The sequence below is a fragment of the Leptopilina boulardi genome, unplaced genomic scaffold (genome assembly GCF_019393585.1).
Source record: "Leptopilina boulardi isolate dan_hultmark-lab unplaced genomic scaffold, ZJU_Lbou_2.1 LbouV2_386, whole genome shotgun sequence".
Lineage (NCBI taxonomy): Eukaryota > Metazoa > Arthropoda > Insecta > Hymenoptera > Figitidae > Leptopilina > Leptopilina boulardi.
Window position 1 is genome coordinate 8,281 of NW_026137958.1, and position 288,358 is coordinate 296,638.

General features: G+C 25.5%; 10 protein-coding genes across 22 annotated transcripts in view; 6 read left to right on the top strand and 4 right to left on the bottom strand.

The window, feature by feature from the left end:
• Positions 1 to 6,671: 6,671 nt before the first annotated feature.
• LOC127288425 (AP-2 complex subunit mu) lies at positions 6,672 to 9,651 on the bottom strand. The gene is made up of 5 exons (XM_051315854.1): positions 9,494 to 9,651; positions 8,618 to 9,004; positions 8,270 to 8,520; positions 7,915 to 8,171; positions 6,672 to 7,841 (listed from the first exon to the last, which is right to left on the bottom strand). The coding sequence occupies exons 2-5, from the start codon at positions 8,955 to 8,957 to the stop codon at positions 7,361 to 7,363; spliced, it is 1,329 nt and encodes a 442-aa protein (XP_051171811.1). The 5' UTR covers positions 8,958 to 9,004; positions 9,494 to 9,651; the 3' UTR covers positions 6,672 to 7,360.
• Positions 9,652 to 11,072: 1,421 nt separating this feature from the next.
• On the bottom strand, positions 11,073 to 17,065 carry LOC127288426 (dnaJ homolog subfamily C member 16). Its single transcript, XM_051315856.1, has 11 exons — positions 15,829 to 17,065; positions 15,698 to 15,764; positions 15,425 to 15,615; positions 15,060 to 15,340; positions 14,461 to 14,983; positions 14,083 to 14,386; positions 13,855 to 14,003; positions 13,548 to 13,772; positions 13,267 to 13,480; positions 13,086 to 13,193; positions 11,073 to 12,981 (listed from the first exon to the last, which is right to left on the bottom strand). The coding sequence occupies exons 1-11, from the start codon at positions 16,710 to 16,712 to the stop codon at positions 12,856 to 12,858; spliced, it is 3,072 nt and encodes a 1,023-aa protein (XP_051171813.1). The 5' UTR covers positions 16,713 to 17,065; the 3' UTR covers positions 11,073 to 12,855.
• A 419-nt stretch (positions 17,066 to 17,484) lies between these two features.
• Positions 17,485 to 19,138, top strand: LOC127288427 (DNA repair protein complementing XP-A cells homolog). Its single transcript, XM_051315857.1, has 5 exons — positions 17,485 to 17,827; positions 18,019 to 18,130; positions 18,216 to 18,340; positions 18,413 to 18,689; positions 18,806 to 19,138. The coding sequence occupies exons 1-5, from the start codon at positions 17,682 to 17,684 to the stop codon at positions 18,965 to 18,967; spliced, it is 822 nt and encodes a 273-aa protein (XP_051171814.1). The 5' UTR covers positions 17,485 to 17,681; the 3' UTR covers positions 18,968 to 19,138.
• A 76-nt stretch (positions 19,139 to 19,214) lies between these two features.
• On the bottom strand, positions 19,215 to 39,696 carry LOC127288428 (3-hydroxy-3-methylglutaryl-coenzyme A reductase). 4 transcript variants are annotated; one of them, XM_051315860.1, is made up of 10 exons: positions 39,322 to 39,694; positions 32,313 to 32,351; positions 28,478 to 28,690; positions 27,938 to 28,049; positions 26,769 to 26,856; positions 25,998 to 26,295; positions 25,568 to 25,710; positions 23,562 to 24,135; positions 21,271 to 22,511; positions 19,215 to 21,155 (listed from the first exon to the last, which is right to left on the bottom strand). In XM_051315860.1, the coding sequence occupies exons 3-10, from the start codon at positions 28,652 to 28,654 to the stop codon at positions 21,035 to 21,037; spliced, it is 2,754 nt and encodes a 917-aa protein (XP_051171817.1). In that variant the 5' UTR covers positions 28,655 to 28,690; positions 32,313 to 32,351; positions 39,322 to 39,694; the 3' UTR covers positions 19,215 to 21,034. The 4 variants fall into 4 exon arrangements, with proteins under 4 accessions (XP_051171817.1, XP_051171815.1, XP_051171816.1 ...); XM_051315858.1 differs by having other exon boundaries at positions 32,131 to 32,351; XM_051315859.1 differs by lacking the exons at positions 32,313 to 32,351; positions 39,322 to 39,694 and adding an exon at positions 31,747 to 32,119.
• Positions 39,697 to 41,893: 2,197 nt separating this feature from the next.
• On the top strand, positions 41,894 to 43,369 carry LOC127288430 (general odorant-binding protein 69a-like). The gene is made up of 6 exons (XM_051315864.1): positions 41,894 to 41,936; positions 42,157 to 42,244; positions 42,322 to 42,379; positions 42,511 to 42,705; positions 42,803 to 42,867; positions 43,198 to 43,369. The coding sequence occupies exons 2-6, from the start codon at positions 42,179 to 42,181 to the stop codon at positions 43,228 to 43,230; spliced, it is 417 nt and encodes a 138-aa protein (XP_051171821.1). The 5' UTR covers positions 41,894 to 41,936; positions 42,157 to 42,178; the 3' UTR covers positions 43,231 to 43,369.
• Positions 43,370 to 43,497: 128 nt separating this feature from the next.
• On the top strand, positions 43,498 to 45,727 carry LOC127288429 (facilitated trehalose transporter Tret1-like). The gene is made up of 5 exons (XM_051315862.1): positions 43,498 to 43,859; positions 43,947 to 44,194; positions 44,297 to 44,695; positions 44,765 to 45,056; positions 45,333 to 45,727. The coding sequence occupies exons 1-5, from the start codon at positions 43,814 to 43,816 to the stop codon at positions 45,707 to 45,709; spliced, it is 1,362 nt and encodes a 453-aa protein (XP_051171819.1). The 5' UTR covers positions 43,498 to 43,813; the 3' UTR covers positions 45,710 to 45,727.
• Positions 45,728 to 54,552: 8,825 nt separating this feature from the next.
• Positions 54,553 to 88,789, top strand: LOC127288411 (uncharacterized). Its single transcript, XM_051315827.1, has 2 exons — positions 54,553 to 54,691; positions 88,468 to 88,789. The coding sequence occupies exons 1-2, from the start codon at positions 54,553 to 54,555 to the stop codon at positions 88,674 to 88,676; spliced, it is 348 nt and encodes a 115-aa protein (XP_051171784.1). The 3' UTR covers positions 88,677 to 88,789.
• Positions 88,790 to 89,570: 781 nt separating this feature from the next.
• On the top strand, positions 89,571 to 182,147 carry LOC127288431 (dopamine receptor 2-like). 2 transcript variants are annotated; one of them, XR_007844041.1, is made up of 4 exons: positions 89,571 to 91,214; positions 166,561 to 166,645; positions 169,237 to 169,770; positions 180,706 to 180,843. XR_007844041.1 is itself a non-coding variant. In XM_051315865.1 (3 exons), exons 1-3 carry the CDS (start codon positions 89,953 to 89,955, stop codon positions 180,823 to 180,825), a joined length of 1,467 nt encoding a protein of 488 aa, XP_051171822.1. In that variant the 5' UTR covers positions 89,571 to 89,952; the 3' UTR covers positions 180,826 to 182,147. The 2 variants fall into 2 exon arrangements, 1 of the variants encoding a protein (XP_051171822.1); XM_051315865.1 differs by lacking the exon at positions 169,237 to 169,770 and having other exon boundaries at positions 180,706 to 182,147.
• Positions 182,148 to 184,543: 2,396 nt separating this feature from the next.
• On the bottom strand, positions 184,544 to 190,306 carry LOC127288437 (solute carrier family 25 member 44). Of its 3 annotated transcripts, none has more exons than XM_051315884.1 (6): positions 190,290 to 190,306; positions 189,970 to 190,055; positions 189,111 to 189,442; positions 187,063 to 187,367; positions 185,729 to 185,915; positions 184,544 to 185,558 (listed from the first exon to the last, which is right to left on the bottom strand). In XM_051315884.1, the coding sequence occupies exons 3-6, from the start codon at positions 189,283 to 189,285 to the stop codon at positions 185,239 to 185,241; spliced, it is 987 nt and encodes a 328-aa protein (XP_051171841.1). In that variant the 5' UTR covers positions 189,286 to 189,442; positions 189,970 to 190,055; positions 190,290 to 190,306; the 3' UTR covers positions 184,544 to 185,238. The 3 variants fall into 3 exon arrangements, with proteins under 3 accessions (XP_051171841.1, XP_051171840.1, XP_051171839.1); XM_051315883.1 differs by lacking the exon at positions 190,290 to 190,306 and adding an exon at positions 190,162 to 190,289; XM_051315882.1 differs by lacking the exon at positions 190,290 to 190,306 and adding an exon at positions 190,126 to 190,283.
• Positions 190,307 to 198,046: 7,740 nt separating this feature from the next.
• LOC127288432 (cell adhesion molecule Dscam2-like) overlaps positions 198,047 to 288,358 on the top strand; it is a 155,297-nt gene continuing 64,985 nt past the window's right edge. For 5 of the 7 annotated variants that reach the window (XM_051315871.1, XM_051315866.1, XM_051315872.1 and 2 more), the window contains exons 1-2: positions 198,047 to 198,354; positions 247,531 to 247,623. In XM_051315871.1, coding sequence (XP_051171828.1) covers positions 247,566 to 247,623 — 58 coding nt within the window. In that variant the 5' untranslated portion in view covers positions 198,047 to 198,354; positions 247,531 to 247,565. Of the gene's footprint in view, positions 198,355 to 238,818; positions 238,838 to 247,530; positions 247,624 to 288,358 lie in introns of those variants that run through there. The other 2 variants (XM_051315870.1, XM_051315867.1) reach the window with 2 other exon arrangements.

Consider the following 288,358-nt stretch of genomic DNA (forward strand, 5'->3'; position numbering starts at 1 on the left):
AAATAAAAAATGTTCGTCAGTTTTAAAAATAGTATTTACTGACGTATTTTATGAAAAACTATATTGCCAATGGAAAGATTTCAAAAGAGATTCAAAAAAGAAAAAAAAATTTGAACGTGTGTGTGTGTGTGCACTGATTAACAAATTCTGCAGTCTCAATAAAAAGCTAATAAATTACTATTTTATTGCAGTAAACGTTGAGTTTGAATCGTATTCGTTAAAGCACATAAAGGTGAAATATAAAATGAAAATTACGACTTCTTTTCGTTTCCACATTGTCTCTATCGTTCGGCACATGCAGAAAGGGGAAAAGAGAAAGAGAGAAAGAGCGTTAAAAATGAATGATGAACGTTATAACAAATCTTATAAAAGTACAAAAAAAAAAAAAAACGTGGTTTATCCGATATGAAAAATACGTATCAAAAGAAAATTAAATTACCTTCTCGGTGAAAGCTCAAAGTAAATTCAAATCAAACTATAATGAAAAAGAAAAACCAAGAGACAAATTTTTATATAAATATTATTTTAAAAATTTTTATTTTCGTCATATTTTTTTTTTTTTACTCATCAATGCCTTGAGGCAATTGAAAAATTGAAATAAAAAAGAAAATAATTGTAATAACAAAAATCAATTATGAAACATTTCTGGCAAATACAGACTTTATTTTTCGATAATATATATATTATAATTACGAGAATTGAAAAAAATAATTTAGAAAATTTAACGTTTTTGTGTGATAATAAAAACCAACTGAATTATTATATAGTCAAGGAAAAAAATTGTAAATTACTGTGAAATTGTAGATGAAATACTTAAGAAGGATTTAAGAAGTTAACGCTTTCTCGAGGATACTTTATAAAACTCTCAAGTGTCACACACAAGTTTTCAACCTTGCATTTAGAAATATAAAACTTTTTCTTAATACCAAGAGAGAGAGAGATCGCAAAAATCTCCTTTTAAAAATATTTGCAAAAAAAAGGTTGACTTAATTTCAAAAATTAACTAATTATTTTGTTTCGATCCATGTTAATTTTTTCCTTTTTTTTTTTAAATATTTTACAGAATGAAAAAATTAAATTGTGGAAATTTTAACTCATAATTAATAAATATATTTAAATTCATTTTTTATTATTATTTAAAGTATTCACAAACTTGAAATAATAATAAAAAATAATTGTATTAAATAATTGTATTAAATAATTGTAATAAATAATTATAATAATTAATTTTAATTCAAAAATTGCAATTGAAAATTCGTAATAAGAAAATTCCAATCTATGACCTAGAAAATATCTCTTTTTTTTCTTGAATGTGAGAATCAATTAATAATAAAAAAAAAGCAGTGACCAGTGATTTCTCGATTTTCTGCAAAGCACGAGGATCTCGGAACGAGACAAGAAAAACTGAAAAATTGATCAAGCGGTGCTAGGTGCTTGGCACGAAGTAGCACGTAACGAGAAACTAGAAATTTCTTACACACACATATATATGTGTTTCATAACTAACACAGATTTCAACAATTCAAAATATCGACTGGTGTCAGTGAACAAAAAAAAAAAATAATAATAATAATAAAAAAAATATTACTGAAATGAAAGAAATTCGAAAATTAAAAAATTTCACCGTACATTGCAAAAATAAAAGCAGTGAGTAGTTCAACAGCCTAAGATGATAATTGTTTGTCATTTTATATAGCTCAATCAATAAATTTTTTTTTTCTCTCTCTCTCTCCTCTCTCAAGCTCTTGTCAAAGTACTCATGGAAAGTGACTTTACCATTAGATAGAGAAAGAGAGAGAGAGAGATCTGTTTGACGTCAAACGTGACCCACGATCTAATAACGAGGTAATTGATTAATTAATCTCACAGTCGAGTTAACCAGTGTAGTCATCTAATTGGTCCTGTCAGTAAAGTTTACTCAGGTCCCCGTTTAAACTAATTTCAAATTTTTTTTATTTCACAGAGAGATTCCTCTCTTGTTTATATAAAAAATTCTTTTTGTAATTATTATCAATATAGATGATTAAGATTGTCAATTATATTTCCTTAAAAAATTTATTTCATTAACGCTCGACCAATACAGTTTTTAAAAAAAATTATTACTCCAAAAAATTACTATATAAAAATAAAATTGAAAGAAATTAGTTTATAAAATTTATTAATAAATAAGTTAATTAATAAATTAATTAATAAATTAATTAATAAATTAATTAATAAATTAATAATTTTGTATATTATCGAGAGAAGATTTTAAATTCAAAGAAATCGAGAAAACAGAATTAATTTTGACTCTAGAAAAAATTTTCAAGCTTTATAAATTATTTCAAATATTTGTATAATAATATCGAAAAAAAAATGGAAATTATATTTATATGAAAATATATATTTATATTCAAATTATAATGTTAGTTTCAAGCAAACATAGTTGACTTCAAACATCATTAATCTTTCTAATCGTCATCACCTCATTCATTTAATGCATTATGTTGACAATTTCATGTAACAAACTTCAAATATTGTCAAAGTAAATAATAGAATAACTCGCTATCTTGAATTCAATGAACCCATTTGCACGTGAGTCAATATCAAATGGATTCTTGAAATAATTGATAACATTTTTCGGATGTAAATTATATTTTCGCGATAATAAAATATGTAATTAATAATACAAATATTTAAAATCGTGATTTAATAAAGAAAAAATTGTTCCTACAAATTATTTACTAAAAAATTTTTTGTACATTTTTTAAAATAAATCTCTGTCTAAAAAATTATGATTGAAAATATTTTTTGTTTGTTTTCCAATGAATAATTTTCTATTGTAACAATGTGAAATTTTTTTTTTTTAACTCTTTCGTTTCTTTTTTTAAAACTACTGGGTTATATATACAGATTTCATTCATTACTTAATGGGTCAGAAATCGAAATATCGATTTATTTTGAAAATGAATTCTCATTTGTAGTTAATAAGATTAGGTAAAGACATACCCTCGACCTGGTCTTCCTAACACCTGCTGCTATTATTAAACCCGTTTTACAGAGAAGTTTTATTACAGTACAATTACACATGCTCTCCATACGAAAATACTCTTCGATATTTTGGTACAAATATTCTGACTTGCGACTTCACTATATGTGACTGTGTGTATATTATAATCTCTTTAAATTTTCAAATTTCAATACTATTTTCTGCAAAATATTTTCAACTTCATTACTTTTGGCTCTCAAATATATTTGAGAAAAAAAAAATTCGAAATTTTTTTATGTTTCTTCAAAAAATATTCATTTTGGTTTTTTAATTTTCTTTTTGGAAAAAATAAAAATGAGCTATAATTTTTTTTTTTTTTAATATGATGACGTAAAAATGAAATTACAGGGAAAATAAAAATCCTTTATATTAAATACTTAATATTTTTATCGCCGCCCTAAATTTATTATGAAAAAATCTTTTTCTTTTGATATATATTATTACATTTAAATTAAATTTCTTTTTATCTATACATAATCTATTTCTATATGGACAATCGCGTGACGAAAAAAAAAACACGTGTAAAAATGACTTATTTTTTCTCGTTTCTTAATTTCGTTATCACAAAGCTATGAATGTCTCGGGCCTAACCTGGGAAAGAGTTTCTTTAGGCTTCTCAGTACATATTAGATCAAACAGCTTACGCTTAAGACTCTTATAGCTGACTTTTTCGCGTTTCATGAAACTTTATATTTATATCTATATATATATGACATTCAAAAGAGAAACTTTACCAAAAAAAATTTTATACTAATTCCCATGAAAAAAAAAACACATAATCGTATTCGTAAATAAATTTCTAATATCTCAAATAAAGTATATAATTAAAAAAAAATTATACTTAGGTAATAATATTATTTTTATTCATTTTCAAAACAAATCGATATATATTTTTTTTTTTTTATTAAAAACTGAATTTAAATAAAGAAAAAAAAATTGCATAATTTTTCTTCTGAATGTTACTTGTATATATGACAAAATTTTTTTTACAAATGTGTCGTGCATTTTTATGAGATTATTAATCTTTACCTTGAAATTAACATCTTTTATATACACATATAATTTAAGGCATTTCACTTTTTATCGCTATCAATTCAACTAAAATAAAAAAAAAACGCAATATATTTTTTTTCAAATTTTTCATTTTTATATTCTAGTAAAAAGTAAATGATTCAGAATTCGAATGAAAGATAAAAACTCCTTTAAGACTAGATATTAATGACTTATCAGTGGTTAAAGCTGTGTTATTAATGTTTGTGCGAAAGTGATAAAAGAATTTTTTTTTTTACTTCAGAAAAATTATGGCAAAACGATAATGGAAAATCGTATGTGTAACATGATAATTAAAACAAATAATATTTTCAAATACAAAATTATTAAAGTATATATATATATATATTGTGATCAATTTATTATGATTAAAAATTTATTAGTCATTAAATGTAAATACATTTGTATATCAAGTATCAGAGGTCCATGAGAATATGAAATATTCATTTCATTTGCAAATAACGTCAGAGATGCTTTTAGCCCCTGAATATTAAATGGGACACAATCTAATAAAAAATTCTTATATGAACATTCGATAAAGTATTTATTTTGACGGTACATTATCAGTGTATATAAATTTTAAATGTTTTTCAATCTTCTTTTTTTAATACTTTCTTTTCAAAAAAAAAAAATTGAATTATTTTATAACTTTTTATTGTATATACGTGAAATATTTTTATCACTTATCAGACATTCTTCATTTAACCTATTTTTTTACTTATTGTCATAAATAGATAAAAAATTCACTAAAGTATTATTTTTTAAATTATATAAAAAATTTATCGAATATTCATACAAAGAAACAAAATTATTTTTACTGATTAATTTTATTTTTTTTTTTTGTTAATGTAATTTGAAAATTGAAATAATAAATTAATAAATTTATATATATATATATAGTCTAATATCTAGAATAAAAGGATTCAAAAAGAATTCATGAGGACTAAATTTTTTTGGGAATAAAAAAAGAATCTTTAGGATTATATTCAGTCACGCTTAAAAAAGTAAACAAACAGAAAAGAAAATCGTATACCAAAAAACAGAAGGTCGTTCACATACACGTCATTCGTTTACTCTCACGTTCTACTTGAAAAGTAATCCATTTTTTTTTTCCCAAACCCTCTGTCGAAGATTTTTTTTTCCCCTAAATTTATCAGCCCCTAAAAACGCCCTTACAACCCCTCATCTATCCATGTCACTATAATACTTTATCACACGAACAAAAATTGTTCATCCCTAAATTAGAAAATGCTTCAAAGCCCAGCTAAAAATATATATATATACATATATATGCATTTACACACCCATAAGAAATTATTTTTAATTAGCTAATATTAAAAAAATTCAACGAATATTCTCTCAGCTCAATTTAAATTATTTTCCACAAAAGTGGAAATCCCCCCAAAAAAAATTGAATAAGAGGGGTGGGGAATGTTTTGTCAATTAATTTACTAACATAAATATACAAATTGATTTACATGAATTATTTAGAACCACTCCCAAATATAAATGAGGTTAGAAAATTGAAAATCAAATAAAATGAACTAAAGAATTTATCTTAAAATATATGTGTGTACTCACGGAATTTCTCCCTCGATTGACAGAAGGCCTGGGTCTCGTGCTGACAATGGTCGGGCTCATTTTGAGATGAAGATTCCAAAAAATTGAACACTTGAAATGCCTGTTTGTCATCACTTCACTATGACATGGACGCACATTACTTTCATATAGAAACTTGTTGAATGACTTATACCGTTTTTCACATAGAAAATATTAAGATTCCGTGTACGTTCGCCCGATCCATGACAGACGAGATCCACCAGAAAACACGACCAAGACACTCGACATATACACAGGTTTTGTAGTGCCAGCCGCATGCGCATAATAGCAGAATATATCGTTCGGAATCATAGAAAACTACGATATTATAGACACAGCACTCACTCACTCGCAGTAGATGAAATTAATTTATTAATTAAATAATAGAAATCAATTACAATTGATTTTTCAAAATCAAACGAACACTTAACCTCTTTATATATACTTATAGAACCGGCATCGCAGCTAATTTAAATAATCTTCGTCACTTTTCACTTATTTAAAACTGTAAATAACCACTTTTAATCGTTTACTCTTTCTTGAACAAGTAGAATAATTAATAATTAACTACATTTGTTTCTTTTGAACAAAATAAACTGATAATCTAATCCCCACAGCACGTCAGTTACAATAAATTTAAATTTTCACATTAAGTTGCCTATCGTTAGGCGCTACCCCTCTGTCGGTAAGTCCTATGTTTTCATTATCGACACAAAATTCAAAAAGTTAAATATTTAAATTATTTTTAATAACAAATAAAAAAAATAATAAAGTGATTTATTGTTTGTTTTGTTTAATCTCATTTTGAAAAATTTCTTTATAATTAAATAATAAACTATTAATTTAATTTATTGAAAATTTAAATTTACTGTAGATTAATAATAAAAATAATTAGTAAAATATTTTATATATTAAAAAAAAATATTTTATGTAATAATTAATATTATTTATAATTATAACAAAATTTCAATAAAATTATTAATTTAATGAACAATTTAAGATCAACTCCAGCCATTTTATTTGTTTCACTGAACACATGAAATCGTTTATACTTACAATTTTCTTTTTTTTCATACATGAGAATAAAATTGCTATTTAAAAAATAAAATACAATTTTTTCTTCCAATTAATTTCACTGAGAAGCTATACAAAATTCGTAAAATGAATAATATTGGAGCATATTGGACTCTTAATTAAAAATATTGTCATGGTCAAGCATACACTAATTTCTTTGAAACATCATAAATAATAATTATTAAAAAAAAAAAAAAGATTTGAAATATTTAATTTCATTTTGAAGGTATAATTTTAATATACATAGGTCCTTCTAAATATATAATATATAATATATATATTTTTTATTATAATCATGATTTGTAAATTCTGTCTACTTGATATTCTGTTTTTCGAACAAGGAACATATATGTACGCACCAAGTTCAAAACCAACTTCATTTATACACTTATTTTCATTCACTAATTTTTTTCCTCCTTTTTTGGAATCAATGGTTGTAAAAGTTCATAATAATAATAATAATTAAAGTATGCTTGTCTTGAACCGATTAAGACAGAAAAAAATTGTCTCGAACCCATTATATATGTATATACCATTAATGATCATATGTGCAATTCAGAGTAGTTTCATTTTTTTTTATATATATTCAATTAACAATCTGGAGTATTATTAGCATCGAGTTTCATAAAGACCACTTCGTCCAATATATCGAACCCATTTAATTACATCGTGATCGGAATAATTTAGTTTCGATTCAAATACTTTTAAATATCGTACTTTGAATCCTGATGGTGCAAATGGTACCTCGAAATTCATTGAAATAGGCGGACGTGTCCATTTTCGTTTTGTGTCCGTCTCAAGTAAATCAATTTCAGCTGACAATTGAGTTTCCTTCATTCCGGCAATTCTCTTAATTTTCCAAACAATTGCATTCTCTGATGCTTTATATTTAGCCTTTCCCTTCATGCAAATCAATTGCACACCGGCTGTATTTAATGGCGTTGGAATTCGTACCTCAATTTTTTGTCCTAATAATGAGGGTTTAAAATTTGATTTTAATACTGCCTTTACTTCCATTTTGGTGCGTCCCACCTCACGTACCAATGGAATAACACGGAATGGCAGTGAAATATCTTTCGTTGTGCGATATCTGCAAAATATTATTATTATTATTTAATTAATAGTTAAAGAAATAAATAAAAAATTTAATTACGAAATCTTACCTCATCAATTCAAATTCTCCATCAGGAGGTATAAAGCTAATGGAATGTTCGGTCTCAAATTTCGAGAGCTTGACGCATTGATGGAACTGGCAATCGTCTATTACGACCACAGGTTTACCAGAGCGAGAACTAGATGCTTCTTCATTACCACAGCAAATTCCACCCACTCCCTTCATTCCCTTAGTGTCCATCACTATTTTATCATTAATTCCAAATTTACACTCGGGCATACCAGAAAGATATGATTTCATGACAACCTATCGAAAGTGAAAAATATTAATTATTTAATAAAATTTTAAAAAAATTACCAAATAATATAACTAAAAGTTAAAATGAAAATGAAAAAAAAATATACCTTTCCAGCAACATGAGCACTCAAAACTTGGCCTTGAGGACTCATCAAGAGATTCACATATTCCAATACATCTAAGAACAGTTCGTTTCGACGATATTTAATTCCTTCTCTTCTCCATCCAATTTGTCCTGTGACTTGCGACGTTATTTGCGCTTGTTCTTCCTTTGTCGCTGACTTTACTCCCTGTTGTGTTATAAATGTTTTTAACACACCAGTATCGCAATTCTGCGGATAGCCAAAGTCCAAGATTTCTGTCGAATTGAAAATTTAACAAATTAATATTATTATTGTCCAAAATTTATAATTTTTAAATGTTTTCACAGATTATAAAAAAAAATGATACATTACCATCGAGTAATTCATAAATCAGCACAAAATTATTCTTAATATTCTCCTCGGATATTTTGCCAAAATAAGATTGCATGACTTCAATAATTTTAAGTAAAAATTCAAAAACCATTGCAGCGTTAACATTTTGCTTTGTGACTGCGGCTAACCAAATATTTGCACGTTTTATATGAAAGAATGATGTTCTAGCAATATTTGTCACCGGCGAACGAACTTGTTGACGTGCATGAATGACATTTACACGAAAAGCATCAACGGCATTACGTCCAATGTCATCGCGATACACACGGGAGATGAGAACTTCTCCCTTGTGATTATAGACAAATAAACCCCCTATCATTTTTGATAGAAGATTATCTAAATAAAATTTTCTTTACTATTCCACTTCTGAAAATAATTAAAATTCAATTAAAATCTAAATATTAAAAATTGAAATTTTTTTCAAATATTCAATTAATGTATATTAAAAAATTTGTAAATAATTATTAAAAGTGTTATAGAATTTTTTTTTTTGTCATTGAAACATCTTAAATCTATTTTTATTTCACCGACATATATACAACACACAGTGGTCGAAAATCAATAAAACAGAGAAAAATGTTAGAACACGAAATTTTTGCATAAGGAATGAATTAATCAATTTTTGAAATAATAATTATCACTTGATTGTTGATTTATTTCGTAATTAGGCAATTGAAGCGTCAATCTGAAACGCCCCTTTTTAATGACATTTCTGAGAGTAATACGTCTCCAACTGGTTAAAATCGATCTTCAGAGAATATGTGCCGAAAAATTAGGACAGAAAAACTTCACTATTAATATGTTACTTTAGAAAATATAAAACCTCTTATTTATTCTCAATAATAAAATACTTACTCATGATTTTTTTTTATAAAATAAAGTTTGAAAATTCCATAAAGAAAAGCCTAAAATCACTGTGAGTAAAATAACCAAGAAGTAAGAACTTGTAAAGAACACTATCGACCGGTGCCGATTGTTGCCGAAGAGGCGCGAAGCGACGACACCCATTTCTTTTAATACGTGAGTCAAAAAATTACTTTTTAATTAATTATAATTTTATAAGTAATTATCTAAAAACAATAAAATTTATTTATTATTTACAAAATATTAACTAAAAATTGCTGGATGTGATTATTATATTGTTTAAAAATTTACATTTTATATAAACAATCAATAAATTTATAAATCAGTTACGAGCTTGAGTGATTGCCAAGACGCGCTCTTTTTGAATTAAAAAAAAATCAATTTTTTCAAATTTAAAATTATATTAATAAATATAGTGTAGTAATATACTTTAAATAAAGTATAATAATAATAATAATAATTTATATAAAATAAATTATATTAATAAAATATTAATATTTTTAAAACATTTATAATTTTTGTTTAGAAAAATAAAACAATTTTTATTTCACTTATATATTACTTGATTTGTCAATAATCAGTAATAATTTATTTAATATTCATATTACAATATTTATTACATAATAAATATTATATAATATACAAACAATATTTATTATATAAAGTCAGTGTGACTTATAGTGTACAGCCATCGCTACCAGGATTCCTATAATTTTTTTCTTCGACCAAAAAAAAAAAAAAACAAAAAAAAATCAAAATACGCACAATGAATCAGCATAGCAGAAACATAGTTTTTTTTCAACGACTTATTAATTATATTCTAATCAAAGGAAGATTTATTTATCAAGCGAGCTTTCAAGCTAAACTGTTTATACATATGGAAACACTCAGACTTAAAAAAGTAATCACGTGATTTCTCTTTTGTGTGCACAGACATTGTCGATGATAATTTATATTAAAATAAATTATCAGATTGTAAAAACTATTCACAAAATTTTAATTATACATTTTCTTTTTTAAAAAAAACAACAATTAAAAAGTGTTGAAAATAATTATTACTAATAATAAAAATTGAAATTTTTGCATCTTTCATTAAAAATGTTCCTTTTATCCCACAAAATTTTTGTTTAAAATTAATTTCATTTAATTTAAAATCAAATTATTTAAATAATTCAGTAATTAATTGAATTAATCGCCAATTAAGTGAATAATTAAATTAATTACAAAATAATTTAATGTAATATTATAATCAACAATTTTTTTTACAAATTGATTTACAATAATATAAAACGAGAAAGAAAACAATTGATAATAAAATGTTAAAAATCGTTATTGTAAGCGATATTACATATTATATAGTAAAAATTGCACCAAATTCATTGGTCGTATAAATATCGTGTTCCCAATTTTTTTTCTTCATTTTTTTTTAGTAAATAACATTTAACGGTACAATATTTTTTTTTTTTTTAATAACTTTCTTTACTATTTCGCATTTTTGAGTAGATAATTATTTATAACAGTATATAACGAGTGGAATGGGGGATTCGCGAGAGAAAAATTAGACAATCTGTTAATGCGAGAGATGTGAACAATATTTTTTCCCAATTAATAACATTACATAGCAAAGATTGTCAAAAAAAAGTCTTTTTTTTTGGAGATTTTGGAAAAATTCTGCTTTTTGTTTCGAAGATATTTATAATAAATTTTCGCTTTTCAACTATAATTATTATTATACTATTCTCCTTTTAATGAATAATTGCTTTTGATTAATTATTATAGAGGAGTTATCACACTAAAGCGGGATTTATTTTCTTTTCTTTTTCTATTCAGAAATATATTAAAAAGTATGAATTTTAAGTTCTGGCTCCTCTTGTCATGTAAATAAAATTTAATTTTTATTTTGATTAAATTTTAATTATCATTATTTTCTTTTCATTTAATTATTAAATTTTGAATTAATTTTTTTATTTAAAATTAAATTCACATTTCAAGATAGGCAAAAACTTGTAGATTATTTAATTTTTAGCAAAAAACTATTTTAATTTTTTTTTTTTTTTATTAAAAGGAAGAGTTTGAAATTGTATTTTCAAATGAAGTAAAAAAAAAGTAGTTGTTAAAATTTTCGATAAAGTTGTATAATATGATTTTTTTTAAGACGCCTTATGCTAAATAGCTCGTAATATTTTGTTCCTGTATCAAAAGCAATTTTTGATAAAAGCTGAGATATGATTTTTTAGATTATTGAAATATAAATTGTCAATAGTAAGTTGACTTCAAGTAGAAGAAAATATTTAACTCTAAAAATTAAATGAAAAATAATTGTAACCTTATATTGTTGTTCGTCTACTTGAAATGTACTTTTACAAATAATAAGAAAAGCAAACATTTTTCATCTATGTCAAATTTGAGCCGACGAATAATTTTACAAGACACGGAAGGAAAAATTAAAAAATTAATTAAAAGTTAATAAACTTAACAATTTCAACAACACAATTGTTCAATGAAATTTACTGCAGTCTGCTTAATAGTAATATTACTATAATTATATATATTAGAATTAAAAAAAAAAAGTGCGTCTGTAAAATTGTGTCAATAAATACTTTCCCTCGTTTCCAAATGTTTACACTAATTAATCTTTGATAAAGAGAAAGAAAGTAGATATTTTTCTCATTTCTTTAGAAAAATTACCATAATTTCTCTTAATTAAATTAATTAATTTTAAAAACTACTGTAATTTTCGTTAATAGTAGAAAAAAAAATTACCGTCATGTAATTTCTCAACTATTCAATGTGTATTGTAATATTTACAAATATTTGTAACATGCAGTGTATATAAATTGCGTTAATTATCAATGGAAATTCATTAAAAGAAGGAGAATTAATTATAATGACTAGCAGCACTGAATATATATATACTTTTTTTTTCCTTTGTTTTGTAGCAAGAAGAACACATAATAAGGGAAGTTTTCTTCACTATATATAGCAGTAGTAATATACTTTTTTTTCGACGTTCAAATGTCAAAGAATTGGAAACGTTTTTCATTTTCATCTTTTTTTTTTTAATCTATAGTGATTGTTTAAATATTATTATCTTTGGTACGTCGGCTCGTTAATAGTAGTGAAAATCAGCCAAACATGAAGAAACGGGAGACTTTAATTACATTTATGAACACTAAATAACATATGACAAATATAATCACTGTAATCGTGTCTTTATGCGAGGCTCAATCCGTCTTTTCAACAAATTATATATATATATATATCCTAGCACGTAATATAACTCGCAGACTAGAATTAATTAAAATGGATTATTTCCGTTTAAAAGGCATTAAAAATATTGGCGAGCCTCTTCATTACTTGGCAGTGAAGTCTGGCCAATAATTTATGTAGTAGCGGTGTGTCGATCCTTCGAATAATCTATCAAGCCAGTTTGGCAGTCCATCCAAAAGTTTCTCTTGATACAGAATACTGTTTTCCGACTACGAATTTTTTGTTTTTTTTCAATTTTTTAATATTTAATATTTAATTTAAAACAATAACTGAATGTTAAATTAATAAGAATTAAGATAAAACATATTCTCACCTCGTCCTGTGATAAATCTGATTCATTGGAACTATCGAATCCAATAAATGCTCCTGCCTCAGCATCCTCAGTTCTTTGAGTTAGCCGTTTGGCCATTCTCTCCATTCGCTGTATTAAAAATTAATTGTTTAAATTTTTGTTTACAAATATAAAAAATAAATAACATTGAAAATTAATTCACCTTGGATCCTTTGCCTTTACTACTCTCAGGATGTTTTGCATGATACATACAAAAGTATCTTCGGTGTCCATTTAATGACAAAACAGTTCCTATACAATTTTTTGGATTTATTTTCAAATCTCTCGGTTCCGGAAGACTCAACAATAATAAATCTTTATACCATTCGAGCCCCCGCTCGAGATTTAAATGACCAAACATCAGTGTTTTATTTTTTCTGAAAATAAATAAAAGAAATATTTAAATAGAATTAATATTTTTTTTTTTATTAAATAAAAACTTACCTATAAGGCCATACAGCTTTATGAAAAGCAGGTAACAATTTTAATCTACTTTGTGTGTCGACTAATAAAATGACAGTTCGACATCCTGGCTTTAAAAGTCTCACGAGACCATTATATTTCTCGGCTCGTAATTCATGTAATCTCAATTGTGGTTGTGACGATAGTACTTTTGTATTTCCTTTGTAATGATTTCGATTTGCCTCAACACTCGCTTCTTCCAATTTACTACAAAAAAAAAAAAAATTTCATATATAATATCAATTTCAGAATATTAAGAATTGCAAAAATTAAAATTAATAAAAATTACATTAAATACGACATTCCATAACCCACGGCTCCAATTAATACAATGGTAAATAGAACCGAGATAACAGGTAAAATTTCCTCCTTTTTAAAACTCTCAGATATAAAATCTACTGCCAATAATGCTCGGCCTATTAATCTATCCACAGTGCCCTAAAAACAAAATTATTCAATAAGAATTTTAAAAAAATTTTCTAATTTTTAATTATTTTTAAATAATACAAAATTTTACCAGCGCATGTTCATCGGCTAATTCCCCAACTTCTGCTGCATAAGGCAATGCTTCCGATGTTCGTAATAATTTTTGTATTGTTTTTTCCAAATTCTGTCGCGATTCATTCCAGCGATCCTCATTTTGATTTCCATCAATCCATCCATTTGGTAACCATTCGTATTTTAAATTATTTGCATCTCGTCGCCAAATAATGACAATATGCAACAAAGGATCCATGGGACTGCCTTCGCCATTTAAAAGAGCCGAAACAAATTCCGGTTGCGCTTCTTTAAAAACATACGTATACCTAACACGTTCCGTGCTATAAAATAAAAATAAAATTTTATTTTAAATGGAAAAAAAGCAACTTAATATAATTAAATGAATAAAAATTACCTGTAAGGCGATTCATGAGCAGCTTGACGAAATTTAAGTCTTGCAAAATCATGAACGGGACTATTTTGTGAAATTAAAACAGCGCAAAGACGTTTTTGTGGACGTAGCCATTCAGGTGGACATACAGAATCCAACATTGCTTGATTCGAGAGTCTTGGTAATGTGAGAAATTTATTACTCGCAATAACATTGTGCATTGTATCACTTGGTATATCCTTCATACTAATCGATGCCATTGGTTTCTCAATATTTTCATTAAACAATAATAATGTATCTAAATCGCCAGTTATTTTATATTTTCCCGTAATATTGTGAGTCTCTGTTTTGCCCACTTGAACAAAACCAAAGGCAACACGATCACGATGATGATAAGCAACCAAAAGATAACGCAAACGTGCCACATCTCTTCTCTCAAATATTAAAGCACGAATTCGATTGTCCATCCATCCCGAGAGAAATTGATTTAAATTGTCTTTATTCACATCGGCAATCAATTTGTACGGGAATATTTTTCTCAAGAATTCTGGAAAAAAAAAAAAATGATTTTCTTTCAACTCTCAGTAGATTATTTAAAACTTATACAAAAAAAAAATACTTGCCAACAATTTTTTGAACACTATATAAAGATTCTTTGTAAATGCTGGTTCGTCCTTCAACAGTAACGGCAAGACATGGCAAGGAATGAACACCAATTTTTCTTGCAAGAGCTGTTTCTCTTTCAGCGTGAACGGTGAATAAACCAACACCAAGTGGTTCTAATTCATCCATTAATCGTCGCCAAGTAGGTTCAACTTGTAGACACGCGAAACACCAATCCGAATAGAAGAGTAGTAAATGCGGAGTTCGATAACTTTTTGGTATTACATTTTTCTCAAATGCTCTAAAAAAAAAAATTGAAAATTTATTATTTCATAAAAATAGAAAAAGAGAAAATTAGCAATGAATTTGATTTAAAAATCTTTACCGATATGTGATGCTCATTTTATGAAACAATGTGATGTCTCTGCTTTGATAATGAAATTTAAAATTTCCAGAAAATAAATCCTCCAAAGGATCTGGCATATTTTGATGACTATCTCTTCTATATCTGGGAACACTTTCTTCCGTTATTCCATGGATATCGAACTTTCTTCTTCTTTCAGGATCGGAGAGAAGCTAAGAATAAATTTTTTTTTTTCAGTTATACTCGTACGATGAAATTCATATTCCCAAAAACTAAATCGAAAAATTCGTTTACCTCATAAGCTTTGGTGATTTCGACAAATTTCGTTTCAGCTTCCGGGTGATCAGTCTTATCAGGATGCCTAAAATACAAAAAACATTAAAAATAGTAAATCATAATAAAACGATTTTTAAAATTAAACTTACCATTCTTTCACAAGATTTTTATAAGCCTTTCTAATATCCTGTAAAGCGGCATGCCTTTTGACTCCTAAAATTTCATAAGGATTTCCAAGTGGTTTATCAGCAGAAGTCAGTGGTAAAATGTGAAAGATAAACATCACAGTGAATAACACTGATAGTCTTGCTAATGGTGCAGCATTTTCAATATTTCTTTTGAGCTTCTCTGATTTCTTATTATTTATTGTTATGACCGCTAAAAAATTGGCTATTAAAGTAACAGCGACATAAACGCTGGATAAAAAACTTTTTGGAATATTATTATTATTATTATTATTTGATGTCTCTTTCATTCTGTCCTCAGTGATAATATTATGAGAACTCTTCCATTTATCACTAATAATAACAGTTGCACAAGTTTCACACAAATTCGGCTCATTTAATAAATTATTTTTTTTCATTAAACAATTTAAATTATTAGATTTGTCAAAATTTATCGTTTTTCGTCTACAAATATCGCAAATATTGTCACCTGTTAAAATCGGAGCACCTGTGCCTACATTAATAATATGTAAATCCATATCTGAAATACGTGAACAATTTTCTTCAATTTTGACAAATGATGAATTAGAATCAAATTTGATATTTTTTGATATTGAAAATTCATCAAATTTTTTATTTAAATTTTGTAAAAAAAGTAATAGATTCTCAATTTTTTTCAAAAAACTCTCACTATCTTCAGGTCGTCGATGAGATACTAAAGATTCTTGATGATGTTTCGAGGACTCTTGTGATCCTTCGATGGAAAATGTTGTTTTTAAAGTCAAATAAGCGTCCGGAGGCACTGGAATATTTGCCCTGGAGAAGGCATGTTGATCTTGCGTTTGACGCTCGATGATGATACATGACATGTCAATTGTGTTTCTAAACGTAGAATGTAATCGATTCAATAGAAATCCCTCTCATCCTGACCTGAATTATCAGTCATTTTTTTTTTCACTGGGAGTTATCGTAAAATTTTGAGCGAAGCAGCGTACAAAAATAGAATCGACACCAAAAAGAACCCGTGGATGAGGATAAAGTTGTTTCAACGTCGCGACACACAAAAAAACCAATAAGGCTTTAAATCCAAATTTTTTAAAATAATTTACAATCACAATTTTACATCACTGTTTTGCTTGCTGCAATTCGAAACAAGAAATCAATTATTTCTACACTTTGGTCATGTTTTTACACGATTCGCTCCGACAGAGGGAGTCAAACGTCAATTAACCCGCAGGTCACTTCAAATGTATTTCTAGAAAAATATTCTTAAACACTTTAATAAAAATCTTGTAAAACATAATTTTCACTTTATAAGAGTCAAGAAAATAGAAAATCATTTAATTCTTGATTATTTCTTTTCTATAAAATGAATATAATTTAAAGAGTTAAGAAACACGTGAAGTCACCTTTTAATGTTATTTTACGTCATTCTGGATTATTTAAACAAATTACTAATGTATTATTTTTACTAATTTATGTAAAATATTTAATATTTTAATTTTATTTATACCAAGTATGATAATTTTATTATATGACACTAAAATATTAAAATTTAAAAAATAATACTGATTAATTTTTAAATTTCTGCGCCACTAGCGTTAAACCAATAATCATCCAATAGTATCATTTGAAAAAAAGCCAACTTCAGAACAGTTGTTTTGATATTTGTTGACAGAACGTCAAATTTTGTATAATTTTTAAGATTTTAAGTATATAAATATAATTAATCGTCATTCTAAATAAATTTTTCATAATGAGGAATTATTGTTATACTTTATACTATATTTGTGTTTGATTATTATAGTTTATAAATTGAATATCTAGTTTATAAATTCATGACAACAATGGAACCTAACCTCGAAAGTAGTGATCTCCAGGAAAACGATCTTCCTGAGGAATATGCCAAAAGAGCAGAGAGAAATCGACAAAAAGCTCTGCTTCTTAAAAAATCCAAAGTTGTCACTCATCCATATGCAAAAGTGTAAGTGTTTTTTTCTGTCATGATTTAATTGTTATTTTCTATTGTTCTTCATCTTTATGATTTAACTTCCTTTGTTCTATTTTTAAGTTGTAGAACACAATAATGTAATTAATTTAAAGTGTAGATAATGCAAAATGATCTATAATTTTTAAATAAAGCAGAATGTTAATTAAATTTTATTAATTTTTCAGTGAGAATTCTGAGGCTTCAGTGGGAAAAGTTGTTAAACTTCAAGGTCAACGTGTTATTGACAGTGGAGCTGGTTTTCTAATTGAAGAAAACGATGAATTAGAAAATGAGCTTGTAATGAAAAATCATTAATTTTATTTTAATTTTTCTGTTTCTTTCTCAGAGTTAGTATATTAACTTTTTTTCCTTTGCTTTATAGATAAAACTTGTAGACATTCCTGCTCCAATTGTCAGTGATTTACCTATTTGCGAGGAATGTAAAAAAGAATTTAAAGATTCATTTATGTTGCAAAAATTTGATTATCCAGTTTGTAATATTTGCCGGTAAGACTTTAAATAGAAATATAAATTAAAAACAAAGGTAATATTTTCAATTTTTTTTTATTTCTTTTTTAGGGACAATGATGGAAAGCATTCATTGATCACAAGAACTGAGGCAAAGGCAGAATATCTCTTGAAAGATTGCGATTTAGATAAAAGAGAACCGACTTTAAAATATATTGTTAGAAAAAATCCACATAATCCACGTTGGGGTGAAATGAAATTATATTTACAACTTCAAATAGAAAAACGTGCACTGGAAGTGTGGGGCTCTGAAGAAAATTTAATGACCGAACGTGAAGTACGAGATGAGAAACGAGAAGGATCGAAAATCAAGAAGTTCAATAAAAAGGTAATAAATTTTTAATAACTATTAATTAAACAGATTAATAACATTAATTAACTAATTTAATTATTATAATAGAAAATTGAAATTCAATGAAATATAAAAACTGTGAAATATTTCAGATTAAACAATTGAGAATGGAAGTGAGAAGTTCATTGTATGATAAAACTCAAAAAGGTTCTCATGTACATAAATTCGGTCCAGAATCTTATGATGAAGATGAAGATACTTATACACGAACTTGCACTACCTGTGGTTATGAAAATACTTACGAAAAAATGTAATTAGGCTCCAATAGTATTGATAAAAAAAAATGAGGATCCTTTAACTCTTTTTACAAGTATTATAATTTATTTAGAATTAAAATAATTAAAAAAAATTTATTATACTCGCTCAATTCTTGTATATTTTTATGCTTCAATAAAGTATATATTTTTTTGCATTAAAAAATTAAATTGTTTAATTTAAAGAAAAAATCTATTCAATTTAAACTAACTTATTTTACAACCAAAAATAAATAGAAGAAAGACATGTTAAATTATTCCATTTATTCATAATTTGATGAATGTTTCAATAATTCCCAAAAATGCATTTTAAAAATTTGTTGTAGAATTGTTATAACATTGATATAATTAAAATCTACGTCGCGAAAAATAACTTATCATAAAATTTATTAACTGAAGAAAACTATTATTAGAATTATGCATTAACATCTTTTTTTTTTTTTTTTAAATAATTTACAAAAAAAATGTTCCTTTGGCAGGTACTCTTCCAAATCTTACTTTATAAAATCTTCACTTCACTCTCTTTATGGCGCTTTAATGTTGTTAAATCCAAGGAACAATGAAAACTCGACAAATATTTTATTGCTTAAAAACTAATTCAAGTATCAATGAAACTCTTAAAATCGGATTTAACAATATTTGCATTTTAAATTGCGCATTTTTATTCATTTCTATATTTGCAATTCAGCTGCATTTTCATTTTATCTCTATTCGCTATTTAATGTCTATAACAAAAAAATTTACAAATAAAATCCTATTCCTAATCTATTATGTACAATGTGATAAAAAGATTTTTTTTTCAAATCTTTGTAACAGTAAATTATACCTATTAAAATAATATTATGCATATAAACGCAAAGAAAAGAAATCGTCAATAAATTTGGAATTTCATTACTAAAAAAATGTAAAAAATAAATTATAATAATTACTTAGAGGAATATGAAATTATTTTTTTCTCATCGATGAAAATCAGACTTTTTTCTTTTACTCATTGTTAACGTCAAAATTGACTATTCTGTTATATGGTCAATGATATTTTTCCAGTTTAATGTTATATTTTTTAAAGAATATTTTCTTTATTCTGAATAAATTGAATTAATTTTGAATATTTCAATAATAAATAAATCCTGAATCATGCAGATAAATTCTACGAATTTTTAATTTGTTTCACGTGATTGCTGATAAAAAAAAAATTTTTCGAATAAAATTTTAATTATTACTTTAAAGTTAATCCGTAACTCATTTTTTTTACATTTTTAAAATTAATGTAATTTTTCTTGCATTAAAAATCGATAAAAAAAAAAATTTTATATTTCAAATCAATATATAAATTGTCTTACATTTTAATATAATGTAAATTTTGTGACTGATTCAACTTACATTTTAAATACACAAACTTTTTTTTACGTATTTAATATTTGTAAAAGTGATATTTCAAATTTATGCAATTTTTCTATTACATTAATGAGAAATTGTAAAGTGTTTATTGTCAATTGCAATTAATGAACCCTTTCCGTCTTTGGCACGATACTTTAGGCAGTATTTTTTTGTCAATAATATAAAAAGAAAGCAAAAAAAAAATCTTTTACATTTTCTAGGTAATAAAAAAAAATTTTTTGTTAAGAATTGTATCCGCAGAAAGGGTTACTTGCATTTATTTCCGATTAAAAGAAACCTAAACCTATTTATGTATTCGAAGAAAAAAAAAGAACTGTTTTTTTTTTCTTCTCGTACGCTAATTACAATTATTTAACTTTAATTATTAAAACTATATTCATTTAAGCAATCCATTTGTACAATATTTATAATGTGTTAAGAAAAAAGAATTCTCTTTCTATTCTCTTCCGTTAGAAATTAAATTACAAAATCTGAAAGTAAATCAGACAAAGCCCAATTTAATTATTTTCTAAGTTATTAATTAAAAAAATCTTTCTCAAGGATTTTGACTTTATTTTCTCCCCTCTTGTTTCTGTTTGATTTTTTTCTCCACTTAAAAAAAAGAGGGGGTTTTTTTTTCTCAATCCTCGAAAAAAATAGTGACGGATTCATTAATGTTTATAACTAATACTACGATCGATTCGAGTCTTTACACATTGCCTGAAGCGATGGAAGGACACTGGCAACTGACAAATTTCCTGAAGCATCGCTTCGTGTTACCGGTACTGGATTTCCTATTGTCGTTGACGACCTGAAGGGAAAATTTTTTTTTTAGCCAAAAGCATTTTTGTTTCTCAACAAAAACTTATGAATTTTTAATTTTGTAATTCTGCAAGTTAAAATAAAAAATAAAATTTATGTCTCACCTATTGTGTCTGAGGTGACTTTTAACTAAATGTCCAGCAGTGAGAGCTGCCATTAGCGAGAGTTCACCTGCCAAAACTGTCGCGCAAACAATTCTCGCCAATTTACTTGAATTTTGTCCAGGATCATCGGAATTTGCACCTTTTACGCCCAACATTGCCAAACAAGCACCTTGAGCCGGAAGTCCCGTTCCACCACCAATAGTACCAACTTCAATACTTGGCATTGTACAAGAAATATAAAGATCCGTACCATCTGGTCCCCATGGTTCCATTAATGTCATACAATTACTACTCGCAACATTTTGCGCTGGATCCTGTCCAGTCGCAATAAATATTGCCGTTACAATATTTGCAGCATGTGCATTAAAACCTCCAATACTACCAGCTACCGCCGAACCAATCATATTTTTACTAATATTCGCGTCCACAATACTTGGCACTGTTGTTTTTAAAACTGTTGTGACAATATTCGCCGGTACAATAGCCTCACAAACAACGCTTTTTCCACGTCCTTCAATCCAATTAACAGCCGCTGGTTTTTTATCAGTACAAAAATTACCACTCAACGATAATACTTCCATATCGGGAAATTGTTCCTGTACTGTGTGAAGTGATTTTTCCGTACCCTTTGACAACATATTCATTCCCATTGCATCGCCAGTTTTTGCCACAAATCTAATAAACAAATGTCTACCGGCAATTCGAATGTGAATTTTTGATAATCTTGCAAATCGACTAGTAGTATCGAAACTCGCTTTCATTGAATTGAAATTCTCTGTTATTTGCATCCAAACCATTGCTTCGCTTGCGCGTACAACATTTGGAAATCTAACAACTGGTCCCCTTGTCATACCATCGGCTACAACACGACTTGTTACACCACAATTTATAAGAGCACGACTACCACGATTTGTCGATGCAACAAGACAACCTTCAGTTGTTGCCATTGGTACGTGAATAAATTCACCATCAACCTTAAGGGGACCGGCAACACCAACCGGAACAGGTACATAGCCAATGACATTCTCACAACATGAGCCAAGGACTTTACTGTAATCATAACTTTTATATGGTAATTCATCGAGATTCTCGGAAAAATTACCAATATCCTCAAGCATATTGCGACGAATTCCAACTCCTCGCTCCATATTGCCAACGGCCTTTTCTAATTGATACGATTGAATATATTTATGTTTCACGAGATCAATTACTTCACTGTCCGTCAGTGCATCGGCTCCCAACTGAAATTCAAAAATAATAATTCAAATTAATCAAATAACTAACAATCTAATTATTTAATTTGTATTTTACATTAAGAAAATTAATCAATTAAGTTACAAACAAAATTAATAAATAAAATAAACTGCCAGTTACATTTAATTATTCACTTTATATGTTTTTTTTTGTTTATAAAAAATCGATGAAATTTTCTATTAATTTAATTAAAATTAAATTTTCCATTATTAAAATCGTTCATTTGGATATTTATAAGCCACGCAAGCTTTAATCTATTTTCTAACAAATTTGGTAGTATAATTATAAAAAAAATTTTTTTTTAAGTTATCAACATACATTATCAACTTTTGTTCATTTTAATTCTGAATAGAGAAATAAGTTAAAATTACATGATTCAAATTTTTTAGTATCATCGAAAATTTATGAAATAATTAAAAAAAAAGAAATATATAAAAAACTTATAAAATTTCAAATACTAAATTCTCTTGTGATAATATCAATTTATTATTATTCAAATTTCTAAGACTATCGAACTTGCGTACGTGACTTTCAAACAGAATTTAAAAATTCACTTTCATTAGATACTAAATCATCGTAATTTTGTTTCGTATTTTTTCTCAGTTTATTTTATGTCATTAATTTTCAATGCCATTGCCACAATTCGCTAGATTTATGTTCAAGATATTCAAATTAGACAGTACATTCTTATTTATTTTTTTTTTATTTCTCTCGAGAAAATCCAAAAAATAGAACAACTCATGTTTCTATACATTCGTTCTATGGTATTGTCAAATCAGCATTCATAATTTCCATTTTTAGATCTAATTTATTCTCAAAGAATTTATTTCTTTTGAAAACTTTTATTTTATTTACGAATTTTCTTCCAATTATTGCTAAATTTGTTGAAAAATTTTTAATCAACAACAAAAAAAAAAAAACTATTGTAACAAATTTTTTGTTTAAAAAATAATTAAGATTTTTTTTAATATTTAAAAATATATAAATTAGAAAAATTGATAAAATACAAAAATATATTTAAACAGAAATGTTCTTACCTCTGATCTATAAATGGTGAGACACTCTCCTAAGGTTCGAGGAATTTTTGGAACAACATCTTTATTGACATCGCTTGATGAACCAACAAGTTGAATATCATCAGTTTGCACTTCTTTGTCGCTGAGTTTCACATATGATTCCTCATCATCAACAACTTCAATCCAATCGCCACCCATTCCAGAAAGAGGAAAAATAGTCGAGTGCATTGTGGGCATTGCGGATTCAAATCGACGCCTCGTTTGTGACTCCAAATTCGCGGCAGTTGCATGCATACTTTTCATCACCGTTCCTTCCTCAGTAACGGTTTTTTGCGCGTCTGCGCTCTCCTCCTTCAATTTCAATTGTTTCGCAATATCACCCCTATCTTCAAAAAAGACAAATTTTATTGCCAACGCCGCCAATAGAATGACAATCACAATATTATCAGGACTAAATGGCATCCAATTTAAAAAATATTTTCCCAAACTCAATTGTGAATCCGTTGAGTTTTCGTTGTTTAAAATTAAATTTTGATTTATCGGTGAGACCGATTCCTTAATCACAACCTGGTCCTGTTCCTTAAATGGCCATCGACTGTAATATAAAAGAGAAAGAAAAAAAAAGCTTTAAATAAAATAAATCCACTTTTTTTTTTAATGATTAAAAATTAATATCATGTGTAGACGGAAGAAATTCTTGTTTGATACTGAAACGCGCGTCTCTCTTTTTTCCTAACAAGAAATATTGAGACTGAGGCATATATATTCCCACCTCTTTTCATCAATCTGTATAAATATATTTTTAGTTTAAAAACTCGACGTTTGAGAAATTTTTCTTCCCAATGGGTATTGTTAAAAAAACGTTCTCATGTAATATTTAAACTCGCATCGCGACATTTATTTTTATCATAGAGGCATATATGGTCCTCAAGTTCCATTCATTCGCGCCAAGAGCCATTTTGAATAAGAAACTTCTCGAAAAAAAAAAAAAAAAAACGAACAAAGATCCACCCGGCCGACTGTCAAAGATCGAAATAATTTCGGAGTCCGACGACGCCCCCAAAACGAATAAGAAGAAGAAGAAAATAAGAAAAAAAAAAACTCAAGCACAAAATAATATACTTCGAAACACGTACCATTACACTCTGCATTCGACTTTTCACCACGTGATTCATTTGCATTTGGAAGAAAACTGCCGAAGATCGGTATGATACGATCGCGCTTCCACGGAACTTGCATAATTCACTGAATATATGCACCGTGCACGCATCTCCTAACGTTTTTTTTAATGTCTTGTCGACGTGACCCTGACTCATGTGACATTTCTACGGGGACAAAAAGACTTTTTTTCGCTACATACACACATAAACATGTATATATAAAACGGTTGAAAAATCTCGTAGAGGTCAGATTGAAATGATAGCTTTTCAGTTGGTGACGCTTTTCTTTTTCCTCGTTTCAATTTGGAAAAAGAAAGTCTTTAAATTACGTCACAAATTTCCCCTCTCTCCCTCTTCATGATTCTCTTTTTTTTTTCCTATTTTTTGAAAAAAGAGATTTTTATCTCTTTCTTATTACATACATATAACGTTTATACTTTTAAAAAAGACTACCCTACTTTGAAAATTCTATGTCTAGGTCGTATTTAACATCCAATAAAGCGGTCGTTTCATCATTCGACATCTTTTACTAAAGGTCGTCGTCAGTTTCATAAGAATGTTGTAATAAAATTAGACCGGTTCCTGACCTTCTTTCACCTGCAGAATTTAAAATCGATCTCATTTCTCTCACGAGTCCTTTCTCTATTTACGAAAATAATTACAACATATTTAAATTATTCTTTTCTTTCTTTTTTTAAAACAATTTTCAATTATTAAATTCTCTTGTGAAATTAATTTCAATATTATTATTATTGTGAAATACAACTGTAATCGGAAATTCTTGTGAAATATGTGTGTGTGTGTGTTTTTTGTGAAAGCTATTTTTCTTTACAAAACCGATTTTTTGAGAGAGTGAAAGAGAGTTACCTGTGAGCGTGAACGATGAAAAGTCCAGCAATCATGATGAGTTTGACTCTTTCGACAACTGGATTTGGTTTCCGGTCTTCTTCATTTAAACCTGGCATCATTAGTATTTTGTCAGCGCCCATTACGTGATTGCCGCGCGACAACTGTAAATCAAATAAAAATTTCACTCTCCTTAGAAAAACAAAAGCAGAGAAAGCAAAAATACATTATTCAATCATGTATAAAAAAAAAAACTTTTCCTCATATTGCAAAATCAAATTCAATTTCTTGCAAACTATTTTTTTTCGTAATTAAAAATTTTGTAATATATTTTATAATTAATTATCAAAATAAAATTCAAGTCTAAATTAATTAAAATAAAATTATAATTAATAGATATATATAAAAGTTAAATAAATGAGAGAAAAAAAAATAGAAAAGAAAATATTACCTCAACAATTAGTGACAAACAGGCAGGATAAAAAGTCATGAACACGAGATAATTAACAACGACACCAAGACAGGCAAATGTGCAAAGTATCTCAAGTCTCTTGACACCCGAAAGTGATCCAATGCCAATTAAAAGAATTTCCACAAGAGTGTCGAGTGTAATTGTTGGACCCAATAGTGTCATTCCACGTGCAATATTTGCACGAACTTCCTCCTGATTTCGTGAACTTGAAGCAATTTGTGCCAGCAAACGTGCCTTATTCAAATCAATGACCAGAAGAAAGAAAAAGAAGGCATCCCTGAAATTGCCGGATAGTATAAAAATAAATTTTTACCATTCATAAACAAGTTTATATTATAAATTCATTTTTATTACAATGTTTCAAATGACCGGGGAATCCCACATTGAATTTCAAATATAAAATTTATTTCACGTTAGAGCTTTAACGTGCAGGAAAGTCTCAATTAAATTTAAATATACATTTCAATTTAATCAGTCAATAAATTTTAAAATGAAATTTAAAACATGCGTTAGAAGCAAAATCGTATAAGAAATTCATGTAAAAACGGAATTTTAAAATTAAATTTCGATAATTTATTCCGTTTTTTTTTTCAAATCTATGACATTAAAAGAAGGTGTATAACTGTAAATTAATGATATCTAAAAATTTAATTCACAAAAAAAGTAAAGAATGTTAAAAAAATTTTGTTTCATAAAAAATATGTTAAAAAAAATGGAAGAAATTTTCTTTTTACTGCTGAAAATACTTACTTTAAATCGGAAATAGCACTTTGGCCAAAATTCACAACACTTGAAGTGAACACTATACTGGAAAATACGGTAAAAAGTCCAGCTCCACCTGTAAATAATAATTTAATTACTTTTTTAATTCTTCATTACGTATATGAAAAATTTATTAAAGAATAAATTATTAAATTTTGCAATAAATAATAATACTTTCTATTAAAAATAAAATCATAAAAATTATCCAAGGGGCAAAAATAGTATCGGGCAATAATAATTGTTTTAATAAATTAAAACAATTTTTTTTAGACAAATTTTTTTAAATTAATTAAATAATAAAATTATAATAGTCAAAATCAATAATTTTTTTTTCAAATAAATACGCAGATTCTGAGGAAATTCGGTAATTCTGATAGACAATGACCTCACATTGGCCTCGAAAGAAACGCTATCACTTTCTATGGAACTTTCACTGGCGCTCAATGCTTTCACACGTCTTTTAAAGCATCTGTCTTATCAATGATCACTTCTTATTACTTAAAATTATGCATCACTCATAAAAAAAAAAATCATGAAAAACTAACATTTTTCTAAGCCGTCATAAAAAAAAAATTCACAAAAATGTCAACGTAATTTATTATTTGCTATTTATTATTTATTTAAATTTATTATTATTCTAACTATTCAGGCACTTGACCTTTTTTTAAAATAGTTCAAATTAATTATTTTTTCTTAAAACGATTGTTTTTTTACAACCCATGATATGATAATTTTAATATTTTAAATAATTCAGAATTGTAAATTTTAGATGTTACATAAATAAAAAAAAAACATATTTTCTGTAGTTTTGAATAATTTCAACTCTAATTGGAATATTCAATAAAATCATTAGTTAATTAATCGATTTAAAAAAAACAAACACAAACATCAATATATAAGTAATCGAAGCATAAATTAATTTATACACATATCAATCCAAATTATTCAAATATGATTTTGTTGACAAAATAAAAATTAGTCATCAATGTTGAAAATCCAAAAATATTATTTGAAAAAAATTTACGAATTATTGATGTCTAGAATCTGATTAGTTTTCAAGAATAAATCCATTTCTAATATTAAATAAAAGCAAATTTTTTTTTTAAAGAAAAATTAGCGAATTTAAAAATTCTAGCATTTTTTTTTTTTAAACATACCAAGAATGTATTTAGATCCTGTATTTTGAAGATTTCGTAATTGATGATAACTGAAGAGTATCGCCAAACAACGAATTATAGTCATCAATATTACATCAGCTGCATTTTGATCCTGGAAGAAGAATGTTGCAATTTTTTTTTTGAAATGACGAAATTCCACACTGATTCAATTTTAGAATTCAGCAAAAATTATACAATCTTGACATTTAGAAAAAAATGTATTCTAGAATATTTTTTTCTCGCAAATATTTCTTGTTAAATAATTCAGAATTGTAAATTTTTGCTGTTGCATAAATAAAAAAAAAAATACACATTTTTCCCTAGTTTTAAATAATAATTTTACACTATTGTCTCTCAATAACTGTGTTACGAAAATTTTATTCTTTTATTTTTATTTGCGGTTGAAGTATTTAAAAAAAAAACTCAAGAGAATAAAAAACGAAGAAATGTAATTAAATTCTAAAAAAGAATGTTTTCTTTTGTTATTGAATATTGAAAAAAAGAAATGAACCGTTAGTGAAATTATCAAGTTCTTTTTACCTCAAATGAACAACGATCATGCCAACAATGCGTGGCTGACAGACTTTCCTCTTTCGTTTGACTATTTCCGATTTCAATGTTAAGAATGCATGCTGTCAGGGTGAATGTGGCAACAATCACCTCAAGAGGATGGCTCGCGCAAAAGCGACCATGTACTTCGAATATTGGTCCCAGCATCTTTTCTTCCAGACAATTGATGCAAGAAACGATTTTCTGCAACAATATAACAGAAAAATCCACATTTCATTATAATAATTATGATTCATCGAAAAATGGCAATTTTTTTTCTACTAATAATTACTATTTTATAATAATTAGTAAATAATAAAATTACTAATTTAATTACTCACTGGAAAATGAAAAGAAATAAAATAAAATACTCTAATTTATTACAAAGATAGAAAAATTGAGATGAGATGGCACACATTGATGAAAATGGAATATTTTAACATTCTATTAGCAATTGATAAATCTATGTCACGAAATTACACGAGACACCTTTAATCGTTCAAGGCAAGCAAGGATTTCATCGGCTATGATCAGAGTGCGATGACTGCGTTTACACATTGCACATTAAGTGTATATTGCATGATAATTATATATAAAAAAAAATTACCATGCCATTGATGGTTTTTTTTTCCCTTATATTCACAGAAAAACCTGTATTCTTTGTACAATAAAATTATGATATATTTCTGTTATTTCTTATATATATATATATATATAGGTATATATATTAAATAAAAACAAAATTTTTTTTAAATATGCGCCTGCAATTTTTTTTTTAAATTAAAAATTTTTTATAACAAAAAGAAGTAAGAATATTTATATTTCCCATTATAATGATATAAATAATTGTAAACTTTTTATATTATCTAAAATTTCTCATTTTTATAATAATTAAAAAAAAATTCTCGAATAATTAATAAAATTTAAATACCAAATAATTTTCGATATCGCTCATAAAGGTTAATTTTTTCATTTTTTTTTTTTTACTTCTTTCTCAGGGAATGATAAAAAAAGGAAAATAAATTTAAATACATACTATAATTTACATATTCTAAAAAAATACATTTTTTTGTAATTGTTTTTTTTAAATGATGAATATTTATGAGAAAATTCTATTTGTCGAACTTATTTTAACGTAATAAATAAAATTGTAATATTTTTGTTTTTAAATAGTATATATAATATATAGTAAAACAGATAAGAAAAAAAAGAATCAACGATTAATGTGACAAGGTGAAGTATGTCAAACGATGATGATCTATTAATCGAGAGGATTTTCCATTATTTTTTTTACCCTTTTTTTCAATTACACGTGTGGTATAGGCATATCAAAGTGATATAGTTAATGTATCAGTTTCAATTTTTTTAAAAATACATTTCAGAAATTTTAATTAATTAATTTAATAATCAACACTTGTTGATAGCCAGAAGAATAAAATGAAAATTTTAAATTAGGCAACTTTTTTTAAATTATCCAAAATATTCGATTTCAATATTTATATATATATTTAAAAATTAAATTTTTTCTAATTATTATAGTTATATATAAAAATAATTATTTCAAAAAATTGACATTAAAAAGTAATTGAAAGTATATTAAATTGCCATTGTTTTATCTTTTATTATCTTTAATAAAAAATTGATACTATTTAAAAATTGTTCATACATATAATTAGAATTTCCACAGTAGAAGCAACTGAGTTTAGTCAGACAATGAATTGAAAAAGGAAATAGAGTGAAACTGGGACTATAAAGAAATGATAAGATGGATTCTTATCGCGGATAAAAAAAAATATTTAAATTTACATAATACAAATTTACACTTCATCCCTACAAAAATACATAATTATAAAAATAATTCAATTAAAAAAAAATATATTTAATATTAATTACTATTTTTAATTTTTAATTCATTTATTTATAAATATAGAAACTCGTTGAATTTTTAAAATAAAGAATTCATTTTCTTTTTATAAATTAAAATTTACTCGATGTATTATTAATTTTTTTTCCCGTAAGTATCCTTTGTAGTAGTCACGTGCAAAATGCCTTCGAAATACGAATAATTTCTTGGCCCTGACTTTGACTGTTTGCACCGCTAATTTTGTCTTCTACATTCATGACAACGTGACATTGTACAACATAAAATTAAAACTATTTTAATATTCTGATTTTTTCATGGGGAAAAAGAATAAATCTTTAATTGAAAAATTTATAAACTAATGAATAAAAACAATAATCTCCTTCCAATAAAAAAGGAAGTTATCTATGAAAACAGTAATAAATAAATTGACATAGAGTCAAATTACTTAAACTTTGGAATTCACTAAGAATATGAAAGTTCAAATAAACTATAAAAAGGAGAAAGGCAGCCACACCAAAGTATATATAGATATACATATATATGTATATAAATGTACAGTTTTTTTTTTTTGACTAGATAATGAAAAAGAAATGACAATAGTCGCTTTTGAAATTAAACAACATTTTCTGAGATGATTTAAAAGTTTCTATTTTTCGAATATGTCATTGAAAATATTGAAATACTGAGCGTTTGTTCGCAGAAGAGTTTTTTTTTTTTTCTTTTTTTCACTGAAAACATTGAAATTCAGATTTCTCATTGCTCTTTAAACGCATCACGCACTCTGATGTTGAATGGACCAGAAATTACAATTAGATCACGTGTTTTGTATGAATAAAAAAAAAAATATCGATTCTAAGGACAAAAAAGAAATAAAGAAAACAACAATGTTATTCTCACGTGAGAACGAAGAAAAAGAGAAATAAAATAAGAACTAAAAATAAAATATCAAAATGACAATTTGATTTTTCAAAAAATTATTCAAATTATTGATAAAAAAAAAGCGATTTCAAAATACAACAATGATAAATCTAAGTTTTCATTAACTTATTCTATTATTTTTTTTCTCTCTCTCTCTCTCATATACTTTCTCAGAAAAATTTCATTTCATTTCCTGCAATCAATTCCAAGTCAACTGCTCCAGAATTGCTGTTTTATTACATAAAATAGAACAAATAAATAAAAAAAAAAAAATAACAACAAGAGACAATTATAATTTCAAAATCAATCGTTTTGTTATGCTTCGTTAAAAAAAGAAGAAAAAAAAAACTCCGCTCCCGGCTAAAATCGAAAGTGAAAATTGCAAAGCGGAATAAAAGAAGATATATTGAGAAGAAAAAACCAGAAACAAATTGCAATTAAATGCAAGTTTGGCAAGTGACTTTCATCCTTTACATACCTATTATATAAACGTTCAACCCAAAATATCCATCGACTAGTGGTCACACGACTTTAAAAAGTGAGGTTGCGCCTCATGACCTAAGTGAGCAGATTTTAATTCCAGAATTTCCCAATAATCTTTCTTTCTCATTCGTCAGGAATGAATAATTACAATTTTTTTCAACAAAACATAATTTAAAAAAAAAATTTATTCAACACTTGATAATAGAGATGAAAAAAAAGAGGCTGAAAAATTAAAAAATTAAAACTTTCCCCTCTTGAAGAAAAAAAAAAAAAAAAAAAAAAAAACATCAACACAAAGTAGGGTGTTAAGAAATCATTCAAGGACGTTTAACTGATAATTGGGCTTATTAATTAGAAAGGTAAATAGGTAGGCACAAACCGCTCGGTTACAAAGTCGCGTCTCAACTGATTTTCCTGTGTCAGAGCACGTTTCAAGTCAGTCTCTTGATCCCGCTGCGAAAGGCCGATCGTCAAGGTCCGGAAGAGTTCGGTCTTTCACGTTTGCCATCAGTTACAATTTATTTTGATGAAAAATCAATTAAAATCATCTATTTCATTCACCTTTAACTTGCTGTTACCATTCCTCTTCTAATTTTTGATCTGAAAAATTAATATCGATAAATTACTAAACAATTGTAGAAGAAAGATAAAATCAAAATAAAAAGAAGAATTTTTGAAGTAATTAAAAATTTCACATTTAAAATTAATTGAAAGTTCTATGAAGATAAGAATTTTTTTTTCTGTTTCAATTAGAACTCTTTTAATTTTAATTATAGATTGTACAATTCAAATTAGAAAAAGTAATTTTATGAATTATTTAAATCCTCAATTTTAAATTTTCTTTTGCACTTGAATTTGAAAATGTTTGAGGAATAACGAGTCTTGTGAATGAAATTCTTCAACACCTGGGACATGGCGGTTTGTATTCGATAAAACTTTCGTATGACATAAGATGTCTCGTCCTTTCGAAATATTATGTAGTTATGTATTCGAGATTTCAAAGTTAGAGAAAACACGTATACATTCTATATTTAAACGCATTCTTTGGAATATTTGCTAAAAAACACGTACAAAGAAATAATGTGTTATGATTCTAATCAAATAGTATAAATATTAGTTTCATCTCCCTTCAAAGAATTCTAGATTCAAATTTTTTCAAGTTTTTTATTTATTTAAATCACCTTTCTGAGTTTAAATTTCAAAATCAGGATTTATCAAAAATATTCCTATGTGATAAAAAAATTAGATTAAATAAGTGATATAAATTAATTTATTTATTAATATTAACTTTTTTAATGATATATAAATGTTATTCTTTAATTTTAATTAAATGTTTAATAAAAGTTTATTTATTTTTTTTTTTATAAATAAACGAATTATTGTTAAGAGCGGAAAGAGCTTATACTTTCTAACAAATTTTTCTAGCAGAAATTCGTTCTTAATAATGTTAGGCAAATTGAAAAGTAGTAAAGTGGGATGAGTGAGAGTGGCAACCTTGACGTTACTGACTTGGTAATTGATTTGATTATGTCAAAACGATTTTTATTCTCCATTAGCCATAATGGCAAATTAATCTTTAACATCTTTCAAGTATCATTTTTAAATAAATGTATAAAGGAAAATTAATTTTACAAGATTATTTTTACATTTTCTAATTATGTATGATAAAAATTTAAATAAAGAAATTTTTTTAAAAATTCTTATCATTAGAGTAGATTTATTTTAATAATTTTATAAAATTGTAATTATTTTTTCAATTTCATTAAAATTTGTTATAATTATTTAGTTATGTTGTTTCTAAATTTTTATTATTATTATTAAAATATAATAATAATGTTAAAAAATAATAATTATCATGATAAGTATGATAAATTTAAGATAATGAAAATTCTTACAACTTGAGAAAAATGAAATTCGTTCGCGTTGAGAGTGAAAGTGAAGTCCGGAACAAGCTATATATACAGTTAGCACAAAAACGATGTTGTGAAAAAGGTCTTCACGTATCATTGTCTTAATTTATTCACGAACATTTTTTTGATATTTGTGTACGAGACTAGAATTAAAATTAAAAAAAAGAATTAATGAAGAAATATTAAAATAGAGAAAAATTTAATTTTAAATCGCTATTTTCGAAGATGTTTAAAACATTGTAATCACCATAATTATTAATATTTCTTTATTAAAAATTCAAAAAAAAAAAAAAAAAACGTTTATGATAAAATCTGTCATGAAAATTCATACCAAAAAATTGAAAAAATAATCGCACATCATAATTGTAAATTATCAATTGTAATGTATAATCATTTAAAATGCATCAATAATTAAAATGAATTTTTAACATTTTACTTTACAAGAATGTAGTATGTTAAAAAGATTAATTTCAATAATTAAATGAGGTCCGTTAACCTGGCTTGTCCACATTGTCCGATTTGGATAAAACCTATTTGAAAATTAAGGGCTAATTTAAGGCTAATTTAATGCCCTAATGCTGAATTTAATGCTCGGCATTTTCTTTAAAAAACTTGTGGACAAGCTAGCTTAACATTAAGGTGGCTTGTCCACACAATGAAGGAGCACTCGTAGGAAGGTCTGCTATAGGTAAAAATTTAGGGCTTTTTTAAGGCTCTTGAATGCTCTATTGCCGAATTTAATGCCGGCATTATTTCACGAATTATTTGCAAAAATTCAATTTTTACTTGATATCAGTTTGTCCACACAATGAAGAAGCACTCATAGGAAGGTCTACTATAGGTCAAAATTAAGGGCTTTTTTAAGGCTCCTTAATGCTCTATTGCCGAATTTAATGCCGGCATTATTTCACGAATTATTTGCAAAAATTCAAGTTTTACATTACAACAGTTTGTCCAAAAACAAAGGATTAGTCGTAGGAAGGTCTGCTATAGGTCAAAATTTAGGGCTTTTTTAAGGCTCTTGAATGCTCTATTGCCGAATTTAATGCCGGCATTATTTCGCGAATTATTTGCAAAAATTCAATTTTTACGTTATCTCAGTTTGTCCACATCATGAAGGAACACTCGTAGGAAGGTCTACTATAAGTCAAAATTTAGGGCTTTTTTAAGGCTCTTGAATGCTCTATTGCCGAATTTAATGCCGGCATTATTTCGCGAAATATTTGCCAAAATTCAATTTTTACGTAATCTTAGTTTGTCCACATCATGAAGGAACACTCGTAGAAAGGTTTACTATGGATCAAAATTTAGGGCTTTTTTAAGGCTCCTCAATGCTCTATTGCCGAATTTAATGCCGGCATTATTTCACGAATTATTTGCAAAAATTCAAGTTTTACATTACAACAGTTTGTACAAAAAAAAGGATTAGACGTAGGAAGGTCTGCTATAGGTCAAAATTTAGGGCTTTTTTAAGGCTCTTGAATGCTGTATTGTGGAATTTAATGCCGGCATTATTTCGCGAAATATTTGCAAAAATTCAATTTTTACGTAATCTCAGTTTGTCCACATCATGAAGGAACACTCGTAGAAAGGTCTACTATGGATCAAAATTTAGGGCTTTTTTAAGGCTCCTCAATGCTCTATTGCCGAATTTAATGCCGGCATTATTTCGCGAATTATTTGCAAAAATTCAAATTTAACGCTATATTAGTTTGTCCACACATTGAAGGAATACTTTTAGGAAGGTCTTCTAGGTGTCAAAATTTAGGTCTTATTTAAAACTCTTTAATGCTTTTATGCCAAATTTAACACTACCTTATCAAGTCTAAACAATTTTTTTAAAAAATAAGCACTTTAGAATTACTTGCTTATTTATTGCTCGTAAATAGCACTGTATTGGCTGTTTAAAAATGATCTACCAATCCTAAAAACTACCCCCGACTAGTTCAAAATTTTATTTTTGAATTTTTTTATAGAAAATAACGATTTTTTTATAAACAAATTTTTTTTTGTAACTTTAGACCCGTTGTTTTACTTTTTTTATATTTACATACATGGAAATACTACTAAAATACTTTGCAAAATGTTTTACTGATAATCTGATTACCCTTTTTGGATGACTACTCGAAATTTTTTTTTGCAAAATATTCTTACTATTTTCAGGTATGTTAAAAATAAAAAAAAGTAAAAATAATAGCTTTCACAGTTTAAAAAAAATAATTTGTTTATTAAAAATCGTTATTTTCGATATAAAAATGTAAAAGAAATTTTTGAACTACTGAGGCGAAGTTTTTGAAGTTGGTGGATCGTTTTTGAACATCTAATTTAGTGCTATTTAAGAACCCTAAATTAGCCCTAAATTTCTAATTACTTGATTTTGAAAAAATTGATTTTGATTTTCTCAGGGGTGGTTTTTGAAGTTGGTGGATCATTTTTGAATATCCAATTCGGTGCTCGTAAAGAGCCATAAATTATCCCTAAATTCCTAAGTACTTTTTCATGAAAAAATTGAGTTTGAAATACTCATGTATAGTTTTTAAAATTAGTGGATCACTTTTGAACATTTATTTAGTTCTATTTAAGAGCCTTATATTAACCTTAATTTCTAAGTACTTGTTTTTTGAAAAAATTGAGTTAGAACTACCCAGGAGTAGTTTTTGAAGTTAGTGGATCATTTTCGAACATTTAATTTAGTTCTATTTAAGAGCCTTAAATTAGCCCTAAATTCATAAGTACTTGTTTTTGGAAAACATTGTGTTTGAACTAATTATGTGTAGTGTTTAAAATTGGTGGATCAATTTTGAACATCCAATTTAGTGCTATTTATGAGCCCCAAATTCTTTAGTACTTTTTTTTGAAAAAATTGAGTTTGAACTACTCAGGGGTAGTTTTTGAAATTGGTGGATCATTTTTGAACATCTAATTAAGTGCTTTTTAAGAACTCTAAATGTGTATGTGTTTGTTTTTTGAAAATATTAAGTTGAATTATTTGAGGGTAGGTTTTGTGTTTGGTTTTCTATCAGTTACATGATTGGGGTGCTTGGGAGTGCAATTTTAAAAAGTCAATTTTGTGCTATTGAAGAACACTAATTTAGCTCCTAAGTCCTATATGATTATTGTTTGGTTAAATCAAGTTTTAATAATTGGGGATGTTTTTTTGAACTTAGGTGTGGTTTTTGAAAAATTTAAATAGTCTTAGTTGAGAACCCTACTCTCTAAATCTGAATTAGTAGTTTTCTACTAATTAAAGAGTGCGTATTCGTTTACCAATTGAATTAGTAACAGTTTTGACTAATTTTTAGTAAAAAAAAACTACTAATTCATGGAGTAAATCGACTTACTAATTTAAAAAAGTAAAAAATACGACTTACTCCATAAATTAGTAGTTTTCTACTTGCAATTAGTAGTTTTTTTTACTACAAATTAGTCAAAACTGTTACTAATTCAATTAGTAAACGAATACGCACTCTTTCATTAGTAGAAAACTACTAATTCGGATCCAGCTTGACGTCAAGCTAAATGTTAGCATATATAACAACTTTTTTCGTGGAAGTGGTACTTCTAGGATTAACGACCTTTTTGGCTAGACTTTTCAGACGAGCGACGCTATTTAGGGTCTGACTAGTGGCTGAGTAGCAGCAGAAATGGGCCAGCTTATCAAGTAAAAGTTGAATTTTTGCAAATATTTCGCGAAATAATGCCGGCATTAAATTCCACAATACAGCATTCAAGAGCCTTAAAAAAGCCCTAAATTTTGACCTATAGCAGACCTTCCTACGACTGATCCTTTGTTTTTGGGCAAACTGTTGTAATGTAAAACTTGAATTTTTGCAAATAATTCGTGAAATAATGCCGGCATTAAATTCGGCAATAGAGCATTGAGGAGCCTTAAAAAAGCCCTTAATTTTGACATATAGTAGACCTTCCTATGAGTGCTTCTTCATTGTGTGGACAAACTGATATCAAGTAAAAATTGAATTTTTGCAAATAATTCGTGAAATAATGCCGGCATTAAATTCGGCAATAGAGCATTGAGGAGCCTTAAAAAAGCCCTTAATTTTGACCTATAGTAGACCTTCCTATGAGTGCTTCTTCATTGTGTGGACAAACTGATATCAAGTAAAATTTGAATTTTTCAATTATTTCGCGAAATAATGCCGGCATTAAATTCGGCAATAAAGCATTCAAGAGCCTTAAAAAAGCCCTAAATTTTGATCCATAGTAGACCTTTCTACGAGTGTTCCTTCATGATGTGGACAAACTGAGATAACGTAAAAATGGAATTTTTGCAAATATTTCGCGAAATAATGCCGGCATTAAATTCCACAATACAGCATTCAAGAGCCTTAAAAAAGCCCTAAATTTTGACCTATAGCAGACCTTCCTACGAGTGCTCCTTCATTGTGTGGACAAGCCACCTTAATGTTAAGCTAGCTTGTCCACAAGTTTTTTAAAGAAAATGCCGAGCATTAAATTCGGCATTAGGGCATTAAATTAGCCTTAAATTAGCCCTTAATTTTCAAATAGGTTTTATCCAGATCGGACAATGTGGACAAGCCAGGTTAACGGACCTAATTAAATGACCTTTTAAATATTTCAGCTATTTGTTTGAGAATATTATTATATTATATATTTTTGTCGACTGCAAATAAGTGGAATTTCAAATGTGGTATAAAATTATTTGTTTGGAATATATTGTGAGGAAATATCATTGAATTAATATTTTATGACCAGGACATTGTTTCTGACAAAACGCAAGCGGCATACTCATTTTATATATTGCTTTGTGATGTTATAAACTTTGAAAATTAAAAAGTTGTATTTTTTATTTTTTGCAAATAAAACACTATAACTATGTGTCCAGGTCAATTTTCAAATTTAATAAGAAAATAATACATTTATTTATATTTTGTTTTAAAACTTTAAATTTCATTTTTGAAATCGAATTTTGATGGAAAATTTTCTTTGTTATTTAATAAATATAATTAAAAAATGAATTTTGTAGATTATTTTATTAATTTAGACGACCCTGGCCTCTTTTTCTTAACTTAAAGCTACATAATTTAGCGGTTGTCACATTCAATTATTAGATTAATAAAACAACAAATCATTATTAGGATAATGGTCCCACAACCTTGAGTTATTACACCCCGTACATCGAGAGACATTGAAAGTGTAAGTTTGCACCATATGGTCAATGTCCCTTCAAGTGGATAGTGTGCTAAAAACTTTAATAGACACGAGCTTTAACTTTATATATTACACAGATAACTGGAGTTAATAAAATGGATTATTCCTGGGTCTTAACCTTGACAAAATACATTTTCACAATATAGATGCTTTTTATGTTAATATTTATATACCAGACGAAATACAAAGGAAAATTACAATTTTTAAATAAACACGTATTTCATAATCAAATAATATCACTTTTTGTAAAATCTACATTATATAAAAGTAATTTTATTTTTAATTGAAAATATATATAGAAATCCAATTCATATTATTATTTAATAAATTCAATTATTATTAATATAATTAATTCAAAATTGAAATAAATTTAACAGAATTTTTATTATTATAAATTACGAATTTAAAATCAATATTACTTTTTCTTTATATCAAAAAGATAACCTCCAAAAGTAAAACATATATCTTACCTTGTTAAATGAAGATATTTTATATTTGATTCCTTTGTATCAATTCAATAAATTGTTCATCTGTTTTCTAGAATATACAGGCTGTTGAAGTTTTAAATTTATTATTACAAAATCACACAATCCAATGGCACTTTAAGTGAACATTGCAGATTGAGTCATCATATGATGGTTACGATCGTTGAAAATGTTTGCATGTCACAAAATTACGTAATAATATCCGAAAATGATGTTACAAAATCACAGCTGGTATTTAATTTTTGTAATTTCTATTATTTTTTTATAAATTTTGTGTCAATTATAACAATTTTTATACTATTTTATATCAAAGTGACTATTTTATAATGCGTATCTTCCTAGCAGACGAAAATATGAAAATTTGTCAATTTGTATAGACATTTCGACAAATGCGCCGCCGGCTTCACGCGGAGAACCTGCAAACTATTGAGATATCGACTGTGGGGAATATGTAGTAGTCGATAATTCAGGGAAATTAGATTATAAGTTCTTTAAATGGATGATAGGTGTCAGGGCTGATTTTGAACTTTTACCGCCATTTTTATATTCAACCAATCATAGCATTTATTTTCTTAGTGTCAATTCTAACGTTGAAAATTTTTTGTGATCTTGTTGTTGGCTCTTAATTTTTACATTAATCTTGTAAAAATGGTAAGTATTATTTATAATTTTTTTTTATTTTGATTGTTTCTTTAGTTGAGGGGTGTAATATTTTCTAATATATCATTATATTCGACTATTTAATTATCGACATAATGTGTAAAAATCGTCAATGTATTGTCACGTGTTGTATCAGAATTTTATTTATCAATTGTTCCAATTTCTCGAAAATTTTCATAGTTGTGCTTTTATAATATAGGAAAAACATTGAAATTTATTGAAAATTATTCCAATGTGGTAAAAAATTTGTAATTCTTTTGCAACAATGACATTTTGCCAAAATGGCGTCGATTGTACATTGTTAAAAATGTTTTGTTTCTCTTCATTTTTTTTTTTCGATTTTGTGCATAAAGTAATGATTTGTTTCTTTTTCAGCTCCCGTTATTTGGAGACATGACGACCTGCAGGCGGTGCAAAGAGGAGAAATTTGAGCCATTAGAACACGGTCTCCTTGTTAATGGTTATTGTCAAAATGAAAATTTTGATTTTAACCTAGAGGAGGGATCTCCGTGGACAAATGGCTTGATAAGTATATCATCTTTTGGTCGTCTTCATTGTGCAAACAAATTATTTGGTGAGTATTTATTAATTTCACAAAATATTTATAATGATAACCTAAAAAAATTAAATTTTTCCGCATCCATTTGAAAATATATTTTTTATATATATATATTATTTCCTAGTTATTGTACATCTAATTTGAAATAATTATTCAACTTTTTAATGCATAATTAATAAAATATATGTTTTTGTTTTACAGAGTCAGGATAAATAAAAGAAAAGGTCCAATATAAAAACAAAAAAAATTTTTTCTTTCAATGAAAATTAAGTTTTTCTAATTCAATTAAAATAATGTCAGTGCGCCTTTTTTTAAATCGCTTTTTAGTTTTCTGTTTGCAATGTTAATAATTAAAATAGTGAGAAAATAATCAATATTGTGAATAAGTGACAATTTATGTGACTAATCATTGATTTTTGTTGAATTTTTGCAAAATTTAATATTTGCTAAAATTGACTATTTAAAATAATGATTACAAATAATTTGTTACTTCACAACATTTTAATAAATTATTAATTTTTTAGAATCAGTGCGCGTTTAAAAATATGCAAATAAAATTTAGTGAAAGTGTTGTGATATTTTTGGCTGCAAAAAAATTGGAGGATCTTTGAGCAATGCAGCTATGGCTCTTCAACATTTTCGACGTGGGATTTGTGAATCGGTGAGTTCTTTTAAAAAATTTTAGTGATATAATTTTTGGAAATTTTTAATTATTGAGAACGAGATATTAACCATTTTCGCGAAATTAAACAACGCGAAGTGTAATAAAGTGTTTTGAGAGTGAAATTTATATATTTCAGGTAAGTATTATTTATTTATTTTTTAAAATATTTTAAAGTTAACTGTAACTTCAATCGTATGTGCAAACAAAAATTATAATTTTCTTTTTATTTAAATATTTAAATAATTTATTTAAATAAAATATAATTAAATATTGGTAAATTTTTCGAAAGTTAAATAAAAAATTTTTAAAGTTAAAAAAAGTATATTGCTAGGGAAAATCGTGGGGTTTTTTTTTAGCGGAATTTAATACATTTTATCCATAAATCATTTTATAGATATTTTATCGAAAAAAATATTTTTCCCTTTTTCCTAAATTGAAAATATTCAATTTTATTTAAGAGTTTTTTTTCTGGCTTATTTTTTGCTATAGTCTAAATTAGCAGTTGGCGATTTAGAAACCCATACTAATTGGATTTTAATCAATAAGAGAAACAGGTTCAATCGATTTCATTTTTATTTAATCGACAACAATCATTCAAAATTAAGATTAAATTTGAAAATAAATTCGTGATATAGGTAAAGTTAATTGATTTTTCATTATTCATCTTTTGGTTCTCTTAACAACATGTTAGTTATTTCTTATTATATTTAAAATTTGGTGAGTTTTTAATTAGATACATTGTTTAAAAATATAATGATTCTTCATAATTACGTATATAAATTGTACAATTTTCTAGACAATTGTAATTATTATTTTTATTATACATTTTTTTTTTGGAATTTGTCTCGAAATTTTCGTTTATCTAAAAATTCTTTCAAAAAAAATTTCTATTAGGATTGTTATGTAAAAAAATTAATTGTTTAATCATTGCTTTTAGCGATAAAATAACATTGGATTTGATGATTTTTAATTTTCTCTTCGATTTTAATATGAAGAATATTATTCTGATTATTTCAATTTGCCTCGTAAGTTTCATATTTTCTTCCAAGGTTATTTTTTGAGATGCATTTTTCCATCGCATATTTTCTTCATGTTTTTACAGATTTCTGTTAATGCCAATACATTAAGAAAGTGTAGAAAAGAAACAGGCGTTTCTTCTGGTGAGCTCAATTATTTATTGTTTAATTTTATTTCAATTTTCTTTCTATTATTATTTATTAAATACATTTTATTTATTTCGTTTTTTATTTAAAAAAAAGTTCTTTGATTAAAAAAAAAAAAATAATTTCAGAATCCTTGAAAAAATTAAGAGCTGGTGACTTTAATGTTGAGGATCGAAATTTAAAGTGTTATTTACGTTGTGTTTTAATTAAACATCGCGTTCTTAACGAAAAGAATGTAATAAATCTTGGCAAAGTTTTGAAATTTTTCCCTCAAAACTCTCAGGCTCGAGTGCGAAGTAATTTTGATAAATGCAAAGTCATTAGTAAGTCATAATTTCAAAAAAATAAAATTATTTCAATTAAATTATTATTATTTAATATAATTATTATGATTAAAATAAAAATTTATTATTTCTATAGCTGGCAAAGATAAATGTGATAAAATCTTTCAAGTAGCAAAATGTTTCTTTAAATTAGAACCGGAAGTGAGTAAACATTTTTGAAAGTAAATAGTATAATATTTGGAATTATTAAAATTTTAATACGAAACTGAAGTACGCAACGTTTATGATAAACGATTTTTAAAGAAATAATTTTTTAAAATGAAAAATTCTATAATTTTTTGCCAAAAAAATAATTTTTTTATAATTTTTTGATTAATGAAAACTACTAGAAATATTTTTTAGGCAAAAAATTATAGAATTTTTCATTTTAAAAAATTATTTCTTTAAAAATCGTTTATCATAAACGTTGCGTACTTCAGCTTCGTAATTTTAATCACGTAATAATTTATTAATTTTCGTTTCTTTTTATAGATCCTGAAAACAGTATCTTCTGTGTTGGTTTAAATTTTCATAAAATTTGAATTTCGTTAATAAAATGAAATAACTAAAATTCATGAGCATAAAAATACTATTGAAATTTTTTTTTTTTCTTTTTTATTGTCATTTGATTTATATTTTGTTGCCAATGAGACAATAAATCCGCGGGAAAATTAAATTTTAATCCCAATTCGATACTTTTGTTTTATTTACGTATTTATACATGAAACAAGAGGATTATATATATATAGGTATATTATAAATTGTCGAGTATGTATTTATTTAACAAAATGATATATTAAAATTATTATTCTCAATTGTATTACGTGTCATCGAATAATCTCTATATATGTGAATTTGAGAAAAAAAAGGAGGTGATGACTGGCTTTGTTTGACAAATGGTAAACATACACGAACCTCTCTCTCCTGGAAGATCGATAAAAAATTTTTTCATAGTGTGATGTTGATTAATTAGTAATTATTCCATTTTTGTTTTCACGTTGGAAAAAAAGTAACGACTTCTAATTAATGACGTTTTAATTTAAAAAAAAAGCGAACTATTTCTGTTTCATTGTGAAGATAAATTGACGGAATTTATTCAAATTGAGAAATGTCAGTTAAAATGAGGTTAAAGCAATATTTTGGTGCATTGTTAGGTATGATTTATTCTTAATTCTCGTTCGATTAATTAATGAATTAATTATCACACAAAAGTGTTAATTGATTTAATTTTTAATTAAAAGCTTCTTTTGGCGGTTTTGCTCTTGGAGTGTCGATAGCTTGGAATTCGAGCGTTAGTTATCAATTAAATGACACAGGTGCTACCATCTTCGAAATAGGATTTATTGGATTCATCTTAAACATTGGAGCTTGCTTTGGATCTATATGTGCTCCATTTATTTTGAAAATATTTGGTTTCACAAATGGAATGTTTCTAATGGTTCCTCTATTTTTAATTGGTTGGTCATTTATTTCCTTTTCGCGTACAAAAGTAAGTTTTGATTTTTTTCATTTTATCATATTGATTAAATATAAATTAAAATAGAATATTTTTTATTTTATTAATTTTATAATTTTTAATTTTATAATTTAGATTATTTATATGTTGATTGGTCGATTAATTTGTGGGATTTGCGGTGGAATTTTGTGTGTTCTTACTCCAATTTATATAGGAGAAATAGCCGATAAGGAAATTCGTAATCGTCTACTAACATTTTTGCATTTATTAATTAATTGTGGTATCATGTATGCTTTTGTGATTGATTATTTCATGGAGGAACATAAAATAATTTGGCAATATAGTCTCATTTGTTCAATTTCATGTGCACCAATTGCGTTTATAATTTTTTTGCCAGAAAGTTCATTTTATTATTTAACAAAAAATGATGAGATAATGGCGAAAAAATCACTACAAAGATATAGAAATAATTTCGATGATTTTAGCGAAGAATTAGAGGAACTTAAAAGTCTTGCTACTATTTATAAATCCAAGGCATGTATTTATATAAATAATTATATTATTTTTTTCTTTTTCTTGATATTTATATATCTTCCATCTTAGGTGTCAAGTTCAATATTTAAAAATATAAAAGTTTGGCGCTCCTTTTCTGCAACTATTGTTTCAATCTTAACTCATCAATTTAGTTTGATTAATGTCATAATTTTCTACGCATTTTCAATATTTGAATTGAAATATCCAAGTGGAGATTTTGATACGAATGAAACGATTCTCATTATCGGCAGTGTTCAAATAGCTGCCAGTGTTTTGGCCATAATTTTGATTGATTTGATTGGCAGGAGAAAATTGTTGATATTTTCATCGATGTTTATGGGAATTTTTCTTGCTTTACTAGGTATTATAAATGCTAGATATTCTATTTTATTATTTTTTTTTATTTTTTAATTTTTTCGATTATTTTGAAATTTTTATTTTTCTTTTTTGTAAAAATTAAAATTTTTTATTTTTGTCGAAATATTGAATACTATTTTCCACTAAAGAAAAAACATTTTTAAATCTTAAATTTAAATTAGAATATTTAAATTTATAATAAAGACTAAGTTCTAATTTTTGTTTATAAAATTAACAAATATATTTCAAAGAATTTTTTATAATATTTATAAAATTGCAGGTTGGTTTATGAAACTTCAAAAAGAAAATATTGAATATAGTGATAAATATTATTGGGTACCATTGACATGTATATGTCTTTATTTTGCATCATTTAATTGTGGAATTGGTCCATTGGCATGGACACTTCATGCAGATTCATTTCCAGTTGAAATGAAATTAATTGGTTCAAGTGTTGTTGTTTTTTTAAGTTGGTCCATGTCCTTGATAGCAATTTTAATATTGTACATGTTAATTGTATTTTATGATGCAGTCACAACTGTTTTCATATTTGCATCATTCTCTTGGATTGGTTCCATATTTTTATTTTTTCTCATTCGTGAAACTAAGGGAAAAAGTCTCGCAAATATTCAACTTGAATTTGGCTTTACAAACTAATTTGCAAATCAAATGTTTATATATCTATAATTAAATCAAAAATTATACTTGATTATTCATAATTAGATACTTTTTCTCATTTGCAAGTGTATCTGATATTTTCAAAAAAAATATTTTTTACATAATTCTTTTTTTTTTATGATGATAATTCGAAATAAATTTATAAATGATTTATGGATAATGTTAATGAAAATAATTAGTAACTTAACAATTAAATAATGATAATAAAAAAAATAATAAAATAAGTATAATAAATAATATTAATAATTTAATAATTAAAATATTAAATGTATATTTTAATATTTAAGAATTAAAATTGAGTAATTGAAATTATAATTAATTTTTTGATTAATTAAAATAAGTAAAAAATTTAAATAGTTAAACAATTTTTAATGAAAAAAAAAAACAAAACAGGGTTAAAAAATTGAAATCAGAAAATTATGAATTCATTTATTGAGTAACTGTCAACTGTAAAAATTTGTTTACAAGTTTCTAATTTTTTGAAAAAATTCTAAGTTTTAAAATTGACATTTAATTGAACTTAATAATTCAATAAATAATATAAATAATAAAAAATATAATATATAAAAAATAAATATAAAAAGAATAAAATAATAATAAATATAAAAAGAATAAAATAATAATAAATAAATAATTCAATAAAGTTTTAGACGTTTATAAATTTTCATCATGTGTGATCATTGCGCGTAAGTTTTTACAATTTACTTTAATTTCACATTTGATTTTTGAATATATTCTAATTAATTTTATTTTTATTTAGAAAAGTAACAAAACAAAAGGATTATTCTGGCCACGTGACATGCAAATGTGAACAGTAAGTTTAATATTTTTTTTTTAAATAAAATTTATAAAAGAAAAAAAAATTTGATATTTATAATTAATTTTAAATAAATGATGTATTTTCATATGCAAAAATAATTTTATTTGTAAAATTAATTTTATAGAATATTTCTATTTTTTTTATTACAGTCCGGAAAAGAAAATAGAGGAAAGAAAGGATGCTGGAGGATGCTGTGGCAGAAAGTAGGACTATGAATTTTCTTCTTTATTACAAATATAGTTTTTAGTGTCTAATGTTTTCTGTAACTATATTTTCTTTATTTTCTATATTTTCTTTACTCATTTTGATTTCGATAATATTTAGTATAAATTTTCTTCACATTTAGCAGAAAAATTATATTTCTCTTGAACAGTAAAAGTAACTAAATTATAGAAAAATAAAACTTCATACTTTATTTTTGCATATTTAAATATTTCATTATAATAAATTATTATTACAATAAATATTTATCAATAATAAATATTATAATAATAATAAATAATAATAATAATAATAAATATAATAATAATAAAAAATAAATAATATATTAATATATATTTATTGTATTTATTATTATATTATAAATAAATGTAATATAAAATATAGCTTATATAATGATTTAAATTAGTTTCAAAAATTGTATATATTCGTAAAGAAAATGAAATCTAAGAGTTATTGTCAATGAATTATTACGAGCGATAAATTTCTGATTTTCAGGAAACATCGTCGCGTTTCTTCGGGAAATGAGAATCGGTTAGCGGTCATATATATGAGATACAATATATATATATAGTCAATTTCATCATTTCAATCCATATGAATACAATATTCTTATGAGCCACATTTTTCACAAATTTTTTTTCTTGATAACTTCTTTGTGTGACTTTCAAAATTCTATTCTTTTTGAATTTTCAAAAATTTGGAAAATTAATTTTATTTCCTATTTCATCAAAATTTAATTAATTTCTATTTTTTAACATCAAAACCCAAAATTTTGTTATACAAATTTAATTTATTTTCGTTTGATTAGATCCATTTTTGCACTGAAAAAAAAAAAATTTATTTGGTTCAAATACTCGATTATTTGACTATTATCAAATAAATATTTATTTGTATCAAATAATTATTATTTGAGTCAATTAAATGATATTTGTTTCAAATACAAAAGTTATTGGTTCAAATACAATTTATTTAATTCAAATAAAAATTATTTGGTTCAAATAAATATTTATTTAATAATTCTCATTTGAATCAAATAAATTTTTTTTCAGTGTGTCAATTTGGATTGTTTTTCAATTATCAAATTTTTCATACGTTGTTTTTTTTTTTGGAGTAGAAAATTGTGAATTTATGTGAGGATTTTTAGAAAATATTTTTCTAAGGAAAATATAAAGTGATTTTATATAGGTCTTTTGGAAAATGAAGTGAATTCATTGGCATATGTAATCCGAGGCGCGCATTATTATGCATATGAGCATGTATCAATGACATGCTTGATGGATGGCACCTATCTTCCATATTTAGGTAGAGTGTATATGCATTTGGTAATTTCTCTTGCCTATTACCTTGTCCTGAATTGCTATGACAATACTCCCCGTTTCCGGAAAGAGGTTGCCTCATTGTGGCTTCTATCCTTGTTATCTCTCTCTCTCTCTCCCTCTCTATTTCTCTCTCTCTCTCTCTCGTCTCTCTTCTTTATGAACTGTTTAAATACTCGTTAAAATATTTGAATCAAGTGCAAAAAAATATCGAGAAACGATCTTCTAATTGAATTATAGTAGGTAATTAAATTAATTAGTCGATATAACTGCCTCGTTTTTATATAATTTTAGGAGATAAGAGTTATTGGAAACATTAAAAGAAAGGTAGAAATATAAAGAAAGAACTCGAGAATATTTTAATAAGTTAAAAAGCTTTTTCTTTAACTTCAACTTTGGGTGCAATTTATTGTGCAATGTTGTCTCAGTGAATCTCGAGTGGATTAAAAAATTCATTATTTTTTGTAAAAAATGGATTTTTTTTGTTGAAAATAATTAATAGGGAAGAGTAGATTAATATTTCAATAATATGTATGATTATATACTTGATAAAACCCTTCTGGCAAAATTATCACCTAACCATGTATAATATAATTTTGTCCTTGTAACCACCGCAGGGTCATTTTGAGTGTCGTGTAAAATCATATCATGATACGCGAAATATATATATTATACACAAAGTTAGAATTGAAAGCTTTCCTATAAATTTACAATTATAGAGAAAAAATATATTTAGCTCAAAATTTTTTTTAAGACAAATATATTTTTTATTTAATTTATATCTTTTTTAATTAATAAATATAATTTTTCTATTTAGATTTTTTTACATATTAAAATATTTATAAATATTTTTTTTTAGAGTTAAGGAGTCATTAGGTGGAGGTGCTTGTCCACCGACGTGTTGTAAGAATGGAAGATCTAATTCTTCTCAGTCGAAGAAAGAATCAAGAGGTGGATGCTGTAGAGATAGGAAATGAAATCGGAAAATATAAACCTCATTTATTGTCGCTGTGAATTTTTTTTTTTTAACTCTGGCTGACGATAACAACTGCTCTGATAAAATAAAATTTGACCGATCATATTTTTACGACTTTTTTTTTATGCTATTTTTATATTTAAAATGATACATATATATATTTTTTTTCTTCAAAATAAAAAAAATCTTTATAAATTGCATACGATTTGCATAACAATTTTATGTTGTTTTTTTTAAAGGCATATTCTTGAAAATTCACAATCGAAAATATTTTTTTTTTTTCAAAGTTCTTTGTATACATAATTTTTTTACGTTTCATGAAAATTTTTTGCATTTCATTTTTATTGAAATGAAATACAAAAAGAAGTTATTTTTTATATTACATAGAAACTACTATTTTTTTTTATATTTTATAAAGCAAAGAATAATTGAGGGAAAACAAATTGATGTTAATTGTTGTTATTATTGTTGCTGCAATTTTGTGCTTTAAAGTGGCTGTATTTTTTTTTATTAATGTGACATAGTTATTGTTGGCATTATTGTTGATTTCGTTTTTGCTACTTTATGTTCCATTTTATTTTAGTTCTTCTTATTTTTTATTTTATTTTTCATTTTTTATTTCTTTGTTAACAAATTAAAATATTTGTTAATTGTAATAGATAAATGTTTTTTAAATTTTCTTACAATATTTGTAGAAAAGTATTTTTATACCTTTGGTTATGAAAAGTTATATATATCCATTATGGAAAGTTTCATGAAATACGTATATAAAGATTAAAATTATTAGTTTCTTGACTGCAGTCATAAACTCAGCAATGGAGTTATTCTTCTTATATTCTCAGTTTCTTTAGCTTAAAAGTCTTTATTGCTATACTTACGCATGGTTGAGAGAATCCAAAATGAAAAAAAAAAAAATTTTTGATATTTCAAAGTAAACTAATCGAATATTTATTTTTTTTATATTTAATTATTATAATTATTTTAGAATTTTACGATTTAAATAATAAAAATATTTGTTTGCGTGAATTTTTCTATTTTCAGTTAGTTAAAATAATTTACAGACACAAAAATTATATTTGAAGATTATTATACTGCCGTACGAAATAAAAACTTACTTAACTCATATTTTCGTGAAACCGAGAAAATGATGAAAGACTGTTTGTCTTAAAAAACCTAATATAATATAAATAATTCTTTAATCTAACTTCACTTTCTAGGTAAATAAATAGAGTTCTTTCTAAATCCGTTGTCAAAAATTGATTATTTAAACAAATTATATTAAATAATTGAGATAAGTGTTTTTTTACACAAGCAAAACTTAGTTAACTCGAGTTAAGGAGTGCTTTCCGAAAAGGTAGGCGAGTTCGAGCCGCCGCTCAGAAGTAAAAACTCACCTAACTCAAGCTAGCACGCGAGGTGGGGGAATAAATACACATTATAAAAAATTTGTTTTTGAGTTAAATTTTATTCTGATTGTGATTAACAAAGATTATTTTTATTATTTTTAATTTATATATTTTTTTATTATTTTATTATTTATTAATATTTTTTTAAAAATTAAATTTTAATCAACATGTTTCAGTATAAAATTTATTACAATTAAAAATGTGTAGAAGGATTGTATGAAAAAACGGCGTTATTAGTGGAAAAACATTGATTATATTTGCTTATAATATTCAAATAACTTACAACAGCTGTTTATAATTACTACAACAGTCTTTATATAATAATCAACAGTAAAAAACTATTAATTAAACTTTTTAAAAGTAAAAAAAATCAAAGAAAATTTTGTATTTTTTTCGTTTTTTTTTTCACTTATTCACTTATTTATTTTTTTCTAAAGTAAACTTTTTCTAAAAAGCCGGTGCATTATTTGCAAGAATAACAAACCGGCATGATCATAGCACGCGAGATTCCGAACCAACCCGACGAGAAACCGAAGTTAAACGATGTTGAGTTGAGGAGTTTGCTTTCGAAACACAGGGTCTAGCTCACGCCACTTTTCGAAATAAATACTCACTTAACTCGAGTTAAGGTTTTCGTTTCGAAACTATGCATGAAATTCGACTACGTTTTTGACAGCAAAAATACTCAACTCGAGTTGACTGAGTTTTTGTTTCTTATATCATGCTCGAGCTACGACTTTCGGACTCCTTAACTCGAGTTAGCATACTTTTTATGTAGTATTTCTTCATTTTCTGGGTTTTCGACAATTTTTTATAATTATTTTTTTGCAATAAATAATTAAATAAAAATTTTTTAATAATACCATCAGACGCGTTTTTTTATTACGAATCCATTGATACCAAAAACTCATTTTTCGCCAAAATATGAGTTAACTAAGTTTTTACTTCGTACGGCAGTATAATGTTATCTACTTTTCTCAATAATTTCGAAAATCCCTAAATACTAAATTTTCTCTGTGGGCTGCAGTTGACATTATTACAAGTACCAGAAAAGCTTTCCCGAATACAATTGATTTATCGACAAATGAAATTGAATGTAGACATTCTAAATTTTCGATTTAGTGTCCGATTTTCCGCTTGACACACTTCTTTTGCAGAGTAGAAAAAATATTTAATAGAAATCATGTATCTTTCCATGGATACTTAGATTATTTATCGTTGACAAAGTTTTAAAATTTAGTATTTTTTCATTTTTTAAATAAAATTAATTTCTTTCGAAACAATTTAATTCTGGCTCCTTAAGAATAAAACAATTCTTTTTGTAAAAAAGAAAAAATTTAAAAATAGGAAGGAAATTTAGAGTGTGTGTGTGTGTTTTTTTTCATTCTTTGCACCTTGTTATACGTAGGTAGTTTCCTGCGGTAACTGTAAGTAAAATTGAACAATTTATCCCTGACTTCTCTCTTGAAACTTATTAAAGTACCTAAAGTGATGTGGAACTCAGGTGCCAATTAAACGAGCAACGAAGTATAGTCGTTGGTAGAAGGTATAATGGCTTATGTCACTGAGAAACATTGCTTTAACTAGAACATGCATAGTTAGTCGAAAATAAGAGAAATTGAACTTAGAGGAGCTTGTCTCAAGTTGAATCCCTTGATGTCTGCCAAAACAAGTTTCTGCGGCAAATCAATTGACATCAAATACACGTAAATGTTTCCGTATCCCTTTGCCATTATTCTACTAAGCCGCATATGTTCATATCAAATTGCAAATATTTTTTAATTGAAAAAAAAAAAATTCTATTACAATCCTTTTATGACAAAAAAATTTATTTAATTCGAAAATTCGGTTATTGACTATTTTCAAATAAATATTTACAAAATAATTTTTATTTGAATTAAATTTTATTGGCGCCTAAAGTTTCTGTATTTAAAACCAAGTCAAAAAAGTTCTATAGAATTTCACTAGAATGATTCTATAGAAACATTCTACATAAATTCTAGTGAATATTCTATAGAATTTCTACATGAATTCAGTAAACTCTAATTTTTAAACAAAAAAGGGACATAAATTCTATAGCTGATTGCTATAAATTATGTTAAACAATTTTATTTTTCTTAAAGGTTAATGTTTTTTTCCTAAGATTCTGAAACTTTTTTTTGGTTATTACAGATTTTATATTTCTAATCAAAATCCATTGAAAATGGTTTTAAAAATATTAAATTGCAACCACAAATTTTGCTGTTTCTGTAAAATTAACCATTTCCAACTTACAGCCACTTGAAAATGACGATGGGTGGCACCTACCCAGTATGAGACCTCCGCTTTCGAAAAAAAAGTTGTGACATTGAGGGGTAATTAAAAAAGTTCCTTGGAAAAATTGTTTAAAAAGACAATTGGATATATGTATGATTATACGCATTGATCTTTAAGAAAAATAAAATTGTTCAACATAATCACTGCGATATTAGCCAGAAAATAGCCAGAAAATTCATGTTATTATTTAAGAATTTTTATTTAAGAATTAGATTTTAATAGAATTTATATAGAAATTCTATAGAACCGTTCTAGTGAAACTCTATAGAATATTCACTAGAATTTATGTAGAGTGATTCTATAGAATCATTCTAGTGAAATTCTATAGAACTTTTTTGACTAACAAATAGAATTTTATTAATATAATAATTTAATATAAACAGATATTTATATGCTAATGTAATCAATATTATTTGAATCAAATTTATTTTTCACTGTATAATAATATGACGTTTATTAAAACTTTTGTGGTAAATTTAAAAAATCCGAAATTTTTTTTAGTCTCTCAAAATTTGTTTAGAATCTCCATTGGTAAAAGATCTGATTTTGTAGAAATTAATAAAACTTTAACCGAACTGATTTTTGTCCTTGATTGATAATTAATTAAAAAATACTAATTTATAAGCGACAATTATTGTAGAGAAAATAAATGAAATGGGTATAGACAAAAAAAAAAAAATGCGATTAAGATTGGCGCGATTTCATTGAGTGGAGTTAATTAAATTGGAATATACAAAGAATTTTTTAATTGGTTCGATAATTTTGTTTAATTGAAAAAATTCAATTTGCATGTTTAAATTAATTATACATAGATAGAAATATCTAAATAAAAATAACAAAAAACTTAGTTTTTATTTTTTAAAATCATATTTTTGGTAATTGAAAATTACTGTTTAATAAAAACATTTATTTTATTAAAGAACAAAATAAAAATCGAAAATAATTTTTTTAAACAAAGAAAATTATAATTTTAAAACAGTTTTTTTAAAAAAAAAAAAGTTTTTTTTTCCATAATTATTTTTTCACGATTGCCCCTTTACTTTCAATTAATGAACTTGAAAAAAAAAAAAAAAATTCGCTGTGTAATACACTTGTAGTGATTTTTTTCAAATATGCTCCAATGGAATTTATTGAAGCACTGTGTTTTATTCAAAGTAAAATCCAATAATTCACAATCACTTTTTTTTCCCCATCACACATGTACTCTTGTGTCAGCCTTGTTACATAAAAAAAAAAAAAAAAAAAAAAACCCAGAGTGTTAGTTTGAGTGAAAGCAGTGAAGCCGGCTTTTGTATATAACATCAGGGATTTTTATAATGCACGATGAACGATAAACTTTGACCTTGAAAAACGATTGATGCTATTATTAATTCTTTCCGATGGCCTACGGAAGAAGAAATTAGTCAGGTGATATTAATTTAATTGAAAGCAAAAGTGTAAAATAATATAAAAGAAACAAAACAATAAATAATAAACGTAAATGAATAGAAGGTAGGGGGGAGGGAGATGAGTAACAAATTTTGCGTAACGTTTGTTACATATTTGTTGTTGCGCGGGAAAAGTCAAGATTTACGTCAATTAAAACTTGCACGTGAAATATTATGAAGGATGCGAACACAAAACGCAGTGATTCATTTTATTATTATTATTATTTTTAATAAGTGGGGATGAAAAATACAACGTGAAACTTGTGGCTAGCGAAGAGGGAGAAGGAGGAAAGTTTTGAGGGTTGGAAGAAAAAAAAGGGGAGGGAGAGAGGGAAAGATATGAAAAGCACCTCTTGCTGCCGTGAGAAAAGGAGCTTTACGCGCAAGCGCCTCGAAATTCCGAGCTTTTCGGGCCACGCGGTGGCGACAGTTCTCTCTCAAACCGCGAAACTCCCGCCGGCGCCGTTCTCGATCCGAGGTGTGATTACAATATTTCTTCTTCTTCTTCTTCTTGTTCTTCTTTTGTTTAGAAAAAAAGATTTTATTTTTCTTAAATTTCTCCCTCTGTTTGCATTTTTTATTGTTTTTTTTTTATTCTAAATTTTCTAATTTGAAAATTTTGCAATAATGCGCAAGTTTTTTTTTAGTGTTCTCAGGCAAATTTTTCTTTTTCAAAATTAAAAATTTTTTTTTATTTATCAATAGAGGATTGGCAGTTATTGTCAAAAAATTGTAGTGAATGTTTCTTTCAATAATATGAGAGGAAATTGAATTTGTTTTAAAGTTAGGAATAATAATAAAATTAAAAAATAATTTTAAAGCAGAAATTATAGTTCTAAACTATGAGTCATAATAATAATAATAATAACAGAAGTAATAATAAGTAATAAAATAATATTTATAATAATAATAATAATAGTAATAATAATAGTAATAATAATAGTAATAATAATAATAATAGTAATATAGATAAAAATAATAATTTTTTAAAAGCAGCAAAAGTTATAACTATTTTATAGTAAGTATTTTTATGAATTAAATCCTTTTTTTTTTTTGCTACTGTTTGAAAAAATAGTTTTAAATTGTAAAGAAAAAAAAAATTTAACTTGAATTAAAAACAAATTTTTTTGAAAATTTTTTGTTTGAATGGAAAAATACCTCTTGTTATTAATAGAGAAGATATAAAAATAAATTTATATGGGAAAAATCTTTCTTTTTTTATATAAATTCCATACAATAGCAATTTTATAAATAGAGTTATCAGTGAAAAGATAAAAATCAAATTTTTCTCCCTTCTGCAAAACATTGATTTCATAACAATGTTTTTCTCTGTGTTTGCACAAATTTAGTTTTTTCAATTTTTTTCACGTTAAGGGTTTTAATTGTTCATTGAAGAGAAAATTAAATAAAAACTTTTAATAAATTGTCGAAACCATTAAGAAAAAATAAATACTAAAAAAAAAAATAAAAATAAAAATTATTAAAATATAGAGAAAATTAAATAACAAAAAAATTTTAAGGAAAATTAAATAATATTTTTTTAAAAAAAAGTAAAATACAAAAAAAAATTGAGTGAAATATTTTTTAAAATGGAAGAAAAAATAATTTTAATCGAATGGATTAGAAAATAAATGGTAGAATCTATTTTCGAAAATCGGTAATTACAATGTGTTTTCTAAATTATTGCTATATTATTTCGTGTGTTCTAAGTTAATGACTTTGAACATTAATTAATAAAGCATTGCTCACTAATGAAAGTGGGGCAATTATTGGGATCAAAACGAAATATTCGATGATGTCACGTACAGATTTTACGTAGGCAAACTAAATTTATTTCTAACATTGTATATGACAATAAATATAAAATATTCTTTCAAATATAATCTATTAGAATTAATAGAATTTTTTTTAGATATCAATTTTATAAAATAGTTAATAAAATTAATTTCTCTAAATGATAATTAAAACATTAATAAAAAAAAAAAAACAATTAAAAGTATATCAAAAAAAAAAAAATTTTTTAAACAAAAAAGAAAACGGTAAAAATAAATTAAATAGACTATTTGGATTTTGTTTTAAAAACAGAATTCATTTAAATAATGAGATTAATTAATTAATAAAAATTAGAAATATTTTCTTTTGATTTTAAATAATGAAAATAATAATTTTTATATACAAGAAAGTTATATTAATTTTAAATATATTGTTTTTAAGAATATTTTTATAAGAGGATTATAACATCGATATATAATAATTAATTAAAGTTATCAGTAATGATGCTAAATATTGTTGGTACAGTGATGATCAATGACGATAATTCAAGATCATCGGTTAATTATCGGCATAATAATGAGCGTTAACTCGAGAAGGCCATCTAAACATGATGCTTTATTTCCTGACCAATTTGGATACAAGAGTTAATTATTATAAGATTTTTTTTATACTACCATTATAGGGCTTTTTTTAATTGTAAATAATTTTTTTTTACACTTATTTTATAAAATTTGTTTATAATATTTAATTGAAATTAATAATTGAAAATGTGGATTGCAAGTTTGTTTAAACAATAGCATTATTATTATTATTATTATTATTATTATTATTATTATTTTACTTTATAAAAAAAAATCGAAAAATAAAAAAATATTTTGTATAAAAAATAGAATTGATATAAAGGATAAAAGGTGAAATATAAAATTAATTTTTTTTTTGTGCTACGCAAAGATGCAGGGAAGAATACCATATGGTAAAAAGTGGAGTTTGTGGATCGAGAAAAGGGTCATAAAGGACTACTATTTATATGACGTTAGGAGAGGTAGTTTAGGGTCGTTTTACAATCAGTCGTTACATGAAATGAGTAAAGTGAACTTATAAAACAGATTTTCCGACTTCCATTAGTCTTCTTCCGTACATTTAATACAAGATATGCAAATTGCCTTATATACCATATATGGGGACAAATGCTTTTATATACGCAGTAAAAATCCATAATCTACCCGTGAAGGATTTATTTCCATTGTTAACTATATGTATATATATATATAAAATCTAGTCTCATTTTTTAACAGTATCTTTTAATATTTTAATCTTTAAAAAAAAATTCTACTTTCCTGATTGAATTCTTTTTTGATTAGAACTTGGGAAAGTGAAAAACGTGTGATTTACGGGCAATACTTGATCTCTTATATATCGTGATTGACTTTATGTGAAATGACCCTTTTTAGATGAGACGTATATATATATATATATATATATATATATATATATATATATATATATGGAATCGAGCAATTCCCAAGGGAATATAGGCTTCACCGTTAAAGAGTCGTGCAACAAAAAAATAATTCCCCAATTCGTTAATTAATGAAAATTTAATTTTATCTTCTTTATTTTTAAATGATTTTTTTTTGTCATTTTAATTTAATATTGAAAATTGATTTTTGACTATTAAATATTTGTATATATATATAAAAGGTGTAATAACGTTATATTAAAAGGCGGAAAATTCCCCTTTTTTTAGTAATGGATTGAAGTATTTTTTTTTTCTTTTATTCTTTCGTTTCTTCATTATATATATATATAAAAGAAGTGTATAATTTGAAATTTAATTATAGAAATGGAGTGGCGAATATTATTTTTTCATTTTTAAATTCCGTTAAAACATAGTGCAATTTCCGCTCGAAATAAACTATCGATCACCGAAAAATAATAGGTAAAGTGATTCAGCAGTTTGACTATGGTTTGAGTTGCCCTGCTTTTTCCCTAGTTTCCAATCGTGGCTCACTCCATTAAACAGACTTACCTCTCTTCGTATCTTGCTACTTAGTAACTATAAAAATAAGAAGAAAATAAAGATCTATATATATAGATCTTTATTTTTCTATATATATATATATACTTCGTTTGCTACAAAGATACCAATCAGGTTAAGAAGTAAAAAGAATGAAATTCATGGTTTCACTTTTGTTTAAAGTTTCTTAAAATGTCCAACAATAATATAAAACTATCACTTTTTTAAAATTAAATTAATTTTTGAACTAAATAAATTATTAAAAATTTTTTTAATTACAAATTTATTATTTTCCAACTTGGAAAGATTCCCCGAAAAGTGCCCCCTGGTGGTTCTATCAAAATTCCGCCGGAACTTCCAACGTAATTCCGTCGGAATTCCATCGGAGTTCCAAAGAATTTCCAATGGGATTACAACGGAATTACGTTGGAAGTTCCGGCGGAATTCCGACGGAATTAGAACTCTAAAAATTTTGAAAAAAATTAATCCGAATTCCGTCAGAATTGCGTCGGAATCCCATCGGAGTTCCAAAGAATTTCCGATGGGATTCCAACGGAATTACGTTGGAAGTTCCGGCGGAATTCTGACGGAATTAGAACTCTAAAAATGTTGAAAAAAATTAATCGGAATTCCGTTAGAAATGCGTCGGAATCACATCGGAAATTCTTTGGAACTCCGATGGAATTCCGACGGAATTACGTTGGAAGTTCCGGCGGAATTTTGATAGAACCTCCAGGGGGCACTTTCCGGGGAATCTTTCCAAGTGGGCTATTAATTAAAAGTTTAATTTCTAAAAGTTCAGGGTGTCTACTAGTCCTGGAAATGTCCTGGAATTTGAAAAAATGTCCTGGAATGTCCTTGAAAGTCCTGGAATTTTAATTTTTGTCCTTGAATTTTTTATATTTTGCTTTTAAAATTTCAAAAATTTCTAATTTTGTCAATCAAGTTAAAAAAAATTCATTAAATAAGTAAAAAATGAAAATTTACTTAAGTAATTAATTAATTTTTTAATAATTTCTGAAAACAATAGTTAAACTAAAATTATTTTATTCCTTAAAGTCATCCAATTTAATGTCCTGGAAAAATAAGAAATTTGTCCTGGAAAAGTCCTGGAATTGTAATTCAGATTTTTAGTACACACCCTGAAAGTTGAATTAAATAAAATTTTTAATTAAAAAAAAAAAATACTAGAAAATATGTATTCTTGGATTAATTTACTTTTTTTGGGGGTAATTTGTGTAAAGATTCAAAATGGATTAAGCGCATTGTATAATTTGTGGGGATAATAATAACTTGAAGATTAGTGAATGATTTTCCTTGATTAGTTTGATGGCATACACACGCGGGGATAGGAAAATATAGGAATAAAGGAAATTAGTAGGAATCAGAAGAGGGTGGATCTTAAAAGGACTATATAGAGAGTGCGTAAAGTCCTACTCGAAGAATGACTAAAAGCTCAAAGTTATATGTTCCTGTGGTAATATATTGCCTAGACGATTCCGTGGCGCCAACTTTCGTTTTGTTGTAATCTGACTTAAGAGAAAGAGACCAAAATTAGAAAAGATTCTAGAGAGAAAACAAAAAAAAAAGAAAGATAAATTTATTGAATAGAAAAATTTTATACAATTGTTGGAAAAAGCATTAAAATAATTATGAAAAGTAATTGTCAAAATTATAAATATAAAAGTAAAAAAATTTTATGTTTAAAAATAATTACAATTAAAATATCTTAAAAAACTGTTTTTAAATTAATTTAAAATTCTCCAATTTCCTTATAATTTTTATTTAACCAAATTTTCTTTTATAAAATTTCTATTCAATGAATTATTGAAATATTTGACATAAACATTTTTTGATGTGATTTTTAAAAGTAATCAAAAATTTTCTCTTGATAATTTCTGATCAAAAAAAAATTTTTTTTCTGATTTTAAAATTCGTGTTAAAAAAAAAATCTACTATGAAATTATTAGTTGAATAAAAAAATTCTATGAAAAGAAAATATTCGGTTTAATAAAAATTCTATATTAAAAATTTATCTAAAGAGGAATTCGACATTACAAAATTTCGATGAATTGCAAATATTGACCAATGATTTTTAGGGCATATTCATGCGTCTCTAATTACAAATTCATTCTCTTCAAAGAGATTTTATTGAATGTAAAATATCAATAATTCCATTGAAGGCGGATACGTCAGCTAGTAATTATAATAATAAAAATAATAATAGTAATAATAATAGTGATAATAATAAAAATAAGAATAATTAAAAAAATAATAAAGTATAAAAAATAATATGTATAAATGATATAATCAATATTTGAGAATTAAAAATAAATTAAATATTTAAAAATTATATCCTTTCATGATTGATATGTGTGAAATATAAAAGATAAATTAAATAAAAATTCATGTTTCTCGTCGCAATACCGATTTCATCAGGTTTTAAATTTTTAAAAAATAAATTGTGACGAGAAACTTTTGAATTTTTATTCCCAAGATAATTTATATTTTACTGATATTAAAAATAAATTTCCAATTTTTTTTTTTTCTAGAGAAATTTTACACGTATTGTTTAATTCAAAAAAAAGAAAGAAAAATTTGTCTGGAATACTTTAAAGAGATGGGATTAAAAAATTCCTTTATAACATTTTTTTTTTTTTTTTTTCTATTTTCGATAGAAATTTAAGAAGTAGAAATTATTCAAAGAAAGCTAAGTTCACGAGATAAAGTGAAAAGACCTGTTCGTATTTAATTGTGAATCGTTAATTACTCTCTGTAGATTACTAAAAAGTCCGCCTGTGTCGTGTACGTTTGAAAAACTTTTTGACGTTTATAAATAGTGAAACGTTTTGCCTGGACATCATTTTAAAAGAACTATCATTCAAAATAAATATATATGGTAATTATTAACATACATCATGTTCTTAAAAAAAAGATAAAAAAATTTAATTCAAATAATTATCAAATAAATATTTCCTTGGACCAAATAAATTTTAAGTGAAATGAATTTTTATTTCTTTCAAATAAAAGTAATTTACTTCAAATAAAAATTATTTTTTTTTTTTACAAATAAATATTTATTTGATAATAAAGTAATCAATTATTTGCATCAAATAATTTTTTTGTCTATGCAATTAATTCGATAAAACAAAAATTAAATTAAAAAAATTTGATTAGGTAATTGTAGTGTTTTTTTTTTTTTAGAAAATTTGATCCATTTCGCTTTCTAATGGCATTTTTCTTTTTAGTATAAAAATTTGATATATATATTTTAAATATTCAACAGTTTTTCGCTAGAGCAATTTCAGTATTGAATACCAAATCAAGAGGGTTATCTGTAAATAAAATTGAAGAGCATTCGTGTATTTTTCGATATTCAAGCGAGTGGTTCACTAAACTCTATATGAGGTTCCAGTGATAGCAAATTTTTATAGACGCGATAAATTTAGTTTAAAAAAAAAATAAATTTTTTAATACAAATTCATTTTAATTCTCCATGGGCTAAAATAAATATTTATTTAACTATGAAACAAAATATATTTTTTTTCTGGATGCATTTTTATTTTTATTTTACTAAATAAATAATAATAATTATTATTATTATAAATAATAGTAATATTATATTATTATTATTATTATAAATAATAGAAATATTATATTATTATTTTTTTGTCGTCTGTATAAAAATGTTTTGAAGGAACAATTTGTCAGAGATCAGGAAAAGTTGTCTAAATTTCATATATATATATCCCAAGAACTTGAAAAATCTCAAGAATTTGGAGAGAACTGTTAAGAAATATAATATGTCAGAATTTTATCGATCTTCAAAAGACATGGACGGGAAACTGAACCCTGTCACTGATCTATTAGAGCAAACGAGTGAATCAGTTGTAAGTTTCCTCTTTCGTACATTCCACTTTATATATATAGAAAATTGTAGCAATCGAGGGAAAAGTGTCTTTTACACCCTTTAGCTGGAATTTCATTCTTTTTTTCCCAATTTTCACAAGCAAACAAAAAAAAAAAAAAAACAAACGTTCTTGACACAAAAAGAAAAATATTTCTACAAAAATCTGTATACTTTTCGTGTTTTAAAAAGGGAATGTGTAATAATCCGCGGTAACAATTATGTACTTGCCCTAACGAGCAATCAGGTTTAATTACACAGAGTGGAGAAACGAGAGCGAATTAAAATTCTTTTTTACATGAACACAATTAATAGCGTTTAAACTGCTGGGCGAATTAATTGCCAGGAAGCACGTCAAAGATTCATTCACAATTTTCCACATACAAAAGTCGTGTAAAACTTTTTTTTTTTTTCAAAGAATCATAAGTGGTTTGTTTTTTTTTCTTTGTTATATTAAAAAGAAGAATTTTTTTTCGTTTCTTTTTTTTTAATTAAATTTTTTTGCTATGACTACGAAAAAGTTTGCTGTGATAAACAATTTCATTCTTAATTTTCAAAAATGTACTGTCACAGGAAATTTTTTTGCCGTAGTAAACATTTTTTACACGTGCAAGCGCATCTATCAAAATATTAGTAATCACAGCTAAATTTTTTTGCTATGACAACGAGAAAGTTTGCTGTGATAAATAATTTTTTTAATGTTTAATAATTTATTGTTACGGAAAACTTTTTTGCCACAGCAAACTTTTTCTATGCGCGTGGGCGCATCTATTAAAATATTAGTAACCACAGCTAAATTTTTTGTTATGACAACGAAAAAGTTTTCTGTGATAAACAATTTCATTCTTAATTTTCAAAAATTATTAGCAAACATTTTCTACACGTGCAAGCGCATCTATCAAAATATTAGTAATCACAGCTAAATTTTTTTGCTATGACAACGAGAAAGTTTGCTGTGATAAATAATTTTTTTAATGTTTAATAATTTATTGTTACAGAAAACTTTTTTGCCACAGCAAACTTTTTCTATGCGCGTGGGCGCATCTATTTAAATATTAGTAACCACAGCTAAATTTTTTGTTATGACAACGAAAAAGTTTGCTGCGATAAACAATTTCATTCTTAATTTTTATTAATTTACTGTCACAGGAAATTTTTTTGCCGTAGCAAACATTTTCTACACGTGCAAGCGCATTTATCAAAATATTAGTAACCACAGCTAAATTTTTTGTTATGACAACGAAAAAGTTTGCTGTGATAAACAATTTCATTCTTAATTTTCAAAAATTATTAGCAAACATTTTCTACACGTGCAAGCGCATCTATCAAAATATTAGTAATCACAGCTAAATTTTTTTGCTATGACAAGGAGAAAGTTTGCTGTGATAAATAATTTTTTTAATGTTTAATAATTTATTGTTACAGAAAACTTTTTTGCCACAGCAAACTTTTTCTATGCGCGTGGGCGCATCTATTAAAATATTAGTAACCACAGCTAAATTTTTTGTTATGACAACGAAAAAGTTTGCTGCGATAAACAATTTCATTCTTAATTTTTATTAATTTACTGTCACAGGAAATTTTTTTGCCCTAGCAAACATTTTCTACACGTGCAAGCGCATTTATCAAAATATTAGTAATCACAGCTAAATTTTTTTGCTATGACAAGGAAAAAGTTTGCTGTGATAAATAATTTTTTTAATGTTTAATAATTTATTGTTACAGAAAACTTTTTTGCCACAGCAAACTTTTTCTATGCGCGTGGGCGCATCTATTTAAATATTAGTAACCACAGCTAAATTTTTTGTTATGACAACGAAAAAGTTTGCTGCGATAAACAATTTTATTCTTAATTTTCAAAAATTTACTGTCACAGGAAATTTTTTTGCCGTAGCAAACATTTTCTACACGTGCAAGCGCATCTATCAAAATATTAGTAAGCACAGCTAAATTTTTTTGCTATGACAACGAGAAAATTTGCTGTGATTGCGTTTAAACTGCTGGGCGAATTAATTGCCAGTAAGCACGTCAAAGATTCATTCACAATTTTCCACTTACAAAAATCGTGTAAAACTTTTTTTTTTTTTTTTTTTCAAAGAATCATAAGTGGTTTGTTTTTTTTTGTTATATTAAAAAGAAGAATTTTATTTCGTTTCTTTTTTTTTTAATTAAAAAGAAAAATAATATAATTTGGAGTATAATTAAAAATTATTTTTTTATTTATGATTGAAAAAGTGAATTTTTTTTTAAATGACGAAATTGGAATTTTGAATATTATTAAATTGATACAGTAGTGATAAAGATTAAGGTTAGTCAAACACCTCATGGAACACACCACCTAAATTTAGGTGGTGTTTCCTCTCTCGGCTCCATTTAGATTTTAGAAGCTTTCAGCTGTGCTTTGTAGAAACTTAGATATTAGTATGTGCTTCGAGACTTGCGAGTACACATAGGCGTACAGAAATATATAGTGAGAGAGAGAGAGAGAGGAAGTAGTTACATTCAAGCATTTACCTGGAAGACTGTATTTGATGTTCCATCAAACTGAAACAGCACACTATTTGATGAAATCATAGGTTCATATAGGGCTACATCCTGAGGAAGCAATCCTTCCCGGAGCTGCTTTAAATTTTCTACTTCGGATGCGAATGTCTAAAACTTTATTCAATTCATATTTGATCAAACTTTATAATCCCTTTGCTAACATTTTTTTTTTTTTTTTTTTCAAAATTTCTGATTCTCCTCTTCTTATTTTTTTCTCCCAGAAATTTGTTTTCTTATTTATGATTTATTTGGATTTTTTATTTTATTTATGATACATTAAAGTCTCATAAAATGCTTCGTATAATAATAAATATTCATTTTTTTTATTATAATTTATAGGGAAAATAATTTTCTGTAAAAAAATTACATTGCACTGAAAAAAAAATTTGACTCAATTGGTTACTTTATTATTAAATAAATGTTTCCTTGAACTAAATAATTATTATTTGAGATGGTATTTGTTTCAAATACAGTTTATTCGATTCAAATAAAAAATTGATTGGTTCAATATAAATATTTATTTGATAATAGTTAAGTAATCAAATAAATTTTTTTTCCAGTGTGAATGTAATTGTTAGTAGAATTTCGTCAGAAGGGATTTGATGATTGATCAATTTGGAGATAATTGAAAAAAAAAACGCTAAACAAAAATCTTGTGATTTGATCTATATTGTTACATGCGAATCGTAAATTTTTTTTTATCCTAACGAAAATAGTTGGAGACAAACGATTACCACCACTTACTTTTTGAGAGAGAGAGAGGGAGTATAAAATGCTACATACGAATTTACGAGGCTCGAGAGTTTTATTAGGGGTGCCAATTGAAAGATTGCACAAGATTGCTTTGATACGCGAATCAAATAAAGCGGATGTCGTTTGTCGAGTCTCCTTATCGCGCGCACAAGACCTGAATCGTGAATTGTATAAATATATTCAAGTTTCATCAACTTGAATAAATTTTTTTCGCTCTTTATTTTTTCTTATGTCGCTAATAATCACAAATGTTTACACTTCGTTTAGTGAAATTTATTATATATATATATAGAAATTTGTTTTAATTTGTTGAAATTTTAATAATTTTATTTCTATTTTTTTTTAGTTTTGGATTTCGAATTACATAGTTTCTTATTAAACAAATTCTTACTTAACAAAATTTTTAGATAATGAATTTTTATTTAGTAGAATTTTTATTTTACAAAATTTCTTTTTACCTAACGTTTTATTTAAAAGAATTTTAATTTAGCTGCATTTTCATTTAATTATTATTTTTCTCATTAAACAGAATTTTAAGTGATACGGATTTTTGAATGTCAAAATTTCTAATTTACCGAGTCCTCAGAATTTTTATTTACATAAATTCTTAAAACAACGAATCTTTATTTGTCCCAAATTTTAAATACAATCAACAGAAAGATTTCGGCGTGATTTTTAAAAATTTACCAATCAAAAAATTATCAAAAAAAAATCGTGATTGGTAAATTTTAAAATAGTGCCAAAATTTTTCTGTCTATTTATTTGGCTATTTATAATTTTGGATATATGAAAAATTGGCGTTTTAAGAATTTTATCAAATAACAATTTGTACCAATTAGGAATTGGGGAAATTAGAAATTTTAGCATTTAAAAATTCAAAGCACTTAAAATTTTATTAAATGAAAATTCTGTCAAATTAAAATTCGTTTAAATTAGAATTTTAAATAAAAATTTGTGTAAAAAGAAATTCTGTAAAATAAAAAATACCAAATAAAATTTGTTACCAAATTTGGTACCAATTTGGTACCAGTGAAAACTTCTACTGATTTTTTTAAAGTCATTTTTCACTAAAATTAGTGAAAATTTGTACTAATTATTTTATTATTTTATTATTTTTTTTTTAGTTTTGGATTTCGAATTACATAGTTTCTTTTTAAACAAATTCTTACTTAACAAAATTTTTAGATATTGAATTTTTATTTAGTAGAATTTTTATTTCACAAAATTTCTTTTTACCTAAATTTTTATTTAAAAGAATTCTAATTTAGCTGCATTTTCATTTAATTATTATTTTTCTCATTAAACAGAATTTTAAGTGATACAGATTTTTGAATGTCAAAATTTCTAATTTACCGAGTCCTCAGAATTTTTATTCACATAAATTCTTAAAACAACGAATCTTTATTTGTCCCCAATTTTAAATACAATCAGCAGAAAGATTCCGGCGCGATTTTTAAAATTTACCAAAATTTTGGTAAATTTTAAAATAGTGCCAAAATTTTTCTGTCTATTTATTTGGCTATTTGTAATTTTGGATATATGAAAAATTGGCGTTTTAAGAATTTTATCAAATAACAATTTGTACAAATTAGGAATTGGGGAAATTAGAAATTTTAACATTTAAAAATTTAAAGCACTTAAAATTTTATTAAATGAAAATTCTGTCAAATTAAAATTCGTTTAAATTAGAATTTTAAATAAAAAGTTGTGTAAAAAGAAATTCTGTAAAATAAAAAATAGCAAATAAAATTTGTTACCAATTTGGTACCAGTGAAAACTTCTACTAATTTTTTTAAAGTAATTTTTCACTAAAACTTTAGTAAAAATATATTACTAAAATAATATTTTACTAAAAAATTAGTGAAAATTTGTACTAATTTAAATTAGTGAACGAATGCTTACTAATTCAAAAGTGGATTTAAATTTTCAAAAAATTGACAAATTTCTATAAAATTTAACATACAGTACTTTTAGGGATCGATGATTATGAATTTAAAATCAGCTTCTAGAAATTCAAAAATGATCGTATTTTTAAAAATTATTACATATTTTATTATACTTTGAACAAGTTTTTATTAGTGAAAGTTTTTTAATGCCAGGGAAATGTCGCAGGATTTTTATTTTAGATATATATTAATAAATAAATAAGAAAAAAATACATTGAATTTAAATTTAGAAATGCTTTCAGTGTGATGCGCATATTTTTGCGTTCTAAAATTAATTTGTTTTCGTGTGGCTTTTAATATATATTTTATTATTGAAATTGTATGTATATATATATATATATATATATATATATATATACATGTATGACTGTAGTGGATTATGCATACTACTTGGCAAGAGAAAGGATATCCTATCTTTGATGAGGTTTATGGTTTCTCTGCATTGGACACGTAAGTGGGTTTAAGGCTGCCTTTAACAGCGAGATCCTAGTGCTTATTTTATAAGCCAGAGATTGTGGGAATCTAGTCAATAAAGCTTACGCACCAATATTATCAACAACTATATAATATATGTATATATATATATATATATATACGGATTTAGGAAAAAAATTAAAAAAAATTTCCCCATTAAAAATTTATTGTTCTTTAAAAATTAATTAAAAATTTTATTTATTAAAAATAATAAATAATAGAGTATATTATTAGCTCTAGGAACATTATTTTTTTGTAAAGCACAACTGAAATCATAAAACATTGAGAGCATTTTTTTTTTAATTACTGATACAATTATTCATTAATGGAAAATTAACTAAAGGAATTTTTTATTTTTTCGAAAATTGTTTGGGGAATGCTGTGAATTTCCGATATTAATTTATCCATGTAAAACTAAATGTCATTTATTTTTGCATAAATAACACGTAAATCGGGAAAGAGTTAACTTTTTTTTTTTTGTCTATCTGGGAGTAGTAGCCTTGAATTTCTCACATTTCTGTCATCCAGGGGGAAAATGAACAAATTCCATTTTCGCAACCGCTAATTCAATTACTAAAAGAGATATATGAATGTGCGCAGTCATGCAGAATCATATTAGAGTAAAGTGAAGCAGAACGAGCTTTAAGTGAGCGTTACGATTTTTATTTTCCTTGACGTTTAGTTAATTATGATATTTTTCATTTTCACGCTTTTTTCACAGCCCATATATAAAATTAAATTTTTGAAAAATCGTTATCTAAATGATTTTTGTTTATGAAAAAAAACAATTTTTCTAATTGATAATTATTTAATTATTTTATTTTATTATTTAATTATTTTATTTTATTATTTAATTATTTTATTTTATTAATAAATTTTTTATTTATTTAATTTATAAATATACCTATTTATAAATATTTTTTTTTATTAATTTTTTTTTTTAAATCTAATAACAATTTTTTTTCAATTCGATTATTATTTTATTGTACGTTTCACTGTTAATTAAATGAATAATTTTGCAAACTATTCCATACATTTGTGCATAAAGTTATAGATAATGTATACAGTTTAAAGTTAGTTAAAACGTTACCTTAATTAGGTTAATTAAATTTTTATCTTGCAAAATTAAAAAAAATATATATATATATTGTTTTAAACAAAGCAAATTTTTTTGTTATTTAGTTTTTTTTCGAAACTTTATTAAAAGTTGAATCCATTTTTCAGTTCATTACATAACGTAATGAAAGAAGAATTTGATTTACATTAAAAACATTGTTATACAATTACACCTGTTGCGTTCGAGCTACTGACGCGACTATCGAAACTGGTCGCGAGCTTTTTATACATTATTAAAAAAAAGAGAAATTTGAACATTTAAGTAATTATTTTATTACAATTTTTTTTTTTAACTCATAAAATGACAAATATTTAGAATGGAAATTTATTAAAATTGCATTAATAATATCTTTTGGGGTTTTTGATGTAACTTTTGAGTAATTTTAATTAAAACACACAGGTAACTATCTGTTGCAATCTTAACTAGAAGGTGTGTTTGTAACACAGTCCAGGAACAGTATAGGAGCTGAATAACACAACTATTTGCATTTGCTAGGATATCTCGCAACGTTCTTAATGAATTGGCCGTACCGAATTGAGCGAGATTGCATACCATCTAGAATTCTCATGACCACGTAGAGGGACAAATTAGCACATGTGACAGTCGCATAGATTCATATAATATTACTCCATATACCCTGAGAGTATTATATTTCTATCGAAAAAATAAATTTGCTTATTTTTTTTTAATAATTTATAAACTAAAAAAAAATTTTGTTTTTATTAATTTTTATTAATTTCGATATCATATTTTATAATTATAATTTTATATACACAATTCGAAGCAGATGTTTTGAGAATCATCAATTTTCAATTCGAAATCGCAACATTATAGGTCAATCGATTTATTTTAATACGAGAAAACTTTTGTCTTTATGCAATAACGGTAAATTATGATAACAGAGAAAGTTATAGTTTAGAAGTTTCTTCTCTGAAAAATCGTGAATTATTAACTTTCCATTCAAGAGAATAATAGGAACTCAATAAAGAAGAGAGAAAAAAATCGAGGGATTCCTTTTCTTTATATGTATTTATAAAAATTGTGTAGGTTCTTTAGATTATTTAAAATAAATTTCTATTTTATTGCTTTTTTTTCAAATTGTATATTTTCAATTTTCTCTTATTTTGTATTTTGTTATTTTCTATTTTTTGTTATTTTTTATTTTTTTATTTTTTAGTATTATTTGTGTGTTTTCGTTATGCAAAAGCGTGCTTCGAGTTTTCTGACTTAAAATCACGTTTGCTCTTTAATGTACATATATACATTGTTACAATGCGTTACAAAGTAGCTCGAACGTAAAGCCGAATTCCATTGGAATAAAGTTCCAACTAAATTTCGGCTAAGCATTGTTTGGAATAGTTTGGCTCATTGATATGACTTTATCTCTCAATGTGTTAGTGTGTTCTTCAGTTGAATATTAAATTAAAACTTCAAAACTTTAGTTGAAAAGAAAAAATTATATTTAATAATTTATTTTTCAAATCGCATTTATTTTCTTCATAATTTTTTTGAATATTTCACGGGAAAAAAGGAATTGCTTTTACATTTGCTATTGGATTTATCAAATTATTAGTAACCACAGCTAAATTTTTTTCCTATCACAACGAAACAGTTTGTTGTGATAAACAATTTTTAAAATTTTTAAAAATTTACTGCCACCGTAAACTTTTTCTATGCGCGTGGGCGCATCTATAAAAATATTAGTAACAGCAGTTAAATTTTTTTTGCTATGACAACGAGAAAGGTTGCTGTGATAAACAATTTCATTCTTAATTTTCAAAAATTTACTGTCACAGGAAATTTTTTTACCGCAGCAAACATTTTCTACGCGTGTGGGCGCATCTATCAAAATATTAGTAATCACAGCTAACTTCTTTTGCTATGACAACGAGAAAGTTTGCTGTGATAAATAATTTTTTTAAGGTTTAATAATTTATTGTTACAGAAAACTTTTTGGCACAGCAAACTTTTTCTATGCGCGTGGGCGCATCTATTAAAATATTAGTAACCACAGCTAAATTTTTTGCTTTGACAACGAAAAAGTTTGCTGTGATAAACAATTTCATTCTTAATTTTCAAAAATTTACTGTCACAGGAAATTTTTTTGCCGTAGCAAAACATTTTCTACACGTGCAAGCGCATCTATCAAAATATTAGTAATCACAGCTAAATTTTTTTGCTATGACAACGAAAAAGTTTGCTGTGATAAACAATTTCATTCTTAATTTTCAAAAATTTACTTTCACAGGAAATTTGTTTGCCGTAGCAAAACATTTTCTACACGTGCAAGCGCATCTATCAAAATATTAGTAATCACAGCTAAATTTTTTTGCTATGACAACGAAAAAGTTTGCTGTGATAAACAATTTCATTCTTAATTTTCAAAAATTTACTTTCACAGAAAATTTGTTTGCCGTAGCAAACATTTTCTATACGTGCAAGCGCATCTATCAAAATATTAGTAATCACAGCTAAATATTTTTGCTATGACAACGAAAAAGTTTGCTGTGATAAACAATTTTTTTAATTTTTAAAAATTTACTGTTTAATTAAATTTACTGTCACAGCAAACTTTTTTGCCATAGCAAACATTTTCTATGCGTGTGGGCTTTTTTAAAATTTTTTTTTGTCTATTTTACCATTGCTTGTAGATTTTTAGTTATTTAGTAAATTTTCAAATTATTAATATTAGAAAAAATTTAACGGTTATAAAAAAAGGGAAAAAAAACAATTCCAGAGAAATGACATTATTTTTACAAATTGTCGCTTAAATCTCATCATAAGTTTTGTTACTGACAGTGTTGGATACTTGTACCCGCACTTGAGGTTACCTTTCCCATCGTAAACATCGCGAGGATGGCATTAGTTTAATAGTTTTCTGCGAGTTTCATTGTGATATATATTATACAAAGAGCGCGCGTTCCGACAACAAAAGAGTAACTTTCTTCAAGTGCTTTTTCGTCTACCAATGCGATGAAAAGGGTTACAAGAAAAAAAATCTTTTTTATTTTTTTTTTTTCTTTAAAAAACATTTTTCCCGGATCACGCGACTAATCGTTATCTTGAGAGAGTTGTTTTATACAATAAGTAAAAGTTGAATTTCCGTGAGAGAGTTGGCGACAATATAAATCATGAGAAAAACGCCGAGAAAGCCAAATCGTGTGATATGTGGAAAAAGGCGCTGAAGCGAATATTTTGGACAACCTGTATATATAGAGATATAAATATATGCAACTAAACAGGACACTATGCATTTTATTTCTTCCCTGGACCCAACATTCAAGATGTTATGCACATATTTGAAACGATTCAATAAACTATGCCAACGTAAAATATGCGGAGAGTTATAAATTTTATTCTTGTACATAAATCGCCCTCTTTTCTGCTTACGATCAATACAAAACCAAGAAAATATATAGAGATCTAAAAGCGTGCACAAGTTTTTAGATTAAGTTTCATATGCGTTATCCACACATTGTGTTTGCATATATATATATATATATATATATATATATATATATATATATATGTAGTGTACGTGTTCGCTCTCTTGAATCTGATTTTTCTTCAATTTCATTTTCAAATAATTCCGTTCTTAATCTGAAAATGGAATTTTTTTTTAATTGGAAAAAATGGGTTTTATTTTTAAAAAGAGTTTTGTAAAACGCTTTATTGGGTGTTTTTTACAATCGTTTACAAACGCTTTTTTTCCTATAAATCTTTTTGTATTATTTTTTAACAATTTTTTTCGTTAATTATTATTTTTTAAGTAGAAAAGACAGCTAATGGTGGGACAGAATGGACATTTCAATTTTTTTAAAGTATTCGTTGTCAATTTAATTACACTGAAAAAAATTTAATTCAAATAATATCGGTCAAAGAAATATTTAATTGATATTAAGTAATTATTATTTGAGTCTATTAAATTTGGGTTTGAAAAACAGAAATTATTGGTTCAAATATAATTTATTTAATTTAAATATTAATTTATTTAATTTAAATATAATTTACTTAATTTAATTATTAACTTATTTAATTCAAATAAAAATTATATGGTTTAAGTAAATATTTATTTGATTTAAATAAATTTTTATTTGATTTAAATAAAAATTTTATTTACTCCAAATAAATAGGCTAGTAGGCTGTGAGACAAATATACGTTTATTTAACTCAAATATATTATATTTGGTTCAAATAAAAACATTTCTCTGGATGTACACTATTTTCGTAAATTATTTTTCAAGTAGAAAAATCTTGCAATAGTCAGACATATCAAAAACTGCAAAACTTTAAAATAAACGCAATTTTTTTGTTTTCTTTGTAAATTATTGTTTTTAAGTGGAAAAATTCGTCAATAGTTAGACACGTATTAAATTATTTATTTAAATAATTAAATTATTATATTTAGTTTTTTATTTCCATTAATTTGGGGTGAAAAAATCTTTTCTCCAAAAGTTTTAAAATTAATTTATTTTCCAATGCACTCGAAAAAAAAATCTTTTTACATTTTTTGAGTACTAATCGTTCAATAGTAATCTGTGGAGGGGAAAAAATGAAAAAAAAAAAAAAAAAAAAAAAAACGTTAAATTAATCTGTCTCATAAGAGCACGTGGCAATTGTAAGTACTAAGGAGGGTCAACTTTAGACAGGAGGATTAGATTATAGATAGACGAATGATATATATGTATCTGGGCTTTAAGGATTATCTAAAAAAGTAACTAATAGTCCATGAAATTGATATGGCATTTTTATTTTTTATCTAAAATGGTATTTAAAGAATTATATAAATTTAAGAGGGGTGGCTGTATTACTAGAAAAGAACCATTTAAAAATATAAGATCATTAAGTTCATATTATTACTATTATTTATTATATTGTTATCATTATTATCAGATGATATTCATAATATCCAAATATTTTTTTTTTTTTGAGATCATAATTTTTTTTTTTTCAAAAATAATGTAGAATAAAAATTTATTTACGATAATAATGATAACAAAAATAGAAATAATAATTATTAAAAAATACAATCCCAGGTAGAAAAATTAACATTACTAACGTTATTAATATTACTAACGTTACTAATGTTACTAACGTTAGTATCTATAAAAAAATTAAGAAAATGTTTCTAAATTGTATTTTTGCAGAAACTTGTCAAAAATCGACCACCAGGAAGTATTTAATGTTCTTACCCGCACTTTTTCTAATTTTCATTTCTATTATCACTTCCACTTTTTTATTTTCATTACCGTTTCCACTTTCACTTTTTCTAATTCTCATTCGCACTTCCATTCCCACTTCCACACTTTCTAATTCTCATTTCCACTTTCACTTTTTTATTTTCATTATCACTTCCACTTCCACTTTTTCTAATTTTTATTCCCACTTCTACTCCCATTTTTTTCACTTCTAATTTTCATTAGCTGTTGCCATTTCGACTAAAACTCTTTCTAGTTTCCATTTACACAACCATTTCCACTTTTTTTAATTACAATGGATGGAAATTAGAAAAAGTAAAAGTGGTAATGGAAATTTAAAAAATAGGAATGGAAGTGGGAGTGAAAATATAAAAAAGTTGTAATGAAAATAAAAAAGTGGAAGATGAAATGGGAGTGAAAATTGGAACAAGTGGAAGTGGAAGTGGAAGTGAAAGTGTGAATGAGAATTAGAAAAAGTGGTAGTGGCAATGAATATAAAAAACTGGAAGTGGAAATAGGAATGGGAATGAAAATTAGAAAAAGTGGAAGTGGCAATGAATATAAAAAAGTGGAAGTGGAAATGGGAATGAAAATTAGAAAAGTGGAAGTGGAAATGGGAATGAAAATTAGAAAAGTGGAAGTGAAGTGGGAATGAGAATTAGAAAGAGTAGAAGTGAGAATGGAATGACGAATGAGAATTAGAAAAAGTAGAAGTAGAAATGGGAATGAAAATTATAAAAAGTTTAAGTGGAAGTGAAAGTGGTAATGGGAAAGTAGTGGCAAAGTTTCCATGAAAATATATTTTAGAAACTCTTAATTTTTTTATAGGTACTAACGTTAGTAACATTAGTAACGTTAGTAACGTTAATTTTTTCACCTGGGATATTTCTTAATAGAATTTTATTTTGTTAATTTTTTAATATTATATTTACTATTTATGGTTTTTACAATAATTTTTGAAATTTTCATGAGTATAGAGAATTTTTGCAATAAAATTTGTAAATTTTATGATAGAAAAATATGATAATTTTTATCGATAAAAGCGGATTGTCATAAAATAATGCATTTAACAATATACATAAGTCAGGTCGAGTGAAATCTATGTAAATTGTAATATTATCATACTTTTTCACAGAACGAATAATAATAGGAAAAAAAAAACAATTTCACAATGACATTTTTAAAGAAAAAATTACATTTTAAATCAAATTTTGTTAACGAGAACATTGAAAGCTTTACTGAGTAATCGCTTTTTTTTAATATGCAGACAAGCAATAATTATTATAGACATAAATTTATTTCACCCGAATAACATTAAATATTTCGAGAACTGAATTTATAGTTAATATTTGTCAATGAATTGTGTATTGCGAATGAATAATATATTTTATTGAGTATATTCCTTTATATTTATGTCTGGTTTGAATAAATTTTTTTTTGTTCCTTCAAAAAGAATTTTTTTTTTCTATATAGAGTTTTAAAAAAATGTAGAAAAATTTTTTTTTAAATAAATGTTAAAATCGGGTCATGACATATAATTTTCAGTGGGCGGCCTAAAAGGTCTTGGAATATTTTTATTTAACCTTGTATATGTAGAGTTACCTTATTTATTTTACCCCCTTCAGGGTGATTAAAGTGCGTGGGCAATAATTCATATATGCATATTGTTTGTGAGAATAAAATTAATGGTAAACATACTCTTCAAATAAAATTGAGTAAATAGAAAATATGATAAATTTTCGTTCAATATGTATTTTTTTTTTTTGTTGAAAAATTGAATATCAAATTTTTATTTATAGAAATTAAATAAAAAATTCTCCTTCGATTGAATTTTTGGAAAATGATTGAAATTATTCTATATGAAAAAAATTTAATATATTAAAATTGTTTTACAGAACATTCTTTACGCAAATGCATTAAAGGGGATGGAAACTGATAAATTTTATCAGTGCGCAAAATGCAAGTTTTAAATCCTTCTCTATTTAATCCTTTTCTAATTAATTTAGTCGATTTATGACTTCAATGAACGAAAATGCTTTATTTACACTCATTTATTTGAACTAAATTATATAATATATTTGAATTAAATAAACCGAGCCAACTAAATTTATTTGAAGTAAAATAAATTTTTTTTTTATTTAAATTAAATATTTGAGACAAATATATCATTTTTTTGTATGTAGAAAATTTATAAAATATGAATTTTTTAGTGTTAATTTATTTCATGTTATTTCTGAAATAAAAATTAAATTTGTACTTTTTGGAATTTGTTTTTGAATCTATATTAATAAAATCAGACTTTTGTCTGTACATTGCTTCAAATTAATTTTTTCTTGCATAGTTTATCATTTTAAGTAGTAAAGATAACAAATATGCCATAAATAAAAATTCTGTCTGTCTGTCTGTCTGTCGTCAATATTTTGTACCGGCACAACTTTAAAACGGCTCAACCGATTGAGGTGAAACTTGGCAGTGTATTCAGTCTTAACGTAACTTAAAATCTTAGCCATATTTGATTAAAAAATATTAACATGAACGAAAGTTATGACATTTTTTCAAAATATTTAAAAAAATCAAAAAAATGCAAATTTTTTATTTTTTGTCAGATTGATTTGAAACTATTTGTACCTAATTTTTTCACATAAATACAATCAATTTTTTTTATTAAATTAAGTAAATAGTCTGAATTTAAAAGTCTAAATCAAATTTTTGAATTTCCAATTTTTTTAATAACATTGTAATCTAAGAATTCGTTATGTTCAACTTTTTATAAGTAAAACAATAATGTTTTTAGTCTGTTGGGTATTAAACGCAATCTTAGCTGCACACCAATGAAAAATATTAATTTAAACAAAAATATGACACTTTCAAAAAATTTAAAAAGTTTAACATTTTTTATTTTTTGATAATTCTTTACTAAACGTTCTTTATTTAAAATTTTGTGACCAATTAAGTATGCTTTTAACAAGAAATTTTAAGAATTTTAATTTAAGAATTTTATCAGAATTTTAAAATTAATAATTGCAAATCTGAATATGAAATCAGATATTGTAAAAATAAAAAATCGAAAATTACTTTTTTACTCTTTGAAATTAACAATTATTATATTTAAATTATTATTATTATTATTGAATATTATTATTATTATTATTATTATTATTATTATTATTACAAATTATTTTTAAATATAATAAAACTAAATAAACTAAATAAACTTAAATATAATATAATAAATATAATAAAATTAAATTATTTTCATAATTACATCCAACTATACGTGTTCTCCTGTATTAAAATATCTTTTTATAAATTTTTAATTATTATTTATTCAATTCAATTTAATATTTCCACTGCTTTTAATAAAATTAAAATAATTTAAAATTGTATTTAATTTTATAGTATTGAAAATAAAAATTATTTTAATCAATACAATTTAAATTAAAATTTTAAAAAACTTTAAAAATTTTAATTTAAATTGTATTGATTAAAATAATTTTTATTTTCAATACTATAAAATTAAATACAATTTTAAATTATTTTAATTTTATTAAAAGCAGTGGAAATATTAAATTGAATTGAATAAATAATAATTAAAAATTTATAAAAAGATATTTTAATACAGGAGAACACGTATAGTTGGATGTAATTATAAATTTCAAAATTTATTAAATCTAAATATTATAACCGTCGAAGACGGGTGCGACAGCTAGTTTGAAATAAAATTAAAATTTGTATTATAATGCAATTTTAAAGAAGGAATACAAATTATTATTCCTATTGTTTTTTTTTTCAATTGGAATGAAATTATCTTTTTTTTTGAAACTATAAATTTTACTCGGGTTTATTCGCTTGGCAAAGTAAAATGAAATATTAATTGAAATCCTTGGGGGCTTTCTCTCGGTCAATTAAGTAAGTTTGTATAGTGCCATCAGTTACTTAAGGTGTCCATTATCCATCATTTTTAATAAAAATTCATTGAAGGATCTATGTCCGCGAGTTTGTAATATGCACTAAGTGTGCATCCCAGAGAGTCACTTAAAAATCAGAATAATGAAAAAGACTCTCGCAGGTCTTGGGTAATGAGAAAGTTTTCTCAAGTTCTTCTTGTGTGTAATTAACTTTATTATTCATAGCTTGACGTTAACGTAGCGGCTTTGGCCCGAGAAAGAAGATACTGAGAGTGTAAAGACTAACGATATAGATGGGGAAAGCTTTGGAGACAGGGGGTCGAATGAAGGGAAAGAAGAACTCTCGGCAAAGAGCAAGAGATAGAAAGTTTTACCGAGCCAACATCAAAATTCATTGTTTCCGAGATCCTGATAGTCATGAACAGGAAAAATATACATGTCTCCGTCTGTGTCTCCATTAATTTTGAAACATTGTTTTAGACACGTTTCAAAGTCAATGAATTATATCTTTATATATATTTTTTTTTTTTTTGCTCTCTATAAAATATATTATTCTCGTGAAAAGAATTTCAACACAATCATATATATTTTTTTACGGCAGAAGAAAAAAATTTAGAAAATTTTTGTTTTTTACACTGAGAAAAATGTTTAGTCAGAGCAACTAAAATTTGGTTGGGCGAACAAAAAAATTTTGTTGGTATTTAAGCAACCAAACTATTTGAGGCAACCAAAAAATTTGGTTGAGTTTTTTTTGTTGGCATAACAAAAATGTTTGGTTAGCTCAACCAAATTTTTTTTGTTAGGTCAACAAACGATCATTTGGTTTTTTAGACCAAACTATTTTGTTGTGTTAACCAAATTATTTTGTTGTCGAAACCAAATTTTGGTTGGAATTTAAAAATGTTCAACCAATTAATTTTGTTGGCCTAACCAAATGTTTTGGTTGAGATAACTCTGCGACTTTGTTTCAGCCAATCAAAATTTGGTTACACTAACCAAAATTGCCTAATCAAACAATTTTCTTTGCAAACATTAAATTTTTTTTTCTCAGTGCACCCAGAGAAAATTTTGATTATTATAGAATTTCTGGTGTAAAATTTTTGAAATTTCAATTTTGACTTATCAGACAATGGGGAAATAAAATATTAACTGTTTTTGATAATGTAATCATCAGCTGGCTACTTGTTAAATATATTAAAAGCGTATTAAGGCTAATGGACTCTTTATGATTATAACCACTCGGATCACAACACGTTAAAATTCCAAGCGTCAAAGCTGAAATTGACGCTCGGATAGAATGACATATCTAGTAAAATCGATTTTAAGGAAATGTATTTTATCAATTTTGTTTCGTATTCTTCAAATAATAATTTATTTCTTTGATTTTTGTTTATTTTCGTTTTATAATTTTTATTTTTAGAAATATTTTAAGTTTCAAGTCCTATCAGATTTATATTGCTGATAATATTTTTTTTTATTTATTTGATATTCTAATGAATGGAGCTGTATGGTTTTTAGATACTTTTTTTTTCTTCTTGTTAGAAACAAGACAATTTTTCTTCTCATCTCCCTATTACTGATATAATGCCTTAGTTTCTTGTTCATCCATTTACATTTTCATGCAAGCTTTTCCTGTTTCTTTAGTTTTCTTATATCTTTCCATTTTCAAATCTCATTCGCATATTCTTAACATTATTCTTCAGTCTGCCTTTAGGCAGTCAACCGTTTATTTTACAGACATGCCGGTTACTTAGACGTTTTTCTACTTTATAAACATATCAAAAACTATCTCAATCTTGTTTGTTGTTTTTAAATTTTTCTATAAAAATTGTATTTTAATAGAAGATGTTTTTTTTTCTATTTTATAATTTATATTTTTAATTATTGAATTTTTTTTTATATCTAAAATTATATTTAATTTACATTTTTTTCTTTTTTTTATTTGGAAAATAAAATGTGTAAAAGAGAAAATATTATATTGCTTTATTAACTCTCTAAATATGGATTACAGATAAAATTTTTATTACTTGTTGAAAGCATAAGAAAGCTTTTTCCATGTTATTTAATTAGAATTGGAATTATTGTGAAGTTTTAAATAGAAAATGTTGTTTATTTTAAAAATATATTACCTTGAATGATGCATAAAAATAAATTCTAAATTTTTAAGTAAATTTAAAAATTGAATTTATATATATTGAAGTTCCGTTTCAAGAGTTAATGATTTTAATTACTTTAATTAAGTCTAAAAATATAGAATTTTTAATGTAGATTTTATTTTTAAGTATAGCGAAACCTGGTGACAGTCACTGAAATGTTAAGAAACTATTTTAAAAAATTTTAAATTCAATGAATCTTTAAATTTTATCTGTAAATTAATTTTAAGTAGAAAATTTTTACTTTAGTCAGACATTACATTGCAATATAATACAATACAAGAAATGAAAATCACGTTTTCAAATTGTAATATTATATTTTTTGTTGTAATTGATTATTTATAATTAGAACAGCTAATTTTTTTTGTTTCGTTTGTTTTTTTCTAAAGTAGAAAAACACAGAAAATTAAAAGGCATTAAAATAAGCAAAATTAGATTAAAATAATAAGCGTTGCAGTTTATTTTAATACCTTATAATTTTCTGTGAACCTAGTAACACCGTCCGACAAAATTCAACTTTTTTTTTGACCCACAAAAATATCCAACATTTTTGGAAACTAGGACCCAAAAAAAAATACCCGTGTCTGACCGTTTTGCTAGATCAAATTATTTGTGGTTTTTAGTGGTGAAAACAGCCCCTAAATAAAAAGTGACAAGATATCTTTTAGAAATTATTAATATTTTATAAAACTTGGTATCTGGGGGTTTTCGGGGTCGCTGATTATTAATCTGATATCAGATTTTCAAAATTCAAAATGGCGGTCAAAATTTTAAAAAGTTATTAAATTTTTTTTAAACCTTGTTATCTAGGGGTTTTTTGAGTCGCTAATGACGAATCTGATGTTAAATTGTCAAAATTCAAAATGGCGGATATAAAATAAAAAATTAATAACTTTTTAAAAATTTGATCGCCATATTGGATTTGCCATTTTGAATTTTGAAAATCTGACATAAGATTAATAATCAGTGACCCCGATAACCCCTAGATACCAAGTTTTATAAAATATTAATAATTTTTAAAAGATATTTTGTCACTTTTCATTTAGGGGTTGTTTTCACCCCTAAAAACCACAAACGACTTGATCTAGCAAAAACGGCCAGATACGGGTATTTTTTTTTGGGTCCTAGTTTCCGAAAATGTTAAATTTTTTTGTGGGTCAAAAATTGGGTCGGACGGTGTAATAGTCGGACACAACAAAATATCTCGTTTTTTGTAGTATATTTATTTATTGTACTATTTTAAAAAAATGTACTATTTAAAAAGAGTATTTTTTCATATTTTAATATTTCTAAGTAGAAAAGTCTGTCAATGGGCAGACATGATAAATGTCTCCTTCTTTAGAGTATTCATTAGGTATTTATACTTATTGTTAATTTAATACAAGTTATAATTTTTCTCGTAATTTTTTTTTTTTTTTTGACAGAAAAATTTACTATTTAAAAAGTGTATTTTTTCATATTTTAATATTTCTAAGTAGAAAAGACTGTCAATGGTCAGACATGACAAATGTCTCCTTCTTTAGAGTATTTATTACGTATTTATACTTATTGTTAATTTAATACAAGTTATAATTTTTCTTGTAATTTTTTTTTTACAGAAAAATTTGCCATTAGTCAGACCTGTTAAGTACTAGTATTTGAAGTACAAACATTTTTAAAAAGTATTTTAAAAAAGTATTTAAAAAAATTTTTTTACATCATTTTTGTAAATTATAATTTTTAAGTAGAATAATCTAGTATAAGTAGAAAAGCTTACTTATAGTCAGACAGAAATTTTTTGCGTGTTTTATAATATCGGTTATAATAAATACAAGATTAAATTTATATAATAGCCAGCCTCCCAGCCTTGGGCCAATATTGGCAACGAAAATTGATCCAATATATTAAGCCAATCGTGAGCCTTATTGACAATTTGGTGGTTCGCATCTATTTTTACAAAATAGATAAAATTATTTAATAATATAAATTTTTTATTAAAAAAAAAAACAAATTTGTTTACCACATTGTTTATCCAAAAGAAAAACAATTTATTTGTGTAAAATAAAAGAGTGTGTAAAAATAAAAAAAAAAATGAGAAGGAGTTGTAGTATGAAAATAGATGGTAATTGTAAACAAATACGAGAGAAAGTTGAAGGAAAAGTTGGATTTTACAAGGGGGGGGGGGGAGGAACACCACACATGCGATAAAAGTGTGATGCGCTGTTTGCATCAGGGAGAGATGCATTGAGTGTGAATTGTGTTAGAGAGAGAGAGAGAGTATAGCGAAACCTGGTTGAGACGTGGTATTTCGTCAAATTGACCTTGTATGTAGTGGATGTTGATGTATATAGGAGAGATGTACGTTGAATGTAAAGGCAAAAAGGGGATTGGTGGGGAAAGTGAGAGGGGGGGGGGGTAGAGGGAAGCCTAGTGGTGTTAGTGAAAGAGAATCAATCCCACTTCGGAAGCTAGTGTGCCACAGGCTGACTCGATCGAATCTGCTTTGATCAAGGAACGGTAAACATTCGCCCGGAACATGGATGAAAAGCTTGATCGCCCGTTCAATTCTCTTGCTTCGACGCCTAACCTTTTGGTAAACGTCCTCTCAACCGCGTGGCTTACTCTTTTCCTCTGCCTCATCTCCTTTTTCTCTCTCCTCCCTTTTCGTATATATAATGACTTTTAAGTGAACACTTTCACCCGGTAGGCGTGTAGGTCATCGGCATTTACATTTTTATATTATCATTATTTTTAATTCTTTTACAACAATACTTTATTATTTAATAATAAAATAATATTTTTATAATATTATTAATAATTGTTGTACAATATTTTTGTTTTAGAAATTTTCTCTTTTTTTTCAATTTGGAATTTTTTTTTTTTGAAAAAAATTGTTTATTGTTTGGTTCTTTATTGAAAGAAAATAATTGCTAAGGAAAATAATCTTTAGCAACTGTTGCTACAATGAGAAAAAAAATTTAATGTTTGCAACAAAATTGTTTGATTAGGCAATTTTGGTTAGTGTAACCAAATTTTGGTTGGCTGAAACAAAGTCGCAGAGTTATCTCAACCAAACATTTGGTTAGGCCAACAAAATTATTTGCTCTCTAAATCTGAATTAGTAAAAATGTTTACTAATTTGAATTAGTTACTCATTTTTTGCTTCTGAATTAGTTAAATTTTACTAATTGTTAGTAAAAGTTACTAGTAATTAGTAAAATTTTACTAATTCAGAAGCAAAAAGTGAGTCACTAATTCAAATTAGTAAACATTTTTACTAATTCAGATTTAGAGAGTGGTTGAACATTTTTAAATTCCAACCAAAATTCGGTTACGACAACAAAATAATTTGGTTAACACAACAAAATAGTTTGTTCTAAAAAACCAAATGATCGTTTGTTGTCCTAAACAAAATTTGGTTGCGACAACTAAATAATTTGATTCGCTCTCAGCACATTGCTTTAAGAGAACAGTTAGTTTAAATCTCTCACAAGGATGCGGGTAGTCCAGTGGTCAGAGCTCCCGATCTTCAGTTTTAAAACAGAGGTTCGATCCCAGAGAGATTTTTCAAAGTCCATAAATATTTCAATTGGATAAATATAAATTCAATGTTAAATTTATAATAAATAAATAATGAAATAAATAAAAAATAAATAAATAAAAAGAAAAGAAATAAGGTGGAATAAAATTTTTAATTTTACAAAAAAAATTGTTTGTTTGATCAACCAAACATTTTTGTTGACACAGAAAATTAAAAGGCATTAAAATAAGCTGCAACGGTTATTATTTTAATCCAATTTTGCTTATTTTAATCGATTTTGGTATTAAAATAAGCAAAATTGGATTAAAATAATAAGCGTTGCAGCTTATTTTAATACCTTATAATTTTCTGTGGACCTAACAAAAAAAATTTGGTTGAGCTAACCAAACATTTTTGTTATGCTAACAAAAAACACTCAACCAAATTTTTTGGTTGACTCAAACAAATAGTTTGGTTGCTTAAATACCAACAAAATTTTTTTGTTCGCCCAATCAAATTTTGGTTGCTCTGACTAAACATTTTTCACAGTGTAAGAAAAAAAAATCCTTAGCAACGGTTGGCATGATAACGGTTGTTATGGTAACAGTTGTCATGGTAACAGTTGTCATGGTAACAGTTGTCATGGTAACAGTTGTTATAGAAACGGTTGCTATGATAACAGTTACCTTGGCAACTGTACGAGTGTAAGACGGACGGACGGACAGACGCCAAAGCATGAAAAAAAATGTAATTGATCGTTAGAATTAATTAAACAAATTGATAAAATGAATAAAAATCACTTTTGATTCAATCGATAAAAGTGAATGTAATTGAAGTTCCATATATACAAAACGGGTTAAAACTTGAAAAACCACAAGGGAATTTAAAGCCATTTGCCATTGCATCAATCAAGATAGTAAAGTTCATTTCAAAGTTTTAGACAGCGCGGCATTTCGGTTTCTCAAGTTGGAGGAAGCAATCATCACTGTATGTGATTGCCCTTGAGGGCTGTTTTCCTCGAATGATATTTATCATCAGGTGGAAAGAAGGGGGGTAAGCGCGCGAGAGAACTATAGAAAGGTTTATACATCACTCAGAGTGCCGAGAGAGAGAGAGAGAGAGAGAGAACTTGGCGCCAGTATAGTCGACGAGTCGATACAATATGAGTAACCACTTTTCTCTCTGCAACTCATCTCTATACTCTCTTCATCACTGAAATTTAACACTTCACTTCTATCCTCATAACTTCTCATACTGGTTGTACTATATTATAAACACGTAATTGGGAGAAAATTTATTAGAAATTTTCTCTTGGATAAATAATAATAATTTAATGTATTTTTAAAAAAAACATAATGCAGCAATAATAACAATAATGATAATAATATATAATAATAATAATAATAATAAATAATAATTCGGCAGAGTTGTAACTCTTTCGTTGCCTCGTGTTCCGCAAACGTCATGTGATGGCCCGTGTGATCACAATGGTATAATAATCATATGAATCAATTTATTGGCACATATAATGTTTGCGAATGAGAACAATAATAGTAATAGGTTTTCGATTGAAAAGTCCATTGATTTTACGTTAATCTCATCGTTGTTTCGTTGGTTTTCGACAGGTATTATTTTTAATTAACATGCGGAAATTAAAACTGTTGTCGGGGGAGAAATATGTGTTTTAGAAAAAAAAGAAAATTAATTAGTTATTTTTATTAAGAAAAATTGTTTTTTATTCACAATTTTTTTTATTTTATATCAAATTTTTGTAATTTGTTAACAAAATTTTTATACTTTATATAACAGTAATTACTATTTAGAAATTCCTATTTTTTAGTAATTATTATTTAGAAATTACTATTTTTTAGTAATTACTATTTAGCAATTACTATTTAGCAATTACTATTTAGCAATTACTATTTAGCAATTACTATTTAGTAGTTAATACTATTTAGTATTTACTATTTAGTAATTACTATTTAGTAATTACTATTAATTAGTAACTACTTTTTAGTAATTACTATTTATTAGTAAATACTTTTTAGTAATTACTATTTAGTAATTACTATTTAGAAATTACTATTTTTTAGTAATTACTATTTATTAGTAAATACTTTTTAGTAATTACTATTTAGTAGTAAATACTATTTAGTAATTACTATTTATTAGTAACTACTTTTTAGTAATTACTATTTAGTAGTAAATACTATTTAGTAATTACTATTTATTAGTAACTACTTTTTAGTAATTACTATTTAGTAGTGAATACTATTTAGTAATTACCATTTATGAGTAAATACTATTTAGTAATTACTATTTATTAGTAACTACTTTTTAGTAATTACTATTTATTAGTAACTACTTTTTAGTAATTACTATTTAGTAGTGAATACTATTTAGTAATTACCATTTATGAGTAAATACTATTTAGTAATTACTATTTATTAGTAACTACTTTTTAGTAATTACTATTTAGTAGTAAATACTATTTAGTATTGAATACTATTTAGTAATTACCATTTATGAGTAAATACTATTTAGTAATTACTATTTATTAGTAACTACTTTTTAGTAATTACTATTTAGTAGTAAATACTATTTAGTATTGAATACTATTTAGTAATTACCATTTATGAGTAAATACTATTTAGTAATTACTATTTATTAGTAACTACTTTTTAGTAATTACTATTTAGTAGTAAATACTATTTAGTATTGAATACTATTTAGTAATTACCATTTATGAGTAAATACTATTTAGAAATTACTATTTAATAATTACCATTCAGTAGCAAATACTATTTAGTAATTTCTATTAAGTAGAAAAGACCGACAATGGTCAGACAATTTTCTTGCAAAGTATATTTTTAAGTAGAAAATTTTTTCAATAGTCAGACATTCCAGTTTTTAATACGATGGAAAGATAATGTTAATATTTTTTTGCAATTTATTTTTTATGTAGAAAAGTATAATAATAGTCAGACGGATCAAAAATCTTATTTCTTAGTATAAACAAATTACAAAAATTGTAAATTTTTATACAAAAAGAAATTATTTTTATCTATTTATAAATAAGAAAATATAAAAAATTTATTGTGATTGATTGGAGTGTTTGTTTTAATGAATCCAAAATCAATAAAAGAAATTGTCTTTGATCGATGATTAATTTAAATTGAGATTTATCACCTGATTGTATAATAACATTAATTATATATATATGGATATTAATGAATTTATCAAAATTAAAGTCTGAAAATTATTTGTCGATGGAAATACAAAATTTCGTGTATTTAAATTTTGTTTCAGAATATTCATTATTATAATAATTTTCTTTTTCATACGAAAAATGAGTTTGAAAAATGACTGCAATATTGGAGGTCAATATAGGTTAATGGACAATCGAACGTGTGTGTGTGTATTGTAAATATGAAAACGTTTATGCTTAATGTCGTTACAAATAATGTCATGCAGATTTTATGCTTCTTGTATTGACTATTTTTTTTTTTTTTTTTTGGTGTTAAAAAAACACACGCGCGATAAAATAAAAATAATACAATTTCGTTTATGTGTTAAAATTTACAATTTTTTTTTCTGGTAAAAATTAATTTATGAATAAAAAATTTGTTTAAAACAAAATAATTGAATTTATTGCACTTTTTTTTTAATTGCAAAATCATTTATTTGATTTATTGTACTCTTTGAAATACATTTATTCCAAGAGATACAAGAAATTCTTGAAATGAATAAAATACTAATAAATTTGCATAGCCTTGGGGGTAATTTGCATACAAAGCAATGTCAGTTAAACATCAAAATGAATGTAAACAAAGCACATAATTTTCGATGTTTAAGTGTATTTATTTGCACATGTGACATTTTCAATCTGTTAATATTATTTTATTCTCAATTATTACGAAATTGTTTAAATATAATAATTGTGTAATAATACAAAGTTTATACAATAATTTTATTATTCATGCAATGGAATTAATTTTCACAAATAAATCACAAAATTTTATAAAGTCGTATACATATATATATTTAATATTTAACGTCAATATTAGTACAAACATAATTATTTGTTAGATACACAAATATATGAAAAGTATCCATATTAATGATCTACTTTAATCTAGGATGTTTGTTCGCGTATTGAAATGTAAACTCTCGAAAATATCGATGTGATATTGTGATAAAAATAAATCAAGAATAGAATAATCTTTTTAAAACTGCCCCCTATATTGAGTTATCTAATTAACAAAAAGATAAAAATAAATAAATTTTTATTATTATTTGATTTATTAAATTTTTATTATTTTCAATTTTTAAATATTTAAATTTTTTTATTGCCGTATTAAATTTTTTTTGAAATACATAATTTTTGAATAACAATATAATTATTGTTTAAAAAGGTTTGATGAGAAAAAAAAAAATTTATTTTATGAGAAGCATAAAGTGCACTTAAACAAGTGGTATCCTTGAAATAAGAGAATTGTCTTTAAACTTTTTCAGTCAAAAAGATATCTTCTTAAGGCAAAGTGATGAGAAAAGTATTCTCTTTGCCATATAAAAGGAGAGCTTTTGATGCAAAAAATTTTCTGGACCTCTATATATATATATATACATAATATGCAATGAAAGTATGAGAACTTCTTTTTTGCGGTAAAAATTGCTTTTATAATAAAAATATTATTTTATTTGTATTATTTAATGAACGATAATTATAATAACATTTTTGAAAATAATTGAATATTTTTTATTAAATTTTTAATATTTTTTTTTATTTTATATTAAATTTTTAATATTTTTTTTTATTTTATAAAAATTATTTTTGAAAACAATTTTTTTAAAAATATTTTACAAAAAAAAAAAATTTTGTGGTTAAGCAAACATAAATTTTGTTGTCCTAGCGAAATCTTTTTCTCTCTGCATTAAATTAAATAAGCACTTTCTGTGTTTCAGGTTATAGCGGAATTTTATACCCTCGTCATGCCCTTACGAAGCCGGAAGTGTGTGATATAAAGCTATGTCGCCACCACCTCTACCACCATCTACACAACCATTGTGTAAAAATGCGAGTGAGTTTAGTTCATTCAGTGAATATCAAAATCGTGCATCAAGAAGTTGTATATGGCAAAAATAGAGTGAATTTTTGTCATCACATTACTTAAATCCCACAACTACTGTTGAATTTTCTATTTAAAAAAAAAAATATTTAAATATAAAAAAAAAATAATCAACTGCTAAAAATACAGTTTAATAGTTGGAAAAAAAATGTTCTAAACACAAGAAAATGTCATAAAAATTTTTAAAAATCATTAAATTATAGAAAATATTATCGATTAAAAAGAGATTATTTAATTTTCTATGAAATGTTAATTATATTTATAAAAAAAATATTTAATTTTTTTTTGCTACAATTTAATTAAAGTTTTGATGAATTAAATTTTGAAAAAAGCGATAAATTTTTTTTCTTTAACATTTATGGTTAATTTTTCGCCATAAAATTGGTGATATGTTAATTATTTTATATCTTTTACCATAGATTTACAAGATTGATATTTTATTTTTTGCTAGAGAAATAATATTTATTATTTTTTACTAAATTATTTATATTTAGAGAATTAATTTTATACTAGAAAAGGAAAAAAAATATAATAATCAGAAAAAAAAATGATTAATATTTTATTATTTTTAACAAAAAATATAATATATCCAAAATATTTATTATTTTTTTACTAAAGATTATTTAAATATAATGCAAAAATATTGGACTAATTTTATAATAGAAAGACTAATTGAAAAAAAATTTAATTTATCAAAATTTAAAAATTAAGTTTTACAAAAGAGAAAAAATCTGTTATTGAACTGTTTAACAAAAAAAAACTGTCACTATTTAAATCATAGACTTGAACTGTCAAAAAAAAACTTCTTTTTAAACTAAAAACAAAATTAAAAAACTAATTTTAAACGACAAAATGCTTTTAAATTAAAAAAAAATTGAACTGTTGGGAAAAATTATTTTTAAACTAAAAACAAAATTTAAAAAATTAATTTTAAATGAAAAAATTATAAACAAATACTTTTTAACATATTTAAATCGGAAAAATAAATTTTAATTCTTTAAATCGAAAAAAGTATCAAATTTTGTACGAGGGGTATTTTAATTTTAAAAAGTGGTGCAAGAGTAATCGAGAAACAATGCGAAAACAGAAGAGAGCACGAAAACGAATGGAGAGAAAATCAGTGATCGAATCACTGATTGAAAAATCGATAAGTGCAGTGAAAGAAGGTCGAGGAAGAATAAAAAAAAATTGTGGAGAATAGAAAGAAAAAAAGAAGAAAAAAAAAAAAAAGGAATTGGCGTGACGTAAAGGGAGTGGTGCGGTGAAAGAAGCAGCTCGATCAGCAGATCGACTGGCCTCTCGTGGAAGATTCACAACTAAGATGAATGAGAGTGAGGTCTATTTACTTGGAGGATTCGACCAAGAGGCACCAATATTAAATGAACTCGATTTAAATCGAAGTTATTACAATAGCACAAGCATCAGTGATAGTAGTGTTAGTGGTAGTAATTTTAATAGAAATAATACACCATGGAGTGTTGATAATGTTAATAATAATAATTTATGGGATTTAGCAACAGATCGCGCTGGTTTAGCTGTGGTATTACTTTTATTTTCTGTTGCAACTGTTTTTGGTAATATGCTCGTAATATTGGCGGTAATACGTGAACGTTATTTGCATACGGCGACAAATTATTTTGTCACATCATTGGCATTTGCCGATTGTCTTGTTGGTTTAGTGGTGATGCCATTTAGTGCAATTTATGAGGTACTTGAAAATCGATGGCTATTTACAATTGATTGGTGTGATGTTTGGCGTTCGCTTGATGTATTATTTTCGACAGCATCAATTCTTAATTTATGTGTAATTAGTTTGGATCGTTATTGGGCAATAACTGATCCATTTACTTATCCAACGCGTATGAGTCGTAGAAGGGCGGCTATTTTAATTGGAATTGTATGGATATGCTCGAGTGCAATTTCATTTCCTGCAATTGCATGGTGGCGCGCTGTTAGAACTGAGGAAGTGCCAAAGGATAAATGTCCATTTACTGAACATTTGGGTTATTTGATATTTTCGTCGACAATTAGTTTTTATTTGCCATTATTTGTTATGGTATTTACATATTATAGGATATATAGAGCGGCGGTGATACAAACGAGAAGTCTTAAATTGGGTACAAAACAAGTGATGATGGCATCGGGTGAATTGGAATTGACATTGAGAATACATAGAGGTGGTGGTACAAATGCTGATGCAAGACATTTATTTCGTACTGCATCGAGTACACCTGAGGATTTACAAGATTTAGAAGAGCCATTAACTGCATTACATAATAATGGATTGACGAGGTTACCATCGGCAAGATTAAATAATAAACAAAATATGGGCAAAAATTTTTCACTATCGAGAAAATTGGCAAAATTTGCTAAGGAAAAGAAAGCAGCAAAAACACTTGGCATTGTTATGGGTGTGTTTATTGTTTGTTGGCTGCCATTTTTTGTTGTGAATTTGTGGTCAGGATTTTGCAGCAAGTGCATTTGGCAGGAGGAAATTGTATCGGCGGCTGTCACGTGGCTTGGTTGGATCAACAGTGGAATGAATCCCGTGATCTATGCGTGCTGGAGTCGTGATTTTAGAAGGTAGGAATTTTTAATTAATTCCAAAAAAAATCTGTATTTAAAAAAAAACACAATTTTATAAATATTTACTCTGATATTGATCTCAAATGTTTATCCACTGGATATAGAATTTAAATTTATGAGCGCCATGAGAAACATGGATCAATGGATTTTTGTATAATCCCAAAAGCAGTGAATCAACATTTATGATATACCTTTTAATAGCTCTCTTTTTTTCAGCGAGTTATAACTTTGTGTATATAAAAATTTTTTTTTTTTTCGAAAAAATATTTCCAAAAAAATGTTAATAAAAATTTAATTTTTATTTCCAAACGTCGAAAATAGATGCAATTTTGTTATATGTTGAAAATTTGATTTGAAATTGATTTGCACTCGAAAATTTTCGACCCTAATTTATAACTGGCATTTGACCAGATTTATATTGAAATCACTCAATGAATTTCCTATATACTATATATATATATATATGTACGTCCCCCGCGTGAGTGCTCGAGGGAATTTCAGCAAACCGAAAATCTGACCAGAATCCAGTTTGATTCTAATGATATTTTAAGCAGAGTTTCTCTAGAGGAAACAGGTCAAAGTTTATTTGATATTAAAGCGGAAATGCCCCACTCAATTAGCATTATTAAATGAAATCTTAAAATAAATTCATGAATTCGGGTATATATTCTTAGCAAGTATAAATAAATTATTTTGAATCTTTGTTTGCAGAAAAAAAAACATTTAATTGATTCAAATATTTTTATTTGTAATAAATAATTTTTTTTTATTAAAATTATTGAAAAAAGAAGAAATTTTTAAGTATTCGTAAAAGTTTAATAATAATAATAATAATAATAATAATAATAATAATTTATCAGATTGAACCGAAATTATACTTATTATCTTATACATATTTATGAGAAGATAATAAAGAAATCTCTCTCGATTGTTTCAAATCATTCATATTAGATATACGATTGTGTTTTCTATTTTCATTCGGACAATGTCACCTGACTGGGTTATAACTTTGTGAAAATATTTTTCATTCTTTTCCTTTCATCTCAATAGGGTCCATTATTACTTACTTTGAAATTTTTTTTTGATTTTATTTCAATCTGCTCTAATAAAATTGATGATATTAATTTTTTAAATTATTTTTAGTCAATTAATTTTCAACATCTTTTGGTATCAAACAATCTTGTATATATTTTCTAATTAGAAATAATGTACAGTTTCATAGAGAATAATCCATATTCAAGTAATGTCTGACCTAACATTGTCTCTTCTACTTAGTAGCACCGATTGTTTGCGAGCGAAATGATAACATCGACCTGTCTGACCAAACACGGTGTTTTTCACTAAATTATAGACAACTTATTTCCAATTTAGAAGCATTTTAACTAAATTTTTAATTATTTTCACTAATATAACTTCAATAATTCGTCTGACTAAATTCTGTTGTTTCTATTTAAAAAAAAAAATTTTCCAACAAAAAAAGATTTCTGATTTTTTTTTCGTATTGATAAATAAGTTATTGGTAAAAAAAAAAATTTCTTTGAAATTTTTGGCTCTTGTTTTTTTTGATAAATATATATATAACTTTTGCCAAGTTCCCCCTTCTATATCTTTATATAACTATCATCGTAAAGTTAATGTTGACCACTCCCTATACCCACCATGAACGTTTATGCAATTTATGCTCGGACCCTAATTAGAATTCAGACACATAGGTTGGTCGTTACAACTACATTCAATGAAAACCGCATTTAAGGTTCTAATTAAGGATTATAATTTATTTATTAATCTTCATATTTTGATTAGAAAATATTTTATCAACTTGTAAAAAAAATTCATATCTTTCAAATTCTGAATTTTTTTATTATAATTTTTAATTATTATTTATTTTTGTTTTTAAACAACAATTCTTATTGGGGAAAAAATTTATTTGATTCAAAAATAATATATCAAATAAATATTTATTTGTATTATTATAATAATTATTATGAGTCAATTAAATTGTATTTGTTTCAAATATAAAAACTATTGATTCAAATACAGTTTATTTAATTCAAATAAAAATTATTTGGTTTAAGTAAATTTTTATAATTAATCAAATAATTATAAAATTTCTGATACCAAATTTCTTTATATTGTTTCTGAATTTTTAAAATACTTTGTGTTTAAATTTCTCGAGAATATAATAATAATTTAGCGTAATGCTTTTTTTTTTTGTATAAAAATCTGCGATATACACATTTATAGTTTTTCGAGTTTAATTATATACATTTTCCATTTTATCCTTTCTCGTTTATTAAATTCCCTCCTCTACGAATACATATATATATACATACAAAAAAAGGATTATCATAAGTCCTTTCATTTAAAATGCCTTGATTGCGGTGAATCCACAATTTCGACCTGCTTCTTTTTTTTCTTAACACTTTTTTCCTGACGCTCGTATAGAAAGATAGTCTCATTCCATTACTGAGAATGCTGTGCGCAGCTTGAGAGGCAAAAAAAGGAAGTAATAAGAGTCCCCCGAAAATAGAATTTTTTTCGAGACATGTCAAATGAGTAAGGGAAAGAGAGAGAGAGAGAGAGAGAGAAATTAAAACGTTAGGTCGAATGGACTGAGCGTAGCCAGAAGATCGCTCAGTGATGTGAAAGTTAATGATGCCTTAGAGGGAGAAAGAGTGAGAGTGAGAGAGAAAGAAGTACAATATTCAGACAAGTATTTAAACAGTACCATTCGTATGCTATTTAATTCTAACTACAGTCCAACTTTCTTTTTATCCACGATTTTGCAAATGCACAAAATTGTTCACGAGTTTGAAAATTAAAGTCTATCATAAAAGGTGGAGTGACACGGTTAATTCAAAATCTAAATTAATTAATTTTCCTCTCTATTCAACTCATTTTTTTTTTATTTTCTTATTCTATATTTATTTTAATATTTTATATTAATATTTATTATTTTTATTTACACTGAAAAAAAAATTTATTTGATCCAAATACCGGTGTATTTGGTTATTATCAAATAAATATTTACTTGAATCAAATATTTCTTATTTGAATCAAATAAATGATATTTGCTTCAAATACTGAAATATTTGATTCAAATAAGAAATATTTGAATCAAGTAAATATTTATTTGATAATAACCAAATACACCGGTATTTGAATCAAATAAATTTTTTTTTTCAGTGTATATATTATATTTATTTTATCTTACAAAAATTATAATTTTTAAAGAAAAAAAAATTAAAAATTTGTTTGAAAATTATGAAAATAAAAAAAAATGATTTTAAAATGAAATCGGAAGCAATTTTAAGGTGAAATCGACGGTATATATATATATGCTATATAGAATCAGTAAAGGTCGATGGTTCGTAGGGGTTGATAAACTGGCAGATAACCAACCAAACCAATCCAATAGGCACCTTCCGGCTGATTAATCATTTGAAGAACAATTGTGGCTCTTACTTCAAGCAATTTAACCCGAGCGTCGTCCAAATTATTTCTTCTAATACGCCTATATATATATCTGCGCAATGTCAATAGAAATAAACTTTCTCTTTTTTTTTCTATTTTACTAGAAAAAAAATGGCAATTGTTTCTCAACAGTAAATAATTTTTTCATATATTTTTTCTTTAATTAATAATTAATTAATTATTTTCATTTCTATTTAGAAATATTTATTTAAAATATCATATTTAATGTTAAATATTTTTTCTTAAAATTTATTTTTTAATATTATATTAATTTGGTACAAATAGAATTCTTTTTACTAAAATTTTTATTTATTTAATTAAATATTGATTTAACTTTATTTTATTTGATTCACTTTATGGTGTCAATTTAAAGTAATTTAAATTTAAATTATAAAATAAATTTTAAATGTCAATTTTCGTTTATGTGAATTGCTAACATAACTGCTTTATATATATATATATATATATATATATATATATATATATATATATGAATAGATAAAAGAGTTTATTTTTTTCATGAGAATATTCTTTAATTTTTATAAGTTAAGAATTTAATTATAACGATAAAATAGAACATAAAGAATAAAATAAATAGAAATAATTAAAAAATTGTATAATTAAGAAAACAATTTCTTAATTAATTAATTAATTAATTAAGGGAAAATTGAACTCTGATATCGCTTGCCTTTTTTTTGTATTGAATGAACAGTTTAAGTAGAAATCACCGTGTTTGGTCAGACAACCTCTATTCTCTTTACTTCTTTCCTTCTCACTCTCTCTTCATTCAATATCGCTTCATAAATGATCAAACAATGCATAAAAAAAAAAATATTTGCGTTCACCGGAAGTAGAGCAAAGAAAAATATGAAAGTCAATTTTTCGAATTTATAAACCAATTAAATTTATTTACACAATTTTTTTTTTTTTTTAAACATTTTTTACAACTATATTTTCATTTTTTACTTTCCTCTATAATACGCAAGGAAAGTTTTATGATCTGTGTATCTTCTGATGTGATGATATTTTTTTTTTTTATATAGATAGAAATTCGATTAAAAAGTGAGAAAAATCATTTCTTTTTATATTAGTTATGCAAAAAAAAAAAAAAAAATATGTTCTTTTTATTTAATGCTGTAGATAACCTTGTAGGAAATATGTTATTAAATTTGTTTTATGGGATTTTCATACTTTTTGGCTGATTAAACATTGACCTCTATTATTCAACTTTCATATAGGCTGACTATTCCCTGATCTACACTACTGAGATAAGGTTCTGAATGGCCACTTATTCTGTCGCTTAATTTTATACTTTATCAAGTGTTCAGGAAACTCAATTATTTTTTTTAACACCAAATAAGTTTTTTAAAAAAAATAGTACATAGGCAATTGTTATTTTAATTCAAATAAATTAAAAATTATTTCACTTTTTTAATTTGAAATGAATATTTTTCGAAAAAGGGGGTTGAAGAATTATTATAATTACTATTTAAATACAACTAAATAACTATAATATTATATATCGTATATTGCATATAATATACTGTATATTACGTATTGTATACTGTACATTATATATTGTATATTATATATTATATATTATATATTGTATATTTTATATTGTATAATGTATATTGTATATTCTATATTTTATATTTTATATTGTATATTATATACTGTATATTAAGTATTGTATATTCTATATTATATATTGTATAATGTATATTGTACATTATATATTGTATACTGTATATTCTATATTATATATTGTTTATTGTATATTGTACATTATAATATACAATATACAATATACCATACAGAATGTACAATATATAATATAGAATATACAATATACATTATACAATATAAAATCTCTATATTATATGTTGTATATTCTATATTATATATTCTATATTATATATTGTACATTCTATATTGTATATTATAATGTACAATATACAATATACATTATACAATATATAATATACAATATAGAATATACCATATAGAATGTACAATATATAATATAGAATATAAAATATACAATATACAGTATAAAATATACTATATACATTATACAATATAAAATGTACAATATACTATATATAATATAGAATATACAATATATAATATAGAGATTTTATATTGTATAATGTATATTGTATATTCTATATTGTATATTATATATTATATATTACATATTGTATATTGTACATTATAATATACAATATAGAATATACAATATATAATATACAATATAGAATATACCATATAGAATGTACAATATACAATATACATTATACAATATAAAAACTACAATATACAGTGTATAATATATAGTATACAGTATAAAATATACTATATACATTATACAATATAAAATATAAAATATAGAATATAGAATATACAATATATAATATAGAATATACACTATACAATATATAATGTACAATATACAATATACATTATACAAAATAAAATCTCTATATTATATATTGTATATTGTATAACGTATATTGTACATTTTATATTGTATAATGTATATAGTATATTTTACACTATATATTATATATTATACACTGTATATTGTAGATTTTATATTGTATAATGTATATTGTATATTGTACATTATATATTGTATATTTTATATTCTATATTATATATTGTATATAATATATTGTATATTATAATGTACAATATACAATACGTAATATACAATATGTAATATATAATATAGAATATAGAATATAGAATATACATTATACAATGTAAAATGTACAATATACTATATATAATATAGAATATATAATATAGAATATAAAATATACAATATATAATGTACAATATACAATATACATTATACATTATACAATATACGTTATACAATATACAATATATAATATAGAGATTTTATTTTGTATAATGTATATTGTATATTGTTCATTATATATTGTATAGTGTATATTCTATATTATATATTGTATATTCTATATTCTATATTTTATATTTTATATTGTATATTCTATATAGTATATTTTATACTGTATATTATATTACAGTCCCAATTATTTGGTGATAAAAATAGAAATGATTGAAATAAAAATTCAACTTTAGATTTTTGAATGCATCAAAGCGTAATGTAAAGGATTTGAGCGGAAGATGTTCGTGAAAGAAATTCGTGTACGGCTACAGGTGGAGTGGTAGTGTAATTGAAAACTTGAAAGGCAAACAAATGGAGACATGGTAGGGGCATGAAGATAAATAAGGAAAAGTCAGTATATAACGTTGGCATAAAATGGGTAACATGCGAAGAGAGGGAGAGAGAGAGATATAGGAGCTGGTTAGTCGAATATAGATATATATATATATGTACATAAGGCAAATGGAAGCATACTGGAAATGAGAATGGGTGAAAAGAAATGAGATTGTCTAAGGAGAGAGAGACCGTGTGTGGCATTAACTAGATGGACCATATAGAGTATATATATTTATCTCAATCTAGTTTCAAAGCTTTAAATCTTTCTTCTTTTCTTTTCGTCTCTTTTTTTCGGTCACATTTTCGCATTCTTCAATACACTCTTTTTTTGCTTTTTTAATTCGCTACTTTTTTTTTTTTTGTGTAAAAAAAAGTTTTTTCTCAGAAAAATTCGTTTTTTCTTAATCAAACATGAATTTCCTCTTTGTATTGCATCTCACTATATGTGATGGTACTTTTCGTATTTTACCACTTGAATTCTATATTTATATGTGTCCAGCAAATATATATATATATATATATTTGCAATGATCTACTTTTCTCAATTTGTCAATATGTTTGCTGAAACTTGCGAAAAAGTGGACAATGAAAAGTTGATTGAATTGAAGTGTTTGCCCAGTCAACTCGAACAATTTTGATTTGAAAAATTGTGAAAAGAGACTTTTTTTTAACAAACTTTTTATTATATTATTTATTGTATTTTATTAGAAGTAAATAAATATTTTTATTCATGATTAAATTGTATATTGAACAATAATTTTTATTTTTTTAAGAAAATTTAGAATGTAAAATTAAAATTGAGTTGGAAATTTGAAAAAAAAAAATTTATTTATTTATTTAATAACAATGTGATAATGGAATAAATTAATAATTTTTGGTATTAAAATTGTTGATTCGTTTTAATGAAGGAATAATTGATAAATTAATTAAAAATGTATTATATATATACGGGAGGTGAAATATTATCTCGTCTTGCGTATTAACGCAAACAGCCCGTTAACCCAGTACTCGTTTTACGACTAGTGGCCAGTTTACAATCTATCATTGTCCTCACACACACACACAAATATATATACACACATTCACACCAATATAACTGCGAGGAGATGGCAATGTAAAACTTGCGTCCAGCTCGTACTAAATACCGACACTCGTAGGCCATTTATTCCACCTCACCAACCCATACATGCATATACCGTTTCTCGCCATTCCCGCAGCTTTTTTTTTTTTTTTTTTTTTTTTTGAAATATGTGCATTTTGTGACACGCCAATTTTTTTTTTTCCATATCACAAATACTTAAATTTGCTGAGAATACACAAAAACATTATGGGTTCCAATTTTTCAATTAGCGCTTGTTGTTTTTATCACTTAATTATTTTTCTATTATACAATAAAAAAAAAAAATAATGTTAAAAAATTAATGTTTAGTAATTTTAATATTTTTTATTTGTAATTACTGTGACGATATTTGATAGTCGTTTTGGAAATTATGATTTAAATAATTAATTAATGATTTTGCTATTAAATAATTAATTAATAATTTATTTGTTGAATGGTTTCACCTTTTCGCAAGTAATGAAGAGTAAAATAATCCTGGTAATTTATTAATAATTAAAAAACTAAAAGAAAAATTTAATTTTTTCTTCTTGAATTAATTTTTTTTTTAGTAATTGACGTTTATTTATAAAAAGATTTAAATGCTCATATTCGGATTTTTATGAAAGTACACTCGAAGTTCTATAGAGGGGAAAAAAAAAATGTTTATTTGCATTTTTTAATTAAAAAATAATTCTCAATTAAGAAATTCTAATCACTTTATGTCCTTCATATATAGAACTGCTAACCATACAATTTTCTTTATTAATTTGAAATTTTTTGATATAAAAAAAAGTTTAATATCCATGACATTGGAGGGGGTAAGAACAATAATAATAATAATAATAATATTTCTAATTTCTCTTTTGTTATCGACATTGGTATTTTGTGTACTTAGTCAAATTTTTTCTTATATTAACTTTTTTTTTCGTTTCACACAAAGTTTGCGAGAAAAGAAAATGCAAAATACTTATCAAAACGTATTCTCGAGAGTTTTAGCGCGAAGAAATCTTTATGTAAATCACTTCTTTTGGTTTGCTGTAGAAAAGTTTGTTTTTATTTTTACCGGACTTTTGAGTAAAGAAAAACAGGAGATTTTCTCTCATTTCATTCACTATATAATCAAAGAAAAACAAATACCTCTGATTCATCAAGTAATTAAAAGCAATTAAAAATGTTCCTAAGTGAACAAAAAGTAAAGAATCAAGCGACTAAAATCAAATTGACTTTTGCTTTTTTTTCCAAATGAAAAAAAAAATATTCCGGAATGTAATATAATTTTTCCTTCTATTGTATTTTTTTTTTTTTTTTTTTTAATAAATACAAATAAAAATTTTGCATTATTATAGGATCTTCTCGTACAATAGACGTATAGGGACCTGAGATGCATGGATTTTATACATATATATATTTATCATAAGTGACACAAATGATGCTGATGCTCGGGATGCACATATCAGATTCAACCCACGTTTCGTTTTGACGTCATTTAATCTCTATGAAAATGATTGATTGAAAACTGAGGTTGTTCTTAGGCAAAAAAAAAGAGGAGAAAAAAAATGAAAAATCCACACAAGCAAAAGAAAATTTATGCATAACTTGAAACACTTCCCATCTTTTTCTTTTCTTTTCTTCTTTTTTTTTTATATATATAAATTCCATGTGTGTAAAAAAAATACAAAGTTTTGAATTATTCGAAAAATGTCGATAAAAAAATTTTTATTGAGAAAGTTACAATAAAACGAAATCGTTTTCTTGTCAATGATATTCAAAGAGTAAAATAAAATTATCATATTTATGGTCTTATAACGTTTTCGAGAAACTGTATTAAAATCTCAAGACATTGTCTTACATAATTTTCACTGGAATTTTTATTTTAACATATATTGAAAAGTTTTAGTAATAAAGCTATTCGTAAATGTGAATTTTTCATTTTAATAAAATTCGCTTAAATTAATATTCAAATTACTATTATTTTTTTAAAAATTATTTTATTATATGAAAATTTATTAAAAATTATGTATAGAAATAATTTATTAAGATACCTATTTAAATCCAGATTACTATTTTAATCGTTAAGATTTTATACGCTTTTAATTTGACTTAAAACATAATTTCTGAAATAAGATTTTAATTAGTGCCACTAACGTAAATTCTATAATAAAGTTAAAAGTTTATTAATTTTTGATAGATTTAAAGAAAATATAAAAATTTTTTTAGTACAATTTTTCAATTACTATACTATTTTTTTTTTATTTGGAAAAAAAAATTTTTTTAATCAATAAAAATTTTGTCGATTTAAGGAAGTAGTGTTCAATTCTGATAAAAGTGGAAAAATTTAACTCTATATATGATAAGGATTCAATTAGTTGGCAGTCACGTTAGGTAGTAACTTCTTCTGAGCCTTTCTTTTTTTTCACCCTAGAAAAATTAGATTTGCCCCGTAATACGACGACTTATTTTATCAAATATGTTATCTATATAGATATGAGAGTCAGGAAGCTTTTAATGTAATAATAATAATTGAATTGAGCCATTATTTTATATTAATTACCGTACTCTTGATAAATTTTTTTAAATTCGTATATTTATTTTTATTAATTTTAATGATTAATCATTTTTAAGTGTATTTTTTTTGTTTTATATTATAATTTATTTTATTTTTATTTATTTTTATTAAATTAATTAATTTTAATTTTAATTTTAATTTTAATTTTAATTTTAATTTTAATTTATTTCAATTTGATTTACTTTATTTTAGTAAATAAAAAATAAATTTTATTAAATTAATATTAATAATTTGAGAAGAAATAAATTTTTATTCTTTATAAAATAAACTCTATTCGATTTTGTCTACACAGTTGAACGATAAGAATCGAATTAATTTTATTCAGAGGGTACTTGTCGATTGACGGCTGTAGAAACTTGTTTAATTTACCAACTGATCTATTTTCTAAGTGATATATTTTGTTTTACTGTTTTCTTATCATTTCATTGAATTTAAATTCAATTCAAATAAAGTTTTATCAGTTTTATAGTTGAAAATTATATATATTTAGATTTTAATTCGAATCTATATTATAATTTATAATTAAATTAAATTTTTCCTAAAATAAAAAATATATTCTTAATCTACTCTCTAAAAAAAGCGATGTTCCGCTGATTCAGATTTAGAGAGTGAGAATTTATTTTTTATATTTTTATTTTGATATACTGATTTTAAGAATTTTGAAAATATTTTAGAATTTTTAAAAAATTTTTTTCCGTGTTAAAGAAAAAAAAAATTCTCGCTTTATTAATTGTTGTAAATTTTTATGTTTGCTGTTATTTTACATAATTCTTACATAAAGTCTCGTTGAAGTAGTTTTAACTTAGTTTATATATAGTGTCAGCTTTAGCTAAATTTTGTTGCTGAAAATAGAAATGGATGATTCACACGTACCTTTTCTTTATAGTATAGCGTTTATATATATATATATATATATATAGGTGCAACACGAATATAAAATTCTCATGCATAATGCAATTTGGGACCACTATTGCACATTTCAGGAGTATTTCAGAGCGTATAAGCTGTTTCCTACATTGAATCGTTGTGCGCCGGACATTTAACTTGCTCCAAATGCACAACGCAAGTCTCTATTTCACCATATGTTCGTGAACATAAATTACATTTCCCTTAAAGAAGAGAAAACTCTACGAATAGAAAAATATATACTGTGTATAGTTGGCCTTTTGTAAAATGGTACAATTTTATTGTGTGTGTTTCGTAAAATAAACGCGGCGGGGATAAGAATGAAAATTTACAATATTACCAGCTAAAAAAACTTTTTTTTTTTATTTATTTTTTGTTTATTATTTTTTATATTATTTTTTTTTATTTGTAGAATTTTTGTTTATTTCTTTGGTAATTGGTTCGTTAATTAGCGTTATTACGAAAACCAACGGAAATCAAATATTATAGAATTAAATTCAAAGACTTGTGGTGGTTTCTTTAGTTTTGAATTTGTGGAAGAAACGTTATTAAATTAAGCAAACTAATTAGCGGGATGAATTAGCATCTTTTCTTTTTAACTTAAAAATCAATTTTCACTAGAAATTTTTTTTTCTTCTTAATTTATTGAGTGGTATTGAAAAAAAATTTATTTGATATTTGATTTAAAAATGATTACTTGCATCAAATAAATATTTACTTGAACCGAATAATTTTTGTTTGGATTAAATAAATTTTATTTGATGCAATAATTTCTGTATTTGAAACAAAAATTCAATGGTTTATTACTTGAATATTATTAAATAAATATTTACTTAAACCAAATAATTTTCAATTAAATTAAATAAACTGTATTTGAACTAATAATTTCTAAATTTAAAAAAATTATTTAATTCAAATAATTGCTTGACTATTGTCAAATAAATATTTACTTGAATAGAATAATTTTTATTTGAATTAAATTTTATTTGAACTAATAATTTCTGTATTTATGAAAAAAAATTCTGATTCAAATAATTTATTGCTTGACTAATATTAAATAAATATTTACCTGAACCGAATAATTTTTTATTTGAATTAAATAAATTGCATTTAAGCTAATAAAATTTCTGTATTCGAAATTTTTTTAATTCAAATAATTTATTGCTTAAATAAATATTTAGTTGAGTCAAAATAATTGTTTGTAATAGAATCAAATAAATTATATTCAAACCAATTCTTTATTTCAAACATTTAATTGATTTAATAATTATTTTCTATTTATTTATTTGAAAAATAGCAAGCAATTGATTGTAGGAATAAAATATATTTTCTTTTCATACAAATTTTTTTAGTCATTTACTAATTGAAATAGTAATTTACTAATTCATATTTATAAAGTAGGTATACACTGAAAAAGAAATTTATTTTATTTAAATAATTACTTGACTATTATCAAATAAATATTTACTTGAATCTAATAATTTTTATTTGAATTAAATAAATTGTATTTGGACCAATATTTTCTGTATTTATAACAAATACCATTTAATTGTCTCAAATAATAATAATAATCGGTTTAAGTAAATATTTATTTGATAATAGTCAAGTAATCGATTATTTGAATGAAATAAAATTTTTTTCAATGGTGTTTTCTTATAATGAGGGTAAAATTGAATTGTAGAAAAAAAAATGGTCAATTTTGAATATTTGCTATAAATATTAATAAATATATGGAAGCTTCGAGTGAATATTTATTACACTGTCAAAATTTGTTAAGTGTCAAGTTGTGTACCATACTCCTTTTGAATGGCTCTTCTCTTTTGGAATGTGCGTAATCAGTTCATGAATAAACATTTAGACTTGCAGGATCTTTTGTTATACCAAAAGGGATTTATGGAAATTAGTCAGATGCACGTGCACTTGAGGCTCATAATTTGGCTCTGATGAGTGTACTCGCGTTTGTCTTGTTGTTGGTGTGAGCACATATGTTTATCTAACTACAATTTGCGCTTGTTATTTGTTTGTTTAACTATACATATATGTTACGCATATATATATATATATATATATATATATATATATATATATAAGGAAACAAAATTATCGTTTAAATTAAAAAAAAAAAAATTCACACTTTCTTCTCTTTATTTTACTAAAAAAGCTAATTCATTTTTCCACTCATTTTCACGGTTGCATGTTATTCGTGTATTATTTTTCATCTCGCACATAAAATGATCTCGAGTATAATAAACTACTTATACAATTCTTCTAAGTTAATTGAGTTTTTTTTAAAACACTTTTTTTATATTACAAAAAAAATAATTTTGAAATTATTTAAATTGCGCGAATCAATTCAACGTTTGGGAAGAAAATTTTTATCAAAAATTTAAATATCAAATGAACACATTTTTGAATTTATGTATATATATATATAGCAAAAAATTCAATTGAAACGAAAGAAAATTTTCCGTTGAGACAAAAAGAAAACGTGACAGGTCGCGTAGCTTTCGCATTTTTCACGTGTGAGCAGTTCCAAGGAAAAACTGTTTTAAAGAAAAGTTAAAAGAAACTCTTGGGTACAGAGGGACTAAAGAAAATCATATACTTAAAAAGGAATAAGAAAAAAAAAAAATGTTCTTACGCTCTAATACTCTTGAGAATTCTTGACGTTGAGGTTAAGCTTCTCTAGTTTCCTCAAAGAGATTAAACAAGTGGTTCGAGTGATCAAAAGTAGGAAGGACAAACAGCTTAACTTGTCTTATTAGAAGAAGCTCTTAATTTCTTCGTGTCGATAAAGTCTGTTTAGATAATCTATATCGTTTTACTTTTTTCCTTCCGGAAAAAAATATGTTAATATTTGTTGTAATTTTTAGTTTTATTAATAATCTATTATTAAAAAATTCATTTTTTTTATTAAATATTAGCAAAATTAAACGCGCGCCAAATTGAGTATTTAATTGTATGTTATAAAGAAATTAAAGATTAATAATTATCAATAATAATTAAATTTATTAGAATATTATTACATATTGAATAATAATCGACTTATTTTAATAAAATGCGACATTTTTTTTTGCATTTGAAAAAAAATGTAAATAATACAATTTTTTTAGTATAAAATTTATATCTTCTTCAGATCTTCTTCAATTCAATTATTTAACAAATTTTGAACTAAAATGATTCTTCACTAAATTAATTATTTTTAATAATTTTAATGAAATACATCACAAATTCAATTATATCAAAATTATTTTTCAATTAAAATTTTTATGAAATTTAACAATTGTTTATAATTTAAAAAAAAAATATCACAATAAAATTGAATTTTTTTTTAAATTTCAATTCAAAATAAACTAAAATTCAATTATTACCCGAAATTTTAATTCAAAAATCAATTAAAAATCCAATAATTATCCAAAATTTTCAATTTAAAATTTAATTATTTACCAAATTTTCAATTTAAAATGAAATAAAATTCAATTATTTTCTAAAATTTCTATTTAAAATTAATTATCCAAATTTTCAATCAAAAATGAACTTAAATTAAATTATTATCCAAAATTTCAATTAAAATTCAATTATTTCCCAAAATTTTCAATTCAAAATGAACTGAAATTCAATTATTTTCCAAATTTAAAATCAAATAAAATTTAATTATTCTCAAAAATTTGAATTCAAAATTAATTGAATTTTCAATAATTTGAATTTAAAAGCATCTAAAATTTAATTATTTCTAAAATTTTCCATCGAAAATTTTTTTTTTGAAATTTAATAATTTCAATTATAACTCTAAGGAAATTTAATTATTTTTAACTATTTTAATAATATTGTTTGAAATTTCAACTATCTGAAACCATTTTTTAATTAAAAATGATTTTCAAATTATTGTATTTTGTCCGCATTTTCTAATAAATTTTTAGTGAAATCATCTCAAAATTTTACATAATTAAAAATCACTTAAAGTTTCAATTAATTTCAAAAATCTCAATTTTAAATCTTTGAAAATTCAATTTAATTTAAAAAATGATTTCCAAAAATTGTTTGATAAATTATTTTTAGTTCTGTAAAATTTAATAATTGTTTGAAAATGAACAATATCTTTTAAAATTTAATTATTTCTAAAAATTTCAACTTTAACCCTTCGAAAAGGATTATTATTAAAAAAAAAATTTTTATTTAAAAATCTTTAAAATATTTTTGTTAAAATAAAAAACAAATCCACTTTTTGTGGAATATAAATCGACTGAAACAACTTTTTGTGTCTTTAAGTTGATTCGAGGCCTGTGTTTTTATAATTAATATTTAATAGGTATTCATTGGCCCCTGGTACCTTAAAAATTAATTTTTAAAAATAAATTTTTTTCAAATTACTATCTAGTACGAAATTTCCTGGCGCATCTTTTTTCTTATCATAAATTTTGCTTCCTCGTGGAGGAAGCTTTGTAGTCCTTTCGTTTATAAAACTTTTCAAAGTGGCGGAAACAAATTTTTTTCTTTATAGAAACATGTTATATGAGATCCTGATCAATTGTCCGGATGTATGTATGTGTGTGTATGTGTGTGTGTGTGTGTGTGTGTGTGGATCCCTTTTTTGTTTAGAAGATAACTTTAACAGGTTTTAATGGATTTAGATAAAATTTCGTAGGCTCATTTATCATACTAATATCTCAAATCTGACCAAAGGATTTTTAAAAATACCTCAAAAATAAATTTTTATCGTCCTTTTTCCAAAAATTTTTTTGGCGGTATTCCCGAACGATTATCTCGCGAATTTAATTTTTCGAAAATTTTTCCGAATTTGTTTTCTAGTTTAGCTTAGCATCCGCTGGACCAATCAAAAAGTGCGCCATACATTTTTTGTTCAGAACTTTCTTCTAACTACTTTGGGGATATTCCGGAGCGATTATCTCGAAAATTTATTTTTTCAAAATTTTTTCAGAAATTTATTTTAGTGTAGCTCAGCATCCGCTGGACCAATCAAAAAGTGCCCCATACATTTTTTCTTTAAAACTTTTTCCCTATTTTATTGGCGGTATTCCCGACCGATAATCTCGCAGATTTAATTTTTTGTAATTTTTTCCAAATTTGTTTTTTACTGTAGCTCAGCATCCGCTGGACCAATCAAAAAGTGCGCCATACATTTTGTGTTCAGAACTTTCTTCTAACCACTATGGCTGTATTCCCGAACGATTATCTAGCAAATTTAATTTTTCGAAAATTTTTCCAAAATCTTTTTGAGTGTAGCTCAGCATCCGCTGGACCAATCAAAAAGTGCGCCATACATTTTTTGTTCGAGAGTTTTTGCTCAATTTTTTGGCATTATTCCCGAGTCATTATCTGGCAAATTTTTTTTTTCGAAAATTTTTCCCCAGTTTTAGTGAGTGTAGCTCAGCATCCGCTGGACCAGTCAAAAAGTGCGCCATACATTTTTTGTTCAGAACTTTCTTCTAACTACTTTAGGGATATTCCGGAGCGATTATCTCAAAAATTTAATTTTTCAAAATTTTTTCCGAAATTTATTTGAGTGTAGCTCAGCATCCGCTGGACCAATCAAAAAGTGCGCCATACATTTTGTGTTCAGAACTTTCTTCTAACCACTATGGCTGTATTCCCGAACGATTATCTAGCAAATTTAATTTTTCGAAAATTTTTCCAAAATCTTTTTGAGTGTAGCTCAGCATCCGCTGGACCAATCAAAAAGTGCGCCATACATTTTTTGTTCAAAACTTTTTCCCTATTTTATTGGCGGTATTCCGGAGCAGTTATCTCGCAAATTTAATTTTTCGAAAATTTTTCCAAAATCTTTTTGAGTATAGCTCAGCATCCGCTGGACCAATCAAAAAGTGCGCCATACATTTTTTGTTCGAGACTTTTTGCTCAATTTTTTGGTATTATTCCCGAGTCATTATCTGGCAAATTTTTTTTTTCGAAAATTTTTCCCCAGTTTTAGTGAGTGTAGCTCAGCATCCGCTGGACCAATCAAAAAGTGCGCCATACATTTTTTATTCGAGACTTTTTGCTCAATTTTTTGGCATTATTCCCGAGTCATTATCTGGCAAATTTTTTTTTTCGAAAATTTTTCCCCAGTTTTAGTGAGTGTAGCTCAGCATCCGCTGGACCAGTCAAAAAGTGCGCCATACATTTTTTGTTCGAAACTTTTTCCCTATTTTATTGGCGGTATTCCCGACCGATAATCTGGCAAATTTAATTTTTTGTAATTTTTTCAAAATTTGTTTTTTACTGTAGCTCAGCATCCGCTGGACCAATCAAAAAGTGCGCCATACATTTTTTGTTCAGAACTTTCTTCTAACTACTTTAGGGATATTCCAGAGCGATTATCTCAAAAATTTAATTTTTCAAAATTTTTTCCGAAATTTATTTGAGTGTAGCTCAGCATCCGCTGGACCAATCAAAAAGTGCGCCATACATTTTGTGTTCAAAACTTTTTCCCTATTTTATTGGCGGTATTCCGGAGCAGTTATCTCGCAAATTTAATTTTTCGAAAATTTTTCCAAAATCTTTTTGAGTGTAGCTCAGCATCCGCTGGACCAATCAAAAAGTGCGCCATACATTTTTTGTTCGAGACTTTTTGCTCAATTTTTTGGCATTATTCCCGAGTCATTATCTGGCAAATTTTTTTTTTCGAAAATTTTTCCCCAGTTTTAGTGAGTGTAGCTCAGCATCCGCTGGACCAGTCAAAAAGTGCGCCATACATTTTTTGTTCGAAACTTTTTCCCTATTTTATTGGCGGTATTCCCGACCGATAATCTGGCAAATTTAATTTTTTGTAATTTTTTCAAAATTTGTTTTTTACTGTAGCTCAGCATCCGCTGGACCAATCAAAAAGTGCGCCATACATTTTTTGTTCAGAACTTTCTTCTAACTACTTTAGGGATATTCCGGAGCGATTATCTCAAAAATTTAATTTTTCAAAATTTTTTCCGAAATTTATTTGAGTGTAGCTCAGCATCCGCTGGACCAATCAAAAAGTGCGCCATACATTTTGTGTTCAAAACTTTTTCCCTATTTTATTGGCGGTATTCCGGAGCAGTTATCTCGCAAATTTAATTTTTCGAAAATTTTTCCAAAATCTTTTTGAGTGTAGCTCAGCATCCGCTGGACCAATCAAAAAGTGCGCCATACATTTTTTGTTCGAGACTTTTTGCTCAATTTTTTGGCATTATTCCCGAGTCATTATCTGGCAAATTTTTTTTTTCGAAAATTTTTCCCCAGTTTTAGTGAGTGAAGCTCAGCATCCGCTGGACCAGTCAAAAAGTGCGCCATACATTTTTTGTTCAGAACTTTCTTCTAACTACTTTAGGGATATTCCGGAGCGATTATCTCAAAAATTTAATTTTTCAAAATTTTTTCCGAAATTTATTTGAGTGTAGCTCAGCATCCGCTGGACCAATCAAAAAGTGCGCCATACATTTTGTGTTCAGAACTTTCTTCTAACCACTATGGCTGTATTCCCGAACGATTATCTAGCAAATTTAATTTTTCGAAAATTTTTCCAAAATCTTTTTGAGTGTAGCTCAGCATCCGCTGGACCAATCAAAAAGTGCGCCATACATTTTTTGTTCAAAACTTTTTCCCTATTTTATTGGCGGTATTCCGGAGCAGTTATCTCGCAAATTTAATTTTTCGAAAATTTTTCCAAAATCTTTTTGAGTGTAGCTCAGCATCCGCTGGACCAATCAAAAAGTGCGCCATACATTTTTTGTTCGAAACTTTTTCCCTATTTTATTGGCGGTATTCCCGACCGATAATCTCGCAAATTTAATTTTTTGTAATTTTTTCCAAATTTGTTTTTTACTGTAGCTCAGCATCCGCTGGACCAATCAAAAAGTGCGCCATACATTTTTTGTTCAAAACTTTTTCCCTATTTTATTGGCGGTATTCCGGAGCAGTTATCTCGCAAATTTAATTTTTCGAAAATTTTTCCAAAATCTTTTTGAGTATAGCTCAGCATCCGCTGGACCAATCAAAAAGTGCGCCATACATTTTTTGTTCGAGACTTTTTGCTCAATTTTTTGGTATTATTCCCGAGTCATTATCTGGCAAATTTTTTTTTTCGAAAATTTTTCCCCAGTTTTAGTGAGTGTAGCTCAGCATCCGCTGGACCAATCAAAAAGTGCGCCATACATTTTTTATTCGAGACTTTTTGCTCAATTTTTTGGCATTATTCCCGAGTCATTATCTGGCAAATTTTTTTTTTCGAAAATTTTTCCCCAGTTTTAGTGAGTGTAGCTCAGCATCCGCTGGACCAGTCAAAAAGTGCGCCATACATTTTTTGTTCGAAACTTTTTCCCTATTTTATTGGCGGTATTCCCGACCGATAATCTCGCAAATTTAATTTTTTGTAATTTTTTCCAAATTTGTTTTTTACTGTAGCTCAGCATCCGCTGGACCAATCAAAAAGTGCGCCATACATTTTTTGTTCAAAACTTTTTCCCTATTTTATTGGCGGTATTCCGGAGCAGTTATCTCGCAAATTTAATTTTTCGAAAATTTTTCCAAAATCTTTTTGAGTATAGCTCAGCATCCGCTGGACCAATCAAAAAGTGCGCCATACATTTTTTGTTCGAGACTTTTTGCTCAATTTTTTGGTATTATTCCCGAGTCATTATCTGGCAAATTTTTTTTTTCGAAAATTTTTCCCCAGTTTTAGTGAGTGTAGCTCAGCATCCGCTGGACCAATCAAAAAGTGCGCCATACATTTTTTGTTCGAAACTTTTTCCCTATTTTATTGGCGGTATTCCCGACCGATAATCTCGCAAATTTAATTTTTTGTAATTTTTTCCAAATTTGTTTTTTACTGTAGCTCAGCATCCGCTGGACCAATCAAAAAGTGCGCCATACATTTTTTGTTCGAAACTTTTTCCCTATTTTATTGGCGGTATTCCCGACCGATAATCTCGCAAATTTAATTTTTTGTAATTTTTTCCAAATTTGTTTTTTACTGTAGCTCAGCATCCGCTGGACCAATCAAAAAGTGCGCCATACATTTTTTGTTCGAGACTTTTTGCTCAATTTTTTGGCATTATTCCCGAGTCATTATCTGGCACATTTTTTTTTTCGAAAATTTTTCCCCAGTTTTAGTGAGTGTAGCTCAGCATCCGCTGGACCAATCAAAAAGTGCGCCATACATTTTTTGTTCGAAACTTTTTGACTATTTTTTTGGTGGTATTCTTGAGCGATTATGTCGCAAATTTAATTTTTTGAAAATTTTTCCAAAATGTTTTGTAGTGTAGCTCAGCCTCCGCTGGACCAATCAAAAAGTGCGCTGTACATTTTTTGTTCGCCACTTTTTTTTTTTTGTTCGAAACTTTTTGACTATTTTTGCTTCCTCGTGGAGGAAACTTTGTAGTCCTTTCGTTTATAAAACTTTTCAAAGTGGCGAAAACAAATTTTTTTCTTTATAGAAACATGTTATATGAGATCCTGATCAATTGTCCGGATGTATGTGTGTGTGTATGTGTGTGTGTGTGGATCCCTTTTTTGTTTAGAAGATAACTTTAACAGGTTTTAATGGATTTAGATAAAATTTGGTAGGCTCATTTATCATATTAATATCTCAAATCTGAACAAAGGATTTTTAAAAATACCTCAAAAAAAAATTTTTATCGTCTTTTTTCCAAAATTTTTTTTTTAATCGAAAAAATTTTTAAATGGAAAAATTTAAGGTTATATATAATAAAATCGTATTCCTTACGTCAAGACGAATCGATCGATATATATAAAGTATACATTTGAGGTAAATTTAAAGAATTAATGAAAGTTAACAAATCAGAAATTCACATTTTAGCAATAAAACTTTGCTTTCTCCACGAGGAAGCAAATTTTTTTGCTGATCGTAAAGAGGAAAAAAAATGTTCATGTAATGAACATCTGAATTTACAACTTGTTTTGTATTTGTATACAATTTTTGAATCGATATACAACTTTAAAAAAAATTTCGTTGATAAACGTTGTGTACTTCAGCTTCGTGAATTGAATTTTCGAATTTGGAATTTTAAAGAAACTTATTTTGAAATTTGGATACACAATTATACAACTTTGGCAAAAATGAGAAAATGAATTGTCAAAATTTGACACGTCATAAGATTACTATTCAAAAAAACACGTGAAATCAGAAAAGGCCAACTTCAAGTTAGGACAGAAGGATTTTCATTATTATATAATAATTTTATATTAGTTTAAATTTTAAAATACAGTTTATAAAAATATTTATATACAAAAATAAACAAAAAAACTGTAGTACACAAAATATTTAGTAGGCTGTCATTTTGTTTTACTTTATATCTAATTTTCAATTGTCACATTATTGGTTACTTAACTGTTTTAAAATAAATATTTACTTGATCCAAATAATTTTTATTTGACATAAATAAATATATATACTTGAACCAAATAATTTTTATTTCAATTAAATAAACTGTATTTGAACCAATAATTTTTGTATTTCAAGAGAAATATTTTATTGGCGTTTGTTTAAGTCTTAAGAAGAATAAAATTTATTTGAATCAAATAAAAATATATTTGCCTCAGACCTTAATAACTTTTTATTTGTTTTAAATAAACAATTCAGCACAAATAATATTAATAATTCACTTATGATTATAAACCATTTTAAATAAAAATTCAATTTTTATGAATAATTTATATTTATTATTTATATATTTATGTAAACGTGTCTTATCATAGATATTTTGAAATAATTTTTTTTTATATATAATTTAACATTCCTCATATCTTTTTTTAACGTTAACGTTTCTCTAATTTACATTTTTCCAAGGTTTTTAATTTCAAAGAATTATTTGTCTAGAAATTAAAAAATTGGCGGGTTTAATATTTCCACACGTGAATTAAAGTCACCTGATCAGATATAATTTGCTCAAAGACTGGACAGTTTTTCTGCTTTAAAATTGAAAATAAAATAGAACAGGTTTTTTTTAAAATATACTTTAATTATATATTTAGTGTTAAATTTTTTCATTTTAATATTTATTTTATTATTTATAAAGAAATATTAGTAAAATTAATTACTTTTTCAATATGAAAGAATTTTTAATTTGAAATTTTCTGTTTCAGAAATTATTATTTTATTTATTTTATTATATTTTCCTTAAAATAAAATTTGAGAAATTTCATCGAACTCGCCACTTGTGGAATTTTTTTTAATAATCATCGCTTATCTTATTTTAAATTTAAGAATTAAATATTAGTATTAGAATAATTTAGAATTTGAACAGAAAAGAAAAAAAATTCTTGATATGTTTGTTTAATTTATTCAATATTTGCAGAGTCTTAAAGTGAATAATTTTTGATATATAAATATAAAAAAATATTTTAAAATTTAAACATTAATCAATTATTTCTCAATATAGAAACGTTCGATTATATAAATGCAAATCGAAAAAAAAAAGTGAAAAGAAATTTATAGATATGTTGAAATTGTTCTTTTTATTATTTATTACAATACTTTCATTATTTCCACATTTGAATCATACTGAATGTTGTGGTACGACTTTATTGAAGTTTAGAATTAAAAACAATAAAACTTGTTCTGACTATGATGCAAAAGTTGTTTATCCTCTTCCTGAATTTGCTAATATAAAATGTAAAATTTCTGTTTGTGGTAATGGAAAACCATTACAAAGTGGAATTTATTGTGGCAACGGACCATGTAATATTTTTGGTTGTAATTGTGATCGTGGTTGTACAAAAGGACATCCAGTAACAAAATTTAAAAAAATCCATGGAAATGATGTGTATAATGTGACAATGGAAGAATAGATATAAAAAAAAAATTAACAGCGTATTTATAAATATTTATATATTTATCCAAAAATTGATTAAATATTATTTCAGGTGCATAATTTTTTTTCTTTTCAATTTACTCTTTTTTTTGTTGTTGTAATAGTTATAAAATGAATTTTTTATAGAATTTAATTTTTTTTTTCGTAGCCAAAAGAAAATTTAATATTTCATAGAAAAAGTAGTGTTTAAATTAAAGGATTATTGAGAATTTTTTTTTTGTACGAAAAAATGACTTTTGTTCAACATATTTTGAAGATTAAGTTACGACATTGTGTTATGCTTTTTAAAAATATTTTTCTTTCTTTTTCTCTTTTGTATGTAAATAATATTTTAAAACCGGGACCTTCACCAAACCGTTACGAATTTTAAAATGACTTTCGTTTCGTGTCAGAAGACACGAAAAAAAGCACATACACTTTAGACATGTATATATATACTGTTTGTCTATTTCCCCTTCCAATTGTCGGATATTAAACTAAACTCATCGGTTTAGTTTCATTTTACGTGTGTCGGATGTAAAAACTAAATTTTACATCTGGTTTGCTTTCATGTTTGAATACGAAATTGAACTCTTCACGCTTATTTGACTTTCGTGCGAGATACTAATCTTTTGAATTGTTTTTAGAAAATGAAAGGAAATTTATTCTCGAATGGTCACTTTAAGTTATGATCTTGAAAAAAAAGAATTTTTTTTATTTGAAAATACTCGATTACTTGACTATTATCAAATAAATATTTACTTGAACCAAATAATTTTTATTTGAATCAAATAAAGTATATTTGAAAAAAAACTATCTCAAATAATATAATTATTTGATACAAATAAATATAATTATTTGATACAAATAAATATAATTATTTGATACAAATAAATATAATTATTTGATACAAATAAATATAATTATTTGATACAATTATATATAATTATTTAATACAAAATAAATATTTATTTGATATAAAGTAATCGAGTATTTGAATTAAAACAAAATTTTTTGCATCAATTTTCTAATTGACAGATAATTTTGGAAAAATTTAATGTGGAAGTTTTATGTATAAGCATCTTGCGAATGAATATATTCTAAATAGATTTTTCTATAAAAATATAATTCATGTGTGGAATCTTTGAAAAATTCATGAGGATATTTTTTTATGATATTTTGAATATATCAGAGGATATATATATATATATATATACATGTGATATTTTGTTGAAATATAATTTTAAATTCCCTTGGATGTTCGACTACGTTCACTTTAAACAATTTGACGCTTAAAAACCTCATCGACTTGAGGTAAAAGAGTCTTGAGAGCGAGAGAGAGAGAATATAAAATTTCCACTCAAACGATAGAAAAATTTTCTCAGGCAAACGTTGACAATGAGATCGATGAAAAAACAAGGCTGAAAAATTTTAAAGAGTACATTTTAAAATAAATATAGAATTTTAGTATCAATTTTCAACTTTTAAAAACAAAATTAGAAATAATTTTTTTTCTCTCTTAAAATAATGAATATATTTTTGAAAATAGTAATAAAAAAATAGTAAAAAAATAGTAATTTGAAAATAGTAAAAAAAATAGTAATTTGAAAATAGTGAATATTTGCAAAAAAAAGAGAGAGAAAAGAAAAATTGGAAAATATTTGAAAATTATAAAAATACGTTATATAAATTTAGATATGGTAGTTGAAAATTACTTTTCTATGTGCAAAGAAATGCCTCTTTTAAAGCTCATATATGGCTTGGAATGTGCTCAGTCATCTATTCTTATGTCTATTGGATTTAAGACGCGAAAGAAAATAGGAACGTTAACGACGTTTATTGGAAGTCTTTTGAACAGTAAAAAATTACTTTGGCTATATTTCTGAATTTTCTGTTATTATCTGAAAATTCTTATTTTTTATTATTATTTAAAAAAAGAATATCTAAAAAAATATGAGTAAGAATAAAAAGCTACAAGACCAAGATCAAAGTTAAAAAATTATCTAGAAAAATTTAATCTTGAGAGACAAATTTCCATTTTAATAGTTTCTATCTTTGATTTTTTTTTCATCCTTTGAAAGTTGATTTTTTTTTCTTCGAAAACCTCTTCTTCTCTTCGAAGACGTCTTATTCTCTTTGATATCTTCTTTTCTTTAAAAATATCTTCTTTGAAAGTGTCTTATTTTTTTTTTTTTCAAAAATTATAACATTCTCTCTTTTTTTGTGAGATTTTTTTGTTTTATATAATAAATAGAATGGAATATGTAAAAAAAAGATTAGAATTTTGATGCACTAGAATATATCTCATGTTGAAATGAAGTGAAGAGTTAAGAATGGATTATATAAGTTGGACGTTGGGTGGTCGATAAATGTAGACCAGGATATTTGCTATTGCAAGAAGTGGACATATAGAGTAGTGCATGCATGTGAAAGCAGGAGAATGACTTTGCAGATTTGAAGAAAATGCTTTAACCGTTGAAGAACGAGTATTAAGTAAGGAAAAAAAAAGAAGAAGAGAAAAAAGAATAAAGTGCTTAGAAATGAAGAAACGTGAAATATATTATATATAACAAATGATATGAAAAATTGACGCTCTTATATTATGAAAGATATATGCAAAATAAGTTTATTTTTAAATTCCAATTATTTTGAATGATTAAATAAGAAATATTTTCTGAATTTGGGAAAAAATTAACCGTCTGACTTGAATTAACTTTTACTACTTATTATAAAATTATCGAATATTTTTGATAAGTGACTATTTTTACTAATACAAAATAGTTTTTTTTAATACTGTTATCTAAGTATTAAATAAACGTTTAAGGACTTCTGTCTGACCAAAACAGACTTTTACTACTAATTAACAAATTTTTTTATTTAAAGTAACTGTAAATTAAATACGAACATTGTATCGAAAATAATTTGTCTGACCAAAAATGAAATTTACTACTATTACAAAAAATTACTGACGAATTAGTAAATTGTCTGACTGAAACCGACTTTTACTACTGATTCACAAATATTACTCTGTCTGACTAAAATTGATTTTTACTACTGATTTTCTATATTTCAAGAGTATATAAAAATTATGTCTTATTAACATTTACCGTTACTATACTAATGGAAAAATATAACATACGTTTTAATAAGTCACGTCTGACTAAAACCGACTTTTACTACTGATTTCTAAATTTCAAGATAATAGTATTATTTAAAAGAATTAATAGCCTGACTAAAAATGACTTTTACTACTAATAGAAAAATTAATCAATTAAATAAGTTATGCCTGACTAAAGCCGAACTTTACTACTTGATCAAAATAAAAAATTGTCTGACTAAAAATAACTTTTACTACTAATGAAAAAATTACAGACGTGTTATAGTAAATTATGTTTGACTGACACCGACTTTTACTACTGACTTACATAAACTAATCAGTCTGACTAAAAATAACTTTTACTACTAATAGAAAGAAATATGTTACGTCCGACTAAAACCTACTTTTACTACTAATTTCTAAAATTCAAGATAATATTTTTATTATTCAAAAGAATTAATATATCGTCTGAATAAAAATTACTTTGACTACTAATAAATAAATTACAGATATTGAAATAAGCTACGTCTGACTAAAATCGACTTTTACTACTGACTTCTAAATTTTAAGATAATATTATTATTCGAAAAAATTAAGTTTGACTAAAAATGCCTTTGGCTACTTATAGAAAAATAAAATAAGTAATGGCTGACTAAAACCGACCTTTACTACTGATTTACACAAACTTAACGGTCTGATCAAAAATAACTTTTACTACTAATATAAAGAAATATGTTACGTCCGACTAAATGCTACTTTTACTACTAATTTCTAAAATTCAAGATAATATTTTCATTATTCAAAAGAATTAATATATCGTCTGACTAAAAATTACTTTGACTACTAATAAACAAACTACAGATATTTAAATAAATTACGTCTGACTATAACCGACTTTTACTACTGACTTCTAAATTTTAAGATAATATTATTATTCAAAAAAATTAAGTCTGACTAAAAATGCCTTTGGCTACTTATAGAAAAATAAAATAAGCAATGTCTGACTAAAACCGACATTTACTACTTGATTTCCAAATTTCAAGATTATATTTTTATTATTACAAAAAAATCACTAAAGTGTCTGACCAAAAATTATTTTTACTACTAACGCAAAAATTACAGACACATTAGTAAGTAGCGCTTTACTAAATCTAACTAACAATTATTCTGTCTGACTAAAACTGATTTTTACTACTAAATTAAAAATTACATCGAAAATATTTTCATTAGACAAAAGAATTAATTGATTAATTATATAAAAATATTATAGAGATATATTGTTTGTGATTATACTAAATGATAAAAAAAATACTTATTATTATAAGATTAATTTTTTTCCTACTGGGGCGTGGATAAATCGGGTATTTAAAAAAATGACGTCTATTCATATTTTTTGTCTGATAAAACATTAAACAGGATCGATTCCGTATATATATATGTATATGTGGATACGGGAATGATATTTACATACAGCCGGTTAACAGACGATTAGAAGGTTATCGAAGCATGTTACTTAGTAATAAACGACGTCATTGCTGACGGCAACGGAGCGATGAACTCGATAGTAATTTCAATTTATGAGCTGTACGTTTTGTTTGCTTCTCTTTTTCTTGAAGAATGACGAAACGCAAAAAAAAAAAAAAAAAAAAAAACCGATGAGACCATTTATTATTGATGCGGTATTTTATACATTACACCGAGAAAAAAAAATTATTTCATTCAAAAAATTAGATTATTATCAAATAAATATTTATTTGAAAATATTTACTTGTTACAAATAAATATTCACTTGTCAAAAATAAATATTTAGAAATAATTTTTTTTTAAATTAAATAAACTATTTTAATCAATATTGAAAAGAAATTCCATTTATTTGACTTTAATAATTATTGGATAATATTAATTTGATAATAATAGTCAAGTAACTGATTATTTGAATAAAATAAATTTGTAATTTAAATAAATGATTATTTTATTAGGCAGCGATAAAATTTTTATTTTGTTTAAAAAATGGAGAAATATATTTCGGAATTAGTGCTGAGAAATGTGATGATTATGCTGTTTATATATTTAGGAGGATTTAAGAACCAGAATCTCGTTTTCTTTATTCGTCGAAGTATACAAGCGACTAACGATACAACGATTAACTTATACAAAAATTAGAAAAAATTTTTAAGCATTTTTTGTATGACCAAAAATTGATTTTAACTACTATATTACGAATTACAATAAATTTTAAATTTTTTCGTCTGACTAAAAACCGACATTAACTACTAAATTATGAATTATACTATTTTGCAAAATTATTTGACCGCCTTAAAATTTCTTCTTCTACTGATAAAAAAAATTAGAAAAATTTCTAGAATTTTGTCTGATCAAAAATGGCATTTACTTCTAATTACAAAAATTACTGATTTGTTAGTAAGTTATGTCTGACTGAAACCGATTTTTACTACTGATTCACAAATAATACTCCGTCTGACTAAAATTGATTTTTACTACTGATTTTGTGCTTATAAAGTTTATAAAAGTTATGTCTAATTAAAATTTAGTTTTACTATACTAATGGTTTAATTGTAGTTTGTTTAATAAGTTACGTCTGACTAAAACCGAATTTTACTACTGATTTCTAAAGTTCAATATATTATTTTGCAGTATTTTAAAAAAATTGTCTGACTAAAAATGACTTTTACTACTGATTTCTAAATTTCAAAATATTATTTTCAGTATTAAGAAAAATTAATAAATTCGCTGACCAAAAATTTACTTTAACTACTACATTACGAATTACAATAAATTTTAAATTTTTCGCCAGACCAAAAACCGACATTAACTACTAAATTATGAATTATAATATTTTGCAAAATTATTTGACCGCCTTAAAATTTCTTCTTCTACTGATAAAAAAAACTAGAAAAATTTCTAGAATTTTGTCTGATCAAAAATGGCATTTACTTCTACTTACAAAAATTACTGATTTGTTAGTTAGTTATGTCTGACTAAAACCGAATTTTACTACTGATTTCTAAATTTCAATACATTATTTCCAGTATTAAAAAAAATTAATTAATTGTCCGACTAAAAATTACTTGTACTACTTAAGGAAAATTACAGTCTGACTAAAATGAATTTTACTACTGATTTCTTAATTTTCAATATATTATTTCCAGTATTAAAAAAATTAATAAATTGACGGACTAAAAATTTCTTTTACTACTTAAGGAAAATTACAGTCTGACTAAAAATGACTTTTACTACTTATGAAAAAATTACATATATTTAAATAATTTACGTCTGACTAAAACCGACTGTTACTACTTGACTTCTAAATTTTAAAATAATATTCTTATTATTCAAAATAGTTCATTGTCTGACTAAAAATGACGTTTTCTACTAATAGAAAAATTAAATACTTAAATTTGTGTCCGACTAAAATTGATTTTTACTACTAATTTCTAATTATCTAGAATATTTCTATTATTTCTAATCAATAAAAATACAATTCATGAAAACTTAAGAATTTATTGTGATTTTGCTATTCTCTAATTAATTTAATTTAATTTACTATATTCATTACTAAATGTATAAAATTTTAAAGACTTTGGTCTAACCAAAACCGGAGTTTACTACTGAAAGCGAAATTATAGAAATTTATATTGTCAATTAAAACTAAAATTACAAAATTAAATGCTTTTGGTTTTTTTTACATTCGTTTCATTGGTGTAAAAAAAAATTCTTTGAGAAATATATTTCGGAATTAGGGCTGTGAAATGTGATGATTATGCTGTTTATTATATTTAGAAGGATTTAAGAACCAGAATCTCATTTTCTTCTTTCGTCGAAGTATACAAGCGACTAACGATCAATTTGTTATTAATACACACGTGTGTGGCAACGTTATCGAGGCTCTTGCCTGCGGTTCCGACCTCCCAAGATATGCCTGATATGCCTGTTGTATAGCCAAAGCCCTGCAAACTATATACACAAATGCCTATATCGATTTTGCATTTACTCGGGTAAATATACGCGAAGCGTAATAGAAACACGTGGAATTGGAGTTAGCTTGTCCTCCTTGTCAGTCTTCTGTCAAAATGTGAATTTCACTTCCACTTTCACTTCCATTTTCGCTTTCACTTTACTTTCACTATTACTTCCATTTTCATCTTTCACTTTAACTTTCACTACCATTTTCATCATTCCACTTTCACCTTTCACTTTCACTACCATTTTCATCATTCCACTTTCACCTTTCATCTTTCACTTTCACTTTCACTACCATTTTCATCATTCCACTGTCACCTTTCATCTTTCACTTTCACTACCATTTTTATCATTCCACTTTCACCTTTCATCTTTCACTTTCACTACCATTTTCATCATTCCACTTTCACCTTTCATCTTTCACTTTCACTTTCACTACCATTTTCATCATTCCACTTTCACCTTTCATCTTTCACTTTCACTACCATTTTCATCATTCCACTTTCACCTTTCATCTTTCACTTTCACTACCATTTTCATCATTCCACTTTCACCTTTCACTTTCACTACCATTTTCATCATTCCACTTTCACCTTTCATCTTTCACTTTCACTTTCACTACCATTTTCATCATTTCACTTTCATCTTTCACTTTCACTACCATTTTCATCATTCCACTTTCACCTTTCATCTTTCACTTTCACTTTCACTACCATTTTCATCATTCCACTTTCACCTTTCACTTTCACTACCATTTTCATCATTCCACTTTCACCTTTCATCTTTCACTTTCACTTTCACTACCATTTTCATCATTCCACTTTCATCTTTCACTTTCACTACCATTTTCATCATTCCACTTTCACCTTTCATCTTTCACTTTCACTACCATTTTCATCATTCCACTTTCACCTTTCATCTTTCACTTTTCGATTTTCCCGAAAGTGAAAACGGAATTATCAAAATGGAAATTGTATTGTGAAACTGGAAAGGTGAAAGTAGAATAGGGAAAATGGAAGTGAAAGTCGAAATAGAATTATGAATGTGGAATAGTGAATGTGAAAGCGAAAGTGCATTGGTGAAAGTGAAATTACATAATCCACCTCCTGCTTTGTATTATTTTCCAATGAGAAAAATTTTCTTTTATTCAAAGAATTTACTATATATTTTTTCTGGAAATAAAATTTGTTTTTAGGAAAGAAATTTTTTTTAAAAATATTTTTTTGAATATGTTTTATTCGTTTTTTGTTGTTGTTGTTGTTGTTGTTATTTTTGTTTATGTTTACCCGTAAATTGCCGTATTGAATTCAGAATAACCATTAGTTAGCTCACGTTCGACATTGCAAGATTTTGCCCATTTCAAAGTTTCCTCATTAAATTTCATGCGAACATATATGGTTCAACATATAGTGTTAGGAGTGTTAATTATAACTAGAATAAGCTCACCATAGTTGCCTTGTGCAATTTAGATGAGATTGCATTGTTAATGTTTTTCTAAGCAAATATTTTTTCTCTACAACATAATTTTTTAATTAGATTAAATTTTTACCATATTATCGAATTTTACAATTAAATTCTATTTCCTTCAAATTAAGGTCAATATTGAAAAGAAAATCAGGATTTTTTTTTTTAAATTATATTTTTTTGTTTTATTTAATCTTTAGAAATTTTATTTTTTTCTCTGTTAAATTCCTTGTAAAATAAAGAATAAGAATTTCTTTTTAATTTTTGTTTTTGATTTTTCTCTTGAAATGAAATTTTTTTTTCTGCGCTCAATAACAGTAACATCTTTTTATCATTCTGTGTGTGCTTGTGAATTCTAAAAGGGATTTCGTTTATAGATCCCTGAATCGCGTCTAAAGAGAAGTATCGATTTCCGGTTTCGGTATTTCCCGCACACGAATCCATTTCCGTACGAAATGAATTCCCCCTTTCGTGTTGAATCGTCATTAAAAGGTAAATATCGAACGATATAAGCTGCTCATTTACAATCGTCACTATTTCAATCAGGTGAAAATTCGTATAGAGGGAGAGAGAGAGAGAGAGAGCTAGTTAAGTTGACGCGATTGGAAATTATAATCGAAACCTGATTGCGTGCGTCTTTATAAGTGTATTATCTCGTTGAAATAATTTTATTTTTTATTATTATTAAAAAATTCATATTTGATATTTTTTCTTGAAAATTGGTTTCAAAATTTGTATTATATTGAACACAAAATTAAATTTCAAATCTTTTTAAAAATAAATTTTTGAATAATATGTTTTGAGAGAGAAAAAAATTACATGTCCATATTCTTTTCACACAAAAATATGAAAATCATAAACGACACCTTTATTTCTTTGAAAAAGTTTCAACCTCGCTCTCACATCAGTATCGATAAAAGGTTGAATATTTCAAGAAATAAATAAATCGATTGAACGTGGAATTATTAGAAAAAAAATTTTTTGTACTGAGAATTCGAGATGTGTGTTAAAAAAAATTGGTGAAAAAGTGATAATGAAAGAAATGTAAAATTACTATAGTATACTGATTGAATTAGTCATTTTAATAAGTTACGTCATGACTAAAACTGACTTTTCTACTGATTACAAAATTTCAAGATAATATTTCCATTATTCAAAAGAATTAATAAATTGTCTGATTAAAAATAACTTTTACTACTAATAGAAAAATTAGACATTTCGATAAGTTACGTCTGACCAAACCCGATTTTTACTACTGATTTCAGAATTTCAAGATAATATTCTCATTATTTGAAAAAATTAAAAAATTGTCGGACTAAAAATAACTTTTACTACTAATAGAAAAATGAGACATTTCAATAAGTTACGTCTGACTAAAACCAACTTTTACTACTGATTTCCAAATTTTTAAAATAATATTTTTATTCTTCAAATGAATTATAATCTTGTCTGACTAAAAATTACAAAAATTATAGTTACTACTAATTGCAAAAATTACTGAGTGTTAGTTAGTTATGTCTGACTGAAACTGACTGTTACTACTGATTTACATAAACTAATCGGTCTGACTAGAAATAACTTTGATTACTAATAGAAAAATTAGACATTTCAATAAGTTACGTCTGACTAAAACCGATTTTTACTACTGATTTCTGAATTTCAAGATAATATTTTCATTATTTGAATGAATCAATAATTTGTCTGTCTAAAAATGATTTTTTCTACTTATAGAAAAATTACATACATTTGAATTAGTTACGTCTGACTAAAACCGATTTTTACTACTGATTTATAAATTTCAAGATAATATTCTCATTATTTGAAAGAATTAATAAATTGTCTGACTAAAAATAACTTTTACTACTAATAGAAAAATTAGACATTTCAATAAGTTACGTATAACTGAAACCGACTATCACTACTGATTTCTCAATTTCAATATAATATTTTCATTATTTGAAATAATCAAAAAATTGTCTGTACAAAAATGATTTTTTCTACTTATAGAAAAATTACATACATTTGAATTAGTTACGTCTGACTATAACCGATTTTTACTACTGATTTATGAAGTTCAAGATAATATTCTCATTATTTGAAAGAATTAATAAATTGTCTGACCAAAATTAACTTTTACTACTAATAAAAAAGTAAATATTTCAATGAGTTACGTCTGACTTAAATCGAATTTTACTACTGATTTATTAATTTCAATATACTATTTTCATTATTTAAAAGTACTCACTTGGAAAGATTCCCCGGAAAGTGCCCTCTGGAAATTCTCTCAGAGTTCCGCCGGAACTTCTAACGTAATTCCGTCGGAATTCCATCGGAGTTCCAAAGAATTTCCGATGGGATTCCGACGGAGTTCCATCGAAATTATGACGGAATTCCGATTAATTTTTTTCAAAATTTTTAGAATCCTAATTCCGTCAGAATTCCATCGGAATCCCATCAAAAATTCTTTGGAACTCCAATGGAATTCCGACGGAATTACGTTGGAAATTCCGGCGGAATTCTGATAGAACCTCCAGGGGGCTCTTTCTGGGGAATCTTTTCAAGTGGGAATCTATAAATTGTCTGACCAAAAATGATTTTTGCTACTTATATAAAAATTACATACATTTGAATTACTTACGTCTGACTAAAACCGACTTTTACTACTGATTTCTCAATTTCAATATAATATTTTCATTATTTGAAAGAATCAATAAATTGTCTGACTAAAAATGACTTTTACTACTTATAGAAAAATTACAGACATTTGAATTACTTACGTCTGACTAAAACCTACTTTTACTATTGATTTCTATCCCTAGTAGAAATTTGTCCTAGCTATTTTAAAGGAACTGCCTAGTCGCGCTGGAGTCTGTCTAGTTACTTGACTGACCAGCTAGCTAAAAACTCGAATGTCATGTCACGCTTTTTTCATCAAGTTATTATCCAGCCCAACTTGATAATTATTTATCAATAGGACTTTTGAAAAACTAGTCAAATTAATTCTTTTAAATATTTCGAAATTCATTTAATAATAAGATTTAATGTAGTAAACACGTTTATTTTATGTAATTAAAAAAAATATTCCAATTATCAACAAAAATTATTATAAGAAAATATATTGCACTAAATATAGTAATTCGTTATAAAAATGTAATTTTTCATTCACAATTAAACTGGATTTAAAAAAAAAATTTACATAAGTAAAACGATTGAAGCAACATCTTGACCTGAACTGTTAACAACACTGAAACAATTATAATTTTTATATTAATATGAATGTCATAACATAAACCTTAAAACACTTCTCGCAGTTTCAACGAAAAAATCTTGGGGCTACCGGGGAGCGAACACGGGTCCGCTGGGCGGGAACGAAAGAAACGCACGCTTTACGCAACTCGGCCGTTCTGATCAGTGATATTAGAATAAATGCTTGACGTATTTCACTGTACCTAATAATATTATGAATTTGTGCATATTATTTTTATTATTTTCTAGGCAAATAAACATTTTAGATGTTTATTTGATTTTAAATGATTTACTTATAATTTAATTTAAACATTAGACAATTATAAAAAACTAATTACTAATTTTTTTTATTTATTATCCTCAAAAATTATATGTAAAATTTTATAAATAAAATTATTTTAATAAATTAATAATTATTGATATAATATAATATTATTATTATTATTATTATTATTATTATTATTATTATTATTATATTATTATAATATACTCAAACAGAAAAATAATATTCTACTATATTTGTAAAATTTGTCTGAAAATAATAATAATTGTTTAATCATTTTTTTTTAAAAACTAAAAACACTTTTTATTCAAGGTAATATTATTTTCATAATAATTTAATTTATTGCAATTATTTTATTATAATTTAATAAATTTTATTATTTTAAAAAAGCGCGCGCTATTTTGTCTTGGGCCAATCAAGTGATTTCAACTAAATATAGGTTATGTTCGTTTCTGATTCATGACAGCTGGCAAACATTTACAACAAATAATATTTTGCAAGTGTATATTTATTGCAATAAGATAAGTTATGCAAAAAATATATATGTGGAACAATAATTTACAGTGATTTTCATAAAATGAATATTGATTTAGATGCTCTGGAAAGCAAAGTTCATTTTTTCTTAAATTCAATTTTTTCGACCACCGAGATATTTCGATACATTTTCATGTGTTTTGTATGCACTGTCTTTTTTTGAGAAAGGAATATTAATATTATTATTATTAATTTTTATAAACAAGTTGTAATTTTTTTAAATCAAGCAAGCGAAATGTCAATACACAAAATCCTAGCATAGCTGTCCAGTTACTAGACTTATTGAAGCGCCACCGCCATGACAAGGATATGAATTTAATTTCGAGCAGCACTGGACAGTGCCATTAAAAAAACTGGATAGCTTTGAGTCGTGGAATTATCAAGTTCAACTTGAATTTCTTTCAAAAAGCACTGATCAGTAACTTCACAGTTATTTATCAGTTCAGCTAGAATCAGCGTCCGCGAGAAAAACTGTCAAGTAACTTGAGTCAATCTAGTGCATCCACGACAAATTTCTACTAGGGATAGTATAAAATTTTGTAAAAATTGTGTCTTATTAAAATTTTTTGTTACTATACTGATGGTTAAATTACAGACAGTTTAAAAAGTTACGTCTGACTAAAACAGACGTTTACTACTTAATTTCTAAATTTCAAAATATTTTCATTATTCATAAAAAATCATTAAATTGTCTGACCAAAAATGCCTTTTACTACTAATGAAAAATTAAAGATGTGTTAGTAAGTTATGTCTGACTGGTATCGACTTTTACTACTGATTTACATAAACTAAACTACCTGACCAAAAATATCTTTTACTACTAATAAAAAAATTAAATATTTTAATAAGTTACGTCGGACTTAAACCGAATTTTACTACTGATTTTATTAATTTCAATATAATATTTTCATTATTTGAAAGAATCTATAAATTGTCTGACCAAATATGATTTATGCTACTTATAGAAAAATTACATACTTGTTAGTATGTTGTGTCTGACTGAAACCGACTTTTACTACTGATTTCGAAATTCTAAAACGAAACAAAAACTAAAAGAAAATATATTTCAATAACAATAATTCTGTTATTTTAATAAAAATAATATTTATACCCTTCTTTTGGCATATTGCCAGAAAATAAAAATAATTGAATCAAGAAAGTGATCTCGATAGTCATATATTTAAAGATTCTTTACGTTATTAACCGTCTACTACGTGTGAAACTCTCGCTTTCTCTCTCTCTCTCTCTCTCTCACTCTGGACTTTGTTTTGAAGTCTAGAATTGAGTCTGGTTTGTCTTTTTCCGTTGGTCAAGGACGGTCTATATACTGACGTATCCCATGTGGTGACGTAGATACTCGAGTAGCGCGCATTCTGATATTCTCGTCGGGGTTCGCCAGGCGTGACGTCCTTTGACCGATTCAAAGTCTAGGGAAGCGAGAGCGAGAGAGAGAGAGAGAGAGAGAGAATGAAAGAGTGTCGCCGCGGCACCAACCAAGAATATAAGGAAGGGTCAAGCGCGCGCTGAGTTGTTCGATTCCGGTGGGCGCCAAACTATCGTAACCATAATGTAACCCAGTTGAGGGAATTTATATATGCCAAAGAGTAAAGGAAGGACGCGCAAGCATCGAGAAAAATAGAAGGGGTGAGAGTGAGAGAGAGAGAGAAAGAAAAAAAAATCACACAGAAAAGTATAAAGAACGAATGGAAAAATAACTGAATTTATGATGTGGCTTATGACTCTCCGCGCTGCTGGTTATCTAGGAGATATATATTTCATTCCAGATCTAAAAGTCTTTTCACTTTCATCAATCTGAGTTACTTTTGTTCTCTTTCTATATATATATGTATGCATTCTATTTCAATCAAATAACATTACTCCAATTTCGAGCCAATTTTGAATAGGAAAATTTTTTTTAGTTTCTTTTGTACTGGATAAGAAAAATAATCTTTGACTACTGATATCAGTTGTAGAGGAATTTAAAATGGTCTGAGTTTACGGAATTTAATACTTTTAATACTCAGAAATTATTTTCTAAAGAATTAGTATAAATTACAACTAATTAGTAGGAAACAAAAATTTTTAAATAGTGACTCATTTTTTTGAATTAGTTTTTTTTACTAATTCTATAGTAAAGAATTTTTTTACTATTAGTTAAAATTTTACTAATTCTGTAAAGAGTAGAAAAAAATTTTTTTTATCCTTTTTAAAATTGACGTTTACTACTGAAAGCTAATTTGTAAAAAATTAAATACTTAAATTTCTGTCCGACTAAAATTGATTTTTACTACTAATTTCTAAATATCTAGAATATTTCTATTATTGATAGTAATTAATAAATACAATTCATGAAAACATAAACATTTATTGTGATTTTGCTATTCTTTATAATTAATTTAATTTACTATATTCATTACTAAATGTCTAAAATTTTAAAGACTTTGGTCTGACCAAAAACGGAGTTTACTACTGAAAGCGAAATTATAGAAATTTATATTGCCGATTAAAACTAAAATTACAAAATTAAATGCTCATTTTTTTGAATTAGTTTTTTTTACTAATTCGATTGTAAAGAATTTTTTTACTATTAGTTGAAATTTTACTAATTCTGTAAAGAGTAGAAAAAAATTTTTTATTCTTTTTAAAATTGACGTTTATTACTGAAAGCAAATTTGTAAAAAATTAGTATTTTGTCTATTACTTCAACTACTAATTTATTAATTACATTATTTTAAAATTTGTCGTCTGACTAAAAATTAGTTTTTCTACTGATACAAAAATTTCAAACATTTGGTCACAATAAAAACTGATTTTAATGATTAAATTATTAATTATATTAATTTTAAATTATTTGTCTGACTGAGAATTATTTTTTCTACTTATAGAAAAATTAGAAAAAATTTTTAAGCATTTTTTGTATGACCAAAACTGACTTTAACTACTATATTACGAATTACAATAAATTTTAAATTTTTTTGTCTGACTAAAAACCGACATTAACTACTAAATTATGAATTATACTATTTTGCAAAATTATTTGTCCGCCTTAAAATTTCTTCTTCTATTGATAAAAAAAATGAGAAAAATTTCTAGAAAAAATATCTTATCAAAAAAGGCATTTACTTCTAATTACAAAAATTACTGATTTGTTAGTAAGTTATGTCTGACTGAAACCAATTTTTACTACTGATTCACAAATAATACTTCGTCTGACTAAAATTGATTTTTACTACTGATTTTGTGCTTTTAAAGTTTATAAAAATTATGTCCAATTAGAATTTAGTTTTACTATACTAATGGTTTAATTATAGTTAGTTTAATAAGTTACGTCTGACTAAAACCGAATTTTACTACTGGTTTCTAAATATCAATATATTATTTCCAGTATTAAAAAAAAATTGTCTGACTAAAAATTACTTTTACTACTTAAGGAAAATTACAGTCTGACTAAAAATGACTTTTACTACTGATTTCTAAATTTCAAAACATTATATCCAGTATTAAAAAAAATTAATGAATTCTCTGACCAAAAATTGACTTTTACTACTATATTACGAATTACAATAAATTTTAAATTTTTCGTCTGACCAAAAACCGACATTAACTACTAAATTATGAATTATACTATTTTGAAAAATTATTTGTCCGCCTTCAAATTTCTTCTTCTACTGATAAAAAAATTAGAAAAATTTCTAGAATTTTGGTCTGATTAAAAATGGCATTTACTTCTAATTACAAAAATTACTGATTTGTTAGTAAGTTATGTCTAACTGAAACCGATTTTTACTACTGATTCACAAATAATACTTCGTCTGACTAAAATTGACTTTTACTACTGATTTTGTGCTTTTAAAGTTTATAAAAATTATGTCTAATTAAAATTTACTTTTACTATACTAATGGTTAAATTACAGTTAGTTTAATAAGTTACGTCTGACTAAAACCGAATTTTACTACTGAATTCTAAATTTCAATATATAATTTCCAGTATTAAAAAAATTAGTAAATTGTCTGACTAAAAATTACTTTTACTACTTAAGGAAAATTACAGTCTGACTAAAAATGACTTTTACTATTAATGGAAAAATTACATACATTTGAATAATTTACGTCTGACTAAAGCCGAATTTTACTACTGATTTCTAAATTTCAATATATCATTTCCAGTATCAAAAAAAAATTGTCTGCCTAAAAATTACCTTTACTACTTAAGGAACATTACAGTCTGACTAAAAAGGACTTTTACTACTAATGTAAAAATTACATACATTTGAATAATTTACGTCTGACTAAAACCGACTTCTTCTACTAATAGAAAAATTAAATACTTAAATTTGTGTCCGACTAAAATTGATTTTTACTACTCATTTCTAAATATCTAGAATATTTCTATTATTCATAGTAATCAATAAATACAATTCATGAAAACTTAAAAATTTAATGTGATTTTGCTATTCTCTAATTAATTTAATTTAATTTACTATATTCATTACTAAATGTATAAAATCTTTAAGACTTTGGTCTGACCAAAACCGAAGTTTACTACTGAAAGCGAAATTATAGAAATTTATATTGCCAATTAAAACTAAAATTACAAAAATTAACTGCTTCGTTTTTTTTACATTCGTTTCATTAGTGTCAAAAAAAATTTTTTTTTTGGGGGGGGGGTTTAAATTTGTTACACCGCGGGTATTTCGAGGAAAACCTGGCGAATTTGAAGACACTGCAGAGTTTCATATATGCTATATATAACTTCGATCCTCGAGACTTGTTGGCGCCGTCACACAACGCGAAATCGAGACCTTGGTGACTATCGACTAGTTGACTAGGAGTTCTTCCCAGGGGATTGCAATTTTTGTTTTCACAATTTTATGAAATTTTTCCAACTGCATAGCCATCATACACACACATACACACACACACACGTTTGTTCCACTTGTGCGTCTCACTTTTAAAACACAAACAGAAAAAAAAATAATAAAATAAAAGGAAACCTTCCCTTCGCCATTAAGTTCACCCCTTGTTCGCAGGGGTTCGCTTTTATATATATGACATTTGCTGTATTTTTTATTTTAACATTGATTTCATTTTTTTTTTATTACATTCCCTTATATCACTTCAACTATTTTTTTTATATATATTTATTAAAGTATATAATTGAAAAAAAAATTGGAAAAGTATTTTTCATTTTTTTTTTTAAAGAGAAGAGATAAAATTTTATTCTTTGGCAAAAAAGGGTTGGATTTGAGAAAAAAAAATTTTTTTTCGGAATTAAAATGGATTTATTTTCTATTTATTATTTTTTTAAACTTTTGGTTCGTTTGTTAATTTTTTTTCCCTCCTTTTATATAACAGGGGTTTTAGTAATTTTTTCTTTTAAATTCCTGCTTTCATTTTTCTCTCACTTTCACACGGTATACTCATGTTTTTTTAAACTTTCTATTTGATCACATCCTTTCACAACATGCATTTTCTAAGTCTCTTGTTCGATATAATTTGCATAAACTTTTTTTTTTTTTTACTCTTTTTTCTTTATTATAACTGCAGTTTATAGGGTAATTTAAATTTTACCCTTTTTTTAACACACACATACATTTTCATTAAATTTGTCTCGACAATTTTTTTTTACACCATTTATTATATTTTGATTTTATTATCTATTACTATTTTTTAACGCTCATTTTTATATGAATTATATAATGTCCGTCTTTCTCTTTCTCTTCTTTTGCACATTGTCGTCGTATATTTTCTTCTCATTAATTCTACGATTCTTTTGCCACTGAAAATATCTTTCTTTCATTCGTTTTCACATTGTAACTTTTCTACAGCTTTTTCCACACTCATTTATCTCTTGCCAAAATTTTTGTTGCCAAGTTCCATTTACCTTATTTTCATTCTTTCTTTAGTTCGTGAATTCTTTGGTGCAAGTTTTTTTTTTTAAACCACACAGACACGCAGACACTTAGTGGCGGAAATATGCATTCATTTTTTTTCTCTATGCAGATTTTGTTTGTTAACATTTAAATTTTGGGAAAAATATTACAAGTTATGTCTGACTAAAATTGGGTATTACTACTGAGGGAAATTTTTGGAGAATTTAAAATTTTACGTCTGATTGAAAATAATTTGTACTACTGAAACTGATAGTACTAATGAAGATGCAAAAAAAAATTTAATTGATGTCTGACTGAAAAACATTTTTACTACTGAAACCTGCACTGCTTGTAAAGATACAAAAATTAAAATCGATGTCTGACTAAAATCACTTTTACTACTGATAATAAAAATTTCAATCAATGTCTGACTAAAAGGATTCTTACTACTGATAATAAAAAATTGAAATCGACGTCTGACAGAAAACTACTTTTACTACTGAAACTCTCGCTTATACTATTACTCATAATACAAAAGTTGAAAAAGTTCTGTCTAACTAAAAATATTTTTACTACTGACGATAAAAAATTTAAATCTATGTCTGACTAAAAATCACTTCTACTACTGAAACTGATATTACTAATACAGATACAAAAAAAGTTTATCGATGTCTGACTAAAAAGATTTTTACTACTAAAACTATATATAAAATGTTTTAAAAGTTTTATGTGACAGAAACCGATGTCTGACTAAAAACATTTTTACTACTAAAACTACCTACCAAAATTTTTAAAAGTTATATGTGACAGAAACCGATGTCTGACTAAAAACATTTTTACTACTGATGAAAAATTTACAAATATTCAATTACAAAAACTTATAGAGATACAAAAATTTTAATCAATGTCTGAATAAAATAAAAAATTGAAATTGACGTCTGACTGAAAACTACTTTTACTACTGAAACTGTAACTGATACTAAAACTGATAATACAAAATTTGAAACAGTTCTGTCTAACTAAAAATATTTTTACTACTGATGATAAAAAAATTTAAATCAATGTCTGATTAAAATAAAAAATTGAAATGACGTCTGACTGAAAACTACTTTTACTACTGAAACTGTAACTGATACTAAAACTGATAATACAAAATTTGAAACAGTTCTGTCTAACTAAAAATATTTTTACTACTAATGATAAAAAAATTTTAATCAATGTCTGACTAAAAACAACTGTTACTACTGAAACTGACACTACACATAAATTAATAAAAATTAAAAGCATTCTGTCTGACTTAAATTGTCTTCTACTACTGATACTTTTCGGTATGTCTGACTAAAAATCACTTTTACTACTTAGAATAAAATTTTCAATTATAAAATCATTCTGTCTGACTGAAATCGTGTTTTACTACTAATAAAAAAAAATTATTTTCCATACAGTTAATATTTAATTTTAAAAATTTGTTAAATTTAAAAAAATATTTTACATTTTTTATATTAATTATTTTTTAATTATTGCGCAATTTCTCGATGCTGATAGCTTTGTCTTTTTTCCTCTCTCTCTCTCTCTATCTCTCGTTCAATTTTCGCTTTTTTTCTCTACACCTAATAGGATATCTTTTTCCTATGAAAATATTTTTCCAGCAATGGGGATCAGTTTTGATACTTTCCTCTTCTTTTTCGCTTAACAACATAATATTATATCATCTGCATACAAAAATGCGGATGTATTTTTCTTTTCGACCCAATCTTTCTCACCTCCCTCACATCGCTTTTCTCTTAAAACATCTATTTTCTTCGACGTCAATATATAAAACTGAGTCTCGTTATCTAACTCTCTTTTTCAAACATTCTCACACTATATCTCATTATACTCATCTTTTTTTACTGATTTTTTTTTATAGCAAAACTTTCTTGAAACTCTCGTATTATTTTTTGTATTTCACAAAAAAATTTTTTTTTATCATTAATTTTAATTAGTATTTGTTTTTTTTTAAATTATAATAGTCAATAAATTCACTAGAAATCTTTTATTTGCAAATAAAATATAATAAATAAAATAATTAGAAATAAAATTTAGTTTTTAAATAAAAATATGAGAGGTTAATAATTTTTTATTTTGTTCAAAAAAAAATTTATTTAGCACAAATAGAATTTTACTTACAGCAAATAAAATTTTTATCTAAACGAAATAAAATTTATCTAAACGGAATAAAATTGATGTGAAATAAATAAAAAATTTATTTTCTTCTGAGACAAATATATCGTTTTTCTGAGTGTATAGTGGAGAGGATTTTTTTCGTATTATAATTAGTTGAGAAATCTTAAATAAAGAGTATATCTTTTTGTCTCTATATTATTTTATTAAATTCAAATTCGAAATAAAAATATAAAAAAAAAAAAATAAAAATAGTGTAAAAAAGGTGCGTTGAAATTAATTAAAAAAAAAATTTATTTTTTTTACGTCGATTTAAATGAAATTGTTTAGAGATTTTCTTCCTCTCGGGCAAGTTTGCCTTTTTCCGTCGCACATTCTCGGTATATTTTCCTCTCTCTCGTCTTCTCTTGAAATCGCATTAGAATGCTTCGCTACACGCTGTGAAGTGACTATAAATGGTCACACTGTGCCCCTTTTCACTATCTTTCACTTTCTCTCCTTCTTTTTTTTTGTCCTCTCTTTCTCTCATTGTTCTCTTTCATTGAACTGCGTATCACTGACTAAATGAAACATCACGAGTTTCATTCGTTGCTTTTTAAAATTTTTCTATCTCTTTACAAACAGGCAAATTATTTTCCTAAATGGAATACTTAAATAGATAAAAAATCAACAAAAAAAAAAAGTACAATTGCAACAAAAGAAATTTTCCACTCGTTATCTATAGGTGAATAAATAAATTAAAAAAAAAAAAACACCATTGTTTATGCAGAAAATATTTTTTTGTTTTATATATTTTGAATGGGTTAATTTAATTTTGGAATGTATTATTCTTGAAAAAAGCAGAAGCTAATAATTCTCAAAACAAAGTAAATATCTCTTTCACGACTGAAATCAAAACCCAGTAACCTCGTTACCTCGTTTTCGGTTTATTTTTCCAAAGATGGACAAAAGCTATGCGGAACTACAATGCACCGGAAAAGAGGAAAATAAAATGTTATAAGGAAATATCTCTTCTTATTTATAATTTTCATAAAAGTATTTAAATTCCATCAGAGTTGGGAAAAAAAATTCTCCTTTTTACAAAAAAACACATTGGTTAATTTATTTTCTAATTATTTAAATAAATAATTAAGAATTCATTCTTTTTGTTATAAAATTATTATTTTTGTATAAATCTTGGTAAAAATCTTAAAAATCATTGCTCATGTCCATTTCCCATGGTACAATTTTCCATGGGAAATTTTTTTTTCAATTTTACGAAATTTTAACCATTGCTGAAATCTTGGAAATCTTGGAAATTTTTTTTTTAATTTTACTGATTTTGGACCATTGCTAAAAACCATGGGAAAATTAATTTTTTAAATTTACAGTTTTTGGACCATTGCTAAAATCTTACCAACCGATGGGAAATAAAAAAAATTTTTTTTTTTTATTTTGAACCATTGCACAGTGGCCGATTTCCCGAAAAACCTGGCCAAAAGTCAAAAAAAATTTTTTAGAAATTTATACTTTTTATTGTTGAATATTATAAAGGAGGGTTCACTGCATAATTTTGCGAAAAAAAATTTCACTTTTTTTATCACCAATTTATTATGTGAACAAGTAAAAGTGATCTTTGCCAGAGATTTACTCAGAACGTTTCATAACTATAAATTTTCGTCACAGTTAAAATAGTGAAAATATACTAATATACAGCAGATTTTTGAATATCTTTTTTTGGGAATTATTAACAAAGGTGTATGAAATATGTTGAATGTATTTATAATCACATTTAAAACGTACAGTTTTTAAAAAATGACATTAAACATCGCTATTCATGGCGACGATTTTTGTATTGTTTTATCAACGTAAATCATGAAAATAGTTGTGAAATCCACCGATATCCGCGCTCTACCTGGTATTATCATAAACTAGAATATATTTTTAATTCATTTTAATTGAAATCAGTTGCCCCAAGCTGCCCCTGCAGTTTTGGTATCACTTTTTATTTCACTAAGCGCGGTTTACCGACAGCGCGTTGCACCGGCCGGCGGTGCAACTGAACGTGAAAGACTGACTTTTTCTTCATTCGCATTCGCTTTAAACTAAAATTTAAGCACTGTCTGTAATTTAAAAAAAATAAGCTCTAACACATTTACGCAATTTTATAATACCAGCAAATATTTTGGATCCGCCATATTGAATTTGATAAAACAAATGTAAAATTTGATTTCAGAAACCTAGTAAACGTAAGTATACTAAGTTTGGTTAAAATCGTACAATTTTTTAATTTTTAGCAAAGTTTTTTAAAATCTAAACGGCCAGTTTAGATCCGCCATTTTGAATTTGACACAACCAATGTAAAATTTGAATTCAGAAGCCCAAAAAACATGGGTATACCAATTTTGGTTGAAATCGTATCATTTTTCGATTTTCAGCAAAGTTTTTTAAAATCTAAACGGCCATTTTGGATCCGCCATTTTGAATTTGACACAACCAATGTAAAATTTGAATTCAGAAGCCCAAAAAACATGGATATACCAATTTTGATTGAAATCGTATCATTTTTCGATTTTCAGCAAAGTTTTTTAAAATCTAAACGGCCATTTTGGATCCGCCATTTTGAATTTGACACAACCAATGTAAAATTTGAATTCAGAAGCCCTAAAAACATGGGTATACCAATTTTGGTTGAAATCGTATCATTTTTCGATTTTCAGCAAAGTTTTTTAAAATCTAAACGGCCATTTTGGATCCGCCATTTTGAATTTGACACAACCAATGTAAAATTTGAATTCAGAAGCCCAAAAAACATGGGTATACCAATTTTGGTTGAAATCATATCATTTTTCGATTTTTGGCCAGGTTTTTCGAGAAATCGGCCACTGTGCATTGATAAAATCTTGCGAAACATGGAAAAATTATTTTTTTTTAATTTTACTGATTTTGGACCTGTGCTAAAATTTTGCGAACCATGGGGAAAATTATTTTTCTTAATTTACGGACTTTTTGACCATTGCTAAAATCTTTCGAACAATGGGAAAATTTTTTTTTTTAATTTACGGTTTTTAAACCATTGCTAAAATCTTGAAAACTATGGGAAAAAGTTTTATATTTTTTTTTTTGATTTTAAACCATTGCTAAAATCTTGCGAACCATGGGAAATTTTTTTTTCTATTTTACGGATTTTAGAGCATGGTTAAAAACTTGCGAACCATTGGGAAGTTTTTAAAATTAATTTTTCTTATTTATTAATTTTTAATTTTTTTTTTTTATTTAAATTTGTTAATTTTCCCATGGCTCGCAAGTTTTTAGCCATTGTCCAAAATCCATAAAAAAGAAAAAAAAAATTTTCCCATGGTTCGCAAGATTTGTGCAATTGTTTAAAATTAGTAAAATTAAAAAATTGTTTCCCATGGTTTGCAAGTTTTTAGCCATGGTCCAAAATCCGTAAAATTAAAAAATTAATTTTCCCATGGTTTCCAAGATTTTAGCAATGGCCTAAAATTAGTAAAATTAATAAATTAATTTTCCCATGGTTTCCAAGATTTTAGCAATGGTTAAAAATCCGAAAAAATTAAAAAAAAATTTCCTATGGGAAGTTGAAAACATGGGAAACGGACATAAGCAATATGGTTTTTGAGATTTTTGCCAAGATTTAAACCATGGGTCTAATCGTTTTTTCCTTGGCAATCGATATCGCCCATGGTTTTTATGATTTTACCCATATTATTATTTTAATTGTCAATAATGGAAAAAAATATTTTAATTAAAGCATCATTTCAAAATAACTCTAGATATTCTCATTTTATTTTTAATTTCTCCAAATTTCAGTGGAAAAACGATTCACATATTTTGTGGGAAATTTTTTTTTTTTTGTGGTGATTCTGACAAATTATGATTGTAAGTAATAAGCAATAAAAGAGAAAATGAAAAAAAAAAAAAAAAAAAAAAAAAGAACGAGGATGATATACTTATGGAAATAATAGAAAATCTGACCTCGATTAAAGCATCGTTGTCGTCGTCCATGCTTGAACTAATAGAAATTTGTTGAATTTTTTATATTCCACTCATTTTTAAGCGCGGGCGTTTTTATGGCAGTACTTTCTGGCACTGTCGCTGACAAAAAAAATTAATAATTAACGTAGCAGAGATACCACTCGGGGGATATTGCACTATCTGTATATATATATATATATATAACTAATTAACGCACATCAAAGGTCAGTATGTGTATGTAACTGAGTACACAAAGTAGCATGCTTTATTAAACTTGTAAAAAAAAAATAATTTCTTTTCACAAACAGAATAAGCTAACTCCAATAAATTAATTACTCTGTCATTAAATACCCACACAATTTCATTAAAAAAAAAATCAAAGTAACTTATTATTTAAATCGAATTTTTTTTATACTCAATTTTTTTTATTTATTTTTTGAAATTAAAAATTCTCCGATTTTTTATTATTTATTTGGTTTTTTTTAAAAGTAAATAAAATTAAAAAACATAACACGAAAAATAAATGCAGTTCTTCTTCATTAAAGTTGATTCAATTGTTTTTTCAAAATGTGTCTTTACTTTCCAAAGAATGTATATATATATATATGTAGGAAAAAGGAAACAAACTTCATTAAAGTTTGTCTCGGGAAGTTTCAACTTGCCAACTCAATTTCAGTTTTGTAAAAAAAATAAAAGCAAAAAGAAAAAAAAAATTGAAGGAAAAAAGCTGAAAAATTGTTCTTCACGTTTTGCTTGGAAATCCAATCTGAACAGATATTGTAAAGAACAAATCTGATAGGGAGTCAGTGAATTGATTGATATGCGTCTTCTGCTGTTGAAATATTGGGGGTTGGTTGACATAAATAAATATCCGGGTGTTTTTTATTTTATTTTATTTATTTTTATTTTATTTTTTTTTTTTTTGCTTTGGCATCGAATTTATTGACTTCTTTTTATTCATTCTTATACATGTAACAACACAATGTGAATCTTGCCACAAAAGATTGGTATTTTCTAATCTATGAAAAGAGATTTTTTTTTCTTGCGTTAGTTTCTCGACATTTACATTAGAAAAGTGCAATTTTTTTTCTATTTTTGATAAAAGAAATTTTTCTACAAAAAATTTGGAAGCATTTTTATTATTATTTGTAATATTTTTTATAATATCTAATATTATTTCTGCTATGTATTATTAAATATTCGTATTACAGTGAAACCTCCTTAAGTGAGACTTGAAAAAACGTTTGCTTTTAATTTTTTTTTTTTGTGAAAAGACTATTAATTTAAATTTGTTTCAACTGAAATATTACGTCTCACTTAACAAGGTTTGAGTGTATTATGTTAATTTTCTTTATTATTTGATATTTTACTTTTCTTTTTTTTGGATAAAGAATTTTTTTAGAAAAAATTTCTTAAAATTTATTTTATTTCTATATATAGATATTGTTGTTTAAAGTTTATCTTGAGAGTTTTGAGAGAGCAAATAATAGGTCTATGCTGTCGAAACATACACAAAGTTCACAATTTTTTTTTTTTTTGCGCCCGCGCGACGCAACTGGTTAATTTTCACTCGAGGCAACTCGAATCCCTTGCAACTTATTCGAAACACGAACAAAATTCTATATTTTACGAGGCATTCTATTTCCTTTTTAATTTACGCAAAATCAATTTCGGATATTGCATTATATTTTTGGCACTTTGAGCAGTTCATGTTTATTTCAATCTACGTTATTGTTTTATAAAAAAAAACATACACAAATAATTTATAGTTCAAATATACAGTTATACCTCTGAAAATTGAATTTCGATAAATGAAACTGACACATATTTTTTGACATTTGTATTTATGAAAATAAATAATTTAGAAAATTAAACAAAAAATTTTAGAATAAATAAATTTATATTATTATACATATGGAATGTATTCTAATAATTTTAATTATTTTAATCATTATAATAATTATAATAATTATAATAATTATAATTATTTGAATAATTATAATAATTTTAATTATTTTAATAATTGTAATAATTTTAATTATTTGAATAATTATAATAATTTAATTAAATAAATAAATAAATAATTTCCTGGGGGAATATTTTTACATTTTTACTCTCTGCGATAATAAAATTTTTTTTTGGTTACAGTGAAACCTCTTTAATTGAACGCTGAGCTTTTTTTGATAAAATTATTTAAAATATGTATATTAAATAAATATCAATAAATCAGTTTAATGTGAATGAAATATATATGAAATAAATTTCTAAATAAAATTGATTAAATTTTGATAAATATTACAAAAAGCGTAACTGTCTAATTAAAGAGGTTTTACTGTAATTTTAAATTGAGTTTTTTTTATATATTACTATACAGTGGATATAATACGAATAGAAGGCCTTGAAGCTTTCATAGCGAGTGTAAGTCACGTGGATCAAAGTCAAACCTCTATACTAAGTTAGCAAATTGTGAACTATGGGCAAACGGTTCGTTAACTATGCGGCTGTGATCTCTCCACATTTCGGTCTGATTGGCTCTTCTCGTTGGTTAATAAAGCGAAATTTCACATTCATATATTTCCCAATCCCAGCTGTGGAAATTTTAAATTAAATATTGAAATTCCATCCAAAAGACTATATATATATATTTGCCTTTAAGGAACCACCTTTTCATGCGCTCTCTCTTGAAAATATTCCAAGCAAGATTTCTTTATTTTCAAAAAAAATAAGGAAAAAAAAATTTAAATTAAATTTAAAAAAATTGTCAAACTAATTGAAAGGAAAAATAACAATTTCCAGGTGGAAACGTTCCCGGTACCGGAATATTCACTACCGGTAGTCACGACCGGTAATTTTTCCGGGACTACCGGTAGTCACTACCGGTAATTTTTCTGGGACTACTGGTAGTCACTACCGGTAATTCTTCCGATACTACCGGTAGTTACTACCGGTAATTTTTCCGGTACTACCGGTAGTCACGACCGGTAATTTTTCCGGGACTACCAGTAGTCACTACCGGTAGTCACTACCGGTAATTTTTCCTAGATTACCGGTAGCCACTACCGGTAATTTTTCCTAGATTACCGGTAGTTACTACCGGTAATTCTTCCGGTACTACCGGTAGTTACTACCGGTACTCTTTCCGGTACTACCGGTAGTCACTACCGGTAATTTTTTAGTTACTACCGGTAGGCACTATCGGTAATTTTTCCGGGACCACCAGTAGTCACTACCGGTAGTCACTACCGGTAGTCATTACCGGTAATTTTTCCGGAATTTATTACCAAATAACAAATTTTGATTGTAACTCCCGGAAAAATTACCGGTAGTACCGGAAGAATTCCTGGTAGTGACTACCGGAAAAATTACCTGTAGTGACTATCGGTAGTAACGAAAAAATTACCGGTAGTGACTACCGGCAGTACCAGAAAAATTACCGGTAGTAACTACCGGTAGTAACTACCGGTAGTACCGGAAGAATTACTGGTAGTGACTACCGGTAGTCTCGGAAAAATTACCGTTAGTAGAAATTACCGGTAGTGGCTACCGGTAGTCTAGAAAAATTACCGGTAATTACTACCGGTAGTGACTATCGGTAGTCCCGGATAAATTACCTATAGTGACTACCGGTAGTAACGAAAAAATTACCGGTAGTGACTACCGGTAGTACCGGAAGAATTCCTGGTAGTGACTACCGGTAGTCCCGGAAAAATTACCGGTATTGTAAATTACCGGTAGTGGCTACCGGTAGTCTAGAAAAATTACAGGCAATTACTATCGGTTGTGACTATCGGTAGTCCCGGAAAAATTACCTGTAGTGACTATCGGTACTCTCTAAATTTGAATCAGCTATAATCCGCTGATTGGCAGCGAATAGTCGCTGATTGAAAAAGCTATAAGTATGCAGCTGCGAATCAGCGACTAACAACTATTTCAATCAGCGGAATACTCCATTTTAAAAATAAATTTATCTTCCGACGAAAATGACCGACGTTCGCCGATTCGTGTTTCGCTATTTTATTAGCTGTAACCGCTGATTTGCAGTGAAAACTTTATTTGCTGATTCAAACAGTGAAATTTTCGCTAATTCAAATTTAGAGAGTAGTAACGAAAAAATTACCGGTAGTGACTACCGGCAGTACCAGAAAAATTACCGGTAGTAACTACCGGTAGTACCGGAAGAATTACTGGTAGTGACTACCGGTAGTCTCGGAAAAATTACCGTTAGTAGAAATTACCGGTAGTGGCTACCAGTAGTCTAGAAAAATTACCGGTAATTACTACCGGTAGTGACTATCGGTAGTCCCGGATAAATTACCTATAGTGACTACCGGTAGTAACGAAAAAATTACCGGTAGTGACTACCGGTAGTACCGGAAAAATTGCCGGTAGTCCCGGAAAAATTACCGGTAGTAGAAATTACCGGTAGTGGCTACCGGTAGTCTAGGAAAAATTACCGGTAATGATTACCGGTAGTGACTATCGATAGTCCCGGAAAAATTACCTATAGTGACTGCCGGTAGTAACGAAAAAATTACTGGTAGTGACTACCGGTAGTACCGGAAAAATTACCGGTAGTAGAAATTACCGGTAGTGACTACCGGTAGTACCGGAAAAATTACCGGTAGTACCGGAAGAATTCCTGGTAGTGACTACCGGTAGTCCCGGAAAAATTACCGGTATTGTAAATTACCGGTAGTGGCTACCGGTAGTCTAGAAAAATTACAGGCAATTACTATCGGTTGTGACTATCGGTAGTCCCGGAAAAATTACCTGTAGTGACTATCGGTAGTAACGAAAAAATTACCGGTAGTGACTACCGGCAGTACCAGAAAAATTACCGGTAGTAACTACCGGTAGTACCGGAAGAATTACTGGTAGTGACTACCGGTAGTCTCGGAAAAATTACCGTTAGTAGAAATTACCGGTAGTGGCTACCAGTAGTCTAGAGAAATTACCGGTAATTACTACTGGTAGTGACTATCGGTAGTCCCGGATAAATTACCTATAGTGACTACCGTTAGTAACGAAAAAATTACCGGTAGTGACTACCGGTAGTACCGGAAAAATTGCCGGTAGTCCCGGAAAAATTACCGGTAGTAGAAATTACCGGTAGTGGCTACCGGTAGTCTAGGAAAAATTACCGGTAATGATTACCGGTAGTGACTATCGATAGTCCCGGAAAAATTACCTATAGTGACTGCCGGTAGTAACGAAAAAATTACTGATAGTGACTACCGGTAGTACCGGAAAAATTACCGGTAGTAGAAATTACCGGTAGTGGCTACCGGTAGTCTAGGAAAAATTCCCGTTAATGACTACCGGTAGTGACTATCGGTAGTCTAGGAAAAATTACCGGTAGTGAATATTCCGGTAGCGGGAGCGGTAATGACTACCGGTAGTCACTACCGGGAACTTTTCCACCTGGGTTTATAATTTATTGAATGAAAATTTTAGAAATAGAAATCTATTTCTTAATTCTAACTCTAAAAAAAAAAATTAATTTGATTGTATTGTATAAAATTTGGATAAACAAATATAAAAAAATTGTAATTGTAGTGATAATACTCGAAAATATTGGAGTAAGAGAAAAAAAATTGACTCTAATTGAAATTAAAAAATTTTTTTCAACTTTTTGCTAAAATACACACCAGAAGCCCTTGAGATAAATAGTGGACTTTGAGTGCTTGCAATTACGAAGCTAAAGTCTCTGGGTAACCTATGAGCGGATTTTCTCCAAACAACCTGGAACATTCGCGAGCAGAACATTTTATTTAAGGATCAGGATCCCAAATCCGTGAATTTTCCTTGCTTCTCAAAAAAAAAAAAAGGTTTCCATTTACTGTTGAACAAAAAAAACTCTCTATTACTTCCATGGGCCGTATAAGTTTTTTAATCAGTGAATTTTTATAATTGAATAAATATTTCCTATACTGAATGAAAAAAATTTTTGATTAAAAAATAATTGTTAAATAAATATTTCCTTGAATCAAATAATTTTTATTTCATTAATTTTTATATTTGTTTTAAATACAGAAATTATTTGATTGAAATAAAAATTATTTGAAGGAAATAAAAATTATTTAATTGAATTGAAAATTATTTGATAATAGCCAATTTAATATAATCAGTTATTTGATTGTTTTTTGTTTTCATATATAAAGACAAGGAATTATATTTGTAAAAATTTATATATTGCAATGCACGTTAGAATATAATCCTTTTCTTTTTTTTTTATTTTTTAAGTAGAATGACATTCTTATCGGACAAACCATTCTCTAGCAGGGCATTAAGTCAAAATGATATACGATGTGACTTGGAAAGAAATGCGAGTTATACAGAACATTAAAAGATTAACTTGCTGCGTTCTTCACACTTTATTCCTCGTGTATTATCGAAAAGTAGGAAAAAAACTTGTGTAAAATTTTTCAACTAAAAAAAATATATATATATATATTTCCTCGGAAGATTTATTCACTTTATATGTAGCCATCAAATTCAATTATGATTATGTAACATACTTTCTGTATATTAAAAGATACTTTATTTAGTGAATATTATTGAATAATTAATAATTTATAATTAATTATAAAATTATTATTAATTATTAAATAATAATTAAATTGACTGTAATTTTATTGAAATTTAATACTCTTTTCAAATTCAATGTTTCATTAAATATTATTCATATTGGTTTTTATTGATATTAAATTTTTAGGTTATGTTGGTCCCATAGGATCTGAATTTTGAGGTTAGGTTCGACAATTCGATTGTTTTTCGCGAATAGAAAAAATTGGACAAGTTTAATTTTTTTTAAAGTGTTGCAAATTTGAGACAAAAAAAAAAATGAAATGCAAAAAAAAAAAAAAAAAAATGGTACATATTCCATCTTGAAAATAGAGACTGTTTTAGCGTTTTAACGTAACGAGAAGATCAGTCGAGCTTATCGTGTCGAAAGTGTAGCTGGTAAGCACTCGAGAGCTGAACAAACTTTTCATTGGATCACGGTCCAAAAGAAGCTTTGTAATTCTTGAAGAGTTCCTTTCTTTTTCAAATTGGCCGCACTTCATATAGCTTTGTCTTGGCATGAATATTTTCAATTTGCCCCCCCCCACTCCATTTATTTTTTTTCAAAGAAAATAATTAACTAAATTAGAAGAAAAATAAATTTTAAAATAAATTTAAAAGTAAATATTATTTTTATACAAAATTTTTTGTACTCTCTAAATCTGAATTAGTAAAAATGTTTACTAATTTAAATTAGTGACTCACTTTTTGCTTCTGAATTAGTAAAATTTTACTAATTATTAGTAACTTTTACTAACAATTAGTAAAATTTTACTAATTCAGAAGCAAAAAGTGAGTCACTAATTCAAATTAGTAAACATTTTTACTAATTCAGATTTAGAGAATAATAATTATTATATTGTACAACCGATGACAATTATAAAATAATCCAACGTTCATTAATATCCGATTAAATGGGAATATTTACAATTTATAATGAAATTTACATTTTGGAGAATATTTTAATTAATAAATTACATTATTTGAGATTATAATTAATTACAAAATCAGAAATATGTGTTTTAATAATCATTTTCTGGAAAAATTTAATAATAATAAAAAAAAGAAGGTGAAAAACTTTTAAACAATTTTAAGAGGTTTTTTTTTTTACCTATTAATGTAAAATAAATTTTATTTGTTTTTAAAACTTTGATTAATAATTGTCGTTGGGAAATTGTGGACAAAAGTAAACAAGGTGGGCTAAAGGTTAATGAAGTTTTGCGCGTCCATCAAAGTATCAATAGGGCAAAAGTTAACTTTGAAAGGTGTTTTTGTTGATCGCGAAAATGAGGGTTTATATCATCACTTTCCTGAAAGATAAACTTTGCTGAATTTTTTTTTTTTTATTAATAAAATTAATTAATTTACAAATATTTATTTGTATCAAATAATTTTTATTTGTATTAAATAAATATTTACTTGTATCAAATAATTTTTATTTTTATTAAATAAATATTTATTTCCATCAAATAATTTTTATTTAAATCAAATAAAAACTGCATTTAAACCAATAATTTTCTATATTCGAAACAAATTTAATTGACTCTAATTAAAATTATTTAATTCAGGAAAATATTTATTTAATTATAGTCAAGTAATTGATTATTACAAATAAATTTTTTTTTTCTCACGTTTCTTTGTATTTTAGATCAAATTATATTTTTCTTATTTATTTATATATTTTTCAAATTATTATGAATTTTATTATTATTGACGAATAAATGAAATCTAATTTGATTTAATAATAAAAAAATTATATGAAGAATGTGTGCAAAATAAATTACCATATTCTGTGTAACTTCTATAATAAGTTTTAAAAAAGATGATGAAACACGTTAAAGAAACTTTGTTTCAAGACATCATTTTTATATGCAGACTAAATTTCAATCACGTTGAATAAACTCCAAAACTTTTTACTATCGACATTCATCTCTCTCTCTCTCTTTCTCTCTCTCTTCGTGACATTAGAAACTTTTACAACGTGAGAAACAGAAAACACTTATATTTTCAGTTCAAATTTTTTACACTCTCAATAAATTGTGCCAATATGTTTTTTTAAATCACATTTTTTTTAATGCAATTTTATGCACCGAGAAAAAAATTTTTGATTTAATGAAATGATTTTCTTTGTTTTAAAGCACAAATTTTTTTGATTCAAAAAAATTATTTTTGTTTCCAAGAAATTTTCAATTTTAAATTAAAAAATTTCTTTCACTCTATATTAATGGAAAAATTTCTTTGTTTTAATTTTTGTTGATAAAAAAAAATTTATTTAAGTTAAAGAAACTTTCTTTTAATCAAAAACCGTGTAGAAAATTTTATTTTGAACAATAAGAAGTGAAAGAAAAAGATTTCTTTAAATCAATAAAAAAAAACTTTTTGTTATGAACTAAATTTAGTGTTGGTTTTAGGTGATTTTTTTATTTTTGATGTCTCGGAGCTATATTATTTTTCTTGGTGTATTATTCAATTAGATCGCGAGCAATGACAATTCTAAGGATCGTAATCAGATTCAAGGTGCAAGTTAATTGGATTTACCAGTCGCACAGCGAGTTAACGCCAAAACTGAGCGTGCAAGTTAGTAGTTTATACCCGATAAACTCGTGTAATCGAGAACAATGCTAATTACCTGAGGCAGAGATATGCTCAAAACTGGGCGAGGATTGCAAGTTGGTCACCGCGTAATCAACTTTTATCCCTAAAGACATAGTTAAATTTCCTTTACTTTTCAAAGTGCCTTCGAGCCAAACCCGTTATATAAAATTGTTACTCCTACCAATCGTTCATTATAACTTGTAAATATAATTTTATTTTTTCAAAAAAATTATAATTAATTTTTTTAAAATTATTATCAATTTTTTTAAAATTATTATCAATTTTTTTAAAATTATTATCAATTTTTTTTTTTAAATTAATTATAATTTCTCACAATTAAAAATAAAAACACAAAAACTTTTTTAATTAAATAATCAATTTACAAAATTATATAATAATAAAATGCTTGGTCTGTCCTTCTGTCCTAACTTGAAGTTGGCCTTTTCTGATTTTACGTGTTTTTTTTTTTTTTTGAATAGTAATCTTATGACGTGTCAAATTTTGACAATTCTTTTTCTCATTTTTGCCAAAGTAGTATAATTGTGTTTCCAAATTTCGGAATAAGTTTCTTTAAAATTCCAAATTCGAAAATTCAATTCACGAAGCTGAAGTACACAACGTTTATCAACGAAATTTTTTTTAATGTTGTATATTGTTTCAAAAATTGTATAAAAATACAACAAATTTATGATGAGAAAAAAGATGAGCCAGGAAATTTCGTACAAGATAGTAATTTGAAAAAAATTTATTTTTAAAAATTAATTTTTAAGGTACCAGGGGCCAACGATTACTTATTAAATATTAATTATAAAAACACAGGCCTCGAATCAACTTTAAGACACAAAAAGTCGTTTTAGTCGATTTATATTCCAAAAAAAAGTGGATTTGTTTTTTATTTTAACAAAAATATTTTACAGATTTTTAAATAAAAAAATTTTTTTTTAATAATAATCCTTTTCGAAGGATTAAAGTTGAAATTTTTAGAAATTATTAAATTTCAAAAGATATATTGTTAATTTTCAAACAATTATTAAATTTTACAGAACTAAAAATAATATATCAAACAAGTTTTGGAAAACATTTTTTAAATTTAATTGAATTTTCAAAGATTTAAAATTGAGATTTTTGAAATTAATTGAAACTTTAAGTGTTTTGTAATTAAAATTTTAGATGATTTCATTAAAAATTTATTAGAAAATGCGGACAAAATACAATAATTTGAAAATCATTTTTAATTGAAAAATGGTTTCAGATAGTTGAATTTTCAAAGAATATTATTAAAATAGTTAAAAATAATTGAATTTCCTTAGAGTTATAATTGAAATTATTAAATTTCAAAAAAAAAAATTTCGATGGAAAATTTTAGAAATAATTAAATTTTAGATGCTTTTAAATTCAAATTATTGAAAATTCAATTAATTTTGAATTCAAATTTTTGAGAATAATGAAATTTTATTTGATTTTAAATTTGGAAAATAATTGAATTTTAGTTCATTTTGAATTGAAAATTTTGGGAAATAATTGAATTTTAATTGAAATTTTGGATAATAATTTAATTTAAGTTCATTTTTGATTGAAAATTTGGATAATTAATTTTAAAAAGAAATTTTAGAAAATAATTGAATTTTATTTCATTTTAAATTGAAAACTTGGTAAATAATTAAATTTTAAATTGAAATTTTTGGATAATTATTGGATTTTGAATTGATTTTGAATTAAAATTTCGGGTAATAATTGAATTTTAGTTTATTTTGAATTGAAATTTTTAAAAAATAATTCAATTTTATTGTGATATTTTTTTTTAAATTATAAACAATTGTTAAATTTCATAAAAATTTAAATTGAAAAATAATTTTGATATAATTAAATTTGTGATGTATTTCATTAAAATTATTAAAAATAATTAATTTAGTGAAGAATCATTTTAGTTCAAAATTTGTTAAATAATTGAATTGAAGAAGATCTGAAGAAGATATAAACTTTATAGTAAACAAATGAATTTTATTTACATTTTTTTTCAAATGTAAAAAAAAAATGTCGCATTTTTAACGAAATGAATAATTTTTTTCAGTCGATAAAAGTCGTATTTTTGAAAAAAGTCGGAAAAAGTCGTATAATCCGAGGCCTGTAAATATATAATTTTCATTATTATTATTTAATATGTAATAATAATCTAATAAATTAAATTATTATTGATAATATTAATCTTTAATTTCTTTATAACAAACAATTAAATACTCAATTTGGCGCGCTTGCGCTCGTTTAATTTTGCTAGTTTTAAAATAAAATAAAATAAGTTAATTAAAATTAATAAAATTTTAAAATTTGTTGAAAATAAAAAATAATAATAAATTAAAATTTATTTACATGAAAACATGTTTTTTTTACTAATTATTATTATATTATTATTATTATTATTATTATTTTAAATTACTATTTTCAAATTTCTGTGTTGATATTTGTTTATTTGTGATGAATAAAAAAAAGTTTTTTTTCCGAAGTGCTTGAAAGAACTTTTTTTTTTCTTTTTTTTTTTTTATCGACGGAAATCGTAATATGAAATAGGAACAGCGAGATTGGCGACTGATCACACCCAGAGGGGTAAAAAAAAAATTCCTATAAAGGTAATGAAAATAGCCACTTGTGGCATCTCTTTACAAGAGATCTAATAAATTATTGTCCACTTTACACATACATACATACAATAAAGGAGAATTTAATTCTTTCAACTCATTGGAAATTATTATTTTCTCATTTTATTTTTAAATCGTAAAATTGAAATCTTTGTGGAAAAAATTACGAATATTAATTTATCGAAGAATTTTTTTTGTTTTATTCTTTGAATTTAGGATTGAAGTATTCTTTTTGTTTGTAGAATTTTTTTTTTTTTTTATTATTTTCTTTTCGTCTCTTGTATATTTCTCTTTCGTTATACCACTCTCTTTTGTAATTACATATTCTACATATATGCAAATTATACTTTAAGTGTAAAATATGGATGGCAACTTGGTATGCCATTTGTGAAAATTCGAAAAATTTTATATTTGTGAAAACAAATATTTTTCAGCACAAAAAGTTTTTGACATGAGAAAATATTCTCTTAAGAATTGTCTCAAAGGAAAGATTATTTTTAAAAGGGGGAATAATTTTCAAAAAATTGGAAAAATATTTTCTAAACATTATTTTTTGAGAAAACAGATTATTTGCTTTGTATCAATTTTTTTTTTCTTTTGAAGTAGAAATCATTTTTAGAAAACATATATATTTTTCTTTGAAAACGATTTTCCTTTGGTAAAAGAATTTTTCTCCTACTTTAATATATGAATAGAAATTATATATCCCTTAAAAAATGGTGTCACTTTAGAAATGCGAAATTAAGATATATATATATGTATTGAGAAAAAAAAATTCCAAATAAAAAAAGGGGGAAAAAGTTTTAATTGAAAATCGATTAATAGAAATTTAAAGTCAATTTTGATTCGCAATTGGAATTGAAATTTCGAAAGTAGACTGACGATCCCTACGATATTATTGCAAGGATGGCAGGGATTAAATTGCTTTGTGCTGCGAAAAGTTCAAGCTTCCGCACGTTTCACCCGTGAGAGTTTTGCTCTCGACGACTATATGAAAGTTGTAATGAAAAATCTTTTGTGAAAATGGTGAAAAAAGGAGTGGAGGAAACCTAGTTATGGGTATCCTATAGGAGGAAAAAACCTTGTTCGTAATATGAAAATATTAATTACTTAATGTAAATAACAAAGAGATGAAAGTACATTTTTTCTTTAAAATTTTTTTTTTTTATAAAAAAAATTGTTTTTGAGTTATTTATTTATATTTCTTTTATATTTTTATTATAACTTTTAATTTTTTCTTTAATACAGCTACTGATTATTAGTTTTTTTTATATTTTCAATATTGGTCTGACTAAAATCTGCTTTTACTACTGAAAGTTAAAATTTATAAATTAAAACTCTTCTGTCCGACTGAAAATTACAGTTACTTTCTTTACAAAAATTTACATTGGTCTGACTAAAAACAAATTTTACTACTGAGAGGTAAATTGTAAAAATTTTAATTCTGATGTCTGACTGAAATTTACTTTTACTACTGATAACTAAAATGTAGAAATTAAATTTTTTGTCTGACTAAAATGTACTTTTACTACTGAGAGCTAAATTAAATATCTTGTCTGACTAAAATCTACTTTTACTACTGAAATTAAAAATTAAAAAATTATAACTCTTTTGTCTGACTGAACATTACTTTTACTACTGATATTTATGTACAAAACTTTACATTGGTCTGACTAAAAACAAATTTTACTACTGAAAAGTGAATTGTAAAAAATTTAATTCTGATGTCTGACTAAAACCTACTTTTATCACTAAAACCCAAGTTGTAAAAATTAAAATTCATTCGTCTGACTAAAATTTACTTCTACTGGTGGTATTTATTTACTTAAATTTATATTCGTCTGACTATAAACGAATTTTACTACTGCCAACTAAATTGTAGAAATTAGAATTTATTTGGCTGACTAAAATCTACATTAACTACTGATATTGATTTACAAAAATATTCATTAGTCTGACTAAAACATACTTTTACCACTGAAAGCTAAATTAAATATCTTGTCTGACTGAAATTTACTTTAACTACTGATATTGATTTACAAAAATTTTCATTGGTCTGACTAAAACATAATTTTCCCACTGAAAGCTGATAATATTTTTCAAAAATATTTAAAATTAGTCTGACTAAAGCGTACTTGTACTACTGTTATTATTTTACAAAAATTTCAACAGTGGTCTGACTAAAACCTGCTTTTACTACTTAAAGCTAAAATGTAAAAATTAAAACTTTTTGTCTATCTAACACGCACATTTACTACTGAAAACTAAATTGTAAAATTTTTTACTTTTATGTCTGACTGAAATTTACTTTTACTACTAGTAACTAAAATATAGAAATTAATTTTTTTGGCTGACAAAAACATACTTTTACTACTAAAAGCTAAATGAAATTTATTGTCTGACTGAAATTTACTTTTACTACTAATATTTTTTTATAAAATTACAAACATTGGTCTGACTAAAACCTATTTTTATCACTGAAAACTAAATTGTAAAAATTAAAACTCTTCTGTCTGACTGAAATTTACTTTTACTACTGATAACAAAATTGTAGAAATTAAAATTTTTTGGATGACAGAAACCTGCTTTTTCTACTGATAATATTTTTCAAAAATATTTGAAATTGGTCTGACTAAAGCGTACTTGTACTACTGTTATTATTTTACAAAAATGGCAACAGTGGTCCGACTAAAACCTACTTTTACTACTGAAAGCTATAAATTGTAAAAATTAAAAATCTTTTGTCTCAATGAAATTTACTTTTACTACTGATATTAATTTTTAAAAAATTTGAACACCGGTCTGACTAAAACCTACTTTTACTACTTAAAGCTAAAATGTAAAAATTAAAACTTTTTGCCATCTAACTCGCACATTTACTACTGAAAACTAAATTGTAAAATTTTAATTTTTATGTCTGACTGAAATTTACTTTTACTACTAGTAACTAAAGTATAGAAATTAATTTTTTTGTCTGACTAAAACATACTTGTACCACTGAAAGCTAAATTTAATATCTTGTCCGACTGAAATTTACTTTTACTACTAATATTTATTTTAAAAAGTTACAAACATTGGTCTGACTAAAGCCTACTTTTATTACTGAACACTAAATTCTAAAAATTAATATTCTTTTGTCTGACTGAAATTTACATTAACTACTGATATTGATTTACAAAAATTTTCATTGGTCTGACTAAAACATAATTTTTCCACTGAAAGCTGATAATATTTTTCAAAAATATTTAAAATTGGTCTGACTACTAAAAACAAAAAAATTTCTCGAGTGATAAAAAATATTAAAACAATAATTTTTATTTTTTTCGATTTTCTTTAATTTGAATATAAAATATATTTCTTAAATTTGACTAAAAACGTTTAATTAAATTGGGCAAGTATTTCTAATGTTAAAATATGAGTTGAAAAATAATTTTAGATCATTATTTCATCTTCATTTTATATAATGCAGGTCGATAATTTCATTTTCTTAATTAAACCCGGCACATTATAAATAAATCGTCAGTTGTGGCGTCACTTTGCACCATATGACCTTAAGATTATTCCTGCATGTGCTCTACGTTTAAACACCCCTTTGACGTTCAAGCAACGACGTTAGTCCACGTTTCAAACATCAGGGAATAATTGATAGACATTGTTACCCCCCTTATCTGTTCTCTCATGTTCACACATTCTCGTAATTTCAAGTAGCCTGTGAATGAGTTATTTATATACAAGTATTAAATAATTTTTTTTTCAAATATGACAAATTATTCTAAAATTAAAAATACTTTTTAAAATATCTCAAATGGAATTGTGGGCAAATGGAATTATTTAAAAAATATTTTTTAATTTGTTAAAAAAGAAAATTAATTCTTAATTTTTTTTTTTTTGAGAAAAAAAATGATTTCTTTTCCAAAGAAGATATGAAAAAATAAAAACATAACGAATAAAGTTTGAAGAAAAATTGTAATCAGATGATCGATTTTTACTCTTATTTTTTCTCGATTTCTATGTTTTTCTTTTTTTTTTCTTTGCCCCTAGTAAAGTGGTTGTGAGAGATATCTATATACATAGATTTGAGATTCGCACATTGAAATTTTTTCGATTAAAGTCTAGAGCAGAAGTCGACGGAGATTTATATTGGAAATCTGTAGGTTCTTGTCGCTTCGCTGGATTTTGATGTAGATCGTCTCGTCTTAATTTGAAGCTTTCTTCTTTTAAACTTATCGCGCTTCAGGGTATAAAATATATTCCACCTGAATGTGATAGATGTCAAAAAAAATTTCTCGAGTTTTTCATTTTTTCTTGTTCAAAAACAGAAGAAAAAAAAAACATGTGAATTGTATTTTAAATTTTTCCAAAAAAATATTTTAATAAAACTATTTACGAAAATTGTTTTACTATTCAAAAAAAAAAAGTTAATAAAAAATATTATTTTAATATTGATTATCGATATTTATTTTCATTCATTATATTTAATTTTTTTAATTATTTTATTATTGTTAAAATAACAAAAAAAAAATTCTTAATTTTCAAAAAAAGAATCAATTATCATATATATTGCTTGACCTCGAAGTCGACATGTTTTTTCATTCTCCATCGATTAAGGTTCGGGTCGCTGAGCAAATTTGGCAATTCGCCAACGACGTAAGTGAAAGCCATTCTTTTTCATGGTCGTTATACGATTTATATAATTTACCGAAAAGTCCCTTTAAATTTTATTCTTTAGGAAGAATAGACATTTCCTGCAAATGAAACCAATAGAGAAGTACAAACCCATTTCTCACCAGTTTTATATGTATATATGTAGAAATCATCATTTGATAAATTTTTCCTTTTTTTTGTGAAAAAAAAAATTAAATTTTTGTTTTTCTATATAAAATTAATTTTTATATTGAATCAAAAAAATATTTGAAAAAAATTATAACAATAGTCTATTATTGTATAGATATATAATATTTTAAAATTTCGAGTTCATGTTTGGCTAAAAGTTTTTACGATGCAAAGAGCGTGTAAAAAATTGAATATACTTTTTCTTTTTTTTTTACTGATATTTTTATATTCGACTCTATATGGTGATTCTTTATTTATTTTAACAAAAAATTTTTTCCTTCAACATTTTTACATTTATCAAAAAAAAAAGTTATTTCAGAAAAAAAAATAACTCAAAAAATAATCTGAAGTAAACGTCTTGTAATAAGAATAAAAATCGATTTTCAGATGGAAAAAAAAAATTTAATTACCGTTTATTACAAAGAGATTTACACTCTTTCAGCTTGATTATAGGGCAATTTTAATGACAAAAAAAAAAGAAACTTGTTATTCGGTACAACTCGTTGGAAAAAAAGTCGATTTTAACGAGTTTAAGGGGGGAACACCAGTTGTAACTCAAAAAATAATGCTTTTTTCAAGAATATTTTCCAAAAGAACAATGAATCTTTTTAAAGAATACTATTTATTAGTTAAAAGTACATGTAAAAAGCTGTAATTTAAAAGAAAAAAAAAATTTTTTTAACAAAAACTTTTGGAGATATGAGCCATTGAAGTGGCGTCTTAAGAAAAAAGGCGAATTGCGGTGACCAGCATTCTGCAAGTATACTTCGTCTGAAATACAAAAATGAAATTGATTTACATTTATTATAAGATTATCTAGTTCGTGATCGAAGGATTTAAAAAAAAAAAAAAATTTGACAAAATGGCGACCTGTCAAAGTCAAAAGTATGATTTTCGTTAAAAAAATACGGTCGATTTTCAGCTATATAAAAAAAAGTTTTGATTAAAAAAAAAAATCCTTCGATCACGAACTAGACTTATATGTGTAAATGAAGCACACTAAATTTTAAATAAATCGGTTTAATGGTATTCGAGTAATCGTGGTCACCGACTTGGAAAATGTCATTTTGAGAAAAACGCATTAAAAGTTTCAACTTACTTTTTTTTGTTCAGAAGAAATTTTGTTTCTAAGTTACAAAGAGTCATCGATTCCTGGACCATATAATAACTCTTCCGCAGTGGTTGCCGTTTCTAAATCATAGGAAAAGGCCATCTGTCGTTAGGGTCAGGTATGGCTGGCCACCTTGTATGAAGCCACGGGACGCGCCGCTGCAGTGTTCTGTATATCTCATTTATTTTTCACCGGATCAACTTTGAAATTTACAGACACATTTCTAAATATGTATACTTTAAGAAAATGCACCAAAAAAAAAATCGATTTTTCGAAAGTTACAACTGGTGTTCCCCCCTTAAAGCCCTTCTTTACGTATTCATTACATTTCATTTGCTTGATTTTTTTTAAGAGGAATTATTTTTTTAATTCCTTGAAAGCTCAGCTTTTAACAATAATCTGATTTAATTGGAGTTATTTATTTAGAACAAAGGAAATTTTTCTTCTTTTTTTTTTTTTTTTTAATTTTACAAAGAAAAATAATTGGATTACTATTTATTAATTATAATTTTTATTTCTTTTGAAATTGAATTTGAATTTTCAAATCGTGCGATTTTATTATTTTATCATTTTACATTTTTATTATCTTGTAATTTTATAATAGTCGGTGCATTTCTAATTCTATATTATATACTAATTTGCACATACATCTTAAACGTATAATTCATTTTAAGCTTTAAACTCTGCTTGTTAAGGAAAGACACAGAGCGTATAAATTATATTATGCGCATCCATAAAGCCAACATTAATTTATATTATTATGATATAAAAAATAATTATTTTTAAGAATTTAATCTCTTTTTCTCTGAGTAAAAGTAACTTTTATTACTGATACTAAATTAACAACTGAATTAATGCAATTTAGTCTGACTGAAATTTACTTTTACTACTGAAAACTAAATTGGAGAAATTAAAAAAAATTGTCTGTCTAAAACCTACTTTTACTACTGATAATATTTTTCCAAAAATACTTAAAACTTGGTCTGACTAAACCGTACCTTTACTACTGATATTTTTGTAAACTTTTGTAAATTTTTGTAAAGTAAGATAACTTTACAAAAATTTTTAACATTCGTCTGACTAAAACCTACTTTTACTACTGAAAGCTAAAATGTGAATAATAAAAAATTTTCGTCCGAATAAAACGTAAACTTACTACTCAAAACAAAATTGTAAAAATTTAAATTCTTTTGTCTGACTGAAATTTACTTCTACTACTGATTTTATATTTAAATTTTTTAATCTTTTCTCTGACTGAAAGTAAGTTTCTCTACTGATATCAAATTAATAAAAAAATTAATGCAATTTAGTCTGACTAAAATTTACTTTTACCACTAAAAGCTGAGTAGTAAAAATGGATTTTTTTGTCTGACTAAAACTGATTTTTACTACTGCGATTCATTTACAAAATTTTTATTTATTGGTCTGACTAAAACGTAATTTATTCACTGAAAACTAAAATTTAAAAATTAAAAATCCTTTGTCTGACTGAAATTTACTTTTACTACTAAAAGCTGAAGTGTAAGAATTAAATTTGTTTTGTCTGAATGAAATTTATTTTACTACTGATATTAATTTTCAAAAAATTTAAACATTGGTCTGACTAAAATCTATTTTTACTACTGAAAGCTATATCGTAAAAATTAAAAAAAATGTATGACTAAAACGTACACTTACTACTGAAAACGAAATTTAAAAAATTTAATTTTTCTCTGACTAACATTTACTTTCACTACTGATTTCAAAATCAATTTTTTTAACATTCTGTCTGACTAAAATTGACTTTTACTACTAATACTAAATTGAAAGCATTTAGTTTAACTAAAATCGACTTTTTCATCTGAATAATAAATTCTACTAATAGTAAATTTCACATAAAATTTACACATTAATAAACATCGATCATTAAATTTCGTCTTACAACTTTTCTCTTTAATATTTTTTTCTGAAAATTCCTAATGGTTTTCTCATTTTTGTCGATATTTTTTATTTTCCCTTTATCCCATTTATTTCTCATTCTATTATTTTTCGTCTTTTTCCTCCATTTCAACGCCATTAATTTAACACGTTCTTTAATTCGTTTCCGTTTTTTAAAACTGTCGAACATTATTTCAATAACCAGTGCAACAATTGCAATCACAAATCCAATAACAAGTAAAAGAAAACTTGGTGCAAGTTGTGCAATACCAAGAATCGATGATAAATCATCATTATCGCCATCATCATCATCATCAATAACATAGCGTCTCTCCCAAAATTTAACAAAACCACATTCCGTCATTGTCATTATTTTTTGCTCCAATTCATCGAGATATGGTAATCCATGCCAAACGGCAAAACCAAGTGGATAATTACCAAGTGGCTCTTTTAATTGTTGTACTTTTGTCTTATCAAAATTATCATCACTCGATGAAAAATTTAATAATGCAACAAGTGCCATTTCTTTATTTTTACCTGAAATTAAATCATTTAAATGACGTAGATAATTCTCTTGTTTGAGAATAACATAATTATTGTATATTGTTCGTATGATATCGTTGTTACTCAAATCATCTGTATCAATATCGTCATCACTATTGAATGATGCAAACAGCTCCCTAAAACGTCGTGTACCACCGTATTGAATGCCTTCGACAACTAATTCCTCCATTGTTTCGATTTGCTCGTTAGCTTCGTCGGCGAGAGTACCAGCTAAAGATGCAAGATAACTTTGTGACAATATATAACCAAATATTGACCAAGATAAATATTGTATACGACTTGATAATTTCACTGGTTGTTCGGATGTTGATGTGCCAATTATTAGTGCAAATACATCGAGATATGATATGTCTTTTAGAAATAAACTTTTTAGAATAATTGTCACTATTAATACAACGCCAACAGCATACCAGACATCATATGTGAATGGCGCTATTAATCCTTCTAATGAGATATTTGGGTCGAAGGGAATTAACCAGACAATCGTGCCAACCTGTTTTTTTTGGGAAATTTTTTTTAATGAGTAAATTATTTTTTAATTGAAAGAATTTGGTGTGAAAATAAATTTTTTTAATAACATTTTAAAAATAATAAAAAGTAAAAGTCTAACTGAAATGGTAAAAATTAAAATTTACTGTCTGACTGGAATTTGCTTTTACTACTGATATTTAATTACAAAAATTTACATTAGTCAAAATAAAAACGAATTTTACTACTGCCATCTAAATTGTAGAAATTAGAATTTATTTGGCTGACTAAAGCCTACTTTAACTACTGAAAGTTAAATTGCAAAAATTAAAACTTTTTTGGCTGACTAAAACCTACTTTATCTACTGAAAATTCAATTTTGAAAAAATTAAATATCTTGTCTGACTAAAATTTACTTTTACTACTGATATTTATTTACAAAAATTACAAACATTGTCTGACTAAAAACGAATTTTACTACTAATAGTTAAAATTTCACAAATTAAAACTCTTTTCTTTAACTAATTTTACTTTTACTATTGATATTGATTACAAAAAAAGTGGAACATTCGGCTGACTAAAACCTACTTTTACTACTTAAAGCAAAATTGTACAAATTAAAATTTTTATGTCCGACTGCAGTTTATTTTTACTACTGATAACGAAATTGTAGAAATTAAAAAGTTTTGGTTGACTAAATCCTACTTTTATCACTGAAAACTAAATTGTAAAAATTAAAATTCTTGTGTCTGACTGAAATATACTTTTACTACTGATATTAGTTTACAGAAATTTACATTAGTCTGACTCTAAACGAATTTTACTAATGAAAACTAAATTGTAGTAATTAAAACTTATTTGGATGACTAAAACCTACTTTTACTACTGAAAGTTAAATTTTAAAAATTAAAACTTTTTTGGCTGACTATAACCTACATTATCTAATGAAAATTTAATTTTTTCAAAATTAAAAATCTTGTCTGACTAAAAATTTACTTTTACTACTGATATTAATTTACAAAAATTAACATTGGTCTGACTAAAAACGAATTTTACTACTGAAAGTTAAAATTTCACAAATTAAAAAACTGTTTTTTTTACTAATTTTACTTTTACTATTGATATTAATTACAAAAAAGTGGAACATTAGGCTAACTAAAACCTACTTTTATTACTGAAAGCTAAATTGTAAAAATTAATACTTTTATGTCTGACAAGTTTATTTTTACTACTGATAACGAAATTGTAGAAATTAAAAAGTTTTGAATGACTAAATCCTACTTTTACTACTGAAAACTAAATTTATAAAATAAAAAAACTCTTGTCTGACTAAAATTACTTTTACTACTTATGGTAATTTGCAAAAATTAGAAAAATTGGTCTGACTAAAACCCACTTTTATCACTAAACACTAAATTGTAAAATTAAAAATTTGTTTGTTTTACTAAAATATCCTTATATTATTGATATGTATTTATAAAAAATTTATTTAGGTCTAACTAAAAACGAATATCACTATTGAGGACTAATTTGAAGAAATTAAAATTTTTGTCTGACTAAAACCTATTTTGACTACTTCAAACTAACAAAAAAATTGAAATAAGTCTTGTCTGACTGAAAATTACTTTTACTACTCATACTGATTTACAAAAATTAGAAAAATTGGTTCGACTAAAACCTACTTTTATCACTGAAAACAAAATTGTAAAAATTGAAATTCTTTTGTCTGATTGAAATGTACTATTACTACTGATATTTATTTACAAAAATTAACATTGGTCTGACTAAAAACGAATTTTACTACTAATAGTTAAAATTTCACAAATTAAAACTCTTTTCTTTGACTAATTTTACTTTTACTATTGATATTGATTACAAAAAAAGTGGAACATTCGGCTGACTAAAACCTACTTTTACTATTTAAAGCAAAATTGTACAAATTAAAATTTTTATGTCCGACTGCAGTTTATTTTTACTACTGATAACGAAATTGTAGAAATTAAAAAGTTTTGGTTGACTAAATCCTACTTTTATCACTGAAAACTAAATTGTAAAAATTAAAATTCTTGTGTCTGACTGAAATATACTTTTACTACTGATATTTGTTTACAAAAATTTACATTAGTCTGACTCCAAACGAATTTTACTACTGAAAACTAAATTGTAGTAATTAATACTTATTTGGCTGACTAAAACCTACTTTAGCTACGAAAACTTAAATTTTGAAAAATTAAATATCCCGTCTGACTAAAATTTACATTTACTACTGATATATTTATTTACAAGAATTACAAGCATTGGTCTGACTAAAACACACTTTTACTACTGATAACTAAATTGTAGAAATTAAAATTTTTGACTGACTAAAACTCACTTTTACTACTGATAATATTTTTTCAAAAATATTACTGAAAGAAAAATTTTAAAAATTACAAACAGATAAAATATAAAGTATTTTGTCTGACTCTAATAGTCTTTTACTACTTAATCTCGATAACGAACACTGAATGTAATATAAATGGAAAAATAGATAAAAAAAAATTAATAAATTATTTGTTTCCTTTATAAGTTTTAATTTAAAGATGAATTTACAAAAAGAATATTTATCGTTTTAAAGAAGATAGCTTCTTAAACATTTTCTTAAAAAAACATTTTTTTTTTCACTTGTAATTTAAAAAAAAACAAGTTTTGAACGTGGAAATTTTTTTTTAATTCTTTTCAATAATAATTGATTTGTCAAAGAGATTTTCAAACTTCTCCAAATCTCCGTTTCAAGATACTCGCGTTAATTTCACAATTCCTGAAATCAATTCCTCGAAGACTATTTGAGTTGCGAATTTGACCAAATACATGAATATTTATTAGAGACAAGACCTTTTCATTGAATATGGACTCGTCATGTTTAGAATTAATTAAGAATACTCGAATAAATCAATATAAAATGGAAAATTAAATTAATCTTTCTGAATTATTGCAAAAAAAAAATTCGCCGTTAGTAGTGCAAGTATATTTGAGTCAGACATAAAATCAAAAAAAAACAAAAAACAAAAAATGTGAAAAAAAATTATCTGAAATTTACTTTTTCTACTGATATATTGAAACAAAAAAAAATTAAATTAATTATTAATAAATTAAAATAATTTAAAAAAATTAAAATAATTTAAATAAATTAAAATAATTTAAAAAAATTAAAATAATTAAAATAAATTAAAATAATTTAAAAAAATTAAAATAATTTAAATAAATTAAAATAATTTTTAAAAAAATAGTTTGAAAATAAAAATTATAATAAATTGCAAAGTATTTTTCCATTTACTGACCTTATAAGGAAATGTGTAATCAATATCCCAAGTGGGTGACCATTGCAATCCACCGAGAATAATATCAAAACTTTGATTAGAATTGAATTTCTTGCGAATTTCAGTGAGATCGTCTGTCTCAATTGTCCATGAAATTTCATCGACAATCAATGTGAGTCCTAATTTTTTTGAAACCGCTGTCAATAAATCACCTTCAATTCCCATGATAGTATCACTGTTATTATTGATAAATGCATATGGTTCAGATTCAAAAAATGCAATTTTCGCCAAACTACCATTCAATGTGAGTGGTGCAAAAATTTTTTCCCTATCATTATTCCAACTATTTGTTTTTTGACAACTACCAAAAAATTTTGCCTCCGCTGGTTCACGTATAATGTGTGGTTTAAATGAACAACTTTTTGCCAATTGTAAGGAATTATTGACAATTGAAATAATTGCGACATTTGCAATTTTTCTTATCCATAATAATTTAATTAATTCATTTGCATCGTTCATGAAATTTTTTATGTTAGCATAAATTTTCGTTAAAATTGCCACGTAAACACATTTTGGACTACAAATGTATAATAAATTTTGTGTCACTTTATTCACTTGTTTTTTGTCATCGAATAAAAGTAGAATATTTAAACTACCATTTAAATTACTTGATGTTGGAAATTTTTCACGTATTATAAAAATTGACATTTCTAATTGTAGATTTTTAAGAAAATATTCACTATTACGTGATAATTTATCGGTGGGAATAATTATTGGTAATCGAGTTGATGGAAGATTTTGTTTTAAAAATTTTGTTAAACATGGCAATTCATTAATGAGAATTTCATTAGTGATTTCATTTTTTAATTCTTGGGGATTTTTATATGTTTTTATTTTGTTCCAATTGTCCATTGGAACAACTATCGCGAATGAATGATCAATTAATATAATGCTAATGAATATAATTAATGACATGACGATAAAAATTGTTGAAAAAGAAAAAAAGAAGTTAATTTAAATGTTCTTTCATACGAATTCTTTAACGAACTGATAAATTTGAAATGTAGTTTAGTTTTTACTATTAAAAATGCGAACATTAAAGTAATTGAACAATGTGTTGGTGCGCAGAAAACTCACTCTTGATCATATTGTCGATAGACACGCAATTTCATGCTTTGAATAGAATATTCATATATATATATATATAAAAAAAATTTTCCTTAAATGTGGTTGTAAAAAATTAAGTTATTTTATTTTCCATTTTTTTGTAAATTTCAATGAAAAAATCAAATTTTTTTTTGAACTAAAATAACAGAAAATTTAAAAAAATGCTTTTTTTAAAAAAGCAAATTTATGTTTTCAATTTTTATTGAATTTATCTATTTAAATATTTTTGTACATTGCATATTTTTACTTTTGTTATTTTTATTTGTTTATGTATTTAGTTATTTATTTAATAAACATAAATTTATTTGCAATTTTTAAACAAATTAATTTATTCAATATTATGTTTATACATTCGATACTTTTTGTTATTTTTACTTATTTATTTATTTAAAAAATTGCCCTGACAATTTTAATTATTTATAATTTTTCTCTAATTTTTTACATAGAAAAAAAATTTTGTCTTGTTTTGAACATTTTTTTTACTTTGGTATTTTCCATATTTTATTTAAATTTGTTATTTTAAATACATTTTTTTTAAATTGTTATATTTATATTTTTATACATTGTTATATTATATATAAAGTACAAATATAATAACAAATAAATTTTTTTTTATGTAATAACTATAATAAATTGATAAACAAATTTTGTGTAAAAAAAATAACAAAGAAAAAGAGACAAATTTTCAATGTTCAAAATGATAAAAAAATTGTGTTTGTCAATTTAAAAAAAAATAATTAAAGAAAAATTATAAATAAAAAAAAATAGAAAAAAGTAAAAACATTGAATTTAAAAATAGAATTGTTTTGATCAATTCTATTTTTTTTTTATTTTGTGTAGTTTTGATAGCGACTTATTTTTTTTTTTGCTCAATAAAATTACACTCAGAAAAAAATTCGTTTGAATCAACCAAATTTTGGTTAAATCAACAAAATAAAAAAATATCTTTTTAACCAAACATTTGGTTGCATAAACCAAACGTTTATTTAGCTCAATCAAATTTTTTCTTTGTTCAAAAAAATTTATTAAAATAAACCAAACAGTTATTTAGATCAAATAAATATTTATTTGAATTAAACAAATTTTGTTTGAACTAATCAAAAAATTGGGTAAATATAAAAAAATAGTACATTTGGTTCAAACATATTTTTTTTTTGAGTGTAGGTAAAAATTTTAATAGCAGTAGTAAAAGATTATTATGGTCAGGCAAAATTGAGGTAATTTTGTAATTTTTTTTTGTATAAGTAGTATTATTTGGCTATTGAAAATTTTTCATTAGTATTGAAATACATTTTCAGTTAGACAAAAAAAAAACATAAAAATTTTAAAACAGTAGTAAAAGTAAGTTTTAGTCAGACGAAACACTTTGAAAACACTTCGAGTAGTAAAAGAAAGTTTCAGTCAGACATTCTCAAATCTTTTAAGCTTTTGTAGCAGTAGTAAAGTCCATCCCCAGTCAGACAGAACGCTTTAAATTTTATTCTAATTTTATGAACAGTAGTAAAAATTCATTTTAATCAGACATTATCAGTGGTTAAAGTTCGCATTAGTCGGACAAAGTAAAATTGAATTATTTTGTTTATTATGTAATAATTAAGGAATAAAAATACCTTTTTATTATTATTATTAATATTATTTTTATTATTATTATTATTATTATTATTATTATTATTATCATTATTATTATTATTATTATTATTATTATTTATTATTTTAAAAAATTATTAATTATTGTTAAAAATAAAAAAAAATTATTAAAAATAATTTAAAAAAAAATTTTGGGGAAAAATAAATGTTTTTTTTTTATAAATTCACAGAGAAAAAATTAGAAAATTTAAATTTATAAAAAAAATTAATAACAGTAAAAAAAATTTTTTAATTGTTTATGAGATAAATTAAAAAGGATACAATTAATTGTGTAATTGATGATAAATTATATTTTAATAGAAGAAAATGAGCAATTTTTTTTTTTCTTATTAATCTATATAGTTTATATTTGAAGTAATATTTACTGGTACGATAGTGGTCACTTTGATCGAACTCGGGTTGCGTGCAGCATTTAATCATGTGTTGCTCTTACATAGTCGAAGAACCGAGATATCTCTTAGAAAAGTATTTTAGTCATGCGATTCAAACATTACAGGCTCTCAAGATCGACACTGCAAATAACTATGTAAAAGTCACTGATAATAATGTTTCTAACCTCGTTTGTTTTTTTTTTCACCAATTTTTATATGCGATTTTCTTCTTGTTTTGCATATATATTTATACGTATATATATATATATTTATAATGCTTTAGGGGATTTATAAGGATAAAATCTTTTTTATAACTTTATAAACTTTTCTGATTTATATTCTAAAATAAAATACTAAACAATAATATATATAAAAAAAGACTTAAATTAAATTTTTATTTAATAATAAAGTTTTTTTTGAATAATTAAAAATTTGTAATTATTTTTTTTGCAGGGCTTTTGTCAGGATATTGTGCGTCTGTTGTCCGAGAAGAATGCGACGACGTTATCAACCTGCCTTTAGATGTAAACCTAGTCAGGTAAATAATTTTTAAAATTTTTAATAATTTTCTGTTAATTTTTTTTTAAATTTAGAATTATTAGAGAAATTTTTTTTATTTAGAAAACAAAAAACAATTTATTTTTAGAAAAAAAGTGTATTTACTTTAAAAATAGTTTTTTTTTCTCCCTAAGCCCTACAACGGGAAGTACATATATATGTACACAGTTCCCTTGCGGTTTATATTATCGATGCTTGTTACGTAAACTTTATATGCTCATATTTTTTTTTTTTTGCATAAAAGTAGAAAATTTTTTCTTATTACTTACTAACATAGCTGCATCATGAGGTAGATCGTCTTTATTATGCTTTTGAATGCTCGTAAAATAAAAAGAAATATGTAATTATATTTAATATCGTTAAAAAAACTTTTATAAAATATATTATTGTCGTAAATAATTAGGCTTTTGTTGCTTTTTACTTTTTATTTCTATTTTTATTTCTTAAACAATGTATGGCCAATTTTGTATTACTAATTAAATTTTTATTCGTGAGACAATAAAAAAAAAAAAAAAAAAAAGTCGGAGGAAGTGACCCATAACCGATAGAATATAGGAAACATGTGTCAAAGCAACACGTAACTACGTATCATTTTACTCAACATAGAATTGTATTTGTAGGCGTATAGAATTTTCGATAAAACAATCGATGTGCTGAAATCAATTTTGTTGAAATAAACCCATGGCTCTCATATTCCAAATAGTATTTATTGGCTTTTTTTTTTTTTTTATTCTATTCAAGAAATTGTAAAAATTCTAATTAAGATTCTGATTGAAAAGTTTAAATTAGAAATTCTTTTTAATAATTTATCATATAAAAAATGAATTATAAAAAATAAAATTAATTAATTTTTAATTTGTTTTTCAATATTGAATTTTTCGAATTTCGATATAATAAATAATTTTAGGTTGAAATATTTAATTAAAATAATTAATTTCATCTTATTTTATTGAAATTCAATTTTATTTCTTTATGTGCGATTTATATATATAATTAGCGATATTGGCTTTGCTGGGGATTTTAATTATAAATTCTAACTTAATTTTCAATATTGCTATAATTAGAATATAGTTTAGAGGAAGGTGACTATTTTTAACACTGTAAAATTAGATTAAAAATTTGAAAAAAAAGAGTACCCGATTTGAAATGAAAGGTTTAATTTAATTTTTTTCAATTTCTATCAGTGTCCTTAGCAGATGAATGACCATAATTAATTTACTCGTGAATTTTATTGAATCGTAAGATATGATAATATCCTTGGGATGCTTCAAGGATATCGGAATTTTCCTTTTGTAAGGATATCGATTAATTTTCATCTGAATCTCAAAAATATTATTAAAATTCAATTTTTTGTAATATTATTTAAAAAAAAAAATTTATATTCATAAATATTTAAATTTATATAAATATTTAGAAAATATTTAAATATTTAAATATTTAAAAATTTAAAAATTTAAAAACAAATTTTTAGAAATTTTTATGTTATAAATAATATTTTTATTTAAAAAAGAAATTAAATTAATTTTTTGTATTAGTTTTTTTTTTTTCATTTTGATGTTAAAGAACTTTTGAAAAGGGTCAAAGATTCCCTTCAAGTTCCCCCATCTCATTGTGAATGAGTTCACAATTGACAATATTCTCAACGCCGAGACCACAGAGCTAAAAGAACGAAGAGAATTTCAAATTTGAGGTCAGAATTTGATAGAACATTGAATGATCTCTAAAGAAATAATTCAACCTCAACCTCGTAGAATAAACTTGATATGTGTGTGTGTGTGTGTGGTAAAAGACTTGCTGATAGAGAGAGGATTCAATTCTAAAGTTAAAATTAGATGTATTCAATTTAAAGATCTCAAAAGAAATAAAGACACTTCAAAATTGAACTCAATATATTCGATTGAGATCTTGTTACAAATTTACAATTAAATTACAATCAATGACAAATTTTGTTACATAAAAAAGAAATCTTTTTAGAATAGATCTATTTTTATAATTTTTTGTAAATTTAATGTAATTTTTTTTTTTTAAATATTGTGTAAATGCCAAATTTGTTTTTAAATTTACTATTCATTTATAACAAAGTTTAATTAGTTTCATTATAATGAAAATTCAATTTCATATTCGATTGTTTAAAATTTGAAAGTGCACGTTTATACAAAGTTTACTTGATGATAGTTATAATTATACTTAATTATTCAATGCCGACGACAACGGGGTTTCTTTCCTCAACAAAAGGTATTATTAAAGCAAAGTGTTGGAAGAGACTTTCAGTAGTTTAAAGTGTCTGACATAATATATTCTTGTTCACTGAAACACTCGTATATTTATATATATATATATATATATATATATCTATTCTAAAATAGATAATATTCACCTCGTGTATTTTAATAATTCCTTCATTTAATTTTCAATTTAATTCTTTATTCTGAAAAAAAATTCTATTAAATCGATATTAAATCTTTTAAAAAAAAATTAATAAAAAATTAAAAATAAATAAAATAGAAAAAGTTTAGTTTAGCTATAAAATAGTGAGACAGAGGTGACAAGATGGATCCTATGATTTTTCAGAGATTTCCATCGAGAAGACTCTGCATGAAGCGTTCGTTCCATAAGGAGAGAAGAAGTCGCGAGAACTCATGTGAACAAACCTACATTTAACGACCGCATCACAAATTCAAGATGGCCAAGATACTGCCCATGACGATTGCACTATTATCAATCCATTTATAGGACGCTAGAACTTTTTCACATCCCTATATATATATATAAAAAAATATATCGTCGACTTTGCCTATACAAAATTCTCGATGAGTTCTTTTTTTCCTTGAAAGAAATCCGTTTTCCATGATATAATTTTTCCTTGCTTTATATCCATATGTCCAGGATAACCAAAGTGAATCTCATCCTTCCTCCTTTTATACACACACATACATACATACATATATAAATATATATATACGAGGATTCCACAGTCTCCAGCTTTTCCCTTTCAGACAATTTGAAAAGGTACCATCACTGATCCCATCTCGTGATAACCCGCTTTATAAGCATCTTAAATCTCCCTGGACGGAGGACAAGCTATTTCATTGAGCGATTATACCGGTATGTTTCTACGTGGATTATAAGTTATTACTTTAGCACATGCACTTGACGGAGAAAGCACCTCTTGCAATATACACCTCTAGTCACAGTTGTCACACAACCCACCAGAAACCCCCTTTTCTCAAACAATATTATATTATAGTCTTTGTCAAATAATGAATTATAATTTCGAAGAAAAAAATTAAAATTTTTATTGTTTTTATTGTAATTGTTTTTATTCAGAGTATAATTGGGAAATTGTTTAAAAAATACAATAATTACGTTAAGTCTGACTAAAACGGACTTTTACTACTTATTATAAAATTAGTAGAATTCTGTCTGACTAAAGGGGATTTTTACTACTGGTAATAAAAGTGTCTGACTACAAACGATTTTACTACTGTTTTTCGAATTTGGAACGTTCGGGTCGACTAAAACTAATTTTTACTACTGGTAACGAAAAAAAAAATTTTGTCTGACTGAACTTTACTTTTACTACTTGGAATATTACTAAAATTAACATATACTACTGATTCCAATATTAAAAGAATTCAGAGCGTTCTGTCTGACTAAAATTGACTTCTACTACTATTTTATCTGACTAATATTGACTCATACTACTGGTACCAACGTTAAAAGACATTTTTTGTATTTCGATTATTTTGTCTGACCGAAACGGATTTTTACTACTAATACCATAATAACACGAATTCAGAGTATTATGTCCGACTAAATTTGACTTTTACTACTGATTTTATTTAAAAAGCATTTTTTAATGGCTGACTAAAATAAATTTTTACTACTTATTGGACATTACAAGAAGTCAGAACGTTCTGTCTGACTAAAATTGACTTCTACTACTATTTTATTTGACTAAAATTGACTTCTACTACTATTTTAATTGACTAATATTGATTCACAATATTGGTATCAACGTTAAAAGACATTTTTTGTATTTAGATTATTTTGTCTGACCAAAACGGAATTTTACTACTGATACCATAATAACACGAATACAGAGATTATGTCCGACTAAATTTGACTTTCACTACTGATTTTATTTAAAAAGCATTTTTTAATGGCTGACTAAAAATAAATTTTTACTACTTATTGGATATTACAAGAAGTCAGAACGTTCTGTCTGACTAAAATTGACTTCTACTACTAGTAACTAAAAATGTCTGACTAATTCGGATTTTTACTACTGTTAGCCAAATTTAAAGCGTTCAGTCTGACTAAAATAAACTTAAACTACTGCTACCAATGATAAAAGAACGGAGAGTCCAGTCCGACTAAAAATGACATTTACTACTAAAATTCCAAACACCAACTTTTGATCTGACTACAACTGACTTTTACTACTGGTAAAAAATGTCAAACTACAGTCGATTTTTACTACTGTTACTTAAATTCGGAACGTTCGGGTCGACTAAAACTAATTTTTACTACTGGTAACTGAAAAAAAATTTTGTCTGGCTGAACTTTACTTTTACTACTTGTAATATTACTAAAATTAACTTTTACTACTGATTCCAATATTACAAGAATTCAGAACGTTCTGCCTGACTAAAATAAATTTAAACTACTGCTACCAATAATACAAGAACGGAGAGTCCTGTCCGACTAAAACTTACTTTTACTACTAAAATTCAAAACACGAACTTTTGGTCTGACTAGAACTGACTTTTACTACTGGTAACTTAAAAAAATTGTCTGACTGAACTTTACTTTTACTACTTGTAATATCACTGAAATTAACTTTTACTACTGATTACAATATTACAAGAATTCAGAGCGTTCTGTCTGACTGAAATTGACTTCTACTACTATTTTATCTGACTAATATTGACTCACACTACTAGTACCAACATTAAAAGACATTTTTTGTATTTAGATTATTTTGTCTGACCGAAACGGAATTTTACTACTAATACCATAATAACACGAATTCAGAGTATTGTGTCCGACTAAATTTGATTTTTACTACTGATTTTATTTAAAAAGCACTACTGAATTTCAAAACACGAACTTTTGGTCTGACTAGAACTGATTTTTACTACTGGTAAAAAATGTCTGACTACAGTCGATTTTTACTACTGTTACTCAAATTCGGAACGTTCGGGTCGACTAAAACTAACTTTTACTACAGGTACTAAAAACTTGTCTGACAGAAATTTAATTTTACTACTTATGTCACTAAAATAAACTTTTATAACTGGTTGCAATATTACAATAATTTAGAGCTTTGTCTCTGATTAAAAATGCTTTTACTACTGGTAACTAAAAATGTCTAACTAATACGGATTTTCAGTACTGTTAATCGAATTTGAAACACTTAGACTGACTAAAATAACTTTTACTACTGTTTATTCTGTTTTCAAAAAAAATTTATATTATTTTGTCTGGCGGAAAATATCCTTTACTACTGATATATTTACTTTTAATTTAGATCATTTTGTCTGACTGTTTTTGACTCATACTACTGATAGCAACGTTAAAAGACTTTTTTTGTATTCAGAATATTTTGTCTGACCAAAACGGAATTTTACTACTAATACCATAATTAAAGGAATTCAGACTATTATGTGGACTAAATTGAATTTAATGTCTGACTAAAATAAATTTTTACTACTGATTTCAATATTACAAGAATTCCGAGTGTTCTGTCTGACTAAAATAAAATTAAACTATTGATGGCAATAATACAAGAATAGCGAGAATTGTGTCAGACTAAAACTTACTTTTACTACTGAAATTCGAATTACGAACTTTTGTTGTGACGAAAACTGATATTTACTACTGGTATTTTTGTAAAAAAAATTGTTTGACTGAAGATTACTTTTACTACTTGTACTACTTATTATAATAAAACTTTAATTAGAAACGTAGTCTGACTAAAATTCGCTTTTACTACTAGTACCTAAAAAGTCTGACTAAAATGGACTTTTACCACTGAAATGCAAATTACAAGCTTTAGTCTCACTGAAACTGTCTTTTACTACTGGTTTCTAAACTTTCAAAAAATTATCTAGTAAACAAATTTTAATATAAGTAGTACAAGAAAATTACAGCCAAATCTAGGAATTCGTAGACTAATGTAAATGTAATGTAATGTTTTAGAGTAATGTAAAGTTTTCCCATGTGTAGTGAAAGTAAGTTTCAATTAGACCTAACAAATTCTTAAATTATTTGGTATTAGTGCTAAAATTTCGGTTTAGTCAGACAAGTGAAATGCTTAAGTTTTAAGTAGTAAAATACCGCAACAGTCAGACAAACAGTCCTTTCAAACCTTAGTCTCAGTAGTAGAAGTCATTTTCCAGTTATGTATTAATTTTACATTATTCTAAGTATCAAAACAATAAAAATTCAACAAATAATTAATTATTTGACTCAAAAAAATTATTTTAATCGCACAATATATTAGTTTTAGACAGAGACACTTAAAATCTTATTATTCTGTTGCATTTGCAAATTTATTTATATATTCTCCTTAAATTGCATATTTTACCCTCTTTAAAAATTATCCACTTTTTAAAAAAGTTCCTTCATTTTTTTTATATATATAGAATCAATTATAAAACCATAATTATTATCGTCTCAACAAAATTTTTACCAAAAAAAAAAGAAAATACAATACAAAAGATAAATTAATCATTTTCTCATATTGTAATCAAACAATTCTTATTTTTCTCTTATTTTTATAAAAAATTAGATAATGGAATCAAGGTGAAAAAAATTTTTTAAACAATGCTCGTACATTGTAGTATTCATACAATGCTGTATATCCATAAGGTTCATGTGAAAATCTAGTCGATTGGCTTTTGTTCGGGAATTGGAGTTTCTCCGCGGTTGTATCGCGGTTGGGGGACTAAAATAAAGATAAATTTTCAAATAAAAAAAAAAAAAAAGGAACAACAACAAAAAAACATACAAGTAAACTAGATGAATAAAATGGAAACCGCAAATAACTAGAGCGACCAGCATATTTCAACATTTCTAAAAAAAAAAAATTTAAATAAATAGAATATCATGATTTTTTGTTACCAATTTGCGGAATTAATTATATTTTTTTTTTGTAAAATTAAAGAATTTTTCAAATTAAATTTTATTTTTTTTTCAAATTTTTATATTTATTTTTTGTAATTGTTTTATTATTTTAAACAAATTAAAATTTTTGCCAAAAATAACTGTTTTTAATTTTTATCGTTTATATTTAATTTTATTTTTTGAATTCAATTTAAATAATTTACCTGAATTAATGTATTTGGGATAGGTTAAAATTTAGTGACGTGTTAAATTTAATAGAGGAGAATTTTTTTTTTTTTTTTTTTTGATGATGATGAGCTTACAAAACTCAATGCGTGTACTTTTAGCTCTCGAGTATACAATCGGCTGAAATGATGATGAGTGGTTTGAGGTAATGTGAAAGCAAGCCAACATGACAATTCGATGAAACTCATTAACCCTATTATCCACTATTGTACCAAACGTGTAATTCGATCTTCGGATCGATTGCTTTGTGATTGAAATTGCAGTATTTCGTTTTCCACCTGTACATTTAAGATCGATCACTTCTTTTCCAAAAATTATTGTAAATATTTAAAAAAAAATTTATTCATCATTTATAGTAATTTTTTTCTCAAATTATTAAAAAAAAAAATTAAGAAATTATCAACTGAAAATATATTCTCTAGTTAACAGATATTTTTCAACTTGATGTAATTTATTTTTAAATAATACTTATAATATTTAAACAAAATTTATTGAACAAATTTTTAGTTTATATATTTCTAAAAATATTTCTTTATATTTTTTTTAATATAAAAAAAAAATTTAATTATTATATTTATTAAATTAATCACACAGAAAATTAAATGGCATTAAAATAATCTACAACGCTTATTATTTTAATCCAATTTTGCTTATTTTAATACCAAAATGAATTAAAATAGGCAAAATTGGATTAAAATAATAAGCGTATTGCAGCTTATTTTAATGCCTTTTTAATTTTCTGTGCAATTTAGATTTTTGTATAAATTTTTTCTATATTCGCATGATAAATTTGACTTGCCCTGAATCCTTTTTGATCGAACCACAAAATTTCATCGACAAATTCAAATTCGATCACAACACCAATATGCATTATTGCGTTATTCATCGAAATAAATGCATTATATCTATATATCCGTGAAAGAAAATTGAATTGCAATTAGTATCTACAGTTAGTCGTTTCTCTCAAACGTGAAAAAAAATATCAGTCTACGCCATGACATGAACTCCACTCGTCAAAATTGATGAAATTTTTTTCCATTTCCAAGTCATAAACACTGAATAAAGTCAGCGTTTTCACAATCTACAATTTTCTTTTGCACAATTTCATCTGGATTTTACATATATTTCACGCAACACGCTTCATTTACAAAAAAAAAAAAAAAAAAAAGATTTTACTAACACGTTTTGTCTATTTTTTTTATAATATAAATATATTTTCTATATTAATTTTTTTATAATAAATAATAAAAATATTTTTATTTACAGTTATATTTAATTTTTATTTGATTTTTTTTTAATTTATTAATTTCATTCTTCATAAATAAATAATTTTTTATTTATTATCTAGTTTTTTATATTATTTATTTGAATTAAAAAGACAATGCGCATTAAAATGGATAACAATGGAAATTGATATAATGTCAGTTTGGGGATAATTTGTTATTATAGTTTTATCAACAAAATGAATAATTATAAAGTGGTTATTATTATTATTATTATTATGATTATTTCACTAGAAAATGACAATGAATTATAAAATCTAACTATATACGTAGTGTAGCCGATTGTAATGAAGTGATAACAATGAGTGCAAGAAAAGCATTGTCGCACGTTATGGTACATTGAAACATTTTGAGTGAATATTTCATAAAATAAATTGATACGATAAAATAAATTACACAAAAGTGGGTCATGATGGTCTCCATTAACTGCACGTTCCATTTGTTCACAGTTTAACAAACGATTACAATGTGATGATAAGTTAAATGCACAAAAACAATAACTCCCATTATTATTTGACAAACATTTATTATTATTATTATTAATTTAAATGTTCGTATTTTACAAGGGAAAAAAAAATTTATTTTACTTTTCCTTTTTTTTATAGAAATTTTAAATTTTAGAAAAAATTTTCGTTTTTTTTATAAATTGAAATTATTTTTGAATATAGAATGAAAATGCTTATTTCTTAAATAAACAGTGAAAATGATTGAGAGAAAAATAAAAAACATTGAAATGAATTCTCTTTGCAGTGCAAATATTTTTCTTTTTGAAATAAAAAAAAATTTAGGGAAAAAAAAATAAAGAAGGAAAAATTTTATTAATTTTATTACTTGTAGAAAAATACAATAATTTTGTCTGACTAAAAAACGCTTTTACTACTGATTTTAAAATTATAATTCAGAGCTCTTTGTTTGATTAAATATGATTGGGACGGAAAAAATATTTTATAATAGAAAAGTTCTTTTACTACTAATTTTTTACTTTGTACTGTCTGACTGAAATTGACATTTACTACTGATAATAGAATTAGGCGAATGTTCTGTCTGACTGACGTTGACTCTTACTACTGGTTTTGAAAAAAAAATTTGAATGTCTGACTAAAATTATCTTTTACCACTAATTACAATATTATAATAATTCGGAGCGTTCTGTCTGACTAAAACTGACTTTTACTACTGGTATCAAACTTTTAAAAAAAAATTGTCTGACTGAAATTTGCTTTTACTACTTATTATAATATATAACTTAAATTAGGAGCACACAGTCTGACTAAAATTAGCTTTTACTAAAAAAAGTCTGACTAAAATGAATTTTTACTACTGGTACTAAACTTTCAAAAACTGTCTGACTGGAATTTGCTTTTACTACTTATATCACTTGAATTAGGATAATATTGTCTGACTAAAACTGACTTTTACTACTGGTAACTAAAAATGTCTGACTACAATAGATTTTTCACTACTAATACCAAACATAAAAAAAATTGTCTGACTGAAATTTATTTTTACTACTGATTCCAATATTAAAAAAAAAATTGTCTGACTAAAACTATCTTTTACTACTGATACCAAATTATAACATAAATTATCTTTTACTATTAGTTTAAATTGAATTAAACAAATTGATTCAGTAATAAAACAAAACAAAATTAACCATAAAAAGCAAAACTTTAATTCTTATTTTGACAGTGAAAAATATATGTTAATTTAAAAAAAAGAAAAAATATCTTCTCGAAGAAAATAAGAAGAAAGAAAATTTAATTAATTCCAATAAAATGAAAGGAAACTATTTTTTATTAACATATAATTTCCAAGTTAAGTAAATTATTTAATAATACCAACATAATGAAATCCATATAGAAAAGGCACGAATTTAATATTCTAAAGTTCAGTTGACGATTTTTCCAACCGCAAAAAAAAAAGCTGTCCGCATTGCTGGACTCGCGCTGTCCGGAAGCGTTTTCATTACGTTTCTTTTGACGTGAATGAAATATATGTTCGGACTTTACTGGAATCCCGCACCAACTAGAGAGTAATAAAACGTAGAAAGTACGAGCTTCCCTGATGTGAAACTGAGCGTAAAATCCATACCCTTTCAAGCCACCTATGTACTCTTCTTCTATACGTGTAGATATGTAGACATTTACGGTGTTTTTTTTTTCTTTTTTTCTTCTTTTTTTTTTTTGGTTTTGTTTATTTACTTTTGAGTATTGAGTACAGCTCAATAAGTTTTGTCCATTCTATACAACAACAAAATATAAAGACGTATTATATACTAAAAGTTTATTATATTTTTCATTTCTTGTATAAAGTTTACGAAAATCAAAAAAAGATTTATTTCTACAGTCGCTTTCTTTTTTCTTCTAATATCGTTTTTTTTGAAATTTATTTGTACATTAAATTAATTAAATCAATTCGTTAATTTAATTCACAAGCAATTTTAGAGAAATTTTTTAATGTCTAATTAATCGGTAATTAGTCGATAAGGAAGTATAATAATAAAAATAAAAAAAATAATACTAATACTAATTAATGCTAATTATTACTAATGCTAATTCTAACTAATACTAATACTAATTAATGCTAATTCAGACTAATGGTAATTCTAACTAATGCTAATACTAATTAATGCTAATACTTACTAATGCTAATACTAACTAATGCTAATACTAACTAATGCTAATACTAACTAATGCCAATACTAACTAATACTAATACTAACTAATGCTAATACTAACTAATACTAATATTATCTAATACTAATATTAACTAATACTAATACTAACTAATGCTAATACTAACTACTACTAATACTAACTAAAGCTAATTCTAACTAAAGCTAATACTAACTAATGCTAATACTAACTAATACTAATATTATCTAATACTAATATTAACTAATACTAATACTAACTAATGTTAATACTAACTAATACTAATATTAACTAATACTAATACTAACTAATGTTAATACTAACTAATGTTAATACTAACTACTACTAATACTAACTAAAGCTAATTCTAACTAAAGCTAATACTAACTAATGCTAATACTAACTAATACTAATATTATCTAATACTAATATTATCTAATACTAATATTAACTAATACTAATACTAACTAATGTTAATACTAACTAATACTAATATTAACTAATACTAATACTAACTAATGTTAATACTAACTACTACTAAGACTAACTAATGCTAATACTAACCAATGCTAATACTAATTAATGCTAATACTAACTAATACTAATACTAACTAATGCTAATACTAACTAATGTTAATACTAACTAATGTTAATACTAACTACTACTAATACTAACTAAAGCTAATTCTAACTAAAGCTAATACTAACTAATGCTAATACTAACTAATACTAATATTATATAATACTAATATTATCTAATACTAATATTAACTAATACTAATACTAACTAATGTTAATACTAACTAATACTAATATTAACTAATACTAATACTAACTAATGTTAATACTAACTACTACTAAGACTAACTAATGCTAATACTAACCAATGCTAATACTAATTAATGCTAATACTAACTAATACTAATACTAACTAATGCTAATACTAACTAATGTTAATACTAACTAATACTAATATTAACTAATACTAATACTAACTAATGTTAATACTAACTACTACTAAGACTAACTAATGCTAATACTAACCAATGCTAATACTAATTAATGCTAATACTAACTAATGCTAATACTAACTAATGCTAATACTAACTAATGCTAATACTAACTAAGGCTAATACTAACTAATGCCAATACTAACTAATACTAATACTAACTAAGGCCAATACTAACTAATACTAATGCTAACTAATGTTAATACTAACTAATTTTAATACTAACTAATACTAAAACTAATACTAATGATGTTAATAATATTATAATATTATAATTTATATCAACTATAGAAATTTCTAGTATTGAAAAGTAATTTTCAACTAAATTGAACTTTTTTTTTCAATAATCGATCGAAATTGAACCGATTAAATTTCAAGTTCGGTTGGGAAATTTGTACATAGTGAGAAAGGTAGTTTAAGGAAGAAGAGATTACTTGATAGAATGGAAGGAGAGCGTATAATGTGATTTGCCAGGAAAAGCAGTGTTATTGAAAAAAGTTACTTTTGTAGTTGCGAGAATACGATACTTTAAAAAGAAAAGTAAAATATGGTGTGCTTTGAAAATTGAGCTAAATAACTTTCATTTTAGAAGTGCGAAAAAGAGAAATATTTTTCACCAATAAAAAAAAAAAAATTCCTGTTAATTATACATAAGCTTTTACATTATATTGAAAACTTACTTTACTACACTAAAAATTGTATTCTTAATTTAAGTATATATATAATCTAAAAATACATTTCATAAAATAATTTTTAAAAATAAAATAATTATAATTTTTTAAGCAATTTTTAGATTATTAAATTTTTTTGTTTTGAAACAGTTTTTTTTTAGGATTTTATTAACACATTTTATGTCATTTCTTTATTAATTTCACATGTTTTACGAGAGAGAGAGAGAGGAACATTTTTTTTTTTTGCCTTTTTATTTTTGAGATGATATTTTTGGGAAAATGTATAAATGAAATATTATTAGTAACACCTCGAACAATGTAATCACATTTACCAAACATTTTTTTTTTTTTTTGCTGTATGCGTACTTATGTGTACATAAATATATACATATACAGATTTACGATTTGGAAAATGTAGCTTTGCTCTTGTCCCTTATTTGGACACTCGCCATCGTGTCGTTTTCATTTCCGACATTTACATCTCTTCCGGTATAGCTGACCCACGCGTAATTCATGATTCTCTGTTTGTTTTGTTTTCTTTTTTTCCTTCACGACTATAATGTGTTGACATTTGTAGCTCGCACTGAAATTGATTTCATAACTTTTTTTTTTTCTTTTTCTCTGCACCTTCATGTTTCACATTAAAATAATTATGAAATGTATATATATATATGGCGAGTCACAAACTAATTAATTATCCAAAGTTTTCTTTTTTGGAAAATTAGATTTTATTTTAATTAGAAGCATTAATTAATTAATTAATTAATTTAATATTAATTTTTATATTATATTTATATTATTATTACATTCTATTTATATTAACTTTTTGATTGTTAAATAAAAATACGAAAACTATTTTTTTTTGTAAGCAAACGAAAAAAAAATTATTCAAAGAAAGGTCATAGTTAAATTTCAATCGCCCGTAGAAATGTATAAATAAATATTAATTACTTTTTGTTAAATATTATTATATAGCAAGAAAAAATATAAATATATTGGAAAAATCAATTTTTATTATTTTAATTATAAATAAAATTTAAAAAAAATGAATTTATTTTGCTTGCAGTATACGTCGGGAATGGGAGCGGGCGGACAGGCAAGCAGTGTCAGCTACAGTAGCGTTAGTCAGAGCAGTGATGGTGGTGTTTGTGCCCCTCCGCCTGGACCACGTGGTAGCAGTATATGACGACAACCTGGGCCCCGACTTGGGCCACGACGTGAACGTGCTATTCGCTTTCGGGACACGTGATTGTAAAGGAATTCTAAACGAATTCATTCCATTAATCCCGAACTCAAACTATTTCCGCACAATCATCCTCTCGAACGGATCAAAAAAAAAAAAAGAAAACACAACCTTCTTTTGATGGATTTTCCCAACCTTCTTCAAATTCGCGCTGATATGTTTTTCCAAAACAGTGGGAAAAAAAGGAATAACATTTTTTTTTACAGCCAAACTTTTTGCCGGAAAAATAGGTGGAAAACTCGATTTATAATTTTCCAAGGTGGGAAATTTTATTGACGGGAAAAAATTGATTTCTAATATTTTCCAAGGTGGAAAATGTAATACAAAAATAGGGAGGAAATAATGTAGGTGGAAAATTTTTCCTGAAAAATAGGTGGAAAACTCGATTTATAATTTGCCAAGGTGGGAAATTTTATTGACGGAAAAAAATTGATTCCCGATATTTTCCAAGGTGGAAAGTGTAAAATAGGAGGAAAATAATATAGGTGGAAAATTCCAGATGGAAAATTACATAGCAATTTTAAACAGTGAAAAAATTGCCAAAATAAAAAATATTAAAAGTGGAAAAACTACTGAATATGTAAGGTGGAAAATGTCATTTTCATAGGTTGGACCTCAAATTGTAATTTTCTAGAAAAGAAAATTTTCAATTTGGAAAATGCTATAGCTTTGGAAAATTTCATAGGAGTGGGATTTTTTTGAAATGGTAGAAAATTTCCAAAAGGTGGAAAATTCTACAGAAGAAATTTCAATGAGAAGGAAAACTTGTAATATTCATGAAAGTGGAAAATGACCGTTCAAAATCATAGGTGGAAAATTGTGGGGAAAAAACACATGAAGGTGGAAAATCCTGTAAATTAAATTGTCAATAATGGAAAATTCGAATATTTTTAGAATTCATAAAAAAAAAATACGTAAATTTCAAGAGACTGTGGGAGAATCAAGAAAAAAAAAACCAAATGCATCGCGTGTCTTCCATGCTGGGAAATTTTTGTGTGTGCAAATTTCGCGCGCACCTCGTGAAAATTTACATAGATACACTTACATCCCGCAAAAATAAGACAATTGTTTCGTCTAACAACTTATTTCCCCCGAGACTCTCTAAGCCTTCCAATTCTCGAAAGCAAAATGATACTGTGTGTGTTCGTCTTTTTTTTTTTTTTTTTCAAATGACTTTTCGAAAAGTTTCTTCCGAAATGGAAAAAAAAGGGAGGAGCAAACGGCAACTTTTCTTCTTCCAGTGCTGTGATGTATGTGTGTGTGTATAATAAAATGTGCGTATGCCTGCTTTGTTCAAATTTGTCTCTCGTCTTTTTTTTTTATTTTTCTTTGTTCAAAAGAAAAGTACGATTGATTTCTATATATATATATATATATAAGGAAAAAGTCGTTAATAAAAAAAAAGAAGTTTCACAGAAGAATGATTTTTTTTTTGCGCACGTGTCGACTGAGCGCTAAAAAAAAAAAAGAAACAATATTGTAGTGATTTAAAAATTTTTACTTAAAATTATAAGTAAGGAAAGAAAAATTAGGCTGGAGAAATATAAGACAATTATTCTCATTGTTAATAATTATTGTGCATATTATTATATATGGCTCAGAGAATAATTTCTACTTGTAAATTTTTCTCACATATTTGCGATCCAATGATTATACAGATAAATATTATAATAAATAAACACACTGTTAATATAAAAAAAAAGAAAATTAATAATAACGTCCTGGAAAAATGTCCAATTAAAAAAAAAAAGAGAAAAAAAAAAACTCTTGTCAAGCAATGTCAAAATTGAATGTATAATTGAAAAGAGACATACAAACGACTGAAAAGTTATACTTACAATCAATTTAAAACTGATGGTTTCTTATTTCATTCACCATATAAATATACTTTTCCTTTTCTTTCTCTTTCCTCGCTCACAGTTTGCAGAAGACATCGAGAGATTTTTATTGAAGGTATCGTTTTATTATACAGCAGATTCTGGAAAATTGGAGTTTCCTCAAACTTTTATCTATGACGGGTTTAAAATTTTTTTTTTTTTTTTTTTTGTTACAATGTCTTCTTTTTTCGTTATTTGAATTTTTATCTATAAGTTCTTTTTTTTATTATTTAAATTTTTTTATTCGTCTACATTTTATTGTTTGTATTGAATTTTATTTTATTTAAGCATTATATATATATTATAAAATATGTATAATTTCGTATTTTCTCAAAATAAAAACTAAAAAATTTTTTACTAATTTTTGTTTTAATGTTATTATTATTTTTTTTATTTTCAGAAATATTAAAATTAGAATGCTTCAATAACAAACTTCAGGAATACGTGAGAAATTTCAGGTATTTATTATTAAAATATTTTATTAATTTTTTATTTTATGTCCTTGCTTTCATTTCTTTTGTAAGGTCGTTAAATAAATTAAAAACAATATTGAATTGGGATTTAAAAAATTTAATTAATTTGAAAAATTATTTAATAGACTTATATATTTTGCTTTAAAAAATATTTTTTTTTTTTGTCAAATTTTTCTGTATAAAAATTATTTTTTTTTTCCTAATTTATATATATATTTGATTCTAATTTATAAAAATAGACTTATTGCAATATTTATAAAGAGAAATGTGTCTGATAGAATATGATATATGAACTATGGGAATTTAATGGAATAGATATTGTGATCTTATCTTTATAGAGTAGATTTAGGTACCTATTTCGTGAAAACATAGACAATCAATTGAATTTAATTGTCTCGGCAAGCGATAAGTAAGTTTATAGCCTATATATATATATTTAGCTATATATTTAGCTATATATATATAATATATATCTCGAGTACTCAAACATTACTTTTTCCCTCTGCTTTTTCATTTTAAATATTGAAAGCATGAAAATTAAATTTTCGTTACATCCGAGAGAGTGCCTGAAGAACTTGTGCGTTCATTCTCGTGTCTCATTCACCTAGTAAAATTGCATTTTTCAAGAATTTCCGGTAAGAAAGAAAATACCACTCAAATACACGAGCTCAGTAATATTACTTTCTTTGAAACACTTAAAATTTTTAATATTTCGTTAACAATAACAATAATAATAATAATAATAATAATAGTAAAAAATAATAGTAATTAATAATAATAATAGTAAAAAATAATAGTAGTTAATAATAATAATAATAATAATAATAATAATAATAGTAAAAAATAATAGTAATAAATAATAAAAATAATAATTTTCTACTTATCTAATTAAAAAAAAGGATTAATTATTTAAATTGTTAGAAAATTTATTTAGAAATTTTATTCTTGATCAACGTAAGAAAATAAGGAATATTTTTAAAGAATATGAAACACATAAGTGCAATAATATTTTATTTTTTTTTTTTATTAACATTCTGCATTTTGCGCTGCATATGCAATATTTTTTTTTTTTTTAAACAAATTTTTAAATTTCAATATAATATAATAATAATATAGAAACATAAAGAATATTTGATCGATTTTTTAAAATAATTTCCATTTTTATTGTGTAGAGTAATCATTGTTTTTTTTTTTTTTGCTAATTAATTTTTAATAAGAACAAATTTTCAAAAAAAAAATTTTCCTCTTTTTTTTCTACATTTGTTGTCACAATTTTTCTTCTCTTATATAAAAAAAGGGTTGATGTTGTTATACAAGTAACATTTAATTTTTATTGCTCTTATAATAATTATAATATAAATAATATCGTCTCAAAAATGAACGATTTGAAAAGAAAATTGATTTATTTTCCATTCTAAAGGAACCTTTTAACATTGTTCGTTATATATTATTTTTTTTTTCATCTACAATGCAAATTTATAACATTGAAGAATTTTCTTTATTAAAAAAAAAAAAAAAAAGAAAACCCAACTAAAATTTATATGTACATGATGTGTAATTAACACACACACTTGGACTATATATATAATACAAAGAAAGAAACATCTTTGGGTTTTGTTTGCATTTTACTATTATGCCTGTATCACATTCACCATTATAATTTTTTTTTTGTTTTTGTTTAATGACTTAGTTTTTTTTTTTTGAAAATTATTTACAAAATATCGTGACCTACGATAGGAGCTGTATAAATGAAATCTTTTTTGTTACAAAAAAAAATTTTCTGAATTAAAAAGCGACAAATCTGTTAAATTTAATTTCTTGTTTTAAATTCCATATGAAGTTCTTTCTAAAGTAGTGAAAATTTAAAATAAATTCAAATTGAAGTTAAAAAATTAAGTTTTTTTTTAAAAGAAAATTAGAAATTTTTTTTTTTTCATGTTTATATAGCTCTAGGTGGTGATATTTTGGAGAATTGCACAAATTTTTTTTTTTCATTTTTTTTTTTTTTACCAACGAATGTAACTTTTGTATTCCTCGTTAACACTGAATCTCTTGATGGTCTCGTATCCTAATATTATTGAACAACTAAAACAAGCGGATTGCACGAGTCTCGCTGAAAGCCCTTTTGTAAACATTTTTAGTCGTTCCTCAACCCACAGTACTCTCAATGCATTATACATATTGTCGAGTCGTTGAACTTGCAATCTGGCTCGCACTATATCCAATGGATTTGTAATAATTGTTGTAGTAAAACCTCCTAAAGTGCCAGCGACCGACTGAATAAACAAATGGCTTACCCACGATGGCAAAATCCTTATTAATTCCTCTGCAAATTATACTTTGTTAACAACAACAACAACAATAACAACAACAATAATAATAATTTAATTTAATAAATAAAATTAATTTTTTCCAATTTATTATTTTCTGAATAAATTTTTTTATATTGCGAAAAATTTTACTGTTTCGTTAATGAAAATAGTAGAAAAAAACTACCTTGATAAGTTGTGTACAAGCCCCACCATAATGCACTGTTAGGAACGTATGCACAAAGAGAAGCTATGTATCCTCTATAAAATCCTCGTAAACCATCACGTTGATATATCAATTTTACTATTTCTGATGAGATTTGCGCCCGGGACATTCCTGGTTGCAAATTCAATCCCAATGGATTCATACTCATCTATAATAAAACGAAATTTTGAATCATTGTCCAATATGGAATGTTGCACATTTAGTTCATTTCCCTATTAATTTAATTTATTTTATTTCAATTGAATCACCTATTTTTTTTAAATAATCTTTTTTTAATTAATTAATCACCTATTCTTTTAATTAACTTTTTTTTTATTAATTAACACTTTTTTTAATTAATCATACTTTTTGTTAATTAACTTTTTTAATTAATTACCTCTTCTATTAAATAAGTTTCATGTTAATTAATTTTTTTTATTAATTACCTTTAGAATTAATTAATTATACCATTAATTAACTCTTCTTTTACTTAATTACCGTTATTAATTATTAATACCCTAAATTATCTTTTTTATTAATTAACTTTTTCAATTAATTACCTTTATTAATTAATTATACCCTAAATTTCCTTAATTAAATTACATTTTCTGTTAATTAACATCTCTATTAATAATTTTTTCGTTAATTACCTTTTCCATTAATTAATTATATTCTTAATTATTTACCGTTTTTATTAATTAGTTATACCCTTAATTACCTCTTATTTTAATTAATTACCTTTTACATTAATACCTTTTTTATTAATTAATTATACCCTTAATTAACATTTCTTTTAATTAATTAGCGTTTTTATTAATTAATTATACAATTGATTAACTCTTCTTTTAATTAATTACCGTTTTTATTAATTATTAATACCCTAAATTACCTTTTTTATTAATTAACTTTTTCAATTAATTACCTTTATTAATAATTCATTATACCCTAAATTTCCTTAATTAAATTACATTTTCTGGTAATTAACATCTCTATTAATAAATTTTTTGTTAATTACAGTTTTTATTAATTAATTATATCCTTCATTTATTACCGTTTTTATTAATTAGTTGTACCCTTAATTACCTCTTATTTAAATTAATTACCTTTTATATTAATACCGTTGTTATTAATTAGTTGTATCATTAATTACATCTTATTTTAATTAATTACCGTTTTTATTAATTAATTCTACCCCTTATTAACTCTTCTTGTAATTTCTTTTTGTTTTAATTAATTAATTATATCCTTTATATTAATTGATAAATTTCCCTGTTAAATATATTTATATATATATATATATATTGATGAAAACTCACTTTATCTACAACCAATTTTCCATGTTTAACATTGACGCCAAGCACCATTAAATGTTGACTAAGAACATCAAAAGGTATAACAATACTATGTCCCACTAAGCTCGCTGCACCACCTCCAATTAATGCCTTGACCCTTGAATCCAGTGACGATGTGACTGAATTTTGACTGAGAAGATGTCGTACACCTTCGTATGTTGTCGCATAAAAAACACCTGAGACTATTTGTATCGAGCTTATCCAAAATCCTCGATAAAGGCCTGCCATGCCTTCGTAAAGGTAAATTTTTCGATAAGCGTCTATCATGCCTGAACAATAAATATGATATTGTTATTATTTTTTATTCTAAAGAAAAATTTAATTTAAAAAAAAAATATTTAATTATACATTAATTTTTTTATTCATGAAATTTTAAAAATTAACTTAATTAATTAATTAAAAAATAATTTTAAATAATAAAAATAGTAATTATTAATAAATATTTAAAAACATTAATTAATTAAAAATTAAACTAAATTAAATTATTTTTTCAATTTTCTTCTAAATTAATTATGTTTAAGTTATAAATTAATTTCAAGTATATTTTTTTACTTATTTTTGAATAAACGCGCGAAAAATTGAAATGACCAATGAACGAGAATAACATAACACATGCGCATAAAGAGGTCGATATAAATTTTCCATATGGGAATGTAATTTAAAAATACATACAATTATTTACTGGTTAATTTCATTAATTAGCATACATTTTAAATTACAAAGAAAATAATACCGCGATAATTAGCACAACGATAATCCACGTGAACTTTGATAATAATTATTTTATTCCGAAAAATTAACTTTGTAATTTAATTGTAAAAAAGGAGATAATTTTTTTTACAACTACTTTCAAATAAAGAAGTAACAAAATATTAACTTATTTATTTTAATTTTTTTTTTTTTTTTAAATTGTGATTTTATATTTTTAAATGTTGTTTTTCAATCAATGACTGTTTCTTTTAAATTAAATTTAAATAAATAATTGTAATAATAACAAAATCATAATAAATAATTAAAAAAAATAATAATTTAATTTTCAATAAAAATAATTTAAAAATAAAAAAATTGTTAAAAATTTGTTTGAAAGTAGTTAAAATATAAAAAAAAATCAGTTATTTCATTTTTTCTTCATTTTTTCCGTTTTTTTTACTGAAATTGAAAAATGTAAATATACACTGAAAGAAAATATTTAAGAAATATCAATAAGTATAGTGAAAATTTTAATAAATATTAAAAAACGTGTCAAAATGTGAAATATTTCAATTTTTAATAAATGTATTTCAAATTTTTGTACACTGAAAAAAAAATTTATTTGATTCAAATACTTGATTACTTGAGTATTATCAAATAAATATTTATTTGAACCAAATAATTTTTATTCGAATTAAATAAATTGTATTTGAACCAATAATTTCTGTACTTAAAACAAATACCATTTAATTGACTCAAATAATAATTATTTGATACAAATAAATATTTATTTGATAATAGTCAAGTAATGGAGTGTTTGAATCAAATAAATTTTTTTTTCAGTGTACGTATTTACAAACTTGAATATAATTTTTAGTAATTTTAATAAATTGTGACGCGCTCTGAAGAAAGAGGACCTTAGAAGCAAACGAATTATAGGTTATGTTTACGATAATTTTACCTTGATTAAAAGTTTCTTTCTAATATAAAATAAAAATTAGTTTTTATTGAATATTTCGGATGTAATAAAAATTTAAATATCAATAATTTGTACATTGAGAATTGATCCTCTGTGTGTATTTTCACTTCGATATTTTAAAACATAACCTATCATTTTTTTGCCTCTAACGTCCCTTTCTTCAGAGAGCGTTACAAATTTTAATTTTTTGTTTAATTTCTGAAAATAAGTATTTTATTTTCATATATCAATTTTTGCCATTTTGACACATTTTTCTTGTAACATATTTATCAAAATTTCGACTCTATTGGAAATTTCTTAATATATTTTAAGTGTAAAAAAAAAAATTTATTAATCCCATTACCAGTGTACATGTGATTTCGTCTTTGAATTTGAAGTCGTGTTTTGATCACAGTCAATGGATAGAGGCAGCAACGGACTGAAAATGACGAGAGCATGCTCAGTGGAAAAAATTTTGTTTTGTCCATCATGTCCCATTCGATGGTGCGAATAAAAGGCGGTGTCTCCACTGAAGACATGTTTCAATGGTAAAATCAAAGAATTTCTTGTTTTTAGATTAACTCGGGACTTATTGTACAATGACTTATAAAAATTTAATTGCTTGATTTTGCACATTTCAAAAGCCTTTTCTGGGCATTACTACCCACGTCTTACTTTCAAATGTTGAACATATACCTGTAAGAAAAATAAACAATTATTATTATTTATCTTTTAATTTATAAAAATGAAATGAATTCAAAAAAAATCACAATTATCGTTTCAATAAATAATGATAACATTACTTTTTGTTGACTCTATTATTGAAAAAAAAAATGAGATTAAAAATGTTTCATAAATTCCTCAACTAAATCAAAAAAAAAAAAATTATTAACAATTTATAATTAGTAACATTATTATATATCTATTGATGATAATAGTACAAAATTCTTTTGATATTAAAATCAAAGAAATGAAATAAACTGGTAGAATTATTAAAATTGATTAGAATTGATTAAAACACTGATAAAAAAAAAAATGTAACTTAAGATGAAATTTTAATTTAAGAAAAAATATAGTTTATATACGTCACGTCAAGGTTACCCGGTATAAAAATGAGCCAAAGGTGATTTATAAACTAAAAATTGCATACACAAACACATATTCTATATATATAATTATTAAACAAAACAAAGTGAAAAAATAATGAAAATTTATCTACTTACAATGACGTAACAAAATTACACTTAAAAAAGAAAAAATGATGAAATCTTCTCCAGTGTATGTTGACACTTTAAACTCGTATTAATTCCTAAAAATTATATAAAAATATAAAAAAGTCTCATTAAAAAAAAATAATGATTTTTTAAAAAATGTATTACAAATTATTTTGTTTTTTTTTTTTAAATTAAATTTACAATGCACTTATTTTTATGTAATAAATTGAAATAACAACGAGCAGAAAGACACGCAAGATTGTTAAATGAAAAAAATAGAAATTAGAACACAAGCAGAAGCCATGAAATTTTATTTTTCGGAGCACTACCTTTGTACTGCGCATGACACTATTAGAACCAGGCTGTCCTCTCTTTACAAGTTATTTCTATACTCTGCTGATAAGTAGATGAATGAAACTCGTTGGGTATGTTTAAATGAAACTCGTTGGGTAAGTTAAAATTAAATTCGTTGGATAAATTCATAGTTACCTCAAATTGATATAAAAGGGCATCTGTTAAATTTTTTCAAAAAAAAAATTTTATAGTACAATTTTTGGTTCACAAATTTATTATTATATTTTTATTAATAATAATAAAAATATTTTTTTTATTTTTTATTAACATTTTTATGGTTTTAATTTTTTTAATTATTATTATTTATTACAATTATTTATTACTAATATTTATTATTATTATTATTATTATTATTATTATTATTATTATTATTACTGTTATTTCTATTATCATTATCATCATTATTATATTTTATTTTTTATGCACTTTCTTCAAATGTTTATTAACTATCAATAAAAAAATGTTATGCTTTTTATTGTAGTTTATTATAATACAGAGCAACAAATTAACAGTTACCATAGAAATCGTTACTATGACCATTTTTCCTTAGTAACCATTGCTAAGGACTTTTTATTCTTAAGAGCGGTTGCTATGAGTTTTTTTTCGTTAGCAACGGCCGCTAAGAACTTTTTATCCTTAGAAACGGTTGCTATGGATTTCTTTGGAAAGGTTCCCTAACGGAAGGTTTCCTAACTGAAGATTTTCTAACTGAAGGATTCCTAATTGAAGGATTCCTAACTGAACGATTCCAAAGTGAAAGATTTTTAAATGAAGGATTCCTAATTAAAGGAATCCTAACTGAACAATTCTAAAGTGAAGGATTTCTAAGTGAATGATTCCTAACTGAAGGATTTCTAAGTGAATGATTCTTAACTGAAGGTCCCCTAACTGAAGGATTTCTAACTGAAGGATTCCTAATTGAAGGATTCCTAACTGAACGATTACAAAGTGAAGGATTTCTAACTGATAGATTCCTAATTGAAGGAATGCTAACTGAACGATTCCAAAGTGAAGGATTTCTAAGTGAATGATTCCTAACTGAAGGTTCCCTAACTGAAGGTTTCCTAACTAAAGATTCCCGAACTGAAGGATTTGTAACTTAAGGATTCCTAATTGAAGGATTCCTAACTAAATGATTCCAAAGTGAAGGATTTCTAACTGAAGAATTCGTAAGTGAATGATTCTTAAGTGAATAGGTTCCCGTACGGAATGTTTCCTACCTAAAGATTCCCTAACTGAAGGATTTCTAATTGAAGGAATCCTAACTGAACGATTCCAAAGCAAATCCATAGCAACGGTTGCTATATATTTTTTTCCTTAGCAACGGTTGCTATAGATTTCTTTTCCTTAGCAACGGCTTCTAAGGACTTTTTATCCTTAGCAACGGTTGCTATGAGTTTTTTTTCCTTAGCAACGGTCGCTAAGGAATTTTTATCCTTAGCAACGATTGCTATGTATTTTTTTCCTTAGCAACGGTTGCTATGGATTTATTTTTTTAGCAACGGTTGCTATGTATTTTTTGCCTTAGGAGCGGTTGCTATGGATTTCTTTTCCTTAGCAATGGTTAAAATCATAATTGAATAAATAATTAATAAAAATTATTTAATTTATTTATTAATAATTTTGCAATGTAGAAATTGTTTTTTTTTCTTTTCACTTTTTTTGCATTGATATTTAATAGAAATGAAAGAAAATTGTCTTAACTATTATATAATAATGCAACTCAAAGGATTTGTGTGACAATTATCTTAGAATGGCTACGCGATGTAATAGACCGCTAAAGTTAATTTTCCTCCTTGTGACTTCAGACGTGTAATGCATGTTAGAAGCTTCACTGAACAGTGTTTACATCCCTGTGGATAATGATGAGAGGAGAGGGGGTGAGCAAACCGATATTAGTCATGCCATTGAACCATGAAATTATAATATATCGAAATACAACATTTTCATTTTAATTCGTTGTAATATAAAATAATTATTTATTTCCTAGAATTCAGTTTTAGACATTTTTTTTAAAAATTTTTATTTAATTTTTCCAGTTACTCCCTCTACTAGGTCTTTACATTGATTTCTAAATATTATACATATTTAGTATATATCCGTAAGAGAAAGAGTAACAGTAATAGTAAATATATTAGTTATAGTAATAATTGTTAAAATAATAGTAAAATTAATAGTAAAAATAATAGTAATAATAATAATAGTAAAATAATAGTAGTAATAGTAAAAATAATAGTAATAGTAATAATAGTAAAATAATAGTAATAATAGTAGTAGTAATAGTAGTAGTAATAGTAAAAATAACAGTAATAGTTATAATAGTAAAATTAATAGTAATAATAATAATAGTAAAATAATAGTAGTAATAGTAAAAATAATAGTAATAGTAATAATAGTAAAATAATAGTAGTAATAGTAAAAATAATAGTAATACTAATAATAGTAAAATAATAGTAGTAATAGTAAAAATAATAGTAATAGTAATAATAATAAAATAATAGTAGTAATAGTAGTAGTAATAGTAGTAGTAATACACGGAGAAAAAAGATTTCTTTTATAAAGTAACTTTTACTACTTTCAGAGTAAAACTGGACCAACTCGAAGTTTCTGCGCATCTCTGGCAATTTTTACTCCAAAAATAGTAAAATTTACTCTAGAAATAGTAAAACTTACTACGAAAACAGTAAAATTTACTACAGAAATAATAAATTTTACTATTTTTGGAGTAAAAATTGCCAGAGATGCGCAGAAACTTCGAGTTGGTCCAGTTTTACTCTGAAAGTAGTAAAAATTACTTTTTCTTTTTCTCCGTGTAGTAGTAGTAATAGTAAAATTAATAGTAATACTAATAATAGTAAAATAATAGTAGTAATAGTAAAAATAACAGTAATAGTTATAATAGTAAAATTAATAGTAATACTAATAATAGTAAAATAATAGTAGTAATAGTAAAAATAATAGTAATACTAATAATAGTAAAATAATAGTAGTAATAGTAGTAGTAATAGTAGTAGTAATAGTAAAATTAATAGTAATACTAATAATAGTAAAATAATAGTAGTAATAGTAAAAATAATAGTAATACTAATAATAGTAAAATAATAGTAGTAATAGTAAAAATAATAGTAATAGTAATAATAGTAAACATAATAGTAAAAATGTAATTCAATTTCTAACGAAATAGACCTATTTGACAATAATTTAACAAGATTCACCTCGGCATTATGTAGATTAATACTAAATAATAATTAAAATGCACCAACCTAGTTATAATTATATTTATATTTTTTATATACAAGTTTGTATCTATATTATAATAAGTACTATTGTACGAAAGGGCATGTCCCGTTAACTTAATAAATGAAATGAAATGAAAAATAATTGCAATAGTAATAATAGTAAAATAATGGTATTAGTAGTAGTAATAGTAAGAGTAATAATAGTAAAATTATTGACAATTTAAAAATACCAATACCTATTTGATTATTACTGAATGAACAACCAACTTAAAATTGTTGTGAGCAAACAAACTAAAATTCACTCTATTCAATCAAATACGTGTATTGAAAATATCAATAACTGTCAAGACGCCGATAGCTGCCGATTGTGGCAGTGATTTGAAATTTTATCTTGACATTTTATTCCCATCAATTCTTTTGTCAACTCAACTCAAAAAAAAAAAAAATAGGTATAATAGTGTTTCAATTTCTTTTCAGACATTTTTACATGTATCTATCAGACTGTCAAAATTTGTAACAGTACAAATATGTAAGACCCATATGCGTTTGTACCCTATATATATATAAATATTATTTTATGACATATATGTATATGAGTAACTGGTGGCGACGGGGAAAATTGAGTTTTAGTAAAATATTTAATTAAATCGTATTTCATTTTCCCCTTCGTATATATATATATATATATATATATGTATGGAGTGCTGATATTTTACAAACAATAGAAATGCATGCACTGTCGGATTTTGTGTTTGCAAATTATTAGTCATGGTCTATAAATTGTATTTTCAACCACATAACTGGTTGGTATTCAACTTAGGTAAATATTGAATTCTGTTATTGTATTATTACATCAATGTTAATTTGAAATTTCGATAATTAGTTATTGTAAAACTTTCGATTTTTGAAACGAGAATACATATCATTGTTGATTGAAAAATTGCCAGAGTAAATTAAAAAAAAAAAAACATATGGTTTAAATTGAAAACTAAATTGTTTATTATGGAAAGGAATATAGTCTGACTGAAAATGTTTTTTACTACTGAAAAATAAAATTGGAACAATTTAAAAAGTTTTTGTCTGACTGAAACAAACTTTGACTACTTATTACAAAATTATTATAATCGCTATATGTAAATAATAACGATTTTTTAATCTTTTTGTCACTGACCATTAACAATGAAATTGTAAAAATTTAAAACCTTTTGTCTGACTAAAACTGATTTATACTACTGAATACAAAATCTAAAATATAGTAAAATTAAAGATTATCTTGATTTTTGAGATTTATTTAGATCAAAGAAGTTACTTGTAGTTTATGATTACCTACTCTCTAAATCTGAATTAGTAAAAATGTTTACTAATTTCAATTAGTGACTCACTTTTTGCTTCTGAATTAGTAAAATTTTACTAATTATTAGTAACTTTTACTAACAATTAGTAAAATTTAACTAATTCTAAAGCAAAAAGTGAGTCACTAATTTAAATTAGTAAACATTTTTACGAATTCAGATTTAGAGAGTACTCACGATTTATTTGGTTCAGTTAGTTTATTTTTCAAAATTCATAATGGCGGATCCAAAATGGCGGTCATTTTTAAAAATCGCTCGAAATGCTTTGAAACTTATTACCCGGTGGTTTTCGGGGTCGCTGACTACGAATCCGATGTCAGTTTTTCCAAATTCACTTTAGTGGATTCAATATAGCCAAAAAAAAAAAGAAAATTTTAATTGATCCGATTCGTTTGAAACTCGTAAAAATAATTTTATTTTAAAGAATTTCCATAAAATTTTTATCATTTTTTATAAAAAGGAAAGATATATCAAAAAATATTTTTAACGTTTCGAAATCGATATCAGTTTCCTCCTTGGAATTTATTAATCTATATAAACAATTATTATGATTATTTTATTTATAAATTTTCTTTTGAAAATTACAAATGCTATCAAAAATTAAATACATATCAAATTTTGACAATTTAAAGACAAATTTTGAGTATAATTGTGAGTAAATCCGATGAATTAATAATAATTTTTAACTATTATAATTTTAATAAATCATTATAATTATAAACAAGATGTAAATTTAGATGTTTATTACATGAACATTTTGCTTCCTCTTTACGATCAGCAAAAAAATTTGCTTCCTCGTGGAGAAAGCATTAACATTAAAATAAACATACATTAATAATATAATAATATAAACATTTCAGTATACATTTGAGTTAAATTTAAAAAATTAATGGAAGTTAAAAAATCAAAAATTCACATTTTAGCTGAAATTTCTGAAAATTAATGAAAAATAATATATAATTTATAATTATTTACAATTATATCGGTTTGTTTCAATGCAAGGAACACAATTATTTTATATTTAAACTTGAATTTATAAATAAATACAAAATTTTTCAGCTAAAATGGGAATTTTTTGTTTTAACTTTCATTAATTTATTAAATTTACCTGAAATGTATATTTTATATATACCAATCGATTCGTTTTCATGCAAGGAATACAATTATTTCATATATAAACTTCAATTTAAAAAATCACAAAATTTTATTGACAAATGTGAATTTTTGATTTTTTTTTAACTTTCATTAATTCTTTAAATTTAAATTGAAACTATACTTTATATATACCAATCGATTTGTCTTGACGTAAGGAATACGATTTTATTATATATAACCTTAAATTTGTCTATTTAAAAATTTTTTCGATTAAAAAAAAAATTTTTGGAAAAAGACGATAAAATTTTTTTTCTTTTGGGTATTTTTTAAAATCCTTTGGTCAGATTTGGGATATTAATATGATTAATGAGCAAGCTTGCCGCGTAAGCTTGCTGCAAGTTTGTCTGAGCTAGCGAAATGTTCCACTCAGGGAAAGCTTGCCGTGAAAGCTTGCTGTAAGCTTTCCAGGAAAGGTTGCTGCAATCTTGCCATGAAAGATTGCTACAAGATTGCTGCAAGCATACTAAGAATGATTGCGGCAAGCTTGCCGTGAAAGATTGCTGTAAACTTGCTACGTAAGGTTGCAGGAGAATTTCAACAAGCTCCTGGAAGGTTGCTGCAAGGTTGCTGCAATTTAAAAAAAATACATTTTTAATTAAAAAAAAATTTATTTGTTTTCTAAATTTGAAAATCCTTGTGACGTTTATTATTATTATGAATGTCCTGTTTATTTTCATTTGGAAACTTAACGAGAAAATTTTCGAAACAAATTTGAGGGGACTGGGAATTGAACCCGGGTTCGACAGACACTAACCAAAGACTTACAGCAATCTTTCACGGCAAGCTGGCCGCAATCATTCTTAGTATGCTTGCAGCAATCTTGTAGCAATCTTTCATGGCAATATTGCAGCAACCTTACCTGGAAAGCTTACAGCAAGCTTTCACGGCAAGCTTGCCCTGGGTGGGACATTTCGCTAGCTCAGACAAGCTTGCAGCAAGCTTGCGCGGAAAGATTGACAACCTTGCATGGTAAGCTTGCCGCAATCATTCTTAGTATGCTTGCAGCAATCTTGTAGCAATCTTTCATGGCAAGATTGCAGCAACCTTTCCTGGAAAGCTTACAGCAAGCTTTCACGGCAAGCTTGCCCTGGTGGGACATTCGCTAGCTCAGACAAGCTTGCAGCAAGCTTGCGCGAAAAGACTGACAACCTTGCACGGTAAGCTTGCCGCAAGTTTCCGTGCTATCTGGGATATAACATGTTTCTACATAGAAAAAATTTGTTTTCGCCACTTTGAAAATTTTTATAAACGAAAGGACTACAAAGCTTCCTCCTACGTGGAAGCAAAATTATCAATTAACAATTTATAAACAAAATAATCTTAATAATTACCTATAAAATAGTTTAATAAATTCGAATGAGAAAACCGGTTTTAAAAAGATGATTTTTGCTGTATCTTTTCTCTCCTAAAAATTGCTAAAAATTTTTATAGAAATTCTGTAAAATAAAATTGTCGATAAATAAAAAATTCGTTTGAATATTAAAAATTCCCTGAAATGTTAATTAAAAAAATTAAAAATTCGTCAAAATATAAAATTCTATTTTTAATTTCTGTTATATGTTTTGAAAATCTCATCCAAGGAAACGAAATTTGTTAACGTGGAACGCCTTGTGTTCGACGTCATCAGCTTTAGGCGACGGAACGGATTGTTCGACAATTATTAGACGACAACGGTCTTTGCCTTTCAATCCCCTCATTCTATAACCTTCATGGTGGAGGAGGGGGTGAGTTTGAAGAACGGATGATGTATGCGTATGTGTGTGTGTGAGGAAGTTATATGAACACAGCATGAAAAGGGGTACACACGAAAGGTTGGGGATTATATATTCGAGGGGAATGTGGCGGGTGGTTGTGGATAGTCAAAAGGGGGTAAAGGGTGATGAGGTCAAAGTGGGAGAGAATTGAGAAACGGGGTGGAATTTCGCGCGTGCTCGGCTTCTCTTCCGGCTGCTGAGGGGGATTCTGGACCCGCTTCGTTCCGCGCGTGAGGTGTTAGTTCCGCGCGCGATTTCCATCAAGTAGGATGTTATATTATCGAATTTAATTAAAAGTGGTACTTTTTTTTTTCCCGCCAAACAACCACACTTTGTTTTCGAATTATTTTTTTGCATTTTATTATTCGACATTATCAACAATTCGAGCAAAAAAAAGAAAAAAAAATTGTTTAGTGAAAACTTGGACAATTGTGCCCAAAAAAAATTTGATATTTTATTTAAATTCTTTTTTTCATTTTGAAAATAATCAACGGGAGAGAGAAAAATTGCATTTTCTTCGAAATGTCCAGGGATAATTATGTATGTAATTTTTTAATTATAAAACATATTTTCCATTTTTGAATATATATGAGGTGAAAATTTTTTGTCTTACAAAATTTTCGAAAAAAAAAATTTAATCGAAATTTTAATTCAAAATTTTTTTTTTTTTGCAAATAAAGGAGAAATATTTATACGGACATTATTTTTTTTTTTTTATATTTTCGTTGAAATTTTTTTTTGTTTAATGAAGAAAATGTATTTTCACCTACCGCATTCAAAGGGAAATTATTAATATATATTTTGTATTAAAATGAGTACGTGCAACTTTCATGAGCTCAAAAAGAGCCTGCAGTTATATGAGAAAATCCTTTGAGTTTACATATAAATTTAAAATACGTCGCATATATATATATATATTTTTTTTTTCCGGTATAATAAAAATGCTGTTTTTCATTTGGAAAAAAGGGATGTTCATTTTCTTAATAGTATGTCCCCTCTGAAATACCACAAACTCGAGGGGAAGGGGGAGGGGGGTACTTATTAACAGAAAATAAGCGACCAGCATTCTGTGTCACTCCAGTAATTAGTGACTGTATATAATATCATGCGCTCGAGAATATTTCGAATAATTAAGAAGCATTTTTTATATATAACAGGCGCACTGGTAATTAATGATTAAATAAATTAGGTCCTAAGGTTTAAACTAAAATTTGCAAAAACGAATATTTAATTTTAAAAAATATAATAATAGAAAAATTTTTGTGCCCTAATATATTATTTTCTGAAGTAAAAATTTTTTTTTACCATTGGTTGTAAAAAAATTTCTAAAACTATATTTTTTTTTATTATGGAATATTTGAGATGGCTATTTTTCATTTTTTTTTAAAAACAGTTAATTACTTCAATTAGTTTTTTAGGTAACAGGAAACATTGTACGTTGAAAATTGATGTAATTGTAGAAGTACATCGACTATCCTTTCTTTTTCATTTGTGCTTTTCGATATTCGATACCTGTCTATCTGCATATAATCCCTTCGTTGAATGATCCATTTTGTGAATTTCCTCTCATTTCTATCTTTCTCTATACTACACTTTATGGATTATTTCGAAAGTCCTTAAAATTTCCATTCACTCGTCAAAATTAATTTTTTTCTTCTTTTTCTTTTTATTATTAAAGAAAAAGTAATAAAAAATTTTTTCACAAAAATATTTATTATTAAATTTACAAATTAGGAATAAAACATTTGTTATAAAATAAAGTGAAACAAAATAAATTTTATATTCTTTTTAAGGATTAAAAATTATTTTCGAAACATAACAATATAAGAATACACCCAGAGAAATGATTTATTTGAACCAAATAAAATATATTTGAGTTAAATAAACGTATATTTGTCTCAGAGCCTACTAACTTATTTATTTGGCATAAATAAAAATTTTATTTGTCAGAAATAAATTTTTCTTTGGCTCAAATAAATTTTTTATTTCAACGAAATGAAATATATTTGCAACAAATAAATGAGTTAGTAGGCTCGGAGACAAATATACAATTTCTCTGAGTGTAGTCTGTTAATTAATTGTAATATAAATTTTTGTCAGGGAGAATTTTTTTTTTGCAAAAAGTATAAAATTAAATTTTTATTTGAAACAAAAAAGTTATTGTACTAAAAAAAATTTATTTGATTCAAATACTGGTGTATTTGGTTATTATCAAATAAATATTTACTTGAATTAAATATATAGTATTTGAATCAAATATTTCAGTATTTGAAGCAAATACCATTTATTTGATTCAAATAGGAAATATTTGATTCAAGTAAATATTTATTTGATAATAATCAAATACACCGGTATTTGAATGAAATAAATTTTTTTTTTCAGTGTGGATTAAATCTTAATTTTAAACAATATTGTTGGTTTTATTTTTAAATTGTTCGGATCAGTGGTCCGTATTACATTTTTATGCGTGTCACATACTCATTCATCCGTGAGTGGGCATGTAAATTCGTCCTCTCACGTATTCTCGTATTCAAGCGCACGTTCTGGGGTCTAAAACCAGTGCATTGATTAGTCCATTTCAGGAGACTTGAGAGGAGAATATATATATATATATATATATATATATATATATATATATGTATATACAGCTTCTGAGACAATTAAATTCTCTCAATTACAGATGTCGAAAATAATTTAATTGCGAAAGGAATTACAATAATGGTGATTTGAAAAATTGAAAAGACTACAATTTACAATATTAAATAGAATTAGATTTAAAAAAAAAAACTTAAAAAAATAGAATATACCAAAAATATATGGTTAAATTTTGTCTGACTGAAATAGAATTTTACTACTGATATCACAAAACCACAAGGTCTGACTGAGAATAATTTCTACTAGAACTCAGTGTAATTAAAAATACATAAAATTGTGAGATATTAAAATAAGAGCTCTTATTTTAATGAAATTTTAATTTATTTTAATTTTCCCATTAAAATGAAATCTTATTTTAATATCTAAAAATTTTCTAACCAAAATATCCAAATTTTTTTTGTGATGATATGCAATGAAAAAAATTATTTATTTAATTCAAATAATCGGTTACCTATTAGCAAATAAATATTTATTTGAATTAAATAATTTTTATTTGATTCCAAACTGTATTTGAAGCAATAATAATTTCTGTATTTGAAACAAATACCATTTAATTGACTCATGTAATAATTAATTGATGCAAAATAAATATTTATTTGATAATAGTAAAGTAACTGAATATTTGAATTAAATAAATATTTTTTTCAGTGTGTGTCTGACCTAAATGTTATTATACTACTGATATGTCTATTTTTTAAATTATTTATTTTATTTAATTAAAACTGTCTTTTTCTACTCAAATAGGAAAATAAATGTCTGACTAAAAGTGTCTTTTACCACTTAATACAAACGTATATTACACAGAAAATTATAAGGTATTAAAATAAGCTGCAACGCTTATTATTTTAATTCCTTTTAATTTTCTGTGTACTTTTGACAGTTTAAAATCACTTTTACTATTTACAGTTGACTTTAAACAAAAGGTAAAAAATTGTCTGACTGTAGTTGGCTTTTACTACTAGTTTTTTATATTTTGTCTGACTGAAATTGACTTTCACTACTGCGACTAATATTTATAATAATGTAAAATATTCTGTATATGATTGCTACTATTTTTTATTACTGACAAAATATTAGAAAAAATTTACAACTTTTTGTCTGACTAAAACGGTCTTTTACTACTTACATTGGAGAATTTAACGAATTTAAAGCGTTTTGGCTAAAAATTGGTCATTTACGACTGAAAAAAATTATAATTTTGAATGTCTGACTAAAACAAACTTTTACTACTTATTTCAAAATTGAGAGAATTTAGCGTTGTATTATTTATTTTTAATATTGTTTTTGTTGTTGTTATTATTATTTTCTGTGTACTTTTGACAGTTTAAAATCACTTTTACTATTTACAGTTGACTTTAAACAAAAGGTAAAAAATTGTCTGACTGTAGTTGGCTTTTACTACTAGTTTTTTATATTTTGTCTGACTGAAACTGACTTTCACTACTGCGACTAATATTTATAATATTTTAAAATATTCTGTATATGATTGATACTATTTTTTATTACTGACAAAATATTAGAAAAATTTACAACTTTTTGTCTGACTAAAACGGTATTTTACTACTTACATTGAAGAATTTAACGAATTTAAAGCGTTTTGGCTAAAAATTGGTATATACTACTGAAAAAAATTATAATTATAATTATTTTATAATTGAGAGAATTTAGCGTTCTATTATTTATTTTTAATATTGTTTTTGTTAGTATTATTATTATTATTATTATTATTATTATTATTATTTATTTATTTATTTATTTTTATTTTTCTTCTTATTTTTATTATTATCATTATTTAATATATTTATAATGATGCACAATCTACAAGAGTTTAAAAATGATTTTTCCAACATGATTGAAGAGCAATTTTAAAATAGACTTTTCCTTTTTCATGAATTTTTTATGTCGCGTGATTTTTATGAACGTCAGCGAGATAAGCAAAAAAAAAAAAAAAAAAAAAAATTTTTTTGGCTGAGTAACGTAATAACCTGAATTGCGAAATGCCAAGGGATTTAAGTTTCACGATAAACACAAAACAGATTAACCTTTTCTGCCTTCTTCTTTTTTTTTTTCTTTTTCTTTTTCTTTTTTTTCAGCCCAGAGTCGGTAAGAGAACTCATAAAACTTGCTAACCGCCGCTCAATGAGAGAATTCCTACGCTCTTTTTCCCGTCCGGGGTAAATAGAAAGTAGTAAAGTTTCAACGCCTCAAGCGATTCTTTGCCTCCTGTACCTCGGACTTGAGAGAGTATACACAAAATTTTACGAAATCAAAAAGACTTTCATTCACTTTTGAGCAGAAAAAAAGAAGAATTTATTTACTATAATGGAAAAGAACACTTAACTTGTTAACTGTGCAATTTATTATCACTTATAATATTCTTTGGAAATTGTATTTTTTTCTATTATTTATTAGTTTTTTTATTTGTTAAATATTTAATTTCTTTTTCTTTTTTTTATTACATTTTTTTTCTCTTATATTAGAATAATATTTTTAGCTTCAATTTTTTAATTTTAATAATAATTACCTTAAATATTATTTTAATGTTATTGGATAGAAAGAAAATTCTAGTTCAATTATTTCTACAGGGATTTAATATTCAACATTATCAAATATTTGATTAAAAATTCCAGATAACTTGTAACGATATATTTTTTAGTGTTTTAATATTTGAGATAAACTGTTTTATTGGCATTTTATTAAATGGAATTCAATTTAAAAAATAGTAAAATTTTTTTTTTATTACACTCAGAGTAAAGGTATATTTGTCTCCGAGGCGACTAACTCATTTATTTGTTACGAATATATTTTATTTCATTGAAAAAAAAAAATTTATTTGATCCAAAGAAAAATTTATTTCTGAGAAATAAAATTTTTATTTACGCCAAATAAATAAGTTAGTAGGCTCTGAGACAAATATACGTTTATTTAATTCAAATATATTTTATTTGAACTTCAAATAAATCATTTCTCTCGGTGTAATGTTTATATAAAAATAGTTTTTTTCAATTATAACTTTCTTAATTTAGAAACAATTTTAATTACAAGTTTTGTTAAGAAATATGTATATATATATATGTATATTTTTAGTCTTGATTTATAACCGAAGTAACATACATTTATGCAAACGCCAGTACATAACGTTGTTATTGTTTAAATGAGAAATTATTCTAATGTATAGAGTTTGCTTTTACGAGCGCTAGAGGTTGCGTTAGCTATTCTGCATCTAAATTGTATAAACTTTTGCTATAATCACAAGGCGGTTTGTTTTAACTACTCCCTTGTATCAGAATCATATTTTCTCAAAAACAATGAAAATGAAAATGAAAATGAAAATTTTGGAAAATCAAAAATTCATAATGTACACTGAAAAAAAAAATTATTTGATTCAAATACTCGATTACTTGACTATTATTAAATAAATATTTATTTGTATGAAATAATTATTATTTGAGTCAATTAAATGGTATTTGTTTCAAATACAAAAATTATTGGTTTAAATACAATTTATTTAATTCAAATTAAAAATTATTTGGTTCAAATAAAAATTTATTTGATAATACTCAACCCAAGAAGCACGTAATATATCCTCAATATCAAGGTAATATATTACACGTGAGATTCGTAATATAACGCTGTAATATTACAGTAATCTTACAGTGATCTTAAAATGTCCGCCTCAAGGTAATATTACCGGGAATATTACTGTAATATTAACGGTAATATTACAGTAATATTACAGACTGATTTGAGTTATTCATAAAGCATAAAAAACGTAAATATATTATAAGTCAATTTGGCTTGTTGGTAAAACTCTGGACTCGTGTGCTTTGAGTTCGGGGTTCGATTCCCTGGATGGGTAGATTTTTTTCGTAAAGAAATGTTCACATAATATTACTGTAATATTCTCTTGTAATATTATCTTAATATTACGGTATAATATTACTGCAATATTACTGTAATATTACCTTAATATTAGCGCGTAATATTACAGTAACATTACTGGTAATATTACCTTGAGGCGGACATTTTAAGATCACTGTAAGATTACTGTAATATTACAACGTTATATTACGAATCTTACATGTAATATTACCTTGATATTGAGGTTATATTACGTGCTTCTTGAGAAGTAATTGAGTATTTGAATCAAATAAATTTTTTTTTCAGATGAAATTTTTGTAAAATAATTTTTAATTAGCGAATTTTAAAAATCGCGCCAAAATAGTTCTTTGTCAATTCGATCATTTACAATTTCGGACAATTTGAAGATTCGTCCTTTCGCACAAATTCGATAAATTGGAAATTCTGACATTTAAAAATTTGAATCAGTTAAAAATTTGTTTGTGATTCAGCTAAAATTAAAACTAGTTTTTTATTCTAAAAAGTTTGATAAAGAGAAATTCTGTGAAATAAAAATTCTGCGACAAATAAAAATTCGGTACAAAATTATTATGGAAAATTACAAATTTCTTAATTCTGATGAAAAACTTTTAAGACATCTTCTTCGAGTTTTATATATAAAGAGAGAGAGAGAGGTTACTATATTAGAAGTTGAACCACCTAAAGAAGTTGATAGTAGTTTTGCATACTTTTACTTCAAGTATTATCGACTTAATCTTACTATGAAATTAGCTTCATAGTTCTTGGCCTGTGCGGTAATAAAAAGGGGAATCTTCTTCCGGTGCGGAAATTGTACCTCTCTCTCTCTCTCTCTCTCTCACTCACTCACTCTTGTATGGTGGAAGCCACAAATGTGGTATAAGGGTATTAAACCCGAAAACGTTGGCTATAATTTGTCTCCTATTCTTAGAAGCGTAAGCGTTTTCTTCTCTGGGATTTCACCCGCCAATGGCAACCACATCTTTCCAAACGATCAAACTTAATCTCGTTCTTAAATTTATAGACGTACGGACCATTTTACGGTCAGGAAATATAATACGTTACACACGCAAGCTCTTCTTTTGATTGGTTGTGTTATTCTTGGAAAATTTCATCTCACTAATTATTACAAATCAGTGAGATTTAATTCTTTATTTTATAGTCGCTTTATTATATTTTTTTTTAAATGAGATAAAAGAAATTTGTAAATTTCAATTCTTTGAAAATTATATTTTTCTTATTTTTTGCATTTTTAAATTAAAAATTTGTTAATTTCCCCTGGAGATAAATTTTCATTTGAAAATCAGTTTTACTTTATTTATTACTGTCCAAGAAGAATATGAAAATTTTTTGTTTGACTAAAACTGACATTTACTACTAGCAAAAAAAAAAAAAAAGGAGAAAAACTGAGAGATTCACTACTAAAACTAAAAGTACAGGAGAAATTATTCTAAATTATTATAAATTATTATAAATAAAAATTATAATACAGTGGGACCTCTATTATCCGAACTAACCTATATAGGGCCGGGTTCGGATAATAGAAATTTCAATTTTTATTTTATATAATTAAAGTAAAACATTAATAAAAATAAAAACGAATTTTTTAAGATTCGGAAAGGCAAAAAAAAAGTTCGGATAACAGAAGTTCGGATAAAATATTTTACGGTTTGGATTAACAAAGAGTTTGGTTAACAGGGGTTCGGATAATAGAGGGTTCGGATAATAGAGGTTCGGATAATCGAGGTTCCACTGTATTTATAAATTAACTATAATAATTTCCGTATTCATTCATTCATTCCGTCTGTCCACACTTGAAGTTAGTCGTATTTTGTTCCTTTTGTTTTTCTAAAATTTTGACAATTCTTGATTTCGTAATATTTTATGGTTAACACGACGGATATTTTTATTCATCGTCATTAATTAAGTCATATACTAAGTGACAGTTTAAAGTAAAAAAAAAATATTGTTCATTGTGTGCAGCACCAGTATATTTCCTACTTGGTATTTATAGAAAAAAAAGTTTTAATTATAATATAATTTTTATTATTATTTATAAATTTGTATATTATATATACATTTTTTTAAATATAATGATTATTACAGATAATTAGAACATTTTAACTTATAATTATTATTTATTTTAAATTATTATTCATAAATTATTATTATTAATTTGTTTTTATTATTAATTATTAAATTGTTATATTTTTTTATCTATAAACAATATAAAAATAGTTTGCTTTTTTAAAAAATTTTCAATTTGATTTTAATTTTTAATTTAAGTTTAAAGTTTAAAACATTACAAATTTTTTTTAGGTTTTATTTTTTCAAAATTTTTAAATATTTTTTAATTGCTTAATACTTTTTAAAATATAATTAATAATTTTCAGTTAATTTAAATTTCTTTCTGATGACATAATTTTTTAATATTTATTAATTATCAGTTAATTAAATTTTTTGAAAAAAAACATAAATTTAAAATTTTTATTTGCAACGAAATATTTATAGAAAATACAAAAAAATATTTAGCATAATTAATTTTTTGTAATTTAAAAGATTATAAAAAACTTATCGAACATTGACTTTATCAAAAATATTTATTTCTAAAATTTTAATATTTATATTTTAAAATTTTTACTTAAATTTATTTATTTATATAACATCGAACTCATTTTTTTTTCTGTGTATAAATAAATGATAACGTGAAAATTAGAAATATACCTATTATTAATTTAATACTCCACTGATGCAGAATTATTATTATTATTATTATTATTATTATTATTATTATTATTATTATTAATATTATTATTATTTTAAAACAACCATTGCATTCAAAGTTGGACGCGCGTTTGCGCGCGTGTAATTTTGCTAGTATTTATATAATTTTTATTTGTATAAAATAATTATAAATTATTTAAAAACTCCTATAAATATTAATATAAATAAATCCTATTAAAAAAAACAATTTATTAAAAAAAAATTGTATTGAGATTTCAAAAAATAATCGTGAAGAAAAAATTTAATTTTCTCCCAGCGATCTTTTTAACAAACATAATAATGAAAAATGGAATATATTGCTTTCTTGCCGGTTAAATTGGTAAAGAAAATATTTTTTCTAAAAGTAATCGAGTTTTTCGTTTTATATATTGAATTTACTTGAATGCAAGGGCGTGGGTTTTTTCCCTTAATGAAACCTTACAATCTGGAATCTATTTGGGATCTCATTCTTGAAATTGTTTTTGTTTTTCTCCAAGGCGAATTTCACCTACACATCAGAAAAAAAAAAACGAAAAAAAAAGTATTATGAGGAAACGTGTGTATCTCAACGTGATGTAAAGAAGGGAAAATTGTGCTAGGGATCATTATACGATCTATATAAGAGACAAAGATCCACATCAAAATTGCTTAAATAACCAAGGACAAAAGTAGATTAATTTTATTCTAACGGAGAGATCAATTACCTAAAAAAAATCTTTCTTTATTATTATTATTATTATTATTATTATTTTTATTATTTATAACTAAATTAAATAAGATTTAATTAAATTAAATTAAATAAATATAAATTAATTAAGTAATTAAATTTAATAATAAATTAATTATTTATTTTTATAAAAAATTGTATTTTTCTATATAGTTTTCCAATATAAACACTTATATCTCTTGTTTATTATTAAGTGATGTTATTTAGAAATGATTAATAGCTAGTTTTACTGTTGGTTAAAGACGATTTTAAGAAGTTTTGAAGTTAGTTGAGAAAGTTGGGCGAACATGTCAAAGCACTCTCTCTCTCTCTCTCTCTCTCTCTCTCTGGAAACTTGGTGGTATATAGGATGATTCATGGAAATTTAAGAGAGTTTGAAAAACATTTTCAAGAAGTTTTTGAAAAGTTATATAAGAACGAAGGGAATATTTCTGAATATTTCTGGAAATGTTTCCTCAAGTTTTAGTATAGGATACTTATAAAAACAGTTTAGAGAAAAAAATTTTTGTTTTTTTTTTTATCTTTTTCGACTGCGGCAAAAGTTACATGAAAGAAAATTGAGAACACTTCATGCTGTAGGTGAGAAATAATTTAACACGCTCTGTATAGAACATATGGTCGATATAAAGATATGTAATTCAAAATTTAGTTCCACAGTTTTTTTTTTTTTTTAGGAGAATAATTTTTTACACAACTCGAAAATTTAAAAATTTCCACATTTTTCCTCCATTAAAAGAATTGAGGAGAATAATTTTTCTTCTCTTCTTCTTTGTAATAAAAATTATTTTCATTTTTTAAATTTAAAATACAACAAAAAATAATTCTATTTACTTTTTTCAAAAAAATAAAATTTACAAATTTTTTTCTTCGAAATTTTAAATCAATTTACCTATATATATAGTAATAAAAAAACGAATTTCGAGCTTATGGAAATATTGAAGAACTAAATTAAAAAATGTGGAAGAAGAAAAAAAAAATTTCGTGTGCACAGACAGATTTTCAAGTGTGCTGAAAAGGAAGGTTATTAAAATCCACAAGGAGAATCGATATTAGAATTTAGATTTTGCTTCGCGGAAAAAATTCAAATTTTCTTTTTTTTTCGGCATGAAGAACGTGTGTGTGTGTGGGGGGGGGACGAGGTCTTTTGATGGATATCCCATTTTTCGCAATGATGAGCATAGTCATTGCCAGGGAAAATGCATCTAAATGAAATGCTTTTCCATATCAAATAATATAAAAGGCACAGGGCAGCAAATTCTCACCGTTGACGTTGAAATTCTTTGCCTGCCGCTCACACGAGTGATGGGATCGCAGGCGATGTCGTTTTATACGTTCGAGGATGAACTCTCTCTCTCTCTCTCTCTCCCTCTTTTATATATGTGTGGATGTGTGTTTGTATCTGTAAAAGCAGGAAGTATGCGTGTGTAAGAGCACATAGAATCTCTCTCTCTCTCTCTCTCTCTCTCTCTCTCTCTATTCTCTGCATGTGTATGCATGTACGCCAGGGTTCGATCTCCTCCAATTAAATTCTATTGGAATTCGCGCAAATGCCAATACCGGACGGGAACGTTCATTGTGTTGGGATAATGAGGGGGTGTGCAAGGAAGGCGTTCAGCTTAACGGATAGAATACCTCTGCTTGCTTTCTACCACCCCAACGTTGGGTTACGCTTATAGTACGTGCCATCCAGCTATATCCCTCACTTTACTTTTCGCACGCTCCACTTCCAATAGCCAATGCATTGTACACGTATATGTATACCTTATTTTAGAAAATTTTCAAATTTTTATTGTTCAAAATTTTCTTCTACTCTCTAAATCTGCTCTCTAAATCTGAATTAGTAAAAATGTTTACTAATTTGAATTAGTGACTCACTTTTTGCTTCTGAATTAGTAAAATTTTACTAATTATTAGTAACTTTTACTAACAATTAGTAAAATTTAACTAATTCTAAAGCAAAAAGTGAGTCACTAATTCAAATTAGTAAACATTATTACTAATTCAGATTTAGAGAGTAGAATTATATTTTATATATAAGATATTCATTTACACTAAGAGAAACGATTGGTTCCGATTACCATTTCGTTAGTAAGAGTATTTTTGCTAATTTATATTAGTTACTGTTACCATTTAGTTAGTCAGCCTAACTATTTAATTAGTAAAGTAACTAATTAAATAGATAAACAAACTAATTAGTTAAAGCAAATAATAAAATAGTTATGCAAACCAATAAAAATAGTAACAACTAATAAATTAGCAGCATAGTTTACTAACTAAAAATGGTAACCCAAACCAATCTTTTCTCTCAATGTAGAATTTAAATTAATTTGCTTCCAAATTTTATTACATAAAATTTACTGGAAATTATTTTATTTTGTATGCTTTTAATTGTATTAAGTATTTGGATTTTAATTTAATTTTACTCTCTAAATCTGAATTAGTAAAAATGTTTACTAATTTGAATTAATAACTCACTTTTTGCTTCAGAATTAGTAAAATTTTACTAATTGTTAGTAAAAGTTACTAATAATTAGTAAAATTTTACTAATTCAGAAGCAAAAAGTGAGTTACTAATTCAAATTAGTAAACATTTTTACTAATTCAGATTTAGAGAGTGAATTAATAAAAATGTTTACTAATTTAAATTAGTGATTAAATTTTTGCTACAGAATCAGTTAAATTTTACTAATTATTAATAAAAGTTACTAAAAATTTGTAAAATTTTACTAATTGAGAAGCAAAATATGAGACACTAATTCAAATTAGTAAAATTTTTTTACTGATTTTGATTTAGAAAGTAAATAGAAAAAAACGAACGCACGATTAATCCCTAAAAATAATTAGTTACAATTTTCATTTTAAAAAATCTTATTAAATTAAATTAAAATATATCCGTTTTTGCTCTATTTTCCCGTAAAAATATGACAGAAAGTAACCATTTTAATTTCTGCTGTAAACTTTTCGTAGAAATATAGCAAAAAACGGAGCCATTTTAATTTATGCTTTAGTTTTTACTAAAAATAGGTCAGAAATTATAATAACGCCGTTTTTGTTCTACTTCTCCATGAAAATAAGATAAAAATGCTTCCATTTTAATTTCTGACCTATTTTTAGTAAAAACTAAAGCATAAATTAAAGTGGCTCAGTTTTTTTGCTATATTTCTATGAAAATGCAGAAATTACAATGGCACCATTTTTCCTCTATTTTTCCGTAAAACTAAAGCAGAAATTAAATAGCTGCGTTTTTGTCATATTTTTACGGTAAAAATAGAGAAGAGCCATTTTAATTTATGCTTTAGTTTTTACTAAAAATAGGTCAGAAATTATAATGGCGCCGTTTTTGCTCTGCTTTACCATAAAAAATAAAATAAAAATGTTGCCATTTTAATTTCTGACCGTAAAAATAAGGCAAAAACGCGGCAATTTAATTTCTGTTGTAGTTTTACGGAAAAATAGAGGAAAAATTGTGCCATTGTAATTTCTGCTCTATTTTTTCGTAGAAATATAGCAAAAAACGGAGCCATTTTAATTGATGCTCTATTTTTTTTTTTTGCTCTATTTTTCCATAAAAATATGGCAAAAACGCGGCTATTTTAATTTCTGCTGTAATGTTTTTGTAAAAATAGAACAAAAACGGCGCGATTCTAATTTCTGCCTTAGTTTTTCGTAGAAAAATACCAAAAATTGCGCCATTTTAATTTCTGCCCTAGTTTCGGCGCAATTTTTAAAAATTCGCTAATCCGAAATAAAGAAAATTGTAATTGGCCAATTTAAAAAATTGCGTCTAAATCTTTTTGTGCATTATTTATTCAGCGATTTGCAATTTCGGAAAATTGAAAATTTGAGGTTTTAAAAATTCTATCAAATAATTAATTGTATAATAACAAAAAAGTCGGACTTAAAATTCAGTTAAATTAGAATTTTTGTAAAATAAGAATTGTGTGAAATAAAAATTCTTTAACTGAAAAATTTTGTATATTAAAAATTTGTTTAAAATTATTATATTATAATTGAATTCTTTTGTTAAATAATTAAATCAACATATTTTTTTTTATTTATTTACTTTTAAGAGAAAAAGTGCACTGTGTTTTTTTTTTTGAACATATTTCGTCGAAACGAGAAAAATATTTTTTCTTTTCAAACCAAACTGATTTTTTTTTTTTTTCTTTTTTTTTTGTTAATCAATATATATTTTTTTAAATTGAAAACTAACATTCTTTTATCTAAATTGAAAAAAAATTTCAATTGATTTTACTTTTTTAAAAGAAATGAAGAAATCACTGATGAATTTCTTTTTTTTAAAAAAAATGTTTCCTTCCAAAGTATATATGAATTGCTTTTGAATTAAAATCGAATATTTATTAATATTCGTGTATTTTCTCTCTCTCGCGCTCCAACGAAAATTGTGTTACCATACTGTACTTATTACACAATTATCACAATTTTCGTGATGGCACTTGTGCACATTATTTTGCAGCCAGAATCTCGCAATTCATTGCCTTTCCATGCGGAAATTCCAAATGCGAGAGAAACTTTTCTGTTGCGAGTTCAACATGCCAATTAATCTTGAGTTGCAACGTGAGGACGTATGTCTGTACATACATATATATATATACACTATTTGGCTGGAGACATTCTCCCACGAGAAAATTTCATGGAAATTGTTTGAAAACTTCTGTCGAAAATCATATAGGTCTTAATATGAAAATATGATTTTTTTTTATTAAGGGTAATTGTATAGAATTTATTTTCGAATAAGAAATTAATTAAAATTATTTTGGCAATATTGTGTTTCCTTAGGGAAAGGTATACTTAAAAAAAAAGGAAAATCATACACATTTTTTTAATATTTTAGAAATGTTATTTAAAGAGAAATTATTTTTTATTTTAATTGTAATATCAATTTGAAGAGATGAAATTAGAAGTTTCTGAATTATTATACATAATCTGTTGCTTCTATATAATTTGAAACTGGTGTTAAACTCTATATGCGCCCATAAGGATATTGTATTCACATGTATATACAACTATAAATTCTATATATGCATACAGAATATAACACTACATGTGTGTGTATTACGTAATAATTAATTAATTAGTTCAGTATGACGTTACCAGGTACAATATTCCATGGCCGTTATTCATCTAGATAAGATACCTGCAGGTGTCATATAATAGTTAATGTAAGGTTCATTAAAACAAAAAAAAAACCAATAATTTTCGAAATTAAATTTATTTTGTACTTATTATTATTACTATTTTTTATAATAATAATAATAAAAAAATAATAATAATTATTAATAATATAAATTAATAATAAAAATATTATTATTAGTATTATTATTAATTATATTATTAATATTTCTTTGTTCATTAAAGAACAGTTATTTTCGTCTAAGATAAATTATTGTAGAGGAAAAAGAAATATAAGTGCACATAACAAATGGAATTTAGCAAGTGCCAAGCTTAAAGTCCAATTCAAATTTTTGCACTATATATACAAAAGCTTGTAAAAGGGAAACGTGCGACGGCAAAATTGGACTTTTCTTTGTGTTTACAACGATTCACAATTTTTCTTGGAATTTTGCAATTTACCTTATTACATTCTTTCATCACAATAGTTGTGCGCTTATACTTTCTTGACATAAAAACAGTAGTAAAAAATAAAAAAAAGAGCGCAGTTATTGGCAAAAACATCATAACTAGATTTATTTATTAAAATATGAACTATTTCATGAAAACAAAAAAGAAAAAATTCTCATATAAAAAAATTTGATTTTTTTTTTTTGAAGAAAACGTATTTAATTAGACGGATTAATTAAAAAAAAGTATCCAGTTTGCAAAAAGGTTTTCTAATTTTTAATTTTGTTTTTTTTAGAGCAATTTTCAATAAAAAATAATTTAATTTGCTTAATTAAAAAAAAAGTATTTTTAAATGTTTACGAATTTTTTAATTTGTTAAGAAATAAAAATAAATATGAAACTTGTTACTGTGTTAAAATTACACAATTTTTTTTCTCTACTCAAATATTAAATAGAATTAAAAATTTTTTACTCTCAGCTTTACGTTATAATAAAAATGAAATTGAATAAGAATCCTGTGAATAAAAATAATATTTGAATTAAATATATACCGGAATAATTTTTTCCTGACAACTTTATAGAAATTTAAAAAAATTATATTTTTTAACTTATTATTAAAACTTAGTATCTCTAAGTCTGTAATAATTTGCAAATTTTTTTTTTTCCGCCTGAAATGTATATATACAAGCTTTTGACCTCTTTTTTTCAGATTCCTCATATATCGAAAACTCTTTTCATATCGATCCTCCCCTTTGTTCTGTTAATCCAAAATAAATTTATCCGAGAGAAAAGTAGAGTGAAAGAGAGCGATAGAGAGAGAGAGAGAGGATCTACTATATAAAAGAGGTGACACTAATGAGAAGTAAAATATTAAATCTTCATATAACTACCTCTTTTGATGTAAATGTTTTTCATCTACCAATTACGTATATAAAAGCAAACATTTTAATTGATGAATATGTTGCTCTTTATTCAAAGAGACAATTTTCAATATCAATGCGAGAGAATTTGGAAAAAATTATATTTGATGAAAAATAAGCTTTACTAATGCAAAAAAATAGCATTAATTAAAAAAAATATGTCTGACTAAAAATAGGTTTTACTACTGATATAAAAATGTACAATAATTCGAAAAATTGTCTGACTAAACTTGGTTTATACTACTAAAAAATACAAGGGAAAAGTACAATTTTTGTCTGACTAAAATTTACCTACACTACTTATAACAATATTACAAAAAATAAAAAAAAAATACAATTCGAAAAATCCGTCTAAATAAAATTAGCTTATACTGAAAAAAAGTAATTATTTTCTTTTTTCAATATTTAATATTTCATTTCTTATTTACAAAATTTGTTTTTCTTCGATTAAATAAACTTTTTCTAATTCTCCAAAAAAGAAAGGACAAAAAATAATTATAAAGAATAGAGTTACAACTTTTCTCTTGAATCAAGAAAATCCACAAAAGAAAAGTATTTTCCTTTGCCAGTTTGTTTTTTCCCTTTAAAGTTTCATTGAAAAAAAAAAATGTAGACTCTGACTTCGTCTATATAAGAACTAGTTCAACTTCGTTCAGGAAGTAATGAAAATTATCCCCCGGAATACGATTTAAACAATGTAGTAAATTAATTTTACGAAACTTGTGCTCGTTTGTAAGTATTTAATTTTCTCGTAATAAACAATTTTCACGTTTAATAGGAAAATTAAAGAAAATTATTTTTATAAATAAAAAATTCATAAATATGATATAAAACAAAAAGTATGAAAAATATAATAATATATATATAAATATTAATAAGTGAAAAATTTGTTTTTTTCTTTTTCATTATTAAATATGAATATTCGTAAAAATTCATTTAATCAAAAATTTCTATTAAAAAAAAAAAAATGAATTATATTCATTCCATTTCATTGAAATTCGTTTTATTAAATGAAGAAGACTGAAAACATTTCTAAAGATTTTATTTTTTTTTTTCACCACCACCAAGAATTCATTATCTTTATGAGAGTGCACAGTACCCACTTTTCTGTCACGTTTTGGTCTTTGGTTTCCGCGGTAATAATGCGATAGTAATGGTTTTTTAACCCTCCAGCGAAATCTTTTTTTTTTTAATTTTATTTTTTTTTTGCGCAACATGAACGGTCTTTTAATATGAAAAACTGCTACTTTTTCTATACGTAAAAAAAAAGGATATAATTTTTATCCGAAAAACCGACCAAAAATAGAACCGAAAACATGGTAATTAGCAATGAAAGCTTTGAATGTAACTAACGGTGAGAGATTTTTTTTCTCCGTCTGCGCGAATGAAAAAGTAAGACTTCAATTGCTTTATTCATTGGAAGCATTAGTACGTAAACTTTTTTTTTTTTATGTAGGCGAAAAATTTTTCACAGTTAAATTATGTTTTCATATAGTATATAAAATTAGCATATTTTATGTAATTTAACATGATTTTTCAAACATTTCTTTTTTTATATTTTTTAAAATAAAATTTTCTTTTTTTTCTTGAATTGTAATTAAAAATTGAAATTAGTGAAGATAACTAAAATTGTGATTTTCGAATTGGTGGTATCAAAATATTAAAAATTTAACAATTATTATTTCTTTAAATTTAATTGAATTAATTTTAAATTCAAACATTAATAGATTAAATTTTTAGATTACATTTTTTAATATGAGAAAGAAAGAGTTAACTACGTAAATTGAAAAAAGTATAGATAAAAGAACGGGAGAAAAAAAAAGATTATAAAGTACTTTCACTCTGTTCTATATAAGTTAAATTTATAGTACACTATTTTCTACACTAAAAAAAGTACTCTGAAATTGAGAATAAATCCTTGGAACCTCTACAAAAATTATAATATTGCAATTTATTCTTACTTACAACGGAAAAATGGATTTGCTTCCGAATTAAATAAATATTTCTTTATTGAAAATAAATTTTATTTGATTCAAATTAAAATTTAATAAGCGCTAAATAAATTTTATTTGGTTTAATATAAAAATTCCCTTTGGTTATAATAAAAATTTTATTTGCACTAAATTATTTATTATTATTTTCTTTATTTATTTATTATTTATTAACTTTATTTATTTTATAATTGTTTTATTTGTTATTTATTATTTATTATTTAATTATTATTTATTATTTATTTACTAAATTATTTCAAAATAAATAAAAAGTTGTTAAAACAGGCTTTGAGGCACATATTTTTTTTTATTATTTGCGATTCAAAATAAATTTTGTCTCAAATAAATGCAAATTAAATATTCCTCTGGGGTGTAAATTAATTCTATCACTGAAAAATAATTTTGATTTAAATAATTCGTTACTTGACTATTATCAAATAAATATTTATTTGTATTAAATATTATTTGTGTATAGTTTATTTGAGTCAATGAAAATGGTATTTATTTCCAGTACAGAAAATTTTAATTTAAAATACAGTTTAATACAAATAAAAAAAATATTTGTAATAGTCACACGGAAAAAAAGAAAAAGTAATTTTTACTATTTTTATGAGTAAAACAGGAACTGTTCACTTTTACTTTAAAAATAGTAAAATTGTCTATTTCTGTAGTAAATTTTTACTGTTTCTGTAGGAATTTTTTACTATTTCTGGAGTAAATTTTTCTATTTTTGGAGTAAAAGTTGCACAGAAACTTCGGACCATTCCCGTTTTAATCCGAAAGTAGTCAAAATTACTTTTTCTTTTTTTTCCCTGCAAGTAACTGATTGAAGCAAATAATTTTTTTTTTCAGTACAAATTAAAGAAAAAATACATTGATTTTCTCAATTTTAAATTTTTGGAACCTTACGATTCAATTTAAATAAAATTCAAATTATAAATTACCACGGTTTTCTTTTTAAACATACAACACTGAGAAAAATGTTTAGTCAGAGCAACCAAAATTTGGTTGGGCCAACAAAAAAATTTTATTGGTATTTAAGCAACCAAATTATTTGTTTGAGTCAACCAAAAAATTTGGTTGGGTGTTTTTTGTTGGCATAACAAAAATGTTTGATTAGCTCAACCAAATTTTTTTTGTTAGGTAAACAAAAATGTTTAATTGATCAAACAAACAGTTTTTTTTTTGTAAAATTAAAAATTTTATTCTACCTTATCTCTTTACTTTTTATCTTTTTTATTTATTTCGCATTATTTATTTATTATTAATTTAACATTGAATTTATATTTATTCAATTGAAATATTTGTGGACTTTGAAAAATCTCATCTCCGCCTGGGATCGAACCTTTGTTTTAAAACTGAAGGTCGGGAGCTCTAACCACAGTACTATACCCATCCTTGTGAGAGATTTAAACTAAATGTTCTCTTAAGCTATGAGCTGAGAGAGAATCAAATTATTTGGTTGTCGCAACGAAATTTTGGTTAGGACAATAAACGATCATTTGGTTTTTTAGACCAAACTATTTTGTTAAAATTTTTAGGTTAAAGCCAATATATTTCAATTAAAAGATGTTTTTGTCATTTTTGGCCTAAATGGCTTTTAGTTTATTGCAACAATTGACATGACGCGTTTCGACACAGAATTCTGTGTCCTCATCAGATACATTTCTGCAAAGATAAACCATTTTGTTGTGTTAACCAAATTATTTTGTTGTCGTAACCAAATTTTAGTTGGCATTTAAAAATGTTCAACCAAATAATTTTGTTCGCCTAACCAAATATTTGGTTGAGATAACCCTACGACTTTATTTCAGCCAACCAAAATTTGGTTACAAGAACAAAAAATTGCCTATAACCAAACAATTTTGTTGCAAAACACTGAATTTTTTTTCTCAGTGAAATATATTGAAATTTCTCGAATTGAATTGCGGTTAACGCGCGTTGAACCTTTAGTTTAAATACCCTCAGGGGAACAATTTCGTTGAAAATCAGTGTATATATGTGTATATGTATGTGAGCTTTTAAGAGCATTTAACGTGTTCGCCACTATAGAAACTGTGGTTAGAGAAGAGGAAAGTGTGTGTGCAAGAGAGAAAGAGAGACTTCGTCTTTTGTTAACTCATTGTATCATGACGTCTTTTTGCAAATGCAGACGCCTGCATATTTTAACCGTCAAGAAATAACGATTAAAGTAAGGGGGGTGAGGGGGAAAGGGGGAAGGGGACGATGCACACAGAACAGTTATGAAACAAAAACCACTCACGGAAAATCAATATTTTGGCGTTGCTACTATATACCAGCGGTTGCCGTAAAGAATAAAAAATGGTCCTGGAGGTGGAGAATGAAAGAGGGAAAGGGGTTGGGGTGGAATTGAACGCAGGCCAAAACCCACACTTCGCACCCCATAGCCATGTACCTGCGCGCAATGTATTTTCCAGCAATTTCGTCGATCCTGGCGCCGAGCATATACCTTCTGCTAGTAGTACCGCTCGGTTAAAAGAGGGTGAGGGAGACGGGTATCGCCCACGAGGGAGGTGAGAGAGGGGTAAAGGGTGGTCGAACAAGAGGTTCAAAACGGTGGGAGGGTGCGATATTGACTAAATAATGCAGCGGCCGCTCTATGTATAGTACAACTATGCTGGTGGTTAGTGGTTCACGCAAGGCAAGGGATGAGTGCAAGAGAGAACGGGATGAGGGTACAGAGCATTATTGAGATGGTGAGAGAATGGCAGAGTGAGAGACAAAAACAGCGATAGAGTGAGAGGGAGACGAAAATATAGAGCTAGAGAGAGAGAGAGAGAGACAAAAACAGAGAGAGAGAGAGCCAGGGTGGAGTCAGTCCGGTCCCAACATTGTCCGTTGTGGTTACACACTGATAAGGGAAGTGTGCGCATCTACTTATCAAGGGATCCGGACAACAAAAGAGTTGTTGGAAGCGAGAAAGTCAGGACCCCCTTCAAGAAGCCGCAGGCCTCCGATTTAATGACGCTTTTGTACCAGAACCCATTTTAAAATTAAAACGAGTGTCTGTTTCATCCGTCGATCCTTCGAACTTTTCAAGTGTGCCTTCCGGCTAAACATTCTTATTATACGCCACCCCCCCCCAAAAAAAACTCCCCTTTTTGTATCTTACACTTTTTATATTATTTCCTCATCTCTTTTTTTATTTACCGTATAATATATGGTACAGAAAAAAAGGGATAAAAAATTCATAGGAGAAAAAGGAGAATACAAAATTTTTTTGTATCTACGAATTTTGATTTGGTCATTAGATTGAAATTTTGCTTGGGAAAAATGTCACTTGATATAAATAGCACTTGGCATAAATGTCACTTGACATAATTCTCATTTAGCATAGAAATCACTTGATTATTTGACATGATTCTTATTCGATATAAAACTAAGTGATTCTTATTCAACATAAAATCCATTTATCCTAAATTAACCTTTGACATAAATATCACTTGGCATAAATATAGCTTCTAAAAAATATCACTTAGTATAAAAATCACTTGACTGTTATTTGGCATAATTCTTATTTAACATAAAATTCATTTTTCATAATTAGCACGTAACATAAATATCGTTTGGCACAAATATCATTTGACATAAATAGCACTTGGCATAAATATCACTTGACTTAAATCTCATTTAGCCTACATATCGCTTGACATAAAAAATACTTGATTTTTATTTGACATGATTCTTATTTAACATAAAATTTACTTTTTATAAATTGCACTTGACATAAATATCACTTGGCAATAAATATCGCTATTAATAAATGGCACTTAGTACAACAATCACTTGATTCTTATTTATCTTATTTTACCGAAAATTAATTCGTCTTTAAATAACACTTAATATAAATAGCACGTGACATAAGTCTTGGCATAAATATCATTTAGCAGAAATATCACTTGGAATAATTATCGCTAGTAATAAATGTCACTTAGTATAAAAATCACTTGACTGTTATTTGGCATATATTTTATTTAGCATAAAATCAATTTGTCATAAATAGAACTAGACATAAATATTATTTGGCATAAATATAGTTTAGTACAAAAATCACTTGGCATAAATATCGTTTGGTACAAATATCACTTGGCATAAATATCGTTTGGTACAAATATCACTTGGCATAAATATAGTTTGGTACAAATATCACTTGGCATAAATATCGTTTGGTACAAATATCACTTCGCATAAATATCGTTTGGTACAAATATCACTTGGCATAAATATCATTTGATACAAATATCATTTTGCATAAATATCGCTTGTAATAAATGTCACTTAGCATTAAAAATCATTTGGTACAAATATCACTAGTCATAAATATCGTTTGGTACAAATATCACTTGGCATAAATATAGTTTGGTACAAATATCACTTGGCATAAATATAGTTTGGTACAAATATCACTTGGCATAAATATAGTTTGGTACAAATATCATTAGTCATAAATATCGTTTGGTACAAATATCACTTGGCATAAATATAGTTTGGTAAAAAAATCACTTGGCATAAATATCATTTGGTAAAAAAATCACTTGGCATAAATATCGTTTGGTACAAATATCACTTGACATAAATATCGTTTGATACAAATATCATTTGGCATAAATATCGTTTGTAATAAATATGTCACTTAGCATAAAAATCATTTGGTAGTTATTTTGCATAATTCTTATTTAACATAAAATTAATTCGTCTTTAAATAACACTTGACTTATATATCGTTTGGCACAAATATCACTTGGCATTAATATCGCTTGTAATAAATCCAACTTGATAGAAATCTCACTTGGCATTAAAAAAAAAACACCTGACAATGAAATTTTATGTCAAGTGAAAATTATGTCACATAATATGTACGTCAAGTAAGATTTATACTCAGCATGAATTATTGCAAATCAGATTAATGTCAAAATGAAAATAATGTCAAATACAATTTATGTTAAAGTAATGTTAAATGAATTTTTAAATTTAATAATAAATATTAATTTTGACAAGTAATAATTATGTTAATAGAAAATTGTATCAATGAGAATTAAAAGCTTTTTAAATTTAGAAATATTTTTATGAAATATTTTGAGCTAATTTTTTTTTTTAAACAATATATTTTACCTATTCTTTTTTTTTATTTTCTATCTAATTAAAAAAATGATAGCTCACTTCTCATTGATTTTTGAACTCAATTTGAAATGTCAACCTGGTCCATTAGTCTCTTGCAGATAAAGTGAGAAATCACCAGCAGATATTGAACTTTTTGAATAGTCAGATTACGTGCCGATTAGTTTATCTCTTCTACTTTATAAAAGTTTTTTTTTTTTTTTTTTTTTTTTTTTTAGTTCACGCGATATAGATTATGCAAGTTTAGAGTGCATCGAGGTGATGATATACTTCTCAATTCAAAATGGGAAACTGCTTCAAGTAAAACTGAATAAATTGAATTCTAAAGATAAGCAACCACAGAACGTAGTTTCACGATGAAGTTTGTGTGGCAAAAAAAAAAGAGAAGAGAGAAAATTCTTGTTCAAAGTTTTTAGATGAAACACTACTAATATTAAATTAAATATATAAATTTTTTTTTCAATTTTCTTTTTTAAATTATTAAATAATAAAATAATGGAATTTTATTTTCTCTTTTTCACAAGCGATTCCTTTTGGTCATTAGTATCAAAGTAACTTCATTTCTTGATTGCATTCGAACTTATACTTATCCAATTATTCTAATTGAATGAGAATAAAAATAATTTTAATTTTGAATTTACATAATTTTCGAATTTTTTTTTTACAATTTATCAAAAAAATTTTGAAAACTTGTCAGTAAAAAATTATTGTTATAATTATAATATTAAAAATATTTAGAAGTTTAATTTTTTTCTCTACATCTGTTTTTATCTTAATTTTTTTTTTCTTCCTCTTATTTGCAATATTGTTGCAACAACAATACATCAAATTTAGAATAATATAAGATGACTCGAAATTGTGAAATTGTAGAAAAAGAAATAGCGTTAGAAAAAGTCAAAATAGAACGGAGAGAAAGAGAAATAAAATGGAAGCAAGATCTGATAAGAAGAAAAAAAAAAAAAGAAGAAAAAAGTTGATACAGAAAAAGTGAGAAGGGAACAAGTTGAGATAGGAAAAGTGGATGGAGAAAAGATGTGGAATGAATAATGAGCAGTTTTCCCAAATTATGTAATCCAACAACCATTTTATGTTCTTTTTGAAATGAATTTTAAAATCCTCTTTTTTTTACCGTTTTTTTTTCTGTAAAACATACATACGCGATAAAATCGAATAAAAATAAATGGACCTGAATACATTCGAGATATCAATGCAGTTTCGTCCAATTAATAAAAATTTAACGAATATACTAAAAAAAAAAATATATATCAAAAAAGGAAATTCGTTTAAATTTTTTCTTTTTAATTACATAGAGTATTGTTAATATTTTATATACATTTAAATATTTCTCCCATAAATAAATGATGTTTTTTTTTTTTTACTAAATCTGAAATTTTTTTTCATATATTGAAAGTGATTTAAAATAAAAAAAAAAAGATGCTACATGCAAATTCATTTTCAATTTTTAATAACGAGTTACGTTATGCTATTTTATTCATTAAAAAAAATATATTTTTTTGGGTAAATTTTTTTATATTGTTATTGATCTGACTGAAAGTATAATTATCTACAAGACAGTTAATATAATTGACGTTATATTGACGTGAGGAAAAAAAGGTATTTCTCATTATTTTGTTGCTATTTTTGAGGCATTACTAATGAAAAAACTTTTTTTTTGAGTAATTGTCTGACAAGAATCGATTTATATTACTGAAAGTCAGATTTGAAGTCGAGTTAAATTTAGTTGAAAATTCTATACTTCTCGGAGATGAAAACATGACAGGATTTTGCATTTTTAACATGGAACCTTTCTGAGAAAGCGCATTCGTATTTCCGGCTGACTAAAAATAGTTATACTACTGATTCTTGATCTTTTTCAGAATTGCAAAAAAATTTTTTATTTTTTTATTTTAATTCAATTTTTTCTTCTAATATACAATAGGCAGAAAATGAACACAAAGTTTAGAGAAATAAATAAAAAAAAAACTGAAGTAGTACAAGTCATTTTTAGTCAGACAAATAAAATACCTACAAATTTTTTCATTATTAATAAAAATTTAAATTATTACAATTTTTGTTATTTTTTATTATTTTATTATTATTATTATTATTATTATTATATATATTTTTTTAAATTTTTTCTTTATTAATAAAAATTTAAATTATTACAATTTTTGTTATTAATAAAAATTTTATTACAACTTTTTTCCAACAAAAGATGATGATTTCTGAAATCAAATCTAAAGAGAAATTCCTTAAGGGAAATGGAAACTTATTCTCGTAGCATCTGGTTATCTGTCTAGAAAGACATTCAAAGACTGTAATACAACAGAGACTGAAAACTGAAGGGGCTTAGGTGGTATTTAATGAAGTAAGAAGCTTATATATTATTCAAGTATAAAAGCTTCAGGAAAGTTAAAAATCAAAGGAAACATGATATTTTAATAAAAAAAAAAACCAGAAAACTCTTTTAATCAATTTAGTTTCAACTTTCTTTATATACATATATAACGTTTATCAATTGCATTTAATTATTTGATATATTGATAACGCTTTTATTTTTATTATTATTAATAATAATAATAATAATAATAATCGTGAATATCTTTCGTTCATTCTGTCCACACCTGAAGTTAGTATTTGTTATAGGTCTTTTGTTTTTTTTAAATGTGTTGTTTGACATTATTTTGTGTTGGTTAAAATTTTTCAATGTTATGCCATTGTCATTTGTGCGGTCGTATTTTAATTATTAAAAATTATAAAATTGTTAGAATCGTGCAAAAAAATTATGAGGATTGTGAGAAAAATTGATTCGATTGCTGTTAGAGTAAGCTGCATAAGTTGATAATTTTATCAAATTTCAAAAATTTATTTAATTACATCACAATAATTTAATTAATTTTAAAAATAATAAAAAAAATTTTATATTATTTATTTATTTATATTATATTTATTATTTATATTATATAATACAAATTAATTTTTTTTTATTTTCACAAAATATTTATTTATTTTTGTTATTATAATTAAAAAAATTTATATTATATATATATATATATATATATATATATATATATATATATATATATTTATATTATATATAAATATAAATTTTTAATTTTGACTAAATATTAATTTTTTTTAATAATTTTTATTTTTAAATATTAACTTAATATAAAATTTTTTAAAATAATTTTTATTTAAAATAAAATTTAGATTATTATATTTTATATATATTTATATATGTTACATTAATTAATTAATTAGGAATATTGAATAATATATATTAAATATTAAATTTAAATAATTTATAAATTATTTATTAATTTAAATTTATTAATAATAATAATTATTATTTATTATTATATAATAATAAAAAATAAAAAATTTCATTTAATAACAAATATTTTTATTATTTTTTGGTTATAATTTTTTTTGCAAAATATTTTTTTTTATTATAGGCAATTGAAAATTTATATATTTCATATAATAGATTAATAATAATAATTATTATTTATTATTATATAATAAAAAATAAAAAATTTTATTTAATGATAAATATTTTGATGATAAGAAATTTTTACAAGACCTTTACCGATATATGTTATATTAAAAATTATCAATTTAAATTTTAAATCGAAAATTTTCTTGAATAATTTCTGAAAAATTATCGACAGATAATCAAAAAAAAATCAAGAAATATTTTTTTCTATTTGATAAAAATTAAGGAATTATTATTAACAATGTAATAATATTATAATAAATTAAAAATATTATTGATAATATTAATTTTAATTTCTTTATAATAAACAATTAAATTCCGGGCTTGCGCGCGTTTAATTTTGCTAGTATAATATTTAAAAATTAATTAAATTTCAATATCATTTGAATTAAAATATTCCACAAATGAAATAGTTATTTTTATTATTATTATTTCTATTATCTTTATTATTATTATTATTATTATTTCTATTATTTTTATTATTATTTATTATACTCTTTAACAAATCATAAAAAAAGTATTTTATCAAATTATTTTGAAACTTTAATTGGAATATAACCGTGAATTTAATGAAAAAGTATTTTATAAAAATTTACAAAAATATATTATACTTATCAGAATATTTTTGGAATTATATCGATTTTGGGATATTTATGATTTTTTTCTATACATCAATTTATTATCCCAGCATCTGTTATTGAAACTGTAAATTGATATTCAAAAATTCAGTTACAGAGCTTATATATAGAGGAACAAAAAATAAAAATAAAGAAAAATCCTCTTTTTTTTTTGTACACAAAATAAAAAGGCGATTAAATCTGACTATAGGGGAAAAATTTTACTGGTTACTGTATATTTTTTTTTCTTTTTTGAAGAATAAAAATTATAGATATATTGAAGAATATTAAACATGACAGCTGTATATATATATATATATTCAGACAGTGATTTAGCAGGTGTGTTCAAGTTGGTAATCGGGATGCAATGTATTACTTCGCTAAATATAGTTGGAAGGGGCATTTCTATAGAAGCAGCTTTTCAGTCGAGTAAAAGACCTCATACCTCTTTTGGGATACACAAACCGCTTTAATGCACCTTCAGTATATAGCTCGCTATTATATCGCTAACATGCATCTATACCGGGTGTCAGGAAAATCTGTGAAAATTAATTCCCCCAGACTAATAGATATCGAAAAATTTCAAAAGAAACAAAAAAAATCACATTTTATCAGGACTTCGATTTGAAATTAAAAAAATCGAAAAAATGTTTCTCAATTTTCTATTTACAAAAAATGGAATATTCAGTTTAAAAAAAATTGTGCAATATTTTTTTTTTTTTAAAGAAATACTTTTATAAAATTTTGATATTAGAATATTGTAAAACAAATCTTGAATATTAATACAAAAAAAAAAATAAGATCATAAAGTGAAACTTGCTTTATTTTTAAAGAAAACATCTTTGAAATTGGATAATGTAAGATAAAGTGCTTTGTAACACAGAATCCATTTATTTTGCCATACCATAGCCAATAAAAGGATGAGCAACAGTAATCCATCACTGTTACAAGCTAAATTTTATTCACCTTTTCGTTACTCAGAGTAGTCTGCAAAGAGGTACTGAAAGAAGAGGAGTGTTTCATCACCCCAATGAACTTTCAAGATTATGTACCTTCAGAACGGAAAATTCCCATGAGGTGTGAGATGTAGTAATCGATAGGGTACAGTAAAGTTGAAAAATTAACTTCTTGCCTATTTTTTCGAATTCAATAAATTTTTTACTCTCTAATGGAATTTCAATAAGATAAATAAAAAAAAAAAAAATACAACCTCAATGCGTTTGTACTAACAAAAATAGTGGTAATAAAAATTTATTTTCTACTCCAATAATATTTGTCGGGGGGGAAAAAAATTCTATTATTACTTGTAAAGAAACTTTTAAATTAAGTTTATAAAAACCATTTGTCGAGTTTTAAATTATGTCAAACTCATGCTAACTAGTTCCGTCGTTATCCTTTATCGAGGTTTGATGCATGAATTGAAATTATCGGTCCATAACTTTCATAAACTAGAATACAAACTCAATATATAGAACCGGTATTCAAAATTTTGGAATCAATAATGGAAAATCGCCATTTACACTTGAAATTTAATTATGAAAATTCCACAGAACATGAATATCAAATATTAACAGTGATGCATAAAATCAAACAGAAGAAATAAAATTAAAAAAAATTTTTTTTTTAAATTGTTGAAAAATTATTTTTAATATACTCGCTTTTATTTAATAGATATTTAATTTTTCTTAATTATTATTGGCAAATATTTAGAATTTTGTAAATCCCACAAGTAAAATTCTTTAATCCTCGCTCTTTTATTGACACAGTTATATAAATGTCACAGAGATATTTCTCTTATCGAAATAAAACTGATACAAGAGCGATCATGTTGGAAACGAGAAGTGAATTGTGCATTCGTGTGCTCATGTTTGAGTGGTCGCGAATTCACGCATGCGTAAATGTTTCATGGAGCGTAACAAATTTCAACCAATCTATTAAAATGCTTTGTTCCAACCACTGAAAATTCTATTCTCGAGTTCAACCTAAAATGTCATTGGTCATTTCAAAAAAAAAAAAAAAATTCATTTTCACTCTTGTGACGACAAATAACATACATATTTATATTTTTAATAGCAAACGGAATTTTTTTTTTTCATATTCAAATTTTCTCCTCTACAAATTAGCAAAAAAAAAACTTTTTATGAAATTTTTGTTTTACCAATTAATAATTATAATATTATTCATCACTCACCAATAATTTTGATGAACATCAGTCTTGGATATCTGGGGAAAAAAAATAAAATTTGATATCAATTTCTCAAAAATTTCAAGAAGTTAAAAAAATTCTGCAAAAATTAATATTTCGTTAAATTTTATATTATATTTTTAAATAAATTAATTAAATTTCTAAATTATTATTTAACTAGCCTCGGATTATACGACTTTTTCCGACTTTTTTTTCAAAAATATGACTTTTATCGACTTATTTTAATAAAATGCGACATTTTTTTTTTGGATTTGAAAAAAATGTAAATAAAATAAATTTTTTTAGTATAAAATGTAGATCTTCTTCAAATTTTCTTCAATTCAATTATTTAACAAATGTTTAACTAAATTGATTCTTCACTAAATTAATTATTTTTAATAATTTTAATGAAATACATCACAAATTCAATTATATCAAAATTATTTTTCAATTAAAATTTGTATGAAATTTAACAATTTTTTATAATTTAAAAAAAAATATCACAATAAAATTGAATTATTTTTTAAAAATTTGAATTCAAAATAAACTAAAATTCAATTATTACCCGAAATTTTAATTCAAAATCAATTAAAAATCCAATAATTATCCAAAATTTTCAATTTAAAATTTAATTATTCACCAAATTTTCAATTTAAAATGAAATAAAATTCAATTATTTTCTAAAATTTCTATTCAAAATTAATTATCCAAATTTTTAATCAAAAATGAATTTAAATTAAATTATTATCCAAAATTTCAATTAAAATTCAATTTATTCCCAAAATTTTCAATTCAAAATAAACTAAAATTCAATTATTACCCGAAATTTTAATTTAAAATCAATTAAAAAATGCAATAATTATCCAAAATTTTCAATTTAAAATTTTAAAATTTAATTATTTACCAAATTTTCAATTTAAAATGAAATAAAATTGAATTATTTTCTAAAATTTCTATTCAAAATTAATTATCCAAATTTTTAATCAAAAATGAACTTAAATTAAATTATTATCCAAAATTTCAATTAAAATTCAATTTATTTTCAAAATTTTCAATTCAAAATAAACTAAAATTCAATTATTACCCGAAATTTTAATTCAAAATCAATTAAAAATCCAATAATTATCCAAAATTTTCAATTTAAAATTTAATTATTTACCAAGTTTTCAATTTAAAATGAAATAAAATTCAATTTTTTTCTAAAATTTCTATTCAAAATTAATTATTTAAATTTTGAATAAAAAATGAACTTAAATTAAATTATTATCCAAAATTTCAATTAAAATTCAATTTATTCCCAAAATTTTCAATTCAAAATGAACTGAAATTCAATTATTTTCCAAATTTAAAATCAATTAAAATTTAATTATTCTCAAAAATTTGAATTCAAAATTAATTGAATTTTCAATAATTTGAATTTAAAAGCATCTAAAATTTAATTATTTCTAAAATTTTCCATCGAAATTTTTTTTTTTTGAAATTTAATAATTTCAATTATAACTCTAAGGAAATTCAATTATTTTTTAACTATTTTAATAATATTCTTTGAAATTTCAACTGTCTGAAACAATTTTTCAATTAAAAATGATTTTCAAATTATTGTACTTTGTCCGCATTTTCTAATAAATTTTTAGTGAAATCATCTAAAATTTTAATTACAAAACACTTAAAGTTTCAATTAATTTCAAAAATCTCAATTTTAAATCTTTGAATATTCAATTAAATTTAAAAAATGTTTTCCAAAAATTGTTTGATAAATTATTTTTAGTTCTGTAAAATTTAATAATTGTTTAAAAAATAAACAATATCTTTTGAAATTTAATTATATCTAAAAATTTCAACATTAACCCTTCGAAAAGGATTATTATTAAAAAAAAAATTTTTTATTTAAAAATGTGTAAAATATTTTTGTTAAAATAAAAAACAAATCCACTTTTTTTTGGAATATAAATCGACTAAAACGACTTTTTTTGTGTCTTTAAGTTGATTCGAGGCCTGTGTTTTTATAATTAATATTTAATAGATATTCGTTGGCCCCTGGTACCTTAAATATTAATTTTTAAAAATAATTTTTTTTCAAATTACTATCTTGTACGAAATTTCCTGGCGCATATTTTTTCTCATCATAAATTTTTTGTATTTGTATACAATTTTTGAATCAATATACAACTTTAAAAAAAATTTCGTTGGTAAACGTAGTGTACTTCAGCTTCGTGAATTGAATTTTCGAATTTGGAATTTTAAAGAAACTTATTCCGAAATTTGGAAACACAATTATACTACTTTGGCAAAAATGAGAAAAAGAATTGTCAAAAATTTGACACGTCATTAGATTACTATTCAAAAAAAACACGTAAAATCAGAAAAGGCCAACTTCATGTTAGGACAGAAGGACAGACTAAGCATTTTATTATTATATAATTACTCAATTAATTATTTAAATAAATTATAAATTTTTAAATAAGAAAAACTTGTAAATTTCATAAAATAAAAATTTCTGTCAAATAAAAAAATAATAAAATCGGTAAAAAAAAAAAAATTAGAACAAGATTGTAAGTGAAAGAAATCGTATGATTTTGTTAAAATAAAAAAACTTTTCTGGTTTTAGATCCTTGGCGATCCGTAACCCAAAAATTCCCCTTGGTTCTTGGTGTAATGTATCATCCCCTTTCTGCAAATTCAGCGCTCTATTCCCGCCCTCTCGACATTCTATGCTTTTGCCGTTTTTACAAACCAAGTGGTCTATTCTCATGCATATATTCGAAAGCATATGCCCATATGCCGTGCCGCGCGAGAGATCCCCTCGAGCACTCGTGCCCATCGAGTTCCGCCAACGTAGTGCACCATGCCAACCGCAAAATTTTATATCTCTCAGAACCATATCTCATCCTATGCGCAATATCACTCGCCCCCTTTTATATATTGCATTCGCCATTATTGTGGGAAATATCAATAAAATATTCTTCTTATAAACAGTAAATACACACAGAGAGAGATGGTTGAAATTAAACATTTCTTTTTGTCAACTTTCCAAAAAAGAGGACACACATATTTCTTAGTTTCTTTTTTTTGGAAACTATAAATTTTCTCTGTTTATCAAATTTTATTTATTTAGCTCAATTTCAGTTTTACTAAATCAAGAACTGTGAATTTTGTTGGGAATTAACGTTGTCTGATAAAAACAGGATTTTATAAATGATAACACAATATTAACAAATTTTTAAACTTAATAAATATATGCGTGAGTAATTTCGATAATACTGAGAAAACAATAATAAATAAAAAAATATAATGTCTGACAAAAACTGGATCTTACTACTGATACTACTATTAAAGGTGTATTCAATAGGTATTGTCTGATTAGAATCGACTTTCATTACTGATATCAATAAAAGGAATAAAAAACGCTCTGTCTGACTAAAACCGACTTCTACTACTGATATCACAATTTTACGATTTTGTTAAGCTTACCTTTTACCAATTTTCTCTACAGAAAAAAATTTTAATTTATATACTACGATGAATAAAATAAATTATAAACTTTCTGCCTGACTGAAATTGACTGTTACTACTGATTTTATAATCAGTAAAATTTAGAACTTCGTAAATTTGAATAAAATTAATTCTTACTACTGCAATATACAAAATAATATAAATTTAAAATATTCCGTCTGACTTCAAACGTCTTTCACTACTGATACCATTTTTTCATTTAAAACTGACTGTCTGGCTAATATTGACTTTTACTACTGATTTTATAATTAGTAAAATGTATAAGTTAAAAAATTTAAATAAAACTAATTTTTACTACTGCAATATATAAAATAATATAAATTTAAAACATTCCGTCTGACTAAAATTGACTTCTACTACTGATTTTAATTAGTAAAATTTAGAACTTCGTAAATTTGAATAAAATTAGTTTTTACTACTGCAATATACAAAATAATATAAATTTAAAATATTTCGTCTGACTTAAAACGACTATTACTACTGAAATTAAAAATACTATTTATATCTGTCCAAACATTAACTTATATTACTAACTGAAATTTTGCTATTTTATTTCGCCAAATCTATATAGTCAATTTTCTCCACAGATACAAACAATACACAAACTTTAAACTTTCCGTCTGACTAAAAACAACTTTCACTACTGATACCATTTTTTATATTTAAAACTGACTGTCTGACTAAAATTGACTTTTATTACTGATATTATAATCAGTAAAATTTAGAACTTGGTAACATTGAAAAAAATTAATTTTCCCTTCTGCAAAATCCAAAATAAAACGAATTTTAAACATTCGGTTTGACCTAAAACGATTATCACTACTGAAATTAATAATATAAAATTTTATGTGTGACTAAAAATTGATTTGACTACTGATAAATAAAATTTTGCGATTTTATTACATCAAACTTATAGTAATTTTTCTTCAATGATAAAATATGACAAAAATTAAAACTTTCCGTCTGACTAAAAACGACTTTGACTACTAAAAAAAGAATAAAAAATGAATTCAAAATTTTATGTTTAACTAATAACAACTCAAATTCCAAAAAAAACAAACTTAAAACTTTTCGTCTGACTAAAAGCGACTTTCACTACTGAATCCAATGTTTTCATTTAAAACTGTTCGTCTGACTGAAATTGACTTTTACTACTGATTTTATAATTAGTAAAATTTAGAGCTTAAAAATCTGAATAAAACTAATTTTTACTACTGCTATATAGAAAAGAATACAAATTTAAAACATTCGGTCTGACTAAAAACGACTTTTACTACTGATTTCAATTGTTTTTTGCACTTAAAACTGCCTGTCTGACTAAAAATCGACTTAAGTAAAGATAATAATAAATGAACGACAATAAAACAAATTAAAAACAAATGTCTGACTGAGACTGACTTACACCACTGATACCATAATGAAACTATTTTTATCTAACTAAATCTGACTAAATATATTTGATTACCTATTTTTTTTTTTTTATAATATTTATCAAGAAAATTGACGTAAATAACTAAATCATTGAAACTAAAGGCGCAAAAGTTTTCAATTCAATATAAATTTTCACTTGGATAATTTCGTGCAAACATGTCAAGAAGTACGCGTACGTTCCTTTTTGACCTACAGTTTCTCGAAGGTATAATATAAAGATGCAATCTAACTGAAATACGAGAGTTTGCATTTACTTTCGAATCAAAAGGAAGTTTCCATAATTTCTTTAATATATCCTTATTTTCAAATAGGAAAGCATTTAAATCTTATTCATGTCAATAAAAAAGTTCTCAATAAAATTTATCACTATATACGAAAAGAATTCGTTTAAAATAGCTTATACGTTACTTTTATAAAATTACTATTATTACCATTGCTATTATTATTATTACTATTACTATAACTATTACTATTACTATTATTATTATTATTATTATTATTATTATTATTATTATTACAATGAATCACATAAAATCATAAAGATTTAAAAAAACTATTTTTTTGTATCTAAAACAAAAGTATTTTTCTCAATGTAGTAATAAAAAATAATAGAAAAATACCTCACAATTATTTTGATCTTTTTATTTTTTTTGGGGGGAAAGGGGGGGTGAACTTCCTTGTGTATAGGAGAATTCCTTAAAGTCAGTTCACGTTCAGTGCGCGAGCCTTCGCAACCGTCTGGGTTCCAATATCTAAAGTCATAATTTTAATGAAAATTCCTCTATCGTCGAGTTCTTCGAATTTCAAACTGCGATAAATAACCGGCTTATAGACTTCTTTGCAAAAAGAAAAAAAAATTTCCCTCTCAAGCATTCTTTTAATATATATATATATATATATATAAAATATAAAAAATATATATAAACAACTGCGTTTGAAATATTGTGGCTGTTTCGGATAAACAATAAATTTATATATACATATATATTCAAATTGCACCATTTTCCATAGTGAGAAAATTATTTCTGACTATTATTCTAGAATAAAGGAAAATATTGACATAATTTTAATTATATGTTAACCATTCTCCTTTGTTGTTATTAACTAATTAGAAATATAATTTAATTAATACTTCGCCTTTGTTTTGTTGAATAGTATATATATATATGTTTACCGCCTCACGTGTCACGAGCATTAATTTCATTAGTGATATTCTTGTTCTTTTTCATTGGTATTTGTCGCGGTCGAAATTTTTTCCCTTCGCAAATATTGGATCCGTGTAAACAAGTCTCTTTACAACATCGACAAACTCTCATTTTATTGTTCAACTTCATATATATATAGCGTTCAATTTTAATCGATCGATCGCAATTTAGTTTCATTAAAGTTAAAAAAGTCTCTCCTTTTTTTCATTATTGGTAATTGTATAATAATATAGAAACGAATAAAAAAAAATAAAAATATTAATAACAATAATAGTAATAATAATAATAATAATAGCAAAAATAATAATAACAATAATAATAATAATAATAATAATAGCAAAAATAATAATAATAATAATAATAATAATAAGAAAAATAAGAAAAAATTCGTTAAAAATAAATTGTTACATTTTTCTCTGTATTAATTTTAATATTTAAAAAAAAGACAAATGAATAATAGTTTATTTATATTAATTTAAAAAAATTAAACATGTAATTAATTAAAAAAAAGTAGAGAAAAATAATTTTTCTCCTCGAGCAAAATATAATAAAGAAAAAAAATGAATATTATTTGCGTAAAAAATGTTGGTAGGGATTTTATTTTTATTTTTTTTTCGTTTTGAATGTCGTCAAGGTATATATTTGCGGGTTTTTCAAAGAAAAGGTGAATGTTGTTAGTCAAATTTTGTTGAAAACCTTTTTACACAGGGGAATTGTATATATATATATATATATATATATATATATATATATATATATATATATATAGATGGCATGTTATACTCAATGGTGCCCTTGAGGCATTTTATCAATAGCGGAAGTGCTCGGCGAAATCGGCACTGATTATATTGAAATGATATACAGCTTGCAAATTTTTATTCTATTTTTTTTTTTTTTTTTTTTTTTTTTTTTCGTGAAAGCCACCGAAGGTTATAATTTGCAAAGTCGGCGCGACTTTTTCAACGCCGTCAATGTTCGAGGGAGTGAGTATTCTTTTCTCGTCAGTTTGCCACCCCTCCTTTTCCTACCCTCACCAATTCCTTTTTATTCCAAGAAGTCTCCTTCCTTTACTCCTTTTAGCGTCTCTATTCATCCGTGTCTCGCTTGCGGGTATGAGTGAGGCGTCTTCTCGACCCCCTTTATTCACCCCCCCCTCCCTCCCTCCCACTGTCTTTTCTTTCCACGATCAGAGCATTCTCCTCTTCGCCCAATGTCTTCTCTGTCTTTTTATGTTACTCTCTCTCTCTCTCTTTCTTCCTCTGTCTGTCTGTCCGTACCTTCTCTCTCTCTCTCTCTTTATCTCGTTCAGTGTCTTCTTCCAGTTTCACTCAGCATCCATCAGGAGGAAGACTCCTTCCATATTCTATCACCACCCTTCCCTCCCCCCTTTTGAACGCACCAGCCACTTTCAAAATTAGTGCATGTCTGCTTTAACTCGGCAGGTTTACCATTCGCTTATTTCTGACTTTATAGAATTGTAGAATTTCATCAGCAGTCATTCCAATGAATACAAATAGTCCCTTTTAAAACAGAACCAAAAAAAAAAAGAAAAAAAAAATCCCAAAGGAATGGAAAATCCCTTCAACGAGTGATGCGAAGGACAAAAGAATGAAAATTACACGAAGGCGACTCTACTACTGTGATTTAGAGTCCACTTGATTTTTTTTTTTTTCTTTTTTTTTTTTTTTAATTTGATGTGCAAATCAGGTGTGCAACTGAAAGAAGCGAATAGGCCCAGTTTTTTTTTTTTTTTTTTTTTTTGAAATGAAATTCGCGAATATTAAAGAGAGACAATTTGCATTATTGAAGCTTGGGAAAATTCAATATTAAAAGCGAGATTGCAAGAAATTATTATTTAATTCTAAAGTGCCAATTCAACTCTTGTGCAAATTACAAAAACAAGAGGCGCACAAGATGTTTTATATTAAGAAAAATTCTCTAATTGACGAGAAAAGCGAATAATTTTTAATATAAAATTTATTATTTTTAAAAGTACGAAAGGGCTCTTTGGTTTTTTTTGTAAGCCCCGTTTATTATTGTAAATAAATAATTAATTATTATTTATTACAGTAACAATAATTATTTAATATAAAAATTTAAAAAAATAAATATTAAAAATTGTCAATTATTTAGAAAAAAACGTAATTTTTTCTTAATTTTGAAAATAATTAAAAAAAAAATTAAAAACATTTTTTGTTAATTTGCATTTTATTCAAAACCTGAAAGACGTGGAATGCTAAACTTTTAAAAGAAAAGCTAGTAAAGTACATTATTAAAAGTCAGTATATTGTACAGTATCTTATTTTTCCAGAGTAATTTCTTGCCACTTTCAGTTTTTTTTTTTTTTTTTTTTATTTTTTAAAATAAAACGAAAATGGAGATACTTTAGCAGTAGAATGCGTAGGAACGTAAAGCATTTCAGATTGCGATTCTAAACGACACTCTGACTAAGTTGGCCATAAATTTTTTTTCTTTTTATGCTAAAGAGACTGTAAAATGGATTTTTTTCCTCTATAATTCACTAGCGCATTATAAAAAAAAAAAAAATTCGTTAAATATATTTTTATTCGACATATTTTTTCTTTTATATTTCAAATTCATATATTGAAATATTCATGCATTTTGAGAGATGAAAATTACATTTGAGTTTTATTTTTTACAATTTAAAAATTGACATTTAAATTTATAGATTTAAATATAGTGGGAAATTTTTTTTTATTATTTATACGTAAGCCTTTGTACTGAAAGTATAAATTTCTGCATTTCAAAATGTATGTCTGACAAGAAACCGACTTTTACTACTGAAAGTACAATAGAACGAATATAAAACGTTATGTCTGACTAAAAGCAATTTTCACTACTGAAACCATAAATTTTTGAATTACAAACTGTATGTCTGACTTATACCGATTTTTACTACTGAAAATACAATAAAACGAATTAAGAACTTTATGTCTGACTAAAGACTGACTTATACTACTATTATCACAATTTTATATGACAAAAACCATCTGTCTGACTAAAAGCAATTTTCACTACTGAAAGTAAAAATTACTGAATTTTGAACTATATGTCTGACTGAAACTGACTGATACTACTGAAAGTACAATAAAACGGATTAAAAACATTATGTCTGACTAAAGACTGACTTATACCACTGATATCACAAATTTAAATGACAAAAACCATCTGTCTGTCCAAAACCAACTTTTACTACTGAAACAACAATAAAACGGATTAAAAATGTTATGTCTGACTAAAGACTGACCTATACTACTAATATCACAATTTTATATGACAAAAACCATCTGTCGAACTAAAACCAACTTTTACTACTGAAATAGCAATAAATAGAATTAAAAACGTTAAGTCTGCCTTAGACAGACATACACTACAGATAATCCAATTTTATAAGTGAAAAACCATCTGTCTGACTAAAAACAATTTTCACTACTAAAAGTAAAAATTACTGAATTTTAAACCATCTGTCTGTCCAAAACCAACTTTAACTACTGAAGGTACAATAAAACGAATTAAAAACTTTATGTCTGACTAAAGACTGACTTATACTATTAAGATCGCAAATTTAAATGACAAAAACCAACTGTCTGACCTAAACCAACTTTTACTACTGAAACAACAATAAAACGGTTTAAAAATGTTAAGTCTGACTTAAACTGACTTACACTACTGATAATACAAATTTATAGGTGAAAAAACATCTGTCGAACTAAAACCAACATTCCTTACTGCTAAAAAAATACACTTTACAGGCCCTTAGCAGCAGTCATAAAAAATTCTGTCAAATTCCATTTCCACTTTAATTTCCATTTTCCATTCTCAATTCAAATTCCACTTCCACTGTTTCTAATTTTCACTCTCACTTTTATTTCCACTTTCCCTTTTTCCGTTTCTCCAAATTCCATTCTCACTTCTATTTTCACTTTCTCTTACAACTCCATTTTTTTAAATTTCCATTCCAATATCCAAATAGTGAGAAAGTGGAAGTGGAAATCAGAAAAAATGGTAGTTGAAATTAAAGTAGGAATGGAATTTGGAAAAAGTAAAAGTGGAAATAGAAGTGGAAGTGAAAGTTAGAAAAAGTGGAAATAGAAATGAAAGTGGAAATGGAAGTGGGGATGGAAAAAGTAAAAGTGGAAATAGAAGTGGAAGTGAAAGTTAGAAAAAGTGGAAATAGAAATGAAAGTGAGAATGGAAATTGAAAAAAATGAAAGTGGAAATGGAAGTGGGAATGGAAATTGGAAAAGTGGAAGTGGGAATAGAAGTGGAGTTTTTTAAATTTCCATTTCCACTTCCAACGCCACTTTTGCAAGTTTCCATTCCCAGTTTCACTTTTCGAATAATGAAATGGAAATTGGAAAAAGTGGAAGTGAAAATGGAAATACGAAAAACTAGAAGTGAAAGTGAGAATTCAAATCGAACAAAGTGAAAGTGTAAATGAAACTGTAAATGAAAACGGCTTTAACAATCGACCCTCTAAGCAGTTACACTGAAAACTAAGACAAATACACAGAAGAGAATGAGTTTAAATCTTCATTTACTCAATAGTGGTGCGTTTCAACGAAAAAAAAAAGGAAGGGGCCTACTAGCTTCGTACTTTTAGTCGTTTCTTGAAGCTTTCACGGTCGTTGATTCGAAAAGGAGATAAAATCTGGAGCGTGAAATCGTTTGATTCGATCCACAGCTCCATAGTCACGTCTCCAGTCTCCTGATCATTTTGGTTCCAACCCCGCTCATCCCTGTCGGTTTTACCTTCGAGAGTTCTCTCACCCCCCCCTCCCCCTCCCACTTATCCCTCAACAAGGTTCCTCTCACAGTCCCCTACGGAAACTCGCCCAGGTCGAACTACGCTTCGACAAACTGTCTCCCAACTAACGATGGTACAAAATCAGCAGGTGAACGTAATAGTTGTCGTTGTAGTAGTATTAGTACTAGTGGTAGTAAAATAGTAGTGGTATTAGTACTAGTTGCAGTGCTTCAACCCTTAGTCATCGTCGCCACCGTCGTCGTCGTCGTCGTCGTGTTCACAATTAAGTTTGCGAAAAGGGAAGGGGGGGGGGTTGGAAGGAAGGCTGATGGGAGCAGACATCCGGTTAAGCGATCGCAGTGAATGGATGTTTGAACCAAATGAGTTTTAAGAATACTGGAAAATCGTTCTCATCTTCTTTTTTTTCACAAGCGACAAATACCAATGCACATCATTTTTTACTTCTTTATATATATATATCAAATAGAAGAGAATTTCATTTTCGATGAATGTGAAATTAAACTGATAGGAAAAAATTGTCTATCACTTCACATTATTAACTTTTGCTTTATATTATTTTATTTTTTTATTATTTTATGTTATTTCTGTTATTTATGGTATTTATGTTATTCTCGATATTTATATTATTACACGGAGAGAAATAGATGGTAAGAACTTATGATCTTAAGATGGTAAAAAAGTAGATGTTATCCGGTACTATAATTATGCTACACGGTACTATCAAAAATGTTACAAAAAGTATAGTTATGTTACCCACTACAATCAAGATGTTACTTCGTACAATCTGGATATTAACTAATAGAATCTACATTGTTGTTCCGTATATGTAAGATCAAATATGGTACCTGGTACTATCTAGATCTGTCTAGATCTGGTACCATCTATTTCTCTCCGTGTTCTATTATTTATGGTATTTCTGTTACGTATAGTATTTATGTTATTCCTGTTATTAATGTTATTTCCGTTATTTCTGTTATTTATGTTACTTATGTTATTTCTGTTATTTATAGTATATCTGTTACTTATGGTATTTCTGTTACTTATGCTATTTATGTTATTCCTGTTATTAATGTTATTTCCGTTATTTCTGTTACTTATGTTATTTCTGTTATTTATGGTATATCTGTTAATTATGGTATTTCTGTTACTTATGTTATTTATGTTATTCCTGTTATTAATGTTATTTCCGTTATTTCTGTTATTTATGTTACTTATGTTATTTCTGTTATTTATGATATTTCTGTTACTTATGCTATTTATGTTATTACTGTTATTAATGTTATATTATTTCTGTTATTCCTGTTATTTATGGTACTTATGTTATTTGAGTTATTTCTGCTATTTATGGTATTTCTGTTATTCGTGCTATTTATAGTATTTCCGTTATTTCTTTTATTTATGGTACTTATGTTATTTCTGTTATTTATGATATTTCTGTTATTCCCGCTATTTATAGTATTTCCGTTATTTCTGTTATTTATGGTACTTGTGTTATTTCTGTTATTTATGGTACTTGTGTTATTTCTGTTATTTATGTTACTTATGTTACTTATATTATTTCTGTTACATATGGTATTTATGTTATTCTCGCTATTTGTATTATTCCCGCTATTTATGTTATTTCCATTATTTCTGTTATTTCTGTTATTTATAGTATTTATGTCAGTTATGTTATTTCTGCTATATAGGGTATGATTGTTATTCCCGCTATTTATATTATTTCCGTTATTTCTGTTATTTCTGGTACATCTGTTACGTATAGTATTTATGATATTCCTGCTATTTATGTTATTTCCATTTTTTCTATTATTTATGTTACTTATGTTATTTCTGTTATACATGTTATTTCTGTTATATATGGTATTTATGTTATTCTCGCTATTTATATTATTTCCGTTATTTCCGTTATTTATGGTACTTATATTATTTCTGCTATCTATGGTATTTCTGTTATTCCCGCTAATTATAGTATTTCCGTTATTTCTGTTATTTATGGTACTTATGTTATTTCTGTTATTTATGGTATTTCTGTTACTTATGCTATTTATGTTATTCCTGTTATTAATGTTATTTCCCTTTTTTCTGTTATTTATGTTACTTATATTATTTCTGTTACATATGGTATTTATGTTATTTTTGCTATTTATATTATTTCCGTTATTTTTGTTATGTATGGTACTTATGTTATTTCTGTTATTTATAGCATTTTCAGCAATATATGTATAAAAATTCTATTCCTGCTGTAAGAGTTATAAGTAGTCAAAGAAAATTTTAGTTAGACGACGTAACTTTTTTTAAAAAAAATTTTAATAGCAGTAGTAACAGTTAGTTTTGGTCAGGCATAACGTTTTTAATTTGTATATCGTTTAATGAAATATGTTTTACCTTTGGTTAAATTTGTTACAGCAGTAGTATATGCCATTTATAGTCAGACTTATTTTTTTTTAAAGTCGTCATTAAAGTATCTGTAGAAAAATTCGGATTTAGTCAGACATTGCGTTAATAATTCGTATATCTTTCGACGAAATATGTTTTAAATTCAGTAAAATTTTTGTATCAGTGGAGAAAATGGTAGCATTAGCATTAGTAAAAATAAATTATAGTCAGACAGAAAATTTTAAAATCATTATTTTAGCAGCAGTAGAAAAAGTCAGTTTTGGTCGAGTCTTTCGTTTTAATTTGTATAATACTGAGGAATTATTTTAAATTCTATAAAAATTATGTTACCAATAGTAAAAATCGTATTAAGTCAGACAAAACGTTTTTATAATTTTCCCCTTGTCATATCAGTAGAACAAATCAGTTAAATGCAGAAAAAAATTTTTAATTTAGATTTTTTTCCAGTTTCGCACATTCAACTACATTATTAAAATGCAAAAAAAATTCCTGGTTTGATAAAATATGTACTTTGTTTTTTTTTTTTTTTTTTTGTTTTCTTATTGATCGCGCAATATTTTTTAAAGTTGAAAAAAACTCCTCCATCAGAAACACAAAGTTTTTAATCCCACCTATATTTTGGCAAACTTTTCAAAGTGTGATTTTTTATTGAAATGCCTTTAGCAAAGAAAAAAAATGTGAATAGAATGATAAAAAGTAAAAGAAAGAAAGAAAAAAAAAAGTTTGCAAAACTTCTATAACAGAAGAAATTGAAAAACCTTTTAGTAAATAATTTATTTTCATTTTCATTTATTAGAAATGAAAAAAAAAGAAATTTTGTAATTTTATAAACAATAGTATTTTTAATATTAGAGACAATTACAGATTATAATAATATGAAAAGATATTAAACCATCTTAAAGTGAAAACTGTAAAGTAACTTCTTAAGTACTCTAGACTATCAAGCCCGAGGCAATGGATGACGCTTCTCTATAAAGCATAAAAACTTTTCAATTTCTGTCAGGTTATAAAAAGAACTTGGAAATACGATTTGAATTAAACAAAGGTCGAAAGGGGAAAATCATTAATTAGCTCGAGGGAAAAGAAGGAGCTTAACTTCAGGAAACATTAAAACAAGTTTGCATTTTCTTTTTTTCTCGTACCGAGTTTCCACTTGCGAATTAATCTACTCACAAATAAAAATAAAAATAAAAATAGAAAAAAAAAAAAAAAATACTATACGTTTCAGTTATTTTCCCACAGCTCTACTATAAACCCAGTGGTCTTTAATATCTTTTTGCAAATGGAAAATTCCTTTTAGTAAATCCATTACACTATCTATTTCATTTCAATATATTTATTTCATGTTACCATTTTCCAAGCAATACGATTTAAAATGAAATTACTAGAAAATGAATCCTTTTTTATTCTAACAAAGAAATATAGAAGGCAAAGAATTTAAAAAAAAAAAAAATCGTGTGTATTTTAAATCTCAATAAATTCGAATTGCGCGAGAGAAAAATATTTTTCATTTACTCTCCTTGTCTGAGAGTAGGGGGGAAAATGTGTAGAAAATGAAAACCGGAGTTTATGTGTGCATACTCGTTTAACAGCAATGTACAAACAAAAACGAACACAGTGTATTTGAACATGGAAAATTAGCGTTTCATGAGAGTGACTCGGGTACCAGTATATGTATATATATATATAGTGTTTATATCGTTTTGGCTTTAGCAATATCCGTACTCGGTTTACCCTCTCGGACTCTTTGCTCGTTACTAATTAGGAGATATTTCCTGCGCAAGTCCAATTTAAGGTATATACAAAAAAATAAAAACAGTTTTCTGGATCGATGATTGGTGAAATGTGTTATTTTGTCATTAAAATTTTGTTGTAATTCTAAATTATCGAAAAACAAGCGCAATTAATTATTATGAAAAGAGAACATAAATTATTTCCCATTAAACAATATTTATATATTCTCTTTGATTATTGTAATTTATTTTTGCTATTTATTTTGAATTCGAATAAATTACAAAGAAATATTTATCAAATTTACTTATTTTATTGGAAATTTTCTTTTTATCTCAATATTTTTTTTATTTATTATTATTATTTATTTTTTATTTATATTTTTTTAAATATTGTTTGTCGGTCAAGTAGTAAAGAGAAATTTTACGTCAGACAGATTGTTTATAAATAAATTAGTAGCAAAAATCATTTTTAGTCTAGACAGAAATTTTCAGATATTTGTAATATTTTACATTAGTAGTGAAAGTGGGTTTCAGTCAGACATAAAATATTTTTATTTCTGTATTTTTAGTATCAGTACAAGAAGTCGGTTTTAGTCAGGCAGATTTTTTTTATGTTTTCAGTAGTGTAGGTCGATTTGGTCAGACAGGATTTTTTACCGGCAAATAATACTTTAACATCGTCTTAATGTATTTTCAGTAGTGTAAATCGGTTTTAGTCAGACATGCAATTTTTAATTCCTATATTTTTATTATCAGTAGTAAACTCCGTTTTAGTAAAGACAATTTTTTTTCACTATCAAATAATAAATTAATCTTTTTGTAGGTTTTCAGTAGTAAAAGTCAGTTTTGGTCAGACGTGATATTTTTAATTTCTCTATTTTGAATATCACTACTATATTTATTTATTAATTTTCTAATATAATTTTTTGCAAAAAATTATTCACGATTTATGTTTAAATAAATTGCAATTACCCAACGCGTACTCGAAAGGAAATAATGAAAATACAACGTAATGACAATTGTTTTGTATTATGCAAAGTGACAATCAATAAAATTTACATCAACCGTTCGCCATTGTTGTTGTGAATTTTTAATAACATAAATAATTATCGTTTTATTAAATATTCCAACATTACAATGATGCACCATAATTATAATTTCAATTTGAAATTTTGTGGTAAATGAAAATTTTTTTTTTATTCAAATTAATGGTTCGGTGTAAAGAAAATAATAATTTTTCCTGTAAAATTAAAAAAAGAAAATAAAAAAAGATGGGAAATTTTTGGTTATTTTCTTTTGTACTTTTTTGCATAATTAATAAACTAATTTTGTCTAATGTATTCTCTGAATTTAAATTCCCTTATTAAAGTTTAGTAATTTGAATAGTAAACTTACTATAAGAAAATTAGTAATTTTCTAACTATTTCTGACAAATATTTCTATTTTTTCTGACAAATGAGTAAATAATATTAAAAAATTACTAATTTCGTAGAAAACTACTAATTTGGTTCTTAAAGTTTACTAATTGAAATTACTTATTAAATAAATTAGTAGTTATTAGAAAACTACTAATTTATTTATTAAATTTTACTAATTAAAATAATTTACTAAATAAATTAGTAGTTTTCGGGAAAATTTAACTAATTTTTAGTCTAATTACTAATTTCGTAGAAAACTACTAATTTGGTTCTTAAAGTTTACTAATTGAAATTACTTACTAAATAAATTAGTATTTATTAGAAAACTACTAATTCATTTATTGAATTTTACTACATAAAATAACTTACTAAATAAATTAGTAGGTACTAGAAAACTACTAATTTATTTATTAAATTTTACTAATTAAAATAATTTACTAAATAAATTAGTAGTATTCCGGACAATTTTAACTAATTTTTAGTCAAAAATGTCTAATTAATAATAGAAAACTACTAATTCATTTAGTAAAGTTTACTAATTAAAATAGTATCCTTACTAAATAAATTCCTACTTTTCTAGTGATTTTCTACTAATTTTTAAATTTTAATAAAAAATGACTAATTGATAGTTAAAAAAATACTACTTCGTTTATTAAAATTCACTAATTGAAATTACTTACTGAATAAATTAGTAGTAGTTTTTGTCATTTTTGACTAATTTTTAGTAACAAAAATGTCTAATTGAAAAAAAACTAAACTAAACTAAAAACTAAAAATTGATAGCAGAATACTTATAATTCATTTATTAAAATTTACTAATTAAAATAGTAACCTTACTAAATAAATTCGTAGTTTTCTAGACATTTTTGACTAAAAATTATTCTAATAGATAAGAAAAAACTTTTACTTCATTCATTAAATTTTATTAATTACAATAGTAGCGTTACTAAATAAATTAATAGTTTTTTACTAACAATTATTAATTGCTTTCTAGATATTAGTCATTGCCTACTAATAATTAGTTATTTTTTACTAAAAATTACTCGAAATCTGAATTAGTAAAATTTTTAACTAATTTGAATTAGTGATTTAATTTTTGGTTTTGAATTACTAAAATTCAATTAATTAATAGTAAAAAAATGTGTTTATACAATTAGTAAAATTTAACTAAAAAGCAAAAAGTGAGTAACTAATTCTGTTAAAATTTTTACTAATTCAAATTTAGTGAGTACACAGAAAATTATAAGGTATTAAAATAAGCTGCAACGCTTATTATTATTTTAATCCAATTTTGCTTATTTTAATACCAAAATGGATTAAAATAAGCAAAATTGGATTCAAATAATAAGCGTTGCAGCTTATTTTAATGCCTTTTAATTTCCTGTGTACTCTCTAAATCTGAATTAGTAAAAATGTTTACTAATTTAAATTAGTGACTCACTTTTTGCTTCTGAATTAATAAAGTTTTACTAATTATTAGTAACTTTTACTAACAATTAGTAAAATTTAATTAATTCTAAAGCAAAAAGTGAGTCACTAATTCAAATTAGTAAACTTTATTACTAATTCAGATTTAGAGAGTAGAATTATATTTTATATATAAGATATTCATTTACACTAAGAGAAACGATTGGTTCCGATTACTATTTCGTTAGTAAGAGTATTTTAGCTAATTTATATTAGTTACTGTTACCATTTAGTTAGTCAGCCTAACTATTTAATTAGTAAAGTAACTAATTAAATAGATAAACAAACTAATTAGTTAAACCAAATAATAAAATATAGTTATGCCAACCAATAAAAATAGTAACAACTAATAAATTAGCAGCATAGTTTACTAACTAAAAATGGTAACCCGAAACCAATCTTTTCTCTCAATGTAGAATTTGAATTAATTTGCTTCCAAATTTTATTACATAAAATTTACTGGAAATTATTTTATTTTTTATGCTTTTAATTGTATTAAGTATTTGGAATTTAATTTAATTTTACTCTCTAAATCTGAATTGGTAAAAATGTTTACTAATTTGAATTAGTGACTCACTTTTTGCTTCTGAATTAGTAAAATTTTACTAATTATTAGTAATTTTTACTAACAATTAGTAAAATTTTACTAATTATTAGTAACTTTTACTAACAATTAGTAAAATTTAACTAATTCTAAAGCAAAAAGTGAGTCACTAATTCAAATTAGTAAACTTTATTACTAATAATTACTACTACTAATTACTAATTATTATTTAGTAAAATTTAACTAAAAATCAAAAAGTGAGTTACTAATTATGTTAAAATTTTTACTAATTCAAATTTAGTGAGTACACAGAAAATCCAATCCAATCCAATTTTGCTTATGTTAATACCAAAATGGATTAAAATAAGCGAAATTGGATTAAAATAATAAGCGTTGCAGCTTATTTTAATGCCTTTTAATTTCCTGTGTACTCTGTAAATCTGAATTAGTAAAAATGTTTACTAATTTGAATTAGTGACTCACTTTTTCCTTCTGAATTAGTAAAATTTTACTAATTATTAGTAATTTTTACTAACAATTAGTAAAATTTAACTAATTCTAAAGTAAAAAGTGAGTCACTAATGCAAATTATTAAACTCTATTACTAATTCAGATTTAGAGAGTAGTTAAAACAGTTAAATTTTCATTTCATAATCAAATCAACGCAGGTAAATTAGTCAAAAATGACTAATTTAGAAATTTAGAAACTAAAGGCGAATATTTTAACAAAAAAAAGGGCAAAAAAAAAATATGGAAAAATTGATGTATTACTCAGGTATATAGTGAATAAATCATCATAGAAAGGAATTTTCTGCTTGTGAATAAAAATGAGTTTGGTACTAGAGGGATCGAACTTATCGTGCCCAGCGGGAACTCAACAAGATGAAACTCGTGCAGTTGTGCATGAGAGTTTGATATCCCTTTGCTTTATATATATATATATATATGTATAGTGTACAAGAGGAATTGAAACCACGTTGGAAAAACAAAATCGTCGATACAAATCACGGAGACAGAAAAGTCAGAGTACAAAAATGTTCGGGCTGTTTGCCAGTGAAGACAAGTATTCCGGGAGTGAAAAGTCAGGTGGAGGGGAGGGGCTTAAAAACAGTCAAGGGGGGGGGAGGGGGAGATTTGGAAGAGTGAATTGAAGGCGAAACGAGATTCGTCTATAGACACGGGAAATTCTGGCCAAGCCAGGATACAGGATAGGGGATTAAATGGATGGGTTGATTGATTGGGAACGTTCGTATTGTTTCAGGAGGAAGCTGAATCGACGTAACGATCCACGACAGGATGGGCAATCGGCAGTTGAAGCTGGTGGTCCTGTTCACCATACTCATCCACGCCTATGGTAAGTTTAAATTAAAAAAAAAAAAAAGAAATCTCTTTTTCAAATCACTCGCGAAAAATTAAAATATACAATTTATTTTCTCCAAACAAATAAAAATTTAATTTTTAATTTAAAAATAGAAATTTGAAATAAATTTATTTATTTTAAAGTCTTGTAATTTTATAGTTGAATAAATTTTATTTCATGTAAAATTAATTAGTTATTTAATTAAATAAATTATCAGAAAAAAATCCTAATTATTATTTTGAATTATTGAAAACCTTTTTTTCTGTGGCAGTGAGAAACATCAAAAGTAGTCAGTTACAAGCAAGTTTCAGTTAGAATTGTTGTATTAATTAAACTACGAGAGGGGGTTAATTAACTTGAAAACTTTTATCTGATATAAATGCTGCTGCCTCTTTGCAGCCAGTGAAACAAACACAACTGAAAGTTTAACGAAATTTCTTCTCTTGAAACTAATTACATATAATGGGAAATCATTGTTTCTAAACTGTCTTTGAAAACTAATTGTTTTAAAGAACAAATCATTTTGAAATAAATTTTTTTCCGTAAAAAATTGTTTTTTAAAAACAATGGTAAATTATATTAAATAATTATTTTTTAAATTAAAATAGTTTAAAAGTAAAAAAATCTTTCGGATAATTAAACAAAAAAATTATTTTCTCTGAAAAAAAATTAAAATAAGAAAAGAAAAGACGGTTCAATGCAATATATTCTACTCGGGAAAAGCGTATTGCATTTCATTTCAAAAATATCAGTTTAAATTGTCGTCTACGTGGAATATTTTATGTCACTGAAACTATATACACGTTCTCACATATTTCTTATATTCTCATTCGTATATTTTTTTAATTCTTTTTTTTTTACTTTTCATCTTCATAAATCGTAAATTATAATAATAAACTTTTTTTTTGGAGATAAATTGCATTTTAAAAAGTATTAGCGGTGAGTCAGATCTCAAAGGAAAATAAGAATCGCCCAAGATGCAGAAAAGCGTCTCAAGGGAGCAACAAAGCAAGTGAACGAACCTTTGGAAAATAGCACAATACCATCACGGCATCGCGTCGGGCAACCAAGTGGTCTTGGTAAACACCAGGGAATTCTCAATAAAAATGAAAAAAAAAAAGAAACTCTTTTCACATCTACATACGGAAGTTTAAATGCGAGTAAAAAAAAGTTTCTCATTCCTTAAATGCAACAGATCAATAATTCTTCCTTTTGTTTTTTTTAGTTTCTTTATGTATGCAAAATTCAGGATTATATTGAAAACTCTTTATTCGAATACAAAACATGTGGATACTTTTTTTTTTGGAGGAAATTCGAGAATTCTACAATTTTTAAAACAGAGAATACAAAAAAAAATTTACTACTACTAATTAGTTGGTAGTAGTATTAATAGTATTAATACTAATAATAGTATTTTTTACTTAAAAAAATATGTTTATTACTAAAAAAAGTGTTTCTTCTCACTGAAGAATATTAAACTAATTTCAATTAGCAAACCTTACTAAAAAAAATTAGTAGTTTTCTACTATCGATTTAGTTGGAAAGATTTAGTACGAAATAAATTAGTAGTTTACTACTATCATTTGGTTTGTATTGATACTGCTAATAGTGTTTTTTTACTGAAAAAAATATTTTTTTTTACTAAAAAAGTATTTTTTCTCACTAAAGAAATTTTAAACTATTTTCATATAGTAAACCTTACTAAAAAATTAGTAGTTTTCTACTATCAATTAGTTATTTTTCTTAGTAAAGAATTGTGTTTTAACTAATTTCAATTAGTCAGCCTTACTATCAAAATTAGTAGATTTCTACTACCAATTAGTAATTTTTTTTACTAAATAAGTATTTTTTTACTCAATATGTATTTGTTTTACTAAAAAAGCATTTTTTACTGAAAAATTATTTTTTTACTGAAAAAGTATTTTTTACTTAAGAAGTATTTCTTACCAATTTTAATTAGCAATTCTTACGAAACAAATTAGTAGTTTACTACTACCAATTAGTTTGTATTGATACTGCTAATAATGTTTTTTTTACTGAAAAAAATATGTTTCTTACTAAAAAAGAATTTTCTCTCACTAAAGAAATTTTAAACTATTTTCAAAAACCTTACTAAACCTTACTAAAAAATTAGTAGTTTTCTACTAACGATTAGTGATTTTAGACTAAAAATTAGTCAATATAGTTACAAATTCATTTAATAAACGAATCGGCACAGTTGAATTAGTCAAAAATTACTAATTCACATTTAAAAAGCATTATTTACATTGACAACAGTTTTTGTCAAGTATCAGTAGAAAAAGTGGGTTTAAGTCAGACATACTCTTAAGTAGTAAAGCCCAATTTCCTGTACTTGGTTTTCAGTATCTGTAGAAATTTGTCAAGACTGAATTATTTCAAAATCTCCTAATTTTAGTATCAGTAGTAAAATTCGTTTTCGGTAAGCCAGAAACTTTCTAAATTCTTGTATTTTTACATCGAATAATAATGTCATCGAGCTTAAAAATTTTTGGTATCATTAAATTTTTAATAGAATTTTGATTGAATTCTTTTTATATTAGTGATATAAGTAAGTTTTGATCAGACATGACTTTTTGGAATCATTGTAATTTTTGGTATCAGTGAAAAAAATCAGTTTTTTAAGTTCTTGTAATTTAGGAATAAGTGGTACAAGTCCGTTTAAGTCAGACTTGTCAAAATCTTATAAATTATCAATACAGTGGAATTTATCAGACGACGTTTGGATTAACTGTAATTTCGGTGGCAGTAGTAAAAATAAATTTCAGTCAGACAGCTGTGATTAAATTCTAAGAATTTTGTATATCAGTAGTACAAGTCACTTTCAGTCAGACGTAACTTTATTTAATTTTTATAAAATTTTACATCAGTAGTAAAAACAATTACTAGAAATTTTCCAAAAAAAAATTGTTTATATTTTAATAATTCAAGTAAATTTTATTGAAATTTATTCAAATTTTTCTTTTAGTAGAAAAGTACAGTTTCAGTCAGACAAGGGGTTTATTTTATTTTTGCATCTGTGGTAAAAGTATAAACTTTCGTCAATCATTGTAATTTTAATACTGGTACTTTTTTATAATTTCAACATTTTTTGTCCTTTCTTTATTTTTTTTTGCATTTTTAGTTCAAGTAAATATTTATTTTGTTCAAATAAATATTAATTTGATAGCAGTCAGGTAATTGAGTTTTTTCAATCAATCAGTAGAAAAAATAAGTTTCAGTCACAATTGTACAAAAAAAAAATTCCAAAAATTCTCGATTTGAAATTATTCACATGTGAATATTTTCAAATCGAGAATTTTTTTTTACTTTGCAAAGCATTAAAATAAAGCCACACAATATATATGCAAATGACAATTGCATTTAACAGTAATCTTCCTGAGATAAATTGTCCAAAAAAAAAAAGAAAGATCCACCACACTTGGGGAATTTTAAGTTTATACAAATCTTTGCAGAAGGTAGAGAAAAAAAAGTGGATTTACTCTCAAACGACGCGGTCTTTAAGGAGACAGAGAGAGGATATTTATTTTGTGCAATTTTTTTCTTTTTTTATTCAACAAAACATGAAAACAGGTGGTGGAGTATAGCATTACCGTGAAGTAACGTAGAAAAGTAGCTGACGGATGAAGGAGAGAAAGAGAGAAGTATCGTGTGAGAGAAGCTGTTGTATATACAGAATGGTAAGCATTTGGCAAGAAGGCAAAAGCAAAAGAGAGAGAGGGGGAAGGGGAAGGGGGGGTAAGAAACATAGTGGAGCAATGGTGATTTGGAAAGTAGTAGTCGGACTCGTGGAATTCTTTTTCAAGCTTGAAATAGGAAGCAGAAAGGAAGAAGGTTTTCTTAAAGATGTGATGCTCCGGCAGCAAGGCAGCAGCTAGAGAAAGCACTTGTTGCGCAGAAAATGGAGAGCTATATATATATATATGTACCCTATGGTACAAAACTCGGAGCAGAGAGTCGTTTTCTGAGAAGGAGAGAAAAGGATAGAGTGAGGAAAAAGAAATAGAGAAAGAAAGAAAGAAATGTGGTATGAGTGGGTAAAAAAAAAGAGGCGAAGAAAAGATACGAATGGAGAGTAGTGAGTGTGCGACTTGGGAATCGAATTGATTCTCCTTTACGGGCTCGCGTTACTTTTCTTTACTGTCGTGCCATCTACCTCTTGACCGAAGTCTTTGCTGTTATTTATTTATCAGTTTTAGCTCGTGCTCTCGCCTTTCTATAAGACTCTTATGTCCCACCTAACACCCGCTACTTTCATCCGGGGTTTTTCCTTCAACTCGCTAGTTACGAGATCCTCGATTCAATTGTGTCGAGATAAAAGTTTCCAAAGTGTTTTCGACTCCTGTCTCTGATTTCATCTAAAGAATACCAAGATTTTTCTCATATATAAATATAAAATAATCAAACTTGATTCAAACTTAGGGAAATGTGATCAATTTTCATTTAATCAATTTTCTTTTTCCAAATTGATTGGAAATCAATCTTCTTTGAAATAATTTCAATTTTATTTTTGTGCAAAAAAAATTATAATTTTTTAAAGAAAACCGTCACCGTAAAACTAAATATAGAAAAAGGGCAACAAGAATTTTACATAAATCAAGAAAAGCAGATGTTTAACTTTCGAGAAAGATAAATTTCCTATTTACACTGCTTCTAAAGTTACTTTAAACCTTTTAAGATATCTAGAAGAAGTATTTCTAACTTTAATGCAACCTGTTGCTTTTCAACCTCACAGAGAAATGATGTTGATCATCTGGTCACCCGCGAATTCAACAGCAAAATTTATTTATATACATCACAAACAACTACAAGAAGATTTGTCAACATTTTTCACAAAAATTTACTTCTCAAGTTTTACACACATATTTTTCATTTCAACTTACATTTAAAAAAAAAAATTTATTGACAAATATTTTTCAAAGATAAAAAGAGATAAAATAATCATTTTTATGTATATTTAATAAAAAAAAAAGACAATTAATTTTAGAAATATATTAAACATTTGTATATATAATTTTAACAAATCGAGAATTTAGTGAAAACGCATTCTTTTTCGTAAATTGGAAATTGCAAACTGTGTCGGAACGAAAATAAATCGCGGAATTATGCAAGGAAAGGCGTGCAAAGCGTGGATCAATTTATCTCCTAAACGAAGGCGAATGTTTATGATAGATAAGCAGTAAAGCTTCGTGATTTATTGAACTGTACAAACGATTTAAAACTATTTTTTTTATCCGACTGTTCTTCTTTTTTAGTTTTTAAACTTTATAACAATGAATTATTATCCTTGAATTGTCTTTATCTGCATTTATATTTATTATACTTCTGTGTCATTTATTTTAATTTACCATCGACAGACTAATTAATGTGCACAGTTTTATATTAAATTTTATTTATTTATATTATATATTATTTTTGTATTTCCCGTGTAGAAATTGCCCTTTTTAGGGGCCTAGTAGGGAATGAAACGCTTATCAGGGCCAAATCAGGGCGACCAGAAAATGTGGATTTCCTAATTAGGGCCGCATCAGGCGCAGCGTTTCATTCCCTAATAGGGCAGTCTGATCCGGCCCCGATCTGGGCCCTGTTAAAATTTCTGCACCGGTATTTGTATTTTTTTTTTTAATTTTTTTTTAAATATATTCTTTCAGCCTGTATTTTTTAGATATTTCTTTTTGCATTAAGATGATTTCAATAAAATTTTTAAACACTAAAAAAGTGTGAAAGTTTCTAAAAAATTTTCCCTAAAACTTGGATTAATATATATATATATACATATTTTATTTTTACTATCTATCACAATGGAAGGAAGGGAAAAAAGTATCATATCTGAGAAGTCTTTATTGTCAAAAGAACAAAGCAATTTGAGATTAAAACGCAGCGAACTATATAGTGCATTTTTTTGCATGTTACATGTAGAATAGGTCAAATACGCACTTAAACCTGGATTACTTTTAGCCAGGCTTAAAAAAGTTTAGCATAGTTTAAGTTTGTATCCACGACCTCTCATGAACTTCCATCTCTCCGGGGCTTAGGTTACATCAAAAAGTGAGCATTAAATTCCTAACAAAACGCGTGATAAAGGACTACTAATTTTCAAAACGTGAATCTTCTGTATTACTTAAAAAAAAATGTATCAACGAAAAACTAAAAAAAAAAAATTAAAATACCAAAATGTTGCAAAAAAAAATAGAATTACAATTTTTTTTTTTGGAAAATTTCTAGTATAATTGCTTTTACTACTGATGTAAAATTTTATAAAAATTAAATAAAGTTACGTCTGACTGAAAGTGACTTGTACTACTGATATACAAAATTCTTAGAATTTAATCACAGCTGTCTGACTGAAATTTATTTTTACTACTGCCACCGAAATTACAGTTAATCCAAACGTCGTTTGATAAATTCCACTGTACTGATAATTTATAAGATTTTGACAAGTCTGACTAAAACGGACTTGTACCACTTATTCCTAAATTACAAGAACTTAAAACGCTGATTTTTTTCACTGATACTAAAAATTACAATGATTCCAAAAAGTCATGTCTGATCAAAACTTACTTATATCACTAATATAAAAAGAATTCAATCAAAATTCTATTAAAAATTTAATGATACCAAAAATTTTTTTTAAACTAGATGACATTATTATTCGATGTAAAAATACAAGAATTTAGAAAGTTTCTGGCTGACCGAAAACGAATTTTACTACTGATGCTAAAATTAGGTGATTTCGAAATAATTCAGTCTTGACAAATTTCTACTGATACTAAAATCCAAGTACAAGAAATTGGTCTTTACTACTTAAAAGTATGTCTGACTTAAACCCACTTTTTCTACTGATACTTGACAAAAACTGTTGTCAATGTAAATAATGTTTTTTAAATCTGAATTAGTAATTTTTGACTAATTCAACTGTGCCGATTCGAGTATTAAATGAATGTGTAACCATATTGACTAATTTTTAGTCTAAAATGACTAATCGATAGTAGAAAACTACCAATTTTTTAGTAAGGTTTACTAATTGAAAATAGTTTAAAATTTCTTCAGTGAGAGAAAATACTTTTTTAGTAAGAAACATATTTTTTCAGTAAAAAAATACTATTAGCAGTATCAGTACAAACTAATTGGTAGTAGTAAACTACTAATTTGTTTCGTAAAACTTGCTAATTAAAATTGGTAAGAAATACTTCTTAAGTAAAAAAAACTTTTCAGTAAAAAATACTTTTTCAGTTAAAAAATACTTTTTTAGTAAAAAATACTTTTTTAGTAAATAAATACATATTGGGTAAAAAAATACTTATTTAGTAAAAAAAATACTAATTGGTAGTAGAAATCTACTAATTTTTATAGTAAGGCTGACTAATTGAAATTAGTTAAAAAACCATTCTTTACTAAGAAAAATAACTATTTGATAGTAGAAAACTACTAATTTTTTAGTAAGGTTTACTAATTGAAAATAGTTTAAAATTTCTTTAGTGAGAGAAAATACTTTTTTAGTAAGAAAAATATTTTTTTCAGTAAAAAAACACTATTAGCAGTATCAATACAAACCAAATGATAGTAGTAAACTACTAATTTATTTCGTAACACTTGCTAATTAAATTCAGTTAAAAAATACTTCTTAAGTAAAAAATATTTTTTCAGTAAAAATACACTATTATCAGTAAAAAATACTTTTTCAGTAAAAAATATTTTTTCAGTAAAAATACACTATTATCAGTATCAATACAAACCAAATGATAGTAGTAAACTACTAATTTATTTCGTAACACTTGCTAATTAAATTTAGTTAAAAAATACTTCTTAAGTAAAAAATATTTTTTCAGTAAAAATACACTATTATCAGTAAAAAATACTTTTTCAGTAAAAAATATTTTTTCAGTAAAAATACACTATTATCAGTATCAATACAAACCAAATGATAGTAGTAAACTACTAATTTATTTCGTAACACTTGCTAATTAAATTCAGTTAAAAAATACTTCTTAAGTAAAAAATATTTTTTCAGTAAAAAAATACTATTAGCAGTATCAGTACAAACTAATTGGTAGTAAAAAACTACTAATTTGTTTCGTAAGACTTGCTAATTAAAATTGGTAAGAAATACTTCTTAGTTAAAAAATATTTCTTAAGTAAAAAATACTTTTTCAGTAAAAAAATACTTTTTCAGTAAAAAATAATTTTTCAGTAAAAAATACTTTTTTAGTAAAAAAATTACATTTTGAGTAAAAAAATACTTATTTAGTAAAAAAATTACTAATTAGTAGAAATCTACTAATTTGTATAGTAAGGCTTACTAAATGAAATTAGTTTAAAAAAACACTTCTTCAGTAAGAAAAATAACTAATTGTTAGTAGAAAACTACTAATTTATTTAGTGAGACTTACTAATTGAAATTAGTTAAAAAAACACTTCTTCAGTAAGAAAAATAACTTATTGATAGTAGAAATCTACTATTTAATTTACTAAAATTACTATTTCAATTAGTAAACTTTAATAAAAGAAAAAATTATTACTTTTCCACTACTAATTAATAGTTTTGTACTATCAATTTGTCATTTTTGAGTATGAATTACTGAAAACTAATTCATTTAACAAATGAATAGCGCTGCAGAATTAGTCATCAGTGACATATATTCACATTTAGAGATTAAAATCACATCGTTTCTGAAAACGTTTAATATAACGGATATAGAAAATAAAATTTAATTAATTCCTTCGATAATTACTACTTTTATTCATCAATGAGTGTCGAATATTGTTTTTTAGAAAGCCTTTGACCAAACGAGCAAGGTTTTCGAGTGCAAAATAAGTGGAACTAAAGTGAAGTAGTATGAGATGAGTTCGAGAGTTCAGTTTCAAGATGAGTTCAAGTCGACTTTTTCGAGTTTCAAACTAAAAAATTCAATCTTTCATTACCTCAAAAAACTATACACATATATATATATACATATTACAACAGGAAATATGAAAATTGCACGCGCATGATATTCGAAACTTTATTCAAAAGTTGTCTCATTTACAATTTATATTCATTATATGTATAATATTAAATTAATATTCCGTATAATAATTAGATTATTATTATTTTACAAATTAAATATTCAATAATTAATATTTTAATTATAATTTTGAGAGACTAGGGAAATATTTGAATAAATTTATTCAAATATTGTAACTATGAAAATTTTGGTGAGAATCCCGAGAGGGAAAAGATGAGGGGGCGGGGGGGGGGGGGGTGAATAATAATTTTACTAAAAGGTCGAAATTAATCAGTATATATTTAAAAAAAAATTTGGTATGTTATTGGCTTTTGATGCAGAGCGCATCCTAAATTAAAGCAACGTGAGTTTGCGCACTGCGTGACTGGGCAGAAATCGTGTCGTGGTACCTCTTTATTGATTTCAAGATTATCACACGTTCCACGTTTCGCATCTTCGTGCCCGACATTGTATTACTAAACAGTGTATAATTATCCCTTTTACAACTTTGGGAAAACTCATAAATTCCAAAACTTGATATGTATACTCATTCTTTGAATTGAGAATTCACTTTCTTTTCATTGTACTTTTTTTTCAAATACAATAACAAGTTTTTTTTTTTTTAAAAGAACCTTTCATTTCCCAGTGAAATCAATTTCTTTTTTTAAAAACAAAATTATAAAAATTTCAATTAATATTAATTTACAAATGACAATTGTTATTTCTATTGACAATTAGTACGTATGTAATAAATTAACAATTAAATGAAATTGAAAATTTAATTATAATTAAAATTAAACCCAGAGAAGTGAACCATCATTTTATTAAATAATTTTCCTATGAATTTTTAAGAAAAAGTTAATAAAATATTTGTAAATAATTTTTTTTTTCCAAAAAATTTAATGAAATGATTACCAAAAATGGCATTTTTTTTTATTACTAAATTGAAATTGTCAAAACAAGAGGAAATGAAATTCAAACATAATCAGAATAAAGCGTCATCCTTCCAAAGCTGAGAGAATCTAATTCGGAATGCATTAAACTTTCAAAGCGTTGAACTTTTAGCGTTTACAAATTGTAGGTGGTAGACTTTCAATGGTTTTAATTAAAAGTTTTTGAGATTTTAACCAAAATAAAAAGGGGAAGAAAAAAGAAATTTTACCAAGAAAATTATTTTTTGCTACCAACAATAAAATAAAAAACTACCTTGTTTCAATAAAATCGTATTTAATTTTTTAATTTGGTGCAAAATCGGTGCAAAAAAAAAAATATTGTAGCAATTACGAATTTGTTTTCTTGTTTCAATACTAATAAAAAATTAGTTAAAAATTTTTATTGGAAAAAATAGAAATAGAAGACAAAAAATTTGTTTATGATATTTTAAGATTTTTCATAATTTTTTTTTTTTTTTTGAAGTGACAGTATCAGAAGCGTGTTTTACGAGAAAATGCTTTTAAAGTACGTGATCGATGTTTGAAACTATCTGACTGAGCGAGGCAGATATATCATCCGAAAAGGAAGATGATATTACTGTGAGAGCAATGCGTCGACCAGCTGTATTTCAGACTTTATCCATTAGATGGTAATGGTTTTCTATCGCAAGAAACATTATACATACTGAGATATCTGGCGCCTTTCTAAAAGCTAAAAATGATTTCGATTTAAACTTATAATTTCTGGATGGAAAAAAAAAATTTAACAAAAATAATACCTTCATTTATTAAAAAGAAATAAAAATAAAAAAAATTTTTTAAAAATAAAAATAAAAAAAATTAAAAATAAATAAAAATAAATAACGTTTCAAAATACTTTTGTTTGAAAATAAAAACTGAATTTTCGAACAAATAATTTTACATTTGTAAATCGTAAATTTCTAAAAAAAAAAGAACATTATCGATTATTTAAAATATGTTTCAAGCCAAAGAGCATGAAAAAGAGAGAGAGGGAGAGAAATTTGGAAAATGTGTCACGATTTAAATTAAATCCACAAATATCCATTTACTACTCGCAACAAATTGCAGTGTTTTGTAATTTACAGTTCTCACAGATGGTTTGGTTGTGGTAAATGGTTTAATGTTACGCGAACATGACTAAAACGAAAAGCGGGCAAAGAACCAAAAGGGACGAAAAAAAAGAAAAAAACGAGAAAAATGGTATATAAAGCACCCGAAAAAAATGTAATTAAAGTCCCTTGTAAAAGAGTTAAAGGTCAGTTAATAGTTGTAATTTAATTTCTTCTAAATTTTTTTTTTCGACTATTTTCACATTAATAGAAACTCGTGAAGGAAATTTTTTATAAAGCTTTATTTAAATATTTCACTACTTAATCAGACATTTTCACACGACTTGACGACAAAAATTTTTATTTTTAAACTATATTGATTTTCAAATATACCTGCAAAAATATATTCAATAATGGTTGAAATGTGAGAATTGTTAATTACTGTGGGAAATTTAATTGCTTAGAATATTTAATAATAGAAAATAGTATTTTTTTTTTAATATTTTTGCAATTGGAAAAATTCAATTAATTTCGAAATACTTTTTTTTAAAAAAAGAAAGTTCATTGAAATTTTCATTTTTCTTGAAATCTCAGCAGATGACAGATATCAATTTTAGCTGAAAGGTGTGGCAACATTGATTTTTAAGAGAAACGTGACTTTCCACGATTTTCAACTGAGGTGTAAGAGGATAGTGCTAAAAATTTATCTTTCTTGAAAAATAAACTGTAAAAAAAAAAACGAAACTCTAAAAATCCAAAAGAATAAATTGTTCAAATTGAAAATTCAACTAATTCAGATTTTGAAAAATTTAGGCAAAGAATATTTTCTTCATTATTTTTTATTAGTTCAGCTAATGCAAAATTTTTCGTTAGATTTAGAAATATTTTCCCAGGAAAAGAATATTTATAAGTTCAAAAATTTTTCCTCTAATTCAAATTTAGAAACAATTTTCATAAATGTTTCCTCTATTATTGCTGTATAGAAAATCAATTTGTTTTCTACATCAGAGTCTCATGGAAAAAATATCATTTTTCCTTTATAAAGGAAATTGAAGAAATTCTCCAAGGAATTTCTAGTTTTTTTTCTTTTCTATCTATATAGTAATTTTTTTTGTACTTCTTTTTTTAAAAAAATATTTTCTTGATAGGTTTCAATAAAGTATGGGAATTTTTATAATTTTATAAAAAAAAAGAAATTTTTTTTTTTTTTCATAGATATTGCGTAGAATAATAATGCATCTCTCGTAGAATTACTATATATATAGAACCCCGTAGAACTTGTCAGGAATTTATTCCAGTTCCCATTAGAAATTCCTTGGAGATTTGTCTGAATTTCTTCCTCCATGGAATTCTTATCGAGCTCTAATGAATTTCCCTGTTTGCCAGAAATTCCAGAGAAAGATCTGAAGATTTGAGAGGAGAACAATACATATATATATATATAGTTGAAAGTAATAAGATATTTACAAAACTTTACAAAACAAATCTTTCGAAAAGCAGTTTATAGAAATTTCATTAAATAATTAATTTATTTATAAGTCAGTTTCATTCGTGATTTTGAATTCTTTACTCTCTCATTTTGAATTAGTAATATTTTTAACTAATTTGAATTAGTGACTCCTTTGCTTTTGAATTAGTTAAATTTTTAAACTAATTTAAATTTTACCAAATTTGTGGTTAAATTTTACTAATTCGATAGTAAACTTTTTTTTTTACTATCGAATTAGTAAAATTTAACTAATTCAAAAGCAAAAAGTGAATCACTAGTTCCAATTAGTTACAATTTTTGCTAATTCAATTTTATTTTGCTATTAATTAGTTAAATTTTACTAATTCAAAAGTAAAAGTTGAGTCACTCATTCAAAGTAGTTAAAATATTTACTAATTCAAATTTTTGTACTGTCGAATTACTAAAATTTTACTAACTCAAAAGCAAAAAGTGAATCACTAGTTCCAATTAGTTACAATTTTTGCTAATTCAATTTTATTTTACTATTAATTAGATAAATTTTACTAATTCAAAAAGTAAAAAGTGAGTCACTCATTCAAAGTAGTTAAAATATTTACTAATTCAAATTTTTGTACTATCGAATTAGTAAAATTTGATTAACTCAAAAGCAAAAAGTGAATCACTAGTTCCAATTAGTTACAATTTTTGCTAATTCAATTTTAATTTACTATTAATTAGTTAAATTTTACTAATTCAAAAAGTAAAAAGTGAATCACTAGTTCTAATTAGTTAAAATTTTTACTAATTCAAAATTTTTCTACTATCGAATTAGTAAAATTAAACTAATTCAAAAGCAAAAAGTGAATCACTAGTTCCAATTAGTTACAATTTTTGCTAATTCAATTTTATTTTACTATTAATTAGTTAAATTTTACTAATTCAAAAAGTAAAAATTGAGTCACTCATTCAAAGTAGTTAAAATATTTACTAATTCAAATTTTTGTACTATCGAATTAGTAAAATTTGATTAACTCAAAAGCAAAAAGTGAATCACTAGTTCCAATTAGTTACAATTTTTGCTAATTCAATTTTAATTTACTATTAATTAGTTAAATTTTACTAATTCAAAAAGTAAAAAGTGAATCACTAGTTCTAATTAGTTAAAATTTTTACTAATTCAAAATTTTTCTACTATCGAATTAGTAAAATTAAACTAATTCAAAAGCAAAAAGTGAATCACTAGTTCCAATTAGTTACAATTTTTGCTAATTCAATTTTATTTTACTATTAATTAGTTAAATTTTACTAATTCAAAAAGTAAAAATTGAGTCACTCATTCAAAGTAGTTAAAATATTTACTAATTCAAATTTTTGTACTATCGAATTAGTAAAATTTGATTAACTCAAAAGCAAAAAGTGAATCACTAGTTCCAATTAGTTACAATTTTTGCTAATTCAATTTTAATTTACTATTAATTAGTTAAATTTTACTAATTCAAAAAGTAAAAAGTGAATCACTAGTTCTAATTAGTTAAAATTTTTACTAATTCAAAATTTTTCTACTATCGAATTAGTAAAATTAAACTAATTCAAAAGCAAAAAGTGAATCACTAGTTCCAATTAGTTACAATTTTGCTAATTCAATTTTATTTTACTATTAATTAGTTAAATTTTACTAATTCAAAAAGTAAAAAGTGAATCTTTAGTTCTAATTAGTTAAAATTTTTACTAATTCAAAATTTTTGTACTATCGAATTAGTAAAATTTGATTAACTCAAAAGCAAAAAGTGAATCACTAGTTCCAATTAGTTACAATTTTTGCTAATTCAATTTTATTTTACTATTAATTAGTTAAATTTTACTAATTCAAAAAGTAAAAAGTGAATCACTAGTTTTAATTAGTTAAAATATTTACTAATTCAAATTTTTGTACTATCGAATTACTAAAATTTTACTAACTCAAAAGCAAAAAGTGAATCACTAGTTCCAATTAGTTACCATTTTTACTAATTCAATTTTATTTTACTATTAATTAGTTAAATTTTACTAATTCAAAAAGTAAAAATTGAGTCACTCATTCAAAGTAGTTAAAATATTTACTAATTCAAATTTTTGTACTATCGAATTAGTAAAATTTGATTAACTCAAAAGCAAAAAGTGAATCACTAGTTCCAATTAGTTACAATTTTTGCTAATTCAATTTTAATTTACTATTAATTAGTTAAATTTTACTAATTCAAAAAGTAAAAAGTGAATCACTAGTTCTAATTAGTTAAAATTTTTACTAATTCAAATTTTTCTACTATCGAATTAGTAAAATTGAACTAATTCAAAAGCAAAAAGTGAGTCACTCAATCAAATTAGTAAAAAAAAAATGTACTAATTTAGTGAAAAGTGAGCTACTAATTCACATTAGTAAGAATTTTACTAATTTTGTAGTAAAATCCTACTATTTCATTCACCAGTTCTAAATTTTTTTTACTAAAGTTTTAGTTAAAGTCACTAAAAGTTAGTGAAACATCCTACTAATTTAAATTAGTAGTCTACTTGTTACTAATTCAGATTTAGAGAGAAAAAAAAGAATACCAAAAAAAAAATAATTTTCCGTTGGATTTCCATATTTTTCCAATGCACAAAATTGTTATATCCGATTTTCTTTTCAAAACGCCCAAAAACACGTCAATCTTCATTTAAAGTCGTTTGTTAATGATATAAAAAATTTAATTAATGCCAGTTTAAAAGTTTCTCAACATTTTTTTTTTTTTTTCATGATGTTAATGGAGAGTGTGAGGGTGGAGAGGGTGACACAGCATTGGTATTGGAGACGATAAAAAAAAATAAAAAGAAAGAAGTGCCACAGTCAGGGGGAAGGGGAAGGAGGAAGAAAAAGAAAAACCAAGTGCGAAGGATCCGTTGGGTGGAAAAAGTGGAAAAAAGAAAAGAGGAAAGGTAAGGGTTCTGTTGGGTGGTTGGTTGGGGGAGAGGGGGGGGGGTATATGGTGTGAGGCAAGCGATCTTCACATTCAAGTGCCGTAGACGTTTAACGAAAGACATAGCGAGAGGGTGACGATAAACGTGCAAAAGCGCGCGCAGCTAACACACAAAAAAAAAATGGCGTTTCAACATTGCACCAGAGGCGCAGGCTCTTCAAGCAGTCTGGCGACCGTTTTGTGTCAGCTTAACCCCCAGTGACCCGGCTCAATGAATGCAACATATATATATTATATTTTTTTTTTACATATGAATGCATTTCCAAGTCAAAACAATGGTCGTGTGCCAACCACACTGTGGCCTTCTGTAAAATAATTGACTATATATATATATATATATGGAAAAGGAGACTTTGCACCTGTGATATTCTCGAAAATTTTCTCCAGTTATGATTAAATCTTCTCTTCGAGTCAAAGTGCTCTACTAAGTACATTTATTACCGTTTTAATGAGCGGCCAATATTGAGAATCGAGACTGATCGAAAATTTCCTCGAATATTGCCAAATAGTAAATTTTAACTCAATTATTAAACTAATAAATTTTAATTCAATTACAATTTTTAAAAATACCAGTGCAGAAATGCGCTAACCTGGCCCTGACCTGGTTGAAATAGGGAACCCGACCGGGGCCAAACTAGGCTCTGGTTAGGCCCCAGTTTTAATCGATTTTAACTGGGCTGAAATAGGGCTTTGTCCGTGGCCCTAATCGGGTTTCCTGTTTTATGCGAATTTGCAGTTTCCCGACGTGAGCCCTGCCAGGGCCCTTTCAAAATTTCTGCTCGGGTACTATAACCCGTGCAGAATTTCTACCAGGGCCCAAATCGGGGCCTTTGCAGAAATTTTGAAAGGACCCTAGCATGGCCCAAGCCAGGAAGCTCCAGATTCGCATGAAACAGGAAACCCGATGAGGACCACAAAAAAGCCCTACTTCAGCCTAGGCTGAAATAGGGCAGAAATTTTGCCAGGGCCCAGATCGGGGCCGGACCAGACTGCCCTATTAGGGAATAAAACTCAGCGTCTGATGTGTCCCTGATTAGAAAATCCACATTTTCTAGTCGCCCTGATTTAACTCTGATCAGGTATGGCGTTTCATTCCCTACTAGGACCCTGGTAGGGCAATGGGAATTAAAAAACACAAAAAAATATACATAAAATAAAAATAAAATTCTGAAATATTTTCCTCGAATATTTTTTTTTGGTAAAATAAAATCAAAAATTATTTATAATTTGCTGAAATAAAAACAAAATACTTGATATCTCTTATGCAATATCACGTGTAACGTTTCAGTAAAAAAAAAAAAAATTTTAATGCATGAACATGATTAATGATAAAATGCTTTTGTGGTGGTACTTTTTTTTTTTTTTAACCCTCCTATTGTGAAAAGGATGAGGGAATTTGACATTGTGCAGAACTTTTCGCACAGCCTTGTGGGAATTGACTAATTGCATGTAGCTCGAGCTCCCACTAGACGAGTCGTGGCAATTAGCGTAGAATTTTCTCTGATTAGGAATTATATTCATTCCCCCTCACCATATAGTTACCGAGGGAGAGAGAGAGAGAGAGAGAGAGATGCTGGCAATTCACAAGTTTCATTTTTCACATTACACACTTCATGCATAAGAAATGCTTGGCGCGCTCAATTAAGAAGGTTTCACTTTAGTTCATTTATTGTGTGTGAGTGTATATAAAAGCGAGAACAGGTTTTTTTTTTAAATTTTTGGATTTAACAACTTTTCTCTAATATTTTTATTCACATTACAAAAATTAAAAAAAATTTTTTTTTTGTTACTGTTGGTTCAAATACAGTTTATTTAATTCACTTATTTGGTTACAAAAATTATTTGGTGGAAGTATTTGATAATATTCAAGTAATCGATTATTTGAATCAAATAAATTTTTTTCAGAGTAATAATAATAAAAAAAATAAATAAATAAAATAACAAATTTGAATTTTCAGCCTAGGCTGAAATAGGGCTGAAATAGGGCAGAAATTTTGCCAAGGCCCAAATCAGGGCCAAATCAGGCTGCCATATTAGAGAATGAAACGCCGTGCCTGGTGTGGCCCTAATTAGGAAATCTACAATTTCTGGTCGCCATGATTTGGCCATGATCAGGGGTGGCGTTTCATTCCCCAATAGGGCCCTGATAGGGCAATTTTTACACGGATTGCTTTAACTACTTCCCGTGCAAAAATTGGCCAACCTGGCCCTGACCTGGCTGAAACAGGGAACCTAACCGGGGCAAAATCAGGCTCTGGTCGGGTCCCGGTTTTGAAAATTGCCCTACCACGGCCCTAGTAGGCAATGAAACGCCTCACCTGATCAGGGCCAAATCAGGGCGAGCAGAAAATGTGGATTTCCTAATCAGGGCCACATCAGGCGCTGCGTTTCATTCCCTAATAGGGCAATTTTTACACGGACTGCTTTTATTACTGCCGTTCAGAAATTCGCCGACCTGTCCCTGACCTGGCTGAAACAGGGAACCTAACCGGGGCCAAATCAGGCTCTGTTCGGGCCCCGGATTTTAAAATTGCCCTACCAGGGCCCTAGTAGGCTATGAAATGCCTTACCTGATCAGGGCCAAATCAGGGCAGGCAGAAAATGTGGATTTCCTAATCAGGGCCACATCAGGCGCAGCGTTTCATCCCCTAATAGGGCAGCCTAACTTGGCCCTCATCTGGGCCTTGGCAAAATTTCTGCATGGTATCAAAATTATAAAAAATCGAAGTTTTTTTTAGTAGTACAAATATATTTTTTCGTCAAAAAAATAGGATTTATAAATATTAATTGATACATTCAGCATAGAAAAAAAGAGGGGAAAAAACTGTCAGAAATGAATTTATTGACACATGAGAAAGTTGAGAATTTTTTTTTTCCTTTTTGTAAAATATCAAATTTATTCTATATATACATGAGACAGAAACTAACTTTCCACGGGAGAATTTATGATTCTGTTTTAAGTGTGCCATTTTTCAGTGTTATATAACTGTGAAAAATCAGGCGTAACGTCATGGTGTATGTATGTATGTGTAAAATCTCGTCTCGTTACGTGAGGATCAGTCGACTCGTTATAATCATCCGATTTGCGTGTACCTTCTGGGGCTCAACGCGCTTCAATAGTTGGTTCACACTGGAAAGTCTGGTGCCAGAGGCAAAAAAAAACGAATGCTTCAAGTCACACTTGGACTGAGAATTTTAAGAGTACTGTTATATATAAGAGTTGTGTCAGAGTGCAACTATGGCGACCAGGAATGATGATACGTTGAAAACAAGGGTGTAGTTTCTGGGACCTAGGAAAAGAGGGTGATTAGTCTGACGGAGAGAGAGAGAGAGAGAAAAAAAAGAGAGAAAGAGTACAAACGTCGTCCTTTTTACAAGACGAGTCGATAATTAACAGCCTGGAAATCGAGATACTTTATTTTCTACTCGTTAAAAGCATGGATACCACTTTACCACTAACGAGAAAAGTTCGTTTCTTTTAGTAGTTAACAAGCAATTTTTGCCATTTTTTTTTCAAAAGTGTAATTAATAAAGTGAAAGAATTTTACAATTTTTTTTTAAAGTAACTTTTTTTTGAAAATTCTACTTAAGATTGTTTCTGTTTTCTTCCAAAACGTTTTTTTTTTTTGGTTCAGTAGTAGAAGACAGTTTTAGTCAGACAATGCTCGAATTTTTGAAATTTTATTACTAGTACCAAAAGTAAATTTTAATGGAGGATTTTTAATTTCATTTTGATTTAGAATATATAAGTAGTAAAAGACTGTTTCGGTGAGACAAAAATCCTGAATTCTTGAAATTTTATTATTAGTGATAAAAATTAATTATAGTCAGGCATTTTAAATGTCTTTTTATTTTAACGAATATAAGTAGTAAAAGAAATTTTCAGTCAGACAAAACTCTGGAATATTTGAAATTGTATTTTTAGTGATAAAAGTCAATTATAATCAGACATTTTAAACTTCTTTTTATTTTAACGAATATCAGTAGTAGAAGACAGTTTTAGTCAGACAATGCTCGAATTTTTGAAATTTTATTACTAGTGCCAAAAGTAAATTTTAATGGAGGATTTTTAATTTCATTTTGATTTAGAATATATAAGTAGTAAAAGACTGTTTCGGTGAGACAAAAATCCTGAATTCTTGAAATTTTATTATTAGTGATAAAAATTAATTATACACAATTTTTAATTCCTTTTTATTTTAGCGCATATCAGTAGTAAAATGAAGTTTTAGTCAGACGAATTTGTTAAATTCTTGAAATTTCATTGCTAGTGGTAAAAGTCAGTTTTAGTCAGACCTTAAAAAATTTATTGTGATTTTTTCAGAAATCAGTAGTAGAAGGCACTTTTAGTCAGACACAACTGAATTCTCAGATTTTTTTCTTATAATTAGTAACAAAAGTCAATTTAAATCAGATATTTTTAATTTCATTTTGAATTAGAATTTCATTTTGAATTAGAATTTCAAAGTAGTAAAAAAAAGTTTCAGTCAGACAAAAATCATGTATTCTTTAAATTTTATTATTAGTGATAAAAATCCATTATAGTCAGGCATTTTAAATTTTTTTTATTTTAACGAATATAAGTAGTAAAATACAGTTTTAGTCAGACGATAATTCCATGAATTCTTTAAATTCTATTACTAGTGGTAAAAGTCAGTTTTAGTCAGGCCTTTAAATATTTTTTCATACAGTAGTAGTAAAAGAAATTTTCAGTCAGACAATACTCCGGAATACTTGAAATTGTATTTTTAGTGATAAATGTCAATTATTATCAGACATTTTAAACTTTTTTTATATTTTAACGAATATCAGTAGTAAAAGGCAGTTTTAGTCAGACGAATACCTGTAGTTTTTGCCTCTGTAGTAAAAGTAAATTGCAGTCAGACAAAACGTTATTAAATTTCAATTTATCAATAAGTAGTAATAGACCGTTTTATCCAGACAAAACCTCTGATTTTATATTTTTTTAATACATTAGTAGTAGAAATCAATTTTAGTCAGACATATTTAGATTCCTGGAACTTTACAATCAGTAGTAACAGACATTTTTACTTTGGCAAATTTTTTTTTACAACAGTAGTAAAAATCACGTTTAGTCAGACAAAACGATTTAAACACAAAATATCCATTTTGAAAAAGTATTCTTTAAAATTTTTTTTGCAAAAATTTTTTTTTTATTGTATAATAAAAAAATTGTTTAAATTTAAAATTGAAATAATAAATTTTTTTATTTAACAATTTAAAGAAAAATTGCAAAAATTATTGTGAAATACAAACACGTATCGTATTTACTATCGACTGTTGACATGCCTTAATGCATGTTTAGCACGTGACACATGTGAAACTATTGGGTTTGCGTTTTGTCGAGATCATGTTGTAAAATGGGTACAAAAAAAACAAAATTTCAAGCTTTAACCTTAAGCCCCATGTCTTGATAAATAGTTCGTGTTTTTGTAATCGATTGACAAGATTTTCTCTTCAAAAATAAATATTTAAAAAAAATTGAAATTATGCAAATAAATTTTTTCTATTTTTTTTTAAGTACACGTTCACAACTAGAAGGAAAAAAAACATTTGGTAAAAATCCTCATAATTTAAAAATAATTTCCATTGCTAATGGAACAGTTTTTTAAACTAAAAAAGTTTCTAGAATTTTATTACTAGTGTGCCAAAACTCATATTTAAAAAAAAAGAAAGACAGTTGTAACAAAACTTTTTCTAAATAAAAAGTTTTTTGTATAATAATCATGAAATGTAGCGAAGTTTTGTAATGTCCCAAATTTGATGCTTCATATCTTATACACGCCAATAAAAGATTTAAGATTTAAGATTTAATAAGATTTTTTAAATAAACATTGAAAAAAAGGATTCTTATTTAAAAAAAAAAATTCCTGTCTCTTTTTTTCATTTATTTTGTTTTTGTTATCCAATTATACGTTCGTTAGATAATGCCACTGTTAATTGAAGTTTGGACGTTATCTTTATAATTCTCTCTCTCAATCTTATTTTTTCTACCCCTGGATTTAAACTTAATTTTGTAGACTGTTACTGAATTTTGCATATTACTGGCACTGGGAAACATTATATAACTTTTCTCTAGGCGGACAAAAACGAGTTAACTAACTTGGAAAACTTTTCAAAATACAACAATCTAAGAATCGACAAACTCCGTCGAGACAAATGGTTACAGCACAATTTCGTTATCTAGACATTCTTACTTCAAACTTTGAACTATACACTGTTTTCTAGAATAAAACCAGAGGCAACTTATGTAATTAGAAAAAAAAAAATTTCTACTTTTTTTTCACCATTAATTTTTTTTTTTTTTTTTCCAAACAAGAAGAAAATTAAACTTACCCGAGTAAATTTTCCAAATAATAAACCATTTTATGTTTCGTAATAATAAAAAAGAAATATAATTTTTTTTTTTCTTCAAAACAATAAATATAGTAAATTGAGCTGCGAAAAGTATTTTTAATGTTTCTTTTATATATAAGATTGAAGTCAATGACTTTTTTTTTTTTATGTCGGAAATAAAATTTTCTATCGGGAAGAATTTTTTCTGAGATGGACCGAACAACATCCTTTGATATTCCAAGGGATCAATTCCAGGTCGTTACTTACTATCTACAGACGATGAAAGAGCATTGAATCTTTCAATAGTTGAGTTCAAAGTGCACGTCTATTCACACTTTTCTCTACTTAGAATGAATGAATCGGTTTAAAAAAAAAAAAAAAAATGAATGCAAAACAGTTCGCACAAGTGAATGAGTATACCAACGATGGAAAATTTTTCTCCTCATTCAATAATATATTTTTTAATTAATCTATTTAATGGATCAATTTTCTTTAATTTTTTTTTTAATTTTTTGAAAATTTATTAATATATTATTAATTATAACCAATTTTATAAATTCTTACTTATTTTCTTCTATTTTCTGTCTAAAAAGTCTTCCGATTAAATTATTTAAAAAAAAAATTCTTTCGTTTCAAAGTGATTCATAAAAAAAAAGATGAAAATAACCACTTTTGTATGGATATGATAGATCTAAGTACTTTTGAAAAAGGATATCCAGGTGTCAACGACTGCACTTGAGGAAGTGAGTTTAACAAGTTTTAACTCTCGACTTTTACTGAAGGTGAAATTTATGTGAAACTTTTCACACTTAGTTTTCCTGTTCTCTTTTTCAACGAAAACTTTTTCGAAGTTAACCTCTGTACCTCAAAGAAACTAACGGCAAAAAGGGAAAATTTTCATTTCTGAATTTTAAATTCCCCAAAAAGAAAAAAAAAACGTTACAATATCTTTTTTTTTAATATTCCGAGGCAAAAAAAAATTGAAAGTTAAAAAGAAACAATTTTTTTAATAAAAAATTAATTACTTTTCTATTTAAATAATTTTAATTTGTTTTCCTCGTTATATCAAAAGCAGAGAGCGAGAAAGTGGATGACACATATATATATATATATTTTTTCAAAACGCAACGACCTGATTAAAATGCTTGAAAAGCCAATGTATTCATTTATGAACAATTCACAAACAATTATATCAAATCAAATCAAATGCGTTGAATCTTGAAACTGGACAATTAGATCACATCACTTTGAAACAGAAAATTCATTAATGACATTTCAAACGAATGTAGATTAGTGGGTTAAAACCAGACTAAAATAAATGCATGATTTTATAGCGAGGCTATTGATTAAAAACAATACAATCACTGTTATATGTTAATTAAAATTTTCATGTTATACAATATTTAATAATGAAATAATGTGTTTAAACAATGAATTAAAATTTCCGTTTACATTTCAAATGAATAATAATAAATTTAATTAGTAGTTTTTTGATTTCTAAAATTCCTAAATGAAATTTTAATTATAAAATATTTGGAATCCTGGCGGGAATCGAACTCTAGTACAATCTAATCGAACACCTAATTGCTTAACGATTGCGACTATTTTCAATTTGGAAATATTATTCAACTTTTATCAGATCCCAATCAAAAATTTACTACTGACGCAGTACTGGCGCAGTACTGATAAGTATTGGCTACCAGAGTTGGCACCAGTACTGGTAACCACTACTGGTTCAATACTGGCTGAGTACTGGCAGTTTTGTAATTTATTGTTTTACGAAAAGAAAGCTTTAACTGTAACAAAAATAAGTTTGACTGCAATAATAAAATTTATCTCTGCTCCAGGTAATATTTTTTTGGTATACTTAGGAAAAAGTGTGTGAAATTTTTAATAACCCAACACAAATTAAATATTAATTAAATTAGTCAACTAATTAATATTTTATTATATAAAATCGAAAATACCAAGAATTTTTATTCTTTATTATAATATATATAAATTATTATTTTAAAAAATCAAAAACTAAATATAAAAATATGTTTATTTTAAAAACAAAGTTTTTTATAATATATATAAAAACAGTTCAGTAAAAATAAAAATGTTTATAAAATAATTATAATTTATATAATTATACAATTAGCTATTTAATTATTTTATTATTCACTTTAATTCATGAATTATTATATCAAATATAAATAAATTAACATTGAATTCAATTCAATTTACATAAAACAAAATTAGTTTACAAATTAACTCATCACAAATATATAATGATTTAATAAATAATGAATATACTAAATTCCTGAAATTAGGTAATTATTAAAAAAATTATCTAAATTATTTTTAAATTAACATTAAAATTTTGTTTATAATTCACTTTTGGAAAAAAACTGAATGAATAACATCCAGAAACAAATTACAATAATTTTATTGACCATTGAAATATATAAGTTTGTAGGTTTAACTATTTTTTATAATTTCTATTAAGAAAGGTTAATTATATCTTCCTATATTACAAAAAGATATCGCCGCCGCTGATTCAAGAATTCTTGACCTAGGAGGGGCGGGTCCCCCCTCCTAAATTTTGAGGTTATATTCGTTTCAAGGCTCTGAATATAGCCGCAAATCCCCCCTCCCTTCTCTCATTTCCCCTCCTCCGCCAAAATGGCCTAAATTTTAAGGTTATGTTCGTTTCAAGACTCTGAATATAGCCGCAAGTCCCCTCCCCTCCCCCGCTAGAAATAATCTAAATTTTGAGGTTATGTTCGTTTCAAGGCTCTGAATATAGCAGCAAGTCCCCTCCCCTCCCCCGCTAGAAATAATCTAAATTTTGAGGTTATGTTCGTTTCAAGGCTCTGAATATAGCAGCAAGTCCCCCCTCCCTCCTCTCATTTCCCCTCCTCCGACAAAATGGCCTAAATTTTAAGGTTATGTTCGTTTTAAGACTCTGAATATAGCCGCAAGTCCCCTCCCCTCCCCCGCCAGAAATGATCTAAATTTTGAGGTTATGTTTGTTTTAAGAACCTAATAAAGCAGTAAGTCCTTCCCCCTTCCCTCATCTCTCTCTCTCTGTATTTCCCGCCAAAAATGACATAAATTTTAAGGTTATGTAAATTTCAAGTCTTTCAATATAGCCGCAATTGGAGATGGAGTTCCCGCCAAAAATGACTTGAATTTAAAGGTTATGTTCGTTTCAAGACTTTTTAATAATTTATTGGTTTTTAGGCAATTTCATTGAAATTATTTTGAAAAATAATTTCTTAATGTCGATTTTAATTTATTTAATGAATTATTTATTACTAATTTAATTAATTTATTAATTAAAATTTAATAATTTTAATTTTAATAATATTTATTCAGATTTCAATGACTTTGTAATAATAATTCTTTCAAATAGGTGGTTCATTTGGAAAAATAAGATCAATGGAAAATTAAAAAAAAGTTTGTAGGTATAACTATTTTTTATAATTTCTATTAAGAAAGGTTAATTATATATTTTATATTATTGATAATATAACATTTCTGCAATTTTACTTGCGATTGTATTTAATTTTTTCAATTAAATTTATATTATAAATTTTATTTAAAAAAATATTAATTTTTTTATAAACAAATTTATTTATTTTTAGTTTGATCGTTTAAATTTTTTTTTTTTTGGTTTATTGCATATCTGAAAACAAGAAGAAAATCATTGCAAAATATTTTGGAATTAGTCTCAGGAAACTTTTTGTTTAAATAATTTTACCTACAAAAAAGCAAAATAAAATACATTTTAATTTCAAAAAAATAAAATCAAGGTGAAAAAATTTTATAAACAAAATATTTAAACAAAACGATTCATCAGGTTTACTCTAGAACTTTTGGTAAACTGGTATTAATCAAAAAAGAAAATCTATTTTAGTCAGTATTGGCTCAATATCGGCACAGTACTGCGCCAGTAGTCAACTCTGGTATAATACTGAAATTTTTGCTTGGGATTGATTCATTAAAACAGCGAAACTTTTTGCTATTCTAGAGAAACATATCGCTGTTCCAAATAAAGATTTTTTTCCGCATGGAAAAACGGATTTAGAAAAAAAGTTAGGGAACGATTAGATTTTTTTTTCTTGAAAGAAAATGTTTTATAAAAGAAAATAGGAAATAATTTCAAAAAAAAGGAATTAACTTTCATTGTATGGTACAAGTGAATGGCTTTTAAAAAAAAACCCTGTTAAACAGATTATTAACAACTAAATAGTATTAAAAAAGGGTTAATTTTTTTTTTCTTTCAAGATTTCGTTTGCCCAGTTTTCAGATCGTTCCAACGAATTGAATTCACGTGAGCGCGCGATGTCTCGTCGTGATATTACGTGGCTCTTTTTTCAAGGCTAGGGGAAGATGAAAAGATATGACGCCGTCTCCACCTATATATATATATAGAGTTGCAGTACTGTACGTGACTCGTTGAGAAGGAAAGAGTAGGGTAGGAAGAAGAACCCCTGGGGGGTGCGTCAAGAGCATAAGTGCAAGGGACCAAAAGGCATGGAATATACTGTGTGGGCGGATGGAGGAGCCACATACAGTACAGCGAGAGAAGTGCGTTTCCTATGGTTTAATTGGGCGCGAAATCATTTCCGATGTTATGCGCGGATGCAGCCGTCGAGTAATCATCGTAAAAGCGTCCTCAAAAGAGAAAACGCGCGCGGTAACGTTCGAATGATGACTGGAAACTTCCCCCCACCCCCTTGTTTCTACTTTCTATATATTCCCCCCACCCCCCCCCGCAAACCTCTTTTTTTTCCTCATCACTTTTTTTTCTATTCTTTTTTTTACTCCATTTTTTTTTATTCGATCCATACAATCGTACTTGCCTCTTGATATATTATTTTCCACCCATCTTCCACAAACTAGAAATTTACTCTTGCTTCAACAGATTCGTTTCTTCGGCCCCTCGAGTCATTTTAAAAAACGTTCCAAAGAGAAAGAGAGAGAGAGATTATTTATTATTGCGCAAATAAAAATAGCTCATCCAAAAACACTCGACTCTCGATTTTTATCGATCAACTTTATTAAAAGCAGATATATTATACCTTATAGGGGTCTTGAATTTGAGAGAAAGGGATTTTTTTTAATATACGATTTATTTATATTTGAATCAAACCGTTGAAAATTGATAGAAAATTGAAATAAATGAAATATGTTTTTTGGCTGACTGAAACTTTCTTTTACTACTGCGACTAAAATTCTTTTTAAAAAATTACTTTGTCTGTCTAAAACTTTATTTTACCACTGCGAGTAAAATTATTTTTAAAAAATTGCTTTGTCTGACTGAAACTTTCTTATACTACTTCCACTAAAATTCTTTTAAAAAATTACTTCGTCTGACTAAAAATTTATTTATCTACTGCGAGTAAAATTATTTTACAAAATTATTTTGTCTGACTAAAAACTACCTTTTACTACTGCGACTAAAATTCTTTTAAAAAATTGTTTCGCCTGACTGAAACTTTCTTTTACTACTGCGACTAAAATTCTTTTAAAAAATTACTTCGTCTGACTAAAAATTTATTTATCTACTGAGAGTAAAATTATTTTACAAAATTATTTTGTCTGACTAAAAATTTATTTATCTGCTGCGAGTAAAATTATTTTATCTGACTAAAAACTATCTTTTACTACTGCGACTAAAATTCTTTTAAAAAATTGTTTCGCCTGACTGAAACTTTCTTTTACTACTGCGTCTAAAATTCTTTTTAAAAAATTACTTCGTCTGACTAAAAATTTATTTATCTACTGAGAGTAAAATTATTTTACAAAATTATTTTGATCGGCTAAAAACTATATTTTACTACTGCGACTAAAATTCTTTTAGAAAATTGTTTCGCCTGACTGAAACTGCGACTAAAATTAAACATAGTTTTAAACATCACTTTGTCTGGCTAAGATTTTTTTTACTCCTGCTACTATAATTCTCTAAAAATTACTTTATCTTACTAAAACTTTCTTTTATTACTACAACTAAAATTCTTTACAAAAAATTACATGGTCAGACTATAAAAGTACAAATAACTACTTTTAGTTAGACAAACAATTTTATGTTATTATTTTAGTGTCAGTAGTGAAATAGAGTTCTCGTCAGACAATTTTTGTACTTTAATTACTTTTTTTCATTATTTTTTGTTCCATAAAAATTGTTTCAAGTAAATATTTACTTAATTTGATTATTACATTCCCCACCCAAATTTTTTTCAGTGCATTGTTACGTCTCAAATAGAGAAATAACTAACGAAATAATATTTTATTTTATTTATGGCCGCTCGGTGATTCAGTGAATTCCTGTTTTATTTACAGAGCAGAAGACTCTGAGCTAAGGGTACAGGAGAGAAAGAGAATAGTGATTTTTAATGACAAGGTTAAAAATTTATTTAGACAAACATTTAGAGTTATAAAATTGATCTTTGAGAGAAAGTATCCTGAAGCAACCATTCTTGAAATAAGGGGAAGTCAGAATTCCACTACAACAAGGAATGTAAAGGTTACTACAAATTTTTAGAAGGAGTTAGGAAGGATTTAGATAAAAAGTATTACAACTTACCATGAAAATTTAGATGTAAGATGTATGAAAAAAGGACCACTGCTGTGTGCTAATTATGATAGGAATTTCTGATACCAGATATAGTTTAAGAGCTCACAGAAAGGTTGACGGGCCTTGATGATGACCACAGGTCCGGAGTTCACTTGACCGTAATAAAACACAAACAGTTAAATTCTTCCAGAAAAGGAAGAAAAAATTATTTCTAAATATTATGGGAAGTCAAATCCTTGAATACTTGAATGAGCTCTTCATGACGTAGAAACTTTTAACACTTTTTTTTAACAGCTCAGTTCAATATGAAGCTAGTTCAATTGTCAAAATAATAAAAGGCTAACTCAGTTTCCGTATAATATTGGGATCTGACATTCGTACACATGCCATCTGGTGTTGAAAAATGTAACTAGTTTTGGATAACTGTTTGTGTCACTTGCAATTGTAGTTCCGCTGTCATTGTTAATTATTTTATCATTATGAATGAAGCTACATTTTTACCGCGTGAGAAATCTTCCTGCAGAATTAAGTGTTCTGTGAGAGGCTGTGGCAGTACTGTAGCGAAAAATTTAAGCGTAATTTTCCGTAAATTTCCGAAACCAAAACAACGAGTAGTGGATGTGAAAATACGTTCGATAATTTTGAAAAAGTCGATCAATTAAAGGCCTGGAAAAATGCTTTAAAAATAAACAGTATAAAGCCTTCTATGAGAGTATGTTCTCTGCATTTCAAAATAAGTGATTACATTTTGCCAGGTAAATTTAAGATTTTAAAATTTGGAAGTTATATAATCTTTCATATTACCCGTGCATGTGAACATTTTGAAAGTTAATTTATCACTGTAAAAACGGATAAATAAATTTTTTTTCAGTTCTTGTTAACAGACTTTTACAATGAAAAATGAAATACATACATTTATAAATTTTCATATAATTTCATGAAATATAAAGGAAAATACAATACTTTTCTTGCACATGTATCGCTGGATTTGAGAAAATAATTTGTATAAAAATAAGATTTCTTTTATATTTTTATTCATGTTTGTAAATAGGAATGTAAATAGTAATTTTGTATTAAAAAAATTCACTTATACATTTATTAAATTAAGCAATATTTTTCAAACGATTTAGTTCTATTGCATCCCATGTTATTCCCATGTAAATTCACTAAAAGTGTTACCCAATTTACGCCATATTGCTTTAGGCCCCGCCCCCATGTCAGATCCCAATAATCCTATCTCGCATTAAATTCGAATTCAAGTTTTCGTAAATTGAAAAAGAAGTTTAAGTCGATCAGAATATTAATTCATACTTTTTAATGATTAATTAGTGATTAATAATTATTAATAAAATAAGAAATAGAATAAAAAACAAATAATAAAATAAATGAAAATAAAAAATATTATTAAAAAAGAAAAAAATTAATTTAGCCTTGAATTATTTATTACTAATATTATTTTTTTTATTATAATTTTTTTACTAATTTTTTTATTTTGTTAATCATTAATTAATCATTACAAAATATTAAATAATATTCCGATCGAGTTAAAAATTTTTTATATATAAAAATGTATATAAAACAAAATATATAAAAGAAAAGATGTTTAGCCGCGCGACAAAGGGGCGGGAATTTTACATTTAAGTGAAAGGTATTTAGATGCGTAACAAAAACACGGGTGTTTGTGTCGCAGAGAAACACAACTCGGTATTGATTAAAAAAAAAGATTCTTATAACATGAATGTAAAAGTTACGGTGACGTGAGAGTATATTGAAGTTTATATAAAAAATAAGTAGTGTAACTTAATTTTAGTCAGGCGAAATGTTTTTTAATCTTGGAGTTTTGTATCAGTAGTAAACCCCAATTTTAGACAGACGAAATGTTTATCATACAGTTAATTTTAGTATCAGAAAAAATCATTTTCAATTGGACACAAAATTTAAATATTCTAATAACTTTAATGTCAGCAGTTTAAATAGAGTTTTACTAAGAAGAATTAATTATTCTCAAAGCTTTCGTTTAAGTAGTAAAAGACAGTATCAGCCAGACAAAACATTTTATATTCTTGAATTTTTTTATCAGTTTTCAGTAGTAAAACCCAATTTTAGTCAGACAAAACGTTCTTAATTGTTGTAATTTTAGTATGAATAAAAAAAATCACATAGTAAACATTTATGTGACTATATTTTAGTTTAATTAGCAAACGTTGTTCATTTATAAAATAGGTTTAAAATTGCAAAAAAGGCAAAGAAGACCATGATATAGGTTTTCGAAAGCTGCTTCAAAAGATTCTTTTCAATGATATATATATTCTAGCTTTTAGTTTCTAATAGGAGCTGAACACAGTGGTCTCATTTTCAAGAGAGGAGAGGATTACCAAATATAACCTTTGATAATTGTAACGTCAGAACAAAATTTACCTCCAAATGGCAATGTGATTCCATTCATTGTCACCATTGCATTTCCACTTCAAAAACTATCTTTGCCTAAAGGCAAATTGAGTTAATTTACCCGATGTAGAAACATCACGTTTTGGTCAAATGTAATTTCCTTTCCAATTATTATACTAAAATAATATTGAACAATATTATATTTCAAATATAATTTATTTTATTTAATTAATTTAAAGAAAAAAAGTTGTGTAATTATAAAAAAGAAAATACAGGTAAATTATTATGAGAAATTATTTTTCGAAGGTATGTAAAGTATTTTATTTAATATTCTACTTTTTCAGGATAGTTATTAAAAATTACAAGTCTATATCTCTTTCTTTAGTAAATAAAGTACTTATAAAGTGAGACTCTTTATGTTAAAACTCTAAAGTAACGAAGTTATTCAACATTATAAGGGACAGAAAATTATAATGTTCACCTCTTAAAGGTGCACCCATTTCTCATAGAGTTCTAAGCCATAATAAATTTTACTCCCTTTATCACTAATTATTATAAGTTATACAAGACACTAATGTCTTTTAGCTCGTGGGGGACAAAAAAAAAAGAATTTTCTAGCGTAAAAGCCTTCAAACACTTGACTTTAAATATAACGAAATTGTTTTTCAAAAAACAATTTTACTTTCTTCGTGAAGAATTTTTATATTGTTAATCAAAATTATTTTCAAATATTTTTTTCTGGATGAGTCATTAATTTGTTAATTAAAAAAAAATTATTCCCTGAATAAGAAAGTAAAAAATCTTAAATGATTAAAATTACTCTATTCTAATGAGTTATTAGTCTTGTAAAATTCTATTTTCAAGAGCTGTCACATACATTCCTTGCCTTTGTGAGGCAAAAGACAAAGCAGATAGCGCATATTATTAATAAGCTTGACAGTTTACGGAAATGCATGTAAGTCTCCAGTATACTGTCATGAGCAAACTAAACACACACACACACATATATACAAAGGCGTACAATCAAACGCGAAAAGGAAATCCCAGTTATGACAATGTTCCCTTATGTCGATGGTGAATGCTGAATTACGGTTTTCCCCATTTCTGAATTGTACTTTGTCGCTTTTGTTTTGCCTCGTAATCGCCCGAAACATGGACATATGGTTTTATTCAAGAATTTTCACTCTCTGCAAAAAACATTGTATTTCAAATCTGTCCAATCAACAAAGAATATGTTGCTTCATATATACTGTTTATTCAACCATTAATTGATAAAGAAACTTTTAAAACAAAAATTTTACGAATCTTTCAAAAAAAAAAATGTTTTGATATTTAAATTTTTACAGTAGGGGAGACCGGGGTTACTTGGCGCACTTTTTACTCTTTGTTGTGTAACTCACTCATTATTCAGTTAAATTTTTTGAATATGATTGTTATTGGTGCTTATTAATGTGTAAATTTCATATAATCAACTTCATTTTATTAATATTTAACGAAATTTTCAGATAACCAAGCCACCTAACCCCGAATGTATTTTTGAAATATTTATTAATTTTTTATGAAAACTGTTAATATAAATCAAAAAATTTTTTTTGTTTCTTAATAACAAATGAATAGAGCTCAAAACTTCTCGCGTGGAAATGAAACTGTAGGTAAAATCATAAAAATCATGGGCGAAATCGATTGCCAAGGAAAAAACGATTAGACCCATGGTTTAAACCTTGGCAAAAATCTCAAAAAACCATTGCTTATGTCCGTTTCCCATGATACAATTTCCCATAGGAAATTTTTTTTTAATTTTATGGATTTTTAACCATTGCTAAAAACTTGGAAACTATGGGAAAATTAATTTTTTAATTTTACTAATTTTGGGCTATTGCTAAAATCTTGGAAACCATGGGAAAAATTTTTTTTATTTTACGGATTTTGGACCATGGCTAAAAACTTGCGAACCATGGGAAACAATTTTTTAATTTTACGGATTTTGGACCATTGCATAAATCTTGCGAACCATGGGAAAATTTTTTTTTCTTTTTTACGGATTTTGGACAATGGCTAAAAACTTGCGAACCATGGAAAAATTATTTTGTTTAATTTACGGATTTTTGACGATTGCAAAAATCATGCGAAATACTCTCTGAATCTGAATTAGTAAAAATGTTTACTAATTTGAATTAGTGACTCACTTTTTGCTTCTGAATTAGTTAAATTTTACTAATTATTAGTAACTTTTACTAACAATTAATAAAATTTAACTAATTCAGAAGCAAAAAGCGAGTCACTAATTCAAATTAGTAAACCTTTTTACTAATTCAGATTTAGAGAGTATGAAAAATTAATTTTTAAAAATTCCCAATGGTTCGCAAGTTTTTAAACATGCTCCAAAATCCGTAAAATAGAAAAAAACTTTCCCATGGTTCGCAAGATTTTAGCAATGGTTTAAAAACCGTAAATTAAGAAAAATAATTTTCCCATGGTTCGCAAGATTTTAGTAATGGTCCAAAATCAGTAAAATTAAAAAAAAAAAAAATTTTCCATGGTTCGCAAGATTTTATCAATGGTTCAAAATCAAAAAATTTTTTTTTTTATTTACCATCAGTTGGCAAGATTTTAGCAATGGTCCAAAAACTGTAAATTTAAAAAATTAATTTTCCCATGGTTGGCAAGTTTTTAGCAATGGTCCAAAATCAGTAAACCATGAAAAACGGACATGAGCAATGATTTTTAAGATTTTTGCCAAGGTTTAAACCATGGGTCTAATCGTATTTACCTCGGCAATCGATTTCGCGCATGGTTTTTATGATTTTACCCATGGTTCCATTTCCACGCGAGTTAATATTTGAGCTCTTCTAAAATTAATTTTTTAAAGAGATATCACAAAAAAATGAAGAGGTTAAAAAATTACTTTCGAGTGCCAAAATCAGTTATTTTAATCTATAATCCACCATAATTAATGAATATTAATGAAATTTTGTACAAACTTACAGTTCACTTAAAGAGAAAAATTAATGTAACTTAACACTTTTGAATAAACTCAAGTGCGCCAAACAGCCCCGATCTCCTCTAATTTTAAAACTTATGCGTCTCAAATCATTGCATTTTTTTTTACGAAATTCTTTTTGGAGCAAACTCCGAAGAATAGAAAATGAAAACAATCTTTTCAGCCGAGTGAATGAAATGAGAGATAAATCTTCACTAAAAAAGCAAAGGATATCAACAGATGGTTGGTTTCTTCAAGGAGAAGAGAGCGTACGTGTTCCTTTTAAACTCTTGGCTCTTGAAAAAGAGGTACTAGAAGTTGAAAAATCCTTTAAAAGAGTTAATGGAACGAACCATTAATAATAAAACCAAGAAGTATTGATTTTATTAATAAAAAAAAAAAAAAAAAAAAAGAAGAAATTGAAATGTAAAAGCGCGCATATTCTATCGAGTGAAAATAATTTGCATCGAATGAAACTTCTTTTAGAAACAAGTTTTACGCGAATAAGAAAGTGGCACTTGCTTAACGCTAATAAAAAAGTTTCTTTACAATATTTGAATACTCTTAAAGCGAGAGTACATCCTCGAGATGGTGCGGTACTCGACCCAACCTTTTCGAGGTCATTGTCCTATTGACATAGGGTATGTATATATATATAGTCGATAGACGTAACATCAGGATGGTTAGTTCGCAAGCAGGCACACTGCCCTGTCAAGTCCACCTACCAATCAATACCCACTCGCACCAAAGCGTCCTGCATCTATATAATCTGCAGATATGTTCGGATAAACCGGGGGCGTTTGCTTTGCGCTAGAATCAGTACGCAGCTTCCGTGTCCCAAATTCTCTGTCATGGAATATGTCGTTTGTTTTGCAATCCATAGGTGTAACATTGCCCCGGGAAAGCGCGCCATTGCAGGGTTTCGGCGCAGGATACACCAATGATGATTATCATTTCGCGCAAATCAATGATTTTCCCAATTTCATGAACTGTTTACGCAATACATTGGCATATATACATTACGTGAAGGGTTAAAACGAAGATTAGTGGTACTTAGTCGAGTTAGTAGGAATATTCAATACTCGAGAGCTTTTCCCTCGAGAATTGCAACGCTATTATAGAGACATAAAAAAACGTGAATTTTCAAATTTCATCTCATACGTGTAAATTTACGCTATACACGTTGTCTATCTATCTATATATATATATGTGCCATTCCAGGAGTTTTTTAGCACTTTTCGGAGTAACCTTTCCAAATTAAATGAAACATTTTTTTATTAATATTTATTAATATAAAGGTCCAAAAAAATCACTTTTTAAGTAAAAACAATTGTTTATTTAAAAAATACAACAATAAATAATGCAAAAAATTCACTTTTTTCCTGCAACTCCAAATAAATTGGTTTAAAGATCAAAATTTTCCTTATCTTTCAAGCTTTAATACCGCACAAGAAACATTGAGTCCGAGAAAATATTCAACTCACAATTTTTTAAACAATGTTTGTTTACTTTTTTGTATTTTTTTTACTGTGAAACGTCTGCTAAAGCTGCGCGCGACGTTTGGAAGTTGTCGCTTTCCTTATTGAGCAGAAGCTCATTACACTAGCGTAGTAAAAAACATGTTGTGTGAAAAGTGAGGTTTTTCATCCTTCAAAAATGCTTTTTATGATTTTTTACTGCAAAGTAGATAATTAAAAACCATTCAATGTGATAACCAGAAATTTTTACGTTTCGTTTAATGACAACATAACCTCACTTTTCACACAACATGCTTTCTACTACGCTAGTGTAATGAGCTTCTGCTCAATAAGGAAAGCGACAACTTCCAAACGTCGCGCGCAGCTTTAGCAGACGTTTCACAGTAAATAAAATACAAAAAAGTAAACAAACATTGTTTAAAAAATTGTGAGTTGAATATTTTCCCGGACTCAATGTTTCTTGTGCGGTATTAAAGCTTGAAAGATAAGGAAAATTTTGATCTTTAAACCAATTTATTTGGAGTTGCAGGAAAAAAGTGAATTTTTTGCATTATTTATTGTTGTATTTTTTAAATAAACAATTGTTTTTACTTAAAAAGTGATTTTTTTGGACCTTTATATTAATAAATATTAATAAAAAAATGTTTCATTTAATTTGGAAAGGTTACTCCGAAAAGTGCTAAAAAACTCCTGGAATGGCACATATATATTAATAAAATCAGACTTTTGTCTGTACATTGCTCCAAATTAATTTTTTCTTGCATAGTTTATCATTTTAAGTAGTAAAGATAACAAATATGCCATAAATAAAAATTCTGTCTGTCTGTCTGTCTGTCTATCTGTCTGTCTGTCTGTCTGTCGTAAATATTTTGTACCGGCACAACTTTAAAACGGCTCAACCGATTGAGGTGAAACTTGGCAGTGTATTCAGTCTTAACGTAACTTAAAATCTTAGCCATATTTGATTAAAAAATATTAACATGAACGAAAGTTATGACATTTTTTCAAAATATTTAAAAAAATCAAAAAAATGCAAATTTTTTATTTTTTGTCAGATTGATTTGAAACTATTTGTACCTAATTTTTTCACATAAATACAATCAATTTTTTTATTAAATTAAGTAAATTAGTCTGAATTTAAAAGTCTAAATCAAATTTTTGAATTTCCAATTTTTTTAATAACATTGTAATCTAAGAATTCGTTATGTTCAACTTTTTATAAGTAAAACAATAATGTTTTTAGTCTTTTGGGTATTAAACGCAATCTTAGCTGCACACCAATGAAAAATATTAATTTAAACAAAAATATGACACTTTCAAAAAATTTAAAAAATTTAACATTTTTTATTTTTTGATAATTCTTTACTAAACGTTCTTTATTTCAAATTTTGTGACCAATTAAGTATGCATTTAACAAGAACTTTTAAGAATTTTATCAGAATTTTAAAATTAATAATTGCAAATCTGAATATGAAATCAGATATTGTAAAAATAAAAAATCGAAAATTGTATTTAATTTTATAGTATTGAAAATAAAAATTATTTTAATCAATACAATTTAAATTAAAATTTTAAAAAACTTCAAAAATTATTTGAAGAATAAATTTTTAATAGAAAAATTTCTTTTAAATAAAATGAAAATAATTTAATTTTATATATGAAAGCAGTGAAAAAATTAAATTGAATTGAATAAAAAATAATTAAAAATTTATAAAAAGATATTTTAATACAGGAAAACACGTATAGTTGGATGTAATTATAAATTTCAAAATTTATTAAATCTAAATATTATAACCGTCGAAGACGGGTGCGACAGCTAGTATATATATATATATTTGCTATATATTCGTTTTATATCTATATATATTTGTATATACATAGGGCACATTGAAAACGTCCACTTTTGTCGGGATATTGAGTTACATAGAGGATCGGAAATCCTTGATAAATTTCCAGCCTCACAAAGAAATCCTTCTCTGCTTTTGAAAATGTGGAAATTTTCATGAATATTCACCTATTAATTAAACATTGATTTAAAATCATTTTATAAATTCCTCCAATTTATAAATACGAGTCAGGAATTTAGTGATATTCGAGTGAATGATTTTTCGATTAATTTAGAGAGTTGTTGATAATACAAAAAAAAGAAATGTTTGGGAGAAAAAAATTTCTAGTTAAAATTTTTATATGCATTTTTTGATATTTAAAATTTTTATATAAATTTTTTTAAAATTTATAATTGTTTGTCTAATTGAAAGTAGCTTTTTCTACTAGAACTAAAATCAAAAGTAATTAGAAACGTGTCGTCTGACTGAAATTGGTTTTTACTACTGAAACAAAGCTGCAAGAATAAAAAAAAAAACGCTTTGTCTGACTTAAATTTTCTTTTACTACAGAACCAACTTGGAAAGATTTCCCCGAAAGTGCCCCCTGAAGGTTCTATCAGAATTCCACCGGAACTTCCAACGTAATTCCGTCGGAATTCCATCGGAGTTCCAAAGAATTTCCAATGGGATTCCGACTAAATTCTGACGGAATTCAGATTATTTTTTTCAAAATTTTTAGAGTCCTAATTCCGTCGGAATCTCATTGGAAATTCTTTGGAACTCCGATGGAATTCCGACGGAATTACGTTGGAAGTTCCGGCGGAATTCTGATGGAATTCCGATTAATTTTTTCAAAAATTTTAGAGTCCTAATTCCGTCGAAATTCCGTCGGAATCCCATCGGAAATTCTTTGGAACTCCGATGGAATTCCGACGGAATTACGTTGGAAGTTTCGGCGGAAATCTGATAGAACCTCCAGGGGGCACTTTTCGGGGAATCATTCCAAGTGGGAAAACTGATACAAAAATGTAAGAACATAAAATGTTTTGTCTGACTGAAAATATTTTATACTACTGCGACTAAAACTAATAATTATTACTTCGTCTGACTAAAACTATATTATACTACTGACACTAAAATAATTATCCAAAAATTTTTTTATCCAACTGAATGGGATTTATTTTATTTATACTTAAATTACAAAAATTAAGAACGTTTTGTCTGACTAAAATTGGTTTTTACTACTGAAAATTGATACAAAAATTTAAGAATATAAAATATTTTGTCTGGCTTGTACTGACTTTTACTACTTCAACGAAAGCTTTACGAATAATTAATACGGCTGCCTAAACCTCTATTTTACTACTGACATTAAAGTTATTAGAATATTTAAATTTTGTGTCCAATTGAAAATGATTTTTTTCTGATACTAAAATTAACTGTATGATAAACACAATTCGTCTGACTAAAATTGGAGTTTACTACTGATACGAAGCTCCAAGAATAAAATACGTTTTTTCTGACTTGAATTTTATTTTACTACTGCGACTAAAATTATAAAAAATGATATGTCTGAAAAACTCTATTTTACCACTGACAATAAAATAATTATTAAAAATTTGTTTATCCAACTGACAATGATTTTTTTGTACTGATATTTAGTTTCACATAACTAAATTTTTTTTTCCATTGAAAACTGATTTTAAAAAAACTCCAAAGATTAAAAAAACTATTTTGTCCGACTAAAACTAAGTCACACTACTTATTTTTTACACTGAAAAAAAATTTGAGCGGGGAATCTAATAATAAAAATAAATAAATATTTTACTTGAAACAAATAATTTTTAGGGAAGATAATAGTGAAAAATAATAATTATAGTAAAAAAAAAAGTAAACTTCGAAGTACGAGACAATTAATTGGATAATTAAAAATTATCATTACAGCCCGCTTCCAGTAGAATAGTTTGAAGAGGAGGAGGAGGTACTTACCGATAGTCGATAATTTTCATGGTACGATGAGACTAACTCGGCAAACATCCTCACTGATCTGTAACAAAAAAAAAAAAAATATTTTTAAAGTATAATAAAAATCGTAAATTTCAAAAATAGAAAATTTTGGCATCTTTGTTTCTACCAAAACCTAAATCTATAATTTTCATGAAAAGTTATTTCGAAAATTAAAAAATTTCGAAAATATTTGTCTAAAATACTAACAATTTTAGTCGATTAAATCCTTTTTAAAAATTTTAAATTTAAATTTTTATGATTATATATGTAAAATATTCAAATAATTTTGATTGTTATCTTCATTTTAAACTATTTGTAACATTTTATAAAAACATCCGTATATAAAAAAAGAGACCAAGTTGAGAATGTCGATTTTTACAACTTTTGTAAAAAAAAAAAACGCAGTGAAAAAAAGAAATACAATTTTGCATCGGTGAAAAGTAATTGACAGTGTAACGGAACGTACAAAAGACTTTGTATTTTACAAAGCAGAAGGAAAATCAAGGAAAGAAACGAATGAACCTGCCGCAAAGGAAAAAAAAAAGAAATAAAGTGTTGATTTTCAAAAGAAAGTCCTTGAAAAATGTCGCGGGAATGTGCATTATAAAAAAAAATGACATATTCGATTGCTAAAAAATATTCAAAGTACACAAAAATATAATATTTTCAAAGTACACAAAAATATAATATTATCAAAGTTTTTCAATTTTAAACACTTTTTTTGAAATAAATATTTATTACTTATTTAGATTATTATTATAAATATATTTTGTTTATTTTTGTTATATAATTTTAGTTTGTTACAAAATAAAATGTTAAAATTTTGTCAAAAAGTATATTTTTTTGCATATGACATCAGAAAAAGGTTAGAGAGACACTTTTTTTTCCATAATTCTCTAGTGTAAACTTCATCCTACTAGGAGCTAAATCATTCACCTTCAAGCCTCTTTGCACACCTGCTCGCATACACCATTTGTGGTTAGACATTCTGCATGAAAATTTGCATCTCTTCTTATGAAAACCATGAATATTGCAATAATGGCGCCGTAAACAATATTCTTGAAGTAGGAGTGAAAATAACTCGAAAAATATACAAGACATGGGAATAAAGATATTTTATCAGCGCATTGTCATAAAACTTGTCTATGACACATGTATATATTTATATTTCTCATCTATTCATTACAAATGATAATGAAAATTTTATATTAAAATTTTTTTTTTTATTCCAAATAATATTATTTTTATTTATTTTATTTATAAATGTTTTTGAATAACAATAATTAAAAAATAACAACAACAAAAATTTACAACTCCGAGTTGAGATTAAAAAATAATTTTTATTAATTAATAATAGTTTTTATTATTTTTTAATCCTGACTTAATTTTTAATAATTAAAATAGATTGAAACATTCGTTTACTACTAATGAAAAAAGTGTACAAAAGTTTTGTCTGACCGAACTTTTCTTTTACTACTTAGAAAAATATTTTTACAAAACTATAAAGTTATTAATATAAAATTTGAAACAAAAATTCATCATAAAATAAGTTATATAGATGTTTGAAAACTAAAGACGATAAAATTTCAGATCAGACTAAAATGAACGAAAGGCTAATTACCATACATTTATAACTTAACAGTTTTCACTGTGTGTAACGAATTTTACATCCCAGTGTGAA

Coding starts and splice junctions, on each gene's coding strand:
- LOC127288426 (XM_051315856.1), bottom strand. CDS start 16,712: ATGTCATGTATCATCATCGAGCGTCAAACGCAAGATCAACATGCCTTC. Junction 15,616..15,697: donor AAATCACCAAAGCTTATGAG/GTAAACGAATTT, acceptor ATTTATTCTTAG/CTTCTCTCCGATCCTGAAAG. Junction 13,481..13,547: donor AAAGCTGTATGGCCTTATAG/GTAAGTTTTTAT, acceptor ATTTATTTTCAG/AAAAAATAAAACACTGATGT.
- LOC127288437 (XM_051315884.1), bottom strand. CDS start 189,285: ATGTCTTCAGTGGAGACACCGCCTTTTATTCGCACCATCGAATGGGAC. Junction 185,916..187,062: donor GAAAATTGGTTGTAGATAAA/GTGAGTTTTCAT, acceptor GTTTTATTATAG/ATGAGTATGAATCCATTGGG. Junction 185,559..185,728: donor CTTGTACACAACTTATCAAG/GTAGTTTTTTTC, acceptor TATAATTTGCAG/AGGAATTAATAAGGATTTTG.
- LOC127288425 (XM_051315854.1), bottom strand. CDS start 8,957: ATGATAGGGGGTTTATTTGTCTATAATCACAAGGGAGAAGTTCTCATC. Junction 8,521..8,617: donor GATTTATGAATTACTCGATG/GTAATGTATCAT, acceptor TCAATTCGACAG/AAATCTTGGACTTTGGCTAT. Junction 7,842..7,914: donor GGAGAATTTGAATTGATGAG/GTAAGATTTCGT, acceptor AATATTTTGCAG/ATATCGCACAACGAAAGATA.
- LOC127288429 (XM_051315862.1), top strand. CDS start 43,814: ATGTCAGTTAAAATGAGGTTAAAGCAATATTTTGGTGCATTGTTAG. Junction 43,860..43,946: donor ATATTTTGGTGCATTGTTAG/GTATGATTTATT, acceptor TTTAATTAAAAG/CTTCTTTTGGCGGTTTTGCT. Junction 45,057..45,332: donor AATTTTTCTTGCTTTACTAG/GTATTATAAATG, acceptor ATAAAATTGCAG/GTTGGTTTATGAAACTTCAA.
- LOC127288430 (XM_051315864.1), top strand. CDS start 42,179: ATGATTTTTAATTTTCTCTTCGATTTTAATATGAAGAATATTATTCTG. Junction 42,380..42,510: donor AGAAACAGGCGTTTCTTCTG/GTGAGCTCAATT, acceptor AAATAATTTCAG/AATCCTTGAAAAAATTAAGA. Junction 42,868..43,197: donor TCTTTAAATTAGAACCGGAA/GTGAGTAAACAT, acceptor TTCTTTTTATAG/ATCCTGAAAACAGTATCTTC.
- LOC127288411 (XM_051315827.1), top strand. CDS start 54,553: ATGAAAAGCACCTCTTGCTGCCGTGAGAAAAGGAGCTTTACGCGCAAG. Junction 54,692..88,467: donor GGCGCCGTTCTCGATCCGAG/GTGTGATTACAA, acceptor TCTGTGTTTCAG/GTTATAGCGGAATTTTATAC.
- LOC127288431 (XM_051315865.1), top strand. CDS start 89,953: ATGAATGAGAGTGAGGTCTATTTACTTGGAGGATTCGACCAAGAGGCA. Junction 91,215..166,560: donor TGGAGTCGTGATTTTAGAAG/GTAGGAATTTTT, acceptor TTTTTTTTGCAG/GGCTTTTGTCAGGATATTGT. Junction 166,646..180,705: donor TTAGATGTAAACCTAGTCAG/GTAAATAATTTT, acceptor TTTTGCTTGCAG/TATACGTCGGGAATGGGAGC.
- LOC127288427 (XM_051315857.1), top strand. CDS start 17,682: ATGACAACAATGGAACCTAACCTCGAAAGTAGTGATCTCCAGGAAAAC. Junction 18,131..18,215: donor ATGAATTAGAAAATGAGCTT/GTAATGAAAAAT, acceptor TTTGCTTTATAG/ATAAAACTTGTAGACATTCC. Junction 18,341..18,412: donor CCAGTTTGTAATATTTGCCG/GTAAGACTTTAA, acceptor TTTCTTTTTTAG/GGACAATGATGGAAAGCATT.
- LOC127288428 (XM_051315860.1), bottom strand. CDS start 28,654: ATGCTGGGACCAATATTCGAAGTACATGGTCGCTTTTGCGCGAGCCAT. Junction 28,050..28,477: donor ATGATCGTTGTTCATTTGAG/GTAAAAAGAACT, acceptor TTCTTCTTCCAG/GATCAAAATGCAGCTGATGT. Junction 24,136..25,567: donor TTCATCGTTCACGCTCACAG/GTAACTCTCTTT, acceptor TTTATATTACAG/TCGATGGCCATTTAAGGAAC.